The sequence below is a fragment of the Corythoichthys intestinalis genome, chromosome 2, assembly GCF_030265065.1.
Source record: "Corythoichthys intestinalis isolate RoL2023-P3 chromosome 2, ASM3026506v1, whole genome shotgun sequence".
Lineage (NCBI taxonomy): Eukaryota > Metazoa > Chordata > Actinopteri > Syngnathiformes > Syngnathidae > Corythoichthys > Corythoichthys intestinalis.
In genome coordinates, this window is record NC_080396.1 from 38,390,913 (window position 1) to 38,608,117 (window position 217,205).

Sequence of the window (217,205 nt, forward strand, 5' to 3'; positions counted from 1 at the left end):
TTTTTTTGCATATTAGAGCTGTGCCGAGAGTCCTAGTGGGTTTTTGGAACGTTTCCCGGCGCTCCGTGGCCCGAAAGGGTTTTTTGGCCATTTTTGGAATTTTGAAAAATTGCGTAACCACCCCCCCTTACGAAAAAGTCAAAAATGTACTTTCCCCAAAAGTCCACTTTTTTTGCATATTTGGGTAGTGCCGAGAGGCCTGACGGGTTTTTGGAACGTTTCCCAGCGCGCCCTGGCCCAAAATTGTTTTTTGACCGTTTTTGAAATTTTGAAAAAATGCGTAACCACCCCCCCTTACGAATAAGTCAAAAGTTGACTTTCCCCAAAAGTCCACTTTTTTTGCATATTTGAGCTGTGCCGAGAATCCTGACAGGTTTTTGGAACGTTTCCCGGCGCTCCCTGGACCAAAAGTGTATTTTGACAGATTTTGAAATTTTGAAAAAATGCGTAACCACCCCCCCTTACGAAAAAGTCAAAAATGGACTTTCCCCAAAAGTTTTTTTTTTTTTGCATATTAGAGCTGTGCCGAGAGTCCTAGTGGGTTTTTGGAACGTTTCCCGGCGCTCCGTGGCCCGAAAAGGTTTTTTGGCCATTTTTGAAATTTTGAAAAATTGCGTAACCACCCCCCCTTACGAAAAAGTCAAAAATTGACTTTCCCCAAAAGTCCACTTTTTTTGCATATTTGGGCAGTGCCGAGAGGCCTGACGGGTTTTTGGAACGTTTCCCAGCGCGCCCTGGCCCAAAAGTGTTTTTTGACCGTTTTTGAAATTTTGAAAAAATGCGTAACCAACCCCCCTTACGAAAAAGTCAAAAATGGACTTTCCCCAAAAGTCTGTTTTTTTTTTGCACATTAGAGCTGGGCCGAGAGTCCTAGTGGGTTGTTGGAACGTTTCCCGGCGCTCCGTGGCCCGAAAAGGTTTTTTGGCCATTTTTGAAATTTTGAAAAATTGCGTAACCACCCCCCCTTACGAAAAAGTCAAAAATTGACTTTCCCCAAAAGTCCACTTTTTTTGCATGTTTGGGCAGTGCCGAGAGGCCTGACGGGTTTTTGGAACGTTTCCCAGCGCGCCCTGGCCCAAAAGTGTTTTTTGACCGTTTTTGAAATTTTGAAAAAATGCGTAACCACCCCCCCTTACGAATAAGTCAAAAATTGACTTTCCCCAAAAGTCCACTTTTTTTGCATATTTGAGCTGTGCCGAGAATCTTGACAGGTTTTTGGAACGTTTCCCGGCGCTCCCTGGACCAAAAGTGTATTTTGACAGATTTTGAAATTTTGAAAAAATGCGTAACCACCCCCCCTTACGAAAAAGTCAAAAATGGACTTTCCCCAAAAGTATTTTTTTATTTGCATATTAGAGCTGTGCCGAGAGTCCTAGTGGGTTTTTGGAACGTTTCCCGGCGCTCCGTGGCCCGAAAAGGTTTTTTGGCCATTTTTGAAATTTTGAAAAATTGCGTAACCACCCCCCCTTACGAAAAAGTCAAAAATTGACTTTCCCCAAAAGTCCACTGTTTTTGCATATTTGGGCAGTGCCGAGAGTCCTGACGGGTTTTTGGAACGTTTCCCGGAGCTCCCTGGCCCAAAAGTGTTTTTTGACCGATTTTGAAATTTTGAAAAAATGCGTAACCACCCCCCCTTACGAAAAAGTCAAAAATCTCCTTTCCCCAAAAGTCTTTTTTTTTTGCATATTAGAGCTGTGCCGAGAGTCCGAGTGGGTTTTTGGAACGTTTCCCGGCACTCCGTGGCCCGAAAGGGTTTTTTGGCCATTTTTGAAATTTTGAAAAATTGCGTAACCACCCCCCCCTTACGAAAAAGTCAAAAATGGTCTTTCGCCAAAAGTCCACTTTTTTTGCATATTTGGGCAGTGCCGAGAGTCCTGACGGGTTTTTGGAACGTTTCCCGGCGCTCCCTGGCCCAAAAGTGTTTCTTGGCCGTTTTTGAAATTGTGAAAAAATGCGTAACCACCCCCCCTTACGAAAAAGTCAAAAATTGACTTTCCCCGAAAGTCCATTTTTTTTGCATATTTGAGCTGTGCCGAGAGTCCTGGCGGGTTTTTGTAAAGTTTCCCAGCGCGCCCTGGCCCAAAAGTGTTTTTTGACCGTTTTTGAAATTTTGAAAAAATGCGTAACCACCCCCCCTTACGAATAAGTCAAAAATTGACTTTCCCCAAAAGTCCACTTTTTTTGCATATTTGAGCTGTGCCGAGAATCCTGACAGGTTTTTGGAACATTTCCCGGCGCTCCCTGGACCAAAAGTGTATTTTGACAGATTTTGAAATTTTGAAAAAATGCGTAACCACCCCCCCTTACGAAAAAGTAAAAAATGGACTTTCCCCAAAAGTCTTTTTTTTTTGCATATTAGAGCTGGGCCGAGAGTCCTAGTGGGTTGTTGGAACGTTTCCCGGCGCTCCGTGGCCCGAAAAGGTTTTTTGGCCATTTTTGAAATTTTGAAAAATTGCGTAACCACCCCCCCTTACGAAAAAGTCAAAAATTGACTTTCCCCAAAAGTCCACTTTTTTTGCATATTTGGGTAGTGCCGAGAGGCCTGACGGGTTTTTGGATCGTTTCCCAGCGCGCCCTGGCCCAAAATTGTTTTTTGACCGTTTTTGAAATTTTGAAAAAATGCGTAACCACCCCCCCTTACGAAAAAGTCAAAAATGGACTTTCCCCAAAAGTTTTTTTTTTTTTGCATATTAGAGCTGTGCCGAGAGTCCTAGTGGGTTTTTGGAACGTTGCCCGGCGCTCCGTGTCCCGAAAAGGTTTTTTGGCCATATTTGAAATTTTGAAAAATTGCGTAACCACCCCCCCTTACGAAAAAGTCAAAAATTGACTTTCCCCAAAAGTCCACTTTTTTTGCATATTTGGGCAGTGCCGAGAGTCCTGACGGGTTTTTGGAACGTTTCCTGGAGCTCCCTGGCCCAAAAGTGTTTTTTGACCGATTTTGAAATTTTGAAAAAATGCGTAACCACCCCCCCTTACGAAAAAGTCAAAAATCTCCTTTCCCCAAAAGTCTTTTTTTTTTTGCATATTAGAGCTGTGCCGAGAGTCCTAGTGGGTTTTTGGAACGTTTCCCGGCGCTCCGTGGCCCGAAAGGGTTTTTTGGCCATTTTTGGAATTTTGAAAAATTGCGTAACCACCCCCCCTTACGAAAAAGTCAAAAATGTACTTTCCCCAAAAGTCCACTTTTTTTGCATATTTGGGTAGTGCCGAGAGGCCTGACGGGTTTTTGGAACGTTTCCCAGCGCGCCCTGGCCCAAAATTGTTTTTTGACCGTTTTTGAAATTTTGAAAAAATGCGTAACCACCCCCCCTTACGAATAAGTCAAAAGTTGACTTTCCCCAAAAGTCCACTTTTTTTGCATATTTGAGCTGTGCCGAGAATCCTGACAGGTTTTTGGAACGTTTCCCGGCGCTCCCTGGACCAAAAGTGTATTTTGACAGATTTTGAAATTTTGAAAAAATGCGTAACCACCCCCCCTTACGAAAAAGTCAAAAATGGACTTTCCCCAAAAGTTTTTTTTTTTTTGCATATTAGAGCTGTGCCGAGAGTCCTAGTGGGTTTTTGGAACGTTTCCCGGCGCTCCGTGGCCCGAAAAGGTTTTTTGGCCATTTTTGAAATTTTGAAAAATTGCGTAACCACCCCCCCTTACGAAAAAGTCAAAAATTGACTTTCCCCAAAAGTCCACTTTTTTTGCATATTTGAGCTGTGCCGAGAATCCTGACAGGTTTTTGGAACGTTTCCCGGCGCTCCCTGGACCAAAAGTGTATTTTGACAGATTTTGAAATTTTGAAAAAATGCGTAACCACCCCCCCTTACGAAAAAGTCAAAAATGGACTTTCCCCAAAAGTCTTTTTTTTTTGCATATTAGAGCTGGGCCGAGAGTCCTAGTGGGTTGTTGGAACGTTTCCCGGCGCTCCGTGGCCCGAAAAGGTTTTTTGGCCATTTTTGAAATTTTGAAAAATTGCGTAACCACCCCCCCTTACGAAAAAGTCAAAAATTGACTTTCCCCAAAAGTCCACTTTTTTTGCATATTGGGCAGTGCCGAGAGGCCTGACGGGTTTTTGGAACGTTTCCCAGCGCGTCCTGGCCCAAAAGTGTTTTTTGACCGTTTTTGAAATTTTGAAAAAATGCGTAACCACCCCCCTTACGAATAAGTCAAAAATTGACTTTCCCCAAAAGTCCACTTTTTTTGCATATTTGAGCTGTGCCGAGAATCCTGACAGGTTTTTGGAACGTTTCCCGGCGCTCCCTGGACCAAAAGTGTATTTTGACAGATTTTGAAATTTTGAAAAAATGCGTAACCACCCCCCCTTACGAAAAAGTCAAAAATGGACTTTCCCCAAAAGTTTTTTTTTTTTTTTGCATATTAGAGCTGTGCCGAGAGTCCTAGTGGGTTTTTGGAACGTTTCCCGGCGCTCCGTGGCCCGAAAAGGTTTTTTGGCCATTTTTGAAATTTTGAAAAATTGCGTAACCACCCCCCCTTACGAAAAAGTCAAAAATTGACTTTCCCCAAAAGTCCACTTTTTTTGCATATTTGGGCAGTGCCGAGAGGCCTGACGGGTTTTTGGAACGTTTCCCAGCGCGCCCTGGCCCAAAAGTGTTTTTTGACCGTTTTTGAAATTTTGAAAAAATGCGTAACCACCCCCCCTTACGAATAAGTCAAAAATTGACTTTCCCCAAAAGTCCACTTTTTTTGCATATTTGAGCTGTGCCGAGAATCCTGACAGGTTTTTGGAACGTTTCCCAGCGCGCCCTGGCCCAAAAGTGTTTTTTGACCGTTTTTGAAATTTTGAAAAAATGCGTAACCACCCCCCCTTACGAATAAGTCAAAAATTGACTTTCCCCAAAAGTCCACTTTTTTTGCATATTTGAGCTGTGCCGAGAATCCTGACAGGTTTTTGGAACGTTTCCCGGCGCTCCCTGGACCAAAAGTGCATTTTGACAGATTTTGAAATTTTGAAAAAATGCGTAACCACCCCCCCTTACGAAAAAGTCAAAAATGGACTTTCCCCAAAAGTCCACTTTTTTTGCAAATTTGGGCAGTGCCGAGAGTCCTGACGGGTTTTTGGAACGTTTCCTGGAGCTCCCTGGCCCAAAAGTGTTTTTTGACCGATTTTGAAATTTTGAAAAAATGCGTAACCACCCCCCCTTACGAAAAAGTCAAAAATCTCCTTTCCCCAAAAGTCTTTTTTTTTTTGCATATTAGAGCTGTGCCGAGAGTCCTAGTGGGTTTTTGGAACGTTTCCCGGCGCTCCGTGGCCCGAAAGGGTTTTTTGGCCATTTTTGAAATTTTGAAAAATTGCGTAACCACCCCCACTTACGAAAAAGTCAAAAATGTACTTTCGCCAAAAGTCCACTTTTTTTGCATATTTGGGCAGTGCCGAGAGTCCTGACGGGTTTTTGGAACGTTTCCCGGCGCTCCCTGGCCCAAAAGTGTTTTTGGGCCGTTTTTGAAATTGTGAAAAAATGCGTAACCATCCCCCCTTACGAAAAAGTAAAAAATTGACTTTCCCCGAAAGTCCACTTTTTTTGCATATTTGAGCTGTGCCGAGAGTCCTGGCGGGTTTTTGTAACGTTTCCTGGCGCTCCGTGGCCCGAAAGTGTTTTTTGGCGATTTTTTAAATTTTGAAAAATTGCGTAACCACCCCCCCTTACGAAAAAGTCAAAAATGGACTTTCCCCAAAAGTCCACTTTTTTTGCATATTTGGGCAGTGCCGAGAGGCCTGACAGGTTTTTGGAACGTTTCCCAGCGCGCCCTGGCCCAAAAGTGTTTTTTGACCGTTTTTGAAATTTTGAAAAAATGCGTAACCACCCCCCTTACGAATAAGTCAAAAATTGACTTTCCCCAAAAGTCCACTTTTTTTGCATATTTGAGCTGTGCCGAGAATCCTGACAGGTTTTTGGAACGTTTCCCGGCGCTCCCTGGACCAAAAGTGTATTTTGACAGATTTTGAAATTTTGAAAAAATGCGTAACCACCCCCCCTTACGAAAAAGTCAAAAATGGACTTTCCCCAAAAGTATTTTTTTTTTTGCATATTAGAGCTGTGCCGAGAGTCCTAGTGGGTTTTTGGAACGTTTCCCGGCGCTCCGTGGCCCGAAAAGGTTTTTTGGCCATTTTTGAAATTTTGAAAAATTGCGTAACCACCCCCCCTTACGAAAAAGTCAAAAATTGACTTTCCCCAAAAGTCCACTTTTTTTGCATATTTGGGCAGTGCCGAGAGGCCTGACGGGTTTTTGGAACGTTTCCCAGCGCGCCCTGGCCCAAAAGTGTTTTTTGACCGTTTTTGAAATTTTGAAAAAATGCATAACCACCCCCCCTTACGAATAAGTCAAAAATTGACTTTCCCCGAAAGTCCACTTTTTTTGCATATTTGAGCTGTGCCGAGAGTCCTGGCGGGTTTTTGTAACGTTTCCTGGCGCTCCGTGGCCCGAAAGTGTTTTTTGGCGTTTTTTTAGATTTTGAAAAATTGCGTAACCACCCCCCCTTACGAAAAAGTCAAAAATGGACTTTCCCCTAAAGTCCACTTTTTTTGCATATTTGGGCAGTGCCGAGAGGCCTGACGGGTTTTTGGAACGTTTCCCAGCGCGCCCTGGCCCAAAAGTGTTTTTTGACCGTTTTTGAAATTTTGAAAAAATGCGTAACCACCCCCCCTTACGAATAAGTCAAAAATTGACTTTCCCCAAAAGTCCACTTTTTTTGCATATTTGAGCTGTGCCGAGAATCCTGACAGGTTTTTGGAACGTTTCCCGGCGCTCCCTGGACCAAAAGTGCATTTTGACAGATTTTGAAATTTTGAAAAAATGCGTAACCACCCCCCCTTACGAAAAAGTCAAAAATGGACTTTCCCCAAAAGTCTTTTTTTTTTGCATATTAGAGCTGGGCCGAGAGTCCTAGTGGGTTGTTGGAACGTTTCCCGGCGCTCCGTGGCCCGAAAAGGTTTTTTGGCCATTTTTGAAATTTTGAAAAATTGCGTAACCACCCCCCCTTACGAAAAAGTCAAAAATTGACTTTCCCCAAAAGTCCACTTTTTTTGCATATTTGGGCAGTGCCGAGAGGCCTGACGGGTTTTTGGAAGGTTTCCCAGCGCGTCCTGGCCCAAAAGTGTTTTTTGACCGTTTTTGAAATTTTGAAAAAATGCGTAACCACCCCCCCTTACGAATAAGTCAAAAATTGACTTTCCCCAAAAGTCCACTTTTTTTGCATATTTGAGCTGTGCCGAGAATCCTGACAGGTTTTTGGAACGTTTCCCGGCGCTCCCTGGACCAAAAGTGTATTTTGACAGATTTTGAAATTTTGAAAAAATGCGTAACCACCCCCCCTTACGAAAAAGTCAAAAATGGACTTTCCCCAAAAGTATTTTTTTTTTTGCATATTAGAGCTGTGCCGAGAGTCCTAGTGGGTTTTTGGAACGTTTCCCGGCGCTCCGTGGCCCGAAAAGGTTTTTTGGCCATTTTTGAAATTTTGAAAAATTGCGTAACCACCCCCCCTTACGAAAAAGTCAAAAATTGACTTTCCCCAAAAGTCCACTTTTTTTGCATATTTGGGCAGTGCCGAGAGGCCTGACGGGTTTTTGGAACGTTTCCCAGCGCGCCCTGGCCCAAAAGTGTTTTTTGACCGTTTTTGAAATTTTGAAAAAATGCGTAACCACCCCCCCTTACGAATAAGTCAAAAATTGACTTTCCCCAAAAGTCCACTTTTTTTGCATATTTGAGCTGTGCCGAGAATCCTGACAGGTTTTTGGAACGTTTCCCAGCGCGCCCTGGCCCAAAAGTGTTTTTTGACCGTTTTTGAAATTTTGAAAAAATGCGTAACCACCCCCCCTTACGAATAAGTCAAAAATTGACTTTCCCCAAAAGTCCACTTTTTTTGCATATTTGAGCTGTGCCGAGAATCCTGACAGGTTTTTGGAACGTTTCCCGGCGCTCCCTGGACCAAAAGTGCATTTTGACAGATTTTGAAATTTTGAAAAAATGCGTAACCACCCCCCCTTACGAAAAAGTCAAAAATGGACTTTCCCCAAAAGTCCACTTTTTTTGCATATTTGGGCAGTGCCGAGAGTCCTGACGGGTTTTTGGAACCTTTCCTGGAGCTCCCTGGCCCAAAAGTTTTTTTTGACCGATTTTGAAATTGTGAAAAAATGCGTAACCATCCCCCCTTACGAAAAAGTAAAAAATTGACTTTCCCCGAAAGTCCACTTTTTTTGCATATTTGAGCTGTGCCGAGAGTCCTGGCGGGTTTTTGTAACGTTTCCTGGCGCTCCGTGGCCCGAAAGTGTTTTTTGGCGATTTTTTAAATTTTGAAAAATTGCGTAACCACCCCCCGTTACGAAAAAGTCAAAAATGGACTTTCCCCAAAAGTCCACTTTTTTTGCATATTTGGGCAGTGCCGAGAGGCCTGACAGGTTTTTGGAACGTTTCCCAGCGCGCCCTGGCCCAAAAGTGTTTTTTGACCGTTTTTGAAATTTTGAAAAAATGCGTAACCACCCCCCTTACGAATAAGTCAAAAATTGACTTTCCCCAAAAGTCCACTTTTTTTGCATATTTGAGCTGTGCCGAGAATCCTGACAGGTTTTTGGAACGTTTCCCGGCGCTCCCTGGACCAAAAGTGTATTTTGACAGATTTTGAAATTTTGAAAAAATGCGTAACCACCCCCCCTTACGAAAAAGTCAAAAATGGACTTTCCCCAAAAGTCTTTTTTTTTTGCATATTAGAGCTGGGCCGAGAGTCCTAGTGGGTTGTTGGAACGTTTCCCGGCGCTCCGTGGCCCGAAAAGGTTTTTTGGCCATTTTTGACATTTTGAAAAATTGCGTAACCACCCCCCCTTACGAAAAAGTCAAAAATTGACTTTCCCCAAAAGGCCACTTTTTTTGCATATTTGGGCAGTGCCGAGAGGCCTGACGGGTTTTTGGAACGTTTCCCAGCGCGTCCTGGCCCAAAAGTGTTTTTTGACCGTTTTTGAAATTTTGAAAAAATGCGTAACCACCCCCCCTTACGAATAAGTCAAAAATTGACTTTCCCCAAAAGTCCACTTTTTATGCATATTTGAGCTGTGCCGAGAATCCTGACAGGTTTTTGGAACGTTTCCCGGCGCTCCCTGGACCAAAAGTGTATTTTGACAGATTTTGAAATTTTGAAAAAATGCGTAACCACCCCCCCTTACGAAAAAGTCAAAAATGGACTTTCCCCAAAAGTATTTTTTTTTTTGCATATTAGAGCTGTGCCGAGAGTCCTAGTGGGTTTTTGGAACGTTTCCCGGCGCTCCGTGGCCCGAAAAGGTTTTTTGGCCATTTTTGAAATTCTGAAAAATTCCGTAACCACCCCCCCTTACGAAAAAGTCAAAAATTGACTTTCCCCAAAAGTCCACTTTTTTTGCATATTTGGGCAGTGCCGAGAGGCCTGACGGGTTTTTGGAACGTTTCCCAGCGCGCCCTGGCCCAAAAGTGTTTTTTGACCGTTTTTGAAATTTTGAAAAAATGCGTAACCACCCCCCCTTACGAATAAGTCAAAAATTGACTTTCCCCGAAAGTCCACTTTTTTTGCATATTTGAGCTGTGCCGAGAGTCCTGGCGGGTTTTTGTAACGTTTCCTGGCGCTCCGTGGCCCGAAAGTGTTTTTTGGCGTTTTTTTAGATTTTGAAAAATTGCGTAACCACCCCCCCTTACGAAAAAGTCAAAAATGGACTTTCCCCAAAAGTCCACTTTTTTTGCATATTTGGGCAGTGCCGAGAGGCCTGACGGGTTTTTGGAACGTTTCCCAGCGCGCCCTGGCCCAAAAGTGTTTTTTGACCGTTTTTGAAATTTTGAAAAAATGCGTAACCACCCCCCCTTACGAATAAGTCAAAAATTGACTTTCCCCAAAAGTCCACTTTTTTTGCATATTTGAGCTGTGCCGAGAATCCTGACAGGTTTTTGGAACGTTTCCCGGCGCTCCCTGGACCAAAAGTGTATTTTGACAGATTTTGAAATTTTGAAAAAATGCGTAACCACCCCCCCTTACGAAAAAGTCAAAAATGGACTTTCCCCAAAAGTCTTTTTTTTTTGCATATTAGAGCTGGGCCGAGAGTCCTAGTGGGTTGTTGGAACGTTTCCCGGCGCTCCGTGGCCCGAAAAGGTTTTTTGGCCATTTTTGAAATTTTGAAAAATTGCGTAACCACCCCCCCTTACGAAAAAGTCAAAAATTGACTTTCCCCAAAAGTCCACTTTTTTTGCATATTTGGGCAGTGCCGAGAGGCCTGACGGGTTTTTGGAACGTTTCCCAGCGCGTCCTGGCCCAAAAGTGTTTTTTGACCGTTTTTGAAATTTTGAAAAAATGCGTAACCACCCCCCCTTACAAAAAAGTCAAAAATGGACTTTCCCCAAAAGTATTTTTTTTTTTGCATATTAGAGCTGTGCCGAGAGTCCTAGTGGGTTTTTGGAACGTTTCCCGGCGCTCCGTGGCCCGAAAAGGTTTTTTGGCCATTTTTGAAATTTTGAAAAATTGCGTAACCACCCCCCCTTACGAAAAAGTCAAAAATTGACTTTCCCCAAAAGTCCACTTTTTTTGCATATTTGGGCAGTGCCGAGAGGCCTGATGGGTTTTTGGAACGTTTCCCAGCGCGCCCTGGCCCAAAAGTGTTTTTTGACCGTTTTTGAAATTTTGAAAAAATGCGTAACCACCCCCCCTTACGAATAAGTCAAAAATTGACTTTCCCAAAAGGCCACTTTTTTTGCATATTTGAGCTGTGCCGAGAATCCTGACAGGTTTTTGGAACGTTTCCCAGCGCGCCCTGGCCCAAAAGTGTTTTTTGACCGTTTTTGAAATTTTGAAAAAATGCGTAACCACCCCCCCTTACGAATAAGTCAAAAATTGACTTTCCCCAAAAGTCCACTTTTTTTGCATATTTGAGCTGTGCCGAGAATCCTGACAGGTTTTTGGAACGTTTCCCGGCGCTCCCTGGACCAAAAGTGCATTTTGACAGATTTTGAAATTTTGAAAAAATGCGTAACCACCCCCCCTTACGAAAAAGTCAAAAATGGACTTTCCCCAAAAGTCCACTTTTTTTGCATATTTGGGCAGTGCCGAGAGTCCTGACGGGTTTTTGGAACGTTTCCTGGAGCTCCCTGGCCCAAAAGTGTTTTTTGACCGATTTTGAAATTTTGAAAAAATGCGTAACCACCCCCCCTTACGAAAAAGTCAAAAATCTCCTTTCCCCAAAATCTTTTTTTTTTTGCATATTAGAGCTGTGCCGAGAGTCCTAGTGGGTTTTTGGAACGTTTCCCGGCGCTCCGTGGCCCGAAAGGGTTTTTTGGCCATTTTTGAAATTTTGAAAAATTGCGTAACCACCCCCCTTACGAAAAAGTCAAAAATGTACTTTCGCCAAAAGTCCACTTTTTTTGCATATTTGGGCAGTGCCGAGAGTCCTGACGGGTTTTTGGAACGTTTCCCGGCGCTCCCTGGCCCAAAAGTGTTTTTTGGCCGTTTTTGAAATTGTGAAAAAATGCGTAACCATCCCCCCTTACGAAAAAGTAAAAAATTGACTTTCCCCGAAAGTCCACTTTTTTTGCATATTTGAGCTGTGCCGAGAGTCCTGGCGGGTTTTTGTAACGTTTCCTGGCGCTCCGTGGCCCGAAAGTGTTTTTTGGCGATTTTTTAAATTTTGAAAAATTGCGTAACCACCCCCCCTTACGAAAAAGTCAAAAATGGACTTTCCCCAAAAGTCCACTTTTTTTGCATATTTGGGCAGTGCCGAGAGGCCTGACAGGTTTTTGGAACGTTTCCCAGCGCGCCCTGGCCCAAAAGTGTTTTTTGACCGTTTTTGAAATTTTGAAAAAATGCGTAACCACCCCCCCTTACGAATAAGTCAAAAATTGACTTTCCCCAAAAGTCCACTTTTTTTGCATATTTGAGCTGTGCCGAGAATCCTGACAGGTTTTTGGAACGTTTCCCGGCGCTCCCTGGACCAAAAGTGTATTTTGACAGATTTTGAAATTTTGAAAAAATGCGTAACCACCCCCCCTTACGAAAAAGTCAAAAATTGACTTTCCCCAAAAGTCCACTTTTTTTGCATATTTGAGCTGTGCCGAGAGTCCTGACGGGTTTTTGGAACATTTCCCAGAGCTCCCTGTCCCAAAAGTGTTTTTTGACCGATTTTGAAATTTTGAAAAAATGCCTAACCACCCCCCCTTACGAAAAAGTAAAAAATCTACTTTCCCCAAAAGTCATTTTGTTTTTTGCATATTAGAGCTGTGCCGAGAGTCCTAGTGGGTTTTTGGAACGTTTCCCGGCGCTCCGTGGCCCGAAAGTGTTTTTTGGCCATTTTTTAAATTTTGAAAAATTGCGTAACCACCCCCCCTTACGAAAAAGTCAAAAATTGACTTTCCCCAAAAGTCCACTTTTTTTGCTTATTTGAGCTGTGCCGACAGTCCTGACGGGTTTTTGGAACGTTTCCCGGAGCTCCCTGGCCCAAAAGTGTTTTTTGACCGATTTTGAAATTTTGAAAAAATGCGTAACCACCCCCCCTTACGAAAAAGTCAAAAATCTACTTTCCCCAAAAGTATTTTTTTTTTTGCATATTAGAGCTGTGCCGAGAGTCCTAGTGGGTTTTTGGAACGTTTCCCGGCGCTCCGTGGCCCGAAAAGGTTTTTTGGCCATTTTTGAAATTTTGAAAAATTGCGTAACCACCCCCCCTTACGAAAAAGTCAAAAATTGACTTTCCCCAAAAGTCCACTTTTTTTGCATATTTGGGCAGTGCCGAGAGGCCTGATGGGTTTTTGGAACGTTTCCCAGCGCGCCCTGGCCCAAAAGTGTTTTTTGACCGTTTTTGAAATTTTGAAAAAATGCGTAACCACCCCCCCTTACGAATAAGTCAAAAATTGACTTTCCCAAAAGGCCACTTTTTTTGCATATTTGAGCTGTGCCGAGAATCCTGACAGGTTTTTGGAACGTTTCCCAGCGCGCCCTGGCCCAAAAGTGTTTTTTGACCGTTTTTGAAATTTTGAAAAAATGCGTAACCACCCCCCCTTACGAATAAGTCAAAAATTGACTTTCCCCAAAAGTCCACTTTTTTTGCATATTTGAGCTGTGCCGAGAATCCTGACAGGTTTTTGGAACGTTTCCCGGCGCTCCCTGGACCAAAAGTGCATTTTGACAGATTTTGAAATTTTGAAAAAATGCGTAACCACCCCCCCTTACGAAAAAGTCAAAAATGGACTTTCCCCAAAAGTCCACTTTTTTTGCATATTTGGGCAGTGCCGAGAGTCCTGACGGGTTTTTGGAACGTTTCCTGGAGCTCCCTGGCCCAAAAGTGTTTTTTGACCGATTTTGAAATTTTGAAAAAATGCGTAACCACCCCCCCTTACGAAAAAGTCAAAAATCTCCTTTCCCCAAAATCTTTTTTTTTTTGCATATTAGAGCTGTGCCGAGAGTCCTAGTGGGTTTTTGGAACGTTTCCCGGCGCTCCGTGGCCCGAAAGGGTTTTTTGGCCATTTTTGAAATTTTGAAAAATTGCGTAACCACCCCCCTTACGAAAAAGTCAAAAATGTACTTTCGCCAAAAGTCCACTTTTTTTGCATATTTGGGCAGTGCCGAGAGTCCTGACGGGTTTTTGGAACGTTTCCCGGCGCTCCCTGGCCCAAAAGTGTTTTTTGGCCGTTTTTGAAATTGTGAAAAAATGCGTAACCATCCCCCCTTACGAAAAAGTAAAAAATTGACTTTCCCCGAAAGTCCACTTTTTTTGCATATTTGAGCTGTGCCGAGAGTCCTGGCGGGTTTTTGTAACGTTTCCTGGCGCTCCGTGGCCCGAAAGTGTTTTTTGGCGATTTTTTAAATTTTGAAAAATTGCGTAACCACCCCCCCTTACGAAAAAGTCAAAAATGGACTTTCCCCAAAAGTCCACTTTTTTTGCATATTTGGGCAGTGCCGAGAGGCCTGACAGGTTTTTGGAACGTTTCCCAGCGCGCCCTGGCCCAAAAGTGTTTTTTGACCGTTTTTGAAATTTTGAAAAAATGCGTAACCACCCCCCCTTACGAATAAGTCAAAAATTGACTTTCCCCAAAAGTCCACTTTTTTTGCATATTTGAGCTGTGCCGAGAATCCTGACAGGTTTTTGGAACGTTTCCCGGCGCTCCCTGGACCAAAAGTGTATTTTGACAGATTTTGAAATTTTGAAAAAATGCGTAACCACCCCCCCTTACGAAAAAGTCAAAAATTGACTTTCCCCAAAAGTCCACTTTTTTTGCATATTTGAGCTGTGCCGAGAGTCCTGACGGGTTTTTGGAACATTTCCCAGAGCTCCCTGTCCCAAAAGTGTTTTTTGACCGATTTTGAAATTTTGAAAAAATGCCTAACCACCCCCCCTTACGAAAAAGTAAAAAATCTACTTTCCCCAAAAGTCATTTTGTTTTTTGCATATTAGAGCTGTGCCGAGAGTCCTAGTGGGTTTTTGGAACGTTTCCCGGCGCTCCGTGGCCCGAAAGTGTTTTTTGGCCATTTTTTAAATTTTGAAAAATTGCGTAACCACCCCCCCTTACGAAAAAGTCAAAAATTGACTTTCCCCAAAAGTCCACTTTTTTTGCTTATTTGAGCTGTGCCGACAGTCCTGACGGGTTTTTGGAACGTTTCCCGGAGCTCCCTGGCCCAAAAGTGTTTTTTGACCGATTTTGAAATTTTGAAAAAATGCGTAACCACCCCCCCTTACGAAAAAGTCAAAAATCTACTTTCCCCAAAAGTCTTTTTTTTTTTGCATATTAGAGCTGTGCCGAGAGTCCTAGTGGGTTTTTGGAACGTTTCCCGGCGCTCCGTGGCCCAAAAGTGTTTTTTGGCCATTTTTGAAATTTTGAAAAATTGCGTAACCACCCCCCCTTACGAAAAAGTCAAAAATTGACTTTCCCCAAAAGTCCACTTTTTTTGCATATTTGGGCAGTGCCGAGAGTCCTGACGGGTTTTTTGAACGTTTCCCAGCGCTCCCTGGCCCAAAAGTGTTTTTTGGCCGTTTTTGAAATTTTGAAAAAATGCGTAACCACCCCCCCTTACGAAAAAGTCAAAAATTGACTTTCCCCAAAAGTCCACTTTTTTTGCATATTTGAGCTGTGCCGAGAGTCCTGACGGGTTTTTGGAACGTTTCCTGGCGCTCCCTGGCCCAAAAGTGTGTTTTGTCAGTTTTTGAAATTTTGAAAAAATGCGTAACCACCCCCCCTTACGAAAAACTCAAAAATTGACTTCCCGCAAAAGTCCACTTTTTTTGCATATTTGAGCTGTGCCGAGAGTCCTGACGAGTTTTTGGAACGTTTCCTGGCACTCCCTGGCCCAAAAGTGTTTTTTGGCCGTTTTTGAAATTTTGAAAAAATAAGTAACCACCCCCCCCTTACGAAAAAGTCAAAAATGGACTTTCCCCAAAAGTCCACTTTTTTTGCATATTTGGGCAGTGCCGAGAGTCCTGACGGGTTTTTGGAACGTTTCCCGGCGCTCCCTGGCCCAAAAGTGTGTTTTGGCCGTTTTTGAAATTTTGAAAAAATGCGTAACCACCCCCCCTTACGAAAAAGTCAAAAATTGACTTTCCCCAAAAGTCCACTTTTTTTTTGCATATTTGGGTAGTGCCGAGAGTCCTGACGGGTTTTTTAACGTTTCCCGGAGCTCCCTGGCCCGAAAGTGTTTATTTTAAAGTGTTTTTTGGCCATTTTTGAAATTTTGAAAAATTGCGTAACCACCCCCCCTTACGAAAAAGTCAAAAATTGACTTTCCCCAAAAGTCCACTTTTTTTGCATATTTGGGCAGTGCCGAGAGTACTGACGGGTTTTTGAACGTTTCCCGGAGCTCCCTGGCCCAAAAGTGTTTTTTGACCGATTTTGAAATTTTGAAAAAATGCGTAACCACCCCCCTTACGAAAAAGTCAAAAATCTACTTTCCCCAAAAGTCTTTTTTTTTTTTGCATATTAGAGCTGTGCCGAGAGTCCTAGTGGGTTTTTGGAACGTTTCCTGGCACTCCCTGGCCCAAAAGTGTTTTTTGGCCGTTTTTGAAATTTTGAAAAAATAAGTAACCACCCCCCCCTTACGAAAAAGTCAAAAATTGACTTTCCCCAAATGTCCACTTTTCTTGCATATTTGGGCAGTACCGAGAGTCCTGACGGGTTTTTTGAACGTTTCCCGGTGCTCCCTGGCACAAAAGTGTTTTTTGGCCGTTTTTGAAATTGTGAAAAAGTAAATAACCACCCCCCCTTATGAAAAAGTCAAAAATTGACTTTCCCCAAAAGTCCACTTTTTTGCATATTTGGGCAGTGCCGAGAGGCCTGACGGGTTTTTGGAAAGTTTCCCGGCGCTCCCTGGACCAAAAGTGTTTTTTGGCCGCTTTTGAAATTTTGAAAAAATGCGTAACCACCCCCCCTTACGAAAAAAGTAAAAAATTGACTTTCCCCAAAAGTCCACTTTTTTTGCATATTTCGGCAGTGCCGAGAGTTATGACAGGTTTTTGGAACATTTCCCGACGCTCCCTGTACCAAAAGTGTTTTTTGGCCGTTTTTGACATTTTGAAAAAATGCGTAACCACCCCCTCTTACGAAAAAGTCAAAAATGGACTTTCCCCAAAAGTCCAATTTTTTTGCATATTTGGGAAGTGCCGAGAGTCCTGATGTTTTTTGGAACGTTTCCCGGCGCTCCCTGGCCCAAAAGTGTTTTTTGGCCGTTTTTTAAATTTTGACAAAATGCGTAACCACCCCCCCTTACGAAAAAGTCAAAAATTGACTTTCCCCAAAAGTCCACTTTTTTTTTGTATTTTACTTGTCACCCGTCTATTGAGTCGTGCTTAGCTTCCTTTACGTAGTGGGTGAGCTGGGCCAAATCCCAGCTGATACAATACTATAAAGTGCGCAGCTATAAAAGTAAACAAACGTATAAAGAAAATAACACAAAAGAGAGCAAACTGTCTGTGGACCTGTGGAGACTACTATCCTACCAGAACGGAAAGAAGAAATATGACACGCAAAAAAACAAACAAAAAAAAAACTATTGATTCAAAAATTCAACCCTATAGAACAGGGTTCACCAAATCTGGACCTCGATTCTACCTTTCCTGTCGTATTTTCCATGTCTCTCTCCCCTAACACACATGAATAAAATGATTATGTCATCAGCAAGCTCTCCAAAAGCCTGCTGATGACTCTGATTATTTGATTCAGGTGTGTTGGAGGACGGAGACATGGAAAACATGGATTGGTGAACCCTGTAATACGTGGGTCTCCAAACCGGTCCACAAGGTCCGGTGTGGGTCCTGGTTTTTGTTCCAACCGATCGAGTACCGACAGTTTAATCAATGAAGTTTCTACTAAAACAAGCAGCACCTGACGCCAATCAACTAATTACATTTGTAAGACACCAGATTGGTGCATAGGTGTTGTCTTGTTTTATTGGAATGAAATCCTGCGACCACGGCGGCCCTATGTGGAATAATTTGGAGATCACTGCTTATATAAACTTTAACAATCCTACAAGTGTGACTTCAGAATGTGACAGAAGGCCAAAGTACTGAATGTGTACTGTGATGGAAAAATAGCAATGGTAGAATAAATCTAAATGCATTTAAAATAAAATGATGGCAGCATGATGGACAAATTGCAAGACGGTTGCAACCTGAAATTGATTTATTCCCTTCAAATCACTTTATAAGCTGCAGAAAAAAATTGCATCAGAATTAGACTGTTGAGCATGGCTGGAGTATTTACCAACTGTACTGTATTTTAATATATTTCTTCAAGTTCCTCAACCCAGCATAAGAGTGCTGAAGGTATGTGTTATCTGTTCCAAACCATGATCGAGGAAGATTAACAGAAACCAGTTTCCAAGAATTTCAACTAGACCTGCTGTGGCTATAGCAACAGCTTTTCCTTACTAAATGTTTAAGAGTGATAATGGAAGAGACTTCGATGGGGGTTTTAAAACAGAAAAACTCCACAAGCTCGTACAAAAGGATTCGGCCATTGTGTCAAACCACATAAGTGAGATACGAGTCATGAGATATCTGAAATCATCACGTTCAATGGTTAATTTTTACCTAATTTATTATAAAACTGTGATTTATTACAATGCATCCTTGTGTTAAGGTACTGTTTATGCTACCAACATATAGTGACTCTTCCACAGAGCATAAAACAGCCTCATTAAGAGTGGGCATATTACTGTTGCTTGGCACGGCCAGACTGTTCTCCCTGTATTTTTCAAACACTGTGAGAATAGTCTGGGACCCACCTCCTTAATGGCCTCTCGAGCCGAACGAAATCATCCGTGCAATCAGATTCGATTATTTGCGTTACGTGTTCTTAACGAGAAACGTCACTCTTGCGCGTCGGAAGTCGTCTCCACAACAACACAGATGGCGAACGGGAGAGAGAGAATATGTTCCAATCCGCGGTAAAATCAGTTTTAAATTACCAAAAACACATTGACACAAGTCAATGACAACAGTCTGTCTAGCGCTAGCCATGTTAAATAAACTTTTCCGTTCTCCGCTCGCGCCGCGCTACTTTCTTGGCGCTTTACCAACGTCACGTCTGCCCGTTGCTGATTGGTCCATTCCGCTGTGTTTGCTGTGGCTTGCTCCACCCTGAGAATTTGATCCACGGGATGGTCCCCAGACTCAATCGCTGGAACAGCAGTGAGTCTAGAGTTCCAGGCTAATATTACTGTCCAATGCTACATAGCTACCAAGTTGCAACACAATCGGTTCTCAAATGATTGAAGATCAGGACCTAAAAGTTAGTGTCCACAAGAAGAAAAAGAACAACAACTGGAGCGTTGACTTGATTGACCTTCGCCTGTCGTACAAAATAGAAACCACGCAGGAAGAGATTTCAATCCTCAAACACAAAACTATGGGAAGACAAGTGAACCTTTTACTGCTGACCAATTTTACAGTTTCCACACACAAAAAATGTTTCCAACTAAACTAAATCTTCAAAATTATATTAAATCATTGTTGGAGCGCTTCCTGCATGTAAATAGTTTTATCATGTCTTATACGACACAAATTTAGTCGATTAATTCCACCCGCACAAATACCGCGGACTCATCCACGCTATAGTTGATGTCAGGGCTGGGAAGCACGGAGTGGTGCTCCAACGTGTTTTTTTCTTTTCTTTCGCTGTACGGTCCAAAAATGACACCATAGCAGCGCATTCCAGAGCCAATATGTATTATTTAGTAATTTTGTGGCTCGCAGTTGCAAGCGTGAATTAAAAACAACTTTAAAAACAGTTCCTAACCTACTGGCAACAATAGGTCCGCACTGTCTTCTACTGGCTAACTCCCAACTTGGAGGCAACGCAGGCAACAATAAGTCCCCAGTTAACTAGTCAGCTCTGATACAAAACAAGCATGTGTATGGGAATACAGGCTGAAGTCTGCCCTCTACTGGGTATCGGTAATTTACGTACAGGCAACTCATAACATACAGGAGGCAATAATTCTGCACTGCCCCATAGGCAGATCCCTAACATACAGAAAACTCCCCTCTACTGGCTAAATCCTAACTATAACCCAGCAAATAATTAATCAACCCTGATACAAAAAATAATCAATAGACTTGGCCCTATGCTACACAGCTACCAAATTTCAAAGGTGATCGATTCACGAATGACAGAGGATAGTTTTTTAGATTTTTGGTCTGGTGTCTAATTAAATTAACTTGACTGCTGAATTTAATTATTTCATATATATATATAACATATATATATATATATATATATATATATATATATATATTTATGGTGAAAAAGACAGACAAGGCTGAAAAAGAATAAAATAAACTGCTGTAACAATTAGGGTGTCAAACGATTAAAAATTTTAATCGAGTTAATTACAGCTTAAAAATTAATTAATCGTAATTAATCGCAATTAATCGCAATTCAAACCATCTATAAAATATGCCATATTTTTCTGTAAATTATTGTTGGAATGGAAAGATAAGACACAAGATGGATATATACATTCAACATACAGTACATAAGTACTGTATTTCTTTATTATAACAATAAATCAACAAGATGGCATTATCATTATTAACATTTTGTTAAAGTGATCCATGGATAGAAATACTTGTAGTTCTTAAAAGATAAATGTTAGTACAAGTTATAGAAATTTTATATCAAAACCCCTCTTTGTGTTTTCATTTGAATAAAATTTGTAAAATTTTCAATCAAAAAATAAACTAGTAGCCCGCCATTGTTGATGTCAATAATTACTTACACAATGCTCATGGGTGCTGAAACCTATAAAATCAGTCGCACCCAAGTGCCAGCAGAGGGCGGCAAAACTCTGAAAAAAACAACAAGTACACCTTTCACTGTGCTCTCATTTTAATCTGTTTGAGCGGGGCATTTGTGCGTTAATTGCGTCAAATATTTTAACGGGATTAATTTAAAAAATTAATTACCGCTCATTAACGAGATAATTTTGACAGCCCTAGTAACGATCTTAAGCCAAAAGAACTGTTTCGTTTGATAGAACAATATGTCAATATGCTGCCGTAGTATGCTCATGGCACATTAAGCCCCCGAACTATTTTTAATTTGTCCGTTTTACCCTGGAGACCCCCGTTTACAGACACCGTGCAACCGCTTTTGTTTCAACCCAGCAATAAAAAGAAGGTAAGTAATTATATTTATTATTCGAGATGTCTACCATTTTTGGCTTGGAATCATTAATTAATGTCTAATATTTAGGTTAAAAAACGACTTTATAAAATTATTCACTAGCATATTTTAAACTTTTAAATAAATTAAGTCACAATGAAAAAAATGGTGTCTGTAAATAGGTCACAGATATCTACCTCCCAATTACTCTTAATTGTATTTTCCCCGATATTTTAGATGATAATCGATCCAAACAAAGAAAAAATGAAAAGAAAATAAAAATGTTTAAATGGGTAAATATTTGAAAAAGAAAATCTCAATCACACCTTAACGTGAAAAAATAAATACAAATAAAATAAAAAAAAATATTCCTATACAAAAGTGTAATCCGCAACATGGAAGCATTTGCATGGTTGAGCAACAATGTGTTATTCCACAACGGCCATGTGATACGCGATAATATCTCGTTAAAATCATGGTGTCTTTATTTATGCTCTCTCATGCTCTTACCTCTAATAAGGGTTTAGGAATTATTATTATTTACTTTTTTTTTTTTTTTTTAAATGTCCTCCTGTTCAAATGTTTTCTTCCAGCAGAAAACTGAGATTTTAAGCTTTCCACGATGTATCACACATGCATATAGGACAATTTTTAAATTTGACCGAATTGGGGTCTCAGAGCGGAAGTTCAAGTCACCTGAGTGTTTTCCGCCATATATATGTGTGTGTGTGTATATATATATATATATATATATATATATATAAACATATATTCTCCAACAGCTCATCATCATCATCAACCATAAATTACTTTAAATAATACCATTACTTACAGCGATTTGTGGACGGATCACAAAAAAAAAAAAAAAAAGGGTAGTTATATTCCAGGTATGTACACTCATCGATCCTCAGAGCCCTATTTCTAACCTTTTGTCTCAGGACTGCTTAATTACATTAATTTATTATAGACATATTGTGTCCTGTAGGTTCCAAATTTGCCAGAAGAGGAACGTGGGTGGTCGCAGTTCATTTTGAACTTGTTCTTCTTTGGTCTAATAAATTAGATAAATTGCGGAAGTAAAATTGCTGCTCCTCCGTTATTTGTAGATGGATCAAAATGACATCTGGTTGGTATATTTTCGGAATATACACCCATTGATGCTCAGGGCCTGATTTTTTTTCTCAAGGCTGATCAAATAGATTAAATAAATACGAACTTAAAATTGCTACTCCTCTGTTATTTATAGACTGTTGTCACGGTTCACAATGATTGTTGGTAGTCATTATCTAGGGATTAATACATGATTTTCAGAGGCCAGTTTTTTATTTTTTGTCTCAGAGCTGATTAATGACATTACTTAAAGGTGGGATTGCATCAAAATTTTACTTTCATGAGCTTTTAATCATGCTTTATAGTCATTCCCTGGTTAAAAACACACTGAGTGGTTTTCTGAACCATTGTGAAGTCCTCGAGTGTCTCCTGTGTGCCCATGAGTGTGCTGCTGAAACGCTCCGTGGTACCTACCTCTCCCTCTTTCCCCAAGCCCCTCCTCTGCTCTGACGTGTGCCGCAGTGCTCCCCTCCCCCGTGCCTCAACCCCATTTCCCTGAGCCTCGCTGCCCCTCCGCCTTAGGACAAGTTTCCATGTAATGCTAAAGCTTATCAAACACTTAGCGCTTGGGTAGACTACATGTGGGAGGAAAAACACACGCGGCAGATTTTTAAGCGAATAATTTATGTTATCATCTCATGTTAAAAAGTATATTTTGATGCAAAGGAGTTTCACTTTTCACACTTCCAAAAGACCACGCGCTTTGTCACAAATGGCTTGACCCTTGAACGAAAGTAAACCGGAGAGCTTGAGTAAAGAGAGAGACAGAGTGTGATGTGATTAGTTTCTGAAAGAGACACAGTCCCATTTCCAGCCGTTTGAGACAGCCATGATGCAAAGACAAGTTTATATTAAGTCGTGTACATGAAATAAATAGCTCTCACAAATCAACTCAAGGTAAAACTGTTACTTAAATGTTTTGTAGGCAGTGTTGCTAATCTTACTTTTAAAAAGTAATTAATTACAGTTACAAATTACTTCTCCCAAAAAGTAATTGCGTGAGTAACTCAGTTACCTGAATGTAAGAGTAATTAGTTACTTGGCAAAGTAACTGGTGATAGTTTTCATGTTTAAAAAAAAAAAAAAAAACAGGTCCCACAATATAACATTTAAAGGGTTTTTGGGACAATTGGCCCTAGCCCAATTCTTTACCCTAGCTTAACTAGACACAGGGGTATTGCGGATATTGCAATAACTATATAGTAACCTTTGCTATGTATGGAAGTCATTTAATGTTGTGAATCAACCGTTAAAGTTGTTAAAATTGCTCCCGTTATTGCATTAGTTCCCTTCTGTCTATTTTCGACATGTGTAAGTTTTAAAACTGTTTCATCATTTAAAGATAGATTTAAGTTAAGTTTTGCCAATTTAGGAGCATTTTTGATAAAAAGTTACTTAGGTTCGCTAGGAAGGTTCTCTACAACAGAGCCTTCCAGAGAAGTCTACTGCTTTAAGATGGCGGCTGTTTACTGACGCATCTAGTTCTAGATTATACATGTTGCTAATGCTGCTATCTCTATCATTTGCATCTAGTTCTGTATGTATGTGATATCTACCGAAGTATCATGTGGGCGTATTTTGTAGGCTATCGGCTACAGTCAGGTATTATTGGAGCCACCTAGCATAGTAGCATTGCGTTTGCGGCTTCAGACTCCCTTGCCTCCTCCCCACTCCTTCTCTGCTCTCTTGTGTCTATGAGTCTGTCTTTTTCAGACTTTTCTCATGTCAGTCAACCAACATCGTAACGCATAGTAACACACGCCTTTTCCACTTCAGTAATGGTAACTGCGTTGCCAAGATGAGAAAAGTAATTAATTACATTACTCACTACTGAAGAAAATAACGCTGTTAGTACCGCCATTAAATTCTAACGCCGTTATTAACAACACTGGTTGTAGAATGAAACCATATGCGTGAAAAATAGGTGATTCCCACCTTTAATTGTGGACTTATTGTTGCCAGTAGGCCCTTTGGGTATGCTTTTCATGTCTCCCGGCTGTTGAGTGTATGGAGCGAACCGGGCGGCCGGAGTTCATTTTGAACTTGTTCTATTCAGAAGATTTCAATCAGATTTGACCCATCATTTCTGTGGGTGCGGCCATGCTTCCGTCCCGGGCTCCCTGCTATCCTCAGCGAATGAAGGACTTCTAATTTGATTGACTACAGCGCTTGTCAATCAATGTCACTTCTCTCTGTTCTCCACGCCCACCACGTTTCCAAGAGGAGCGGGGATTCATTCGTGCATAACGACTGGTTAGTGTAGCTAGCTGTTGGGAGGGGGGAAAATCCAGGCGTGTTAATTCTTTGCACGCGTCTCCCATTGTATTTAACATTTCTATTAGCATTCCAACCCAGTTGGTTTTATTTGGCGGTATTTTGTCCCGTACTTGTGAAGTTTGGTGGATCTGATCCTGGAATTTGTCCATTGGCCACACTGTCGGCGCAATACACGAACAGTGGGAGCTAACTGTCTATTAGATTATTACCAGTATAGCTTGTTGGCTAACCAGCTCCCTGCAATTCTTAACAGTGAAGTCCCACCCTCCACGGAGTGCGTGGTCGTCGTGTCCGTGAAGCGGTACTCGCTCCGTCCCTCCCTTCTTCAACTCGGCGGGCATCGGTGTTACTTGTTACTCCCCCGACTGGGCTAGCGAAGACAAACCTTTTAAGCCCCAGTACGTCGCTCAGTGACGCCAACTGCACTGTTGGCGCTACGTGGGGAAAGACGTGTCTTCGAGGGATACGTTCGCTGTGGTCACCCCCGGCTCAGAGGTTCGGGTTTGAGAAAAGCGGCGGAAAACAGGAGTGAAAGAGGAATACTACACGGCGAAGGAGGGGCTGGCTAGTTTAGCCGGTGTGGTTGAATTCGCATGTAAGTACTATGGAACGTTTGCCACTGGCTTTTGCTGGCGGCCTGGCATAACAAAAAAGCGATCGTGTGCTTATCTGGCAGCACACACTTAGGAAGCTTTAACTTCTCCGACTAGTTAAGGGTAAATAAACCCTTGAATATTGGCTTTACTCGCGGCTAGCACATGGCTAGCTAAGGTCTCGATTGATGGGGAGACAAGTGCCGACACACAGCCGCCTAATTGTCTGTGTACCATTTTGAAAGTTTAACGCAACTCTCCTCGGTGTCTTTTTATCTGGAAGACGCCATCGCCTTACGGCTATTGTCACGAGTATTAGCCTCTTTGCTAACCAGTCAGTCAGCAGTCCAAGTTGACAGTTCTGCGCGCGTGCATGCGTCCGTGTGTGACAATATTTGCGAAATCCAACGATTATCTGATGGACCCTCACCCCTCCCGCAAAAGGAAACGTTTTAGTGTCATATCTGCCCAATGCAGCTGTGGGAACTCCATGTTCTCTGGCTCAACTCAAGATAAAGCAGTCGGTCTGTGTCAATGTCAGACCACAACATGAATCGTCATTGCATTGCAACTCACTACCTTGAAGCGTCAACTTTAGGATCACCTTAGCTTGGCAACGGAATTTTAGCTGTCTATAACCATTGATAGGGCAAATGACTAACATTGGTAATTGAAAAAAACTTCACCCCGCAAAGACCTGGTGGACGTCATATTTGGGGTCACTTAGGGCACAATATTATAATTAACACGTGCTCTACAAGTGTGGCCTAAATGACCCAAAAATGTGATGTCCACAAATGTGGACACCAGCTTTAAATTATTCTGTTATGATGCTGTATTGTTCTCTAATTGTTGTAATATATTTATTTCCAATTTATTTAACCTGCGAGTTCTGGTTGAGAATGTCATGTTTCAGTGCCATTGACATCACTAGATGTTCTGGTTGAGAATGTCATGTTTCAGTGCCATTGACATCACTAGATGTTCAATCCATTTTTACAGAGAGGGTCAGCAGCCATCTGCCAGCCTCTCCTTGACAAAATTAATTGTACGTCTAGCGCCGTCAATGGCAGCCCCTGAGTTCAACGAGTGCCCTATAAAGGGTTAATCATGTAACACTTATTTTGAAGATTGTAACAAGCAACGTTGATGATGACCTCTCCTCCCCCAGACGGAAAACACTGCCACTGAGCCAACACAACCATGAGTATTGAGATACCGGTGGGCTTGAAGGAACTGCTGGAGGGCTACACCGTGGAGGTACTGCGACAACGACCATCGGACTTGTTGGATTTTGCCGTCCAGTACTTCACCCGCTTGCGGGATACCAGGGGTCATGATGGGGCCAATGAAGGTGGCAAGACAGGAAAGGGGGTGATGTTTGATGGGGAGCCGATGCAAACGGAGTCCAATGGAGATGACGATGAAGATGATGACTCTGACTTTGAACGTAAGTAGTACTAGTTTCATTTACAGTAAACTTACACTATTGAAGGATGTCCAAATAGATTAGAAAAAGTGGAATTGTCTCTCCCGCTAAAATATTTATAATTGCCTAAAGATTAATTAGTAACTATGTAGCAAACTATTTCAAACTGATCTTGCATTATTCTCTTACAGATGAGTTATTTGGAAAAGGTGCACAGGAAGTGCAAAGGCAGTGCCACTTCCAAAAGCTCAGTTTTAATAGATTTGACTCACCTTTGTCATCAGAAAAAAAACACTTTTTTAGTAAATAGAACATAGGTTTCTTTCAGCCAAGTCACCTTTTTTGACCAAAAGTAGCTAGTGATATCAAACATCGAAGCAATGTTTTCCTGCTATGAAACGCCCACAAAAAGCAGGAGGGTTATACTGTTGGTAAAATAAATTTACTCAAAGATAATCAACAGTGTAATTATTCTTTGTTTGGAAAGTAACCACTCTTCAGCAGAATCCCGGTAGTTTTTCTGAGTGCTGTATATATTTGTCAGATGATGAGTGGGTATGTGGTGAAAGTCTACCAAAACATAGTGAGGGAACACCGACAATGGCTTTGCTATGATGCACACATGGTAATGGAGCTACTCTTACAAACTTTTTTGTTCATGCGTAATCTCTTTAAAAAAAAAAAAAAAAAATCCCGTCTTTCTATTTACCTTTCTTCCTTTTTCGTTAATATATACATGCAATTTCAGGCTAATTGAGTTGCTTCCTGGTTGCAGATACTGAATGTTTTCCAATTTCTGACCGTTAACTGTATGTGAATTGCAGTACAAATTGACCCTTACCAGTTGTAAATTGTTGTAGTTATAATTTTTATTATCAACTTGTTGAACTCACTTGAGACCAGGGGTGGAATGATGCAATAAATCCTCGGCTCAGCTTGTATCTCATTTTTCTGAGCATGGTTAAACGCTTTGTACGCAGAGTCTAGAACAGGGGTGGGCAATTAATTCCACAAAGGGCCGCAGTGGGTGCGGGTTTTTGTTGCAACCCATTAAGACAGTACTTCTCAAATAGTGGGGCGCGCCCCCCTGGGGGGGCGCAGAGCAATGCCAGGGGGGGCGCATGTGACCTCGGGGAAGATGTTTTTTTTTTTTTTTTTTTTTGCCGTACTGGAATAAAGTGTACTTGCACATCCACTCAGTAGGTGGCAGTGGCGCTCTCATTTTCAGAGTGCGCGCAGTATTTTTGAACTAAGGAAGAGCATTCAGCACACACAGACAACAGATATGAAGAGCAGTGTGCCACCGCCGTTTTCGAAAGCCGTTTTCCGACCGGACTCACCCACGCAACGACCCACTGTCTTGTCCGGTTCTCACGTCGCCGCCCGAGAAGTGCCATTTTCGGCTTGGGATCGTCACGACGACTGCCCTCACCTACGGTTCTACCTCGGCCGCCGTGAATGCGCTTTTTTCGTGCCGTTTGCCTTTTAGCTTTGACTTTTAATGCAGTGGGTGATGATGAAAGACCACTGTTTACTGTGTCTAAAAATAATTATAGCAGACAGCAAGAAGCCAAATCAATTAAGACGCCACTTAAAGACATTAGACCCAAATCTCATTGTTAAGCCGCTTGATTTTTTCAGTGAAAACGTGCCGAATATTGCCAACAATCGTCCTGCTTTGTCAGTGTTATATCAGTAAGCCAGTGAGCATTGTTAGCATGCTAATTGCAAAATAACTCCACACCATTGCAAAGGAGGTAAATACTGTGAGCAGCAAAAATAAAAACTGTCCTGTCCAAGGACACTTTTTTCCCCCTTTTATTCAGATTTGTTTTTTCGGTCAAATTTTTTGGCACATTGTCCTCATGAGTGAATGTTTCTAATCAATTTTAATTTGGTATTATTTACTGATTTTATTACATTTTATTTTTCTGTATCAAATGGTCAAAAATGTACCTTGAGTGTATTTTTTAGTTTGGATGTGAATTTTTTTTTTTTTAATTCAGGCAAATTGATGCACGTCAAGTATTCTCTGTTACAAACAAAATAATGTTAATAAAGTTATACTTTATTATAAGTTGATCTATGTTACTTTTTTTCTTTATTAGAAAAAAAGGACACAATGTTAGGCAGATGCGTATTTATAATAGTAATTTTATAGACAAATGATACTATTTACAGTGGCGGCAGAGAGTTTGGGGGGGCGCGAAACATTTACGTCTTCCTTGGGGGGGCGTGACAGAAAATAATTGAGAAGCACTGCATTAAGAGGACACCTTTTCACCAATCTGCTGTTTTACAAGTGCAATCAGTCGATTGCAGTCAGGTGCTTCTCATTTCTGCTGAAACCGCATTGGTTAAACTATCTGTGGTGGGTCAGTTGGAACAAAGACCAGGACCCACTGCGGCCCTCGAGGACCGGTTTGCCCACCCCTGGTCTAGAACAATCAACATCTCTTATGTGACATGTATGGAATTCATATTTTGTTTTGTGAAATATTAATCCCAAACATGCGATTCACATGGTTGGAGGGTTTTCAAGTACCTCTGCTTATCCATTAGCCAGACTAGCGCTATGCTTCATTACTGAGTGTGGATTAAACATGCAGCCGTCATATGAAAACATGTTTTTTCCTGCCAAAATATCTGTGGACCTCGTGCATGCTGAAAAGTGGAGAATGAGCCATCAGCATCAAGGATCAAAGATGAGCTGTTGCACAACAAGCATTCAGTGTGTATTCAGTATAATTTGTGCCCTTGCTTGGTACTCTCTGCGCAAAATAACATTATTTCAGTTTAGATCTGGAGTTCTTTTTGGTGGGTTTGTAGACTTGCACTACAGTACAGTAGATGCAAACTGCTCTGCTCTGCATGCGCTGCGCAGAGCAGCGTGGCCTACATCACTTCAGTGCACCTCAGAGCCACTGAGTGTTGTTTTGTTGTGAATGAGGCTTCTGCAACATACCGTAGTTTTTTTCTCAATGGCGTTATCTTCTCTCGTGGATTGTGAAGTTACAAGTTACCAAGGTGAACCACGGATTTTTATGGCTGTATTTGAGAGCTTTAGGCCTTGTCCATATGAATGTCCACACAGTTTTGGCTAACTGACTATCCGGTCCCCTCCATCTGGATAAATTTATGTACACAACACCTCATTTGTAGAAGATAAAATAATCCACATCCTACTGCATTAATCTATTTTTAATCATATTCATATCAATTCCATACCCTTTATATCTGCAGTTGTTGACCCTGATTTGGTGAGTAAGTTTAAGGAGTTCGGCGACTGTGAAGATTCGCAGGGCCCTGGTTTTGTACACTGACTAACGCTGGGCAACGCAATGTTTTAGACCCGGTTTTGGATTGGTTTGCCCTCTACTGACAGGCTTATTCCATTTATTTTAACTGCTAGTCCTCGGTTGGATTGGAAGAGAAATTGGTTTGTGCAGTGGAAGGTTGACTCGCTGTGGGTATGAGGAATTGCAACAGATTTATGGCCAGCATAGGCTCACTCTTTGACCTGTTTGAAAGCATGATCTCAAGGTGTGAAAACATTTAAAAATAATTCTGTTAGATATTGCTTGCGAACAAAGATATATCTGTTTTGAATTTGAAAAGAATTGTTTTGTTATCTGTGGTAATTCCGAAGGGTTTGGTGAAGGCAAAAGTGAAACTCATGGGGTTCAGTACCTTTTAGCAAGGTTTAAGAACACAGTGAGCAGATTATAAAGTATGGCACCTCATAACCTAGTGGATAAATGGATGCCCCAAGCAGTTATGTGTAATGGGTTTAAGTCTCTCTGTCTACACTGAAAAAAAAATAATGTTCAGAATTTATTGGAGGTAGTGAACGATCCTTTCACATGTTTATTCAACATTTGGACATGCAATTGAGCACGGTAAAGCTTTGTGACGCATTGATGAATCTGCAGAGAGAACACCAACATCGATGTCTTTGATGTAGAATCTGCCTCGGATGTGGAATGACAAGGTGGCAGAATATAAGGTTCTTTAATTGTGTAGTTTGCCAGTGTTCTTGAATGTGGAGCAGAATCTGTTTTTGGAAAAACAAGCAGGACGAGGAACTGTGCAAGACCCCTTGTGATGGCTTATGTACTATTTTCAAAAGATAAAGCAGCATTGGATGAAAAAAAAACAACGCAAATCTTCACTTTGTTTGACATTTTTTAAAACCATCCTTTTTAGTGCCGTAAATCAGCATTTATGTTTGGGTGATAACCTAACCCCAAATCGTAGGAAAAGATCTTCATTTAATGAGATCATTTTACATGTGTTGACATTGCCTCATTCACTTGGCTGCTCACCAAATTCATGATACATAGTTTTAAGAATAGTATAGCAAATTAGCAATAGGCTAATTGATCAAAAGTTGAATGTTGATTATCAGTTCAAAACAGTAAATAACTCAAGTCCCCATTCTGTATCAGCAGCTTTAAACTACATTCAATTAATTTAATGTTGTGAATCAACCGTTAAAAGTTGTTAAAATTGGTCCTGTTATTCCATAATTTCCCTTCTGTCCACTTTCGACATGTGAAGGTTTTTTAAAACTGTTTTAAAGATAGATTCAAGTCAAGATTTTGCCAATTTAGGAGTATTTTAGATAAAAAGTTCATTAGGTTCGCTTGGAAGGTTTGCTACAACAGCCTTCTTGGGAAGTCTACTGCTTTAAGATGGTGGCTGTTTACGAACGCCGGCAAGTCTGTCATTTCGCATCTAGTTTTCTATACATGTGCTGGTAATGCTGCTGAGTGTCATTTCGCACATAGTTCTATAGACCCTACCCACGTGACGTCACAACTCCGCTCTCCTGAATGGTACCGCCCAATTGTCCGTCAAAACATAGTGTTAACCTGTTACGGCTACGTACATTCCTCCTATTTACGGCGTGTTTTTCTGCTCCTTAACATTAATAATCAAAATGGTGACGGCGTGTGTGGCTGTTGGTTGCACTAACAGAGAAGATGGAAGGAGAGACTTGAAGTTTTACCGTATTCCGAGGGATCCAAAGAGGAGAGCGAAATGGACGGCTGCAATTCGACGTGAAAACTGGGCACCAAAAAATCACCACAGACTATGTAGTAGTCATTTTATATCCGGTAAGATGCATTTAAGATATACTTAGAGGGTTTTGGGCTGACAAATAACCACAATTAAGATCATTGCTAGGCTAATCGCCGACAACATACACGTATGTATGTAGTGAGAGTGCTATCGCTAAACCATATAAACATTAAAAGCCTTAACTCCATTGACAAACGACATGAAATACATTAGACTTGACAGTGGATGTTAGCAATAACAAAAGATTTTGAATTGAAAATTTCGTAACTCACCTTTCCAAGCACAAGATAGATTCCTGCCGAATTTTCGTGGACGAGGACCTGTTTCACCCAACCAGCAACGAAGTATTTATAAGCCTCCAAGCTCTTGAAATTTTTCAAATTTTCGTGAGAATAGGCTGATTTTGTGTGGACAAGATAATTGTAAATATCAGCGTAGCAGATGTCAGGCAGACAGGGCGAAGACAGTGGGTCGAAAAACATCGATTTGGGCATCAAATATGGATCTGGCGACTGTATAGAACGAAGCTTTTCCACATAACGCCTTTTATGCAACACATCCAGTGAGTTTACGGCATCAGAAAGCACCGGGTCTTCCATGAAATGCATTTTAAATTCCTCGATCAATTGAAACCAATGCTAATACAGAGACAAAATGACGGACAAGTGGGCGGAACCATACAGCGAGCACGTGGTTTTGTGACGTCGGTGGGTAGGGTCTATATACACGTGATATCTATTATCTACTGTAGCATTATGTGGACGTAGTTTGTAGCGGCTGTCGGCAGCAGTCAGGTATTATTGTTTTTTTATCTAGCGGCATGAGTTGAGCCAGAGCCGTGAGTTGAGCATTGTCATTACCCAAGTAATGGCAAGCATGACGTTTACTCTCTGTCCGTTCCTCATTGCGTCCCGAAGACCGCGCTGACTGTGTTTTAGTCCCACTTTACTTGACATATTTCAGCAATCGGAATTGGGATGTTTGTGAATCGTTCTCGAATCTCCCACGGCAGAATCGCGAAAAATCTAAGAATCGGAAATTTCGCACACCTCTAATTATTGTTAGAGCTGGGAATCTTTGGGCACCTAACGATTCGATTGCGATTACGATTCAGAGGCTCCGATTCAATTATAAAACGATTATTGATGCACCCCCCTCCTTTTTATTTATAAAACTTTTTTTTTTTTTTTTTTTTTTTTAATGTTTTGTACATTAGTTCCAAAATTGTTCAAAAATCCTCTCAGGCTAAACCAAACTACTATTTCAGTATCAAGTTAACATATAACAGTAAACAAATATACAAAAATAACGGTAAATTAAAAAACTCCAGTCCCCATTCTGTATCAGAAGCTTTAAATAACGTTCAATTAATTAATTTAATGCTGTGAATCAACTGTTACAGTTGTTAAAATTACTCCCGTTATTGCATAATTTCCCTTCTGTCTACTTTTGTCAAAGTTTTAAAACTATTTCATCATTTAAAGATGGATTCAAGACAAGATTCTGCCGATTTAGGAGTATTTTAGATAAAAAGTTAATTAGATTCGCTACAACAGAGCCTTCTAGAGAGGTCTACTGCTTTAAGATGGCGACTGTTTACTTACGCCGGAAAGTCTGTCATTTCGCATCTCTGTTCAATAATACATGTTTTAACCCATTAGTTCCAAAATTGTTCAAAAATCCTCTCAGGCTAAACCAAACTACTATTTCAGTATCAAGTTAACATATAACAGTAAACAAATATACAAAAATAACGGTAAATTAAAAAACTCCAGTCCCCATTCTGTATCAGAAGCTTTAAATAACGTTCAATTAATTAATTTAATGCTGTGAATCAACTGTTACAGTTGTTAAAATTACTCCCGTTATTGCATAATTTCCCTTCTGTCTACTTTTGTCAAAGTTTTAAAACTATTTCATCATTTAAAGATGGATTCAAGACAAGATTCTGCCGATTTAGGAGTATTTTAGATAAAAAGTTAATTAGATTCGCTACAACAGAGCCTTCTAGAGAGGTCTACTGCTTTAAGATGGCGACTGTTTACTTACGCCGGAAAGTCTGTCATTTCGCATCTCTGTTCAATAATACATGTTTTAACACCGACGTGGGGGGGAGAAAAAGTAATCTGCTTTTTGAGAAAAAGTAATCTGCTTTTTGAGAAAAAGTAATCTCCCCACTGTATATATGATGTCTACTGTAGCCGTATGTTTGTAGCAACTAGCAACTGGGCGTTGTTTGTAGCGGCCGTCGGCCGCAGACAGGTATGATTGTTTTTTTTATCTAGCAGCATGAGTTGAACATGATATTTACTCTCGGTCCGTTCCTCATTGCGTCCCAAAGACCGCGCTGACAGTGTTTTACTTCCGCTTTACCTGTTTTAATTCAATAATCGGAATTTGGATATTTGTGAATCGTTCTCGAATCTTCCACGGCCGAATCGCGAATAATCTAAGAATCGGAAATTTCGCACGCCTCTAATTATTATATTATCATCTCATCCTGAACTGTTTTAATTTCTCATTAAAATTCCGACCAGAACATGCAATGCCATCCTGGTATATTCTGATTTTCACAATTTCCACATTTAGCCTTTCATTCAGTCAATGAGTCGATGAATCACTACAGGACACCGCTTCAAAGTGTTGTGCTTTCTTGCTCAAATACTGTGGATCGCACACATGACATCCATGGCATGAGATTATCTAGCTAGCCTTTCAACACAGCCCCAGGCCACATATCACTGTGGGTGACAACACAGGCTTGTATAGCTAAATGCATCATGTGCTGTAGCCTGACCACTTTTATGCATTGCCTTTAGATAAAATGTAACAGATGCTCAAACAACGATCTGCTGCTGGAATGTAAACTTTATGAAAGCACTTTTATCAAGCTGAGATGGTTTCTTGACCAAAACATGGTTAATTTACTATTCATTAATTCACTTTAGATTTTTTTTTCTGGCGACTGCAATCTCGGGTCTGAGAGTCATAAAAGGTCATTTCATATCTTCTCCTTTGTTCTTTTAGCTATTCTTCATTTTTGTATTGCATTTTTCAATGGTATTCCCTTTTGAATGTAATAAATGGTCATTGTGCTGTGTGCTAATCAGAACATTGCGGTGAGTCCTTATTCAAGACCTCTTATTAAGAATGAGTATATGAGGGGCAGCAGAGTTCCACTAATGGTTGATCACTTTATGAATACCACTGGGTCATTTTAGCTGTGTGTTCTCTGAAAGATAATATGATTAACAGGTAGTGTGTTGTATGTTATGTGAGTTTTGATTGTTCTTTCAGCTTGCAAGATGTCAAACCATTAAATAGATAGCACTGCTTACCTTGAGCAGTGTTTCCCAACTTTTACTGGGCCAATCTATTTTATACTGAAAAATCTCAACTACATCACCAAATAATAAATGACATAAAAAATATGTGTACTGCCTTAGTGAAAACACAGCAAATTTCATATTTGTGTGTGCAAGGTATGGTTGTAGACACCCTTTAATTTGATTATGGAAAATGATTTAACTTCTTTTACCCCCTCATTAATGAAAGCACAGCATCTCGTATTGACAAAACAAACAAAAAAACCCCCGCCTGAATAGTTTAGAGGTTGACCGATATGGGATTTTCAAATGCCGATGTAAATGTAAATTCTGATGATTGCCAATATCCAAAGCCGATTTTGTAAGGCAATATTTGAGATAGTATTATTATTTTTTAATATTTTTTTTTAAAGCACGTAGATTATGAAAGGCAATTTAAAAATTGCATCAACAGGTTCAAATTGGTCTAGTGCTACCAAACCAACAAATGCAGCACCTATTTTTATGATTATACACACGCAGCAAGAACAGTACATTATTTTCAAATAATTAAACCCACCAGGACGTCAAGACGAAATGTAAACAAGTGAGAAGAGTGATAGTTGAAGAGGATGCTCGCCATGCTAATGCTAATGCTACGGTTACATTTAGAGCAGGGGTCCCTGGCCCGCGGGCTGGATACGGCCCGCCTCCAAATTTGGTCCGGCCCCTGAACAATTTTTTTTTTTTTTCTCTCTCTGTAGTGTTATTTATTTCTTGGCCTTTTTCTGTGAAGAACCCAGAGAGGGTTATGTGGTTATTATCTATTTAATTAATAGTGTTATTATCATTTATTATTATATTTTATTTAGGGCTGTCAAACGATTAAAATTTTTAATCGAGTTAATCACAGCTTAAAAATTAATTAATCGTAATTAATCGCAATTCAAATCATCTCTATGCCATATTTTTCTGTAAATTATTGTTGGAATGGAAAGATAAGACACAAGACGGATATATACATTCAACATACTGTACATAAGTACTGTATTTGTTTATTATAACAATAAATCAACAAGATGGCATTAACATTATTAACATTCTGTTAAAGCGATCCATGGATATAAAGACTTGTAGTTCTTAAAAGATAAATGGTAGTACAAGTTATAGAAATTTTATATTAAAACCTCTTTTAATGTTTTCGTTTTAATAAAGTTTGTAAAATTTTCAATCAAAAAATAAACTAGTAGCTCGCCATTGTTGATGTCAATAATAATTATGGTGCTGAAGCCTGAAACCCATAAAATCAGTCGCACCCAAGCGCCAGCAGAGGGTGGGAAAAACACCAAAAAGCACAAGTAACAAGTGGAAATGACACTTTGCTGGCATCTTAATCTGTTTGAGCGGGGCATGTGCGTTAAATGCGTCAATTATTTTAACGTGAGTAATTTAAAAAATTAATTAACGCCCGTTAACGCGATAATTTTGACAGACCTAATTTTATTATATTATAATATATTTTTATTATTTTTTAAAATTTTGTTTACTTTTGTTCCGTGAAGAATCCAGAAAGGGTTATTTGATTGTGGCTTTCTGAAAAACAATGAATTTTTACATTTAGGCACTCCTGCGTCACACTTTTTCTGTTACAAACTCACCCAGCCCCTCATCAGAGAAGGGAAAAGTTATGTGGCCCTCACAGGAAAAAGTTTTGGGACCCCTGATTTAGAGGGTAAGGATCTTTCAATAAAACTCTTAAAAGGCTAAAGTAACATTGCATATTCTTTCATGCAAGATAAAAAAAAAATCTTATAATATTTACAAAATGGGCAAACCTGAAGCTTCCTGTTGTAGCCTGCCTTCAAGCTGCTGCAGGGTCCTTCTGGGGTCCTACCGTCAGTCAGCAGCAGCCGCAGTTGCCCACACAGATGCCAGATCAAAATCTTGTTTTTATCAGCTTATTTTTTCTTTGTTAAGGCCGATTTAGGAAAAAAGTCCATATATCGGCCAGATACTGTATATTGGTCGACCTCTAATATTGTGACAGAAAACAAAAATGAAATATCACACGGCAACAAGTATTCAAATTGTTTGCTCAGTATTTAGTAAAGCACCCCTTTGAGCTAAAACAACTTTCTTTTTGGAATAATCCAACAAGGTTTTCACACTTGGATTTGGGGTTCCTCTGCCATTCCTCCTCCAATTAAGTATCTATTGATGCAGTAAGCATTTACTCTTTTAATCGTACATTACGGTTCAAATTGCACATTGTCATCACAAGATCAACAGAACATACTGTGGAGCAAGCTCAGTTGGCTTATTCACTTTTAAAGATAGCCATCGTTTGACCTTTGTCACTTCCTCATTCTGTCTTCCTGAGCAATCTTCAGTTGCACTGCAGAAAAATGAGGAAGTGGAGTGTAGACACTATTACTCCATGGCCATCCCTGTTTGGAATTCACACAGTCTGTCATTCCCACATGTGAGGACATTTTAGTTACTGTATTTCTCACGCCAGTCAACGTTAGAAAATGATAAGTGTGAATTTCTTTTTAAAAGTATATGTGATCAGCCTTGAATCTGATGCAATGGTTCTTAACCTTTCTAAAGGTACCAAAGCCCACGAGTTTCACATGTGCATTCACTGAACCCTTCAGAATTGGGTACAGTATATACTCGCGTATAAGTCGCTCCACCAGATAGGTCGCACCCCTAGTTTGTGGTTAAAAAAGTAGACATTTTAGGTTGACCTTCGTATAGGTCACACCACAGTATGAGAGATTTTGAGGCAAATTTTTGGAACAATTTTCGACAATATAAATAAAAATAACACAAAAAATATATATATATATATTATTAAAATACATAAATGTTTATATTATTTATTGAATGCATTTTTATTTAGTTGTAACTTCCATACATAGTAACAACTAAGTACACAACACAAACAATGCCAATGTGGTAAAAATAGTATTGAGCAGTGGTCCCCAAACTACGGCCCGCGGGCCGTATCCGGCCCGCCTCCACATTTGGTCCGGCCTCCTGAACCCCCCCCAAATAGTGTTATCTATTTCCTGGCTTTTTTTCTGTGAAGAACCCAAACAGGGTTATTTGGTTATTATCTATTTAATTAATAGTGTTATTATTATTCATTATTATATGATATTAGATCATATTATATTATGTTATTATTTTTATTTTATTTTGTTGCGTGAAGAATCCAGAAAGGGTCATTTAATTGTGGCTTTCTGAAAAACAATACATTTTTACATTTAGGCACTGCTGCAATCGTCACACTGTTTCTGTTACCAATTGACCCGGCCCCTCATCAGAGAAGGGAAAGTCATGTGGCCCTCACAGGAAAAAGTTTGGGGACCCCTGGTATACAGTATATTAAGTAGGGTTGTTCCGATCATGTTTTTTTGCTCCCGATCCGATCCCGATCGTTTTAGTTTGAGTATCTGCCGATCCCGATATTTCCCGATCCGATTGCTTTTTTTTGCTCCCGATTCAATTCCAATCATTCCCGATCATACACATTTTGGCAATGCAGTAAGAAAAAAATGAATAAAACTCTGACGACTATATACATTCAACATACAGTACACAAGTACTGTATTTGTTTATTATGACAATAAATCCTCAAGATGGCATTTACGTTATTAACATTCTTTCTGTGAGAGGGATCCACGGATAGAAAGACTTGTGACTTTGTATATTGTGACTAAATATTGCCATCTAGTGTATTTGTTGAGCTTTCAGTAAAGGATACTGAAGGCCATGCCCAATGCATGAGTGGAAGTGGAACCATGACAAGTGAAACCACAACTGTGCATAGTGCTACCAATTCATATATAGTCTCTGCGATGGGATATAACTTAAGGTGTCAAGAAAAGGTTCAATTGCTACCTTGCTTCCCCACATTTCTTCCAATGATATTTCTAGTCGTAGGGGGAGGGATAGTAAGGCTTTAGCCAATTAAACTGAGTTTTCAAAGGCTATCAAAATTCATTTTACTAATTTTATGCTGCCTTTTAGCTCTGTATATAGGCAAAATGGCGCCATTACAGGTAAAGCGCGACGATGCGTGAGTGGGTCGTGCAGCGCATGCATTAATTGCGTTAAATATTTAAACGTGATTCATTAAAAAAAAAATTTAATTGCCGCTGTTATTGGGATAACTTTGACAACCCTACCTTAAGCCTAAACTAAAGACTCTGGGTAAGTGTAACATATTATGTCTGTAACGTTAAATACAATTAGAAAACGATTTAATAAAAAAAAAAAAAAAAAAAAAAAACTTAAAAGGCATTGCCGATATTTTTTTGCCGATTCCGATACTTTGAAAATGACGTGATCGGACCCGATCGATCGGCATCTCTAATATTAAGTTTGTAGTTTTTAACTGTCTTAACCTTCTCAACTGTATTAAAGTAACTCTTCATCATCATTCTGAATTGAAGCCCTCAAATTCCTTTTTTTGCGCGCTCCTAGAGCATTGAGGTCGCTAAGCGGCACTGTATGTTGTGAAAGCCAAGATGGCTACCATATGTACACAGTTGCAGCTTCGGCCCTGATGTTTGTCTTTATTTCTTCCTTGGGCAAGTTCTGTTCATGAGTACCGTTTGTCAATAGGACAGTGCATATTTTTGTTTTACGAAATGTTATTTTCTATATTAGACATTTGTAGATCATTTTGAGCGTAGTTCACAGGTGTCAAACCGATTCCAGAAAGGGCCTAGTGGGTGCAGGTTTGCTTTCCAACCAATGAAGAGGACACCTTTTCACCAATTAGATCTTTTACATGTGTAATCAGTTAAACTTTGTCAGGTGCTGCTTGTTTCAGCAGGAAGTTCATTGGTTAAACTCTCTGCACGTTATCGGTTGGAACAAAATCCAGCACCCAATAGGCACTTTCTGGAATCTATTTGACACCTGTGGCGTAGTTTGTATGTATGGTTGGCATACGTAGGAAGTTTATGCTTTTTCAGTTTTATGCAGCAAATTGGGCATTTGGGTTGCACCCCCATTTTTGGGGCAAAAAAATGCAACCTATAGTTTATATATGCACGTATATATGAGGTTTGAACGATATGGGGGAAAAAAAATTATCATTGCGATTTTTGGGGGATTTGTGATATACTGCAATATAACATTGCAATATTAAACTAGAAAAATTTTCACCAGATAACTGGAATAGCTCTGGAATAGGCCTGAACGATATTGGAAAAACATTAAAGGGATCCACGGATAGAAATTTAGTTCTTAAAACATAAATGTTAGTTATACTAGTTATACTAATTCGATAATAAAACCGCTCTTAATGTTTTCGTTTTAATAAAATTTGTAAAATTTTAAAGCAAAAAATTAACAAGTAGGTCACCATTGTCATCGACCTGGAGAGCGCTTTTACGTGATAAAAATAAGGTAAGTTGTCATTGGACGTCTCAGTAGAGGCAAACTATCAACTTTTTCAAATGGTGCAAAAAATAACGCTGGATTGAAGTCTATGATCAAGGCCAGGGGTCATGAATTAAAAATCCTCTCGGTCCGAAATTAAAAAATTACAACAGTCTCGGGTCCGAAAATATTTTTAATGCTTTTTTTCCAAAAAATACAAATGTATTTTTACGTGGCCATGCTGATACTTACAACATTCAAAAATGTAAATAAAATATAAAAGGTGCATAAAACTAAAAAAGTGCTTTAATTGAATCATTAAATAGCAACATAAGAGCATGTTCAAGACTTTTTTTTTTTTAATTGTGGATGCTGACAGGGGGATTTGCTTTATTTTTTGACAGACCTCTTCTTTTTGCTTTCCATCAACAAAGTTTCAGCAACTACACTCATACAATCTTTGACAATCTGTGCGTCACTGAAAGACTTTGTTTTGACCCAATATCCACGCTATTCTGAGGGAGAATTCATTTGCGTGTTGCTGTGCAGTGAATAAATGAACCATGAGCCTTGAGATGCGATCATATTGAGCCCTTAAGTCCGCTATTTTTTGAGAACGGATGGCAGAGTTCATAGGGAAACTTTGTAAAAAAAAAAAGCTGCGTGCTTCGTCTCATAGTGCATTTTCAAAATGCTGCTTTTTACAAGCGCTACCGTCTCTGAATGAGTCTCAGATGAGGCATAGCGGTCTTGTGCTGCCTTCAGGTAAAATGAACAAAAATGTGTTGGTCCACTCCTCCTTAAACACTGTTTTCTGCATCAATCTTGCGTAGTTTTGAGCACGCCATTTTCCGTACCTTTTCGCATCTTCCTTCAACTTCATTCGGCTCAGTTTTTGGCTGTCACTCCGTGGAGTCTGGAAAGCGAGTGTGAGACATGCTGTTCTAAAAATAACTTTCACATGCTTCACTCCCATTGGCTGGCTCACGCGCGTCACGGCTAAGGTTTTTGTTTGTTGCTTGCCTCCACTCTGCAAACCCGCAGAAAAAAAATATTTTTGTTGTTGCAACGTGTATTAGTCCGGACAGCTTGAGATCCGGTCCAGACGGCTTGGGGGTCCGGAACCGGACCGAGGGCCGCGGTTCCGTGACCTCTGATCTAGGCTATCAAGCTAATAATATTATTCCTTTTGTATTCCTTTTCATTTTTTTTTTCACATTTCGAAAGCATATTTTTAAACAGGTCAAAATTTGAGTCCACGCTGTCCTTAGGTCTGTTGTACTTCCTTATACCCACTGCGACCTTCCACTGAGCAAACCAGTCTTCCTAAGTTAAGTTGGACTTCATTATTGTGGTAACATCGCCAAAGGAGTCGCCAGCTTTGTCAGGTTTCTAATCATTTATTCCATTAACTTGTGCCTAGTGTCCCCTGCAGCAAGTAAACAAAGTGAAACTAAAAAGGCTCACTCTACCAAGTCAGCCACGCGATGCGTTCATGTACACCACGCAAACACATTCGCCACATTAGAACGCGGTTTGTTACATTATTACAGGTGTTATTATTATTATTATTAATGCTATTATTATATTGTTATTCTGGTTTTTATTCATAATTTGTTTGTTTTGCTCTTTGTAATTGTTATTTGCAATAGTAACATCAATATTTATTGAGAATTTAGTGTAGGTTTTCGGGCTGTGGAACGAATTAATGGAATTATAATGTATTCTTATGGGAAAATCCTACTCGACAAACGACCATTTCGATTTACAAATAAGGTCCTGGAATGAATTAACTTCGTATGTAGAGGTACCACTGTACATTTTATAGTCTTTGATTCCTCAGAGGCCTTGGTGGAACTGCCAGAAGCAGTTCCTCTCTGGCTGGAGACACAGGCCCACATTGTATGTCTCACACATCCAGGCAGTGCTTCTTTGACATAGTTTGCATCGTTAACGCCTTATGCTGGCTCTTTGCGATTTCGGTCTATGACCACACTGGAATCTCCGGCTCCAGCATCGCCACAGCCCTCCAGAACATTGGTCACTTGAGGAAGAAGACGAATACTTATTTTGTCATTTCATAGCAATACAAACTATAGCTGTTCCTCATCACAACACAAACTGTAGCAGAGTAGTAATAGTCACAAATGCTGTATAGTACCAACAATGTATGGATTACTGCACATACATGAACATATTAATTTTATATAAACTTTGAAACAAAACTTTGACAATGTTACACTGTTCAAATATGGTTGCTATGCCAACGAGGCACGCATCGTACAGATTGCAATGCGCACATTTGCGCATTTACACTCTGTTCTGTATATTGTACAATGCACATTACAAACATGTTTTATACATAAGCAGAAAACATAAATATACTTTTAAAATTAAAACTATATTGAAGAAGTACAAGTTCTCACACACACATATGGCTGTGCTCAACTCAACTCCACTCCGCTCTCTCACCATTGTCTTAACTGTGCCGTTAAGCATTTATTTACACCGTATTCATTAGAGCTGGGAATCTTTGGGCACCTAACGATTCGATTACGATTACGATTCAGAGGCTCCGATTCGATTATAAAACGATTTTTGATGCACCCCCCTCCTTTTTTTATTTATTTATTATTTTTTTTAAATGTTTTGCACATTAGTTCCAAAATTGTTCAAAAATACTCTCAGGCTAAACCAAACTACTATTTCAGTATCAAGTTAACATAAAGCAGTAAACAAATATACAAAAATAACAGTAAATAAAAAACTCCAGTCCCTATTCTGTATCAGCAGCTTTAAACTACATTCAATTGATTTAATGTTGTGAATCAACCGTTAAAAGTTGTTAAAATTGCTCCCGTTATTCCGTAATTTCCCTTTTGTCTACTTTCGACATGTGAAAGTTTTAAAACTATTTTAAAGATAGATTCAGGTCAATATTTTACCGATTTAGGAGTATTTTAAATAAAAAGTTAATTAGGTTTGTTTGGAAGGTTCGCTACAACAGCCTTGCAGGGAAGAGTACTGCTTTAAGATGGCGGCCGTTTACTAACGCCCGTATCTAGCTTTCTGTAGGTGTGCTGCTAACGCTATCGAATCGTTATTGCATCTAGTCCTACATAAATGATATCTACCGTAACATTATGTGGATGTACTTTTTTATCTCGCGGCATGAGTTGAGTTAGAGCCGTGAATTGAGCATTGGCATTACCCGAGGGGCCGGGTAATGATAAGCATGATGTTTAGCTACTCTCGCTCCGTTCCTCATTGACCGCGCCGCGTGCTGAGTGTGTTGTACTTCCGCTTTACTTGGCATATTTCATTAATCGGAATTTGGATGTTTGTGAATCCTCCATGGCCGAATCGCGAATAATCTAAGAATCGGAAATTTTGCACACCTCTAGTATTCATGTTGCACATGTGCAGTATGTTTAGGATGTAAGTTGTTTATTTAGCACCTTTGGATAATACTGAGTCCACCTGAATGTCAAAGAATGCTTATTTGCCGCCATACAAGCTTCGGGAGCCAAAGCCACCAAATTTGCTAAAACAACACAGCTGTGACATGCTGTAGCTTGGGTTACCAGGTTGGATAGGTTACCGCTATTAAGGTTTGTTTTGTATAGTGTGTTTTCAGCCTGTTTCTTTACTTGCAGTTTCGTCAGAAAGGCTCTAATTCTGAACTCACGAATAAGGTTATGAACGCCGCTCACAACCATTAGAATGAGCGCATTCACAGTACAAAAAATATGATGCGTTCAATTCACATTCGCCCAAAATATGAACATGTTCATGAACGATCATTCATTGAACGCGTTCATGCACAACACTGTAAATAATATGTTATTTAAATCTATACATCTGCAATTGCTGTAGTTAAGTGCAAATACTTTCCTCGCATGACCTCCCGTCCTTTGTCACTTATTTTCCTGTAACATCCACCCCCTGCCAGTGTTTGCCATCTAGCTGACCAAAGCGGCACCTCCGCCGGTGTTAAATTGCCCTAAATGCGTTGGTCCTTTGGACTGTAGTAAATATGCTTGCTGGATTCCACCCGCTTTTCACTTTCTGACAGCATCTACGTCAGCCTATGTGGCTCTTTCCGTTTTGCTCTATGCTGCCTGCTGCATTTCACACTGGTCTGCTGCAAGTGGGAAACAGTTGCCTTAAGATTTGTGAATTCTCTGTTTAATATGCCCACATGTATACATCAATAAATAGTTTTGCATTTGCGCTTACATCATAAATGTGACCAGTTTACATTTGGAAACTGCTGGGTGCCCTCGCAAATGTTTTGCCACTGGTTCTTGTCCCGGCACTTTTCCCTTGCAAGGCCAAATACTGCACCACACTGAGGAACACAAGCGGCAGACAGGATTTTTTTTTACCCACTGTCACCTTCTACAATATGTGAGGCAGTTTCTCTGAAGTTTAGAATTACAGTGTGTCTGTTGAAATAACATCTTATGTATCTGATGACTTCCTTAAACGAATCCACGGAGGGAAAGACTTGTAGTTCTTAAAAGATAAACATTATTATGACTTAAAATAATTTGATATTGAAACCCCTCTTGACGTTTTTGTTTTTATACAATTTGTAAAATTAGTTTAACTAGTAGGTCGCCATTAGGCCTGAACGATATATCGTTTAAACATCGCCATCGCGATGTGCGCATGCGCAATAGTCCCATCGCAAGGACGTGCGATAGTTTTTTCATTTCATTTTTTTAAATCCACAAACGTTTGTTTTGAGGAAGGAGCGGGAAGGAGAGCGCCCAGCCTCTCATTCCCTCCAGCTCGCAGTCATCGGCTCCTCCCCCTCCCCTGCTACAGCGGAGTGGAGGGAGGAGGGGCCGAACAGCAGAGCGGAGGGAGGAGGGGCCGTTTTCAAAGTGAAAGCAAGCAAGCAAGCAAGCAACACGTTGAATAGGGAAGACTGTCTCCAAAAGGAGTTTTGGAAGTATTTTGGCTATTGAAAAGAATATAAGGAACAAAAAACAGCCCTGTTGACAGTGCCTCGCTGTGGTTGCCTCAACAAGAAGTAATCCGTCGAACATGTGGGACCATTTAAAACGCAGGTATCTATGCATTCCCGCTACGAGCTTCCCATCAGAGGCTTTTTAGTACAGGTGGGAACATTGTTACGTGCCAACGTTCTTGTCTCAAGCCTGCAATGGTGGATAAACTAGTTGTCTAGACCCAGTTGAGAATTGCTGAGCAAGGAAGGTGGACGATATGCAGACAAATACATAACACAGTTGCAGGAATGTCTTTTCTTCTTTTTATTCATGTGACAGCTACCAGGAAGGCAGGAAATTTGGGAGTTAAAATGGTTCTGTTATTCATCAGTTATTTGCTGATATTCAGTTCAATTATTTACAAGTTCAATTGAGTTTGTTTCTTTTATATTTAAGTTAATTGTAAATCGTATTTTTCAAATAACTATAGTACAGCTGCACATAAAGATTTGATACTTAATATTTTTTAAATATTTTTACAACTTTGTTGCAGTTTTGCAGTTTTGTTATATTTTGTGTAAACAACTCAGGGGACTAATGCACTTGCACTTTTATTTGACAGATTTAATATTTAAGTTCAAATATGTTGACAACGTTGTTTTACTGAGGTTTTTATTTATTGTTTGTGAACAACTCTTATTTGTCATATTTAATATTTTTGTTCAAATATGTTTACAACTTTGTTGTTATTTTACAGAAGTTTTTATTTATTGTTATATTTTGTCAAAAACTTAGGAGACGAATGCACCTGCTCTTTTATTTGTCATTTAATGTATTTGCTGCTGTTGAAGTGTCAAATATTGTGTTCAATAAATTATCTATTTTGTGCAGACATGGCTTCCTGGATCCCTTCATAATAATACAGCAATCTTAATCGTTCACAAATGAAACGTTATTATATGAATACACTGTGGTCACGGTGTGTCATGCAAAGTATTTCCAAACAGCTATTCAAGTCATCTAGTGAAAATTTCTAAAAAGAAAAAAATTTTTTTTTTTTACTATCGCAATATAATATCGCAATATATTGCACACCTCAAAAATCGCAACAATAGTTTTTTCCAATATCGTTCAGGCCTAGTCGCCATTGTTGTTGATGTCGCAGGGCGGTGACGTCAAATGGTTACTAGTGTTGCGCTGATACCATTTTTTGGACCCGATACCAATACCTGGCTTTGCAGTATTGGCCGATACAGATACGATACATTTTATATATATATATATATGTGTGTGTGTGTGTGTGTGTGTGTGTGTGTGTGTGTGTGTATGTGTGTGTGTATAAGGCTGCTGCTTACCTTTGTGAAACAGGAAAAAGACTAATACAAAGTGAATCCAGTAGAACGTTTTATTGCATACCTGGTATGGGTGACAATAGTTGAATAAACCTTTAGGTCTGAAAGGCCAAAATAGTGCTAAATTTGTGAAATTAAAACATGTGTAATACTAGCCCAGCAGTAAGAAAGTAAAAATACTTTCATAATAATAAACTCTGAATGAACTGAATAAACTTTTTTAAACCTCTCAAAGGCCAAACAGTGCAACTTACATGAAAATAAGTAAGTAGTAAGTAACAATAATAATTGACCACAGCATCCTTTCTCTCTATTAGCCTCCCTCTTTGTGCACCAGCAGCAAATAACTCAACTCCCATCTATAGCAACGCACAAATGCAAACAGTGCGAACACACACACACACACACACACACACACACACACACACACACACACACACACACACACACACACACAGCTTAGCCGCTTAGCTTACTTCTGCAGCACTTTTGAAACAGGTCTCAAATTACTACGGCATTTTCAGTAAAAGACAAGAGAAGTTAAGTACCTTTGTCTTCGGGATGCTCCCGTTTAGCAGCAATAGCTTGGCCGGTGTGTGTGATCCCTTGAATTCATTCGCATGAAGTACTACACTTTCCAGTCGGCTGTCAAACTAAGCAGGGAAAGTTGGGAGACTTGGCTGCTCCATACGTCAGTTGAAAAGCTTATGGCCTCTGCCTTCTCCAGCTTTTCTAAAACATGTTTCGTTCCTTTATTTTTTTAGTTCAGGATAGTCGTCTCCTAAATTCATTTGCAACTTGGGACCTTATACTTAGGTACTGTGTGAGCCATAAAAAGCAGGATTCTCACGCTTTCAATGAAGGCAAGGGGCCGGTTACAGACAAGTCATTTCGGTGATTTTTTTCGGACATCTGTCTTGCTGCTTCACTCTTTTCGTCCCACTGCCCAGGGTTTGTTGCTGCGGTCCATCAGCAGCCATTGTACTCAACGCTGAAATATTCCGAAACCGCCGACATTTCCTTCTCCTACTCTTATTTTGTTTTTCCCCCATATGAAACTGCTGCCCCGTTATTGTTTAAGAGCAACTATTGGCCTACTCTAATTGGTCTGGAGCAGGACAATGGCGATTGCTGCTAGGCATGCAAAGTAGTGGGGAGAAAGTGTCAGGAGAAAAAAGGCTGCGTTCAATGTAACTGGACCGGTAAATGGTATCGCCGCCCAGTTTGTTGGTACTCACCGATACCACCATTTCGGGCCGGATCAGCCCCACCTGCGGATACTGGTATCTGTGCATCAGTACTTCGGGCTTCCAGAGTATGACTCTAGCGACATAAACATGTCATCAATTAAGCCCTTCAATTTGAACCGAAGAGGAATATGAATGAATGAATGAATGAATGAATGAATTTATTGTCATTGTCATCATCATCAGTATCATTGACAGTTACAGAGTGTGGGATATTAATGCGCATGACAGCAATGTCGATATTTCACAAAACAAACAGCAAAAGCAAAATGAACAGGAAAGACGGGATGAGACGAGATGAGAGTAGGGAAAAAAAGGTGTTCTGCCAAAATGTGCTACACCGGCGAAACGTCCTACAAGAGGCGAATTTGACACCCAAAGTACTACCTTGCACTTTCAGCTTATGTTTGGATGCATACAGACAGAACATACTGAAGATGCCTTATGAAAATACTTTACCGTAGTAATATAAAATAAGGGTGGTTTAAATGCTTTAAAGCTACCACAAGGAAACACAATTTTGAGGCAATGAAAAGGTAATACGACTCAATAAAAATACAAATAGTAAGTACTCGCCTGTTTTAACCGATGAGCGCATGTGTTTGATGTCTCGTGGCGTAGAAGGAACTATAGTAACCCGGTAGTACAGTGATCTTTCGTTACATCGCGCTTCAAACTTTGCACCTTCAGTCCATCGCGAATTTTTTTTTCATTAAAAAAAAGAAAATACAGATGAGCATCATGAGCTGTCCCGACCCAATCGTGTAGTCTGACACTCCCTCCGTCCCTCCCGACCTCCATCTCCCTGCTCTTTGCTGTTCAGGCAATGCGCTGGAGTTACATTTTCAAAGTCTGAATAATAAACATATTCAAATGTCAATAAATTTCTTTATCATCTTTTGGGAGTTTATGTAGGCTTACCCATTCTTTCAGCATGTTGCATACCCAGCCGCAGTGCATCTGTTAGGCATAGTTGCTTCTTGGTTCCAAATTTGTTGGGGGGGAAAAAACAGGATGCACACAATAGTATTCAATAGGAAATGTGAAGTTGTTGCCTTCACCGGTCACCAGGCTGATGTGTTAAAAAAAAATCTGCCTCTGTCCCCAAATAGATGTCCCAGATTTTTCTAAAAGCCATCTGAAAACCCCCTTAAATCAGTTTTAAGCAGTGTTTTATTACTGACAAAAGTTTTACATTAAGTGCCAATGTTAAAATTTTAATCCACGCAAGGGTCGCTTTAAGCAGATACTTTTTAGTCTTGTGATTTAGATAAGACAATATTTTATGACCATTTGTTGCAGAAATTGCAGAATACATTTCAAAGGAACATATTCTTTTTACCCCCAAAGTTATAAATGCGTCAAGCATACAGTACTTGTAGGACAGAGAGTTCGAGTTTCAGGTGTTTAAAAACCTCACGTCATTCTCCCAGCTTTTTGGAGTTAGGGTTAGCCCTCTATCATTCTGGTCTGATACTTTGTCATGGATTTTTTCCCCCATAATTTCAAGCCATTTTAGCAGATCTACTACAAACTGAGAAGGGGCTATTATGGCTAATTGTCGGGTCTGAAGATAAGAGTGGAATTACCATTTTAATGGGGAGGGGATGTTTTTTCTTTGCATTTCCTACAGTTGAGAAAAGCAGGCTTGTGGCATTTTTTTTGCGACTGCACATTTAATTTATCTGTTTCTTTTGTCTAATAATGACACTTAACCAATGAGTAAACATTAAAACAACCAGTATAAATGTATATTTTCATAACTTTTAATTTATTGTCATGTCCAAAAATAAAATGAAAATTGAATGAGTATATTCCAACTCTTTATCTTATGAATAAACAGAGAGTCTCTGCCCCAGTCTCCCTTCATCTGCATGTCTTGACCTGGATGTATGAGACCAATCTCATTAGACAAGATGGCTTACAGGGAGAAGAAGTTATTATAGGCTTTAACAGCACTCTCTTTGCCATGCTGAGAAAATAGAATTAACATGGTTGAAAGCAACTTTAGTGAAAAGGCTAAATGTGTGCTTAAGGAAACCTGAGAAATAATTCATTAAAAAAAAAAAAAAAAAAAAAAGACATGATGCTCCTGATAAGTTAAGGTTTTGAATCTGTGTCTTGAGTAAAAATCTGCCTTGATTTTGGAATTCCCTGTTAACCTTTATCAGCCATCCATTTAACTAGTGGCAGATGAATTACTTTTTAGAATACGCACAAAAGGCAACAACAACAAAGAGACACTTTCCTCAATTGGGATTTTCCTCATTGAGCGTTTGCACAGCAACAACATGCCTGTGCATTAGATTTCCATATTAAGAGGACTGTATTTGATTGATTCCATTGTGGGGTAGTGTTGGGGGTGCAGTTTTCAAGGACTAGTCCAGTGATTCAGAATGTAGCTCAGCAGCTCTTCTGGCTTTAAGATTAAGAGAGAGGTTGCTTGAAGGTGACAATGGCCATGCTTTAAAGTGTAGGACAACTTCTGGTAATTAATTTTCTATTGATACAAATAGATACATCTTATAGTTGGATTAACCAAAGCTATTTGGTTTACATCTACCCTCACCCCAAAAATAGAACTTTTAAGGGGGGGGGGGTTATGTAAGATGAATTATTACCTTCCATTATGTTTGCTCCACACTTCTAATTATTTGGACATTCAGCCCTGACATAAGGTATTGTGCACATTTGTATTCAATGTCATTAAAGCCTAGCACAGAGGAATAGTACCAAACGCCCCTTCAATATAAGTGTGAAGTTAAGGCACATTTGTTCTTATCTCCTATTAATTAATTAACCAGGATCAGATGAAAGTTAATGAGTACTTGAGTATTTACTAGCTAACAGAGTTTAAATAATTCACCTTTTAAGTTGATTTGAATCCTGTCTATGAATTTCGTAAAAATCCCATAGCTGGTACAACCACAGTTGCCATAGAAACTACTGGCCTTCAGCAGATTGGAGCCAGTCATTCCCTCCCATGACCGCGATAGGCGGTAGCCTTGTTTCATATTTATTTAGATAGTTGAAGGTCATGACTAGTCCACAGCCCTTCCCTTTTAAAAATATTTTTTATGTCCATTTGCAAGGCTTTAGTGCTTACTATGTGTAGATGGTCAATTTATCCATCAAATTTTTACTTCTATATATGTTTTTTGCTCAGGATTGGCACAATCTGTATGACTAAATTGCTTTTGTAACAACCCCTTCAAATAGCCTAGTTGGCCAACCCCCCCCCCCCCCCCCCCCCACAACCATTTAGTGTGATATCACGTCAGAGAAGGGAACGATGAAATTCACTGTACAGCTGGTCTGTACAAAACAATTTACAAAGATCCCTCTCCAAATCGCGGTTTGAAATTTGCGGTTTCTGTATTTCACAGGGTTTAAAAAGTATTCATAAAGGAATAAAAATGAATAAATATATATGCGCTGTTTCATTTTGAGGCTCGAGAAAGTTCCGCAGCAAAACATACTGTACATAACTTAGGGGCTCTGTACATACCCACGACACTCATCCGAGGCGCGTGATTGGTTACTGGTGCGAGATTGACTCATAACAAAACAAATGAGCACTGTTGGAGCCGGCCCTACTATGACTGACACGAAGAGAAGAGCGTCTTTATTCCGTGAGCTGATTGGCTGTGCACCAGTGAGACCTCCCCTATGGTGATTGTTGACAAACTACACCGCCAGTAATAGTGGCTCTATCTCGTGAGGTGATTGTCTGAGCACATTGTAGCCTCCCCCAGCCTTTTTCCTTGTTTTATCTTGACTTACACGAGGATTTTAACAAAAAGACCTCAAAGCTAATTTTTAATGGTACTTTTCAGCATCGTTACATGCTTTTAGAGGACCCAAAGCGTGCTTAAAACCTAACACCTCCCGGGGAAATTACTCGGGGAAACTTTTAGCCGCAAATGGAGCACCTCCACGACCTCCGATGGGATATGAGGCGGTACTTTTCTCCATTTTTTCTAGAGGTGTGCGAAATTTCCGATTCTTAGATTATTCACGGTTCGGCCGTGGAAGATTCGAGAACGATTCACAAACATCCAAATTCCGATTATTGAAATGTGCCAGGTAAAGCGGAACTAAAACACAGTCAGCGCGGTCTTCGGGACTCAATGAGGAACGGACCGAGAGCAAATATCATGCTTGTTATTACCCAGGTAATGACAATGCTCAACTCACTGCTCTGGCTGAACTCATGCAGCTAGATAAAAAAACAATAATACCTGACTGCTGCCGACAGCCCCTACAACTGCGCCCACGTAATGCTAGGGTAGATATAAAATGTATAAAGAACTAGATGCGAAATGACAGACTCGGTGGCGTAAGCAGTACATGTATAGAAATCTAGATGCGAAATGACAGACTTGCCGGTGTTAGTAAACAGTCGCCATCTTAAAGCAGTAGACTTCCCTGGAAGGCTATTGTAGCAAACCTAATTAACTTTTTATCTAAAATACTCCTAAATCTAAAATATTTAAATGATGAAACAGTTTTAAACTTTCACACATCTAAAGTAGACAGAATCGAAATTATGGAATAACGGGAGCAATTTTTAACAACTTTAATGGTTGATTCAAAACATTAAATTAATTGAATCTAGTTTAAAGCTGCTGATACAGAATGGGGACTTGAGTATTTTATTCATTGGTTTGAAATGTTAACTTGTTACTGAAATAGTCGCTTAATTCAGCCTGAGATGATTTTTGTACAATTTTTGTAACTAATGTACGAAACATTAAAATCAGCTAATAGCTGGGGGGTGCATCAATAATCGATTTATAATCGAATCGTAGTCTCTGAATCATAATCGTAATCGAATCGTTAGGTGCCCAAAGATTCCCACCTCTAATTTTGACCTGCTTTGACAGCACCCAAAGCCGGCTACAACCCTCCAACATCTACAGGGGAATTTTAACTTTTTTTAACCTGCAAATTAAGCCTCATATCCCCGCTAATTGCTCGTGAGTGGAGTGCCACGATATCCAGGAAGTGTGCCAAGTTTCCCCCAAGCATCACAGAGTGACTGCATAATGACAGTGATTACTGTAAATTTAAATACTGTACTTTGCAGTATGTGTGAAGTATACAATATATACTGTTCGATCTTAAAAAAAATTTTTTTTTTTTTTTTTTTCTTCGCGGTTTTTCACTTTTCGCAGGAGGTTCTGGTCCCCATTACCCGCGAAAAATGATGGATCACTGTACTATACTATATAGCTTCCTTATGCTTTTGGGGTCTGAGGTACCTTGACACTGGCTTGCCTAGGGGTCCTTAACGCATCAATCAGTGAGAGGCAGTGACAAAGCTGCAATTTTGGGAACTTACATCCAAATTTACCATTGACAAGTTTCAGATGAAGGGCTCGAAGAGTCTGGAGTGGCCTCACATTTGCTTGACTTAAATCCAGCAGAAAGTCTGTTTTGGGACTTGAGAGGGCAGTGTCAGCTGACCAGCCCAAATAGGATGCAACAATACTCTTGTTTTACATTGAACCGTTTGATACGCCCTCTTCGATTCAATTCGCAAAAACATCCCATCCAAATGGCAAGCTCCCAAAATGTATTTTCCGAATTTATTTTTGTCGTCTCTCTCGCTAAAATGTCCAGCGCTTTGGGAGTTATCATCAATATTACATTTCTCGGCCAAAGTAAATAGATCAGGCGCTCAAAATGTGAGAATGGCTTTTTTGAACTCATTTTGAGGATTGCGCTCAAACCAAATGTCCCAGAACCAAATTTCCAAATGTAATTACTAGAATATGACACAATTCAACTTTGGGTGAAGTCGTCTCTCTCGCTAAAATGTCCGGCGCAGCTTTGCCTTGAAAAAACCTCTGCCGCTAGCAGCCCCCTCCTCCACTCCTCCCCCAAATTGCATTATATGTGGGAGCTGTGGCGCACGAGGATCATTGCTCGTGAGGAAAGACAGAAATTTATGGAGGTGGCTTGCCGGCTTCAATATCGTACAGATCCGTTGTTTGGCATTTTGGGTGAGCTGATATGCTTTTTACAAACAGTGAAGATTGTTCTCAGCACTTTTATACAAAATTTCTTCAGATCAGTAAGAAGTAAGCACAAAAATATTATGCACTATAATTAGGGGTGTGACAATATATCGAAATGGTGATATATCATAATACTTTGTATCCCAAAAGGTTATCGATATGCTCCTGCCAAGAATCGGATATCGTTTTAAAAAGGTGTCAATGTTTAAATAAATTAAAAAAGGGACCAACAAGTTGCTACCAAAATCTTCCACCATAATAGTGTCTCAAGCAGTTAAGGCTGCCATTGACGGTGCTCGACGCCCAATCCATTTAGACTGCGAACGTTCGTTCATTCCAAATAGGGCTGCAGCTATCGATTATTTTAGTAGTCGATTAATTGATGACCTATTTAGTTTGAATATTCGAGTAATCGGATAAGGAACATAAACATTTTTACCTGAGCTTAGCCTCAAACGGTATATATTTTTTTAAAAAGGATCTATGGACAACAAAAGAACAATTAGATAGCAAAAGTCCGCTAGCTTAAATGCTATAAAATGCTAACGCTTTTTTACAACACTCTTAACAAATGGCTCAGACACATATTCCCACAAAAAAATGGCTAAATATACTTTTAATCTAAAGTATGAATGCGTTCAAAAAAACCATCAGCTCAAACAAAAGCTTAGCTTATGTTGGTCTTAACAGGGAGCAGATGGATTCAGCCATGTGAAATGAGGTAGACTAGAGGGCCGTGTATCCACCCAATTCAATAAAAATAAATGCAAACACTTTCCAAACAAACCATTACAAGGCCACTTTAATTAAACGAATACTATAAGCAGCAAAATTTAATTTGAATCTTTTTTTCTAATTGAATACTCGAGTTAATCGATTAATTGTTGCAGCGCTAATTCTAAACCAGAGCATTTGCAGTCAGTCTGTCCGATTTTCGGGGAAGCAACTGAAAATGGGGATGGCGCGGCTCAGTAGTAGAGTAGTTGTCCCCCAACCCAGAGCTTGTGGGTTCGATTCTCTGCCCTGATGAACTCACCTAAGTATCCTTGAGCAAGATACTGAACCCCTCTTTGAGCACCTTGAAAGGTGGAAAAGCGCTATACAAATATAACACCATTTACCAAATCAACAGATAAATAATCTTAAATGGCCCAAAATGACCTCATTGTCTGGCATTGGCTGCCAATGACTGCCATAGATGTTCAATCCGTTTGAACTGGGAGGGTGGCAGCGAATGAACGGTTCATTCGCTGCCACCCTCCCAGTTCAAATGGATTGGACGTCTGCTAGTGAAAAACTCATTCCAATTCGCAGCAGAAGCTTGTTTTTCTGTTTATTAGTTGTTTGGTCAGGAAATCATTCTAGGATATTCTCCAACGTATCAATAATCGTTGTATCGCCATATCGTCAGATCATTGTTATCGTGAGCTCTGAATCGCAAATCGTATCGCATTGTGAGGTAACCAGAGGTTCCCACTCCTAACTATAATGCATGTTTGTATAATGGCATTGTTATTTTTGCTTGTTAGCAAAATAAAAAAACATAAAAAAAAAAAAAACTTATATTTTTTGTTTCAGATCATTAGATGTATTTAATCGAATTGACAATCGTGTCCCTCGTATCGAAAACCGTACCGAACCGTGACTTGACTGTATCGTTGTATCCCTAATAGTCTGGCATCTATAAACTGGAGGCCTCTGACCGTGAGGAATGTGCAAAGATACCTGTAGATTGTTCCAAGAAAGTTTGTCAGGCTTTGTTTTTCATCTGAAGGATGTTCTTGCCACATGGTGATATACCAGGTACATATGCCAGACATTTAGTGTTTTACAATTGCTTTTAATTATGATTTAATTTGTTTACAAGTCCTTGATCTGATTATAAACTAAAGAATTGTCATTTTACTAAAAAAAAAAAAAATTCCTGTCATAAGGGTTGAATAATTTTCGCACACAATTGTATGAGGAATGCCTAGATGTCATTTACCACCAGTGTAACAAGCTATGCAGGCAGTTACTAGTCTATTGAATTTAAAGACTTATTTGTGAACATGCTTGAGTTTGAGGAGGACTGGACTTCTTTTTGACTGTAAATGGTCATGTAATCGGAGCCTAAATTGGCTTTGTTTATGTTTCACTCGGCTGGTTTGATGAGCTCTTGTTCTGATTTCCTATCCATTAACTGTTCACAAAGGTTTCTTAATCTCCTGCCCATTTTACCTCGCACTGTTCCCATTGGTTAGATCCTGTGTGGCTTTTCTATACAAACAATGTTTTTATCCTGGAGAAAGAGTTTCGAGCATGTTCAGAGGTCTTGGTTCACTGCGGGTGTCGTAACGAGTGAAAGAATGCAGCCAGGAGGAATTGCCATAGTTGGGAGGAGTTGCCTGTGGGAATGTATTTCTTGCCAGTGCTGTCGCATTTTCAGATGACTTTGACACTTGAGGTGATGACATCTTTCGTCGAGATGCAATTAACGTATATTCAATCTAGCATAGTTTACATAATTTATGATTATTGATTAATATTGATTTTAGTTTCAGTGCTGAGTTTTAGGGATCTTCCGATACAGTGTTTTTCGACTTCCATTACGATTTTTATTCCATGTTTTGACAATATTGATCGGATACTTATATATTTAGACCATTAAAAGTTATGGGAAAAAATAACGCAACCAGTATTATGTACCGTGTTTTTCGGACTGTGTTGCAGTTTTTTTTCATAGTTTGGCAGAGGGTGCGTCTTATACTCTGGAGCGACTTATGTGTGATTATTTACAGTCGGGTCGGCAGACTTCTCTCTCGCTAACTTTTTTAAAATAAATATATATTCAAATATTTATACTAAAACAATGTATGAATGTTAAATAGAATAGATAATTTGGATAAAACAGAGAAGGCGCTGTGCATGTCTACGCACGTGAACGCAGTGGCTCTCTTTTCAATCTTCCCCTCCCAGCGCCCTGCGGTGCCCTCCGCGAGCATCTTGGTATTTCCTTTTCGATTTGGAGCAGCTATAGGAGTAAAAACAAACTAAAGACAGGGGAACTGAAAAGCAAACAACTGCGGTAGGAGTGGGATATGGAAAGGATTCAAATTGATTGTTGAAGGTGCTATACGGAAACCTTTGTCGGCTTCGCTGAATGTAAACGAATGTGGCGCTTTGGTCTCATATAGGCATGTGCCGGTATGAGATTTTGACGGTACGATAACAGTGAGCAAAAATACCGCGGTTTCACGGTATCACGGTATTGCAATTATAGCTCCAAAATGTGTTATTTTGAGATGTATGGGTTAAAAAAAAAAAAACTTTTTTTCCATTGAACAGGATTTTTTTTCCCAGAACATAGTTGCAAATTGGAATATGAATGTATTGTTAAAAATAAATAAATTATCAATAAAAAAATATATATATATTTTTAAAATAAAATCAAAATATAACGTAGACTATACCCACAGTCACAGCTCAAGTTGCTCAAGTTTAGAGCAAGAACAGAATAATTTCTATTAAAAAAAAGTAAAAACTCTTCTGAATAAAATTTTTAAAAATTTATACTGCATAATTTTTTTGAGGATTGAAAAGCTCAAGTGAAGTTTCGCCATTTTCAGCCACTGTGTCAACTCTAGTCTACATGATGTCATACCTTTGTGTTAGAAAGAACAAAGAATTCAAAAGTTAATAAGTTAGTTAAAAATATATAAGTTAGTTAAAATGTAAATATTGTTGTGGAAAGGTTTCATCTAAAAAAAATTTTTTTTTTAAATCATTGGGAGTGAGACCTCTCCTTGATCCAGCGAACGTGGATTTGTTCTTAGGGCAAGATCATCTTTCCTCAATTAACGATCTTTGATGCTATGCCTTTTTTTCCCCCCTTCATTCAAGCGAATCAAGCTTGTTTTCTCACTCTGCGGCTGTAAGACTCGACGAAGTTGCTCTCCCAGCTAAGCCTAGGCTAACATTCGTCTTTTATAAGCTTTTAGTTAGTTTGTATATCGAATTTCAAAGGAAAATATGTGTTTTGTTTTTGGCGAACTTTTTCATAGTGCTAATCTGTTTAGCTACTCACACATGGAAAAATACAATTGTACAACGTTTTAAATGTATTCATTTTGTATATTCCACTTACCACGATTTGAGAGCTCAATAAATTGAAGAAAAGAACTTATGTTTGGAGTATTTGTTTAGGGTTCGCTGGCTGTTTAGCCGATAGTCACTTTCACACACAGATACAAACGGGAGTGGGTGAGCGCTGCCGCGCCACGCCACTTCTGGCTGCATTTTTAACACATGAAAAATGGCGAATACCGTACTACGGTCTGACGGAAAATTTTAGTGGTTTTGAAACCGCGACGTTTTCACACCACGGTGAACCGTGAAACCGGTAACCGGCACATGTCTAGTCTCATACTAGAAATATATTTAACAAACTTTTCCAGCGATATTTCGTTGTGTAAATGCATTCATAATGATCATAAAAATATGTAGACTATTTAAACATTGAGAAAAACTTGCGCTTTTTTTCCCTGCCAACTCAAGATTAAAATGTCAAATCCACTATCCGCCTGTTACAGACACGCAAATATAAAAGATATAAATGTTTATTGAATATCCATCTTACAGTCTTGTTTGACTAGGAGAATTTGTTACAAAAGACGGGCTTTAATTTGTTATCATTATGCATATATGCATGTCCAGTTTTGCCGACCTACCTACCCATTGAGCCTGTGTTCCCCCCGAGTCTTTGGACTGGAAACTAAACTAAGTAGCCGTATTTTGCTGACCAGACTATGTACTTGTGTATGGTTTGTTCTCTCTCTCTCTCTGTCTCTCTCTCTCTCTCTGTCTCTCTCTCTCTCTCTCTCTCTCTGTCTCTCTCTGTCTCTGTCTCTCTCTGTCTCTGTCTCTCTCTGTCTCTGTCTCTCTCTCTGTCTCTCTCTCTCTGTCTCTCTCTGTCTCTCTCTGTCTCTCTCTCTATCTATATAATTTTTTTTTTTTTTGTCATCGAGTGTGTGCACTGACTGCTGCTTCCATGTCAATTTTTGGATAGCATTAATATTCTGTTTTTGTCTGTTCGTATACATGTTGGTATATGTTGCTTTGTTGTGATAAAACCATTAAAATGATTTGACTATATGCACCTCATCGTCACAAACGTGATCACACAAAACGCAACCACGCATCGCATCCCCGCAATTCCTCCTTCTCCTGAGTCCTCACAAATAAAACATAATATTTCGGGGGGGTTTTTCGTGCTAGTGCCTACAAATAAAACATAAAATTTCGGGGAGTTTCGGGCTCGGGCAAGCAAATCAAGTTAATGATCGGGCTCTGGCGGCGTCGGGCTTTAAAACCCGCGGGCCGGTCGGGTCGGACTGCATTTTTTAGGCCCGATCTAACTTCTAGCGTCATGTAATGTTAGCATACCGTACACCTATTCAGCTTGTTGTTCTCTATTATATGTTAAATTGCCTTTCAAGATGACATGTCTGTCCTTGGTGCTGGATTCCATCAAATAAATTTCTTATACTCCGGTGCGACATATGTTTTTTTCCTTTTGATTGCGCATTTTTTGGCTGGTGCGACTTATACTCAGGCGCGACGAATAGTCCGAAAAATACGGTATATCCATTTTATCTGGGTTTCCAAAAATGAACTGAATTGCAACTTTATCTGCCGACCACATTATAAAAATACATTAGAGAATAAATAAATCCCAAATAGTTGCAACTCAAAAGCTCTCCTACAACCATGTTTTACCATGGAAATAATAGTCAAAAGACAAATTAAAAAATAAATAAATAAAATGAAAGTCGGGCTTTGAAATCCTTGAAAATACTTGGATCTGACTTGTCTTTTCAAGGTTTGAAAAAGCTTGAATAAAGATGCTAGAATTTTGCATGAAGTCCTTGAAATGCTTAAACTTGTTTGGCACACAATATTTCTCGGCACCTTGTCTAAAAATGTAAATTATTAAATATAAGCAAATAAAATAAATTTGCTTCATTGCTGCTACACGCTCGTTCTGAAGTTAGTTGAATGAATTTTGAATTAATAGTACGAGAATAAAAGTAGTACACCCTCATGAGGAAAAGCGGCATGGAAAATGAATGAATGAATGAATATTACGTAGGGCTAATGTAGCTGAATAAGCAGCGATGTACTTTAGCGCATTGCCGCCTCTGTTAAAAACAACACTGTTGAGAGCATCTTGTGTTTAGTCTGTTTTAAAATTGAGGAAATCCTTAATGTATGCCTCATCTACATCAAAATATAACCAATAGAAGGATTTATCCTATTGCTTCGTTGTAGCTCACTAAGGTACATGTACGGAAAGTGCGAAGCTGCTTACAGCTACATTACCCTCATGTAATAATACGAATTTTTTCTCAAAGCAATAGTAGGACTTTAATCTCGTAGTTCTTTTTTTCCCTTTTCTTTATTTGGCCTTAATACTCAGTCGCTAATACTCCGTCGTACTACATCACCACAACAATAACAGTCCTTCTGTTAACAGACCCTCATCCGTTAACAGCTTTTATCTTTCCAAAATACTTCAAAATACTCATCTGAAAGTGACATCAGCAATCGACAACTGCAACACATGACGATTCGGGTCAAAGACGCCATAAAGAACTTGAATGTTACGTCGATGTCAATATTAAGGTCGTTTTTACAGGCTTAAAACAGAATTACATTCATTAACTTGATATACCTTTCTGTGGATTTTTCTCCCGATTTCCAACTCCACGCCGATGTAGCCAGGCACAAGCTTGCAACAGGAGAACTGATGTGATTTTTAAAATAAAGTGTGTAAAGGAACAATTCGTATTTGACAACTTCTGGCAAATAGTGCATAAATAAGGAGCTATATATATATTCATTTAGACATTATGTAAAATTTTACAAATTATTAATGATTAGTTAGAATGTATCTTTAAATCTATTAAAAAAAAAAAAAAATTCATTTGCAAGATGTGGCTTTTTATTTTGGTGTGGTGGTGCGCCACAATCATTTTTATATGAAGGGAAACCCTGACGTGCTAAACGATGCCTTAAGAAAATACTTGAACGTAGTAATATCCAATAAGGGTGGTTCAAATACGCTACATGACCAATGTGGTCAACATATCAAGACTCTGCTTTAAAGCTACCACAAGAAAACACAATGCTTAAAAGTATGAGAGGGAAACACATGCAAAAGTATTTTGAGGCAATGAAAAGGTCATAAAAGACTAGATAAAATCAAAAATAGTAAGTACTCGTTGCTTTTAACCGATGCGCCCATGCGTGTGTAATCGCACTGGGTATTGAGTAGGACGTCTCGTCGGGTAGGAAGGAATTGCAGAACACTGACTGGGAGCCACTTTGTTTGGCTTGATCGCTGCTAGGACTCTGCCTACTCACCTGGCTCTCGATCGACTACCCTTGTTACAGAAGAAAACGGCCACTAATATTATTTTGAGTAAGATTGTAATAGCCTTGTAAAAAGCTTTACTAGTTTAGGTGAGAACGTAATAGGTTTATGTTGTTGTGAACTACAGTTCGACACTAAACTCTCATTGAGATATCATTTAGCTTAGCAGTTAGAGGTGGAGAGCCATTTTTTGAGTGTCCCAAACTTCAAGAAAGTTCATTTATCAAGGTTTCGGTGGCCATCTCCATCCACCAAACAGCATGCTATCACTATGCGAGCATATCAGACGTATCCTATGGCAGCTATAGGAGGCGCTCAAGTTTTCCAGAAAGCGCTCACTGCTTCAGGGAAGGCACCCTCCCATGGGGTTTCAGAATCGGCACTTTTCAAACTAAATTTCTCGAGCCTCTCGGGTCGTAGAACATTTTGGATGACGTTTGCGTATTTGTGATAAGGCACCGTATTTCTGCCTCATCGTCAAAACAAAACAAAACACTGGAATAATGTTTAAAAAGTACTGGAAAAACTAAAAATTAATTGATCTTGGAAGTCCTTAAAAAGTGCTTAAATTTGGCCATGAAAAAGGTGTACGAACCCTGGCAAGTATTTTTGAAGCGTTAACTTTGTTGGAGGACTCCGCTGTAAATGACATTTGTTTTTCTAGAAATTCTTTACAAATTATACACAATGCTCTTTAACTATCATTGGTTTCTTAAAGAGAAAGACACACACAGAAGACATTTTCCAAGTGTTTGCCTAGTGGTTTGATTTATAGTAGCCAAAAAGCATGACAGTGCTGAAAACACACACACGTGAACACTGTATCGAATGAAATTCAACACTTTGTTATTAAAAAAATAGCCAAGCTTGCACTAGAGCTGCCAGCCTCAGACATGCCTGATGTGCAGATATGTGCCTCTGACATAACAAGAAAATCTTAAATAGCATTATTATTGGAATTAAAATCATATTTTGAGACTATTAGACTATATACAACAATCTGGCAAAGTGCAAATGACGTCAAATGCGTCCTTAAATCTGCCGTTTAGCTCCTCCTTTCTTTATAGCGCTCTGGCGCCTCCATCTTGGTGATTTCAGCGAATGAGCGATTTCAGTGGATTTAACATCGAGCCCAATGGAGGAGGAAGCATTTTTCAGCTATTCTGATTAAAGTGTGGATCTTTCAAGTGATATTGTCGATTTACAGGAAGCCTGTGCCATACAGCCATATATGTTTGAGTCGTATTTGGAGGAGGAGGAAGAAGACCCAAAACAGATAAAAGGTGACAGAGGCTGATGACTAGAGCAGACTGAAAAAAGATCATTATTGTTTTTATCGCTCCCAATATTTTTACAGGATATTCTTCGTATTTGTTTTCCCCAATTGCTAAATAAATTGTATTGCCATGACAAATAAGTCTTGTGCTAAATATTAAAAATATTAATATTTATATTTATCTAAATATTAAAAATGCATTTATTCAGTAAGACAGGGCTAAATTACTGCATAATGGTCAAAACTGCAGACTTCTTAAACTTCCCGAACGGTATTTTATGCCACCGGAGTTAGTCCGGCACTTGTTATTTCCCTGCGAGGAAAGAGCATAAACACAAGAGTAGTGTGAGACCGAGGCTACATGTTAACCTGAACTGAGTGGCTCTTCCAAGTCTCTTCCTCGCTTTTCGAAGACGAAAAATCACCCAAAACTACCCGACGTGTGTCACACACGGCAGCGGGGGTGATTGCCTTCACCGATCGGCCAGCCCCTGGCGGCGAGCAGGTTGGCTCGTCGTTCCCCGGCGATGAGCACTCCTGCTGGGGTCGCAGCAGGGGAATGAATGCCAAAAATGGTGCATTTTCGCTGGCCAAACATGTCGACGTCGGAGAGCGTGGCTGCCCAAGCTGAGTATAGCGCTCTCCCGGCGGGCACACGAAGAGCGCCGAGGGGGGTGGAAGTCTTGACACAATCGGGAACCAGAGACAACAGCGCGTGGCTGCCTAAGCACAGGCGCTCCCGCCTTCGTCGGCCGGCGACCACGGTGTGTTGGTCGTCGGCCGAGGGAGGCGGCCGCTCCCGCCTTCTCGGTTGACAGGGAGCATTGTCACCCACAAAATGCAAGCCACCTTATTAAAATGTGTGCCATGATCCCAGTATTTGACATAATATAAAACCCGTAGCTTACTCACTTCCTCGTCCTTCCAGTGGTCCCTCGATTGTCGGACTTATTTTGCCCATTCTTCACGGTGAACAGGGTCTTTTTGAAACACAAAAAGGCTCTCACCACTCTCCCTGCCTGGTGTAGCAACAAAAGCCTGTAGCACATTGGGCTGGCGTGATGCGAAAAATTAACGAATCAATCTGCAAAATCAGATGACTCCGTAGTCCTTCTCATTCAACAGTATGGCTGTATAGTGAAAATGTCTCTCACTGACGTCACATCCGCCTTTTTCTTCAATCCGGGACTGTGGCCGGAAGTCTCACATTTTTCTAGTGCAGGATTTTAAAAAATGGAATAAAATTTACCGATCGCTTGTGCAGACATCCAAGTGGTCCATTTCATTCAGGAGCATAAAATTCCAATATGAAATAAACATGCTTTCTTGTGTCACAGGCACTTTAATCACTTGTCCAATATGCCGCCCAACTGATTAACTGATGAACTAATACAAAATGCTAGTGGTTGCTCAAGGCAAAAGTTATATTGATTAAGTTGTGGAACGTGTGATGGCAATTGGAACGAGGCACTGAGAATGTCGATGAGCGTGACTAGTCATCAGTGGAGAATGGTAGAAGGCAGGAGCATGGAAGCATTGTGTGGTTGGGAAAGAGATAAACGAGAAAATGTCTCCTACCCCTATTTCTTATCTATCCCTTGCTTTTCACGGTCCCTGGAGGCTCGAGACTAGGGGTGTGACAATATATCGAAATGGTGATATATCGTGATACTTTGTATCCCAAAAGGTTATCAACATGCTCCTGCCAAGAATCGAGATATCGTTTTAAAAAGGTGTCAATGTTTAAAAAAAAAAAAAAAAAGGGACCAACAAGTTGCTACCAAAATCTTCCACCATAGTGTCTCAAGCAATTAAGGCTGCCATTGACTGTGCTCGACGCCAATCCATTTTGACTGCGAACGTTCGTTCATTCGAAATAGGGCTGCAGCTATCGATTATTTTAGTAGTGGATTAATTGATGAACTATTTAGTTTAAAGATTTGAGTAATCGGATAAGGAACATTAAAAAAAAGTTACCTGAGCTGAGCCTCACACGTTATATATATATATATTTTTTTTTTTTAAAAAGAGGATCTATGTACAACAACAGAACAATTGGCTAACTTAGATAGCAAAAGTCCGCTAGCGTAAATGCTATCAAATGCAACGCTTTTTTACAATGCTCTTAACAAATGGCTCAGACACATATTCCCACAAAAAATGGCTAAATATACCTTTATTCTAAATCACGAATGCATTCAAAAATAGCCTACTGTCCTACCGTGTTGGTCCTCATTATAATAGAGAAGACTGAGTAAATATAATCTACACAAAGAAACTGTAACCCGATCGACTCACAGCCTCGAAAAGTAAAGGTTATATTAAGTCAGAAACTCGTTCGGTACGCATCCGTTCCGAACCGAGCACCACGAACCGAAACAATTCAATACTATTACATGTACCGTTACACCTTTAACGTATCCGCAAGACAAGTCTTTGTTAAATATGTACGAGTGGGGATAGCATGTCAGCTCACCCAAAATGCTGCCAAACAACGGATCTGTACGTCGTTGAAGCCGGCAAGCCGCCTCCTTAAGTGTCTGTCTGTCTTTACGAGCAATGATCCTCGTGCACCACACCACCCACCTTTCAGGCAGTTTGGGGTAGGAGTGGAGGAGGGGGGCTGCTAGCGGCAGAGTTTGTTTTTTCATGGCAAAGCTGCGCCGGACATTTTAGCGAGAGAGACAACAAAAATAAATTTGGATGATACATTTTTGGAGCTTTTCATTTGGATCGAATGTTTTTGCATATTGAATCAAAGAGGGCGTATCAAAGTTACGGTTCAATATAAAACAGTATTGTTGCATCCTTATTGAGTGAGTCCCCTCAAATCTGTTCACGTTGCTCACTTGCACGCACGCACCCCCCCCCCCCCCCCCACACACACACACATGAGTTACCACAGCACACTACCGTGTTTAACAAGCTCAATAAGCTCATACATCCGGCGCCTTTCAAGGTAGTGCTCCCAAGCTTCTCTGGCAAGGTCAAAGCTTTAGAGCTGTCACTCATTGTTAACTTTAACAAGCAGGAAGGAGAGGTGAGTTGCTGTACGTGATTGGGACATCTCTATAAAATACTGTATTTTTTAATTGAAAAAAAAATCCACGATGGACTGAGGGTGCGAAGTTTGAAGTGCGAAGTAGCGAGGGATCACTGTATTTTTGTATTTTATTACTTTTTTTAGTGACTATTACTTTCTCGTCACGCAGAAGTTAGATGTAATGAGTTTATCATTCATTATTTTTCAATCATTTATTTTGAGTTAATTTTCACTGAATAATCACATCCTAGAGTTAATCATTCTTCCTTGTCGTCTCTTAATGAATATTTTTTCAATAATTTACTGCAATGCTAGTTTTTATCCTCATTCTTTACTGTCACAAACGTACTGTTCATTTTTGCCAACCTACTGGTATTGACAACCATAGAACGTGTTATATCTACAGATATACTCCTCCAATAAACCTTTTGGCCAGTCTTTAGTTTCTCCATCTGCATATACTCCACCCCCCTCGCTCTCCCTTCTTAACAGTTCTGTTATGGCACATTGTGAGTGTAAATTGTGAGAGGGGGAGAAATGGCGAGAGTTTGTGAGAGGGTTGACGGAGGAGGAAAAGGGAAACTGAGGGACGAGCTGCCACTTGGAACAAGCTAGATAGCGGAGATGGGAGTTGGATGCTGCCGAGAAGGGATGACGGGAGGGTGAACGGGGTAGTGTTGTTATGGCAATAAGATCGTCTTTGTGTTTGGTTGCCAAGGCAACTTCAGGCATACTTAATACAGCCACAAGCGTCGCCCCACTGCCACCAACATCACACAAGCACATGACTGTAGGGAGAGCAATTCACACTTCACACACACAGGCTCATGTACCCACACAACTCAAAATGCATGTGATCATTTCTGGGATCATTTCTATGTTCCAATAATTTCTCAATTATAGTATGCTCTCATGTAGGGGTGGGCTACATTGGCAAGTACATGGACCTTTTATTTTTGTTTTATTTTATAATAAGTCAAACAACAGCTTACAATGAAACATGACGTTGACAATTTTCAGAACTCTCAAGTGGCCCTTTAAAGACAACCCTAAATACATTTTAATAAATCTTTCAGGACAGGGGTTCAGGATATATATGTAACAACAAAATTGAACATTAATGAACTAAAAGTACTGCTTTCAAACACAATTAACCTTTGTCCATGAAAATGTAAAAAAAACAAACAAAAAAAAACTGTATGCTTCTATTGTGAAGTAACACCACCAGAGGTGGCGTCTCGTTCATTTATCTTCTTCTGATTGTCAGAGGTTAGGTCGCGGATGGAAAAAAAAAAGCATAATTAAAGAGGCTCAAATGATATTATGAATGTGCTAGTGTTAAATTAGTTATTTTCTTATAATTACGATTCCAGCTGAGTCTTTAAAAAGCTTAAAGTCTCCCATTGACCAATCTCGATTAAGCATTTAAAAAGCACATTGAATTTCCTGTGAATGGTCTTAATTTTTAAATTGTGCTGAATTACATGAAATTGTATCTGAAAATTTTTCTGAAATTTGAGAAGTTTCTGAATTTTTGCAGTATTGCCCATTACATTTCTCAAGAATTGGCATTCTGTTCTTTTTCTAAGTGGTCTTAAAACAGTTCTTTAAAAGTCTTAAGTTTCACATGATGAAACCTATAGGAACCCAGTAGAAATATGTCTCAGGCATTATACAATGTTTCCGGCAGAATTTGCTATTACAGTGATCCTTCGTTTTTCGCGGTTAAGGGGGACCCCCACCCAGCGAAACTCTCAGCCCACCTGCAAACCAACTGCCTCGGGTGGCCAATTGTTTCCTTGAAGAAATTCAATCTAGTTTAACTATTTTGTTTTGAGTAATAGTGTGAACATTGTGGAAAAATAGTAGAAATTGGTTTGAGACTCAATCCTTCTCGGGTGAGTGAGGAAAGTGGTGTGTATGTGTGATTGTCTTCTAGTATCTCAACTTCACAGTCTACATCTAATAGGCTCCTACAGGTTGGTAGTGTGGTGGCAACACACTAATAATGTGTCTGTGTGATACGTCTCGCACCAGAAATTCATGTCGCCACCGCTGGCTTGCACATGTAACAATCTAAGTATTTTTGACCTAGTGTTTGCTTCCCAACAATTTGCGTTATTTAGCACTTGTTTTCGCACACTCCGCAGATTGCAAAAAATATATATATATTAGGATGATATTGATTTGGGGCTTCGCCCCCAGTTTTTTCTTTTCTTTTTTAAGGAGCCAGTCTGCTCCTTGCATTCAACTTACTACTTTTCTTTCTTTTTATCTCAATAGCCATTATCACTCTCATGAACTGTGAGCCTATTCAGCTCTTATATTTTTCCATTTTTCCCCCTTAGAATTGCACTCCAAAATTTAAAAAAAAAAAAAAAAAAAAATTTAATAAAAATAAAAACAACTACTCTGGTAACACAGGCTATCATAGTTTGTGTTAACTTAATGTTCATTTGCCTCTCCCTTTTTTTGTGTATTTGCAGCTCCACCACCAAGCAGATTCAACAGAAGAGTTTCAGGTGAGATTTCGTTGTGTCTTTGTGTAAACTGCTGTGATTTCACCATTGTGTCTTTGACGTCATGGCCTTTTGAGGGCTATTCACATTGAGTAGGATATTGCATACTTCATTTGGTAACGGCTCCTTTTACGGTATCTGCTCGTTATTGTATTGCTCATGCATGTCAAACATCCTGGCTTGCTGCAATAAGTCTCGATGTGTAGGCTGCGGATGCATTCAGAAATTCAATCTGACGTCCTAACTTGACTCTGGCATTGCAAGTGTTCCGAGAAGCAGAGTGACCCTTTCCTTGAATTTATGAATGATCGTTATTACTGGTTCTTTCAAATCTATCATCCCACAACCCTCGCATCTCTGTGAACACCTTTCGTGCTCGCCTTTCCCGACAGTATTACAGTATCCAGAGCAAGCAGCCAGAGTAACCCACCCAGATTATGGCAATCCAAATAACCAAACTATGCACTCCAAAAATTTTCTGAGTTTCTGAATGGTCCCTAATGTAGCAGAGTGCACAGAGATACAGTGGCACCTCGACATACCATCGCTTTGACACACAATCTTTTCGACATCTGACGTAAAATTTGACTCGTCATTTGTTTCTACATCTGACGACATTCTCGAAGTACAACTATTTACTGTATGAAAGCGCCGCAGTTTCTTTGTTTTCCCGCAAGTCGGACGCAGGGAGGATTTTTTTGTGGGATAAATCAACACTGGTTCCAAGAAGGTTAGTGCAGGTGGTGAAAAAAAGGAAAAAGGTGACACCATTAAAATGAAGATGGAAATAATGAAAAAATATGAGCTTGGTGTGTGCGTCCGTGAAATGGCTCGACAATACGGCCATAGTCTCTAGAATCTTTACGGTACTCCTCTGACCTTCGTTAGCCAGTCTTTATAAGTTAAGGTAACAATTATTGTTGTGGTAACATAGCTAAAGAAATCACCAGCTTTGTCAGGTTTTTAATAATTTATTTCAGAACTTCTGCAACACAATAAGCCTACTGTCCGCCGTAGTTGACGCCAACAACAACAGCAGACCAAAGCTCATGGATTTACCTACTCATGGTGCTGCTTGGTCCACTCGGGGATGCGAAAAAATCCATAATACAATGCAAAGCGACGACGTTTTTTCCAGTTGCCGAGGTGACAGGACTCCGGCCCCCGTAAAGACCCTGCAGGAGTTAAAGAAGCTTGCCCTTCAGTGCCAGATAGTTCCCTCTCAACCTCATCTTCATCCCCCAACCACCTCAACATCCCAGCCATCCATGCCCATCCCCGCTGCTCCTTATCATCACTTCTGCCATCTTCATCTTCCAACCAGCTGCATCCTTCACCCGACGGAAACGCCGGCGCCCCTCTCACTACTCAGCCATCCAGGCCCAACTGTATCCCCACATCTCACGCCCAACGCTCCCATCTTCAACTATCTACACATCACCGCCGCCAAGACATAGCAGAGACTAGTGTAATCAAGAAAGCGCCCAGCGTGTGGCCGACAGGAAGTAAAAACCTTCTACTGTGCGCTGGAGATATTGAAGTGAACACAGGCCCAACGTACGGAAAGGTAACGGTCAGGGAAAGACTCGTATGTAAGAATTGTAAATCCTGCTACCATCAGACCTGCGTGAATGTACCGAGAGCGACGATTGAGAAGACAAAACGTGAAGGTAATTTCATGTGTGCTGATTGTGATCAAAATGTCAGTGTAGAAAGGAAAAACCGTTATAAGTGCAAGAGACTGATTAGACAGACCTACCAAAGTGCCACTTGTCAAACGTGCAAAGCAGAATCCCATTCTATGTGCGCTGGACTTAGCCGAAGCGAGAGTGAATCCTACAAGGCGGGCTGTAGCATTTGGAATTGTCTTAACTGCAGAAGTCAGACAGAGGTAGAAGGTCCTCAAGAGGAAGAGATACAGAGCCAATCTAACAACTGTCCCCGCTGCAAGAAAGCAACCCAAGGTGTGACGTCCTGATGTACAAAGTGCGAGAGAGTACCACAAAGCGTGTGCCAATAGTGAAAGGAGAACCGATAGTGTCGACTGGACGTGTAAGATATGTACGAAGCCAAAGAGAGAATAGTGAATAGGGTAGAGATGTACCCGACAATATCCTGTAAAGTGTGCCTCGAAAAAGTTAGAATGGGAGCAAATAGACTTATATGCAAGAACTGCAAAGGACACTGCCACTTCAAGTGTGTAACTTCAACACGGCTGCAAACCGAGCGAGCCAAGTTGGACCAAAATTGGAACTGCAATGGGTGTAAAGTAGCGAGAGACCAGCAAAACGTAAATATACAGACAGAGTGCAAGACGACAGCGACGGCAAATATGGAACGAACACAACAAATTAACATTTTACAATGGAACGCAAATGGTCTGCTAAGAGAACTTAATCTATTAGAAGATCTGATCGAAGAGTTGAACGTAGATGTCGCATGTATCCAAGAAACCAAACTCATACCATCCGACAAGATACCAGCAATGAGAAAATATGTGGTAGTAAGAAAAGACAGAGAGCTTAAAGGCGAGGCGAGAGGAGGAGGAGGTTTAGCAGTCATCCTGAAGAAAAACTTACCGTATGTGGTGTTACAACCCGAAGTTAAAGTGAGAGGTCACGAACACCAAATGGTCCGAATACCGGTCCCAGAGAAAGAGAGCTTCACGATCAATAATGCCTATCTTCCTCCAGAGAACTCGCCGTACCTGAAGAGAATAGACTTCAAAGAAGGGACCCTGCCAATACGAATTGAACCGAACAGTATAGTGTGTGCGGATTATAACGCACACAGCAGTATATGGGATGAACAAGCACAACCCAATGATAGAGGTAACGAGATTGGTGAAAAGATAATGGACGAGAATGGGAGCGTGATCAATACCGAGACCCCGACACGTCAAGACCCAGCTTCTGGTCATATGTCCTCTCCGGATATTACAATAGTTCATGAATCACAGGTAGATTTATTCACTTGGGGGTCCCTTGACCGCTTGTCATCCGACAATAAACCGATATTGATCACGGCGAACATGGCTACGCTTAAGGACAAAGGGAAAAAGAGATTGGTATGGAACTCGAAAGCCGGAAATATCGACCTTTTTAAAGAACTGGAAAAGCTACTGGCGACCTGGAATGAAAGTAAACCAAAAAGTGCGACGAACCAGGCGAAAGTGTTAGCAAGTATGTACTAGACACAGCGAGGAAAATAATAGTTTTGAAGGCGGTAGGAATGTCGAACGAATGTTGGCGATCAAAAGAAATCTCGGAGGCAGAAGTTAAACGTGATGAGATTAGGAAGAAAGAAGGTATACAGTCCAGCAAGTACAAAGAACAAGATGCCAAAGTGAAGGAACTAGTAAGTCAAAGGAAACGAGAGATATGGAAGAGGAAGGTGATTGATGTGAAAGGTTCTAAGAACATGTGGGGATTGTTGCGTAATCTTACGAACCCCAAACAAGCAGATCCAGTGAGAGTAATCATAGAGGAAGATCAAACCCTAGTCAGCAATAGAGAAAAAGCAGACGGTTTTGTGCGATACTACCAGTTGGCCAGTACCCTCAAAATGGAAAAACCCAACAGAAGAATGAAAGAGACCCTCAACAGTTTTCTACGAAAACACCGAGAAGATCATGACAGTAACCTGTTGTTCGCAGAAGAAGAAGTCAGAGCGGCAATCAGTAACCTAAAGCCGGCCAAAGCAGCCGGGCCTGACAACATCCACCCTCGTCTCCTCCACCACCTGGGCCCGACAGCCATTAGCGTCCTCACTGACATCTACAACTCCTCGTGGCAAAAACATCAAGTCCCCCAGGAATGGTGAGTCGCAGATATTAGACCAATGCTAAAACCAGGGAAGAAAGCGAATCAATTGTCCAGCTGTAGACCCATCTCGCTGACATCGGTTATAGGGAAAGTAATGGAATGATTAGTGTGCAATCGATTGAGACACATGACAGAAAGTGGGAATCTCCTATTACAATATCAAGCGGGCTTCAGGCCAAGAAGAAGTACGGAAGACCAGCTCTTGAGATTATCCCAATCCATCACCGATGGATTACAACAACCAATGAGAAGAACCGTAATGACCCTTATTGACTTCTCCAGGGCCTATGATGGCGTATGGAGAGATGCCCTTTTGTACAAAATGGCGCTGTAAGGAGTACCAACCAACATGGTCCGGTGGATCCAGGCTTGGCTGGGGAACCGGATCAACTGGGTGACGTTCGAAGGAGAGCAGAGCAGGAAGAAGGTGTTTAAACAAGGAGTTCCTCAAGGCTCGGTGCTGTCACCCTTACTGTTTTTGTTCTACATAGACGATTTGGCGACAGAGTTAGGAAATGTAGAGAAGAACATGTTTTCTGACGACGTAGCCATCTGGACGCAACACTCCAAGCTTGAAGTAGCTGAAGCAGAACTACAAAAAGCGCTGCAAAACCTTAAGATGTGGGCGAAGAAGTGGAAAATGACCGTATCAGTAGCAAAGTCAGAAAGCTCGTTTTTCTCGACCAATACACACGAAGCCAAGTGGGCGAACTTAACGCTTTATGGAAACAGACTGAAGTACAATGCTCAACCAAAGTTTCTCGGAGTGACGTACGATAGGCAAGTAACCTTCTCAACGCACACCGACCTGATCAGTAAAAAAGTGAAAAGACAGGCGACAGCGCTCAGAAAACTGGCTAACACGGAGTGGGGCTACGGTAAGGAGACTCTTCGAGCCACCTATATAACAGCAGGCAGGTCGTCCATAGAGTACGCAGCGGCAGCCTGGTTACCATGGGTTTCCGACACGAATGTGGAGAAGTTAGAAGCTAGCCAGCGTTTTGCAGCGAGAGCGATCACCGGACAAGTCAGAACAACACTAGGGGAATCCGTACTAGCTGAAGCAAACTTACCTCCAATAGCAACGCGAAGAGACCAGATAAGCGTGATAGCGTTAGAGAAGTCATTGAGAGTAGGAGAGGAAAACCCAAGATGTCAGGTTGCAACAGCAGAGGCCAAGCAACGTATAAAGAAGAGAGGTTGGAGGGAGAAAGCATCAGTAGTGTGGAAGGCAATCTTTGGCAATGTATCACCACAACCATTCCCAAGCTCAACCCCTCCGTGGATGGAGACTGGAGAACACAAGTTTGAACTCAAAGGTGTCAAGACGGGCACGTCAGAAGTAGACCGTAAAGCAGCAATGTCTAAATTATCAAGAAACTGGACAGAGTACGACATCACAATTTACACAGACGGATCCACGTCGAATTCGAATGAAAACAGGGGAGCCGGTATCATATTTACGGAAGGTCCACCAGAGAACCCGGTTGTCAAAAGGGAGGAGAGTATCCCGGCTGGCAAATGGTGTTCTTCATATCAAGCAGAGCTGAAAGCAATAGCGTATACAATGCGAGAAGTAGCAAAAGAAACCATACTCCAGAATGTGAGGATAGTGTCTGATAGCAAAGCGGTGCTGACACGCATCCAGAATCTGAACCCGACCATGATGTTGACAAGCAACGAAGAACTAGAGATACTCGAGAGCTTGAGAGATTGTAGACAGATGGGATGCCAAGTGACGTTCACCTGGTGTCAAAGCCACTGTGATATCAAAGGAACGAACTAGCAGCTGAGAAGGCAAAGGAAGGTACCACAAAAGACCAGAGTCACGTTAGTATCCTGTACGAGACAGCGAAGTCGGCAATCCGCAGATACACAAGGAGAGATTATGTCAAGAAACCTCAACTCAAAGAAATCTACGGTGATAGGAGCGAGCTTCTAAACAGAAAAGACGAGAAGACCCTTAGTAGGCAAGATCAGGTGACTCTAAGCCGCTTGAGGAGTGGTCATCATCCTGATCTCCGGTACTGGCAGCATAGGATCGGCAGCGGCAATTCAACCATCTGCCGTGGGTGTGGGATGGGGGATGAAACCGCTGTGCACGTGATTACTGATTGCCCAGCTATTGGCCCGTCGACGCGAGGCCTCCTCGTCAACCCGGAACGTATGGCCAGAGGCCCCAAAACAGTACTACAGGTGTGGCATAAGTGGAAAGCCAAAGTGCTAGCTGAACAGGGTACGGACCAGCAATAGGAGGGGAAGCCGGAAAAAGTTGTAATCCAGCATTGCTCAACAACAACAACAACAACAACAACAGCAAAACATTGAAGGAGAAAGTAAAATCTCTACCGCACACTCTCACTGTCACGTCAGCCACACGGTGCATTCAGATACAGCGCGCAAAACACGTCCGCCACATTAGACCCTGATTCGTTACATTATTACAGGAATTATTATTATTATTATTCTATGTTACCACTGTGATTTTTTTATAATGTATGTGTTTTGCTATGTGTAATTGCCATTTGTAATCATACCAGCAGTATTAAGGATTTAGTGTAAGTTTTCGGGCTGTGGAACGAATTACTGTAATGGAATTACAGTATATCACAAAAGTGAGTACACCCCTCGCATTTCTGCAGATATTTAAACATATCTTTTCATGGGACAACACTGACAAAATGACTCTGACACAATTTTCCCCTCAAAATAACTCCAAATATAGCCATTATTAATATCTATAAACCCCTGGCAACAAAAGTGAGTACACCGCATGGGAACTACGTACATCACTAAATGTCCAAATTGAGTACTGCTTGTCATTTTCCCTCCAAAATAGCATGTGACTCGTTACAGGAGTGCTGTCAGCATTGCTGCAAAGATTGAAGAGGTGGCGGGTAGGGGTTTAGCAAAATATCGAAATAGTGATATATCGTGGTACTTTGTATCCCAAAAGGTTATCGATATGCTCCTGCCAAGAATCGAGATATCGTTTCAAAAGGTGTCAATGTTAAAAAAAAAAAAATTTAAAAAAGGACTCAACAAGTTGCTATCAAAATCTTCCACTATAATAGTGTCTTAGTTAACTATATGGCTGCCATTGATGGCGCTCGACACCCAATCCATTTAGACTGGGAGGGTCGAACAAACGTTCATTCACTCGAAACCAGAGCATTCACAGTCACTTTCTGATTTTCAGGCTATTTACAGGTAAATTTCTGTTCATTTTAGTACATTTACAGGTCGCTTCCTGTTGACTTTGAGTCACTGCCTATTCATTTGGGAGATTCCCGGCCCACTTCCTGTTCTGTAACCCAAAACCAACAGTAAGTGACTCATAAAATGCCCCAAAATCAACAGGAACTTAAGGAAGTGACTGAAAATCAATAAGGTAATGATCTGAATTGCCACAAAATTACCTCGTTGCCTAGCATTTGCTGCCACTGATGGCCATAGATGTTCAATCGTTTGAAGTAGGAGGGATGGCAGCGCTCCCAGTTCAAATGGATTGGATGTCTACTAGTGGTAACCTAGTTCCAATTCACAACAGAAGCTTGTTTTTCTGTTTATTAGTCATTTTGTAGAATATCTTGGGTTGATTTCCTGACCAATGTATCGATAATCGCTGCATCGTGAGATCGTTATCGTAAGCTTTGTATCGCAAATCGTATCGTATCGTGAGGTACCAAGAGGTTCCCACTCATAGTGGCGGGTCAGCCTGTTGGTGCTCAGACCATACGCCGTACTCTACATCAAATTGGTGTGCATGGTTGTCACCCCAGGAGGAAGCCTCTTCTGAAGACGGTACACAAGAAAGCCCACAAACAGTTTGCTGAAGACATGTCAACAAAGCACATGGATTGCTGGAAACATGTCCTATGGTCTGATGAGACGAAGATTAATTTGTTTGGTTCCGATGGTCTCAAGCATGTGTGGCGGCGACCAAGTGAGGAGTACAAAGATAAGTGTGTCATGCCTACAGTCAAGCATGGTGGTGGGAATGACCCCCCACCTCTTCAATCTCTGCACCAATGCTGACAGCACTCCTGTAACGAGTCCCATGACATTTTGGAGGGAAAATGACAAGCAGTACTCAATTTGGACATTTAGGTATGTACTAGGCCTGAACGATATTGGAAAAAACTATTGTTGCGATTTTTTTTAGGTGTGCAATATATTGCGATATTATATTGCGATAGTAAAAAAAAAAAAAAAAAAAAATTTTTTAAAGAAATATTCACTAGATGACTTGAATAGCTGTTTGGAAATACTTTGCATGACACACCGTGACCACAGTGTATTCATATAATACCGTTTCATTTGTGAATGATTAAGATTGCTGTATTATTATGAAGGGATCCAGGAAGCCATGTCTGCACAAAATAGATAATTTCTTGAACACAATATTTGACACTTCAACAGCAGCAAATACATTAAATGACAAATAAAAGAGCAGGTGCATTCGTCCCCTGAGTTTTTGACAAAATATAACAATAAATAACAACTTCGGTAAAATAACAACAAAGTTGTAAACATATTTGAACAAAAATATTAAATATGACAAATAAGAGTTGTTCACAAACTATAACAATAAATAAGAACCTCAGTAAAACAATAAAGTTGTCAACATATTTGAACTTAAATATTAAATCTGTCAAATAAAAGTGCAAGTGCATTAGTCCCCTGAGTTGTTTACACAAAATATAACAATATAGAACTGCAAAACTGCAACAAAGTTGTAAAAATATTTAAAAAATATTAAGTATCAAAACTTTATGTGCAGCTGTACTATAGTTATTTGAAAAATACGATTTACAGTTAATTTAAATATAAAAGAAACAGAAACTCAATTGAACTTGTAAATAATTGAACTGAATAACAGCAAATAACTGATGAATAACAGAACCATTTTAACTCCCAAATTTATGTATTTGTCTGCATATCGTCCACCTTCCTTGCTCAGCAATTCTCAACTGGGTCTCATAGGTTTTTGGCCAAGACTACTAGTTTATCCACCATTGCAGGCTTGAGACAACAACGTTGGCACGTAACAATGTTCCCACCTGTACTAAAAAGCCTCTGATGGGAAGCTCGTAGCAGGAATGCATAGATACCTGCGTTTTAAATGGTCCCACATGTTCGACGGATTACTTCTTGTTGAGGCAACCATGGCGAGGCACTGTCAACAGGGCTGTTTTTTGTTCCTTATATTCTTGTCGATAGCCAAAATACTTCCAAAACTCCTTTTGGAGACAGTCTTCCCTATTCAACGTGCTGCTTGATTGCTTGCTTTCACTTTGAAAACGGCCCCTCCTCCCTCCGCTCTGCTGTTCGGCCCCTCCTCCCTCCACTCTGCTCTAGCAGGTGAGGGGGAGGAGCCGATGACTGCGAGCTGGAGAGAATGAGAGACTGTGCACTCTCTTTCTCGCTCCTTGCTCAAAACAAACGTTTGTGGATTTAAAAAAATGAAATGAAAAAACTATCGCACGTCCTTGCGATGGGACTATTGCGCATGCGCACATCGCGATGGCGATGTTTAAACGATATATCGTTCAGGCCTAGTATGTACATAGTTCCCATGCGGTGTACTCACTTTTGTTGCCAGGGGTTGAGATTTTAATGGCTATATTTTGAGTTTTGAGGGGAAAATAACTCTGTTGTATAAACTGCACACAGACTACTTTTCATTGTGTCAAAGTGTCATTTTGTTAGAAGTGTCCCATGAAAAAATATACTTGAATAGCTGCAGAGATGCGAGGGGTGTACTCACATTTGTGATACACTGTATAATGTATTCTTATGGGAAATCCTGCTCGACATACGACCATTAATTAAATTAAGTTAAACATGAGTGTCTAATGCTACTGGGTACATTAAAAATGTTGCTAAGGTCCTTCACACTAAATCAAGTCTGGCGTCATGAGTACTTTCAACAATCAATTCAATTCGCATGAACATTTGTGGCGGAAAACACTCAGGTGGCTTGAAGTTCTGCTCTGAGACCCCCAATTTGGCCAAATTTCAAAATTGTCAAATATGCATGTGTAATACATTATTGGAAAGCTTAAAACCTTTGTTTTCTGGGGGCGGGTTTCAACTGGAGGGCGTTTTTTGATAGCCTGGTACTCCAGACTCACCGCTGTTCCAGCTATTGAGTCTGGCCACCATTAAGCGGACAAAATTTCCAGGGCGGAGCAAGCCACAGCAAACAGACAGCGGAGTGGACCAATCAGCGACGGGCGGGACGAGGGACTTGCGCGCGGAAGTAAACATACGAGGAGAGCGGAGTTTATTCAACATGGCTAGCGCGAGACAGACTATTGTCAATGTGTTTTTGGTAATTTAAAACTGATTTTACCGTGGATTGGAACATATTCTCGGCTCTCCTGTTCGCCATGGAGGAAGTCGGCGTGATGTCACGATGACGTCACCTTGCTTAGCAACGTGTCGCCATTTTGTGAAGGGGGTACGCACAGCTTAACATTCCATAGACAGACGTCTGAAATTTATATATTTCAGGTGTGTTTTGCGTCTTTTTTCCTTAAACATCTTGAACGTGGCTTACTATTATCACGAGTCACTGCCGACAGACGCGAGGAGGCGATGCAATTTAAAATTAGCGTTTATTGGTGTACAAAGCTGCCGATACAAAGTCGCAGCTGATAGCTGGATAAACAAAGGAATGACCTGCAGTGGAGTTTGGAAACATCTACAACTACCTCATAAAGTCACCCAGTATGTTGACCTTTATCATTTACGTGGAATATGCACCGTGTGGAACTGAGAAAATTGGTAGTATACACGAAGTGATTATTTCTGCCGGTACCAGTAATTCGCCTTCAAGCTTTATTTAGCCGTCAACACGTCACAGCAAAAAAAACAATTCCCACCAGGCCAATAATATACCGATTGACTAATCAGAGCAGTTCACGGCAAAAGAAAAAAAAAACGCTTTGCTAGTTGCCGGTTAAGGTAAAAATAACCACTGCCTAGTCTATTGAATCGTAGCAGCTAATTGGAGCAAAAAATAATCGATTAAACTCACCAGTAATAAAATGTCGGCTTCAAACGTAAATGTGCTTGGATTTAAGTTACCACAGGCGAAAATAGTCCACGGAACAGTCTTCTTTTACTGTTCCTCGATTAATTGCGCTCAGCCATTTGTTTCTCCTTTTCTTCTCACGTGGAAGAATGAAGAACTTCAAATGCGGCTCCGAACTCTTCCTTGTGTGACAACCCGCAACACAGCAACTTTTAACCATTCCGACGGAAAAAAGACGGCAAATAAGACGAAAGTTGAATGTGTTTCTATTATAAGTGACTGGTCTTTTACCCCATTGTCAATATGGCGACGCTTTGTTGTGGCTGGTGACGTCATTAAATGTCCGGATGTCCGACTGCCTCTATCTGTGTTGTTGTGAAGACGACTTCCGACGCGGAAGAGTGACGTTGCTCGTTAAGAACACGTCACGCAAATAAACGAATCTGATTTGTCGATTGATTTTGTACTTGCTCGAGAGGCCGTTAATGGGCTGGGTCCCAGACTATATTCTCAGTGTTTGAAAAACACAGGGAGAACAGTCTGGCCGTGCCAGGCAAATTTTTTGACACCTTAAAAGTAGGTCAAATCAGTTGAGTTAAAAATAAAAAAAAATCTTTCTCATTTAAAAAAAAGGTTTTGGAGACCCATCCTGGTACATAATAAATAACAAACACTTCAAGTCAAATTTTGTGGCAAACTTTATTTCTTAAAGATGAATTCTTCCCTCCTTGTCATTTCATAGTCGTTGGGTGAAGGGACACATCGACTTATATGAAAAAGACTGGACGCTTAACTCCTGTACATTTTTTTGCGTGTGTTTGTTGCAGTTTACCTCATCTGAAGTGCAATAAACCACTGTAAAAGCATCAATAAAGAACATCGGGGGAAAAAAATAACACTTGTATTTTTTGTTTCAGAGCATTAAATGTATTGAATCAAATCGAAAATTGTGTCCCTCGTATCAAAAATCGTACTGAACCATGATTTAACTGTATTGTTGCATCCCTAGTGTTTATTCATTTGTGGTCTTTTTGCAAGTAGAGTTGTTTGTTGGAAGTGTTTTAATTTTTTAGCTTGATCAGTTGCCTACCTTTTTTAAATCAAGGGCCACTACCGGCACACTGATTAATATGAAGAGTTACCAATCTTCATTTATTTTGAAAACGCTTATCAAAGTACATTTCTCTCAGTAATTAAGAAACTGATAAATATCAATATTTTGCATTAAGTTCTATAAAATCCTGCTAGTGTTTACATTTTCAAAGAATCCGTTCCACAACTGTCTTACAAAATTACAATGACCTAGGATGGTGAACGATTTAAAACAGGCCTGCGGACTATTAGTCTTTGGGGGGGGGGGGGGGGGGGGTACCTTGTGTTTGTGGGTACCACGACTTGGTACTCCTGCTTCATAAAATGCTGCTTCATAAAATGGCATCATTAATAGATATTGCCAAAATTTAAATAGGGTTCTAGTAGGGGTGCAGTAATTACAAGGACACCTTATTATGCAATATTGTTCATTTAAGACTATCTGTACCAAAAGTGATGTACTGTAGTAATTTAAACTAATAGCAATGTTAGGAGAAATTAAGCTAGGTTTAGGTTTAACCGTTTTTGTTGTTGTTGTTGTTTGTTTGTTTTTGTTGTTTTTATAACAAGGCAGAAAAACTGTTCTTAAAGAAGATTGTCATGTTGGTCTCACCAGATTTGGAATGCAACTGCAGTTGCAATAATATTAAACTAAAGTAGGACAGAAATGGGTTCAAGCAGTAAAAAGGGAACTTTGACCAAGAATCCCTGTATTTGAGAGCAAAAATGTGTCCCTTTGTAACAGGCAAGCGAGATGATGACTAGCTTACATGCTCGAATTCATTCACTGTGAATGTCTTTGAGTAGTGAGCTCAGTCACCTGATATCAGCTGACTGTATACAAATAAGAGAACACTTGACAAAAGACATCTGTTGTACACAAAGTAATCCTTCATAAGTTACTAATTTAATTCATTGAATGTCATCGAAGACGTTAGACTATGGAGCCCCAAATGAGTCATAATTAAATGATTAAAAACATTTTGAAATAAATACGATGAAAAAATTGTTATTTATTTTTCACTCTGCCAGCCGTGAGATTTCTATGTTGTGTTGTTTAAGCGATACTTATCCAAAAGACTGTTAATGTTACCTTGACATATGCCTATTTAGCCTGTTGTTCTTCATTTTACCATTATTACTCTAACATTTAAGGGTTTTTTGTTTCTGATAAATTGAAAAATCCCCCCCTCCCCCTCCCCATTTTGGGTCAAGTAGGCCCGAATATTAACATTTGATATATTAGTGGCCTATGTGGCCCAAAATGTAATAGTGTATGTATCTGGATTACATCATTGTTACCTAGCAGTTGGATTCCCCTGCAAATTCATTATAGAGGCTAACCTTGAACAAAACCTGATTGTATAGTGTAAATAAAAAGCAAAAAAAAGCAAAATAAAAAACCTGCATATCATAAATTTCTTGGGGCAAATGATATTGTTCCAGTGCATCTAATCAAATATGTATATCCCTCCAGTGTGTGCGGAGGCATTCAATCCAGATGATGATGATGAAGACACAGAACCCAGAGTAGTTCATCCAAAAACAGATGAACAGCGCTGCAGACTGCAGGAGGCCTGTCGAGACATCCTGCTCTTCAAAACGTTAGACCAGGTAAATAATTGGAAGGAGGACTTGGCATGCATTCACACTTGTGTAAAAAGGGTTCCACTTAATGTGTTCTTTATTATTAATTGCATAGTGAAACTCTTGGGATTCGCACATGTGTGGGATTTTCCCAAGATCCCCAATGTCTCTTGTGAAATCTCATCTGCTTTGGCTTAAAATGAAAGTGATCTGCATTTTCCCCATTGGGAACCGCAAAATTATAGGTCTCTTGACCTTTTCTTAAACTTACACCTTAGATTGTATATTCTAGTGTAACATGGATAAAAAGTCACAAAATATGAAGAAAATGGGCCTTCTTTATTTTCCCATACAAACTTCCATCTCTGAGTTGAGTTTTAGCTCGCCTCCCTTCGGAGACCTTATTCACACGAGCAATGCCTTTTTTTAGCTTCTAGTTTAATTCCACTGTTCTCCTTGTTGCTTCTTGTCTCTCGTGCTTTTGTGTATATCTGATGGATTGATTTTTGTCCTTCTTTTCCTTGCTTTAGGAGCAGTTCTCTCAAGTGCTTGACGCAATGTTTGAATTACGGGTTCAGCCTCAAGAGCATGTGATTGACCAGGGAGATGATGGGGACAACTTTTACGTCATTGAGCGGTAAAGATAAAGTCAATTCGGTCTACTTTCCGTGTTTCTATGTTGGGGTTAATACATCCTATAACTGAGACTTCATTACACTAATGACATACAAGCCCCTAATTGTCTACTAAAACGGAAAAAGGTTGAGGGATCTCAGAAATGAACAAAATCTAAACTAACAGATTTTTCAAGGTTGTTTTCCCACCCAAGCCTCTTATTACTTTTCAGTGTAGTACAGTGAGAGTCCACTGATTGTTATCTTCCCATCTGCATACACACTGTCTAAACCTTTGTATTCTGTGTTTTCCTTGCACAAGGTGTGTACTGATGACCTTTACCAACAGCTATCCTGCCAAGTGTTACTATCCCAGGGTTTTACCAGGTTTTTTTTTTTTTTTTGGGGGGGGGGGTACATATTTGCGTGCATTCAGACTTGAGGTCAGGATTTTCTGGCTAGTGTGAGTTCTGGAGAATGCCACACATGTCTTAATACTCATTCATGTAATAGACTTAACCCCAAGGCAAAATAAGCCACAACATTCAAACATGTTGTAGTAACAGAGTGGATCAGTAAGCGATCCATCTATCAATCTTCTGTCCTCCTAATCCTAATCCAGATGAAAGGGAGTCCCTGCTAACTTTGGGTCGGAGCTGGAGTAAACCCTGAAATGACTGCAAGTCAATCAGTGGGTAAATCCACACATGTCTAAAAAAAAAAAAAAATTTAAATAACCTTAAGACAATTCATAGGCATCAGTAATAACCCAAGAAATAGACTTGTGCGATATGGACAAAATTTGCTTTCCCCATAACGACTTCCCCCATACTCTACTGATATATTTACCCCCCATTAAAATGAATTAAATTAATGAAATGCAATATGTAACATTAATTTGAAAAAAAAAAATGAAAAGCATTCATCGGAGCGGCCAAATAAATTGCATTCAAGTTACTGTATCTTTTAAACACTTTTCATGCCCTTTAGTGCCTTAGTCTTTAAAGCACCGTAAAAATTAAGTATTTGACTAGGAGATCTGCCCTCAATATGTCCTAAAGCGCAGATTTTACCTCTCTCCCAGTTTTTATTTGGCACCGATTGCCCACAGAAAACCGGAGATATGATCCTTTTAATTTGATAATAGTAACTATGAGGGAACTATTTACCATTCAAACTAGGAACTATTTTCTCCACTAGAGGGCACTCATGCTCTTTGGACGAATAATGCTTCATTTCTGTCATTTTTTTCTCTCTCGCCGTAATTCATTGTTTTTTTTTTTTATTATTATTATTTATTTGGATTTATTTTGTTATGTAATGGGTTATTGTACAGTATTATTGATGTTGTTATAACAACAATTCATATAGATAACTTTGTGCTGAGAAAAAAAAATACCATTGCTAAAAAAAAATAAAAATGACGCAGTTACTCACAATGTTACTCATTTCTTGAGTATTCTTTTCACCAAGTACTTTTTTTACTCATACTTGAATACATTTTTCGATGAGTACTTTTACTTTAACTTGAGTAATATTATTTTGAGGTAATGCTACTTGAGCAAAAGTTTTGGCTACTCCACCCACCTCTGAATTTAACAATATAAAGAATATAGGGAATACAGTTTTTGTCATTATGTCACACAACAAAATGGTGAGTATTTATGCTCTGTGCTGTTATGTGGTTGTGTTACCCACTTCAACACTGCGCCAACCTCATAAATTGACAAAGTATACAAAGACCCTTGAATGTCAGGAACAGCTGACATACTGTTTGAAACAACGGAAGAATAAAGCTTAAACTTCTTAATGAGCTGGTCCTTTCTAAACAAAGGAACTATAATAAATGTGTAATACAAATACATTACATCAACAGATGGCAATTTGGATGAAGAGTTCTGTACTTTGACCTTCTAACAGTCAGTAAGACATAGCTGGAATGGAATGTTGTTATTAATCACGGTATGAGCCAACTGCGATTTTAGATTTGACCCTGGGATTAACAGTGATCATCTACCAACAGACCTGATTAGTCTGCTGTGTTCAAGTAGAATTAAAAGTAGTGTTTCACTGATACTGTTTTTTGGCTCCTGTTACTGATTCCACCACCCGACTGTGTGGTATGCTTTGATACTGATACTTTATTGATACTTTTTATAAATATACACACTACCCCCGTTTTAGTATTAAATTATTGCGTACTCACTTTAAAATAATTGCTATCACGGCTTTGTAAGACACTGCTTAGCAACCTTTGTACTTACCTGTTATGAGACAATAATTGAATGAACTCCTCAAAAACGTAAGAGCTTGAAATGCTCTCAAAAGCCAAAATATTTTACACCCACCCTCCACCCCACACACACTTACACACCCCCACCCCCCCCACACAAAAGATTGAGATCTTAGGTAAAGAAAAAATAAATATTCCAACAAACAAAAAAAACCTAGTTCTCCTACCACCCTCCTGGAAAATAGGTGGTCCTGCGAAAATGAAGCAACTGTCCCCTTAAGACGTGCTGCAGTCAGTAGATCTGTAGAAAAACATTAGTCGCCATTACTCAGTTTAGAAGAATATAGTATGTGTAAGATAAAACAACAGTAACAGCACAGTAATTGCCCTGCAAATTGGGTTTGGGGAGTGTACACGGTACATTAGCTTCGACACAAGTTTGCTAGCCCCCGTTTCTCCTCATTCTAACAGAGCTAACAACTTTATAGATAGTCATCTCAATTCATTCTTCATAAAACTTCAAATCCTGGCTGGCGTTACCATTTATCGTCAACATTGTTCATTTGAACTTCAGGCTAAGTGTGATTAATCACATTCTTTTAGCATAGAAGGACTGATTCAATGTTTCTGTTGTTTGATCTCTCTATCTCCAGAGGCGTGTATGACATTGTGGTGTCAGGAACATGCGTTGGTCAATATGACAATAAGGGCAGCTTCGGTGAGCTTGCACTCATGTACAACACCCCACGTGCAGCTACCATCATTGCCACTCAAGAGGGATCGCTATGGGGTCTGGTAAGAACATCTAAATTCATTCATTTAAAGCTGAACCTTTTGTAGCTAGAACGTTGATTATTACTTATCAGTATTGTAGATAGTGACATCAATCTCCATCATGCCCAAATCTACTGTAGTTGTTTTTCAATAGTAGCATCAACAACTGTTTGCAATATGCAATGAATCTGAGGCCTGCTAACCTTAAGAATGAAATTATTCTCCATAAATGAATGCAGTGCTCTACTGTTCCCCCAAGTGGGCAAGCAGAGAATGACAAGTCGGATGTTTTATGAAGCCACTTTAGAGATTTTTTCCTCCTCTCTTTTAGGATCGTGCAACGTTTCGTAGACTCATTGTCAAGAACAATGCCAAGAAGCGAAGGATGTACGAGTCTTTTATAGAATCTGTGCCCTTACTCAAATCCCTGGAGGTGAGTTCAATGCCTGAGAGAGTAACTATCAATAAATTGTTTATATAGACCTTTTGTAAACATTAGGTTCTAGGGTACTTCCAGGTGCCATGTAGGTGATTGAGAGGTATTTACTATTTAAGCTTTTATCTGACCCCCACCCCCTAAATGAATAAATAAACAAACAAACGTATGTAGTGGAACCGATGGGTAAAGCGGATATGTCAAGTGTCATCGCTGAACGGAGAAGCTCAAAATACTGCTTCTTGACGTGTGTAGTTGCTGCTTTTAACGGGAATAGATGGGCATACCTCCATAATGTGGTTTCCAGAAGACATTTTGTTGCAGATAAGTGCAAAAGATTTTGTTGGGTTTCCTTTATCTAATGATGCAAAACAAAATGGCGAGCTTGCTCACAAACGTCAGCCCTAAAGTGCACTCTGCATTTCAGCATCATAAAAGGGCAACTGCGTCAATAATCTGAATCATTAATCAACCAGGCTGTCTATGGTCACTTTAGGTCTACCTGAATTTCCAGCAACCTTATTTTTCAGTCAGCATACTTGTCAGAATGTATAGCATTTTGTCTTCCCTACACAACAATTTGTCTCACATTTCTTAAATTGATACGTCATACATTCAAACTAATCAAAGGTCATCATTGACACATTTTACCGTGTTCTCTGCCTTGACCAAAAGACAGCAACATGCTCAAAGGTCTCATTACAGACATGTTTGTGTGAATGAAATAATTGTTGCCACCATTTCCGTCATCATTTTCCTCATTAAATCTTTGCAGGCAACAGAGAGGATGAAGATAGTGGACGTATTAGGGGCAAAACAGTTCTCCGATGGTGAACGCATCATCACACAGGTAACCCCCTCACATTTATGCTCATGCAGACAGAAAAAGAGAGTTTATGTATCACATTATGTCCATGCATCTTTCGTCTTATTCATAGTTTCTTATAATTTGTCAATGGGTGAAATGAAGACAAATGTATTGTATTTATTGTATAATTTGTTAATGAGTGAAATGAAGACCAACGTATTGTATTTAGCTGGACCAGACTGTTATCTTTGTATTGACAGGGAGACCGTGCTGACTGCTTCTACATAGTAGAATCAGGAGAGGTCAAGATCATGATGAAGAGTAGAGTAAGCAGATTTTGCTTTTTCCTTCTTCTAATTTAGTACCATATTTTTCAGACTGGAAGTAACTATTTTGAACAATTTGGCTGGCCCTGTGATTTACACCCATGTGCAACTTGTATTGAAGTCTGTAATTTTACAAATTCTTGATTTGTTATTTCAAAATGACTAAGCCTTACCCATACGCTGAAAAAAATAACTGGTGAGCTGAACATAATATTGCAAGCAGTAAAATTGACTTAATAAAAGTGCAAATTGGTACAATGATTTTATCAAGTAAAACCACCAGTTATTTTTTTCAGTGTAGTAATGTGTTGTTGATGCTTCATGCAGCTGAACCATTAATGTGTTACGTTAAGACTATACACCTATTTAGCCTATTAATTCTGCTGTAATTATGAATTGGACTACACTAACAATTGACGATTCGTGATTTAGATTTTTTTAGCAACCCCCCCCCCCCCCCCCCCCCCCAAAATTGATTTATACTCCAGTGTGACCTATGATTAAAAAAATAATAATAAATAAAAAATTTTAACGGGTACAACTTTTAGTCCTAGATTTTTAGTTATTCACTATTTCACTTTTATCTATTTGTGCAATGACATGCTTATAAAAGGAAGGGGGGAAAAAAAAACTTCAAATTAGACATCTCTTTTCATCCAAAAGTTGATGGCATTGTAGTTGCATGACAACAAATTGGTAGATGTCCTAAATGTGCGCTTCTATGCACTCATGACTGGTGGTAAGCAATGTATTTATTTATTCATTGTAATCAGTGTTCAAAGATGCCAAAAATATATTTTTCAAATTTAAGCTGTTATATGAACTGACAAAAGCAGTCGGTCAGGTAGTTTCTGTATGGATCATTTTGACAATGACAGCCCACACTCCCCATTAAAAAGATTCTGCCAAGCAACAGAGGGAATCATGACAGTTGGCTCAGCTGCCGAGTGCCTCTCTCACTTCGGGGGTGGAGGGTGCGCACGCTGGCTGCTACCCTTTAATCTTCTCCTTTCCTCCAACGCTGTGCAGACGAAGGCCGACCATGCAGACAATGCGGAGGTGGAAATAGCACGCTGTAGCAGGGGTCAGTACTTTGGGGAGCTGGCCCTGGTCACTAACAAGCATCGGGCTGCTTCTGCCTACGCAGTGGGCAATGTCAAATGTTTGGGTAAGATCAAATACAGTCCTCCATCTGCCTTTAACACATTTGTCAGCATCACTTGTCTTAAAGTGTTGTTTTTATTGTTCGAGTTAATGCACTCAACAAATGCCTTTTTAAATGATCAATATGAATCCCATTATTAATAATTTATATGCATTATTCAAAGCACTCAAGTGTTTTGCTCTTGAGCTGGGTGTTGTCATTCACATATTAAGTGGCTTTTTATAGCGCTATATTTGTGCTACTATTCTGAGCAAGCAATGATAGATTTTTTGCACAGAAAAAATTATTTTGAGCACAGAAAAATATATTGCGTGAGCAATTAAAGATTTTGAGCAAGCAATGATGGATTTTAAGCACAGAAAATAATAATGAGCAAAAAAAAAAAAAAAATCTTCTCTGTCCTCCATAATTGTGTTTGAATTTGAATTTATTGTCATTGTCATTTGTCATCATCATCATCACATCAACATCATCATCATCAGCATTAAATCATGTAATAAGGGAAGAAATGAAAGGAAGAAAAAAAGATAAAATGCATGTAGGTTTTACCCGCTCAATTCTTTCCTCCTGCTCTCGCTCAACCTTTCGACCCCATCGCTTGCCGGTTTGTTTTCTCTCTGCGCTCAGTTTGGCATACACGTGACAAATGTGCCATGAAGCCAACCAATCAAATAGCTGTCGGAAGTACACCGATTGACTGTTTACCCTCCAATTAGATCACTTGTTATGTTTGCCCGGAAAAAGCAAAGGAGACGGACTTGGACGGGATAACGTTGACTTCTTTGGAAACACTGCGATAGAACAAGTTCTATAACATGAGACAATAATCATAACAATGCAAACCTCATACTGTCATATGTTGCCTCTCTGATTGGTTGGCTTTGTGTCACATTTGTAACGTGTGTGCCAAACTGAGCGTGCAGACAATAACAAACCGGTGAGCGCAGCGGTTGAGAGACTGAGCGAGACCGGGGGGATGTGAGTGAGTAAAACTAACATGCAAACACAACTATGGAGCGCAGGGTAGATTTTTTTTTCTTTTTTTTTTTTTTTTGCTCAATATATTTTTCTGTGAATCTATCATTGCTTGCTCAAAATATTTTATGTGCTCAAAATGTATTTTTCCATGCTCAAAATCTATCATTGCTTGCTCAAAATAGTGGTACAAATATAACGCCATAGCTTTTGTGGTCTTCATACAGCAGTGGAATGTGGCTCTCCACAACATCACAACCTTCCTACTGTAGCTTTGGCGATTATTTTGTATAACATTCCAATATACCATCATTCTCTCGTTCTGTTAAAAAAAATGATTCGCTACCCATCATGTCATTAAGCCTGAATGGTTCTTTGTAGGATAAATACACATTAAATGAGTCAATCTTGTGTTTTGGGTGGAGGGGTGCTTGAAAAAAGTAATTCTATTTTGATGGGGAAATTTGATTTCATGTGCGATTTCATTGAAACACGAGAAACAAGGATATTTTGTGGCAAGACCTGATATTTGGGCATCCAGATTGACTCACATAATTGATTCACTCCTTCTTGCAGTAATAGACGTACAAGCATTTGAGCGCCTCCTGGGCTCCTGCAAAGAGATCATGAAGAGGAACATCGCCCACTATGAGGAGCAGCTGGTGGTCCTGTTCGGCTCGAGCATGGATCTGAGAGACTGAGCCTCCCACTTCACCCTCCGTGCCTTCTATGACATACAGACATATACAGTGATGACACAGACTCATAATAAGCTTTACCCCTATTGTCCAAACACGAGAAATTGTAATCGGCCCACATGCATAGGAGTGAAATAGAATCATCCTTTGCATTTACACTGACACAACCACCTACTTATCTCCTTACACGTGCACTCACGAATAAATCTCCACTTACAAACCTATTAATTCAGGCCATAACTCCCTCCCCCTACTGAACCCCCACCACACCTCCAGCTTGAAGCTTTCAGCACGAGTTGTTTTGGCTGCTGTCACCTGTTTGCAGGTAAAGCAGGAATGGAACAAAAAAGGAAAACACTCCATTTATGACATTTCAGAAACGCTAACTCACAATTCTTTCCATTCACGAGCGCTTTAACAGCTCCAAGTTGCCTCAGCCAAGGAGATAGGCACGCATGCACTCACTGACAAACACATAGACACGGGAGAGTACACTTATTAAACACAAAACACACTTGAAAAAACACATTCAGTGGAGCTGACAAACTTTAAAAAGATGTTGAGGAAAATGCAAAAAAAAGTTTAATGAAAAGTTTTAAAACATTTTATGAAGATAAAACATAAGCTTTGATAAAATATTTAAATATATAATAGAAGTGTTTTCCTCCATGAGAGGCCGAGGTGCAGAACAACATGAGAACACTCAGTTTCGTCCTCAACTGTTGTTAATTGAGTTCAGTTAGTGCTGGTGATTATTACCGTACCACAAAAGTAGTGGTAAAAACAATAAAATCCTTCAGTTCTGGGACTTTGTTATTCTCTCGTTGATGCCACACTTTGTTGTATTGAATTAATTATTATTGTGTTGTTATGTATTCATTTGTTTTATTTTATTTTGACCAGCTGATCATTTCACCCCTTACATCTCTGTAAAAACAAAGATAAAAGCTAATAAAAAATATTAGTGATCATTTCTCCACGATTATCTTAAATGAGTTGTCCTGGATGAAAAAGAAAAATAAAGCAAACATTTTGTTAAAACTGTTTAATATTTTTGTATTTGCCATTAGCTTGATTTAGTTTGGACATTTTGTTTACATTTAATTTAGTCTATAACATGAATCATTTAAAAATGTGTTTGGGTGCTGTAATGCAATGGACACGTTGTTTGGGGTTAGTACGGTATACAATACCACTACTGTGCGCATGGTGGCAGACGTGTATCACCCAAAAGCGATGAGCCACGATGGACATCAGCGGCACATTGGAAATATTTTTAGCCACGAAGCTGATCCTGGAGCAGTTGTTGACGGTGTTCAGTTGGTGCCATATAAGTGCAGCTAACAGCAGACAAGCTGTTTCAGGAGCGATCCTTTCCAGCGTCCTAACGCAAAGCTGAAAATGTAGGTAAAGGAGTGGAGATGTAGAAATTTGCGGTATAGCCTTTCAAATTACTTAAAACGTTACCATTTTATATAAAATTTGCGATAGTTACTCCATTCAGCCCTAATCTGAGACCTAGCAATAGCATGACGAGCTAGCGCGTTCCTTTGCCTTCCGTCACTTCCTTTGTTAAAATGGTAGTCGAGAAGGGACAAATGATACCCGAACACTGAACGCATACATATTACTCGAAAACGCTGTGTCATCTTTAGGAAAGTACTTATGGATTTACTTCATATCCTCGATATCGGAAGGACCATGCGCTTTGCTAGTTGTTTTCGCTAATATCCAAGGTTGAATCAAATGCTTATAAGCGCTTTCTATTTTCTGTGCTGCGTTCGCGTTAACTAAGACTTTCCCCATATTCTTTCCCATGTTTCTGCCAAATGTGACACAAATTGGGCCGTCCATGCATATATTTTGCATTTAGCTGTTCTATATTCCAATCCATAACTATAGACAGAAGAATCCCAACCCACAAGTTATTTGAGCTATGAGCGTGACTTTTATTGCAAGTCTGTGATGAAAGCCCAAATATGAATGAATTCTAAAGATGCAGCTAGAGAAAAGTTTAAATAGAAAAAAATCATATGAGCTACAGTTTGCGCTGATGTGTTCGTCTTATTCAACAAACTGGTAAAAACACGCACAAAAAAAGCTTGCATGGGGAGTGCATGCTCAGAGCTCATGTCACACAAAGCCAAGCCCCTTAAAGGCTCAAATAATCTCAAAATGTGTGTGACTTTCTGCATAATAGTACTTTACTATCAGTCGATTTGATAAACAAAACGTATTAAAGTCGATGACAATTACAATCAAAATGTGAGTATATTCTGACAAACACTACATTGGACAACAACTAGAATTAAATGAACGTTAACCTGGGTCAAACCATGATCACCACAGGGCTGAGTGTCGAATGCCGTTGACAAGAGATTTTGGGACCATCTCGGAACCGGACGATAAAAGGGAAACAAATTGCCAATCTGAGACTAAACCAGCAGAGGAGCTCCACGTCATTCCGATCCACCTGCGCCCAGACCTGCTGCTTCCCTGCGCTGACCTAGTCAACTCTGAGTGGCAGAGAAGTCAGGCTGCCCGTGTTCACTCACTTCAGAAATCCTGCCCTGAATTCCCCACCTGCTTGGTTCTCGTACATGGTCCCAGAGATGCAGAGAGGACCCTTGGTCACGCCCGGCTCTCGAGAGTCGTAGGCCATGGCAGTAGCCTTTTTGTGGAGTCTGTGGTCGTGTCCAAGGCGGAGAGAGGGAAAGGCTATGGACGAATGCTGATGGAGATGACAGAGCGCTATGCCAAAAGACGAGGGTTCAAGCGTCTCTGCTTGACCACCCATGATAAACAGCATTTTTATGCCCATCTTGGCTACACGCTATCGACACCGGTGCAGAATGCAGGTGCTGTGGCATCTTTGGTTCCTATGGAAATGCTTCTCAAGCTCTCCAGGATACCTAATGGAGATGTTAACATACTAAAACACACACACAAAGTAGAAAAGGGAAGCCCAGTTCGGACTAATGGACCTTGCTCTGTTCCTCCACCACCTCCAGCCTCCTTCATACCTCCCCCTCCACCACCTCCATCGATCCCTCCCTTAGCTGATGGAGCACCCATGATTCAGACTCTAACTGAAACTCCTTACAGAGACTCAAAGGGAGCATCCATTTTTTGGATGCATAAAAACCTCTGAAGGACACCTCTGGAGTAAATGGTTCCAAGAAGAAAATGATAATGATGGAGGAAAGCAACAGAGAGAAATGCTTAAACTGAATATGCTACATCATGTTTTATTAACGATCACGGAACAGTTGCCACAGTAGATTGTTGTACCTATATCCTATGAACTGACTGGCTGTCATAGATGGTGATTAATGTCCTACCCATGTGAACTGAGAGGTTGCTGCCATCCTCTCTCTGTTCAAAGTGATTGCACGTCTATCACAATCAATGGCCCGAACACAATCACTCAGTGCCACACTCACAGTTCAAATGGATTGGACTTCCATCGCTGCCAATGGCTGCCATTGAGTTAAATGCACCTCAAAACAACTGAAAATTAGTATTCCATACAATGTATTAACAGTATTTTCAACCTTTGTTACCAACTCTGAGATGCATTTTATATACGTATATTTATATACACTTGTATATACGTAATATACTACAGTATGGAGTGCCGGCATGTACTGTATGTCAACTAAATACTTACATTTCTATTTGTAATAGTTGCAGGTTTTTTTCTTGTTTTTCTCTTTTGCAGGAAATCTAAGATTTTGTGCTAACACTATTTCAAATATAAATCATAATTCCCTTTAGCTAGTGTCATGCCCCAGCTTCAGATATAAAACCCTTCCAAAGCACAGTAGTGCCACTACCACGCATCACAATAGGTCATAGGCAGAGTTTGACTTTAGTGGCATCCCAGCTGTGTGTGTGTGAGCGCACGCGCTTTTCTGAGTTACCTCGTGGAGAAGTAGACGCCACATCCTTTTTGACTGAATATTCCAACCAGACTCTGTCCTCAGGTGGTTTTGGCTAAGCAAAGCAAATGGCAGTCTCTCAGGTACTAGTCACATGATGTGTTCAAAAATAATTTTGACCCATTATAAAAAAAAAAATGTTTTTTGTTCATTTCATTCATTTTTGTTGTTTGTTTTATTGCTTTACAACTTTTATAGACAACATGTTACTGGCAAAGTCAATTTGGCTCCCTCTTAATCTCCCTGTATGCCATAGGTATGTAATGTTCTTTGTTTGGTGACGAGCGGCGTTGTTTTTTCGCCACACAAAACATAGATTTTGAAATTATGGCCTAAAACATAGGTCTAGGATTCATGAAAGAAATCTGAATATCCTAAACACAAGTAGGCAAACATGTTGCTTTTTTAATATGTATTAGCAATGCACACGGTACTATGCGTCGTGTTCCGATCGGCAACTGCATTCAAAAATTCACATCTGAAAGTACCCATGATTATACAAAGCAAAGTACCTGCACATTCAAATGTGATTCAATATGGGGGTTGAACTAATCTGTGCAAGGCATCATCGACCTTTTTGATCCTATGGACTGCATGGAATATGAATGAATACAAATGAATGATATTTATTAATGTGCACTTATCATTTTAGAATGCTCACAACAATTAACACATAAATATGCAAAACTTTACTTTCATCGATGTCTATGTTTTCAGTTTATGATGCATTACCGGAACAACATCTTTTTGTGTAGGTAATACTACTACTAATAGTACTGTACATAACAAAGTACAGTACTGGTAATCAAGTGGAGTTTTATTTGTTTTATTTGCTAGTTTGTAAAAGTTGTGACAATTTGCAAAAAGAATAAAAGACCATAAACCAGTAATAAACCTTGTTTACTCATTTATTAGCCATTCCACTTCTCATGAGCCTATTCCAGATCACCTCAAAGGCAGGAAAATAACCATTTATGCTCATTCACACCTACGGACAACCTACAATCCATGTTTGTCATATAATTTGTTGGAGTATAAATTAGTCTTTCAGATGGCGATGCTGTTTCAACAAACTTTCAAAATTTCTCAAACTGAAGCAGCATAGTTGATGATAAATGCAACGGGAGTAAACTAAATCCACATTTGGGGCGAAAGTTGCCCTAGGCACCACTACCCACCTCTACAGCATCCACACTTGTTTACAGTAAAAAAAAAAAAAAAAAAAAAATCGAAATTGGCATACAAAAAAAAGTTTTACCCTTTTCTTCGTATCAGTACTATTCAGCCTACAATAAATTCAAATAGGGAAAATATTTTGAATGTTTCCTGTGAAATATTTTCCTTGAGTATAGTTAACCCCTTATAGGGCACTCATTGGCCGCCGTTTACGATGCTAGACGTCCAATCCATTTTGACTAGGAGAGGCTAGCTGCACTGCCAACCTTCCCAGACAAAATGGATTGGTTTTCTTATGCTGTCAATGGCACTGAAACATGCAGTTTCTGGTCTTGCACCCCTCTTTAAAATAAACTGTATTTTCAGCCAAAAGAAGTGTTGTGTTTGATAGAACAATATGTCTATATGCTACCAAAGCAGATTCATGGCACATTAAGCCCCCGAACAATTTTTAATTTGTCCATTTTACCCTTGAGCCCCCTGTTTACAGATGCCGCGCAACTGCTTTTGTTTCAACCAAGCCATAAAAGGAAGGTAATTATATTTATTATTCGAAATGTCTATTTTTAGCTTAGAATAATTTATGTCTAATATTTAGTTAAAAAAAAAAAAAAAGACTTCAAAATATGCAAGTTAATAATTTTTTAAACTTAACAAATTACGTCACAATGGGGAAAAAAAAAGTGTAAGTCACGGATATCTACAGTACCTCATAACTATCGCTTGATTGTATATTTTTTTGTCACTGTCGCATTTCCCCCTAATATTTTAGATGATAAATAATCGATCCAAACAAAGAAAAATAAAAACATTTAAAAGGGTGAATATATGAAAAAGAAAATCTCGACCACTCCCTGATGTCTGCGATTTCTGCGTTGCGACCCTTGTTATATTACCATGTTTCGCCCATAAAATCCCCACAAAAATCCGGCTGTGACCATTCACAGCTGTGTTTTGACACTCGGTGATACATGCTACATGGAGTTTTTGGATCGAAAAGAGGTACGTACGTGTCAAAATCATGGCGTCTTTAATTATGCTGTCTCACGCTCTCACATCCACTTAGGGTTTTGCTATTTTTGATTTTTATTTTAATGCCCTCCTGTTCAAAATGTTTCTTCCCACAGAAAATTGAGATTTCATGCTTTCCAATGATGTATCACACATGCAAACAGGACAATTTGGAAATTTTTGCCTGGCACAGCCAGACTGTTCTCCCTGTATTTTTCAAACACTGAGAGAAAAGTCTGGGAACCATCCCATTATCGGCCTCTCAAGCAGGTACAAAATCAATCGACAAATCAGATTCGTTTATTTGCGTGACGTGTTCTTAACGAGCAACGTCACTCTTGCGCGTCGGAAGTCGTCTCCACAACAACGCAGATGGTGACAGGAGAGCCGAGAATATGTTCCAATCCACGGTAAAATCAGTTTTAAATTACCAAAAACACATCGACTTGAGTCATTAACAGCAGTCCGTCTCGCGCTAGCCGTGTTGAATAAACTCCGCTCTCCTCGTATGTTTACTTCCGCGCGCAAGTCCCTCGTCCTGCCCTCGTCGTTTTATTGAGGTCACGTCTGCCCGTCGCTGATTGGTCCACTCCGCTGTCTGTTTGTTGTGGCTTGCTCTGCCCTGGATATTGTATCCGCTGAATGGTAGCCAGACTCGATAGCTGGAACAGCGGTGAGTGTGGTGTACCAGGCAAGGAAATTTGGCCAATTTGGGGGTCTCAGAGCAGAACGTCAAGTAACCTGCATGTTTTTCGCCACATGCATATAGTCACTTGTTTTATAGAAGGTTAAGAGTGTACTTTTTACGCAAAAGATTCAAATAAGTGAGTCTTTATTTGTGTATTTTCTTTTAAAACCCCCCCCCCTTTCCCCTTTAACTGAAATCCCCACACCTTACTCAAGTAAATAAGTGAAAGCTATTCCACACAAGTGCGAGGGTAAGAACTTTTGCTACCTCTGGTACTTTTACCTCATTACAGGATGAGACTACTGTACTTAGCTGCCTGTGCACCCACAGTGGGACCCCCTGGTGTGTCTCCTCCCTCCCTGTCCGTGTTTTGCTCCCTTCCAGTCGGACTCCAGCCCGGCTTTTCCACGCACAGGAGCAGATAAGTCTCGCTCGTGCTGGAGCAAGGCGGCGCAAGCTCCAGTCGTGTCCCGCAGCTTCGCAACAAGTGGACCCGTAGGCAGAGCGGCTGATTCGGACCCAAAAATTTGAGAGACACCAACTCTGTCAGTGTCCGCCTCTTTGCGACGGTAAATCAAAGTGCGTAAATGGAAGCAGTGTTAATTTGGATATTTACTTATTGTAATGGTAAATAACTAAAAGCAACTCAATTAAAAAGCCTTTTGCGTCCTAGTCAATTTTGTGTTCACTTTTCCGAAGTTGTAAGAGTGTTACAAATATGCGTGCGGTCTGGATGATGAAGTTTTCCGACTTTCTCCTGCAGGTTATCAGTTTTCAGCTGCGAGATGCAAGGGTCACTGTTGCTGTTGGTCTGCGGTGAGTACAGTGTTCACCCACACCTTTTGAAGTTTATCCGTGTTTTATGATCCTTAAGAAATCCTTAGAAGTGATCCAGTGGAGAGCTTGCAGAGGCATTCGTGATTGTCTTCAGGTCACTGGCTTCTCTTTGGTTAAGTCTCTGGAGGGCAGCACATCAACTTGTTCATGTTGGGTGCGCAAAAACAAGTCACATACTTTTCACTGGGGCAGCATATATAGGATGTGACACATGCATACAATATGTCCATCGATTACATGAAATAGAAAAATAAAAATAATTTGCCTTTAGAAGGCCAATTTAGAGTCACCGTTGGACATCACATATATTTTTAAACAAAGTATTGTAATCCATGTTGACCAGGGTAAGCTTGTTTTTTTTTAATTTATTTTTATTGTCTTTTGGTATTATGTATTTTGGAGGTGGCGTTAAGATATTTTATTTGTAGATTGTATTTCATCAATTATCCATACCAAACACCGGGGTGCTTTAGTCTATTCCACCTGCCAGACAATCTCAGGGCAGTGCTGCAGGTTCAACTATTAATTTTCTTTGGCTATTTCAAAGAAGTTGCAGATTGGGTGCGACCTTGATCATTTATGTAAACTGACCATTCAAAAAAATTATGACCACTCTCACTGAAATTTCCAGTACAAGAGTCCCGTCAAATACCCTGTCTATAAAGCAATAATGACTTGTTCGTTTTCATTCTAATCACATTGTAATGAGTGTTTTCAATTTTTCGTAAACTCGGCAAACATGCATGTCATTTTATTTTAGCCTTCTGTACAAGATATTTTTATTGCTTTAAACATTCAGAGTTGAACAGTTTTAAGCGAATGTATAATAGATTTTGGCATTGAAAAATGTCATTGTGTAGCATATCTTCTTTGCTCTTCATTATAAATATCCGGCAACGTGTACTAGAACTATTAAAATAGCCACTTGGTGAGACTGATAGCAAAGGCCTCTGGGTGGTGTCCACAAATAGAGGCACCAACTCCACACCAACAGTTACAGTACCTAAAGCACTGCAGGAGAACCTAGAGGAGAGTGTTTATGTATTCTTTTATAAGGGTGTGAGTGACTCTGTATATGTGTGTGTATGTGTCCAGTTAAGTTATGCATGCCAATTGTCTTACACTTAAACTATGAATTGCTGGATATCTCCAGCCATTCTCATCACTGCTTACCCAGGTCGGGGTCACGGGGTGACTTCGAGCATAAGTCCCTAAACTGGCGACCAGTCAGTCGTAGGTCAAATAGGGTGAAAGTCCACTATTCATGCTCACATTCATACTGCTGGGTATAACATTATTTGCATTGAATATATTGAACAGTGAGAGTGTTTCTTGTGATTCAGTAGATTCTGTGAGAGGGAAAGTGAAAGTCACGGACAAGTGGTTAAGGATGTGGCCCGTGACTGCAGGGCCCCATGTTTGATTGCCCGTGTGTTAGCATTGGGATTTGAGCAGAGGGAGCCCCTCTGGATCTGTCATAGGTTCACCTCTGAGATGCCCTTATGCCACATTTGGAAGGTTTTTAGCTCACCTTTTTAATTTTTTTTAATCAATTATGGACGCATTCAAGCTATGGTAGGAAATGAGGATGTAGAATCTGGATACAAGGGGGATTGAACATCCCAAACTGATATAAGACACATTGACAGTCAGCTAGGGACTTGTGACACCTCTTAGAACAGGATGCAAGGTCAAAGGTCATTTTCAAACACCCGGGGTCATTGATGTTAATAAATGTGTGCATGTTTCATTGTGACGAAAGGACCGCGAATTCTGCCTATTTTTCACTTTTGCCTTTGTGCTTTTCTTATTCTCTGGGATGAGTGCTTGCGTGGATGTGTGTGTGTCTTTTAATTTGAGGTTCAAGTGTTACTTCAGACCTTTGTTTGATCTTAAACAATTGCTATAAATCTAAATAACAGCATACATCAAGCTGGATGCACTGGTCTTATTACATTGCGGGGGAAAAAGGCAATTATTGTGAAGGCGCGGGCAAAACAATTATGGCATCCTGGAACTGTTGTAAAGTTGCTAGAGGTGAAGAGCCAAGCAGCTGACTGCAACACCATGGTAGACTCCAATGTAGCATTGCAATCTGATTGCGAAACAGTGGATATTTCTTGTAATACATCAAGCTTTTTGGAGGAAATTTATTCAACTGACGATGAGAGAGATCTTGTGGAGGAGGGTGCTCTGCAGTGAGAGGAGTTTGGGGTCAAACTGCTACTGATAGTTACTAGTGGTGCTGGGATGATCCGCTTTTGTCACGATCTGATCCGTAACCCAATACCTGTGTGGCGATTTGATGCATATTGCAATACTTCAACTATAGGAACATATTACCTTTTGAAATTTTTAAAAACACAGAGGCATGTATCTCCGTTTAAACTAGACGCCATTTGACATTCTTTTTTTTTTTTCATAGAAAAGTGCATTAACTGTTGTAGCAACTGTTCCTGTGCAAAATAGAACAAAAACTATTCAAAACACTTCACATTTTATACCGAGTACTGATCTGATACAAAAAAATGTTAAAATTAATAAATAAATAATCATTTACTGATTACTTCATTATCAAAGTAACTAAGTTGCTTTAAAAGTAATTTAGCAGTTACTTTTTAACAATTTTTGTCCCTTTGCCGCCTCAACATAAGAATGACAACAGAAAAAATTCCTCGCGTGTAATTGACTTTCCAATAAATGAATTTAAAGGGGAGGATTAGAATTTTTTACATAAGGCTCAATCTTTGAGCTAGCAGAGGTTTAATTAGTTGATGGAGTTGATTTCAACCACCATTGACTCGCACTATCTAAGTCACTCCGGAGCCCTGAAACTAACAAATAACTAACAAACTGCATGGAATTCATTGAAATCAATTCAACCGACTAATTCAATCCAGGTAAATCGAAGATAAAGCCTAATGTGAAAAATTCTAAATTTGGGTTAGGGTTAAAGGCATATCAGTACCAATGTAAAACAATGCAAATTGTAAGCACAATAATCAACAATACACAGTTAATCCTAACGCTGCCTAATACCCACCAGAATGAATGAAAAATACTCACGTTCATTCATGGATGTACACAGATCAACATTCTCTCGCACATCTCTACACTCGGCTCGAATGTGCACCCGCCTGGCCCACACCTTTCTCAGTCCCACAACATTTAGCGCATGTGACTCGAGTCCAAAACAGGAAGTAGCTGTTACCATGGAAACAAGTACCGGTAACTTTTCTAGCATTTTCTTCTAGAAAATGCTCTTCGTACACGACTACAAATTTCTTCATTCTATATTCATTATGAGACAATAACAAATAGTAACGGACAGGAACTAAGGAAAGGAACTTTAATCCGATTACTGGTGTGGAAAAATGAACATGTTACATTACCCCTTACTGGAAAAAAAGTAATCAGACACATGAGAACACTGCTCATTGTTAACTTTAACAAGCAATCTCGAGCGCACGGACCAAGAAAAGCAGCAGGGCAGAGAGTGATCGGATCGGGACATCTCTAGTGTGTTGGCTTGTGGCCGGCGCTGCATTGGCGCAGCACATTAAAAGTATCTAAAATATCGATACTCATTCAAAAGTATCCATATTCGGATTGTGACATAAAGGATCGCGATATGTCGCCAAATGATAGTTTTTCCCAGCTCTAGTTATTAGTATGTTTTTGGTGATTAAAGAGACTTAAGTTTGGGGTAGTAAACTGGACTTGACCATTTTGTCTGGAGGGGGCACTTTCTACTCTGTAATTCACCTTTTCTTTCACATTGACATCTCCCGGAAAGGGCTTTCTCACTTCCTCTTGGTTGTATGTATGTATGAAGCATCGATGTGTATTTGAGGCAAAGCAAATCCTCTCTAATTTAACGTTGCCTTATACTCATGTGTGTAAGAAAGGGACGGAGGCTTCTTAGCTCCTCCTCATTGTGTGTGTGCCGTCGCATATTGGCTTGCGCAGGTGAAGGTTGGAATTCAGCAATCTAAGTTTGAGAGTGTGTCCCACAGGGCTTTTGTAAGTGGCAGCCTCCGGACTTGTGTAGATATCAGAACAATGGTGTACCAAAGCCCACTAAGTCGCAGCTACAGAGGGAGAGTGTGAGAGAGAGCAAGGCAGGAAAAGTAGAGGAGCAAAAAAGGCTTGGACAGAAAATGGGACAAAGAACCAGGGGGTTGGCCTTAAGGTGGGGGCTAAAGGGAGGGCAGAGAGGAAACAGGTTGGTTCATATGAAAGGCCCAGTGAGTCAGGTTTTTGTTAGTGGGAGCTTTTCTGTCTGAAAAGTGGAGGTATAGATAAAGGTGGGGGTGGATGAAATGAGAAATGGATCTGGTCTCATTAAAAACAAAGGCCCGGATAGCTGAACCAAAGGATTACTGATGTCATGCTCTGAAGAGAACTGTTGCACATTCCAGCCACGAGAACGATTGACTTATTGTATTCAAAGAATCAGACTTGAAACGGACATTTTTGAAGCTTCATAAATGAAGCATATGATGTATTTAAAATAGATTACGAATTGACAATCCGTCCTGGCAGTAAGACAAAGGCAATTGATATATATAGCACCATAATTGTGCCCTTTTAAATGTGCCTACCTACACGTTTCTGGCAAATAAACAAACACTCTGTATAACCCACTTTCATGCACGGCACCTCTCGATTTGCACTACATATGAAAATAGAGCTGCACTGGCAATTATTGAGTTTGAGTTCACCTTTCAATTCACAAATGTTCTCGCTGGTTCACCATGCACCACCATAAAACAATTACGTATGTAACATCTTTAAAGCAACACTAGGTAACTTTTCAACCTTCACGTGAATTCTACAAAGATGGCAGAGCAACAAAAGAGACTACATGTTTTGTCTGAGGAAAAAAAGGAGGCTACCAGGAAAAAAGGACAATCAAGAATAAACATTGGCCCGGCTTTCACTCGTTGGGGTGACGCCCCTCCTCAACCGCATTCGTCAGCACTGACGAGTTGTGGTGGTGGTGGTGGTGGTGGGGGGGTTAGCCACTCAAAAACCACACAGTTGCGAACTGTCATATGCTATTTTTTAGCCACAACTGGATTCATTACCTCTTTACTATTCATCCTTTACACAGCCGCTAGAAACAGAAATGTCGTTCAATCCATCCAGGTGATTTTACGACACTGTGCGCTGGTCTTCATGGGAAACGGTCTTCCTTAAGTCAAAAGAGTACTGCTTTTGTCCATCCACCGGCGTTGCTAAAATCGACCAAAACTAAAAAGTTACCTAGTGTTGCTTTAGAAAAGAAAAAAAAATGCAAAGACAAGCTATATATAGCCTAACGGCATCAGTGGTTGTTCCAATGCTTGTGTTAAGCTTACATTATGCTCTATAACCTCTTGTAAGAGTCTTGATGTCATTCCCACCTAATGTGATTCTAGACATTTCCCAACTCTTTAAGTTTTGTCATGAACCCAGCAGCTAATGCTCATGACAGGCTTTGTATAATAGCCCCATCAAACACCTTGAAACTTATTATTATTAAACTGAAGACAAAGTGTAATTATTGTGTGATATTGTCAGGAGGAAACGGACTCTCAATGTCTTTTGCTCTCTCTCTCGCTCTTTTTCTCAAATACGAAAATGCATATGTGCGCGCACATGCAGACACACACTGAACTAGGCTTGTAAACATGGGCTAGCTGTTACATATGTTTGAGGCTGTCTATATTTGAATGATATTCACACATACCTCCCTAAAGCTTCTGTGCTATCCATTCTGACCGCTTATAGTAACAGCTCCTTGAAGATTTTTTTTAGCTTAGCTTAATTGGTAAATCTATTATAGATTAAAATGGGTTGCTTATCATAATCGCAAATTAGATTTGCTATTATAATCGAACTAAAAAGGGATGGGGCAGGGCTTCTAGTCGCTTTCTCGGGAGATTGTGAGTCCATCCAGGTAATTTTTAAAGGGCTGCCAGGTTTTGTGGAAAGTACTTCCCCTACCAGTGAGTGAGAATCTCATCCTGTCTAGCTTTAAATGCGTCAGAACCTTGTTGAGCCAACTATTATATGATGGGGGATGTGCATGTTTCCGCTTGAATAAAATAAGACGTCTTGCTAGTACGGTCATGAAAGCGATTACATGGCGTATTGGTGCAGATAAAATAGGTGATAGGAGGGCAACCAAAAAGTGCTATGCATGGGTCATTCCCCAAGTTTGTGCCAGACACTTCCTTTTTCATTTTGTTAAATTTAGTTAGTTTAGTTTACCGGTAGTTAATATTTAGTTTTACATTTTGTTCATTATAATATCAATGCTACTTATTGTATCATTGAACTGTGTGCTTTGTGAGTTTCTTGGTTGTTTTTCTTTTATTTAATGATTTATTTATTTATTTTTTGGGGTGTCTTGCTGTGTTTTGTTTAGTTAGTAATGTATGTGTGGTCTGTGTAAAATAGATGGAGGACCTGGTCACGATATAGTCAATCATAACTTTGGAATTATGGCAAAGACTAAGCGTTTACCCTTTTGTTCTTATACCAAATGGACCATGAAAAAGATTAAGTGAATTGTTACTGTGGGTTTGGCTGAGATGTATTGACTGAGGCAAAGGCGTAGGTTTGCAGTGGGACGGTAGGGACAAAACACTACCATCTTTTGAGGAGGCTCAAATTGTCCCCACCAACCCTATTTGCATTAGATAATGCGTTCAGTTATATAGGTCATTTAGAGTGTCTTCCCATATGTTGTAACGATAGAATTGACCCTACCAATATTGAGTTAATTATTTTCTTTATTTTCAGACTTACATTTACCCCTTTTTTACTTGCTGAATGTGCCGTTCCATGTTTGTTTTTTTTCATCAAACGTACGTTTGATTGGCTGATGACTTGACCCCCCCCCAACACATACACACGCAGCTGTCTCTCACAGTACAGAATTACGTTACATGGGAGGGTTTTGGAAGTTTTTTTTCGGCCAGCAGCCCGCTGTAAGTAATGTAAAACGTACTTGTTGTGAAACGTATTAATTTTGCTACCGTAAATCCAATCTGCATCACAGTTTAGCATTGCCATTCCATTACACTATGTGAACTTGCTAACTGAGTAGGAAGTTGCTGAGGAGAAGTGCCCTTCTGTATGTGTTTTCTACTATGTTAACGTTAATTAAACTGTGAGAAATATAGTGAACTCTGCTCAGCTGTAAGAAATTTATTGTAACAAGGTTTACCCCCTTCTCCCCAGTTTTCATTTTTATTCTGCCTATGTGGTCTTAAAGCAGCACAAAGGAGCTTTCATTTTTTTGTTGAGTTGACTGTGCTTGTGGACAAAAGAAGTAGTGTTTTTTTCCTGAAAGAAGGCTCACTTTTTATTCATTTTTGTTATTCCCCGATTAAGAAGATTTTTTTGTTGTATTTATTTAGACAGACAATTTTGAGTGGTATTAAGACAAATGTTTTTGGGGGGTTTTTGCATTCTTGAATACTTAAGAGATGATTAACAAGTTTGTATTTCTTATGTGTGTTAATATAATTTGTGTTCAAAACTTCAAATAATGCAAGTTCAATTTGCTAATAAAATCCATTTATTCTGGAAGTTTTCAAAATGTTTCTTTAGTAGATTTTGAAAACTAAGGTTTAAATCAAACGCTGTATCACCTGAACCAATATATATGCACTGCAAAAACCCACCTCCTTAAAACTGGAAGAAAAAAAAATAATAATAATAATAATTCCCTTCTTTTCAGTGTAAATCTTCTAGCAATAAGTGAAATTATCTGACAGTGCTTCAGGTAAATTTTACTCAAATTTCTTGAAATAAGAAAAATAGCTAGCTGGAAAAAAAGCTTAACAGACTTATTTTAAGCAAAAAGTTTGTATATTTAGACTTAAAAAACTTGTCAGAAATGTTCTTAATTCAATGATACAATTAGCAAACGCACCAACATATTCATAGTTAGTGTCTGTGTTGAATGTATTGTTGCAGTTGTTTGTGCATTCTGTCTTTCTCTCCTTCTTTTCTTCTGTTCCCCCATAGCCTTTCCTGTTCGCTGCTTTCTCCTAATAAATGAGGTATGTTGAATTATCACAATGGGAGTATTTCATACTTCCATGTGAAATGGTAAAACTGTTTTGGCCAATCGGACACTCAGATCTCCATTCTCTGTGTCAAGCAGCTGAACAGGACAGGTTAAAGAACAAGAAACTTTCTTAATTCAAGAATAGAAATTGTTCGAAACATTATTTGGAAGCATCTTTTTTCTTGATTTAGTTAAAAATGACCGACTTTTAGATGTATAGGCTTAATAAGAGCAAATCGTAATATTTACTAAATGTAAGTGGAAGAATCTGACGCATTAATGTGTTAACTAGCCTTTAAAGTTCAAAACAAGTTGGAAATTATCTGACTAGATTTAGGAAAAATTATCATATTAGGACGTTATACTGTAAATTTGCAGTGTGAAAGTTAGTATAGGTCAATACAGATTTATTTTGCAGCAATCATCAAGCCTATCAATTAACTAGGTTCTTATTGGAGAGAAATGTAGCCCTGACTGCCTTTCACCCAATATGTTTAGTCTTATTAATGTCCTGTACCCAGCAAAATGTGTACAGGTTATGTTGTTATATCGTCCCTACCAACATTGAGAACAAACCTACGCCCTTGGACTGAGGTAATTGTAGTGCTGCAACAATTAATCGATTAACTCGAGTATTCGATTAGAAAAAAAATATTCGAATTAAATTTTATTGCTTCGAGTATTCGTTTAATGGCGTACCGCAAGCAACACGTCACTTCAGCTCATTAATATTCATGACATTAGCTACTGTTGCTAAGTAGGGACAAGCCACCGGTTGTCCCTAATAGGAAATGAATGGAAATCGTGTACAAAGGAGATGTTTACAGAGCTAAACCTACCAATTCTCTCCGAAAATGATGTGCCTGGTGCACATAAACAGAAACGGTAACAGTGGCAGTCAGATACCATTGTAATTCTTTTCAGGTCATTCATTGTCATACAAAAGCAGTACGGCACAACGTTACGCTAAAAAATTAAGTTAACAATATAAAAATGGCTTACCTCTTTGTCCTCTGAAAGACCATGCCAAACCAACAAAATGTTTACTGCATATGAAAAGTGAATGGATTCACCGAGCTGGTGTTGTTTCGGTCTTCACATTTTTTCCTCCCGAGTTTTTGGTTTCCGGAAACGTATGAAGAAAACATCCTTCATGTGTCGTAATGTCTCGAGTCGTTTCTACAAGTTCCAAAAAAGCAATGCGTGATCGGCATGTTCGTTTTTGAAAGATTACCGGAGAAAAGTGGCACAAATTGCATTGTATCCATGCGAGGGCGGGTCTATAATGTCCCATTTCGGCTTTGCTTCCGCTTTACGATGCGACGTGACGGTCTAAAAATAGCATGCGTGCGGTACGCCATTAAAGTGGCATTGTAATGGTTTATTTTGAAATTGTTTGCATTAATTTTATTGATTAGGGTGGATACACTGCCCTCTGGTCTGCCTCATTTCACATGGCTGAATCCAACTGCTCCCTGTTAAGACCAACATAAGTTTTTGTTTGAGCTAATGTTTTTCATGTATTCATAATTTAGTTTATAGGCATATTTAGCCTTTTTTTGTGGGAATATTTGTCTGAACCATTATGTGTCTGAACCAAAGTTAGCATTTTGTAGCATTTAAGCTAGTGGACTTTTGCGATGTCAGTTAGCCAATTGTTCTTTTGTTGTACATAGATATCCTCATTTTTTTTATACGGTTTGAGGCTCAGGTATTTTACATTTTTCATTCCTTATCCGATTACTCGATTATTCGAACTAACTAGTTCATCCATTAATCAACTATTAAAATAATCAATAGCTGCAGCCCTAGGTACTTGTATTAAAAAGCTCAAATAAAAAGATGTATATAATTGAAACTAAAAGAGCAAATATAGTCTTGCTGTCAATTACTGAGTTTGGTGGAACACTAAGAGCCTTGATTTGCTCTCATATTTTAAAAAGATACCAACATTAAACGGGCAAATGTTTTTTGTATGGTGCAACATAGCAGGACTGCATACTAAAATATTTGTCTTCAAACATTGTCTTTTTCTAGTTGATCAGACATTTTATTTATAGCCGTGTGCAATTCATTTCAGACTAGAGCGATTTAAGATATATGTAAATTATGTAGGAACGAACAGTATTCATATGTAAGACTTTTTGTGGGAAAATAAAATATTTTTAGTCTGTTATGTAGTCCCAAAAATGCGGTATATTACTCAACTATGCTCAAAAACTAATGCCTCGTAAATAATGAAAAAAAAGTGCTTTTGTTGCCAAATTGTGCATTTTTGAACATCTTCAGTGTTTTTTTGTTTTGATAGCCAATTAAATTCATGTGAAAAAAATATGAATGAACGGTATTTCCAAATGACGGGCCTGTTTTCACTGACACTTGTTGGTTCAAAATTAACTTTGACATCTAAAATTGGATGAGGTCAGTCTTGTTTTACCCTGGTATGTGTATGATGTAATGTAAGAACATACTTTCTTGCCTTACTAACAGGACTTGGTTGTAGTGTGTTGTGAAGAATGTTTTTTTGCATTAATAGTTATTGCAGCTTAATGTTTACGTTAAATTGTTATTTTTAATTCTTCAAATCAAAGCAGGCTGCAAATAAAAGTTGACCAGTTCCTTATATAGCTACTGTAGGTTTTCTTTTAGCTTTCTCCTCTCAATGGCACCACATAGTCATCATCAGGGCTCTAATTAGCACCTTCAGTGAATTCGACCTTCAAGAGTCGCTTAAAAGAGGTTGACAAAATTGCTGTAGCCAACATCTGCTGGCCATGTGTGTCTCATCATCTGTTCTATTTGGTCTGTGGTCAGTAGCTAGTCCTTCTGAGATATGGTCATCCTAATCACTTTGATCTCATGGCCTTTAAATGCTTTTAATAGCAACCCTTTTTTTTTTTTTTTTTTTTTTTAATCAAGTATTTCTTTTGTCGTGCAGAACAATTTTATTACAGCGTTGTAGTGACATTTTTTTTTAGCATAGAATATTGGTGATGTTCTGCGCTTTTTTGTTTTTAGATCACTGGGAGGGGGGTTTAAAGTTCACATTTACTTTGTCTACTTGTTGGGGAGGACACTAACTAAAATTGCTACTCCTCTATTGTTTATGGGCAGATCACAGTGAAATTTGGTTGGTATATTCTAAGTATGTATACACATTGATCCTTGGAGCCCTATTTTTAATGTTTCGTCCCAGAGCTGACTACTTAAATTATTTAATATTCTTGTTACCTGTAGGTTATAAGTTTACCAGTATAGGGAGCTTGGTGGTCATAGTTCATTTTGAATTTGTTTAAAGGAACTATATTGAATTTGTCACTTTTTTCTTGCGACTGCCTCCTCCGGGCTAAAGTGGAACTGCAGCTTGTGCTTGGCACACATGCTTGTATGAACACGAACATAAAACAACGATTGTTTGGCCTGCTAAATCAGCACCAGACACTTAAAAACAATTGAAAGTATTAAGTGGGTTAGCAAAGTGTTTTTGACCAGTGGAGACTAGACGGAGGCTAGATGAAAAACCGCTGCTGCCGCGGGGACACTCGATGATGTGCGCAGCCGCGTGTTTGCCCAGAGAGGTTGACCTGAACCCTCTCTAGCACAAGTAAGAAAAAAGGGCTTTTTGAAGCAATCTCGGTTAAAATGTAAGTGCTGAGTGGACTCATCAGGGTGCATCCATTGAGTTGAAAAGTATTTTAAATCAATTCTAAAAATCTCGTGTAGTTCCTTTCAAGTGGTAAATACAAATCAAGCTGAGGTGATTTAATACTTGGCTATGAATATTGACGCATTGTTTGCTTGTGTTTCTTGAGTCTGCAAGTTAAATTTATGGGGGGAGGCCCATGAAAGGAAGAGGTCCAGATAGAAAGCCTGGTCATTCACTTGTGTATAGGGCTGAGAGGAAAGGTATATGTCCATTGAGGTGGGCAGAGGATTTGTGGGGGACTCCCTCCACAAAGCTCTAAGTGCCCTGGCCATTACGAGAATGGCAAAGAGCAGAGCCATCAATAACATCACTGATGCAGTTGAGTTGTTGGCTCTAGATCAGGGATCTGCAAGTTCGGTCCTCGAGAGCCGCTATCCAGCTTGTTTTCCATTTCTCCCTCCTTTAACACACCTGAATCAAATAATAAGGATAATTATCAGACTCCTGCTGAGCTTGCAGTTTAGCTGATCATTTGATTCAAGTGTTTAAAGGAGGGAAGTATGGAAAACAAGCTGGATGGCAGCTCTTGAGGACCGGACTTGCAGACCCCTGCTCTAGATCCAGAGAGGAGAACCATTGGAGCAAGTAAATGCTACCTGTACACAAGCTGTGGCTTGATCAACCGTGGCTGGGTGGTCTGGGTTAGGGTGTCTAACGTTGAAAATTCAGATTACATGACTGATGATGTGTACAGTTGCATCAGAACCATCTGATATTTTCGAGAACTGTGGATGGCGGTACAAGGGTCGAGAGTTTCCATTATAGTCAAGTACTGTCCTCGAGACAAGTGCTGTTGGCCTTGTGTTGATGTTGTTCCCATCAGCTGTTAGTCAGTTTGGTAGTGTTCACCTCCGTGTCAGCGTAGTTTAACAGTGTATCTCAATGAGAGGGGCCAGATGTTGCCATTACACTGTTAGATTAGGAGGCTTTGGCACATAGGGGACAGCTGGAAGAAGCAAAGCACATTCTCGTGTCATGGCGGAGATGTCTGAAAGGAGAAACATGTATCATATGGAACAGGTGGGCAGAGGAGAGTGGAGCCTTGACGGACACAATGAACTGTTTCACCATTCAGTCTGCTTTCGTTGGCATGCGCATATCTCCAGCTAATATTTCTCTTGGATCACTTCCATATTTACATCATTTAGAACAGCTGTTTAAGGACACCTTATGAAAGAGTATTTTTTTCCAGACACCCTTCATAATCATTATGTTAATTAAACAGAATTTCAAAATTCCATAAGAAACAAATTTTCTTATGTGTCTGCTTAAATATCTGTAAAATCTTTGTCTATTGTCATTAATTGCTGCCTATATATGTGTATATTAGAGCTGAAACGAGTACTCGAGCAACTCGAGTAACTCGAGTTTAAAAACTGATCCGAGTAATTTTATTCACCTCGAGTAATCGTTTATTTTGACAGCTCTAAGCATCACGTTTTGCTCGGACTACTTTTAATGCGGGACAACGCACTGTCACGTGCGGAGAGGAAGAAGGGGAAAAAAAAAACTTACTGCAGCTGACAGCCGCCACAAACGACGCCGACGTTGCCAAATACTAGCCCGCACGATGCTACGTTGGTAACAGATCATAAAGATCACATGTATGTTGAACTAGATGCGCAATGACAGACTCGGCCGCGTCTGGGCAGCGTTATTAAACAGCCGCCATCTTAAAGCAGTACAGCGCTAAGCGCTAATAAAGAGCGCTAAGCGCTAATAAATAAGATTAACGTTACTGTCGCTACTAGCTCACGTAAAGTTAGCCCTGCGGAGGACTAGGTTTCAATTAATTATGACCACTGTCGTTGCGTGGCTAACGCGTCTTACATACAGGCTTTAAGATAACATAGCATTGTGGAGTGATGAGGGTGTAAAATAAAAACTTAATCATGCTAACTATCAATTTTAGCTCAGGAGTCATTGCTGGAAAAAGCACCAAGTAGCACTGGTCCCTAATGTGCTCCAGTACAGCCTGTATCATACATTTATTTTGAACACTGCAAAAACTCAAAATCCTATCAGGACTTACAGTTTAGACTAACTTAAAACTTAACTAGAACTTAAAAATGGCTTGACACAAAGAGAAATTCAATTGAAACACGTGGGAAAAAATCCTAACTTTTAAGTGATGTGTGTTATCAAGCGTAACGGCATTTTTAGGTAATATATATATATATATATATATATATATATATATATATATATATATATATTTAAAAAAAGAAAATAATAAAATAAGATCTAAAAGTTTTTTGAGTGAAAGCAGTGAATTAGTCTTTTTTTTTTTTTTTTAATTCTAGCTACAATATACATCGAAAATAAAGACATTGATTGACTGAAAATGGTTCAAGATTAGATAAAATGTCTTGTTTTCTCATGTATATTTATAATTGCTCTTCACCTAAAAATATATTTGTTTTATCCGATTACTCGATTAATCGATAGAATTTTCAGTCGATTACTCGATTACTAAAATATTCGATAGCTGCAGCCCTAGTATATATATATATATATTTTTTTTTTTTTTTTACCAACGGAGCTGTGTCTAGAAAGGAAAGACTTCACGAAATAAGTCATTGGAGCCAACTTACCAAGTTTTGTTTCATGTTGCATTCAGTAGCTCTTTTTACTCCCTAAGTGCTTACAGTATTGCAATTTTTCAAGTATGTAGTCTGTCTACTCAATGTACTGCAAATATTCGGTACACCAGTGGATTTCAACACTTTATCCACCACTTGTTGCTATGCCAGCCTCCTCAAGATTTGACAGCGGCGCATGTGGAGGATGACAGAAATGAGGGAGGTGAACAGCAGGGCAGACTAAACGGGAGGAGGGAGGAGAGCAGCTGTTTGTTTGGTCGGAGTTGGTCCTCCTCTTGCTAAGTGCTCAGCAAAGAGAAGACACAGGCAGTGAGCGTGTACACTAATTAGCCAGGAAAAGGGTGTTGACTCTTCTCTGCTACCTGATGGCCAAGGCAGCAACTAAGCGATATTTACGAACATCTTTACAGTCATAGGCTTTATTTATTTTCATTAATGCCTGCCTATTTGTTTCCCTGCCTGTCGGGCCATTCATTGTTTACTAGATGTGGCAGCAAACAGTTGTCGTTTTCCTTCTCCAGTTTGGCCAGGCCTTTCGGAATGTGTCATGGTGATGCCACTTCCTCTCCACGACACCCCGTGTCTCCACTCCTAGTTGGCCATCTTGTTTGTCTGACAGCTTCCATCAGTTTTGTAACTTTGTTTTCTGTTGTTAAATGAATTACAATCATGCACACAGTTTGTGGTTATTTCATTTAGGTGGACTAAAATGGAGCAAAAATGGTAGTAGTGTCTGCATCTATAATTCCACTGAATTGGTGTGTAATTCCACTGAATTGGTGTGTCTTTGAGAGTGTTTCCTCGAATCAGTCAGAGGTCATTGATGTTGGACATGGGAATGGGCTGGACTGTCACACATGTACTTTGTGTTCACGGAGTTTTGGAAATTGTGATAACATGTAATGCCTTCTTTGATTAGTTCTCCCACCACTTAGTGATTAATATCAGAAGCCTGCAGCATTGTGACAGTGTTAATAGTGAATTTTCCGCTGTTCCAGGCTAATTGACAGCAGCACCTAGTGAGCTAAGATCCGACAGACACAGCGGCTCCTTGCTCAGCTGTCATCCAGCATTCTTCCATGCCTTCCCTCTCCATGTATGGGTGGAGAGGGGGAGGAATGATAAAGTGGTGCATTTAATTCGATGTACAGTACTTCCCTCTGGCCTTTTTTTTCCTGTTATCACATTTGCAGTGATAAAAGGACTAGACCTCTAAAGTTGTTTATTCATGTGTTGCTCCAATGAGACTAATTTTTTTATTATATTCCTAAATACTTGTCTAGAGAGTAGAATGACACAAGACTAAATGACCATTGAACTACAAAATTTTTCATGTACACTTGCTTCACTCAGCTTTGTTTCAATAGCACAAATAAGTACCAAAAATATTTTGTAGATTCAGATACAACTTGATTGTTATTGCAAATGTAGAAGTACAGTGCAACAAAATGCAGTAGAATAAATATGCTTAGAAATTTTATACAAGTTGATGTTTTCATATTTTAATCCGGTAGGAATTGAAAAGGAAATTCACAAAGTTGTGCTGAAGCTATTCCATTGTGTTTTGCCTTTGTGCCTAAAAGTTCATTGTCGTGTTGGAAGTTAAAAGTGTGTATGACACCAAAAAGCATGTTTATTTCATATTTCACGCAGTGTTTTATGCTCCTGAATGAACTGGACCGCTTGGATGTGTGTTGAAGCGATCGTTTTATATATTCAATTTTTTAATCCCGCGCCATGAAAATGAGTAACTTCCGGCTCCAGTCTCGGGTTTAGGACGAATGCGAATGTGACATCAGCATCTCACAATACAGCATTGCTTTATAGCATGCAGATGGACTGTGGATTCAGCTGATTTTGCGGATTAATTCATTTATTTTTCGCATCACGCCAGCCAAATGTGCTGCAAAAAATTGTTGCTGTACCAGGGAGAGGCGTGTGAGCCTTTTTGGGTATCAAACGGTTCCCATTCACCGCTGATATTAGCCAAAACAAGCCCTACTACGGTGCGACGAGGAAATGAGTAAACATTGTATTTTGTATTATGTTAAATACTGAGATCATGGCACACGTTTTAATACGGAGGTGAATTGCATTTTGTGGCTGATCGTCCACCGAGAATGCCACTCGGCCGCACAGCCCCCTCGGTCCTTCGCCCGCCGGGAGAGCGCTATACTCTGCTTATTGCCCTCTTCGTGTGCCCGATGTTCTGTCAAATTCTCAACTCCATCAGAAATTGCAACATTGTGTTAAAAATGGCCGCGAATACAGCGATTACAAAGTAAACACGACAAGCTTTCCTTAAATAAAGGACTATTTACTTTTGTTTGATCATGGACGGACATGTAGAAAAATTCTCCTCAGACACATCCTGCCATGTTAGCTGCACAACAACTGCACGCCACTCTCTCACTGTTTACTTCTTCGCTGTGTAGTTAAGCATTAATTTACGCCATATTCGTGTTGACCATGTGGCAGCTACGCGCTCCTCCAACGTTGGCCGGTTTGTCCGGCGGTCATTCTCCAGCTGTTTCCCCGGCAAACGAGCTCTCCTGCCCACAGTAGGGGAACGACGAGCTGTAAATTGCTCGCCGCCGGGTGGGTTGCCGATCGGAGAAGACGATCGACAACCCCGCCGCTTTGTGACATAATCTGGGGTAGTTTTGTGTGATTTTTCACCTGGAAAGGCGAGAATAAGACTTTGAAACATCACTCAGTTCGGATTAGCATGTCGGCTAGCTTTCACGCCTCCTGGTTTGTTTACGCTTTCCGAGGCCAGGGCAGGGAAATGACAAAAGCCGGACTAACGCCGGTGGCATAAAATATAGTTTGGGAGGTGCAAGAAATGGGCAGTTTTGACTATTATGGAGTAATTTTGCCATGTCATACTGAATAAATGCCTTTTTAATATTTCATGTTCCATTTAGCACAAGTCTGTTATTTGTCATGACCATACCATTTATTTAGAAATTGGGGAAAAATACTTCGATAAAAAGAATATCCTGTAAAAACATTGGAGAGACTGAAACAATGACATTTTGTAGCTCTCGTCGTCGCAGTTTCCTCGTTCTGAATAATTCCCCCTCAATGGGCTGAATTGTAAATCAGACGAAACCATGACCCTGCCGACGTCATACTCCTGTTGGGGACACTAGAGCCCTATAATGGTAGGCGTGGCTAAACGCTGGATTAAAAGACAAATTTCTCGTCATCTGCGCTTTGCCAAATTGTTGTATATAGTCCGAATTGTCTCAAAATATGATTCTAATTCACATAATAATGCTACTTATAATATAATATAATGTAAATGTTGCTATTTTTTATCCTCTCGTAGGCACTTTAAACCCCAGTCAGAGGTCCTGAGATCCTGTCATTCTGCTTCAGAGCATCTTTCCTTTACCATCTATGGAGGCCACTGTTCTCATCTGAACCGTCAATGCATTATCTCCAGATAACCCTGCAAAATCCCTCCAAATGAACGTGTAATAAAATTTCCACATTGTAATTATGGGGTCGTGTAAGGAAAAAAAAACTTTCTTTAGGAATGGCGCGGTAATGTACTAGTAATATAAAAATATAAAAATCATGAAGCACTGTTAATACTCTGAGAATGTGTTCCCCATGAAAAATACAAAGAAAAACTTAATATCCCCTTGTATTATAATGACTATCACAGAAAATTTTACTTACATGAATTCATTAGGAAAATAAAGGAAAAGTCTAATGTCTAATGTGGAATAATAGGGTATGTGTGCCAGTAAATTAAAAAACAAAATTAGACTTAAATGCAAAACGTCTTCTATCAGAATGACTGTTATTTTTTGCTATTTGAGATAACGAAAGAACTTGCTCATGTCAAAAGTGAGATTTAACATCAATTTTCTTCAATTAAAAATCTGCAATTAATAGACGCAGCGCAAGACACAATCACAGAGATAAAGAGCGACAAGATGCATCTGCTTCACGCCGTAACACGCAACATAAGCAGACGCATCAACTCACTTCCGAACTGTCAGATAAAAGATAAGTTGTCCACCACTCCTCTGGCTCTTTTCGTATCAGTTAGTTTTTTTTTCGGGGGGCACTTCCGTACACAAGGTTCCATGCACTGTGTATGGAGGTTGGAACTTGGTCAGGGGAAGAGTTGACCTAACCCAACCCACAAATAGAGTTCACCTTGTAAGTTGAATGTTTTGTATAATATATCATAGTTCAGTATCTTAAGAGTTACTATCATATGACATAGAAGAGGTTAAAATATTGGAAGAAAACCTTGTCATTGAATTTGTGAACTTCAGTCCTGCTTACATGTGATAGGCATCACATCAAGTTGAACCAGATTCTGAAGTGAGCAGCAGATGAATGAGATGGTTGATCGGCAGCCATCAAGGCGGAGTCAAAGGAAGAGAGATCATAGATGGTGTTGGTTTTCAATTTTCGGCACTCTTTGGGATGTAACAAAGCAGTGAGAAAGAATTATTGTTCTATGTAAGGGTAAGCTTGGACGCTTGGACACAAGTTCTATGGAGAATGACAATCATACTTTTAAAATGGGCTTAGGAGTAACCTACAAGTGTTTGTTGAATCGATGTAGCTAAAGTGGATTAGGCATTGTCGTTTTGCCCCATTGCTGAGTTTGTTGAATCGATTTAGCTAAAGTGGATTAGGCATTGTCGTTTTGTCCCATTGCTGAGTTTGTTGAATCGATTTAGCTAAAGTGGATTAGGCATTGTCGTTGTCCTCTATTGCTGAGTTTGATAACATTTTGAATGACTTTGGGCAGGGGTGTCAAATCCGGCCCGTAGGTTGTTCAGCCTGACAGGCACATTATAGTTAAATCATACAAACTATATAAAATCACGTGCTAAACTGCATTTAAATTCGTGCCTACATCATACTTTGTTTTATATTGATAAGATGAGCCAATAATGGAATACTAATGATGAAATGCTGTAGTTGGAGCTGTTGTTTTATGAAGACGATCTACTGTACTGAGATTCGCACATATGTAAATTAAAACTGATTCGTATTATTGTTAAAATGGCACTTTTTGCATTTTGCAATTTTGTTTTATTGCTTAAAAAAAGATTTGCAACAAAAGTGATTAGTAAATGTGACTATTGTATGCATTATGCATGTTTAAATTTTGAGGGAAATAGGTGGGAAATATTAGTTGCTGTTATTTATAACTTATGAGGCTAATTTTGCCCACTTGAGATCTATTTGCTGTAATGTGGATTGCGAACCAAAAGGAGGTTGACACCCCTTATCTAGGGTCAGCCACCCGAGAGGCAAGTAGATTCATTCATTCATTCATTTTCCATGCCGCTTTGTCCTCACGAGGGTCGCGGAGGTGCTGGAGCCTATCCCAGCTAACTACGGGCAGTAGGCAGGGGACACCCTGAACTGGTTGCCAACCAATCGCAGGGCACAAGGACACATACAACCATTCACGCACACACTCATACCTACGGACAATTTAGAGTGTTCAATCAGCCTACCATGCATGTTTTTGGGATGTGGGAGGAAACCGGAGTTCCCGGAGGAAACCCACGCAGGCACGGGGAGAACATGCAAACTCCACACAGGAAGGCCGAAGCCTGGGATTGAACCCTTGATCTCAGAACTGTGAGGCAGACATGCTAACCACTCAGCCACCGTGGCAAGTAGATGTCAAGGTGAAATTAGATTAGAACAGTAAGATGGTGTCCGTTGCCTTGCAATTAGGTTAATGTTGAATTTGTGGGGAGTAAAATGTCCCATAGGAAAAGCAGCACAAACACAACCCTGAAGAACACCGGTACTGACGTTAAATCATTGCATTTTGAAATATTGGAATTGGATCAACCAAAACACAGAGTTGACTAAAACTGAGTTTGGATACTAAAACCCTGTGGGAAATCCTGTCTAAACTGTATCAACATTACTCCAAAGACAAATTAAAATGACCAGAATGACTATCAGTCTTTTCCCACACTTTCATACATCTTTTATTTAATTCTAAATCAGTTTCACAGTCCTACGGAAGTTGATATGTTTGTTGAGCTCATGTTCATTTGGTGAGTACTTGACCAATACGAGTCCAATGTAGAGTCACAAGAGTTGAGTATGTTTGCCTGTCCATGTGAAAGCCTACTCTGCTCAGTTCCCACTCAACTCTCTATCTACTACACTAGTGTCAATGTATGATAAGTTAACTCACCATCTGTGTCCACCCTTCAACCAGTGATTGAAGCTTCGGGGCTCTCCAACCAGCGTCACATTAGAGATGGCTGGTTTATATATTGGACGATGTGTAGAAAAGGGGGAAACCTTGGTCAATCATTACATTTGTCATATGTATCCATGGCTGGCGATTGTTTTTAAAAGGAACCCTGGCTATGAGGACTCTTAGTTCCTAAAAAATATATGTTACTATTAGGGCTGTCAAAATTATCGCGTTAACGGGCGGTAATTAATTTTTTAAATTAATCACGTTAAAATATTTGATGCATTTAACGCACATGCCCCGCTCAAACCGATTAAAATGACAGCACAGAGTCATGTCCACTTGTTACTTGTGTTTTTTGGTGTTTTGTCGCCCTCTGCTGGCGCATGGGTGCTACTGATTTTATGGGTTTCAGCACCATGAGCATTGTGTAATTATTGACATCATCAATGGCGAGCTACTAGTTTATTCTTTTGATTGAAAATTTTACAAATTTTATTAAAACGAAAACATTAAGAGGGGTTTTAATATAAATCTATAACTTGTACTAACATTTATCTTTTAAGAACTACAAGTCTTTTTATCCATGGATCGCTTTAACGCAATGTTAATAATGTTACTGCCATCTTGTTAATTTATTGTTATAATAAACAAATACAGTACTTATGTACAGTATGTTGAATGTATATATCCGTCTTGTGTCTTATCTTTCCATTCCAACAATAATTTACAAAAAAATATGGCATATTTTATAGATGGTTTGAATTGCGATTGATTACGATTAATTAATTTTTAAGCTGTGATTAACTCGATTAAAAATTTTAATCTTTTGACAGCCCTAGTTACTATCAGTTATAATATTTTGATATTAAAATCCCTCAGTTTTTTTTTTTTTTTTTTAATATAAAATTTGTAAAACTAGTTTAACTAGTAGGTCGCCATTGTTGTCGACATCGCAATGCACGCTGGGTGGTGACGTATTCAGATTGCAGGTACTGCCGGGCTTCCGGAATGTGACTGCTTAGCGACATAAGCATGTACTGTAATCTTTTCAGTCATTTCAATTTAAACCCGAGGGTAATATTAAGGATCAGGACAGCACTGATGTTGTTTCATAAAACGGAACAAAATGAAGAACAGGACAGACTGTATGATATGAGAGTGGGGACAAAACCGGTGGTGCACTTGTGGCAACTGCGTCTCAATAATAACAGAGGGAGCGTGTTTGTTGTCAAGAACTCCAGTTTTTGTTTGCAGATCTTCACGGTAAGCTATTGTGTGATCAAATTTATAGAGAGTGCTGCCTTGCCCAGTTGGAACCGGGTCACCAATATGTAGCAATCATTATCACGTAGAAGTGCTGTCCAGATTGATGATCATCCTGCCGGTCAGCTAGGAACAGCTGCAAAGCTGTCCAGAGTATTAAGTGGTCCCGTTTGATATGGAATATGTGTTGAATAAAGAGTATCATGTATTTTGTGCTTCTCTGTTCACAATAATATGTAAAATTGCCTTTAATGCTTTCGTATATAATGCTGCACAACATGCTCAAATAAGTTGAGATGAAAACTGGCTGCACAGTGGCGGAGTGGATAGCGCTGGGGCCGCACAGCGAGACGGCTTGGTGCCTTTCTGTGCAGTTTGTATGTTCTCCCTGTGTCTGTGTTGGTTTTCTCCGGGTTTTCCAGTGCCCCCCCCCCACCTCCAAGAACATGCAATATAGGTGAATTGGCTATTCCAAATTGGCCGTAGTGTAGTGTGTGTGAATGGTTGGTTGTCTTTTATGTGGCCCTGCGATGCACTGGCAATGCATTCAGGGTGTCTCTTGCCTGTAAAATCCTGGGATAAGCTTCAGTGTGCCCCGCGACCCGGTAAAGGATAAGCGAAACGGAAAACGAATGAATGAATGTTTGTAACAACTTTAAACCAATGGCAATATTTTATATGTTTATAACATATTTTGGTACAAGAGAACAATTGTGGTTTATTAGGGACTGCAAGTCCCTATACCTGTGGTTCCTTTTAAAATATATGGTATGAAAACCCCAAATTGGACTATCAAAACTCATTTGGGAATCCATTCACCTACAGAGAACTTTTCCAAAATGTTTGATTTTGTTTTTTTCTGATCATAGTTAATTTTTTTTTCAATACATTTAACAGTATTATGTTTAAACACATTGTTAGAACAACAACAAATGTTATCTTGATTTAGACATGTAAGTTCACTGTGTGCTCCAAAGTGCCAGTCAGGTTAAGTTTTGTTTAAACAAAGTATTCACTCAGAAACTCGGTGGGAAACACTTGCCTAAAATATCAAAATTTTGCCAAAAATGAGAACATTGAGGTCATGTGTATTTAAATTTGCCTTCATGTTATTTGATCCCTTGATCTTGTACTGTAACACATTTCCATAGACAATGGACACTTAATGGAGTCAGGATTAGAACCACCTGCTGCGGACATGGTCTAGACTTGACAGAAAGACCCATGGGTCTTCTGATAGCAAATTTCCCTTATAACATCATGTAGACTACAGTCAGTGAGGCACCAATCAGGAATTGGGGGAAAAACATTCACAGCAAAATGTCAGCTGGAATGTGAGGCCTACTTCCAGTTGTCATGAAAGTCTTAATTGAACTTCCTCGCAAAGCACAGTCGTGCAGTCACACTACCATGGTGGTGGTGTGTCACACAGTCTTTCCCCCTTCCTATAATTAAAATAGGTCTAAACATTTGTCACCTGCACCATTGAAAAATCAAGAGGTAAGTTACATTCAGTCAATCATTTTGTGATCTGGATAAAAATTTATGTTAACCAATTCAACATTTTGGGATTAGCCAGTTCTTGTGTGCTCAAGTACCGTAATTTTTGGACTATAAACCGCTACTTTTTCCCCCTCATTTTAAATCCTGCGGCTTACAGTCCAATGCGGCTTATTTGTTGATTTATTTGGGTGAATAGGAAACACTTTATTTAACAGCGGCGTCATAAGACTGCCATAAGATCGTCATAATTATGACATGACACTATCAAAGGCATTAATGAATGCTTATGACAGATGTCATTAAGTGTCATCCAGCAAATTATGTCACTAACTCCATTTATGTCGAGCTCGGATCATTTTATTCCATTCAAAAGTGAGATAATTTGCCGGATGACACAAAATAACATCTCTCATAAGCATTCATTAATGCTCATTGCAGTGTCATACCATCATTATAATGGTCTTATGACTACTCTCAAACGTGCTCCCAAAATACCATAACTAGCAATTAATGAAACAGCAGTAACTGAAGAAATAATTAGCACAGAACATGAATTTTGATTGTTATTTACATCTGTAGCGCTGCAATGCATGCTCGGAGGCATGTTGGACGACAACAGTGTTAACAGCAGGAGGCCGCAGAGGTTGACTGTCTACCCCAAGGAAGCAGTGATGGCCAAATGAAGCTACTTGAAGCAATGAAGCTTTGCAGCCAATTGGTTCAAAGCTTCATGGCGTTTCATTTGGTCTTATGGCAGTCCCTATGATGCCGCTGTCAAATAAAGTGTTACCGGTCAATATCATTTGGTGCCAATATCCCATAATACAGTGAGGACATCTGCGCCTTATAGTCCAGTGCGGCTTATGAACAAATGCCGTTTTCGTGTCAAATATGGTGGGTGGCGGCTTATAGTCAGCTGCGCCATATAGTCCCAAAATGACTGTATGTTCATTATGTGTGTAGACAACGCATTTAAGTTTAAATCTGATTATATATATTATCAGACATTCTTGAGACAGGCAGAAAGGATTTTTTTCTTAAGAAAAATATTAAAAGGCAGCCTGTGATAAACAGGTATTGTGGTGCCAGCCTCCAATTTTGTTCTGCTTCCTGTTCACTGATTCATTTCCTGCCTCCCTCCTCTTGTCTACCTACAGTCTTGGCCACAGCTGCCGGCCAGGAGCCAGACCGCAGCCACGGATGTGCCCATGGCAGCTGTTACCCGGCAACCGGGGACCTACTGGTCGGGCGAGAGAAAAATCTGAAGGCCTCGTCCACATGCGGTATGAGGAGGAAAGAGCCGTATTGCATTGTCAGTCACCTGCAGGTCAGTTTGGGTGCGATTGTTTCTGCGTGCAGTTGGGAACACAAAAACATCATTTGTACTTGTGACTAGGGTTGGGCATCGAGCATCGATGGGATCCGGGACTTACACTCCGGTTCACCCGGAACCGTTCGACTTTTTAAAATTTTTATTCCAAGTTTCGATACCCTGACTGCCGACCGGGAAAAAATAGCTCCCCAACACCATGAAGAATAAGCCACATGAAGACTAGCTTTGTTATGAGCAAATCAAATGAAGTAGCTAAAAAAAGCTCAGTACAAAATCGTGTTGCGTCGCGTCACATAAATGACAACAAAGTAACAGAATAAACACACCGAAACGATATCAGACTTTCTGTTAGAACGTGCAAAGGTTCAGATTTTGTTTTATCAAGGATTCCCAACGATGTGTGGTGCAGAGGAGGTGTGTAACGTCTGTTCACCTCAAGGATTCTTTCCAACTAAAGTAATAAATTCTTTTTGTCTGCTGCTTCTATTATGTCACCACTAGGAGAAGCCAAGTGCACATAGCAAAACCAAAGAAAAACTGTAGAGTTCGAAGTTATAATAGTGACATCTTGTGGACCGATGAACAATACATCAGTTTAGAAAGAAACTTAAAAAGTAGTCAACTTAAGATCAAGGGCATTTGCAAGATGTTAGCCCTAAGCTAACTGATAGAAACGATTCAGTACAATAAATGCCTGCTGCATATGACACTCTAAAACATAGGCAAAAGATGATGCGTAAATGTTTTCTCTATGAGCTTTTGAAAAACATCTTTGTGAAAGCGCACTCCTGTGGAAAGAAACTTCATCATATTCATGTTCAAAGACTGATATTTATATACAAGTTCAAAATAGCCCTGAGGGAAATTCATAGCAAAGTTAATTGAAAGTTCATATAATTTAAAAAATAATAGAGAAGTTAAGAAATTAATATAAACTATGCAATTTTTTTTACCCTCACTATTAAAAGAATCGGAATCGAGAATCGTTTGGAACCGGAATCAAAACGTGGAATAGGAATCGGAACCAGCAACATTTCAAAATCAAATGATGTTCAACCCTACTCGTGACATGCTTGAGCAAATAATTACTGTTTGCGATGTTTTTTGCAGTTCTTCGTTGTACCATTATCAAAAACAACACACGCTCATTTACACCTACAGAAAATTTAATGCATTAATTGAACCTAAAATGCATATTTTTAGAATGCGGGAAGAAGCTGAGGTACTCTATGTATGCTGTATATTGACTCTGGAAGTCTTTTTGAATTTTTTTTTTTTAAACTTTCAACCCCAAAATCCAGGATGATAAGAAATGCTTCGACTGTGACTCCAGGAGACCTTACGACCCCGTATACAACACCATCAATCACCGCATAGAAAACGTGATCACAACCTTCAAGCCTCACCGCAAGAAGTCATGGTGGCAGTCAGAGAACGGTGAGAAAAGACCATCACAGTCTTACAATAGCACATGTGTCATTCACAGGGTCACAGCAGTATGGCCTGAAAAGAACAGAATCACAGAGAGGAAAACCAAGAAGGATTGTGGTTATTTTTAGTCTCTGATGCTTTTGAGTGTCCATGACAACTTTATGCATTCTCTATAGCTGCGTCGAAAGGTCATTTACTGTGTTAATATTCATGCATGCAGGGTTTTGGGAAGACAACTGTTTCCCTCTGTGTGCACATTTTCCGTTCAAGCTGAATATGCATAGTCGATAAAAATTGAATGCCTTTTTTTCTGGCCACCTCTAGCTATGTTACACCCTTCCTCCTCCTTCCTTTTCTGACTTTTCTTTTCCTGCGCTTGTTAGCTGTTGTTTAGTGGCTCGTTATGATGATTTTTTTCGCTTTAGACCTATGGAGGAATAATTTTACCGAAGCGTTTCATGGAAAAAACCTCATTATAAATAAATAGGACTTGTCTTTGTGGTGCAGGAAAGTCAAATGTGTATCTCCAACTCGACTTGGAGGCAGAGTTTCATTTCACTCACCTCATTATGACCTTCAAGGTAACGCAAATATTTTTGGCATGTTTAGCAAATGGCATCAAGAAATAGCCCGTTATTTTCTTTGTTGTCTTTTTTTTTTTCTGGCAGACGTTTCGTCCGGCCGCCATGTTGATTGAGCGTTCGGCTGATTTTGGTCGCACATGGCAGATATACCGTTACTTTTCCCATGACTGTGCTGCCAACTTCCCCGGTGTATCTCAGGGTCCTCTGTACAGCATCAACGACGTCATCTGCGAATCGCGTTATTCTGATATCGAGCCATCCACAGAGGGAGAGGTGGGTGAAGTTTCATTTATCTTGATATTTTTGTTTGAATTTGTTCTCTTTCGACATAATTTGATGATAGTCGCATTTATAAAAAAAAAAAAAAACTTTATTCACCCAAAGGCTGGTGGTCAAACTACCGTCAAAATGTTTTTTAAAAATATGTACATTTTTATATTTACCCTATTAATGCTGGAAACTTCCAAAATAATCTTGCAACTTCATATATATTCTGTTCTAGGTCATCTATAGAGTGCTGGATCCAGCCATCAGGATTGAGGATCCATACAGCCCAAACATCCAGAGTAGGTCTCCGACTTCTACTGCTCTTTATATATCTTTATAAAATGGGAACTGTTTTTTTTCCTAATAGGCCTGTTGATATCAAAATAAAAAATGTTAGTTTGCTGAGGTGCCCTGTCCACATCAAACCTCAGTCAAATTCAATCTTTGAAGACAAAGAAAGAAAAACTAACGGCAAAATGCTTTATTAATTGTGTTGCCATCCATACAGTGCCAAGTGGTAGTTCACTATTTTTAAAACTTCATTAATTACCATTCGTCTTTGTCCTATGTCAAAGCAATGATCCTATTTAATGCCGACTATAGTTTTGGATAAGCCTGTCGCGATATGCAATAATTCAATTTATCGCACGGTAAAGAAAAATGAGGTCAGTAATTTTCCCGGCTGCGATTTATCGCCGCATGCATATGGCGGAAAACACAGACAAGACTGAAAAAGCAGTTTCTGCTCTTGCACTACTCTTTAAAAGAAACTGCTGTATTTTAAGCCAAAACAACTGTTGTGTTTGACAGAACAATATGTCTATATGCTGCCATAGCAGATTCATGGCACATTAAGCCCCTGAATTATTTTTAATTTGTCCGTTTTACCCTGGAAATCCCTGTTTACAGACGTTGCGCAACCGCTTTTGTTTCAACACAGCCATAAAAAGCTCAGTAATTATATTTATTATTAAAATGTCTTGTCATTTTTAGCTTAGATTCATTAATTGATGTCTAATATTTCGTTAACAAAAACAAAACGACTTTAAAAAATTATTCACATGCATATTTTAAACTTTTAAACAAATGACGTCACAATGAAAAAAAATAGTGTCTGTAAAAAAGTCACAGATATCTACCTCATAACTATCGCTTAATTGTATTTTTTTTTTTTTGTTACTGTCGCATTTTCTCCGATATGTTAGATGATAAATAATCCATCCAAACAAACAAAAATTGAAAAAAAAAAAAAAGTTTAAAAGGGTAAATATATTAAAAAAGAAAATCTCGACCACTCCTTGATGTCTGCGATTTCTGCATCGCGACCCTTGTTATATTACCATGTTTCACCCATTAAAATACCAAAAAAATCCAGGTGTGGCCATTCACAGCTGTGTCCTGACACTCAGTGATACATGCTACATGGAGTTTATGGATCAAAACAAGGTAAGTACGCGATAATATCTCGTTAAAGTCATGGCGTCTTTAATTCTGCTCTCGCGTGCTCTCACCTCCAGATAGGGTTTCGCTGTTTAAAAAAAAAAAAAACATTTTTTTTTTAAAAGGCCCTCTTTTTCAAAAACTTTCTTCCCCCTAGAAAATTGAGATTTTAAGCTTTCCAATGATGTATCACACGTGCATATCAGACAATTTTGGAATTCGGCTAAACCGGGGGTCTCAGAGCAGAACTTTAAGTCACCGGAGTGTTTTCCGCCGTATGTACATACATTTGTGCGTGTGTGTTTGTGTGTGCTGCGTGCACTCGGCACACAGGGTTAGGGTTAGGTGTGTTGATTGCATATGACTCCAGTTCCTTTTATAGAGTATTATTGGTCATCAACGCACCGTAATTAGGAATTAAAATTCAGACATACAAAATATGGAAACACATCTATATTAAACATTGTAAAATGTTAGCATTGCTACTTTTACACTAATGGAAAAATGATTATGTACTAACCACTTTAGCCTGCTATAGACCATTGGCTGTCTTCTCCAAAAAGCAAACTTGCAGTCAAAAGGTGACACCTCAAACATGAAAACTCGCTGGTTTACAGCATTTACAAACGATGCGGAAAAAAGAAACAACTATTACTATAACTGACAGCAAATGCATGACGAACATTGAAAATTTTTAACTGAGGACCACAGATCTGGAATAAACTGGACGAAACACTGAAAATGTCACATTCCATCTCCATTTTTAAGAAAAAACTCAAAGCTCACCTCCTTGCAATGTATACTTAATATGTTGAGTCTTTGAATAACACTACTACAGTACCATATGTCAAATCCGATGTAATCAGAATGTTAAAATTTTCCATTGTTAACTGTATGTATGTGTATGGGTGTGTGCATGTGTGTGCTGTTTGACTGGGCCCCTACTAAAAGCTTTAAATGGCTTATTCGGAGTGTCCCTTTCATGCATCTTATCAGATGAACTGCTTTTATATATGACCATGTTCCTGTGTGTACCATGATACGATGTGTGGATAAACTGAACTGAAACTGAAACTCAGTGTAAAGTTTACGGTTAGTGGCTTAGCGAACGTACTTCCGATGAATGTTTCAAAATAAAAGCACGTCATGTTCAACATGTACAGTAGATAAAGATTTCTGTTTTTCACATACTTGGTATTCTACTCTAAGAACAGCTTTAAAATGACACCCATCATGAAAAATCTGATTGGCATTGAATAATTTGGCTTCAAATTTGCTAACATGCGCACTTCGCAGGACAAGATGACAGTCATTTTGGCTCACATAAACACTTTTGATGGGCTCTAATTGGCAGAGAACAAAAATGGCGTTGGGTTTGTCACCTATTTCATATTCTGCCCTTATCTAGCTTTCAGATGGCTTGTTATGCACTGTGTGTGTGTGTTATTTATTTATTTAATATTTAAAATGGTTTCATTTAACAATAACAATTTATTGCATTTGAATGGGTGATTTATTAGGATGTATTGTCACTACATTAGTGGTTGAATTGGTTTTAAAAAATTGAAAATATGATCGCATATTAGCAATAATTTATGAGATATATCGCCTTCTAAAATTTGTTATCGCGACAGGCCTAGTTTTGGAGACGTAATCATATTACTCTGCTCATTCATGTTATCTCTGTCCCTCCTATGATGGTATAATAAGAATCCCAATAATTTTGATGGATTGCAGATCCATTTTGTTTTGTTGAATTAATAAGATTAAAACCACAGTTAAAAACACACATGCTGTATTTCCCCTTCAATTGACCACTTTGGAGGAGCCACAAGTAGCTGTTTTGACCCAACTGTCACATACTACATCCGCTCTGCCTTGCTGTGTGAAGCATGTCTCTGTGCTTAAATGGGAAAAGCAGCTGTTTATCCTCCACAAAGACGAGTTGTCTTGCACCTCATGGTAAAGCTGTCTCACAACACAGGAGTTTTACCACAAAACACGCCACACATATCCAATGCATGGGCTGCGTTTGTCTTGTCTGTCACTGTATTTTGATGCACTGACCTCTCTGTAGCTGAATATTTACTTATTCTGCAGGTTAGTCTTTGGGCCAGTCAGTGTGCAAGCGTAGTTCAAACCACTGTTAGAAAAGCAAAGAATAACACTCAAACATCTGGGAGAGAAAGAAGAATGATTATTGTCCTCAAATTTTACAGCCAGTGGCCACGTGTCTGAATAACGTCCATTTGCTGTTTGAATCTCTTCTTGCTTGCCTGGTAGACCCATAATAGGTTATTCTGTAGTCCAACACATATATCTTTGTACTTTTTGGGCAGTACATGTTGCTGATAAGGAGTAAAATAATATAATATCTCAATCGGGTCAAAGTCATTTCTCCCACAGAGGGAGTAAGCGGACTAACTAATTCAAAGAGCAGGCCAGATGATTACTTTTTTTTTTGTCTGAATGTCACAAACTCGCTCCGTCATGCTCTATTGACGGTGACCTCCTCGCATAGGGGCCACAGGGGGTTGTTGTGCACATAACACATGAGTGTGTGCTATCTGCCTATTGGGCCCTTCTATGGCTTCTTTAAGACATAAAGTCTAGAAATGAAGGTCCATGTGATTTGAAAAATAATGACAGCTTTATGTTGTATTTGTTCTGCAGACCAGCTGAAAATCACCAACTTAAGGGTGAACTTCACTAAACTTCACACACTTGGAGACAACCTATTGGATCCTAGACCTGAAATCAAAGAAAAGTATTACTACGCCATATATGAGCTAGTTGTGCGTGGGAACTGCTTTTGTTATGGCCACGCCTCCGAATGCGCCCCAATCGACGGCATCAGGGATGATATCGAAGGAATGGTCAGCATCAGCTGAACAAATGTATTTGGCTTTGCCTTTCAAAACGTTGCACTTGTAATTACCCTCTGTTAATTATGGCAGGTTCACGGCAAGTGTGTGTGTAACCACAACACCAAAGGTTTGAACTGTGAGCGCTGTGAGGACTTCTACAACGACATGCCGTGGAGACCTGCGGAGGGCACCAACACCAACGCATGCAAAAGTGAGCTCACAACAATTTTTTTTTCTTTCACCTCTGAAGTCAATACCTGGGCTGTGAGTATTCTTTGTTGAATTATGTAGTCTATTTAAAAAAAAAAAAAAAATGTATACTATCGTTAAAATTAGTAGTATACTCTATTAGTTAATTATAATTATCTTATTCAACTGTTTGTGATGTTCATAAAACAATAAATAACACTAAAATGTTATTGTAAATTAAAAGAAACAAAAAATAATTTTCATTATATCCAATAGAAATATAATACACTATCATAATTGCTGCAATTGGAAAAGAAAGAACTAAATGCTTGCTTAAAGAATGTAAATATGCTAATCAAAAATATCTTAGAACTATTATAATGGAGAAAATACCATTAAAATACATGAAATGACACTGGCCATAGGCGCTTTGTTTCAGTTCTATCCATGTTTCTTTGTGTTGGCGATATCGTACAGACTGCAAGCCAGGATGCGGGCTTAACAGTTTTGAGCTGTGGAGCCAAAATGAAATGGCAGATGAATATAGTTTGTTGATGAGTCTTTCTCAAGTTGTGTTGGAAAGCCAGAGCAGGCTATAGGCTAACATTTTGAGCCGAGCGGAGCCGAGATTACCATTGGATTTAATGTCTTCATTGGGAGAAGAATCAGTGTGTCAATCAGAATAAAGCGATGAAGAAATCACTGTGGGGACGAATTGTTTGCCATACTTATATACTTACAATATATTACTCACTGTTAAATATCAGTGAGAAATATCCTGATGTTTTTGCACTCTGCGATAGGTCGCTAATGTTAGCAGTCTCGGTCAGTGCACAGCACATCTACAAATACAGACTTGAACAGCTATAATGCGTATATGTTATAAGTGAAACTAAAATAGGCACACATCGTTTAAAGTTACTGTACCTCTTCTGGTAAAGTGTTCTTTTTTTCATCTTGTAATTTATATATTAATATTCAGGGTGTCCCCTGCCTACTGCCCGAGGTTAGCTGGGATAGGCTCCAGCACCGCGACCCTCGTGAGGAATAAGCGGCATGGAAAATGAATGAATGAATGAATATGCATATAAATGCTCTTTGAACTTTTGGCTTAGGTTAATTGGAAAAGTCATCCTTAAACTAGGTGCCCCCCCCCCCCCCCCCCACACGTTCACGTTGCCTTTGTTTGCTCCTGTGTTTTTGTGGAAGGCCTGACCTGAGTATTTAAATTTTCCACATCCGCAATTACACACTTTGAAGATTTTTGAAGACTTTGTAGGCTTGAATAGTGTGCCAATTCTTCAAAAAGCCCTCGGCAAAGTAAAAGAAAGCATTCGGTGGTGATGAAATTGTATTTACGCTCAGTTGTCTTTATACAGTCCAAAGCTGAACACTGTGGCATAATGGCGTGGCCTTCTCCTTTTCGTCATTTTTAAGCAAAATCAATGTATGTAACTATACACTCCACAACTACACCACACAAGCACAGTAGGGCAACTGACTGGGTGCTGCAGATACATATCACCGAACGAAACTACAGCAACGTAGTTCAATCTAAGTGAACATGAGTAGGACAAAAATAGAAAATAATTCACCTTTTTGTCCCCCAAGCAAACTCCGTGTATCTTCGACTATATAAAGGGATCCGCGCCTAGAAAGACTTGTAGTTCTTGAAAAATAAACGTTATTATGAGTTAAAATAATTTGATATGAAAACCCTACATGATGTTTTTGTTTTTATACAATTTGTAAAATTTGTTTAACTTGCAGGTCGCCATTGTTGTTGACGTCGCAGAGCGGTGACGTGACATGGTTACGCTGCTGGGCTTCCAGAGTATGACTCTAGCGACATAAACATGTCATCTGTTCAACCCTTTCAATTTAAACCCAAGAGAAACATTAATGAGCATGACAGCACTGTCGATATTTTACAAAACGAGCAGCAAAAGCAAAATGAACAGAAAGACGGGATGAGATGAGGCAAGGGTATGACAAAATCGGTGTTCTGCCAAAATGTGCTACATCGGTGAAACGTCTACAAGAGGCGAATTTGACACCCAAAGTACTACCGAGCGCTTTCAGCTTGTTTTGTTTAGATGCATACAGATTGAACATACTAAAGATGCCTTAAGAAAATACTTAAACATAGTAATATCAAATGACTACGTAAATACGCTACGTGTGGTCGACAGATTAACAATCTGCTTTAAAGCTACCACAAGAAAACACACTGCTTAAAACTATGAGAGGGAAACACATGCAAACAGTATTTTGAGGCAATTAGAAGGTAATAAGACTCAATAAAAACACAAATAGTGAGTACTCGCCGCTTTAAACCGATGTGCGCATGTGTTTGACGTCACGCCACGTAAACGGAATTGCAGAAGACCGGTAGTGTTCACCCCTGAGTGACAAACTACGTTATCACCCCGAGCGTCCATTGCACACATAAAACATTCTGCCCTTCCATAGGTCAAAACATTTACAAAATATTATAGATTTTTAAATCAATGGCAATATTTTATGTGTTTCTAATAACATATTTTAGTAAAAGAGAACAATTGTGGCTTATTATAGCCTACAAGTCTTTAAGTCCGAGGTTCCCCTTAAGTGACAACTCGCAACATCGCCATTGCAATAGCCTAGAAAATTTTGAGTATAACTTGACATCACAAGCAATGGCAGACTATCTAAAATACTCGCATTTGATTGACTAAAACAGTTCTGGCAAATAAACGAGTCCACTCAATGTAGTTTTGTGTAGTTCCTGGAAATATTAAATGTTATTGATGTTTTTCTCCACTATTGCACAAAAGTAAAAAAAAATAATTCATATATATATTAGGGCTGTCAAACGATTAACATTTTTTAATTGAGTTAATTACAGCTTAAAAATTAATTCATTGTAATTAATCGCAATTAATCGCAATTCAAACCATCTATAAAATATGCCATATTTTTCTGTAAATTATTGTTGAAATGGAAAGATAAGACACAAGGCGGATATATACATACAACATACTGTACATAAGTACTGTATTTGTTTATTGTAACAATAAATCCACAAATGGCATTATTAACATTCTTTCTGTTAAAGTGATCCACGGATAGAAAGACTTGTAGTTCTTAAAAGACAAATGTTATAGTTACAAGTTATAGTAATTTTATATTAAAACCCCTCTTCATGTTTTCGTTTTAATAAAATTTGTAAAATTTTCCATCAAAATTAGAGTTAATATAATAATAATAAGAATAAAAATAACAATAATGAGAATAGAGTGACCAAAGTCTGAGTAAGTTTTATGTGTATTTTGCATAGCTATTTTGATATGGAATGCCAGTTCATTTTGCATTGTTGTTTAACTGTGAGAATAGGGCCTTATTACTATAGATTGAAGTACTTTTCTTTTTGTGAACATTATTTTTTTTGAGAGAGATAGGAATATTATTTTTGTTGTGCTTTCACTAAACGATACTATGTTTGTTGTGAAGGAGAAGCTTATGCCAATAAACGGCGCGGTCCAAAGAACGCCTGTGTCCACTCGCCTTTGTAAGATATATATCTCTGCACATATCTTATCCAAAATACAACAAGAGACACATAATTGCCACTAAAAGTAAGAAAACTTACCGAAATATGTGTGGAGCACAAATAGCAATTTGCATTGCATTGTGCATACAGCATAAACATCTCACAACTACTAATTCTCCCACGTTTAGAAGAAATAGCATTAGTATGGAACGGCGCTGCCCCCAAGCGGCCGATGGCATTCTCTTCACTCTTGATGTCCATAAACGGCCTCATTGTAATCAGTTTGAGGCAATGTGCGAGCTGGTGATTCAGTGCATTCGTTAATTACCTCAAATATTTTAACTTGATTAATTTAAAAAATTAATTAACGCCCGTTAACGCGATAACTTTGACAGTCCTAATATTTATATTTTTGGGGAATTTATTAAACAATATTCTTTCTGCTAAGATGCACTTGATCAAAACCTTGTTTTTATCTTTAAGCATTATTTTTGTCTTACCAAATTACAATTGTCCAACTCAGCTGTTTATTATAACCTATTGGAGTGCCTTTTAGCCTGACAAAAGCATTGTTTTTCAGAGTGCAATTGCAATAGCCACTCTTCAGTGTGCCATTTTGATATGGCGGTGTATTTGGCCACGGGCAATATCAGTGGAGGAGTGTGCGATGACTGTCAGCACAACACCATGGGCCGAAACTGTGAAGTTTGCAAGCCTTTTTACTACAAAGAACCCTTCAAAGACATCCGTGACCCTCGGGTGTGTGTAGGTGAGTGTATGTCTGCATCCCATAGCGATATGAGATAGACAAAAATACCATCTTCTTAGTAAATACAGTGTGGCAACTAATTTTTGGATCAATTTAGTGAAAGTGGATCCTTTCTCACATTACGCCTGATGGATCTCACACTAAAATGACATTGTGCCCTTCACAGCATGCGATTGCGACCCGGAAGGGTCTGAGAATGGAGGGATGTGCGACAGCCACACGGAGCCAAGGCTGGGCATGGTGGCCGGTCAGTGTCGCTGCAAGGCCAACGTAGAAGGCCAACGCTGTGACAAGTGTAGGACCGGCTACTTTGGCCTAAGTGCCGACAACCCTCAGGGTTGCCAGCGTGAGTACGCACGAGTGTTACATTGACTTGCTGGACATGCTCTGTAGGGTTGTGTTTGTTTTCCCTCTAAAGCCAAAGTCAAGAAGTTTAATTTTCTTCAGCGGTATTTATCATTGGAACATCATCTTATAACTTAACAGTATTTTTTGTTACTAATTTACATGATTGCCTACATTTCAACATTAATAACACCTTAATAATTATACTTGCAAACCACTCGTTCATTGTGCTTCCTTTAATTTATTCAAACATAATACTGTGTTACGAATGTAAAACAAAGGGATAATAATATAGTAATAACAAAATAAATAAATGATAAATAATTTGTTGCTATTTAGAGTTTTTTATAAAATACTTCTGCAGCTTGCCGGTGCGACCACAGGGGAACGGTGGTAGGCAGCACCCACTGCGACCCAGTCAGTGGAGACTGCTTCTGCAAGCGTCTCGTCACCGGACGAAGCTGTGACCAGTGTCTGGTAAGAAGCTCGCTCTATTTTACTGGTTTACGAAAGGCATTCTGCCAAAAACTGAACTTATTCAATAAATGTTGTTTCCCATTCACGTAAGAGTTTTCCTTTCTTCAAGTTATGTGTGTTTTTGCTGTCTGTCTTGTCCCACTCACCCAAGCAGGAATAGTGTGGGCAGGAATTTGAACTCTTGCCTGGGCTCTGTGTCTAAATTTAGTTGAAGCATTTTAGGTTAGTCCACTTGGTGTGGGTTGCTGTCAGCCTAAAAATGGTCAAGTCTAAAAGTGGATCTGATCTGCCATTTTCAAATAAATAAATAAATAAATAAATAATCAGAAGGTGTTGAAGTATTAACTATAACAGCTGTCAAGTAAATGTAAGTTGATGCATCATCCATAATACATCTACTCTTCTGGAAGAAAAGACAACCTCACCATGTTAAATCACAGGAACCAGACTGTGATGGTACACCACAAAGCTGTGAATGTTTGTCTTTCAGATTACAGGGTTGGCGTCAATGTCTGTGACTCATACACTTTTATAGAATCAAGGATGATGCTCAGTGCTGTCCTGACTGTTGTTCCTCCCTCTCTATTTATCTATCCATCCCAGCCAGAACACTGGGGCCTGAGTCTCGACCTGAATGGCTGCCGAGGGTGTGAATGTGACATCGGAGCTGCTCTGGATAACCAGTGAGTGACGTTTACTGAGTAGATTAAAACAGATAGCGTGTGACAGGTCTCCTGCTTAGTCTGTAACACTAGTTTGACGTCCTCTCATTTGAAGTATGTTTCACGTGCTTTTCATGCTTCATTTTCCCCATTAGATCAATTTGATTCATGTAGTTTATAACCAATAAGTGAATCCATTTGGGATACATTAGCCTTGTAGTCATTCATCAGCAGTTCTCATCATTTAAATGTGGGCCAAGAAACTCGAAACTACAACCTATTTTGTGAATTCATCGACTCATGTATTAGAATGCTTGAGAAAATCCAGATGTCTCCTGTGGGATAAACTGCGGTGTTTTTTTTTTTTTTTTTTTCCCATCAAAGTTTCTTATTTGCTTCAAAAACAGCCACCACGCATTACCATAGAAATTCATGATTCTGAGATAGTACAGCCAACTAACTGACTGCTTATGTGGCGCCACTAGACTAATGTTTTTAATCTTATGTGACATTAATGCTGGAGGGATTAAAAGAGCGAATAGCGACTTTGGAAAGTCTTGCTTGCCTCCAGTCGATATGTGCTTGCTACATCAAAAACTATGCTTTTTGCAGGAAAGTAATCTCATTTAAAATGTCTGTTCTCGGTAGCTGCTCCATGGATAGTGGTCAGTGTCACTGCCGCAGCCACATTACAGGACGCCAGTGTTCACAGGTGGAGTCTGGATACTTTTTCATGGCTCTGGATCACTTCTTGTATGAAGCCGAGTTGGCCAAAATGGGTCAGGTGAGACAAGAGGTTCTGAATGTAGGAACCTGTAATACAATTCATTGCATCAGAGTGCATGTTTGAGCACATTTGTTTATGATTAGGGCTGTACACTGGAGACCAGGGAACACCAACAAGATCACCCGGCAACATGGACGGGTATTGGGTTTGCCCGAGTACCTGAGGGTGGCACTCTTGAGTTCATCATCAACAACATCCCTTATTCAATGGAGTATGACCTGCTCATCCGCTATGAGTCCCAAGTGTGTGCAGTTCTTTTGATTCTACTTTAAGGACAAAAGTATAGCTACGCACCTATTATCAATAATTCCATCAAGCAGCTTTTTATAATTAAATCACTTACTGTAAGTGTAATGGTCAGTTATCTAAATACTTTTGAGATATATCAAATCTAGTTGACATGCATCACTTCTTAACAATCATCCATTCCAGATGCCTCGCGACTGGGAAGAGGTACGAATCACAGTGATCCGTCCAGGCCCGATTCCAACCAGTAGCCCGTGTGGAAACACAATCCCAGATGATGACAAGCTTGTTGTCGCACTGCCGGCTGGTGCCAGGTTTGTTGCTCCAGTGCACACGCAAGCACCCCCCCCCCCCCCCCCCATGCATGCACACGCACCAACAACTCATACACACATCCAGCCTCAAAAGTGGGGATGGAGGAAAATCTATATAAATAAATCAAGTCTTTATGGTGTAAAATGTATTCGAATTAAATTTTATTGCTTCAAGTATTCATTTCATTAAAGTGGCGTTGTAATGGTTTATTTTGAAAGTGTTTGTATTTAGTTTTATTGATTAGGGTGGATACACTGCCCTCTGGTCTGCCTCATTTCACTAAACCCACCTTGTTAAGACAAACATAAGTTTTTGTATAAGCTAATGTTTTTTATGGATTCATAATCTAGTTTATGGGCATATTTAGATGTTTTTTGTGAGAGTATGTGTCTGAACCATTTGTTAAGAGCATTGTTAAAAAAAAATGTTAGCATTTTACAGCATTTAAGCTAGCGGACTTTGGTGATGTAAGTTAGCCAATTGTTCTTTTGTTGTACATAGATATTCTTTTTTTTTTTTTTTTTTTTTTTTTTTAAATACCGTTTAAGGCTCAGCTCAGGTATTTTACATTTTTCATGTTCTTTATCCGATTACTCGATTATTCGAACTAACTAGTTCATCGATTAATCGACTACTAAAATAATCGCTAGGTGCAGCCCTACAAGGATGTTATTTTATTGTTTTTTATTTATTTTTGTTTTTTTTGTCCTTTTCAACTGCTTCGACAAAGATAATTGTAAATCTGAGTTTCTTTAAAGGCTGGAGCAATTTTAATGGGCCACATGGGAGTTTGGTATACTCCTGTTGTGGTTGTTTGTACTATGTTGTTGATTCATAGAATGTAGCTGCACAGAAAAGAAAAAATGGGAAATCTGATACAAAAACATGAGGTATCTATATACAGTATATATATATATATATATATATATATATATATATATATATATATACAGTGCTGCTCGAAAGTTTGTGAACCCCACAGCGATGGTCAGATTTTTTGTAAAAAAAACTAAAATAACCTTATTAAATGTTAAGTTATACCCAAATCCACAATACTGACATTCCAAATAATGGACTGAAACAAAAGAAATAGTTATATTGTCATTCTTTATTTAACAAAAGTGGTTGATTTAAGAAAAACTCAGATATCATGTGTGCAAAAGTATGTGAACCCCTTCAGTTAATAGGATATTGCGCCTCCTTTTGCAGAGATTACCTCAACCAAACGGTTTCTGTAGTGACTAATCAGCCTCTCACATCTACTTTGGGGCATTTTTGCCCATTCTTCCTTGCAGAACGCAGTCAGTTGAGAGAGGTTTGATGGGCGTCTGGCATGAACTGCTCGCTTCAGGTCCCGCCACAGCATTTCAATGGGATTTAGGTCAGGACTTTGACTGGGCCAGTCCAGAACACGAATCTTCTTCTTTTTCAGCCATTCCTTGGTTGTATTGCTGGAATGCTTTGGATCATTATCATGTTGCATGATCCACCTTCTGCCAAGCTTTAACTTCAAAACAGATGGCGTCAGGTTATGTTCTAGGATTTGACAATATTCCTCAGAATTCATGATTCCCTGGACTATGTGGAGTTGTCCAGGTCCTGAGGATGAAAAGCAAGCCCAGATCTTGACATTCCCACCTCCATGCTTCACTGTTGGGAGAAGGTTCTTTTGGTGGTATGCAGTGTTGACTTTTCGCCAGACATGGCGGTTTTGGTTGTGACCAAACAGTTCAATTTTGCACCTACATCAGTTGATGAAAACTCTTTTTAATTTAGTCTCGACAACACAACTGTTAAAAAAACAAAAAAAAAACTACTGAATTGATTGATTAGGAAATCAGGTTGAAATAATAGAAAATTCCAAAATGTTGAGGGGGTTCACAAACTTTTGAGCAGCACTGTATATATATATATATATATATATATTTTTTTTTTTTTTTTTTTTTTTTTTACGGTATATATCTCAGATAGGAGTGTGATATGGTTGTTATTTCCAGTGAGAGAAAACTCCTAGAATTGATTGAGTTCTAAACATTCTACCCGATGAGGACAGCTAAATACAGAATTTCTTCTTCTTTCTAAACCTGTCTCAGGTTCACGCTCCCTCCTCAGCCTGTATGTTTAGAGAAAGGTGTGACATACACTATCCGCTTTGAGTTCAGACGCTATCAAGATGCCAACGCCGTTCTTAATGGAGCAGCCAACGCATTCCTTCTTGTGGATTCGGTGAGAACAATTCCTTTCTCGTAACTCTCTCCACACAGCAACATTTTTCCATATGTTTCCTCTATTAAAATGCCACTTCTTCACTTCAGATTGCCTTGATGCCTCGTCACTCTTCCATGGAGATCTTTAACGCCGGTGACCTGGCCTCTATCAATAGGAAACAGACCTACGAGCGGTACCGCTGCCACGAGGGGGCGAAGAGTTTGACCCGCCCATCCATGAGTGACACCTGTTCCAAGCTGATTGCAAGCATGTCTGCTGTAATTAACGACGGGGCTTTGCGTGAGCATAAAATACTCTTTATACAATCCTGATTTAAATTGTGGTTTTGTGTTTTTCTATTCACTCCTCACTGAAAAATACATAATAACTTTTGTGGTCATCTACATTCATGAATTGTTAACAAACATGACATTGACCAGCTTTCACCTATCAGTGGTTAAGTTGTGGCCATCTCTTGTTTTTCTTCAGCTTGTAACTGCGACCCGCAGGGGTCTATCAGCTCCGTGTGCAATGTCCACGGGGGTCAGTGCCGCTGCAGGCCCAATGTGATTGGTCGACGGTGTGAACAGTGTGCTCCTGGAACTTATGGCTTTGGACCCTCGGGCTGCATTGGTGAGAGGAGTCATAAGCTCTTTTTTTCAAGATGTAATTATGGACAACTTGAAGGTCGAGGTTGCATCCAAATTAGCTTTTTGGAGCCATATGGTCATTCAAAACATTCGGAGTTGTTTTCTGAATCATTCACCTATGTTTGAGAAAGACTGGAAAGGGCTGGGGAAAAAAGAAAGGGCTTTTGAAACACTCAGTGGTACCTATCTCCGCTTCTTACCTTGAGCTCCTCCTCAACTCTGACGTGGGCCACACTGCTCAGCTCCCCTGTGGCCTACTGCCACTTTTTTAATCTAATAATTTTCCAAGATGTCAAAGGAAATGTGTTTTTGGATACAAAGTAGTGTTTCCTCTTTTCACACTTGCAAAGGATTTGCTCAAAGGACTTTGTCAGAAATGGCTGCACTATGAAAACAAAAGTAAGCTATAGTGTATGTGTGTGGGAGGGGATATGTGTGTGTGTTGAGTTTTTTTATTTTTTAAGAGACAAGTCCAATTTTCAGCTGTTTGAAACCGCCATGATGCCATAAATTTAGTTTAAGTAATATATGAAATACAGTAATCCCTGGCTACTTTGCAGTTGTAAATATGATCAGATTTCTTCATTGTTTTTGTTAAGTCAAAGTAGAACATGAACAAAAATCTGGTTTCACTTTGGAAAACAATTCACATTGTTGCCAATTTTTGGACATCTCACTGTCTAAACTAGCTTCTTAATAAGGCTGCAACAACTAATCGATAAAATCGATTAGTAAATTAGTTGCCAACGAGTTTGATAACTGATACAGTTGTAGACTACAGTTAAGTCAGGAAGCTGTAATAAAATATTTTTTTAAGAAGGAAATAGCCATCCATTTTGTCTTCATTATTACTTACAACATGCATGAAAAAAACTTCAAGGTAAATTGGGAAGGTAATTGGAAAAAAAGGGACATTTATCCGATTAATTCTTTAATCAATTGTCCGAATAATCGATGATGATGCAGCCCTACTATTTATCCTCTTCAAATCAGTCAAAGCACCCATTGCTAACCTTAAAGTGCCTATGACAGGATAAAAAAAGTTTTAAATAGCGTTATTATTTGAATTAGAATCATACTTTGAGACGATTCTACTATATACAACAATTTGGCAAAGCGCAGATGATGAGGAATTATTCTTTTAAGCTGCTGTTTAGCCCCTACTCCTGTCATTATAGCGCTCTAGCGTCCCCAACAGGAGGATGTCTGCAGTGTCATGGTTGTATCTGATAAAGAATTCAGCCCATTGTGGGGGAATTATTCTGAACGAGGAAAATGCGACGAAGAGAACCGCAAAATGTCAGTTTCAATCTCTACTCCAATATTTTTACAGGATATTCTTTTGTCGAAGTATTTTTCCCCAATTGCATCAAAAAACTGTGTGGTCATGACAAACAACAGTCTTGCGCTAAATGGAATATGAAATATTAAAAATCCATTTATTCAGTACGACATGGCAAAAATACTCCGTAATGGTCGAAACTGTCGACTTCTTGCACCTTTATGCCACCGGAGTTTGTCCAGCTTTTGTCTTTCCCTGCCCCGGCTTCGAAGCCCGTAAACAAACCAGGAGGCGTGAAAGCAAGCCGACATGCTAACCCGAACCGAGTGATGTTTCAAAGTCTTATTCTCACCTTTCGAAGCGAAAAATCACACAAAACTACCCCGAATTATGTCACACGGCGGTGGGGTTGTCGATTGTCGTCGTCGATCGGCAACCCGCCCGGCAGCGAGCAAGTTACAGCTCGTCGTTCCCCTGCTGCATGCAGAAGAGCTCGTTTGCCAGGAAAGCAGCTGGAGAAAGACTGCCAGACAAACCGGCCGACGTTGGAGGACCGCGTAGCTGCCCGAGCCCAACCCGACGATAGTAGTCTATTGCCGGGCACATGAAGAGGGCAGAGTGAACTGGAAGTCAGGACGATATGGAGAACCGCACGAGTATAAGCCGAGTATAGCGCTGTCACGCACGCGAGCACGCGAAGAAGACTGAGGGGTGTGTGCGACAAGCCGCCGGTCATCGGCTGAGTGGCCTTTTCGGTGGAGAAGGAGCATTTTCAGCCACAATATGCAAGCCACCTCCGTATTAAAACGTGTGTTATGATCCCAGTATTTGACATAATACAAAATATTCACAAAATTTACTCACTTCCTCATAAGTCCAATGGTCCCACAGTTGTTGGGACTTGTTTTGGCCATTCTCTGAGGGTGAACGGGAACTTTTTGAAACCCAAAAAGGCTCGCACGCCTCTCCCTGGTGCAGCAACAAATCCCTGCAGCACAGTTGGCTGGTGTGATGTGAAAAATAAACGAATTAATCCGCAAAATCAGCTGAATCCGCAGTCGATCTGCATGCTATAAAGCAATGCTGCATTGTGAGATACTGACCTGGGTTACTTCACATTCGCTTTCGTCCTCAATCCAGAAAGTCGGTCAACCAGAGACTGGAGCCGGAAGTTACTCATTTTCATGGCGCGGGATTCAAAAAATTGACTATATAAATCGATCGCCTCCACACACATCCAAGCGGTTCAGTTCATTCAGGAGCATAAAATACCGCGTGAAATATGAAATAAACATGCTTTTTGCTGTCTTAGGCACTTCAACCGAATATGTGACCAGGGTATGGACTACCTGCTTAACGGTACACTAACTAGAGTTATCCAGGAGCGCTTCTCTACACTATATTGTAAAATAAACTATTGCAAAGTTGGTTTGTCAGACAACTGATACAGAAACAAACAAACAAACAAAAAAACAACAGTACAGAGCAGACCTGGGTGTTCTTACTGTACACTGATGCCATCTGCTGGCATTTAAGATTAAGACAACTCTCCACCTCAGTCCTCTTTAAGATCATGAAATAAAACCAATCAGTTTCCAAAAAATGCTGTATAGATTCTTCATGTCTGATTCATTCTCTCTTTGTGCAGCATGTGGATGCAGTGTGGAGGGCTCGGTCACTCGGCTGTGTGACAAGTACACGGGGCTCTGTCAGTGTCGTCCTGGGGCGTTTGGCCAGCAGTGCGACAGGTGCCAGGCTGGTCACTGGGGCTTCCCCAACTGCCGCCCTTGCCAGTGCAACGGACACGCTGACGAGTGTGACCAGAGGACTGGTGCGTGTATTAACTGCAGGGACAGCACCGGAGGAGACAAGTGCGACAGGTGACGTCTTCCCATGAAATATGCATTACAAGACAATTTGTCTTGTAAAAATACAATCAGTAGGATTGCAAAGTAATACAAAATCTTTGGTGAAATTACAGAATGCTTCTGGTAAATTCCAGTTGAATGTAAGGTGGGGAATTAGAGAGATATTTCAAATTGTAAACTCTTTAGGAATATTGTGGGGTGAGTAATTTAATGAAAAGGTGTCTGATTCAAGCATAAATTTAGGTATTTTGTTTCAGGCCCAGATCTAGGTTTACCCACTAGAGTGGGCACTAAGAAATCTTGAGGGGGCACCCCCAATGCAGGCTTTTTTTTACCCTTTGCATTCCTCCGGGCTTGGGAGCGTTAAGGCTGCATTTATTTATTTATTTTTTTCATTCATCTATCTACTTATATCTACCTAACTATACCTACCTACCTATCATCATGTCTGTCTAAAATATCATCACATCTGTCTTTTTGCCTGCCTGTCTGTCTGTCTGTCATCATATCAATCATGTTCATGTCTCTCTGTCTGTCATCTTATTTGTATGTCTGTCATTATATCTATGATATACATCTCTCTGTCTGTCTGTCCGTCCTTCACTTCAGTTTCACTCCTGTATCATGTCAATGACATTCCATCACACCATCTGTCAATCACATTATGTCAATCATTTTCTATCAATTACACCTCTATCATGTATCTGTCTCTCACATAAGTTTCTGTCGATCACACATCTGTCTTCTCCAACATCATCCTTTTGTTTACCATCTATAGGAGAAGCACATGAAGCAGAGGCCGATGCAGTAGCAGGCTTGTTTGCAGGCTTAAAATAGCGAAGCAGGGACATCTTGCCGAGTTCACTAAAGCTAGGTCCATACTACAGGTCTTAATGCACAAATCCGATTTTTTCCCATATCCGTTTTGGCGTGCCCATTCAGACTGCCTTTGTCCATTGAGTCCGTTCAAGTATCACGAATGCGCACTAATTCGCAGTCCGAGATGCGCTCAGCAAAGAGACCCGCGTGCGCAGAAGCATCAAAACAATAAATTACACATGCTAGCTGTATGTCATTCCTGAGTGATCATATTTTGATTTCCAAAAAGAGGACACAATTAACAGACATTAATAACCCCCGTTTAGTCTTTTATTCAAAGTTTATGTGGACTGATAGAATGCATACACATGAGCCTTGACGTGTGCGCGTGAAACGACGTGTATGCGTCAGTTTGCCCCGACTCAGGCTTGTGTGCAATAATGAAATATTGCTCATTCAGCGCACAGAATAAAAATCGAAAATTGTAAGGCTTATTCTTTCCTTTGTTTTATTTTTTTTTATGACTGTGGTCAAGCCCGCTTCGTGCTTAAAAGCAGAGTTTAAGCTAGGCGCTAATTCCTACATGGCTGCCGTCCTCCGTCCCTCTTGCCCTTTGCTGACGTAATTGCTGCATGAATTCCAATTTGGGAGTCTTGACAGTTCAGACCGCCAGTCACGTTCTGAAGAAATGTGGCCCAGATCGGATTTGAGCCACATACGAAAGTGACTCAGATCGGATTTGAAATGGTTCACTTCTGTGCGACTTGTCCAGTTCAGACCATCAAGTTAATGCCTGACTTGAGTCGAGAAAAAAAAAGAAAAAATCGGATTCGTGCATTAAGACCTGTAGTATGAACCTAGCCTCGAGTGTCTGTGTGGCTGAGTGTAGAGAAGCGTGTGTCTATGGTCTGTCTGAGTAAACTTTTATTCTTCGCTAATTCGTTTTATAGAAACATCACCGCTTGATATGCAGTTTCTGTCTGCTGTCTGTGTCTCGCTGATGATTCGTGGATACGTTTTTGTGTAGGGTTTTTTTTTTGTTCCAGAAAAACTTCCACAGCCAACCGCTTTCATTCATTTTTAAGTACATTCAAAACAATAAAATAATTGTCCAAAATACCCATTATTCAATAAGAAACAGCAAGAGTTTGTAAAAAAAAAAAAAAAATGGAAGCAAAAAAGCGCCTTTTTAATATACTCCAAATTTAAAAATTGATCTCATGTGTGACGTGAGGACAAAATTTGTCGCAGCCAGTCACGTAAATCTTCAGTTATCAGTGTCCACATGATGGAGCCACAAACGCAGAATTCGCAAATCTTCACCTTCCCCGTCGTTTTTGAGAACCCTGGTTTAAATCTGCGTGCGCGTGTGGATGATAGGTCAAACCGTAGAAAAATATATTTTTTTGCCAAATACCCTGCTACGTGTGGACATGGCCTCAGTAGAAAAATGCTTTTCTTTATTAAATGCTTCATTGAGTGAGTCCACTCAAATCTGCTCAAGCTGCTCACTTACGCGAAGAGTTGCCACAGCAACTGTTTAACAAGTTAAACGATGATTAGCGCATGCGGCGCTTTGAAGTTTCGGCTTCAATGAATGTCATCCCCTACTAACATCATCATGCTTGCAGGTGTGCCAATGGTTACTATGGGAACCCAATTCTGGCAACAGCATCTGGCAGCTGGTGTCGTCCATGCCCTTGTCCAGATGGCCCCACAAGTGGACGCCATTTTGCAGCATCTTGTTACCAAGACAACCGTAACCGGCAAATTGTCTGCAACTGTAACCAGGGATACACAGGTAAACATACAATGTACAGTATGACAATCAATATGTAATAGCTTTGACATTAAAAAAAAAAAAATACAGGTTCTTACAGTGTCTAACACTAATTCTAAGCGAGGCAACAGACCTATTCCCTGAATTTGAATGCTGGGAATAAACAATAAAGGTTTTAACAATTTACACTTAAGGTTACATTTTCTCTTTACAACAACGCCAAATAAAGGCCAATTAGAATACAGTACTTTCAATATCTAACCCTTTTGTTGTTTCCTTCTTTCCCTGTATTACTGGTACAGGGATTGTTAAACGCTCCAGGCTGACCATTTGTAAGCGTGAGTAAACATTGAGTTGACTCCCCTAGCACCACCAACACCACCACCACAAGTCTTTCTTTCCCACCAGTTCTACCCACGCATGTATTGGCTTCAGCACCTTGTGGTCCAAGGTCCTCAGATGTGCCTCCACAAATGTTTCTTTGTCATTGGCTGTGTTAAGTGCTCCGTAGAAGCTCGAACACTGACGTTAAGAATTGATTTACCACTTTTTGACCTTTCTAGTTGTGCTTTAATGTACCGGTATGTTTTCTTTTTCTTTTCATCCCACTGAGATATTGATTTTTTTTTTTAATTGAAAGAGTCATGATCAATTAATTTACCATCTTCCCGTCACTTCAATGAATTTTTTTCTCAATTAGTGTATTGGGATAGCGGAGGATCACTGCTAGCCCTTTCATTTCAATTCGATTGGATGTCTGTTGCCCTCAGTGGCACTGGAGCATGATCATTCACTTCTATTCTTCCCAGTCCAAGTGGATCGCAGTCAATGACATTCGATGGCTGAATTTTAGTGAATATTTGATAACTCCTCCAAAACATACAATGAGCTGATACGCCTTTTTTTTTAACACTTGGAGTTAGGGTTAACTCTCATATTTTCTCCTCTAATTCTTGTTGAAACTGAGCTCTCGTTCATCTTTCCGCACCTTTCCATTGCCTTCTTTTGTAATTTCCCTTTGTACTCCTTCGCACCAGGCTCAAATATGCCAGGTATTTTTTTCAGTCAAGCAGTACCGTGTGCCACACAATTGAGGTGCAAAGCAGGAGCCTAGTGAGAGTACTGGCATTGAAACAGTTTTTTTGTGTGTTATATAGAACAGTTTCTCATTACATGTGTTGTTCTTGCCCTACTTGTTTCGGCCAAGATTCAAGGGCAGTTTTTTCATTCTATTTCAGGATACAACTGCATTATGTCAACTCTAATTAAATCATTGTCTAGTGTAGTAGTATAATTCAAATACATGTACTGCGTTCCCCCTAAGACAACTTTCATTCCGAGGAAGTCCATTCTCAACAAATTTAAAACAAGTTTAAAAACTATTCTCATCAGTTTTTTATTAGCTTCACTAGGTGTTTTTATTTTTAATTTTTTTCTTTTTTTCTTTATTTCATTAGCACTGACTTTAATTCCTTGTCACCTTTTTTTTGTTTTTTTCTTTGTTTCATTAGCACTGACTTTAATTCCTTTTTTGTTTTTTAAATATGATTTAGCCAAAAGTAAAATCCCAGCAGTTGTCCACCTCTTTTTTGTAGTTGGGGTTGCTATATTTATGTTCACTTTTCTCTGCTAAAGGATGCAGCCCTTATGGTTCATATTAGAATTTACTGGGATATGTAGCATATCTGTTTGGCTATATCCGGCTATATCAGTATATGTGGAGATATATTGAATTGCATGGTCTTTAATGTTAGTAGCTTATATTTTTTAACTGATTGATCAAGAAATGGTCTCAAAATGGCTATAAATATGATATGTTAAATTCAGACACAAATAAATGTTTCTGCTACTAACACCACTATCAGCGCAAGAACCAACAGCTCACCATTTATCCAAAAAAAAATCGCTAAAAATATGATGGGTTGCTAAGGAAAATGAACAGCCTCATAGACTTAATAATAATGATATCATTATGAAGTTTATGACAGCGTATTATCATTTATTTATTTATTTATTATTTGTTATTTAGAGCATGTGTGTACAGATATACCCTCTCTCTTTCTAGTCCTTTTAACATGCTTCCTTGATACTAAATCACGACTTACCTATTGGTAAGGGCTTTAGTTCCACCCTGTGGATATCGTAGGCTAGGCTGTTATTAAAAAAAAAAAAAAAAAAAAAAAAAAAGAAAGAGCATAACAACAGAGAATAGGTAACATTTTTCAGCAAAAAGGATGGATTCTCAAGGAAACTAAAGTGAAATTGTGAAAAGTCAGTGGTTCACTTCATTGTATATTTTTTCCCCCAGAATGTAGACATTAATAAAACTTTGCAACATTATGAAGTATATTTGTCAATATTAGTATTGTAATTATCAGAGATACTTCCTTCAGGCTGACTGATCTGTGTTTTCTCTCAATTTAGGTACCCGATGTGAGGAATGTGCCCCGGGTTACTACGGCAACCCCTCACAGCCAGGCGGGCGCTGCCAGCCGTGTCAGTGCAACAACAACATAGACATGTCTGACAATGAAGCATGCGACCGGCGGATCGGGGTGTGCAAGAAATGTCTTTACAACACAGAAGGACCCGACTGTGGCATCTGCAGAAGCGGCTACTTTGGAGATGCTTCAAGACGTAACTGCAGGAGTAAGTGACATTTTGACTAAAATGTACAGTGTATCACAAAAGTGAGTACACCCCTCGCATTTCTGTAGATATTTACATATACAGTGGGGAGAACAAGTATTTGATACACTATAATACAGTTAATGTATTTTCCCCTCAAAATAACTCAAAATATAGCCATTAATATCTAAACCCCTGGCAACAAAAGTGAGTACACCCCTTAGAAAATACGTACACCCCTAATTGTCCAAATTGAGTACTGCCTGTCATTTTCCCTCCAAAATGTCATGTGACTCATTACAGGAGTGCTGTTAGCATTGCTGCAGAGATTGAAGAGGTGGGGGTCAGCCTGTTAGTGCTCAGACCATATGCCGCACTCTCCATCAAATTGGTGTGCATGGCCGTCAACCCAGGAGGAAGCGTCTTCTGAAGACGGTTCACAAGAAACCCCGCAAACAGTATGCTGAAGACATGTCAACAAAGCACATGGATTACTGGAACCATGTCCTATGGTCTGATGAGACGGACAGGCATTCTTGTGTACCGTCTTCAGAAGAGGCTTCCTCCTGGGGTGACAGCCATGAACACCAATTTGATGTAGAGTGCGGTGTATGGTCTGTGCACTAACAGGCTGACCCCCCAACTCTTCAATCTCTGCAGCAATGCTGACAGCACTCCTGTAACGAGTCACATGACATTTTGGAGGGAAAATGACAACCAGTACTCAATTTGGACATTTTGGGATGTACGTTTTTTCAAAGGGGTGTACTCACTTTTGTTGCCAGGGGTTTAGACAGGGGCGTTACCGGGGGGGGGCAATGCCCAACCACGGACACGCTCTGCCCACCCAAAGAAAACTGGATTTAGTACTAACGGCAGTCTGGGCACCGCGTATAGTATCCCATTCATATAGTACTGATGTGTTCTAAGTTTTAACCTTTGCGTTGTTAACTCCTCTTTCACCTTTAAAAAAAAAAAAAATGAAATGTTGGTTTTGTTCCTAGGGGGCGCTACACACATTTACGCATATTTTGATTCTTTTTTTTTTTTTTTTTTTTTTTTTTTTTTTTACATTTTATCAAAGTTTTCATCAGTGTTCACCTGGCTCTTGAGTTTGGTGAGTTTTGAAGCATTTTGAGGGGGTCAAAGTAGGGCTCAAAGCGTCGGTGGGTCAAAGAATGACTGCTAGGGGGCGCTACATAGTGTATTTGGAATTTGTCTTTACATGGTATCAAAGATTGCACCTGCCTGCCGATTTTGGTGAATATTGAAGCTTTCTAAAGGGGTCAGACTGAGCTCAAAGGGGCTGCGGAACAAAGAATAACTATAATAATAATAATAATAATGATGATAATGATGATAATAATAAATCCACCTGCATGTCCATACTGTTCAGTTATGGATGTGTTCTAAATCAAATAAAATCCAATCAGCTTTTAATTGTTTAGACCAAATCACAACAACAGTTATCTCAAGGAGAAAATAAAATGTTTTAAGGTGCAGTAGCCCTACGCTGGATTTCGACCTACTTGGGCATTGTAGCTTTTTTTTTGACGACCCCCCCCCCCCCCCCCCCCAAGGTAAGACTAATGCCCACCCAAACCTGCCTGGCACCACTGGGTTTAGATATTAATGGCTATATTTTGAGTCATTTTGAGGGGAAAATAAATTAACTCTATTATATAAGCTGCACACAGACTACTTTTCATTGTGTCATACTGTCATTTTGTCAGTGTTGTCCCATGAAAATATATACTTAAATATCTTCAGAAATGCGAGGGGTGTACGGTACTCACTTTTGTGATACACTGTAGACTTACCTCTTCCCTAACAGTGCTGGGAAATAAAAAGTGAAATACCTGTGTCCCCCCGTGCTCACTTTATAGAGTGTGTATGTAATTTCCTGGGTACGGAGCGTAGCCAGTGTATTGATCGGGAGGACTGCGTATGCCAGCGGAATACAGGACAGTGCCAATGTTTATCAAATGTAATCGGTCTGACGTGTGACCACTGCTCCCCTGGACACTGGAACCTGGCCAGTGGCAAAGGCTGTGAACCCTGCGATTGTGACCCCCACAACTCAGTCACCTCATCATGTAACGAGGTACACACAGTACAGATTGAAAACAAACAACGCTTTTAACTTCAACGCACGCACGCTAGTAGCCAAAAAGCCAAACAGGTGTAGGATACAAAATATGAAACTACTTGTGAATTTGTATACTCCCGTTTAAAAGTCATTAAACTACTGTTCCTTTAATTCACTTTTGTGTTGCAAAGTTTTCTGGACAGTGCCAGTGCCGTGATGGATTCGGTGGACAGAACTGCAGAGACTGTCAAGAGAACTACTGGGGAGACCCCCGGACGCAGTGCAGAGGTTAGGACAATAAGCAGAAGTAATAAAATTCTTTTGTTAATAATTATTGTAACAAGCACACTCATTTGCATTAGGCTAAAGGCTTCATAAATTATCAACCAGTGTGGTGTGACATTGTCCACAACATTCACATCATATTTATTTGTTGAAGAGTTTGGTCAGGGCTGTCACCCAGACAAGTTTGTGTTTCCTTTGACACGTCACACTTTTATTTATCAAACGAGTTGCAAAATCAATAGCCATGCACTGCGCAACTCCTTCAAGCAGGAGGCCGCCCACATCGAGAGGAGCTACTCACAAACACATGCACACAGGGAACTAATGGTGGATTTCGGTTCAAAAAGTACGAAAGCTGTACTACATACATACAGAAAGGATTGTCTCCAGAGCAGTGTTGGGCACGTTACTTTAAAAAAGTAATTAGTTATAGTTACCCACTACTTCTTCCGAAAAGTAACTGAGTTAGTAGCTGAACTACTCTATAGTAAAAGTAACTAGTTACCAGGGAAAGTAACTATTTCCGTTACTTTAAAAAGAAGTTGTTGTATGTCAAAGAATTTGACATTTTCTGAGCAGTATTTGAGTCAGTTGAATAGAGAAGAACAGACAGGTAGTTGTGTTATAGAACCTTGTAATATTTATTGCACCTCACCAGCAACAGATTTATCCTACACTTGAAGTGCAACAAAAATAAACAGATTTGAATTGCTTACCACAGATGTCGACAAAAGCTTTGCCCCGAGACATAAATTACACTTTACTTGCACGTTCTTTCCTTTAATTTCGGCCAACTTGAAATAGTGTTTATATCTCCACCTCGTAAAAGACAAATTTTCCTCTGAATGCAATGCCATCATATCCCTCTGCATCTGTTTTGCGTGTGTGTGTTTGCCGCACGCACTGTTCCGGTTTGTATGTGAAAACACCGGCTCTGAAGTACGTGTGCTATTAGGCTCGAGCATTTAAGTCACAGAATGGGGGAATCACTTGATATTTGACAACAACGCAGCCATATTGGAAGCAGGTCTGGCTCGCGGAACATTAAACTTTAACTTGCCAGTTCGATAAAGAGACAAACTCGTTACTAAGGCGAAGAACAGATATGTGATAAAACTTAAGGATGTGAACAATGTTGACCCTTACGAGCAAGCCGAAGACAAATGGAGTAAAGATGTCGACGGGCTTCCACAATTACACGAAATGGACATTCTGCTGTATTTATTGTTTGGTGTATGTTACTAAACTCATCAGCGATTCCGAAATTACAAATCGCTACAAAACTATGAACAGTTTTGCTGCGGATGGGTGCAGGACCTGCACATTATGACCGTATCAAACGGCAACTCCATCGTTCTTGCAAAGGTAGGCTATGTGTATTTAGTATTTTCATTGCCATTAACCTGAGTGCACCCAAGTCTTGGATGACAAATAAACAGAGCAGAGTAGACTCACTACGGCTGGTAGTTTCTTCAATTTATTCAAAGTAAGTAACGCACCGCTTTTGACCGTCGGTAACGGTAACGGCGTTGTAACGGCGGAAAAAATAATTAGTTACCCCGTTACTGAAAGAATAACGCCGTTATGTAACGGCATTACTTATAACGGCGTTATTCCCAACACTGCTCAGGAGTGATTTGTTTGAGGATTCAAGGTAATTATTATATTTTTTGTACGAATCATGCGTTGTGAAACCTTGTGAAAAAAATTGAGAAATTAGCTGTTAAGGCATTGGCATCATAGTTGGCAATATTTACGTAAAATAAATGCTACCTGCACGTTTTTTTTTTTTGCTTTTAACCAAGAATCGAGACTGTTTTACGTCTGTATCTTTAAAGAATTCCGGGATTTAAGCATTTATTCACAACAATTTTCAACGAAAAAAGCTCTTTGTCTGTGATTCCACTCGGTCAACTTTGACGGCCTCTCCAACAATGCAGGCCCCCTATTTATCGGCCCCGTGTCCCGTCAATTATATTATGAAGTCTATGTCAAGACATTGACAAATAATAATTTTTTGGGGTTATTATTTGGGGTTGTAATTTTCTTCGTCAACTGTGCTTTTCGCAAAGAATGCTCCATTTGCAGTATTTTGAGCTTTGCAGACCTTTGACATTCTAGCTAGTTTGTTGAGATCCTCTGGAGAAAGTTTAGACCACGCTTCTACAATCCTCTCCCATAAGGTTGATTGACTTAAAGGCAATTTCCTGCTAACCATACGGTAAAGATGCTCCAACAATATAGCTCAACAGGATTAAGAACTGGTGATTACTATGTAAATTAAAAATAATTATTTCTTACCTTGTCAATGTCTTGACTGTATTTTCTATTCATTTTGGAAATAATTAGATGAATAAAAGTTTTGATTTTTCATGGAAAACACCTAATTGTCTGAGTGACCCCAAACATTTGAGGGGGAGTGTATACTGTACATAGAAAAAAGGTTTATTTATTCATTTATGGACATTTTATGGTTTGGTAATAATGCTTGAGATTTCAAGAGAATAATTTACACCACCTTTTGGATAAATGCCTGTAAATTCCTCAAGATAACAGCAAAACCTAGCTTTTGCTTAAATGGGGTTCCTCCACTCACTAAAACTTACCTTTGTCCTTTCCTTTTCAAGTATTTAACATACTAATATTCCACTTGATCAAATTAGAATAATCGCACAGTAAAATAGAATGGAAAGAATTCAACTATTTGTTCATCATTATTTAATATTGCAATCAATTTCAATCTTCCTTCTTTTGTGCCGGCTTTGCTCACTAGGAGGCAGTATAATATTATGCAGTCATCCATACACAAAACAAATCAGAAGAGACTACTACTGCTTTGATTCCGTAAAATAACCTGTTTTGTCTTTTTTCCTACGGGATAACAAATGTATTGTATGCCACCTTGACCGTTTTCTTTAACCTTTATTCATATAGGAAACACCTCAATGAGACTAATAACTTATAGAGGTGTGCATCGGCACTGCCCTCACGATTCAATTCGATTACGATTCGATTCAGTTGGCAGAAAAAACGAAAGTTTTCTTAATGTTTAAATAGTCTATATATTTTTATGATCATTATAAAAGCATTTACACAACGAAATAACGCTGGGAAAGTTTAATATAAAAAAAAAAAAAAAACGGTTTTGCAGTCGCACAGAGGAGAAGATTCAAAAGGATCACATTTGTGTTGTCTTTGTGTGCATAAATAAAAGTGTCTTTCGTAATGAATCGCAAGCGCCACAGCGGGAGGAGAAGAAGAAAAAGCGGGCGGCGCCACGGCGTTCATGTGCATGCACAAGCAAATGCACAATACAGAGAGCCTGCTCTCGGATTTATCCCTTTTTTTTTTTTTTTTAACAATTTATTGGTCGGCATGGCGGCCCGACCCGACCCGAACGTGAATGCTTAACATTTCGGGTTCGGGCACAAGATCTAACCTCTAAGAGATAGGACATAACAATGGCTGAAGCAGAGAAAGAGGGAGCGAGAAAGATTATTGATGCACCTAAGACATTGAAAGCAAAATCTGGAGACATTTTGGCTTCTACAAGGTTGGTGGGAAACTTGACCAGAGTTATGCGTGTGTAAAAAATGAAACATGAAAAGAATAATACAAATGGGGAAACCAAATCCGTTGCATCACCGGAATTGCGCAGGGAAGATTTTTGAACCTACTTATATATTTAAAATGCGCTGAATCGATTCGGCTTGTTGCCCGCATCAAATCGAATCATCCATGCCCCGCATCAGGATGCATCGCAGCATCGATTATTGTTGACACCACTAATAACTTATGTTTTAAGGTGGCATACTGCATGTTAATTTACACGTCAATTGCATTTCACATGCTATGTTGTTTTAAATACACAACATGTAATACCATTTATTTTATTTTTAGTATGACAAAAATAACGTAATGTACCTTTTAACAGTCCATTGTAGTTCCAGGTGTCTACTATAAAATATTTACTTCCTTTCCTATCTCCTGTTCCTCTCTTCCAGCTTGTGACTGTGACTGGCGAGGCATTGAGACGTCTCAGTGCAACCGCGTCACAGGTCACTGTGTATGCCAACAGGGCGTGTCAGGTGTCCGCTGTGACCAGTGTGCCCGAGGATTCTCTGGTCTCTTCCCCAACTGCCAACCCTGCCATCAGTGCTTTGGAGACTGGGACCGTATTGTCCAGGTAGAGATCAGATAGAGAGGTTTACAATCAGGCCAATGTAGATGAAATGTAAACTGGAGCAAAAATGTCTCCATCTCCCACATCAGGACTTGGCGGTGCGCACCAGAGCTTTGGCAGAGCGTGCCCATGAGATTCAGACCACTGGCCTCACCGGAGTTTATGAGAAGGCTTTCAGGGATCTGGAAGGGAAACTGGACCAAGCTCAGAGCATAGTCAACTCACGCAACGCCACTGCTGCTGCCATTACCACATTGATGGACCTTATTAAGCAGCTTAGGTAGGTACATTTTCTTTGTTGATTGTTTTGTATGTGCTTATAAATATGTCCCAGAAGCAATGGCACACTACATGTTGCACACAGTCTGCCTTGGTTGTTGCTGATTTTCAGCATTTCTCCTCTTTTGACAGAATCTTGATAAATTCAAATCCAGTTTGATGTATAATGCCAAAATGACACTATCATTTTTCTAATATTTCTTGACCTAGCCTTAGGCATATGGGAGAAAACACTCCGGTGAATACAAGTTCTGTTCCGAGAATTTGGCCCAATTTCAAAATTGTCCTATATGCATGTGTGATACATCATTGGAAAGCTTAAAATGTCCATTTTCTGAGGGAAAAAGTTTTGAACAGGAGGGCATTTTTGACACCTTAAAAGTTGGTCAAATCAGGTGAGTGAAAAATAGACGTTTTTGAGACCTTTGAAATTTTTTTAAGTTTCTCATTTAAAAAAAGGTTTTGGACACCCATCCTGGTACATAGTAAATAACGAATACTTCAAGATGATTGACCCTTTGTCTATTCAAGTCTTTGATAATCAATTTGCATGCACTAAGACATATGGGTGGATGTACAATAATAAAGAAAATTGGTGTGTGAGTAAATGTAGATTTAATTTAGCTCTGTGTTTTATTTTGTATATAAACATGGCTAAACAAGGAGTTAGCTGTATCGTTAATGATAACTTTACTGCATACATTCTTTAAAATTTTAATCTGTGCAAAGAAATAACATCCCCAGGGGAAATTTTAGGGTTAAATTACCAATACTATAATATTTTAATTTTTACAGTGGGCTTTTAAAATATTTTTTCAGTTATCATTAAAGTGCGTACGACAGGATTTTAAAAAAAGTCTTAAATTATTGCGGGATAAAAACATATAATATATAAAACGATCGCTTCCACACACATCCAAGCGATCCATTTCATTCAAGAGCATAAAACACCGTGTGAAATATGAAATAAACATGCTTTTTGGTCTCATACACACTTTAAAGAATGTGAATGCTTGACTGCTTTGACCGAGAATAAAAGGCTCCATATGCATAAAGGGAACATATAAATGTGAGTACATAACACTCTACACTCACCGGCCACTTTATTAGGTACACCATGCTAGTAACGGGTTGGACCCCCTTTTGCCTTCAGGACTGCCTCAATTCTTCGTGGCATAGATTCAACAAGGTGCTGGAAGCATTCCTCAGAGAGTTTGGTCCAGATTGACATGATGGCATCACACAGTTGGTGCAGATTTGTCAGCTGCACATCCATGATGCGAATCTCCCGTTCCACCACATCCCAAAGAGGCTCTATTGGATTTAGCTCTGGTGACTGTGGAGGCCATTTGAGTACAGTGAACTCATTGTCATGTTCAAGAAACCAGTCTGAGATGATTCCAGCTTTATGGCATGGCGCATTATCCTGCTGAAAGTAGCCATCAGAAGTTGGGTACATTGTGGTCATAAAGGGATGGACATGGTCAGCAACAATACTCAGGTAGGCTGTGGCATTCCAACGATGCTTAATTGGTACCAAGGGGCCCAAAGAGTGCCAAGAAAATATTACCCACACCATTACACCACCACCACCAGCCTGAACCGTTGATACAAGGCAGGATGGATCCTAGCTTTCATGTTGTTGACGCCAAATTCTGACCCTACCATCCGAATGTCGCAGCAGGAATCGAGACTCATCAGACCAGGCAACGTTTTTCCAATCTTTTATTGTCCAATTTCGATGAGCTTGTGCAAACTGTAGCCTCAGTATCCTTCCTGTTCTTAGCTGAAAGATGTGGCAGCCGGCGTGGTCTTCTGCTGCTGTATCCCATTTGCCTCAAAGTTCGACGTACTGTGCATTCAGAGATGCTCTTCTTCCTACCTTGGTTGTAACGGGTGGTTATTTGAGTCACTGTTGCCTTTCTATCAGCTCGAACCAGTCTGGCCATTCTCCTCTGACCTCTGGCATCAACAAGGCATTTCCACCCACAGAACTGCCGCTCACTGGATATTTTTTCTTTTTCGGACCATTCTCTGTAAACCCTAGAGATGGTTGTGCGTGAAAATCCCAGTAGATCAGCAGTTTCTGAAATACTCAGACCAGTCCTTCTGGCACCAACAACCATGCCACGTTCAAAGTCACTCAAATCACCTTTCTTCCCCATACTGATGCTCGGTTTGAACTGCGGGAGATTATCTTAAACCATGTCTACATGCCTAAATGCACTTAGTTGCCGCCATGTGATTGGCTGATTAGAAATTAAGTGTTAACGAGCAGTTGGACAGGTGTACCTAATAAAGTGGCCGGTTAGTGTATATTTACTGTATTTAGCCATGAAGCCTTGGACCTAGGTTTTATGATTTAAGAATCTAATACATCGATATCATCCCATACTAAGCAATCCAAACGGCAACAAGGGTGGAAAAGATAATGGCTAGCACGCTAGTCAGTTATCCGGCTGTGGCCATAATTCTCTCGTTAGCGTTCGACTGCACTGTACGTCTTTTTGTGGCTTTCCGGTAACTCAAGATGTGAGCGTGAGCGAGCATCACTAAAGACACGCTGATTTTAACGAGATATTATCACGTACTTACCTTCTTTCGATCCAAAACCTCTTTGTAGCATGTATCACTGAGTGTCAAGACACAGCTGTGAATGGCCACAGATGGATTCTGGGGGGATTTTATGGGTGAAACATGGTAATATAACAAGGGTCGCGATGCAGAAATTGCAGACATCAAGGAGTGGTCGAGATTTTCTTTTTTCATATATTTACCCTTGTTTGTTTGTTGTTCGTTTGTTTTTCAGTTTTTCTTTGTTTGGATTGATTATTTATCATTTGAAATATTGGGGAAAATGCAACAGTAACAAAAAAAATACAATTAAGAGTTAGTAGGATTTTATGGATATAACACCGTGATATAAACGTTTTAAACGTTTTTTTTTCTCTTTCCTTTGTTTGGATTATTTATTCATCATCTAAAATATCAGGGAAAATAAGACGTTAACAAAACAAATTGAATAGAACGCCTTTAATAGTTAGGAGGTAGATATCCATGACCTATTTACAGACACTATTTTTTTCATTGTGATGTAATTTGTTTAAAAGTTTAAAATATGCGAGTTAATAATTTTTAAGTCGTTTTTTTTGTTTTGTTTTTGTTTTAAACCTAATATTAGACATCAATTAATGATTCTAAGCTAAAAAATAATAGACATTTTGAATAATTAATATAATTACTTCTTTTTATAGCTGGGTTGAAACAAAAGCGGTTATGCCGTTTCTGTAAACAGGGGTCTCCAGGGTAAAACGGACAAATTAAAAATAGTCCAGTGGCATAGTGCGCCATGAAACTGCTTTGGCAGCATATATTGTTCTATCAAATACAACAATTCATTTGGATTAAAATACAGCAGTTTATTTTAAAGAGGGGTGTAAGAGAAGAAACTGATTTTTCAGCCTAGTGTGTGTTTTCTGCCATATGCATATATATTGTAAAATTTTAAATGGCAACTTCTCATTCACAACTATGTGTTTTTCTTTAGATCTCAGATTGGTGAGACCACTGACACACTGAACCATCTGGAAGGAGATCTGACTGTTGTCCAGGACAGCAACTCTGAAGCAAGCAAGGAGCTAAGTGCTTTAGAGCGAGAGGCCAGGGAGCTGAACCTTACTTCAGAGCAACTCCATCAGCAGCTCGATATCCTGAAAAACTCCAATTTCCTAGGTGAGCAAGCGAAAGGACTGAGTATTGATTTTTTTTTGTCTTCCTTCAAATGCCTCACTATTGAACCTTTCTTGTGAAATTGTTCATGCATTTTATCTAACAAATTGGTTGCGTATTCACTTAAAATGTTATATGCTAAATGGCAGGTAAACTATGCTCTCTGTTTGTGGTTTTGTATTTCAAATATTTTCACAAAACTAAATATGTAAATCACCTAGACAAGAACAACATTGGCATTTCTGCATTTCTGATATCTGCTAGACACATCAACATACGTGTAGAATAATGTAATTTATTAATTTACAATATAATTAAAAATCCCATAGGGAAACACGATTAATTGCTGTGGTCAAAATGTATTTAAATAATACTCCTTCAACATTATTTTAGCTAAAATAATCATCAAGTGAAACTCCAGATATATTGCTACATACATTTGTAAATAATAATCTTATCGACAATAGGCCAACGCAATTCGCTCATATTAATTTCACAGGTAGGCTTTTTTAGTCACTATAATTCAGTTTAATTTGATGAAAAAGTTAAATCTCCTCCTCCATATCCTTTTCTGCCAGGCGCATACGACAGCATTCGTACCTCCTACAACAAGTCTTGGGATGCTGAGCGCCGTGCAAATGAATCAACAGTGAACAAACCCAGCACAGTCAGCCAGTCAGCGGACACCCGCCGTCGCACTGAACGCCTCATCTCCGCAAAGAAAGAAGACTTTAACCGCAAAAATGCTGCCAACAAGCGCTCGTTGGCAGAACTCAAGACCAAAGTCCAGGATCTGGATATGCAAAAGATCAATGAGAAGGTCTGATCTCATGCATGTCATCAATTTTATATATATATGTACAATAGTTGAAAACATTTGATGGCTTATACTACTGACAGCTGGTTCTTTTTCAAGCAATTACATGAGTTAATGGCACATGAATGGCTGCCTCACCAACCAAATGATAATAGTAATTACATTTATAACTAGAATATGATCGACCAGTGGTCACTTCCTATTAATTTTGGGGCATTTTCAGGCCAGTTCTTTGATAACTCATTGGTTGCTATTGACGGCGCTGAAAATTCAATGAATTTGGAATGGAAAGGATGAATGAACATTTGTTCGTTAACCCCCATCCCCCCCACACACAAAAATTCCAAATGGATTGGAAGGCATATAGGTCACGTCCTATTGATTTTGGGGCACTTACGGGTCACTTATTGGTTGATTTGGGGTCATTTTCTGATGATTTTGAGGTATTCCTTGGGTAACCTCCTGTTAATGTAGTTTTTTTTTTTTTTCTTTTTTCTTTTTTCTTCAAAAATAATAGCCACTAATGAAAATTACAGTGCAGGTTCATGTTGAAAATCAATAGGAGTGAATGGAAACGTTTTTGTGGTTGTTGAATGTTGCAAAAATGGAGCCAATGAAAATGTATGGGTAGGTTTTTGCCACATTTTAGCAGAATTGTATTTTTTTAGCCAAATACTGGCTGATAGTTCTTGTGAATCTTGGTGTTGCGAATGTTTAGAATTTTCAACTATTTTTTCCAGTCTGATTTCAGCTTCTTTATATTGTCATACAGGCCAAAATACAGGTCCTTCTCAAAAAATTAGCATATTGTGATAAAGTTAATTATTTTACAGATAAACATTAAACTTTCATATATTTTAGATTCATTACACACAACTGAAGTAGTTCAAGCCTTTTACTGTCATAATACTGATGATTTTGGCAAAAAAAAGTCAAGAAAAAACAAAAATCACGATCTCAAAAAATTAGCTTATCATGAAAAGGTACTCTAAAGAAGCTACTAACCTAATCATCTGAATCAACGAACTAACTCAAAACACCGAAAGATTCCTGAGGCTTTTAAAAAAAAACAGCCTGGTTCATTACTCAAAACCGCAATCATGAGCAAGACTGCCGACCTGACTGCTGTTCAGAAGGCCATCATTGACACCAACAAGAAAGAGAAACAAAGAAATTTCTGAGCGAATAGACTGTTCCTAGAGTGCTGTATCAAGGCATCTCAGTGGGAAGTCTGTGGGAAGGAAAAAGTGTGACAGGAAACGCTGCACAACCAGAAGAGGTGACCGCACCCTGAGAAAGATTGTGGAGAAGGGCCAATTCCAGACCTTGGGGGACCTGCAGAAACAGTGGACTGAGTCTTAAGTCGAAACATTCATAGGCACTGTGCACAGGTGTGTGCTAGAAAATGAGCTACAGGTGCCGCATTCCCCAGATCAAGCCACTTTTGAACCTGAAACAGCAGCAGAATCGCCTGACCTGGGCTACAGAGAAGAAGCACTGGACTGTTGTTCAGCGTTCCAAAGTACTTTTTTCAGATGAAAGCAAATTTTGCACATCATTCAGAAATCAAGGTGCCAGAGTTTGGAGAAAGAGGAGAAGGAAATGCCAAAATGCCTGAAGTCCAGTGTCAAGTACCCACAATCAGTGATGGTCTGGGGGGCCATGTCAGCTGCTTTTGTTTGTCTACTGTGTTTTATCAAGGGCAGAGTCAATGCAGGAGATTTTGGAACACTACACGCTTGCATCTGCTGGAAAGCTTTATGGAGATGAAGATTTCATTTTTCAGCACGATCTGGCACCTGCTCACAGTGCCAAAACCACTGGTAAACGGTTTACTGACCATTGCATTACTGTGCTTAATTGGCCTGCCAACTCTCCTGACCTAAACCCCATAGAGAATCTGTGGGATATTGTGAAGAGTAAGTTGAGACACCAGACCCAACAGTGTGGATGAGCTTGAGGCCGCTATCGAAGCATCCTGGGCCTCCATAAGAACACCTCAGCAGTGCCACAGGCTGATTGTCTCCATGCCATGTCGCATTGAAGCAGTCATTTCTGCAAAAGTATTCCCGACCAAGTATTGAGTGCATAACTGATGGGAGGTTGACTTTTTTTGTATTAAAAAAGTCTTTTTTTTTTTTTTTTTTGTATTGGTTGGCTGAAATATGCTAACTTTTTTATATATATCTATATATATATATATATATATATATATATATATATATTTTTTTTTTTCTTTTTTTTTTTTTCTGCCAAAAGCATCAATATCAAAACAATAAAAGGCTTGAACTACTTCAGTTGTGTGTAATGAATCTAAAATATATGAAAGTCTAATGTTTATCAGTACATTACAGAAAATAATTAACTTTATCACAATATGCTAATTTTTTTTAGAAGGACCTGGAATGTCAATAATATTTATCTTTCCTCTGATTTGTCAGTCAGAGCAAACCATCATCAAGGAAAACACATATGTACAAAACTGTCAACATCATTACTGTACATTAATCCAATTTTTTGGTTTCCTTTTTCCAAAAGAACTTTGATAAATGAAGGACTAAGTGGAAGATAATGGATGGAATTTTACAGATAATGCTTCTTGCATAGCTGTGTGTTAGATTGCATTTTTGAATAGCATTGATGGTTGCTTATTACAAGGGCCCATATACCAAATGTATTGTGCACTGAATAGTTGTAGTAACAGTAGTAGTATTCCCTCATTATATTTCCCACTAAAGCATACTTTTTGTAATCACTAAAGCAAGCGTCAACTTCATAATAGGTCTAATATTCCCCAAAAATATTCCAATGATTAGTTAATGTTCATGCTTAAGGATCTAATGTGCTAGTAAAGATGAAAAATGACAAGTAAACCTAATCCTGCCCCACGGCAGGTTTGTGGTGCATCAGGCGAGGCTCCCTGTGCGGAAAGTCCTTGTGGAGGCGCGGGTTGCCGTGACGATGAGGGTAACCGTCATTGTGGAGGTCTGAACTGTGACGGTGCTGTAGCAGCAGCTGATAATGCTTTGGAAAGGGCCAAGCATGCCGAGAAACAGCTCAACAAAGCCATGGGAGAAGTGGAGGGACTCGTCACCAAGGTACGAAAGCACTATGATTAGTTGTAGTTGTCAGTATACATTAGCCACACATTTGTTGCCTCCAAATGCAAAGCGGGAAATTGAATATTTGGTAATGGATGTAATGTGTGCAATGAAATAATGTTTCCTCAAGATGAGAATGATTCAATGAAAGTACGAACAGGATGGAAACTGTCAAATACTGTTTTTTGAACTCTGTCTAAACGACTTTTTTCCAGTATTTACCTTATCTACCAAAAGACTAACCAAGAATCCACTTGCTTTATTTGAGTTATATTTAGCTGAGATTGTTGTGCTCAAAAGCTGTTTTTTCTTACTATAGTTTTCATGTCTATGATGATCTTTAAAGTTTTTACCAAATGCCCTCTAACATCTGTGGGTTCCCAATTGCATTTAATAAGCAAGAGCTGCATATTCAAATCTTTATACATATTTCGCACTGCTGCCCACATTGGTAAAGGCTCTTTTTAGCCACAGGCCTTACTTTTAATTGAGTCTTTTATAAGAATGATTAAATAAACAATCTAATAGAATTGAACATTGGTAGCAATCGTGCATTTGTGTTGACCTTGCCTTTGGTAATAGAAGGTTAACTTTCAGGTAAAATTGCAGACAAATGCAGAAATGGCAAGTAATTGTGAAATTAGAAAAACATTAATATCATTCTCCATTATCAAATGAAGATGAATGATTAAGTAAGTTGAAGGCAAATTTCAATGATTGTGTGATTTTGTTTAGGTGGCGGAGGCTAAGAACAAGGCGGAGGAGGCCAAGGGTAAAGCCCAAGCAGCTCTCGACAAAGCCAAAGCCACCAAGACCAAAGTAGAGCGTTCCAACAATGACCTGCGAGATCTAATTAAACATATCAGAGACTTCCTCATGCGTGAGTCTGCAAGGTTGATGACGTAATGGTTAGAACTTTTTCATTTTAATGTATCACCTGTCTTTCTCTCAGAGGAAGGGGCAGACCCTGACCACATCGAGACCGTTGCCAACCGTGTGCTTGAACTGTCCATCCCCGCTTCTCCTCTCCAAATCAGACACCTCGCAGATGAAATTAAGGAACGCGTTCGCAGCCTGTCCAACGTAGACGCCATCCTGGCTCAAACGCAAGACGATGTCCGTAAAGCAGAAAAACTACTGCTAGATGCTAAGAGAGCAAGGTATTTGATTTATCTTACTTTCCAAACAGTGATACTTAGTTTAAGAAAATAAGCAGAACTTAAACAAAACAATACCGATAAATTTGATTCATATACTGTAAAAGACAGTTAACCCAACTATTAAAGAATACAAATTGAATAATAATGATAATAAAAAATCATGTTAAAACACAAAAATTGACAGCATATGGGCACACACATTAATAGATTCAAGCACTGGTGCATGTGATGATGGGGATTAATGACATAATGTAAAGCAGAAGGGCGGGTATTTTGGAATACCTAAGTACATATGATAGGCTAATAAAGTACCAGAATTGATCAAATGTCTCAGTCTTCAGTAGTGATCCCTCGCTACTTTGCGCTTCAAATTTTATGCCCTTAGCCATCGCAGATTTTTTTTTTTCTTTTTCAATTTGAAAAAGAAAAAATACAGATTAGCTGTTCCAAGCCGATCGCGTTGTCTCACTCTTGCTCCCTCCCTCTCCCTGCTCTCTGTTGGTCAAGCAGTGAGTGCACTGGAGTTGCTTATTATAGTTCACGATCATTGACAGACGTTTCATGTTTGAACTAGCCAGAGAAGCGGACTTCAAAGCGCCGCATTCGTCAATCATCGTTTAACTTGTTAAACAGTTGCTGGGGCAACTAACTGTGTGTAAGTAAGCAGCTTGAGCGGATATAAGTGGACTCACTCAATGAAGCATTTAATAAAGCCAAGCATTTTTCAGCTTTATACTTGTTTAAAAATAATTTGGTGGGACAGTAACAAGTTAAATACTTATGATAAAATATTACATTTAAAGTCCTTAAAAAACATTTGTTAAAATATGTATATACATAAAAGTAAAGTAAAGTTTTTTGAGTAAAGTTTTTTTAAATTATACTGATCCCCATTAGCTGCGAAAAATGAAGGATCACTGTATTACACATCAGAAAAATGTAATTCTGTATTTTTTCAATGAATTAAACAAAATATTTTCCACTGGGATGGACATGATGTCCTCTTTCCCTTTAAACACGGAAAAAAGAACAGCTCTCCCGAATTATAAAATACTGGAGGTTGGTTAAACCTAATTTGAACACGGTAGATTACAACAGATATGTTATTATTCAATTAGCGGAGAAATTGGCGGAGAAGCTGGACTAAAAATAATAAGTTGGACAAAAACAGATGACTGCCGTGGTTACTGTTTATTACTTACTAATCTATGCTTCAGAAAACACAATAACAGGGAGAAGACCACTCCCTACAGTAAATAAAAACAGATTTTCAAGGATTGTCCCATAGACTTCATAAACTATTGACGTGACAAGGGAAATGGGGCTGATTCGAAGGGGGTTTATTTTCAAAAACTTCAAATTCAGATATTTACAAAACCAAAGCTGCTACGGACCTAAAACCAAAACAGGCACCTACCTTAGCCATATACGAGTCTCCATGAGCAGCGGCATCAAAAAATTCAAAGTCGTTCCCTTATAGAATCCCGTTTAATTATTTTTTATATAAGTATAACACAACTTAAAATGGCTATAAAAGTGTCAGATTATACACTAAATGCACAAAAAACACCAAATGCAGAGATATTCAATTTCAGGATCAATAGCAATATTTAACATATCATATAAGTTTTTGACCAAATAGCAACTTTTTTTTTTTTTTTTTTTACTGCAAGTTTTCAACAGCTAATAAATCACTCAATTTGACATCAGAAACTTAATACTTGAGGAAAACATGCAGAATCAATTATAAATAATATGTAAATAGATTATTAATAAATTCTATATACAATCACAACTTATTATAGAATAGAACAGCATTTTATAATCATTATACACTATATACAGTTAACAAATGAGACTAGTGGCCGCCTGGCGTAACAGGAGCTTTTCTGGCAAAAACTCTTGTGAATAAATGCTTAAATCCCCGAATTCTTCATAGATATGGACGTAAAACAGTCTCGATTCTTGGTTAAAAGCAAATAAACCGTGCAGTTAGCGTTTATTTTACTTATATTGACGAAGTACAATTCGACTATGTTAGCGAAGAGGCTAGCGTCCGCCTGGCATAAAAGGAGCTTTTCTGGTGAAAATTCTTCTGAATAAATGCTTAAATCCCCGAATTCTTCTTAGATATGGACATAAAACAGTCTCAATTCTTGGTTAAAAGCAAAGAAACCGTACAGTTAGTGTTTATTTTACGTATATTGACGAAGTACAATGCTTCTATGTTAGCGAATGAGGCTAGTGGCCGCCTGCCGTAAACAGCTTTTGTGGCGAAAATTCTTGTGAATAAATGCTTAAATCCCTGAATTCTTTATAGATATGGATATAAAAGAGTCTCGATTCTTAGTTAAAAGTAAACTATGAGGCTAGTCAGTTACGAAAAGTAGCCCCCTCTATGTGTAAACAAAGAAGAAAATTCCTGCAAATAAATGCTTCAATTACGCATGCATGGTACGAAAAATATATTTACCTTGAATCCTCGAACAAATCATTCCTGAGACAATCCATCCTGTTTGTATGCGGTACAACTTTCGTCGTTAAATCCAATCGAAAGCAAATCCAAGCTTAAATCCGACATGAGCTGGTGCCGTCTTCGGCTATTACTAAATGAAGCTCGGCCCCCTCTGATAAGGCGTCGAGCAAAGAATGACGAAGTAACACGTCAATAGTGATGATGTCTATGATTGTCCATATTAATAATCTAAGCTGTAAATATTGTATTGTCATTAACGCTCATGCCAAAGCAATCTAATATTCTATAAAATTCATCTCTCAAAATTAATAGCAAAAAAGCAAATGGCTACCAGATGAATCGAAATAATGAAATGTGCATGCAAAATGTTTTACACTTTTCTGTTTAGGCATCATGCTGAAGGTGTGAAGACCACCACAGAGACAGTGAAGCAGGCCTTGGTGGATGCTAAGACAGCTCAGACATCTGCAGAAAAGGCCATCGCCAGAGCCAGAGCTGACATAGATGACACAGAGAACCGCCTGGCACAGGTGAACAAAAGTGCCCAAACCTTTACTTTTAGCACAATTTTTTTAGTGCAACGTAACACTGAGGAACCTCAAAATTGGAGGACAAGCTCTGACACTGATTGAGTTTTTACTAGGGTTGTTCCGATCATGTTTTTTTGTTCCCGATCCGATCCCGATCGTTTTAGTTTGAGTATTTGCCGATCCCGATGTTTACCGATCCGATTGCTTTTTTTTTTGCTCCCGATTCAATTCCAATCATTCCCGATAATTTTTCCCGATCATATACATTTTGGCAATGCATTAAGAAAAAAATGAATAAAACTCGGACGAATATATACATTCAACATACAGTACATAAGTACTGTGTTTGTTTATTATGACAATAAATCCTCAAGATGGCATTTACATTATTAACATTCTTTCTGTGAGAGGGATCCACGAATAGAAAGACTTGTAATTCTTAAAGGATAAATGTGACTTTGTATATTGTGACTAAATATTGCCATCTAGTGTATTTGTTGAGCTTTCAGTAAATGATACTGTAGCCATTTAACTGTTCTGCCCAAATGCATGATAGGAAGTGCAACCATGACTGTGCGTAGTGGCACCAATTGATATATTTTCTCTGCGTTGGGAAATAACATAGGGTGTTAAGAAAAAGATCAACTACTACCTTTCTTCCCCACGTTGCGTCTCACGATATTTCTAATTGTTGAGAGAGGGATTGTAAGTGTTTAGCCAATTAAAGAAAGGCTCCAAAGATTGCCAAAATGCACTCTACTCATTTTATGCTGCCTTTTAGCTCTAAATACAGGTAAAACGGCGCCATTATAGATTCAACGCGACAATGCGTGAGTGGGTCGTGCAGCGCGTGCATTGATTACATTAAATATTGTAACGTGATTAATTTTTTAAAAATTAATTACTGCCTTTAACGACATAAATTTGATAGCCCTACTTTAAGCCAAAACTAAAGACTCTGGATGAGTGTAAGACATTTTGTCTGTAACGTTAAATACAATTAGAAAACGATTTAATTAAAAAATATATATATATTAAGTAAAGGCATGTCCGATATTTTTTCCGATCGATCAGGGCATCTTTAGTTTTTACGAATTCCAAAAGTTTTCACATGGGAACATGAATTATTAATTTTTTTTTTTTTTTAATTATCAATCTCATACGATTTACTGAAATCCCTGTAAAGTGAATTTGGATGTTTTTGTAGAAAAATATCATTTGTTTGTCAATAAACAGTATAAAAAGAAATGTAGTGTTTATAAGTGCTATTTTCCTGACTTCGATGATTGTTCTTCATAGTCTTGTTTTAGTTTTAAAATTGTAAAGCCATCGTAACACTTGCTGGCGACAGGCAGAAAATGCCAATGTCTAAATATAGTCAAACTTTTTACATTACTTGTGAACTCCACAGATCGAGTCAGAGACATCGAATGGTGAAAGGCAACTCAGTGAGGCTATGGACCGGCTCGGCACGCTGGGACGACAAATTAATGCGCTGAAGACCAAACGTGCTAACAACAGTATGGCAGCAGCCCGGGCTGAAGAGACGGCTACAATGGCACGAGACAAAGCAAATGAAGCCAAACAGGTCTTTACGTGTTTACCTGTTCGGTCAAATGTTGGGGCATCACTGACACATACTGTACACTCTAATCTGCTGATGCGCAGATTCTAGACGGACAGCTGACCGATAAGTACCATGAGGTGAAGCTGCGTGTTGGCACCAAGGCCAAAGCTGTACAAGATGCCAAAACGAAGGCAGAGAGCCTCAGGGATGAAGCGAAACAACTATTACAAGATGCCCAGAACAAGTTGCAGAGACTAGCAGGTAGAGTTTCTGTGTTAGAGGGGATGAAAAATAACTAAAATAAATAAATAAGTCATATTTACTTAAGAAACGAGAATGTTTTTTATATATCACACCAAATAAAATTGGATAGGTTGGCCCAACATCACTCCAACTAAAATTGAAAAAAAAAAAAAAAAAAAAAAAATTTGCATGTTAGGTTAATTGAAGGTTTTGAGTTAATGTTAATTTGAGTTTGACCGGTTGTTCTTTCTTACCGATGATCCTAATGAAGACGAACGCTGGAGAAAATTGATTGAATTTTACTGTAAAAAGACTAAGTATGTCTATCATTACTGGCTTTTGTTACCACAGAACTGGAGAAAAATTACGAGGAGAACGAGAGAAAGTTGGAAGGAAAAGCTCGTCAACTGGATGGTTTGGAAGACAAGATGAGATCCATCCTCAATGACATCAACAAACAGATACAAATATATAACACGTGTCAGTAGGAGACTCCGCCCTACTGTTAGGCACACTGCATGTGATGGCTGGAACATTTTTAGTAATTTAAAGAAAAAATATGCTTGTAAATGTAAATTCAGTACACATACTGAATATTTCAAAAATGCGTGTATGTATAATTTAAATCACAGATGTCAAACGATATGGGAAAAAATGTTATACTAACTACTGAGTATTTTTTGTACCTATTTAGAAGGATCATGTAAATTTAAGTGGATGCTTGATATAATCTGAACTCAACCTTTCTAACCTGCTTGAATTCCTACAAAAACAGATGGTGTTTTGAACATATAATATATAAACCTCATGTTTAAGCCACTTTTATTCTTGGGGATTTTAAAAGGAACCGAAGGAAAGTCTCTTGATTTTCTGTAATAAACTCTTCCATCCTCAAGTTGGACATTAAGAGCTGGTGATTATGTACAAAACTAGGCAGTATTTATTCCAAAGCATTGAGCATAACAGTGTGTAACTTTGCTTATTATATTCCTCTCCCATAGTACAGCACAGAAAAAAACGTATATAATATTACGACTACAGGATCTCACTTTAAGGCATCATATCATATAAATTCGCTTAAATTTTTGCTAATACAAAATGTGAGAAACCAAAGATGACAAAAAGAATTACCGAAAAATGTACTGTAATTGTATTACAGTGCCTTCATTTTGTGAATAAAGGTTGGAAATGTGTTTTTATTTATTCATTTATTTTGGCTTGTGAATATTTATTCCTACATTTCAGTCAGTTTACATATGCCCAGATGAAGCTACCTCAATTTGATTCTCAAAGTGCTTGAAATTTGAATTTCTAGAGAGTCCTAGTGCTAGTCCTAGTGACCTTTACCAATATCATATAACACTGCATGGTCTACAAGCTGTTAGGTTTTGTGTTTGTTTTCTTCTAGTGTGACTTGTCCCTGTGATTGCCCATTGATTTCACCTGATGTGCCTTCTCCTAGTCCTATCCTCCTGTGCTCACCTGTTCCTTGTTGTCTCGTTAACCCCCTATCCTCCTGTGCTCACCTGTTCCTTGTTGTCTCGTTAACCCTTGTCCACGTGTGTGTATATAAGCTCCCATTTTCTGGTCACTCCTTGTTGCGTCATTGTCAATGCCCATGTGCTCGTCAATGTCTGTGTCGGTGTCTAAGTCAAGCCCTGTCCAAGTCCTCGTGTATCAGTCCCTCCGATTTAAGTAAGTTTTGTTTGAATCTTGCCCTCTTGATCCCCAGTGCTTTTGGTTGTACTTTGTGTTTTTGTTAGATCTCATTAAAACGTTTTTTGAGTCCACCACCACCTGCCTTGCCGCTTTTTGTTTCCCTGCAATTGGGTCCACACAACCTGCCTGCCTGCCTGCGTCCCTGACACAAGCAAAATCCTTCTTCAATGAAAGTAGTGATACTTAACTAAAATCGGGTCACTAAAAATGGAAAATGAGGTCAAAAATGTCAATTGGCTATAGTTATTGAATTTAGTTTTAAATATCTTGAATACTTAAGCCAGACATGTCCAAAGTCCGGACCGGGGGCCAAATGCGGCCCGTGGTCAAATTTCATCCGGCCCCCAGCCTCTGTCATAAAATCAATAACGTCTGGCCCGAACACAGACTTAATGAATTGGTCAGCAGTACTGCAACCAGCATATGAAGTAGCTTACAAACAAAATGGTGCCCCTCATTTACCCACTAAAAGGCAGCAGCACTTTAACCTTTTATTGCCAAATGTATCACATTTGATACAACTAAAATTTCATGATTTTAGGACTAATTTAGAATTTTGACATTTCTTTTTGGAAAAAAAAAAGTGATGGATGCAAGTCAACTAGTGCATCTGCAGGTTCCATGAGAAAAAACACATGATTTAGCATGAGTTATAGATATAGAGCGCTTATTACACATATTCATTTTGACTTTTCTTTTTACAAATTTGGAAAAAAGGTTTCATTAGGACCTTATTTTTCAAATTTAGGCATTCTCTGATAATTGCTTCATGTTGGAGGTATTTAAGGGCTAAGCAACATTACTCCGTGTGACCCATTACTTCCATTTTCTAAAATGGTGGCAATCAACAACAAAAAAAGAAAGTTGACTGTGACGCCCAACGCTTCAAGGATAGGTGGAAATTAGGGCCCAAGTACACCGCATGCGTGATCGTTGCGGTTCCGGTCCGGTTCAGTGTTGACTGCGTGCAACGCAGTCCGTCAAAAACAGGCAAATCATACCGGCTGCTGCACGGCTGCGGTCCGCCAACTCCGTCCCCTCGTGAGCTCTCGCGTGATCGCGCGCGATAATGTGCCATTTAAATCAACGACAAACACACGGAGTCTGTAGTATGTACTCATCAGAGAAGCAGAGAGAGAGCACATTATTTTCCTTGCATATTGATAATGTAACGTTTGCTAAGCGGAAGTTTGGCAGCGAAAACAACACACGAGCTTCAACGCCTTTTTCCTCTTTTTCTTTATTAACTTCCCGCCACCTCACCAATGCAAAAACAACAACTGCAGTGGGGAGAACAAGTATTTGATACACTGCCAATGGCCATTGTCAGTGTATCAAATACTTGTTCTCCCCACTGTATTTACACCGACGCTATCTAGTCCACCAATCGGAGCGTCGCGCTGGTGCACCAGCACACCAATGACAGCCCCGCGTTGGTGCATAAATTAACCCACCGATGACAGCCCCGGTCGGCACAACACCGGCGACGCTACAATATTTTAGTTGTGTCTGTCTCTTAATTCCAGACTGACTGCATCATGTTGAGATCAGGGCTCCGTGTGTGAAGGGAAGGGGGGCTATTATGCCCTTGGTTGTGTCAGTGCGTTTATATCTTTGTGCACATTTAAAATTTATGGCACATAACATCTCATAGGGCTGTTATAAACAACTGATAAATAATCTGTCATATTTATAAAATGGATAGCGAATTATATACGACACGAACTAAAAAAACAGCGTATTTGGGATTGGTGTCTCAACATTGCAGATTCATGTGCCCAGCGCAAACTGTTGTTTTTTCTATTAAGAGTCAAGTTAAATGTAAGAAAGAAAGAGAAACGTCTTGAATAGACCACCAGGTCGAAAGTTGTGGGTGTCTCTTTTTTCCTCTTTCGTCTCTTTTTTTCTCTTTCCTACTTTCCCCCCCGACTCTGTTGGTAAATGGTAAATGGTGTTGGTAAATGGTGTTATATACAAACCGAGATTGTTTGTGCGCGGGGCACGAGAATTTCTGCAGTGGAACCACTTCCAGATACGCTGCTTTTTTTCTTTTTTTTTCTTTTTTTTTTTTTTTTTTTTTTTTTTTTGCTTAGCACGTCGTGTGTTTCATATCATTGCCAGAAAAACACACATAATAGGACACTTTGCAGTTTCGCTTTTAATTGTGTCCTTATAGTAACGATCTGCTGCATGTATATCACATTGTGACTTTCCACCTCCATGAAGAAGCGCTCATCATCCATTTTCGCTCGTGTTTAAACCGTGATTAGGCACCTGGCCTTTTGACGTCAGGCCCAGCTCCGCCCATTTTGTCGGATGCGTGTCCGGCAGAAATAGAAAATAGCCTATACCATCCGGCGGGCATGCGGCACGCAGGAGGTGGTTCGCAGTCAATCCGGAGCACTGACGCGGCCGGTATGCGTTGAACAATAGGATATAATGGGAACGGATTGGCTCCGGCGCTATTTTTTACCGGAGTCGGACCGGAAACGCAACAATCACGCATGCGGTGTACTTGGGCCCTTAGACTATTTCTTCACTAAAATACGCAAAAACTGTCTGCCCTTTTTTGCAAAGAGACGTCGCTGTTTTTAAAGATTTCAATGTGAGGCGATATTACCAAACGAGACACGCTGACATGTACGACAAGATTACAGGGAGGATACGCAGCGAGAAATTGAAGCAACTTGAAGCTAGTTTAATGTCACAGCAGCAGTATTTCGCAAGAGTCCGAGAGTCGAAAGAGAAAAAAAAAATTAAGCAAATGTGACACAGTGAATGGCTTGTTAAAATTTGCTTAAATATTGTTGAGAGAAATGGTGGAGGAAATGTTTTGTATTCATAAATGTGCCCTCAGTTGATGTTGAAATAATGTTCCTATTGCTTGTTATGATTGACATATTATCTTTTCGCCACAAGATGGCAGGATGGGACTTAATTGTCTAAAGTGCTACATTTATTACTTCTTTGTGTTTGACTTTGACGACTTTGATTTGTGGGATTGCCTGTGAAGACAGCAATGAGAGAGGATGTATCCGCATGTCAATGTCAATGGTGGACACGGGAGCGACATCTCATATCATCACTGACGTGACCAAGTTCAAAAGCTTCCAGGAGACGTTCAAACCAGAGAACCACAGCGTCGAGTTGGCACATGATACCCGGTGCAGTGGGGTCGCACTTAAAAGAGGAGATGCGGAGTGCTACCTGATTGACAACGGATGACATGATAGCTGATATCATGACAAAAACCTGTAACAAAGTTAAAATTGAAGAAGTTTGACAGTGTTATTTTTGGAATTTGAAATGTAAAAGTTAATTTGGTTGTTAAAAAAGGCATCAACATGAGAACAAGTGGGGGTGTTGAGAGAAATGGTGGAGGAAATGTTTTGTATTCATAAATGTGTCCTCAGTTGATGTTGAAATAATGTTCCTATTGCTTGTTATGATTGACATATTATCTTTTCGCCACAAGCTGGCAGGATGGGACTTAATTGTCTAAAGTGCTACATTTATTACTTCTTTGTGTTTGACTTTGATGACTTTGATTTGTGGGATTGCCTGTGAAGACAGCAATGAGAGAGGATGTATCCGCATGTCAATGGAAATTAAATGTGCCGAGTTTTGGCTAAAAGACAACTTATTCTCCGTCAATTCTTCCTACGAATGCAACGTTGAGCTGCAACCACCTCAACAAATATATTATTCTACGTAAAGGACGTCAGCCAAGGTCGGCCCCCCACATTTTTACCGCACCAAATCTGGCCCCCTTTGCAAAAAGTTTGGACACCCCTGACTTAAGCCAACCAGCACTAAACTCTTAGTTTCCAATCCATCAAGTACAGTTCAGCCATTTTTTTGTTTTGTTTTAAATCTCTGAAGCAGATATTCCTCAAAATTTTGTAGACCAGTGCAATACAAAAACGTTGGATACTTGGGTCAAATTGGATGGGATGTGGACAATTAGAAAAAATAACTTGTTAGGCAGCAATTACAGGAATAACATGTAACATTTCTAAGATACAGATCGATCACCAAAAGATCTATAAGCGCCTTACAGACAAACAGGTAACATTAAAATAAATATTGAGTTTAATTAACATCAATAATCTGCTTTTTTCTGGGAAAAAATAAGATAACGCTGGGGATGTTGGACATGATTAAGAAAGACTCTGCCAAGATAATTTTTGTAAATAATTTTTCATTTTAATGTTCACCATCACATTCTGAACTCATTGGTTGCGTTTGACAGTGATAGATCAGAGTTGCTCTAAAAAGAAAGTTTTTACCTTGACTATACAGTAACTTTTGCATATTACCACTTGAAATACTGAAAAAAATCCGATCAACTTTCTTACTGTTTCATCTGTTTCAGTTGTATCTTAAACAACTCATTGGCGGCCATATACAGTGCCTTGCAAAAGTATTCGGCCCCCTTGAATCTTGCAACCTTTCGCCACATTTCAGGCTTCAAACATAAAGATATGAAATTTAATTTTTTTGTCAAGAATCAACAACAAGTGGGACACAATCGTGAAGTGGAACAAAATTTATTGGATAATTTAAACTTTTTTAACAAATAAAAAACTGAAAAGTGGGGCGTGCAATATTATTCGGCCCCTTTACTTTCAGTGCAGCAAACTCACTCCAGAAGTTCAGTGAGGATCTCTGAATGATCCAATGTTGTCCTAAATGACCGATGATGATAAATAGAATCCACCTATGTGTAATCAAGTCTCCGTATAAATGCACCTGCTCTGTTATAGTCTCAGGGTTCTGTTTAAAGTGCAGAGAGCATTATGAAAACCAAGGAACACACCAGGCAGGTCCGACATACTGTTGTGGAGAAGTTTAAAGCCGGATTTGGATACAGAAAGATTTCCCAAGCTTTAAACATCTCAAGGAGCACTGTGCAAGCCATCATATTGAAATGGAAGGAGCATCAGACCACTGCAAATCTACCAAGACTCGGCCGTCCTTCCAAACTTTCTTCTCAAACAAGGAGAAAACTGATCAGAGATGCAGCCAAGAGGCCCATGATCACTCTGGATGAACTGCAGAGATCTACAGCTGAGGTGGGAGAGTCTGTCCATAGGACAACAATCAGTTGTACACTGCACAAATCTGGCCTTTATGGAAGAGTGGCAAGAAGAAAGCCATTTCTCAAAGATATCCATAAAAAGTCTCGTTTAAAGTTTGCCACAAGCCACCTGGGAGACACACCAAACATGTGGAAGAAGGTGCACTGGTCAGATGAAACCAAAATTGAACTTTTTGGCCACAATGCAAAACGATATGTTTGGCGTAAAAGCAACACAGCTCATCACCCTGAACACACCATCCCCACTGTCAAAAATGGTGCTGGCAGCATCATGGTTTGGGCCTGCTTTTCTTCAGCACGGACAGGGGAGATGGTTAAATTTGACGAGAAGATGGATGCAGCCAAGTACAGGAACATTCTGGAAGAAAACCTGTTGGTATCTGCACAAGACCTGAGACTGGGACGGAGATTTATCTTCCAACAGGACAATGATCCAAAACATAAAGCCAAATCTACAATGGAATGGTTCAAAAATAAATGTATCCAGGTGTTAGAATGGCCAAGTCAAAGTCCAGACCTGAATCCAATCGAGAATCTGTGGAAAGAGCTGAAGACTGCTGTTCACAAACACTCTCCATCCAACCTCACTGAGCTCGAGCTGTTTTGCAAGGAAGAAGGGGGAAGAATGTCAGTCTCTCGATGTGCAAAACTGATAGAAACATACCCCAAGCGACTTGCAGCTGTAATTGGAGCAAAAGGTGGCGCTACAAAGTATTAACGCAAGGGGGCCGAATAATATTGCACGCCCCACTTTTCAGTTTTTTATTTGTTAAAAAAGTTTAAATTATCCAATAAATTTTGTTCCACTTCACGATTGTGTCCCACTTGTTGTTGATTCTTGACAAAAAATTAAAATTTTATATCTTTATGTTTGAAGCCTGAAATGTGGCGAAAGGTTGCAAGGTTCAAGGGGGCCGAATACTTTTGCAAGGCACTGTAAGTCCAATTTTGACTGGGAGCAGAGGTGGGTAGTAAATGCCTTACAATTACTCCGTTACAATTGAGTAACTTTTTGAGAAAAATGTATCTCAAAGAGTAGTTTTCAAAGCCATACTTTTTACTTCAGTAGATTTGTGAAGAAACGCTACTCTTACTCCACTACTTTTGTGCTACACTAGGTTGGTACACTAGGTACTTGGACTACATTTTTCCTCTTTATTCTAAACATTAAGATTTTTACTTTATTTCTTGCCGGAGACGTCAACAGTGACTCTACCAGCTTCATCAATGAGACGTCGCAACAATAATCACATGACCCAATTATACAAACCAGACTCAAGCTTGCTGTTCTTTGATCACTCCGGCCTGTTGAATCACATGGCATCTTCAAAGCACTGTAAAAAAAAAAAAATATATATATATATATATATATTTGACACAAAGAGCGCCGCCGTCAACATGACTCGAAAGCGTTTGATCTCTCCCGATTGACCACGGAAAACCGGAGATATGATCCCTTTAGTGTTATAAGAGGAAATATGTTTTCTCCGCGAGAGGGCACTCATGCTCTTTGGACGAATAATGCTTCATTTCTGTTGATTTTTTTTCTCTCACCAGAATTCATTCATTTTTTAAATTTATTTTTTTATATTTCTTTGGCTTCAAGAGGATATGTAATACGGTAGGTTATATTACAGTATAATAACAGTTCATAGAGACAGGTTTCCTGAGCGAAACATGGGGACCGCCATCTTTGATCATTTCTGGTAAAAAAATTCTGGTTTAGGCAGAAGAACATGAAGTGCGATTGAAGTTAGCAGTGTGTTGACAAAGTTAAAACTGCAAAATCAAACCAGAGGAACCCACTGAATCTCCAAAAATGGATTCAGCGCGGCCTAGATGAGACTGCGACTTTCTGTGGCGTGTGTGTGAACTCCTGGAAGCGCCTATATATATGGTTGGAAGTGGAATGTTAAGAACAGCACCCAGCATCAAAGCGCCAGTGTGGATCTACCTCGCCATACGCCTTAAATCCAAACCAGCTTCAGAAAATAAGGATGTGCTTTAAACCGCAGGATCTTCATAAGATTGTATGTTTTGTTAATCACTTCGTAGATCATTCATGGAAAAAAATATAACAACCTGTCAGCCTGTGTTGACGTGAGATGTAGATTGATCCGCCGGGCACTTCAGAGACCAAAATGAGATGAAATTACAAATGATATGACAGTTGCCGAATGCAGAAGGGCTGACACATATTTTGTTGTTACAAGGTAATACTACAAGGTATGTACATATAAACATAAATAGCATGTAATTCTTTGTTATTGCAGATATTGATCGCAATAGAACATTTGGACAACATGATTCCATTTGTTTTATTTTAAACGATTGGTGCTTTGAAAAACAGGTTTATTATTAGTAGTATTAGAAAAATATTAATGAAGGTGGAGCAGAAGTCAAGCCTTTCATCATCAAAGTAGAACGCACATAGTCTCTCTATATGTCCATCGACGCACAGTTAATGTGGTTGTGAGGCACATCAATTTGTCTTCCCTTGCCTAACAGGGTTTTCCTCCTGTAAACAAACAAACGAACAAAAAACTTGCACCTACGCGTTTACATAATTGTGCGATCCTACACGTACATATTAGCAACATACTATCAGCAGATAGCATGTGTTGCAGCCACCGCAGTACAGTAGTTGTAGTATATAATATTAAACATCATCATAATTACAATCATCATTGTAATAACAATATCAAAGACAACAAGTCCTATCATGCGCAACATTTTAGCTTTTTGTATTTTTTTGCGCACTGGACACATGAAAATGCAGGGAGAGGAAGAACATACCTTCCATAACACCAGCGGCAACATAGCTACATAAACACCCGGTTTTTGTGGTGGTAGGGGCTTGGGTCCACATCTGCCTTCATGAAGATGCTGTCCTCCCATGTCGTGATGATGGCAGTGGTATTTCCAAATTGTCTTTTTTGAGGGATTTTGATGAGTAATGTTACTCCAGCTCCATTGTTGTAATGGATGGAGAAACGGAAATCGCAAGCAGAAATGCTGACGTAAAGCAGAAGTACCTCGGTAACTTGTATTTTTTTTCTCAGCACAAAGTTACCATTGTTAAAAAAAAAAAAAAATCAAACAGCGTTAGCAGTTACAATGTTACTCATTACTTGAGTATTCTTCTGACTAAATACTTTTTTGGAAGACTACTTTTACTTGAGTAATATTATTCTGACGTAACGATACTCTTACTTGAGTAAAGGTTTTGCCTACTCTACCCACCTCTGACTGGGAGGGACTGGTGCAGCCCTTGACGGTGATCGACATCAAATCCATTTTGATTGGGGGGCGGTGCTGGGCTAAACCTCCCAGTTGAAATGGATTGGCCAACCATTGCCATAAATGGCACTGAAACATGATCATTTAATGCCAGGTATCCCAGTTAGAATGGATTTGCTATATATCGCTGTCAGTGAATGAATGAATATCCAACTCATAAAAGCATTTCAAGAAAAAGTTAAATATGACATGAGGATGGCGGAAAACACAGACAAGACTGAAAAAGCTATTTCTGCTCTTGCACCACTCTTAACATAGCATAAACTGCTGTATTTTAAGCCAAAAGAACTGTTGTGTTTACTAGAACGATATGTCTATATGCTGCCATAGCTGATTCATGGCGCATTAAGCCCCAGAACTATTTTTAATCTGTCCATTTTACCCTGGAGACCCCCGTTTACATACATTGCGCAACTGCTTTTGTTTCAACCAAGCCATAAATAGAAGGTAAGTAATTATATTTATTATTCAAAATGTAATTTTTAGTTTAGAATCATTAATTGGTCTAATATTTAGTTTAAAAAACGCCTTTAAAAAATTAATCACTAGCATATTTTAAAATTTTAAACAAATTACGTCACAATGAAAAAAATAGTGTCTGTAAATAAGTCACGGATATCTGCCTCATAACTATCGCTTAATTGTATTTTTTGTTTTGTTTTGTTACTGTTGCGTTTTCCCCAATATTTTATATGATAAGTAATCAATCCAAACAAAGAAAAAAAAACAAAACACATTTACAAGGGTAAATATATGAAAAAGAAAATCTCAACCACTCCTTTATGTCTGCGATTTCTGCATTGTGACCCTTGTCATATTACCATGTTTCACCCATAAAATCCCCCCAAAATCCAGCTGTGGCTATTCACATCTGTGTCTTGACACTCAGTCATACATGCTACATTGAGTTTTTGGATCGAAAAGAGGTAAGTATATCGTTAAAATAACGGCATCTTTAATTAATTATGCTCATGCTCTCACCTCCAGTTAGGGTTTTGCTGTTAAAAAAAAAAAAAAACTTTAAAATGCCCTCCCTTTCCAAATGTGTCTTCCCCCAGAAAATTGAGATTTTAAGCTTTCAAATGATGTATCACACATGCATATAGGACAATTTTGAAATTTGGTCAAATTGGGGGTCTCAAAGCAGAACTTCAAGACATCTGATTGTTATCCGCCGTATGGACAGTACATTTAAAGGCTAAAACGTCAACCTTATTTCCCACAAACTTATTCGTTCCATCCAACCTGTGTTGTTCATGTGTGTGTGTCATAGGCGGAGTTTGACTTTTGGGGCGGGGGGGCACAACATGTTGATGACCCCAAAACCCAGTGTCAGCAATAAAATTAACTTACAAGAATATTAATAAGATGAAAATGAGTGTTTTTTTAATTTTCCAATTCCCATTATTTTGTAGGGGAATTTTTAAATCAGGCTGCTTGGGACCGCTATACTTTTCGCCAAGATCGCCATCCACTGAATATGGTAAGCCCGCTGGTGTCTTGCCAATGTAGTTACCCTTGTCAAAAATTATATCCCCTGGCTGGAGCCACTGCGCTGTGCTGATTTGCACGATTTTTGGTGATGTAGTTATGTACGAAGTTTTAAAACATGGCCCATCCATTAAAAAAAAAAAAATCTGTTGTATAATGTAACATAGGTATTGAATGTAAAAAAGGCCATGTTTTACTCGTAGGATGACTTATAACTAGGGTTGTTCCAATCATGTTTTTTTGCTCCCGATCCGATCCCGATCGTTTTAGTTTGAGTATCTGCTGATCCCGATATTTCCCGATCCAATTGCTTTTTTTTTGCTGCCGATTCAATTCCAATCATTCCCGTTAATTTTTCCCGATCATATACATTTTGGCAATGCATTAAGAAAAAAATGAATAAAACGAATATATACATTCAACATACAGTACATAAGTACTGTATTTGTTTATTATGACAATAAATCCTCAAGATGGCATTTACATTGTTACCATTCTTTCTCTGAGAGGCATCGACGGATAGAAAGACTTGTAATTCTTAAAGGATAAATTTTGTATATTGTGACTAAATATTGCCATCTAGTGTATTTGTTGAGCTTTCAGTAAATGATACTGTGGCCATCCCAAATGCATGATGGGAAGTGGAACCATGACTGCGTAGTGCTACCAATTGATATATCTTCTCTGCGTTGGGAAATAACATAAGGTGTTAAGACAAAGATCAATTGCCACCTTGCTTCCCCACATTGCTTCCCATGATATTTCTAATCATAGGGAGAGGGATTGCAAGGCTTTAGCCAATTAAAAAAAGGCTCCAAAGGCTTCCAAAATTCACTCAACTCATTATGCACTCACTGCCTTTTATCTCTCTATATAGGTAAAACAACGTCATTACAGATTGAGCGCGACAATGAGTGAGAGGGTCATGCAGCTCATGCATTAATTGCGTTAAATATTTTAGCGTGACACATTTTTTTTTTAATTAATTGCCGCCGTTATCGGGATAAATTTCATAACCTTACTTTAAGCCTAAACTAAAGACTCTGGATGAGTGTAACATATTATGTCTGTAACGTTAAATACAATTACAAAACGATTTAATATATATATATATATTTTTAAAAAAGCATGGCCGATATTTTTTTGCCGATTCCGATACTTTGAAATTGAAGTGATCGGACCCGATCGATCGGGATGCCGATCGGGACAACTCTACTTATAACTGTTATTACTCTAATTCAAAATTCAAGTCCTCTATGGAGTTTACAATTTTTGACGGGGAATAACTAAATTGGCAAGACACCGGTGGTGGCTCTGTTGAACAATTAGTGGTGCAAATTGGAACGCCGCTCACCATTTTGGCAGTGCTCTCTGGATTTTCTTGGTCCACAGTTTCAATGCTTGGTTCATGCTCAGTCGTTGTTGTCGCTTTTGAAAGCCTATTGAAAAAATTACGTATATCCATCTTGCCTCTTCTGTCCTCAGGTGGTTTGGCTAAGCAAAGCAAATGACTATCTAAGGTGCTAGTCACATGATGTGTTCGAAAAATAATTTTGACCAATTAAAGAAATGGCGGAAAACACTTTGGTGACTTGAGTTCTGCTCTGAGACCCCCAATTTGGCCAAATTTCAAAACTGTCCGATTTGCACGTGTGATACATCATTGGAAAGCTTAAAATGTCAATTTTCTGACGAAAGAAAAATTTTGACCAGGAGAGCATTTAAAAAAAATAAATATATTTTAAACCGCAAAACCATAACTGGAGAGCACGCGAGAGCAGAATTAAAGACGCCATGATTATAACGAGATATTATCGCGCCCTTACCTTGTTTCGATCCAAAAACTCCATATAGCATGTATCATCGAGTGTCAAGACACAGATGTGAATGGCCACACCTGGATTTTTTCGGGATTTTATGGGTGAAAGATGGTAATATGACAAGGGTCGCGATGCAGAAATTGCATACGTCAAGGAGTAATCGAGATTTTCATTTTCATATAGTTACACTTTAAAAAAATTTTTTTTTCAATTTTTGTTTGTTTGGATCGATTATTTATCATCTAAAATATTGGGGAAAATGCGACAGTAACGAAAAAAATACGATTAAGTTATAGTTATGAGGAAGATATCCGTGACTTTTTTTACAGAGGCCAATTTTTTTACTGTGACGTAATTTGTTTAAAACTTTAAATATGCGAGTAAATAATTTTTTAAAGTATTTTTTTAAACAAAATATTAGACAGCAATTAATGATTCTAAGCTAAAAATGACAGACATTTTGAATAATAAATATAATTCTTTTTATGGCTGGGTTGAAAGAAAAGCGGCTGCACGACGTCTGTAAGCGGGGGTTTTCAGGGTAAAACGGACAAATTAAAAATAGTTCGGGGACTTAATGCGCCGTGAATCTGCTATGGCAGCATATAGACATATTGTTCTATCAGACACAACAGTTATTTTGGTTTAAAATACAGCGGTTTATTTTATAGAGGGGTGCGAGAGCAGAAACTGCTTTTTCAGCCTTGTCTGTGTTTTCCGCCAAATATTTTTTATTTTTATTTTATTTTATTTTTTCATTTCATTCATTTTTGTTGTTTGTTTTATTGCTTTACAACTTTTATAAACAACATTTTACCGGAAAACTCTTAATTTTAAAATCATATATAGGAAAGTCAATTACATGCAATGACACTTGTCGGCCACCGGGGGGGCAGCCGCCCGTAAATCCCGCGTATGTGTGGCACTTATTAATATACACTCACCGGCCACTTTATTAGGTACACCATGCTAGTAACGGGTTGGACCCCATTTTGCCTTCAGAACTGCCTCAGTTCTTCGTGGCATAGATTCAACAAGGTGCTGGAAGCATTCCTCAGAGAGTTTGGTCCATATTGACATGATGGCATCACACATTTGGTGATTTGAGTGACTTTGAACGTGTCATGGTTGTTGGTGCCAGAAGGGCTGGTCTGAGTATTTCAGAAACTGCTGATCTACTGGGATTTTCACGCACAACCATCTCTAGGGTTTACAGAGAATGGTCCGAAAAAGAAAAAATATCCAGTGAGCGGCAGTTCTGTGGGCGGAAATGCCTTGTTGATGCCAGAGGTCAGAGGAGAATGGCCAGACTGGCTCGAGCTGATAGAAAGGCAACAGTGACTCAAATAACCACCTGTTACAACCAAGGTAGGCAGAAGAGCGTCTCTGAACGCACAGTACGTCGAACTTTGAGGCAGATGGGCTACAGCAGCAGAAGACTACGTCGGGTGCCACTCCTTTCAGCTAAGAACAAGAAACTGAGGCTATAATTTGCACAAGCTCATCAAAATTGGACAATAGAAGATTGGAAAAACGTTGCCTGGTCTGATGAGTCTCTATATCTGCTGCGACATTCGGATGGTAGGGTCAGAATTTGGCATCAACAACATGAAAGCATGGATCCATCCTGCCTTCAATGGTATCAACGGTTCAGGATGGTGGTGGTGGTGTAATGGTGTGGGGAATATTTTCTTGGCACTATTTGGGCTCTTGGTACCAATTGAGCATCGTTGGAACACCACAGCCTGCCTGAGTATTGTTGCTGACCATGTCCATCCCTTTATGACCACAATGTACCCAACTTCTGATGGCTACTTTCAGCAGGATAATGCGCCATGTCATAAAGCTGGAATCATCTCAGACTGGTTTCTTGAACATGACAATGAGTTCACTGTACTCAAATGGCCTCCACAGTCACCAGATCTCAATCCAATAGAGCATCTTTGGGATGTGGTGGAACGGGAGATTCGCATCATGTGCAGCCGACAAATCTGCACCAACTGTGTGATGCCATCATGTCAATATGCACCAAACTCTCTGAAGAATGCTTCCAGCACCTTGATGAATCTATGCCACGAAGAATTGAGGCAGTTCTGAAGGCAAAAGGGGGTCCAACCTGTTACTAGCATGGTGTACCTAATAAAGTGGCCGGTGAGTGTAAATATCATTTTATCATAGAAGTACGCGCCGCACGTCACCTCTTTACGCCTTTGAAACCGTTGAAGATCAGTTGTCATTATTATTATTATTTTTGCACATCAAAACCTTTCGACGAAATGTGTCAGATCAAACGATGTGTCTTATTTCGACTGTTCCACGTAAGGTCACGCAAATATTTGGGCGCACATGTGCGCGACCGAAAAGGGAGGGTTTCAGATCACGTGGTCCCGCCATCCAGGAAGTGACTCGCTTTCATTAGGTTTGGCCGAGGCCGGGCAGGATGTTGTCTTAAACAAAGTAAGCCTAAACAGCCGATTGGTCACCTACCAATTGGCACCATTGGGCTGACCGTCTTTCGGCTATTGTGTTTTGGACCAAGCTCAATACTCAGGTACTTGTTGAAATTTGTTCGAAATGGCTCCAGGATAAAAAAAGAAGATTCCAGAAGCACCGTCGCGGGCTTGCGAGCACGTCCAGAAGGAGCTGAGCGGCCTTCTGTCGCTAAGAAGCGAAGAAAGCTTAGCAGCCGCACAACGAGTCGCCGGCTGCTGTGTAGAAACACGAAAAAATTACACTCGTCCTTAATTCGACACTTGGTGAGTTGGATGCATTCACTTCGTATCAAGACAGTCCCTTGTCCTTAAATGACCGCAAAGCCTTGCCCATTTGTGCTACTCTAAAATTGAGGCTAGCATTAGCTTTAGCGCCAGCTAATGACATTAAGCGATTGCTTGTTTTGCTCCTGCTGCAGAAGTCAGGCGTTGGCATTCTAATGAAAACATCTAAATGAACAATAGGGACTATTACCTATTAGTAACACGTTTAGACAGGTTAAATTTAATGCGACATAGTTGCATGTTGTGTCGATGTTTTATAATGACGCCATGCTCTGTTTACCGGTGACCGCAAAATCGTTGGCGGACTGTAAACATGATCTCGACAAAGACTTGACAATAATTACAGGTCAATGCAAAGAGTGGTGTGCTTAAAAGATGTTTAAAGCTACACGGCTACCTTCATCAGTCAATTCGGTAGTAGTGCGTTGTCCAGCCATAACAACAAAAACAAGGACTGTTGCCATTGTTTGAGAACGTTTTCCCTGCCAGTACATCTATTTGTTACATCCGAAAAGTCTCGCTGAACACTCAAATACAATAAAAGCATATATATTTGAATATATGATGTATATACAATTATATTTAAGAAAAATAGAATATTTGGGGAAATTTGTCAGTCATTTCAGAAATTTTGATGGTGAAGCATTAACTCATTCGCTGCCATTGACGTGAGTTTCGTTGTCTAACAGATATTGAAAAGTGACAAACCTACATTACGGTTTGTCACAAATGTTTTTACACAGTAGGAATAAAATGCTGCACACTTAAATACAGTAAAAACATACATTTGTATTAGGGGTGTGACAAAATATCGAAATGGTGATATATCGTGATTTGATCGCTTCGACACCCGATCTTTTCAACACCCGATGTAAAATTTGACTCGCTATTTGTTTCTCCATCCGATGACATGCTCGAAATACTAAGATTTATGACTGTGCTGTAGTTTCTTTTTCTCACAAGACGGGCACATTTTTGTGAGAGAAATCAACATTTCCAAGAATGTTAGTGCAGGTGGTGAAAAAAGGAAAAAGATGAGGCTTACCATTGAAATGAAGATGGAAATGATAGAAAAATATGAGCGTGGTGTGCACGCCCGTGAACTGGCTCGACAATACGGCCCTAGAATGTCTACGATCTCAACGGTCCTCATTTGACCTCCGTTTGCCAGTCTGTACAAGTTAAGGTTGCAATTATTATTGGGGTAACATCGCCAAAAAATCGCCAGCTTCGTCAGGTTTTTAATCATTTATTTCAGAACTTGTGCAACGCAACATGCCTACTGTCCGCCGCAGCAGAACAAAGTGAAAGTAAAAAGTCCTCCCTCACTCTGTTAAGTCAGCCACGCGGTACGTTCAGTTACACCACGCAATAACATCCGCCACATTAAAACCCGATTCGTTACATTATTACAGGTATTATCATGTTTTTTTGCTCCCGATCCGATCCCGATCATTTTAGTTTGAGTATCTGCCAAACCCGATATTTCCCAATCTGTTCGCTTTTTTTTTTTTTTTTTTTGCTCCCGATTCAATTCCAATCATTCCCGATAATTTTCCCAGATCATCTACATTTTGGCAATGCATTAAGAAAAAAATGAATAAAACTCGGACGAATATATACATTCAACATACAGTACATAAGTACTGTATTTGTTTATTATGACAATAAATCCTCAAGATGGCATTTACAGTACATTATTAACATTCTTTCTGTTAGAGGGATCCATGGATAGAAAGACTTGTAATCCTTAAAGGATAAATGTGACTTTGTATATTGTGACTAAATATTGCCATCTAGTGTATTTGTTGAGCTTTCTGTAAATGATACTGTAGCCATTTAACTTCTGCCCAAATGCATGATGGGAAGTGCAACCATGACTGTCCGTCGTGGTACCAATTGATATATCTTCTCTGCGTTGGGAAATAACATAGGGTGTTAAGAAAAAGATCAACTACTACCATTCTTCTCCACATTGCTTACCACGATTTCTCTAATCGTTGGGAGAGGAATTGTAAGGCTTTAGCCATTTAAAAAAAGGCTTCAAAGGCTGCCAAAATTCACTCTACTCATTTTACGCCGCCTTTTAGCTCTATATACTGTATGGGTAAAACGGCACCATTATAATTTAAACGCGAGAATGCGTGAGTGGGTCGTGTAACGCACGCGTTAAATATTGTAATGTGATAAATGTAAAAAATATTCTCTCCATTAACGCGATAAATTTGATAACCCTACCTTAAGCTTAAACTAAAGACTCTGGAAGAGTGTAACACACCATGTCTGTAACATTAAATACAATTAGAAAACGATTTAATATGTCCGATATTTTTTTGCCGATTCCGATACTTTGCAAATGATATGATCGGACCCGATCGATCGGGATGCCGATCGACCGGGACATCTCTAATTATTATTATTACTAATATTGTTATTCGGATTTTTATTCATAATTTAATTTGCTTTGCTCTGTGTAACAGCAGCATTTATTAAGGATTTAGTGTAGGTTTTTAGGCTGGTGAACGGATTGCATCTGCTCGACATCCGACCATTTCGACAAATGGAACGGATTAACTTCGTATGTAGAGGTACCGCTGTACAGCACTTTAAAAACAAGCCATGACAATGCAACTCTAGGTAAAGAAACCACCAAGCAGTAAAATTGAATTTGAAGCTTTTTTTCTAATTGAATTGGTACTTGATTTAATTGAATAATAGTTGTAGCACTACTTGCAGTTAAAAAATAAACTTTGTTTTTTTTGTTATCTGGTGTTTGTCGTTTTTCAGGAGCACCATTTATGTGCTGTTTTTAGCATTTTGGCCCAGTAATTGAAGGAAACTATCGGGTGGTTATATTGATTGTGTGTTTTTTGTGTGTCTCTACTCTCTATCTATTGCATTAGCTTCCCTTCCCTGTTACCCTTCCTGATTCTGTTCTGAGAGAGGTCAGACCAGTATCATCGCCAAGATAGCTGGGCCAGGCAGGAAGCGGCACACCTCAGATCCAGACCCCAGCAGCAGCGGTAGTGAGTCTGGCGACAGGCGGCCCCTTGGCACCAAGCATCTGAAGATGTCCAGCAGCAGTGGTAATGGGGCCACAGGCCGACGCAGCGGGGCTGCGAATCAGCAGAGGGGAGGAGGCGACCATGGGTCCGAGCTGTCCTCGAGCGCCAGTAAGAAGAAGCAGAAGGACAAAGCTAACCAAGAATCCAGAGAGGCCAAAAGAGTTGCTGCTGCTGCAGGGGTGGATGGAGTCCTTGCAGAGGTCAAAAAAGGTTAGAGGGGCAAATAATGGGGCGGGGGGGGGGCACCTTTATGTGAATTCAGAATGTAGTTGTCTTCTTTTAATATTTGTAAATAGTAATGTCCCGTTCAAGTATTCTGGTTTTGTTTTTGGCTTCTTAAAATCATTTCCTCGTGTGTATGTGCAAGTTCCTTGTATTACTTGCAGAAAGTGTGTGACCGGTGTTATTTTGCCCTCCCACACACATTGTGCGACCCCTGGCAAAAATGATTGAATCACTGGTCCCTCTGGATGTTCACTCAGTTGTTTCTGTAGAAAAAAAAAATAATTATAAACAAGAGTCAGGACAGGTAGCTTTAGTCATTTCAAATGGCACCTTTATGTTTTTAGGAAACACTAAAGTAGAAAAATATTCTTGTATATAATAACTAAAGGTTATAGATTTTATGACCAATGAGAGGGGAAAATATGGACTCACTCAATTCTGAAGAAAAATGATAAATCACCCTGAAAAATTTAATTCTGAAATCTGATATCTGTATCACATTTGTTCAGTTTGTTTGCAGGTAAAGAGTGATATTACTTCAGTGAACTGTTGCTCTTTACTGGCCTGTATTATGGCTTCAACACAAAAGATGTCAGTTGAAACAATCAAAACAATGAAGGGATTATCTATTTCATTTAAAGAAGGTAAATCACATGGTGTTGCAAAACAGAGCCGGCGCTAGCTATTTTGGTGCCCTAGGCATAAATACTTTGTGGTGGCTAATAAACCGATCATAACCCGATTTCTGGAGTTACCAGATTATTCAAGTGGTCGTGTAAAGAGCACGATCCGCTATCCTTTATCTGATAAACACCGCTATTTTACATCTCTGAGCATGTGTACAAATGGAAAAACGGATGTCGCTAGAGAGGCCTTAGGGACGCCAAACTGATTCGCTTTCTATGGGCCTACTCTGCAGTTAGCGAGCTTGTGTAACGCAATCGCCACACTCGCATTTGAAGAGGTTCAGTGGGACAACTTCAAGCAAGCATTTTTGGTAGACATGGAGGAAGGCCTATGCTGAGACCAAGAGTTTTACGTCATGTACTTGGAAAGAAATCGAACTATTGACTTAACATGTAAACCAGTTTTTTCCTGATTATCACATCACTGAAGTGCACGTAAATGCGTCAAATCTCATTATTGTCATTACCTGGTTATTCCCAGTTATCAGATTATTGTAGTCATGTAAACGTAGCTGATAATAAATGTTTTAAAAAAAAACAACAACAACATTCTTACCTGCAAGTGATTCGCGGGCATCATCTCGCTCCTTTTTCCTCTTCCTTTTTTCCGCCCCCGACTCTTGTTGTCTTTCCGATGACATTTCCTTTCAAGAATAAACTTCTGCCAAATTTGCGACTGAAGCATAATGGAGCAAACCACTAGGGAATGGGGTGGGGGCACCAAAGATAGACTGACGAGAGGGCCGTTGCCTGGCACGGCCAGACTGTTCTCCATGTATTTTTCAAACACTGAGACACGAGTCATTGACAACAGTCTGTCTCGCGCTAGCCATGTTAAATAAACTCCGCTCTCCTCGTATGTTTCCTTTCGCGCGCAAAGTCGTCCTGCCCTCGTCGTTTTACTAACGTCACGTCTGCCCGTCGCTGATTGGTCCACTCCGCTGTCTGTTTGCTGTGGCTTGCTCCACCCTGGAAATTGTATCCGCTGAGTGGTGGCCAGACTCAACCGCTCTGGTGTACCAGGCAAAGAGGGCCGCACAGGAGATTCTTTTTGTGTGTAAATAATGAGCCTATGTTACTTATATTTGTATTACTTGCATTTATCAGTTATAAGTTTTATTTTAAATACTATATATTGTTGTCATTATTACAGTTACTATATTTTAGGATTTTTTACAAACTTAATTTTTTTTTTGTGCCCCTTCAGGCAGAGTTGGTGCCCTACGCGCAGTGCGTGTTATGCGTATGCGGAGCGCTGTGTCTGTTGCAGAATATATGAAAGTTGTTAAGTTAACGGTGTCTAAATACTGATTCAAGCACAAACTACAGTAAACATAACACCACAGGCTAACATACCTTGTCATGACAAAATATAAAGTTCTATGTTTGAAATGTTTTGAAAACTGACTGAGCTACAAAAAATAAAACAACAAAAATGCAAGGAAACTGGAGTTAAATATATGTGACCAAACTTGCCTAAATGTGATTTGTATAAAGAAAAAAACAAGAGAAAGCCATCTTGAACAAAATTATCATTGTCTAATAAGGAGAAGTTTTCATGTACTGTTGTTGGCACCTCTGTAAAGTTGGCCCCCTGTCATTTATAGGAAAACTTTGTCATTTGTTTTTGCTAGGTTTGTGCTGCTATCGTTTTTGAGATATTGAGATATTAATTTCAAGTGATGACGTCAATCGCATCACCTCGATCGCCGCTGACAAAGCGTACCAACTCACTCAATAACAGTGGGATTTCCCAACAACAAGCGCAAAAGCAGCAGGAGGGAGAGTGAGAGGCTGTACAAGCATGAAACAGAAAAACATATATATTTTTAATTACCGTATTGGCCCGAATATAAGACGGCCCTGATTATAAGACGCCCCCCTCTTTTTCAAGACTCAAGTTTGAAAAAAGACTTTTTGAACACCAAATTAATTTTTATACAGAAAATAATTACTGTACATCTGAAACAAATGATTATAACAATATATTTGAGAGAAAAAGCATGTTATTTTGCCTCATTCAAATCTTAATATCTGAACATTTAAATATGTAAACTAAGTACAATCATGTGATTGTACTTAGTAAATTCGTAAATGAATGGCTTCTGGTTTTTGAAATGTAAATAAACCAATCTATTGTCATAAAACAACAAAATTGCAATAACTGCATTAACCATCAAAGTGAAGTCTAACTGTAACTGTAGTCTTGAAACAAATCTGAATAAGGAAAAACATTGCAATAAAATAATGCAAACTGGTTAAACTAGTAGCTGAGAGCTGTCATGAGAGAACATCGCTTCAATGATATCTGGCGTCATCTAGCGTCGTGAATGGGGAAAGTAGCTGAGATCTGTCATTAAAGAACATCGCTTCAATGATATCTGGTGTCATCTAGCGTCATGAATGGGTATAATGTCTTGACCGCGAATATAAGACGACCCCCTCTTTTTTAATCTTACTTCAATGCAAAAAACACTGTCTTATATTCGGGCCAATACAGTAAAAACCCGATCCTTTTCACCCGATTAAAATCCTCTGAAAAATGGCCCGATTTCCAGTCACGTGATTGGATCGGGACATTCCTACGGGGTACGGACATTTCCTCACACTTGTAGCCTTCCCAAGCGCTAGGTGTTAGCTAAGCTTTAGCATTACATGGAAACTTGTCTTGGGGGGCAGAGTAGAGGATGAGCAATAGGGTGTCCCAGGCCCCCTATATAAAATCACATATTAACAGATTCGGACTTGCACACCCCTTCATTGTATTCCACTTGCTAAATGAACCGAGCACACGAAATTTCACTCCCATAGCTTGTTGCTAAGGCTTCCCTCATTGACATTCCTACTGGACTGGCAGTGGTTAACGTGTCGGTCTCGCACAATTCTGACTAATGATCGCCTCTCTCCCAGACTGATTGTCTACCTTGCATAATTCACATTGGACAAGGTGTTACATGCACTGTTGCAATGCAACTGAAGTGCAATACAACTAGATAGAAGCAATGCAACTGAAGACAGGGAAGTGACAGCTGCACTACTGGAAGCTGGCCTTGTCAGCCGTGGGGAATTGGTGACGGTGATGTTCGACGACCTGAAAGATGAGCTGCCGCTCGTCTTCGTCCTTCGTCAGGCACTGGTTGAAGTCGGTCGCCAGCTTCACCGCTCGCTCGGCAACATCATTCACCGACTTCAGCTCGGAAACGACAACTGGAACTTCCCACAGATCCGCGACTGTAGCTGGAAGAGGCAGCTTCAGGCAGTGCAACAGGTTCTGCGACCTCCGGGTGATGAAGTCGCCCAGGTCAGCCCTCTTGAGTGTAAGGGTCCTCCTTCCTTCCAGCCGCCGCAGTTCCTTCCCTTTCTCCTGAGCCTCGTAGAGGTTGTGCAGCATCTTGGCCTTCTCCTCTTCCTCGATCTTCGTTGAAAACATCGCCAGGGGGGCCAAGTCCTCGCTCAAGTACCAGAGATGCCCACGGAACTTCTTGAGAGCAGCCAAGCCGACTTCACTGTCAACAGCTGTGTATCTGTCCAGCTCCTCGCACATCTCTAGGTCGTTGACAGGTGCATCGACGGTCACTGGAGCTTCGAACCACCGCTTGAGGTAGACCGTCACTGCGAACACGTTGATCTTGTGCAGAGCTCTTGCTTCATGTGGAGTGAATTGGAACTGCTTCCGGAAGATGTAGATTTTCAGTGAGTAGATGCCTTTGGCCATCCATCGAGCCCGGTGGTACGCCCCAGGCCGGTTGAAGCGGACAACTTCTGTCCCGGGGCCCGTAAGGAAGAAGCGGGCGAGGAGGATGACCTTGCGGTAGTCGTCCCTGTGGTGGGTGGTCTCCAGCTGGCTTTCGATAAACCCGACAACTTCGTCCTTCTTGAGACGCACCCACTCAGAGAGGTTGTCGTTCGGATCGTCATCAAAGGGAGATGCCTTCGAGTGGTCCAGTAAATTCCATTCTGCTTTGAAGCGGATGAACAGGGAAATATCAGGGCCAGAGGATCAGAAGAAGAGGTTGAAGACAGCCGCGATGACCAGTTCCATGCTATGATCGCTGGAAAGTGCGATTTTCTCGAAGTAAAATCACATTCGATCAGAAAAAGACTTGCTTAAACCACCTCCCACGTGGTAAGCTTCCCAAATCCGATGAGTTTTTCAAAATCTGTGATATTTTGGGGGGGAACCCCCCCCCCCTTCGGGTTTCAGATAGCTTTCTGGATCGGCCACTGTCAACACCAGGTCAAGGCACCACCGCATACGTTCATATGAGTGCAAATGGACAGTTGAAAACAGATCAGGATGACGCCCCTACCCGGCTGGCCCCTGTATACGGCATTGCCAACATTACATGTGCCGTGAGGGAACCCTAAATATTAAGTGATCATTGTGATTTTTTTCTCACAGTACTTTGGCAACAAGTTGAATGCATTGAGAGGGTGTGCGTGATTAGTTTCCTGGATTTACTTTTTTGGGACACCCTAATGAGCAAGGTGGAAAAGGAGAAGATCAGTACCACAGAGTGCTTCAGCAGCCCCACCGGCAGACAGGAGACATTTGACAATTTCTCAGACACAGGTGAATGGTTTAGAAAACCGACCCCACTGTGCTTTTAACCAGGAATGACCTTATAGAATGATTAAAAGCTCATAAAAGGGAAATATCATTCGGAAGTGTTGTTGGATTTTACCTGCGACCCTCCCTTCCCCAGTTATTTCCACTTAACGCATGGGCTTTGATGTGCTTGTGGACTCCAATGTGCGCGCTGCACTTTTGGGCTCCTCATTCAAAACCTGTACACTATTCGGTGAGGGGAGGAGTTTTCCAGAACTGTCTTTCTAAGCCGAACATGCTGAAAGCTGTCTTAAGTCTCTGTTACTCTCGAGTAATAGAGTTCTCGAGTTATTCCCGCTTGCGTCATGGGTATAAAACTGCTTGGAATGACAATTTTGCCCTGTACTTTTGCGCCCCTAATGGTTTCCCGGAGCCATTTTTCTACGCTGGTACTGATCCCGAGTCTCTACGACCTTCTTAGCCAAAGTTATGTCCGAAAAACCGAATAAAATGGCCGAAAACCTCGAAAATCTGTGAATAACTGAAACTGCAAATTTCGAAGCATGAAGTGGCGAGGGATATCTGTTCTGTATTACAGCCAAAACGTGTTTCGAAGTTTGTTCCCCTTAAAGCATACAGTTGTCCTTTGTATTTTATGGCTATATATGATATGACTATTATACAGTGTTGTTTGGTCATTGGCACCCACAGTGGATTATTATTTTTTTTTACTTGACCTGTGCATTTACCTTTTCTCTATTTTGTACATGTGCATGTGTGTATTGTATGACAGAATAATGACCCAGAAAGGCTCGGGTGTTCTTCCTGACATTTAGAGGGAGAGAGAAAGTGAGGGGGTGAGTGAAAGTCAAGGCGCTTAAATTGTGTTGCAGACTAAACATGAAACGGAGCACACTTGAAACTGGCACTTTGGAGATAATGTTCAGTTTGAATCAGTTCTGTGGCTTTATCATAGGGTAAACGGTATACAACCTTTCTTATTTTTTAAAATTCTGAGGTTTCAGTTTCACATAATGTAAAATACTAACTTTTTGAAAAAATATGTGCATGGTTTGTTTACCTGGCATAAAATTTGTGTGGTACAGGCTTTTGATGTTATTTTGCTTTCTTGACTGCATGCTGTCAGTGTGCTGATATGACAGCGTGTCAAGATTGCACATGTGAGTGGAATGGCAGGGCCTGAATGAGTGTGAGCAGGTGCACCTCATGACGGCTGGGTAGTTTATTTGTATCCAGTCTGATTCTGGTTGTCTGGTCCTACCAATTTTATGAGTAAAGCTTCTTCTAATGAGCATCTCACTTAGAAAAATGTATCAATTATTCTCATATTTTGATAGCTGATTTAAAAAAAAACCAAAAGTCATTCAGCTGCTTCGACAAAGTTAGAGCCGCTGTCGGTGTTGATGGCGACTTTATGTTCCACGCAGAGAGCATTTGTTTCCGGGTCTGAGCAATCATTTCAACCATGTGGTCGTCCGAGAAATAGGCTGTATCAAGCAGCTGAGACTTGTTTTCTTTTAAATGGGCCGTGAAACTGATGTAGGTCTCCATGGTTCGTTGTCCTTCTCGAATCAAAATACAACCGACGTCGAGTTCATTCTTGGCCCCAACACCACACCATGAGCGTCGACTACTGCTATACTCGAAATGCCTTTGGCCTGGCTACTGTTAACCATTTCACTATTATCTCACTCCATCATGTTCACTTGTAGCGTTAGCAGACCGGTTGATAGCAACATTGTTCTGTTTGTTTTTCCTGATAGCCACGTGACTTCACATGTAAGAACACAGGCTGAACTTTCTTAAAGGGGAATGAGCACAGCTGAACAACACAGTCATAGCGGGCTGAAAAGACTAATATTTTCGTTTCATTAAAAGGCCCAGTTTACCGACATGGTCAAACGTATATCGGTCATCTTGAACTATCTTGGTAACTGTAAATTTTCAGTAAACAGCCTGGCTCTACATAATAACATAATGCAGTAAACACAAATTTATTGTGATTTTGTTTTGTGTTTTAGATGTGTTTGTGGATTGGAAACAAAATGCCAATGAAGTGATCATCAAGTTGCGATGTGGAGAAAGTGTTCAGAAGATTGAAGATGTCAACACAACCTTCACCGATACACACTGTTATGTGCACTTTTCAGGTGAGGTCATCTTTATGCCACATGAATATATGAGTTGATTTTGATGAATAAGACATTTCCATGAAATATTAAATACTGTATTCAATTTGTTAAGGTTTTGCACCTATCAAAAAAAACATTTTAAGTCTGTAAATAAAAATATATCTGAAAAAATGATTTTCAAGACCAACTAAATTGTAGGTTGGCAATTTGTCGATCACTTTTTACTTGAAGACTTGAGTTTCTTCTGTATCATGTTAGTTGATTAATAATTCAATAGATCTATTAATTGACTGAAGACTTAACATTACCTTTGTACATAACATGAAACTCTTTGAGCTGAAGTGTCCCCCTGTTGTTTTGGATATTAGAATTACTTCTAGAACCTTCTAGATAATCAGCATACAGAGAAATTATTTCAATGCAAGTTTAATTAGTAAATCTAATCATGCTTTAATCTGTATCTCTATCCTAATTGGCATATTATATTTGTACTTTTAAACATTTGTGTTAAAAGTTTAAATTTATACAATCCGTTTCCTGCATCAGATGGTCGTGAGTGGTCCTGCCAATTACAGGAGGAAATAGAGGCTTCTTGTAGTAGAGTACAGTACAAAGAAAAGGGTGGGTTTCTTCTGCTAATCCTGCACAAGAAGATTCCAATTCACATTTGGCCTTCACTGAAAGTACGTTGAAAACAAATTTAACTTTTAAGTTGGTATGATATGTCTTCTAATTTTTACATTTGCTGTGTTTAAGTCCAACAAGAAAGAGAAAGAGGTGGGACCCACAGAGACAAAAAATGTCAAGGTTCCAGAACCAAGGTCTGTAGCCTCAGAGTCGTCGGACCATCTGAAGTTGTCCTCCCTGCTGGCACAGCATCAATCTCAGGGTCCTCCCTCCCCCTCATGCACTGCATTGAGATGCAGTGGAAACAAAACTGAGCGTGGTGTCAAACGCCATTTAAAAAACAAACAACCATCCGACAAGAACTCAACAGACTGTGTGGTGAACACATTCGGAGGTCGGGATGCAGCAGCCGCTTCTTTTATGCCAGTTCCCACTAAGAACAGCAACTTGCATCCCCAAGAACCCAGTGCAAAGCGTACCATTGCCAATCTTTCCCGGAACACCAAGGACGTAAAGTCTCCTACTTTAGGTCACATGGACTCAGACCAGATCGGAACGTCGCATGTACGCGTGCCTGCTGCAGAGCCCTGTCAAACACTGCACAGAAATGGAGACAGGAATACAGAACAATTAGTTAGTGAACATGGGAGCACTGTTTCCAACATGATTCAGGTTAGTACTGAAATTTTGTTTTATATATATTATATTTTTGTTTTTTTGGGGGTTCAACAACTTTGTTTTAGGTTAACATGTTTTGCATTAAAGGCATTATTTATGAAAAGCACTTAAAGCTGCAATGCTGCTTAAATTTGAATCAAGTCGAGTACATGCAAGCGAGTTCTGATGTTTTTTTTCTATTTATTTTTAGGAGGCAGGTGAGCAATATAACACCTCAGACACAAAGGATAAATGCTCTGAAACTGGTGATAGTGAAAACATACCACGGATTCCTGTGAGCATAAGTGGCTCCCTGAAAACTTTGGACTTAAAAAAACATGTTGACTCCTTCTCTATAGACAGGAGTAGAGACAAAACTAAAACTGAGACAGAGAAAAAGGCTCCATTTCATGAATCGGTACAGGATACACAAACCCACCAGCAGGTTGTTTCGAGAGGTGCTGCCTCAGTGTCAGATGTGTCTGCCATACAAGAGCCATCATCAGTGTCTTTGACCCAGATTCAAGGCAACTATGAAGGAGAGGAGAAGCGTGACCAATCCAAAGAGGAACCACCCCTCACCAAAATACAGGAAGGTTAGTCTTGGCAATTTTGAGTCATTTTGAGCTGTTTGTTTTTTTCCACTTTTATCACTAAATTTAATGATGAAAATTACTTCACCATAGCACCAGAGCCAATGGTAAACCTGCAATCTGTGAAGAATGACTCGTACGAGAAAGGCACAGACTTAATGGTGGTGAATGTCTACATGAAGGGCATCTGTAGGAACACATCCAGGGTCATTTTCAGGGAGCAGGATTTTACTCTCATCTTCCAGACAAGGTACTTTCTGGATGGTAATCAACCAAAATACCCCCCCCCCCCCACACACACACACACTTTTCAGCTAAATCAAAATCTATGGTCCAACCAGTGACAAAGCTTTTTTACGTTTGTGTTTTTTCCCCTTTAAATAGTGACGCCAACTTTCTTCGGCTTCACCCGGACTGTGGCCCAAACACAGTCTTCAAGTGGCAGGTCAAACTCAGGTAACCATATTCACTCTTGAAATGACAGAACAAGAGTTTTGCATTAAAAAAAAAAAAATCTTTTCAATGCAGTGTTGTTTTCGTCAACAATGACGATAACAAAAATACGGAGTTATTGTAGGAGGTTATTGAGTGCTGACGTGAAAATTGTCGTAATAATTATATTTATTTATTTATTTGCCTTTCATTAGTAATGACAACCACTTGACCCTTCTGCCGCTTAATCTGGCATGTCCTTGAATGTATGCCCATACCTGTTACAGGAATCTGATACAACCTGACCAGTGCTCCTACTCCTTCACTGTATCACGGGTCGACATTAACCTGAAGAAGAGACACAGCCAACGCTGGGAGGGTCTAGAGGCCCCCGCCACACAAGGTCTGATGGCAAGCTTCTACTTGACAGATATTTGACCCCTCGCATGTGGTTTAATACATAGAAATGGGCAAAATAGATAGGCGTATCAATTCGCCATGGCAGGTTCGTGTAATTGGTGAGTGTCCAAACCTTGGTTGAACTTTCTAAGGAGCCAGTGAGGGTTTATTTACAGGTAAAATTCATCATCAATAACTAGCTTTCCCTCGTTGCAGCAGATATGCTGAAAATAGTGAACTAATTTTTGGGCTATGAGGAACATTCATTCATTCATTTTCCATGCCACTTTTCCTCACATCTGACACCAAACTTTTCAAGAAAAGTATTTTTTCACTCTGAACACAATGTATACACGTATACATTGTATAATGGGATACTTACACCAATAGACATGCAGTTCATTGCCCTGTAAAAAAAAAAAACAACAACATAAATTAACCATAAACTGTAAAGGTGGATTGTAGTGTTTTTTAGTAAGAAAATGACAGTATTTAAACAAAGCTCTTTAAAACAGATGTAGAAAGGATTAGGGCTGGGTGAGTTTCAAGATCAAAGATGGGGAAAAAATATGTCTCGGTGATCAGCCATGTCAGATTACTATTACTATATAATTACCTATATTACTACGTGTCATATTATTACTATCTTTGGCCAGATTGCCCTGCCCTAGTCTGAACATTTTTTCAAATGATCTAAAGAAAGTGATTTCTTAAAGTGTAGTATAAGAGTTAGTTTTATTATTCATTATTTTTACATTAGCATCACAATCACCTCCTCCTCTAACCACAAGGTCCATTCTCCTCTGTTTAAGGTGCAGTGGGTGGTGCCAAAGTGGCTGTGCCCTCGAGTCCCGCCTGCACTGAAAAGAGCCAACCAGGCAGCAGCCAGCACAGTTTGCCCACCAAGGAAGAGCCTCCCAGGGTCGGTGAGGAAAAACCAAAGGCTCCCAAAACGCCATCCAGGGTGGAGGATAGTGGTTTGGAAACTGTGGCTCCTCGTACAGTCTCTGACCATGTAGCCATCACCAAGTCAGAACCCACTGTTATGACTGTGAGTTATCGAATGCTGATTTTTTTTCTTCCACAGAATGATGAATTATTTTCCAAGTTTGGTAAAACTTAAATTTTTCATTTTGTAATCTGTTTTATTCACATTGCAGCCCAAGCCAACCTGCATGGTGCAACCCATGACCCATGCACTCCCTGCTAGTAATGAGCACCATGAGGAGGAGGAGGAAAAGAAGGTCTGCCATCCTGGTTTCACAGGATTGGTCAACCTCGGAAACACCTGCTTTATGAATAGTGTCATACAATCCCTGTCCAACACCAGAGAACTCAGGGATTACTTTCATGGTACAGGAAGATATATGAGTTATAAGTTAACAGTAATTTTCCCTATCATCTCAATTACATTGAAGGGCATCCTGCCACAACATTGATTTCCATCCTGATTCCTGATCTCCTTTAGATCGAGCATTTGAATCAGAAATCAACTGCAATAATCCACTTGGCACAGGAGGCCGGCTAGCTATTGGCTTTGCAGTGTTGCTCAGGGCCCTTTGGAAAGGAACGCACCATGCGTTTCAGCCCTCAAAGCTAAAGGTATGCATGACAATTATGCGTTTTAAAATGTGTTTAACTTGAGAAAATCCATAGGATCATCCCCTTCATTATGCTTTTGATTTAACCTTGCAGGCAATTGTAGCAAGTAAAGCCAATCAGTTTACAGGGTATGCCCAGCATGATGCCCAGGAATTCATGGCGTTTTTGCTTGATGGCCTCCATGAGGACTTGAACCGCATTCAGAATAAGCCATACACTGAGACAGTGGACTCGGATGGCCGCTTAGATGAGGTTGGTGTAAAGGAGAGGGCTGCATGCCCTCTGATAGTTGGGGTTCATGGACTACTCTTCAGATAAAAGTCTTTAATAGAACACTTATTTGCAGAGACGTGGAACAGAATGAAATGACAATCATTTTATCAGGACACTGATTACTGACTTTGATGAAACAGTAGTTTAACTTGGTACTTTGTCACAGGTGGTCGCAGAGGAAGCATGGCAGAGGCACAAGATGAGAAATGACTCATTCATAGTGGACCTCTTCCAAGGCCAGTTCAAGTCCAAGCTTGTCTGTCCTACCTGCTCCAAGGTAATTTTTTTTTTTTTACATTCAGATTTAAATTACTAGTCACTCCTCATTTATTAGTCTCTTCTCTCCCTTTTAGGTATCCATAACATTTGACCCTTTCCTTTATTTGCCTGTCCCGTTGCCACAAAAACAAAAGGTGCTCTCAGTTTTTTATTTTGCCAAGGAACCGCATAGAAAACCCATTAAGGTGAGTTTGACAAAAATGCCAGTCATTTTAAAATTTTCGTTATGAAGTTTTTAATTTTTTTTTTATATTCATGTGCCAGTTTTTGGTGAGTGTAAGCAAGGAGAACTCCAGCACTGCAGAAGTCCTTGAGTCCATCAGCAGGAGTGTTAGGGTCAAACCTGAAAACCTCAGACTTGCTGAGGTTGGATTCCTTTTGGAATTCAAGTTTCATATTTTTGCCACATGTCTCTTGTTTGATCATACTGAGCTTGTTTCATTTGACTTAGGTGGGGAAAAACTGCTTCCAACAAATGTTTTTGCCTTCCCATTCCCTGGACACTGTGTCTTCCTCGGACATGTTGTTCTGCTTCGAGGTGCTTTCCAAAGATCTAGCAAAGGAGAGAGTGGTATTGCTCAGAGTTCAGCAGGTAACAAAAACAGCTTTTCTTTAAAACTTATTTGCACAATAAGTGTTTTGTGCCTTTACAAAACAATAAAACGTATTTACGCAATAAGTGTTTTGGTCCTTCACAAAACAATACAATCTACTTTGTTTTCTTTACAGAGACTACAGGTTCCAAATATCCCCATCTCAAAGTGTGCCTCCTGCCTGAAGCCTCCGATCTCTGAGGATGACAAGCTGAAGCGTTGTACTCGCTGTTATAGTGTTGGCTACTGCAATCAGTGAGTTCTCATATAGTGGCACATCATGTATTAAATGTTCCTGTCACGTCGCAATCATGATCATTTCATTGTTGTGCTTTCCTTATCTTGGCAGAGTGTGTCAAAAGATCCATTGGCCTAGCCACAAGGGCCATTGTCGACCCAACACTGAAAATGTGGGTTTGCCGTTCCTAGTTAGTGTACCCGAGTCCCGACTGTCGTACAGCCGCCTTACTCAGCTCCTACACGGTTACTCCAGGTACAAAGTCATGCTTTTGGCATGCCAACATGCAAAATGCACCCATTCCTACACATTTGTACTTCAGATCTACTGGAAACCCTTCCACACTGGGTAAAGCAATTGGAGTTTAAGACATGCAATTACATACTATAATATAATTTGCTTGACAGTTAGATACTATGTGGATGTCTACTGCGATGAGCATAGTCATACATGATAATTAAAACAATTGTAAAGAGTTGCACCCCACTGTTTGTTCCATTATTATGTCATCCCTAATTTCTTTCTGCAGATTTTCAGTCAATGTGTTCCAGCCACCTTTCCAGTCAGGGAGGACATCCCCAGAAATATCTCCTTTACTTGCAATGCAACCAGCAGCTTCTCTAGGCGGACCAAGCTCCGGAGATGAAGCCATGGGTGGAAGCAGTATTGTAGAAATAAATGACTGTGGACCTGAAAAAAGCACTTTAATGCTTAACTCCCCGAAACAACAGAACTGGACACCAGCCCTTGACTCTGGTGATACTGTTTCCCTTACTCCCTACCAGACATCTCTCTCCACCACACAGACTTCAGACTCTGGGTTCTCAGAGTCAATCTCCTCTACTTCCTGCTGCTCTCTTGACACCCATTTGGAAAAAGAAACATCTTGTGAGAAGGCAGTACGACCAGAAGGTGTGCCCCCCCCCCCACATCTATATTTTTTTGGGCCTAATCTTATTTGTCTTTCCTGTTTCGTATTTTGCAGCTGCAGTAGCAGGCTACCAGCAACCTAATGAACCATCTTCAGGGCATGCGAGTCAGTTCTACATTGTTCTGCTGGATTCTAACAACAAGGAGCAAAGACTGGATGAGAAAGGTAGGAGCAATATTGCGGATTTTCTGTTAGCCTGATCAAACCGCTTTTATGCAGCCCAAAAAAATTCTACTTAAATTTTCCCTGCAAATCTGTCCGACAATTATAAGAAAAGGATACAGACTCCCGATTTTAATTGTATTGAAACCCATTTTTCAGAAGACTTACTGGGCGAGCTCTCTGATGATGCGACCGTAGAACTTGTGTGGAAAAACAACGAGCGTCTAAAGGAGTATGTTCTGGTGAGCTCCAAGGAACTGGAGTATGAGGAGGATCCTAGTTCTTTGAGTGAGACAGCCAGAGCAGGGCATTTCACCCTGGAGCAGTGCCTCAACCTCTTCACCAAGCCAGAGGTGCTAGCACCAGAAGAGGCATGGTAAGGTTCTTCAAATCACCACTATTTACTGAAGGCGTGAATTGTCACATTTCACCATGACTAGATCATAGTTTTTTTTAATGTTATGTTTTTATTTTATAGCCAAAATAGCCAAAAACATGATGATAATAATTTTGAGCCCTTGGATTAAATATTTAGTAATATGAAAAGTCATTTTTATAAATCATCTATTTCTGGAAATTCCAACATAATCAGACATAGAGACATCTAGACATTAGAGCAGGGCGGTAAACCGAAAATTTACCGTCACCGAAATTCTTCACAATGGCCGACGTAATTTTGACCATGTCAGCAAATTCGGTAATTTAATAAAACAAGAAAACAGTCTTTTCATCCCGCTTTGACTCTGTGTTGTTCGGCTTATGTTCATTCCCCATTAAGAAAGCAGACAGTGTGCTTACGTATGGAGTCACGTGGTTTTCAGGAAGCCAAACAAACAGAAGCCTGGAAGGCTAACGCCAGCGGCTAACGCTACAAGTAAACGGGATGGAGTCGGGCTTAAGTTAGCTTCGCCAAACTTTAGCTTCGCCAAACTTTCACCCGACATTAAGTAAACTCTTGCCGGGTTCCAGACGGGCCTTCACCCGCTGTCCTCCCTGGTTCTCACGATTTCAGGAGAGGATGCTTTCAGTGCTTTCTTCTGATAGCCAAGCCACAGGCTAACGCTAGCGGCTAACAGCGGCTACAAATGAACGTGAAAGAGTCGGATAGCGGCTCTAACCTTGTCGAAACGGCTGAAATTAATGATTGGACTGGGCACGGACTTCATGTAGCAATCATTATGTCGTGTTATTTGGCATCTCTGTGTGATTTCTCTGAAAGCTTTCATGATGGTAAAGCACTCAGCATAAAGTATAATCCAACAGTGAAGCCTATATATAAAATGACAGTTTAATGGTCACAGCTATTTTTCTGTATGTGTTTGCTTTATTCTGCCATCATAAAACCTTAAATGCTTCATTGGCATCAGAGCAATACATCTTTAATCTGGTTGTGTCTGTGTGAGGGGGGTGCATGTATTAAAAAATGTTTCGGGAAAAAAAAAAAAACCTGAAATCTTGACGTAAACACTTGTGTTGAATAATTATGTCACAGTAGCCATTACCAATAAGTTGTCTGAAGTGTACTGTTAAAGCTGCTAGTCATTTTTATTAGAATGACATGTTTGCACAGTCGTCATATTGATTTTTATAATGTTGTACATTTTTCAAGTCTTACAAGCTGTTATAAATGTTTACACTAGAATTCTTATTGTTTACAAGATTTTTTTTAAATACTTAATGTTTAGACTGCATGTGCAATTGTTAAATTGAAAGCTGGTAAATAAATTTTAGGAGAAATGGTTAATTTGTAATCCATGCATTGATTCAAATTTTCAAATTATATAACTGTCCGCTTGGGCGAATTTATCGTCATTTATCGTTATCGAGGTAAATCTGCTCACTTTATCGTGATACGTACTTAAGGCCATATCGCCCAGCCCTAATAGACATAGCGGTTTACTGAAAATTTACCGTTGCAGAAATGGTTCAGGATGACCGACGTAATTTTGACAATGTCGGTAAATTCAGTATTTTAATGAAACAAAAAAATAAAGACTTTTCAGCTTGCTTTGACTGTGTTGTTTGGATATGTTAATTCCGTAAGTTCAGTCAGTGTGTTTAGGCAAGGCATATTTATTTATAGAGCACAATTCAACACATGGCAATTCAAAGTGCCATTAAGATCATAAAAATCACATTTAAATCAATACAACGTAAAAACCAAGACAATCAAAATCGGAAATAAAATTATACATAAAAATCGCATTTAATAACAAATAGAATAAAAATAAATAAATCAAAATAGAACAAAAACTACTACTTTTACGTTTACGTATGAAGTCACGTGGTTATCAGAAAATTATAAAAAAAAACAGAAGCCAGGTACGCTAACGCTACAAGGGAACGTGATGGAGTCTGATAATGGTGAAAGTACTGGTAGCCATGCTACAGGCATTTCGAGTATAGATGCTCATAGTGTGGTGCCATCGCCACCTGTGACAGCGGCTCTAACCTTGTCGCAACGGCTGAACTTAATGAGTGGATTGGACACGGACTGCATCTAGCAATCGGTATGTCGCGTTATTTTGTATCTGTGTGTGATTTCTCCGATAGCTTTTATGATGCTAAAGCATTCAGCAGAAAGTATAATCCAACAGAGTAGTGACAGTAGTCACTGTAGAACAGACATGTCCAAAGTCTGGCCCGGGGGCCAAATGCAGCCCGTGATCAAATTAGATCCGGCCCCCAGCCTCTGTCATGAAATCAATAACGTCTGGCCCGCACACTGACTTAATAAATTGGTCAGCAGTACTGCTAGCAGCATATGAAGTAGCTTACACACTAAATGCTGCTCCTCATTTACCCACTAAAAGGCATCAGCACTCTAAGCAACATTACCCCGTGTGACCCTTTACTCCCAATTTTCTAAAATGGCGAGAATCAACAAAAAAAAAAAGTTGACTGCAACGGGGTGACGCTTCAAGGATAGGTGGAAATTGGATTATTTCTTCACTAAAATACGCAACAAATGTGTCTGCCTCATTTCCAAAGAGACTGTCGCTGTTTTTAAAGAGTTCAATGTGAGGCAATATTACCAAACAAGACACGCCGACATGTACGACAAAATTACAGGGAAGATACGTAGCGAGAAATCGAAGCAACTTGAAGGTAGTTTAATTTTACAGCAGCAGTATTTCGCAAGAGCCCGAGAGTCGAAAGAAAACGCCACAAAGGCTAATTGCGAGTTTGTTGAAATTATTAATTAAAAAAATAATAATAATAATGACGCCAACATGACACACAGAATGGCTTGCTAAAACTGCTTAACTATATTATTCAACGTAAATGGAGGTCAGCCACGGTCGCCCCCTCACATTTTTACCACACAAAATCTGACCCCCTTTGTAAAAAGTTTGGACACCCGTGCTGTAGACTGTTTAATGTCCATAACTATTTTTCTGTATGTGCTTGCTTTATTCTGTGTCATTACTTCCATCATAAAATCTTAAATGTTTCATTGGCATAAGAGCAGAATATCTTAATGTGTGGGAGCGTTTGTTTATGTGGGTGTGTGCGGGGTGCATGTGTGCGTGCATGTATTTTAAAAAAAATGCTCTGGAAAAAACAAACAAACCTTGATGTTAACACTTGTGTTGAGTAATAATGTCACAGCAGCCATTAACAATAAGTTTGAAGTGTACTCTTCAAGCTGTAACTGTAAGTCATTTGTGTTACACTGATATTTTTCCACAGTGGTCATATTGATATTTATAATGTACATTGTTCAAGTCTTACAAGCTGTTATAAATGTTCATACTTAAATCATTGAATGCTTATTGTTTACAAGATATTTTTATATACTCAATGTTTACACTGCATGTACAATTGTTAAATATGTTAAATAGAAAGCTGGTAAATAAATCAACGAGAAATTGTTAATTTGTATTTCATGAATTGATTCAGATTTTCAAATTATAGAACACTCCGCTTTGGCGGATTTATCGTCATTTATCATTATCAAGGTAAATCTGCTCAATTTTACGTGATTCGTACTTAAGCCATATCACCCGCCCTAATCTGACAACAGTTTTCAAAATCAAGCTTTAGTCTTGGAAACTATTGATTTAAAAGGTTTTGTCTTTAGAAGGATTGTAATCTGTTTATGCCATATTTTACCCCTAAAGGTACTGTCCAAAGTGCCAGCAGCACCGTGAGGCCTCCAAACAACTGCTGCTTTGGAGACTTCCTAACATTTTGATCATCCAACTCAAGCGCTTCAGCTTTAGGAGTTTTATCTGGAGAGACAAGATTAATGACATGGTTGACTTTCCTGTCAGGTGAATGAATGTCTATTGAGTAAAGTTGTCTGCCTTTGCAGTGTTTGTCCAATTCTAAAACATTTTATCTTCTAGAAATCTGGATCTGAGTAAGTTCTGTATTGGCCAGAAGGACGAGATGCAGCATCCGCCTATCTATGACTTGTATGCAGTCATCAACCACTATGGGGGAATGATCGGTGGCCACTATACCGCCTATGCTCGCCTGCCAAGTGACAAAAACAGCCAACGCAGTGATGTTGGTGGGTTAATTTATTACTATGACATTAATTCAGGTTTATTTTTTCTGTTCCTCATTCCCAAGCTAATGTTTCATTTAACACAGGCTGGCGTCTATTTGATGATAGCACTGTAACAACAGTGGAAGAGAGCCAGGTGGTGACACGCTATGCCTATGTCCTTTTCTACCGACGCCGAAATTCACCTGTGGAGAGGCCGCCACGCTTCCTCATGCCAGTTGGGGCGGACTCTCCACCTGCAATGGGAGCTACTGCCAGTCAGGTGAGGGCACTGCAGTAAGCTATAGACCCTACCCACGTGACGTCACAACTCCGTCCTCCTGACTGGTACCGCCCAATTGTCCGTCAACACATCGTGTTTACCTGTTACGGCTACGTACATTCCTCCTATTTACGGCGTGTTTTTCTGCTCGCTAACATTAATAATCAAAATGGTGAAGGCGTGTGTGGTGGTCGGTTGCAATAACAGAGAAGATAGACTGAGAGACTTGAAGTTCTACCGGATTCCGAGAGACCCGGAGAGGAGAGAGCGAGATGTGCTGCTGCAATTCGACGAGGAGACTGGGCTCCAAACGATTACCACAGATTATGTAGTAGTCATTTTATATCTGGTAAGATGCATTTAATATATATTTAGAGGGTTTTGGGCTGACAACCACAATTAAGATCATTGCTAGGCTAATCGCCGACATCATACACGTATGTATGTAGTGAGTGTGCTATCGCTAAACCATATAAACATTAAAAGCCCTGGCTCCATTGACAAATGACATGAAATACATTAGACTTGACAGTGGATGTTAGCAAGAACAAAAGATTTTGAATTGAAAATTTCGTAACTCACCTTTCCAAGCACAAGATAGATTCCTGCCGAATTTTCGTGGACGAGGACCTGTTTCACCCAACCACCAACGAAGTATTTATAAGCCTCCAAGCTCTTAAAGTTTTTCAAACTTTCGTGAGAATAGGCTGATTTTGTGTGGACAAGATAGTTGTACATATCAGGGTAGCTAGCAGATGTCAGGCAAATACGGCGGAGACAGCGGGTCGAAAAACATCGATTTAGGCATCAAATATGGATCTGGCGAATGGATAAACTGAAGCTTTTCCACATAACGCCTTTTATGCAACGCATCAAGTGAGTTTACGGCATCCGAAAGCACCGGGTCTTCCATGAAATGCATTATAAGTTGCTCGATCAATTGAGACCATTGATAATACAGACACAAAATGATGGACAAGGGGGCGGAACAATACAGCGATCACGTGATTTTGTGACGTCGGTGGGTAGGGTCTATTGTGTATTATGTGTTATCATAGTACAGGACATTCTTGTAAATTGCGTGTGTGCCATTTAAACTGAAAGTTGATGTGCAGTGAAGGATTGTAGACTTTCTTCTTCAGTGTTGTTTTAGCAGCCCTTTTAATTTTTGTTTTAGTCAGTGTTTTGGATGAAAATACTTATTAGTCTTAGTCATATTTTAGTCATTTCAAAATGTGTTATTCTTTGTCTATTGTAGTCGACAGTCAAAATTTTTTCGTCTGTAAAATTCAAAAGTTTCAGTCCAAAAATAACTGAAGGTTTCCAACAATTTCGAAAGAACATAGACAAGCATATATTGTAGCGTCTACAAAGACAACGACACAACAAACAGAAACATAGGGCTATAATCTATCTGTTCTACCAGTGTTCCTGCGGGTCCTTAAAAAGTCTCAAAATCTCTTAAATTCAAAATCCGTATAATCAAGGTCTTTAATTGTCTTAAATTTAATGGAAAATTGCAGTAGGTAGATTTCCAGACGATGCGTTTAATGCCAATGAAATCACTGTAGTACGCCGTAGAACTAATAGTGTTCATTTGTTTTATTAGTAGTTGTGGTGTGGTCCGCAAATGTGGAAAACAAGATTGGACCCAAAAGCAGTGAACAACAAGGGATGCGTTCAAAAGGTTTATTAAATGCAACAAAAACACGCGATCGCAAAAGAAGGGTCCGTGACAACAGTTCGGCGGGGATCACAAAACTAATCAGAGGGTAAACTAAGGTGGTTGGCAAATAAGCCAACAAGGTAACAAAACAAACTAACACAAAACCTCTCAAATACCTGCACAAGGTGGAGGATACCAAAACAAAGCGGTAGACGAATAAACCCAGGTAAGAGTGAAACTGGCTAGGTGCAGATCACAGGCTCAAGATTTGAAAACATTCAATGGCGACCAGCAAGGCAATATCTTGGCAACCCTCCCTTGGGTCGCCTGCGTTTAAATATACCGCTGATGAGATTGGGCGTAGGTGCGACCGTGGGAAAGCTGCCAACACTCTGAAATGAACACAATCTGACCATCAGCCAAAATATGACAAGTTGTGCACTAAATACGAGAGGTTTGGGAATAATATATGTTATACGGTACGCTGTCCACAACATCAGTGTACATCAGCGCCATTTCGTGATTATTCGTGATTGTAAATGTGATCGGGAATATGCAGAAAAGGGGAAGTGTAAATTTAATCAAAAATTGATGGAAGATGGTTGGTGGGTCCGTGTATCTTTCGGCAATTCGTTTCTCCTTCTAATTTTGGAAAACTGAAAACGAACCCAATTCCGTTTTTTGTATTTATGAGGTTCACAAAAAACGAGAAATGAATTGTCTCCCAGATCCGTGTCTCTTTTGGTAATTAGATATTACGTTTTGAAACGGGTTTGAAAAACAGGAAAAACGGCTGGTTATTTGGTTTTAGTTTTAAAACGGAAAAATCAAAATTGAAATACAGCTTGATTTTCTTGTTTCTTATCCGGAACGAGTAAAGAAAAGTCCCAAAACAGTTTGATTTTTTAATTTTAAATTCTTTAACCAAAATAGAATTTAACACAAGACAATAATCGAAAAATGGTCCGTATATTTGTTTTTTGTTACCGGAAGTTGCCACCGGCAAGAATATGTTCTCATACTGACCGGGAGCTGGCGACAGCCTGACGCCTACACGTATGCCTGCCATCCAAAAACACGGTAGAGACGAAGAGTGTGCAATTAATAGGCATAGATGCGCCTCTCTGACATGGAGAGGCTCTGCGCGGCTCCTGTTCGCAATTCCCGTCCAGCGCCTACTCTGTTTAATCCAAATTATTTATTTTTTAACAAGTATTCTTTAGTTTAACATCCATACATTGTTTTAGTTTACATATATAATTATCAGGGCTGTCAAAATTATCGCATTAACGGGCAGTAATTACATTTTTTAATTAATCACGTCGAAATATTTAACGCAATTAACACACATGCCCTTGCCTGGTACACCAGACTCACCGCTGTTCCAGCTATTGAGTCTGGCCACCATTCTCGCGGATACAATTTCCAGGGCGGAGCAAGCCACAGCAAACAGACAGCGGAGTGGACCAATCAGCGACGGGCAGACGTGACGTTAGTAAAATGACGAGGGAAGGACGAGGGACTTGCGCGCGGAAGTAAACATACGAAGAGAGCGGAGTTTATTCAACATGGCTAGCGCGAGACAGACTGTTGTCAATGACTTGTGTCGATGTGTTTTTGGTGATTTAAAACTGATTTTACCGTGGATTGGAACATATTCTCGGCTCTCCCGTTCACCATCTGTGTTGTTGTGGAGACGACTTTCAACGCGCAAGAGTGACGTTGCTCGTTAAGAACACGTCACGCAAATAAACGAATCTGATTTGTCGATTGAATTTGTACCTGCTCGAGAGGCCGTTAATGGGCTGGTTCCCAGACTATACTCTCAGTGTTTGAAAAATACAGGGAGAATAGTCTGGCAGAGCCAGGCAACACATGCCCCGCTCAGATTAAAATGACAGCACAGTGTCATGTCCACTTGTTACTTGTGTTTTTTGTCTCCCTCTGCTGGCGCTTGGGTGCGACTGATTTTATGGGTTTAAGCGCCATGAGAATTGTGTAATTATTGACATCAACAATGGCGAGCTAATTTATTTTTTGATTGAAAATTTTACAAATTTTATTAAAACGAAAACATTAAGAGGGGTTTTAATATAAAATTTCTATAACTTGTACGAAAATTGATCTTTTAAGAACTACAAGTCTTTCTATTCATGGGTCGCTTTAACAGAATGTTAATGTTAATGCCATCTTGTTGATTTATTGTTATAATAAACAAATACCGGACTTATGTACAGTATGTTGAATGTATATATCTGTCTTGTGTCTTATCTTTCCATTCCAACAATAATTTACAGAAAAATATGGCATATTTTATAGATGGTTTGAATTGCGATTAATTACGATTAATTAATTTTTAAGCTGTGATTAACTCGATTAAAAATTTTAATCGTTTGACAGCCCTAATAATTAGTTATTTTTTTAACAAAAAATTTACAATAAAGTTAGCGAGAGAGAAGCCCTGCCCGGCCCGAACGTAATCATTGACATTTTAGGCCCGACCCTGCCTGAAATTTGGGTCGGGCTTAAGATCTTACCTCTAATGCGCGCACACACACGTCTGCCGGGCTATGGCTCATTTTACAAGCGAACGTGGTGGAATACAAATATTGGGAGTAATTTGTTTTTCAATTTCTGTTCAAAAACTAATATTGGAAAACCGGATCAAGGCTCGTTTTCCGAGTATTGAATAACCAATTTATAATCAAGAAAATGGAAACGATTAATTTCTCATTTATTGTTAACACATATATAAACAAAAAATGGAATTCGGCTCGTCTTCCGTTTTTTTGTTTTCCAAAACTAGAAGGAAAAATGAATGGGCAAAAGGTATACAGACCTTGGTGCCCGGTGCAAAGTCTTGCAAAAAGACTTTTTCGTTAGGAACAACGGGGGTCAAAGCCATCGGGTTGCACATGAGAGGAGAAAAATACCAGCGGTCTGTGGCAGTAGTTCTCTGTTTACAGTGAAATAAAATTAGCTTTTTTTTTTCATCAGAAATTGTTGTGGCATGTTTTGGTCCTAAATAATATTTTACAACTTTAAAAATGTTAAGAGCATTAAATTTGACTTTTTAAATTGTGCAAGAACCCTGTCTACAGTTTTCACCTTTTTATTTTGATTTAAGATTTAAAAAAAACAGCACTAGATCATCAGTCAATAAGAATTTACCTCATTCGGTTTGGGGTCCTCATTGATGTACTTAATATTCTTAATATCTGGGGTTTCTAGTGTTGATTTTCACAATGGCAATCCCTGTATTTTGACAAATTTGATTTCGCGTATTTGTTCCCCCCCCCAAATTATTATTATTATTTTAGGTTTTTCCATGTTAAACATGTTATCATGTTGAATTGTTCACACTGCACAATAAATCCTATTATGCTGACCATCAAAGCTAGCACTAGTCAGTCGCTTTGGTCGAGCGTTTAAAACGACTGGCCGACCTGAAGTCGTTACGTTCGCTGGAAAGTTTGACATGATGAACTTTGCCAAGGTCATTGACATCTCAATGCACTTTTGTGTGAAAATAATCTACAAACAGCATTTCACTGTCCACGTTCTCCGTGAAACTATTAAAACCCTTTTTACGGTTTTTATGATTAAAATGAGAATTGTCGAGGCATTCTTGTGCAACAATAAAAAATAAATTCAATCGTGCTTGGGACCAGAGTAAATGGTCTTGCCCGGGGCGCCGCTGTTTACTTCCTGGCCTTGGCCACGCAATCATCATGGGGGCTACTTCTTTTTTCTGTTGTCCTCCACTTTGCTGCGAAACCCTTTTACACTGGGCTGCCTCTCCTATAAAACAATCTTGAAAAGGCCTTAAGCCACGTGATGGTCTAAAGCCAGCGGCATCAGTCGTGTGGCTTCAAAACGTTTCGTCAGTAGCACAACCTACTGTAGTCGAGCAACCAAGACTACTATAGTGTGTTTCTGCCTTAATAAACCATTGTGCACCAAGTTGAAAGCATCATTTGCTCAGTGTGACACGGTTTTGGTCTTGTGGCACTGATCAGGAACATAAATTTTGTTGTTATGAGTAATTTGCTTTCGCTATTATATTAATCATGAATTTCTTAGTACAAACTATCTGCAATGGAACTCAGGCTAAAATTAAGCGTACCTTTAGTGTGGGGTTGAAATTTTGTGCGATGTTTTGACACGATATTGTAGATACTTACAACAATCTTGATCTTCTAATTGAGACATGAGTAACGGCGTCTTTCTCGCCGCTCATTTGAATTTATGTTTAAAAAAAAAAAAAATTCCATGAGGCTAGTATTTGTCAACAAGATTCAGTGAGCTGGAGATCAGCACGGTGTTACAGATGGCTTGTGAGTTTGAAATTGATAAGGGCTAGCACAATTCCAAAGGCTTTATTGCCTTTCCATTTCCATTCTCTCCATCATAGCTACAGTATTTCCGTTTTAATTTAATTCTTGTGATCAATAGCCGACTAAAGTATTTGCTGCCATTGACAATAGCAATCAATTGAACAATGATTTCTGTGACTCTATGAAAAATTGCCCATGTCAAATCCTAATGATTTGTTAGACCACACCTTTTCCCAGAAGTTGATACCAGTTTCCGCCAATCGCAGGCCTCTCAAATATGGCGGGAACTGGAAGAAGAGGAGGACGGTCTTGACGAAGGCCGCCGCGAAGATTTCTTCTCTGGCCTACGACGCCGACAAACCCAGAGAGGAAGAGATGAGGAAGATGAGGACAGAGCAGAAAGGCATCGTCAACGCATGGCAAGGACGTCAGATTGTCATGACGACGATCGTGTGCGATACTTTGTTCTGGGAACCCTTGCGGCCGTCTTTGCACTTCTGGTCAATTTGGTCTACCCTCTTCTTTCCAAATCCAACTGGGTTTAAGTTGCAGCTCATTGATGAATTCCTCAGGAGTTGAAAACTGAAGATAAATGTTTAACGTGGAAGGAAGCCATATCAGTTGTAACCATTACTTTGGACCATCCAAAATAATGTACTAAAATAATGAAATGGGGGGGATCAAGAGTTTATAGAACTTTATAAGTGGTTGAAACGAGAACTCTACAACGCATTGGCTGATCTTCCTTGCTTTTAATTTTTTTTTTTTTTTTTTAATTTATTTTCGATTGAAAGGCGTGCCATAATATCCTAATTTTTCAGCAACTTAACGTAGCGGTGCCTCTGTTTCGCGCTTGTGTGTTTGTGTGAGGCGGTAGGCCAGGCTGGAAACGTTTTTTAATGGTTAATATAAAGTTTTTGACTTGTTTTCCAATGGAGTGACTTAATCACAAACAAAGAAATAAGCAAAATATTGGTTTAAGGCTGTTTCTTGTTGGCAGATAACCCCATCAGATGGCACAGTGCATTATCTTTATCGTTGGTAAATTATGGCGTTTTCATGGGTATGCTATGGTATGGTGCATTGACTCAAAAAACGCATTCAGGCAAAAGTGCATTTGCGAGACTTAAGCCCCATAATTGCCGTAATTTGCTTTCATGAATGTCAACCGTCATTAATCAGTCCTTTAACCGCAGAATCTCAGGGAGAAAATTTGATGACAATTTGGATTGTTTAACTGTCTTAATATCAGTGTCAGTTTTTGACTGCCTTTCCTCTACTTTGCATTTAAGAGTAGAGAACTTATTTGCATCTTTTCTCAGGCAGGCTATTTGTTGGTTGGTTCTATAAATTGGAACTAACGCTTAACGTGGTTATTGATCAACATTTGTTCCGTTATACTTTTGAACCTTTAACAAACATAAGCACTTAAGTAAAAAACATACATGTTTCTTATGCATAATAGCAATAATTTTGATTGATCAGCTCAATACAAATGTTGTTCACACTTAGACGAATTTGAATGCTTTGTTTTTCATGATCTTTTTTTTTTTGTTTCAACTTGGCAGTCACTGTGTTTAGTTTCCAGTTGTATTTTTTTTCCATTTTATTATTTTTTTAATGTTCAAAAGTACATTTTATTGCATAAGTGATGGTGACTTGCAGTGTAAAATTGAAGCGCTTAAAATTTGACCTATTTGTTGTAGTTTTTAAAATTCTGTATTTTTAACATCGTTTTCAATTGTTGAATTTAAGGACAAAAATACATTTGAAGTCCACACAATTCTATGCTGCTGTGGTGATTCTGATTGTATAGATAGAAATGCAGGACTCAGGGATTTTTCCACTGCAGTCCAACCGGGTTGCCTGACTCCAATATTAAATGTATACAAATAGAATTGTGCAATCTATTTATGCAGTTGTATTGATCTCAATAAATTGTATGTTCTGTGGTATGTCATTGCTTTTCTGTAATGTACAATTCATTAATTATTAGTTTCATTCCAATAATTATCTACATTCCGTAATCCAAACTTGTCTTTCTTGTATACGGTATGTAAATTTGTGTACGTTTTGAAATGGGAACAAAAAAAAAATTACAAGGTATTAGTTGAAAATATACATGCATGTACTCAGCACAACTCGTGACATAAGATGAAATAAAACTGCCTGATTTATCAATGTAGTTATTTTTTTTGTTACAGGCAACAAGTCAGTCACTATTTGGTACTGACCTGGACTCTGAAGTTCCATCGACATTGACCTCGGACGTGCCAGGTGGTGTGTTCGCGCATTCTGGGGACTGTGCAACAGCATCCTACAGCAACATGGAGGATGTGGACTAATCTGTAAAAGAGGGATGCAAAAGTGACCCAACAACATCACGTGAGGATGCATTCAATTAGGAAGATCTTGAATCGGACACATTGGTGCTTATTAAGAAGTCGAGACCTCAATGGGACCATCTGACACTGCAGAAATGGAAGAGCTGGATTTAAATGGCGCCACGTGGAACACTCAGGCTCTATTACATTTACTTATACTAACCGTCAGCATCGTGTGGGCAAAAAGCGTCAGGATACCGAGCAAATACATTTAATGAGCAACTCGAACAGCATCGACTTTTCTGAGAAGCCTATGTACAAGGTTTTGTCTCACGCAGCAATGGTCTTGTCTATGTTTGATGAAGGTCTCAATTGTGATTTTCTTTTTTTTTCTTTTTTTTTTCTCGTACCCATGGCTTTTAAGTTCAGGTCAGGGCCTCGCAAGTTCTTCCACACCAAACTCCTGGCTGTGTCCCAAGACCTCAGTCCATTTAAGGGTAATTGACTTGCCTAAATAAATGTACTCCATGTTGCTTAAGATCTAATGAGCTGTATTGGAGTTCTGCTCATGAAATGCAAATTATAATTGCCACTGGCTCACAGAGGCTGCTGCTGAAAAGGCACTTCCAGGCTCCCCCTACCCAATGAACCTTGTGGTATATCAAAAACTCCACTGCTGACCAGCCCCATTGATTGATTAAATTGTGAATTCCATTTCAAGTGCCCCCCCCCCCTTATATATTTTTTGTTTAGATTTCCGTGTCAGATCTGCAACGGAATTGTAGCAACAACACAAAAACAGATCTGCCTTCTTACTTTTTGTAAAAGGCATGGGTATAATGTAGCTTTGTCCTTCTTTGATATCTGCTATAGTGGGAATTATTTAGCTTCTCAACTGTAAGTTCTCTCAAAATTATGTAATCCTCCAAGAAAGCAGACTGGACTGACGATGAACAACATTTGCTTGTTTTCTAACATGGACAAAAAAAAAAACCCTTACTGAATCATGATTTACGGTTATCTGCAACCCAATTATGAAAGTCCAGTTTTTGAATAAAGGTGTGAGAAAGAAAATTATATCTGAGTAATTACCAAATATTTGACACATTAATTGACAATGAAATAATTGCTTGTTGCAGCCTTAATCTATTTTACATCTATTTTTTCAATCCTCTTCATGCAGTTGTCAAAGGTTTGAGTTAAACTGAAATGTGCATGTTTGCATGTTGTTTACGTGTAACAATCTACATCTTTGTATTTTTTTTCCCAGTTCCCCGTTCAGTGAATTGTTCTCGCCCCTCCTTTCCTTTATAATGGACTACTTAAGTTGGGGGTCTGTATGGAAGCTGCTGTGCATTAAGTGTAAAGGATTAATATAAAAAAAATAAATTCAAGGATTCATAACAGGTTTTGCTGAATAATTCCCCTCCATTTTATATATGTACCTTTGTTGGGACTTTCTATGTTTAAATGATAAGTGATAGTACTTAATAATTTGTATGTTTTTGATGTCTTTGTGCCCTGCGATTGGCTGGCAACCAATTCAGAGTGTACCCTGTCTACTGGCTGTAGTTAGCTGTCAAAGGCTCCAGCGCCGCCGCGACCCTCGTGAGGAAAAGCGGCATTGAAAATGAATGAATGTTTTGGGTGTCTTCGTTTTTTTTTTTTTTTTTTTTTTGCACCGTTTCCCAGTTGAGTGCGACAAAACGTGTTCAGTGACTTGATCTTTTGTCTGGAACGTTGCACTTAGTCTTTTATCAACTTCTTTGTTTTACGGTTGCCCTATTACTGCAAAATTTTGAATTGAACTCGAAAAATATACCATGCGTATAACCAAGAAAGATCATATTAAATGGGAAAACAAATATTACGGTATTTGAATCCAAAGATAATCCAAAAATTAATTACAATCATTAATCTTTATATATTGTTGGGAAAATTTTATATCCACAAATCTAAATTTCTAAATTCAGCCCTCAAATTTTAAGTTATTCTTGATTGAAGTTGAAATGTATTTGTAATCTCTTAATATAACAACAAAAAAGTCTGCAATTGAAGCTCATTCTGAGATATTTAACCAATAACAGGTACTGTATATTTCTTTTTTATTTATGTGGTGGAAAACACTCAGGTGACTTGAAGTTCCGCTTTGAGACCGCCAATTTGGCCAAATTTCAAAATTGTCCTTTATGCATGTGTGATACATCATTGGAAATCTTAAAATCTAAATTTTCTGGGGGAAGAAACATTTTGAACAGGAGGTCATTTATTAAAAAAAAAAAAAAAAAATTGAAACAGCAAAACTCTGGAGGCGAGAGCACGCGAGAGCATCATTAAAGACTCCATGATTTTAACGAGATATTATCGAGTACTTACCTGTTTTCGATCCAAAAACTCCATGTTGCATGTATCACTGAGTGTCAAAACACAGTTGTGAATGGCCACAGCTGGATTTTTGGGGGATTTAATGGGTGAAACATGGTCATATAACAAGGGTCGCGATGCAGAAATCGCGGACATCAAGGACTGGTCGAGATTTTCATATATTTACCCTTTTAAACTTTTTTTTTTCAAATTTTTCTTTGCTTGGATCAGTTATTTCTCATCTAACATTTCGGGGAAAATGCGAATGTAACAAAAAAAAAAAACAATTAAGCGATAGTTATAAGGTAGATATCCGTGACTTTTTTACAGGCACCATTTTTTTCATTGTGACGTACTTTGTTTAAAAGTTTAAAATATGCGAGTGAATAATTTTTTGAAGTCGTTTTTTTTTTTTTTTTTAAACCTAAATATTAGGCATCAATTAATGATTCTAAGCTAAAAATGACACATTTCGCATAACAAATACGATTACTTAACTTCTTTTTATGGCTAGGTTGAAACAAAAGCGGTTGCGTGACGTCTGTAAACGGGGGTTTCCGGGGTAAAATGGATGAATTAAAAATAGTTCGGGGGCTCAATGCGCCATGAATATGCTATGGCAGCATATAGACCAGGGGTGGGAAAACTATTCCACAAAGGGCCGCAGTGGGTGCGGGTTTTTGTTGCAACCCACTAAAAGGACACATTTTCACCAATCTGCTGTTTTACAAGTGCAATCAGTCGATTGCAGTCAGGTGCTTCTTATTTCTGCTGAAACCTCATTGGTTATACTATCTGCTACTATTTGCCCACCCCTGATATAGACATATTGTTCTATCAAATACAACAGCTCATTTTGCTTTAAATAAAGCAGCTTATTTTAAAGAGGAGTGCAAGAGCAGAAACTGCTTTTTCAGTCTT

General features: G+C 39.5%; 4 protein-coding genes across 12 annotated transcripts; all 4 read left to right on the forward strand.

Moving 5' to 3' along the window:
- Nucleotides 1-23,941: 23,941 nt before the first annotated feature.
- On the forward strand, nt 23,942-90,239 carry prkar2aa (protein kinase, cAMP-dependent, regulatory, type II, alpha A). Its single transcript, XM_057818006.1, has 11 exons — nt 23,942-24,575; nt 25,745-26,023; nt 67,592-67,627; nt 81,060-81,196; nt 81,700-81,806; nt 84,670-84,811; nt 85,122-85,223; nt 86,002-86,076; nt 86,295-86,360; nt 87,390-87,528; nt 89,077-90,239. The coding sequence occupies exons 2-11, from the start codon at nt 25,777-25,779 to the stop codon at nt 89,199-89,201; spliced, it is 1,176 nt and encodes a 391-aa protein (XP_057673989.1). The 5' UTR covers nt 23,942-24,575; nt 25,745-25,776; the 3' UTR covers nt 89,202-90,239.
- A 157-nt stretch (nt 90,240-90,396) lies between these two features.
- On the forward strand, nt 90,397-95,603 carry LOC130904911 (N-alpha-acetyltransferase 80). 2 transcript variants are annotated; one of them, XM_057818019.1, is made up of 2 exons: nt 90,397-91,463; nt 91,548-95,603. In XM_057818019.1, exons 1-2 carry the CDS (start codon nt 91,444-91,446, stop codon nt 92,347-92,349), a joined length of 822 nt encoding a protein of 273 aa, XP_057674002.1. In that variant the 5' UTR covers nt 90,397-91,443; the 3' UTR covers nt 92,350-95,603. The 2 variants fall into 2 exon arrangements, with proteins under 2 accessions (XP_057674002.1, XP_057674012.1); XM_057818029.1 differs by having other exon boundaries at nt 90,397-90,601.
- Nucleotides 95,604-96,394: 791 nt separating this feature from the next.
- lamb2 (laminin, beta 2 (laminin S)) lies at nt 96,395-168,847 on the forward strand. Of its 4 annotated transcripts, none has more exons than XM_057830367.1 (36): nt 96,395-96,593; nt 96,778-96,830; nt 121,363-121,532; nt 122,840-122,975; nt 123,477-123,550; nt 123,638-123,826; nt 124,056-124,119; nt 127,934-128,136; nt 128,218-128,338; nt 132,429-132,617; nt 132,784-132,963; nt 133,327-133,439; nt 134,043-134,122; nt 134,750-134,885; nt 134,972-135,130; nt 135,321-135,448; nt 137,543-137,675; nt 137,765-137,957; nt 138,147-138,290; nt 141,238-141,469; nt 143,908-144,077; nt 144,359-144,394; nt 146,481-146,705; nt 148,571-148,788; nt 148,965-149,061; nt 153,063-153,244; nt 153,331-153,521; nt 157,068-157,252; nt 157,828-158,069; nt 160,961-161,164; nt 161,903-162,047; nt 162,120-162,327; nt 165,192-165,333; nt 166,745-166,921; nt 167,002-167,161; nt 167,495-168,847. In XM_057830367.1, the coding sequence occupies exons 2-36, from the start codon at nt 96,800-96,802 to the stop codon at nt 167,629-167,631; spliced, it is 5,394 nt and encodes a 1,797-aa protein (XP_057686350.1). In that variant the 5' UTR covers nt 96,395-96,593; nt 96,778-96,799; the 3' UTR covers nt 167,632-168,847. The 4 variants fall into 4 exon arrangements, with proteins under 4 accessions (XP_057686350.1, XP_057686351.1, XP_057686352.1 ...); XM_057830368.1 differs by having other exon boundaries at nt 96,395-96,583; XM_057830369.1 differs by lacking the exon at nt 144,359-144,394.
- Nucleotides 168,848-175,347: 6,500 nt separating this feature from the next.
- On the forward strand, nt 175,348-215,372 carry usp19 (ubiquitin specific peptidase 19). Of its 5 annotated transcripts, none has more exons than XM_057826441.1 (26): nt 175,348-175,584; nt 186,255-186,626; nt 193,919-194,047; nt 194,576-194,712; nt 194,786-195,328; nt 195,525-195,909; nt 196,000-196,156; nt 196,291-196,362; nt 196,626-196,741; nt 197,550-197,788; nt 197,898-198,090; nt 198,206-198,339; nt 198,433-198,591; nt 198,779-198,889; nt 198,966-199,076; nt 199,156-199,257; nt 199,343-199,483; nt 199,621-199,739; nt 199,834-199,977; nt 200,252-200,634; nt 200,708-200,818; nt 200,975-201,191; nt 204,940-205,092; nt 205,168-205,334; nt 205,418-205,593; nt 211,863-213,788. In XM_057826441.1, exons 2-26 carry the CDS (start codon nt 186,422-186,424, stop codon nt 212,139-212,141), a joined length of 4,683 nt encoding a protein of 1,560 aa, XP_057682424.1. In that variant the 5' UTR covers nt 175,348-175,584; nt 186,255-186,421; the 3' UTR covers nt 212,142-213,788. The 5 variants fall into 5 exon arrangements, with proteins under 5 accessions (XP_057682424.1, XP_057682432.1, XP_057682416.1 ...); XM_057826449.1 differs by lacking the exon at nt 175,348-175,584 and adding an exon at nt 182,768-183,330 and having other exon boundaries at nt 197,556-197,788; XM_057826433.1 differs by lacking the exon at nt 175,348-175,584 and adding an exon at nt 182,769-183,330.
- Nucleotides 215,373-217,205: the final 1,833 nt, after the last annotated feature.

Bases quoted from the DNA above. Each gene is read 5' to 3' on its own strand.
- lamb2 (XM_057830367.1), top strand. From the start codon at position 96,800: ATGCAAGGGTCACTGTTGCTGTTGGTCTGCG. The intron at 123,551-123,637 runs GTAACGCAAATA...TTTTTCTGGCAG, and splicing joins ACCTCATTATGACCTTCAAG to ACGTTTCGTCCGGCCGCCAT. The intron at 132,964-133,326 runs GTGAGTACGCAC...ATACTTCTGCAG, and splicing joins CAACCCTCAGGGTTGCCAGC to CTTGCCGGTGCGACCACAGG.
- usp19 (XM_057826441.1), top strand. From the start codon at position 186,422: ATGTCCAGCAGCAGTGGTAATGGGGCCACAGGCCGACGCAGCGGGGCT. The intron at 196,157-196,290 runs GTACTTTCTGGA...CCCTTTAAATAG, and splicing joins ACTCTCATCTTCCAGACAAG to TGACGCCAACTTTCTTCGGC. The intron at 199,258-199,342 runs GTTGGATTCCTT...CATTTGACTTAG, and splicing joins AAAACCTCAGACTTGCTGAG to GTGGGGAAAAACTGCTTCCA.
- prkar2aa (XM_057818006.1), top strand. From the start codon at position 25,777: ATGAGTATTGAGATACCGGTGGGCTTGAAGGAACTGCTGGAGGGCTAC. The intron at 67,628-81,059 runs GTGAGATTTCGT...ATATCCCTCCAG, and splicing joins ATTCAACAGAAGAGTTTCAG to TGTGTGCGGAGGCATTCAAT. The intron at 81,197-81,699 runs GTAAATAATTGG...TCCTTGCTTTAG, and splicing joins TCTTCAAAACGTTAGACCAG to GAGCAGTTCTCTCAAGTGCT.
- LOC130904911 (XM_057818019.1), top strand. From the start codon at position 91,444: ATGACAATTACAATCAAAAT. The intron at 91,464-91,547 runs GTGAGTATATTC...TGATCACCACAG, and splicing joins ATGACAATTACAATCAAAAT to GGCTGAGTGTCGAATGCCGT.